The following is a 288,358-nucleotide window of genomic DNA, read 5'->3' on the forward strand; positions in this document are numbered from 1 at the left end:
CTCAACTGTGTTTGTCAGCTAGCAAGGCACTTCAGGCCAAATCCTCCAGTGCATGATATAAGGATCTTGCCATTCATTTTACTGATATACCAACATGCACATGTTTGTATTACAGACTGAAATGTAAGCTGATCTCTGATTTTAAACCTGTCGACCCACTGTTGCAATACCACAAAGTGGTCCAGGAGCAAAGAGTGCAGATTGTGACGCCAGTGCTACATCACTGTAGAACAGGCCTGGTCAATCCGTGGCTCTCGAGCCACATGCGGCTCTTTTCCCAGTTTCATGCGGCTCTTCGCCAAACTTTGTCATTCCCTAAACTAAACGTATGGCATGAGTTTCACCTGTTATTCATTGTCCTTACATATTTGTAGGATGTGGCTCTTTTCAGCAACAAAGTAAAACAATGTGGCTCTTAGCCTCTGACTGTTTGACCACCCCTGCTATAGAAGCACAAGAGTTGGATGGAGGTCAGAAGGGTGAGCACGGCAGCAAACATGCTCTGGCCACTGATGAATTCATTGGTTGTTGAAGCGCATGAATTGTACGAACTTGCAACATGAGTGTAGACACATTCTCACTCTTTGGGGGATCAGGTTTGTGCAGGTCTTGTCCAAGAATAAAACCTAAAGTAACAGAGGATTTACCAGTGGCCGACTGTCAGGGCCAGCAAGGCCTCCTCAGCTGGCCTAACATAACCAGAAACCATGAGCATATTTATGACAAAAGTGAATTTCATTTTTTATATATTTTCCCTTAATATGTTATATATAGTATATGCTAATTATAATAATGTCATAGTATATCGCAGTGTCGTTTTTCTAGGTCAGAGTTTTTATCCAATCAAAATTCAACTAGTTTGTGTTGTCATGTTGGGTGAAATCAGTCCAAGGCCATGGCCAGAATATATAACTAGAATATCTAGCAGTGAGGTCTACTGAAAGAACTACTCCACATTTGGTTTTGTTTTCTTTTGTTTGTTTCCAGAAGTCGGATTTTTTTCAGTCATACCAAAAAATAATGCTAATAAAGAAAGGGTTTCAACTATCCCTTGACAATTGGACATGCTAAAGAGAAGATAACAGTAAAACTGAACAGACAACAATAAGGTCTCAGTGAAAGGTATATTTAAATGACTTGTCACAAATGTGCACTTAAATATTCTATAAAAAAATAATCAATTTTTGGCCTAATTACTGATGATAATTTATACAGTTTGTTTCTAATTTGTACTCAAGAGGCACATTCAGGACACTAGATATTTCTGCCTCCTACAGGATGTAATATTTAATGATTCGATTTGACTGTGGCAAAAGGTCAATCTAAGTAGGTGATAGTGCAAATCACAATGCATTATGTGAATCTGTTGGGGGAAAAAACGAACAGCAGCCTGGTTCATAATCCACTAACTCATGCGTCGTGAGTCTCGGGGCATTGGACCGGCCATCCTTGGCTGGATGTGAATATTTAGGAGCACTCTCTTCGAGAACAAGTGGCTCTTTGTAGAAGACTCGACTTAGTCATCCAGGCATGTCGACTGGGAACAAAAGGACTTTCAATGTGCCAAGAGGAGCTTTCCAACACACTAGAATGCCCATTATAAGTAGACTGGGCCAGTAGGGTCATAATATGAGTACATGGAATTAACAAAACCACTGTTGTTTTATGAAACCAAACCACGAAAAAAAAAGGGCTTGTATTTCAACTTATAATCACAGACACTACTTTCTTGACTATGTCTTTTGCTAATATGACTGAATGATGGGTTTTGTGTGATGCAGCATGAACACCAGGAGACTGAATGTCATCGATACTGAACTTTAGTAGTTAGTGTGTGCACGGGTGTACATTCCCAATAACATAAAGGAGTATATATGTATATGTAAGTATATATGATTGTAGCTGCTGCAATTTGTCTTTAATGTTTTTGAATGGTGGGTGAGCATCTTTACAGATAAATACATTTTGTAACAGGCTTTTCATATAGATCTGAAAAAAGAAGAAAAATCTTAAGTCTTTACAAACAGCAGCAGCATAAATCTGAAAATCCATACGTAAACTCATCAATATCCTCTGCTTCCCATTTTCATTTTCTCTGAAATGTGTCAGGATCAACATGACATATAGCAACGCTCACCAGTGCGAAGAAGTCAATGTATTTCCCTGCTTACTTGAGACTGAATTATGAGCAGGGTCACTTATATCTGGCAGCACAGACCAGAGCTTCAGTATGGCCTGATCCTCAGGGTCCGAGAGAACATAAAACTGCTGTGATGCATGTGTATGTGCCATGAGGGTTAGGCATATGGAGCAATAGCTAGAGGTGATAAAGTCCTCAAACCTTCAAGCTTGCACGCTCTCTTATCCTGAAAAACGGTCTAATGTGACCTCATAAAGATGAATACTATAATTGACTTGTGTTTTGGAATGAGAGAGCTGAAAAAAAACACCAATGTGCATTGGAGACAGGCAGCAGGTGATGTATGGGTGACCTTTATTGAAAGTCGGGGGAATTGATGTGCTGCTAAAGCACATTTTGTTGACCTCTCAACCCTGCATGTGATGCATCTGACAAAACACAGTTATCTGTCCAGCGGTTCTGCAGGGGCAAGGAATATGGCGGTTAAAATGTGGTGGCTTTTTGAACAGGCATATTTATGGTGTTAGTGAGGTTAGTGACATATTAATGAGAGCAAGTTAAGAGGACATATTGGCCCTGTATTGCATTGTGTTGCAAAATGTCATGATCTGTCCTATCTCCCTCATCTTTGTAAAGCATTTCCCAAACGGGTTGCAGCAGCAAGTGAGCCACTGCCTCCGTCACCAAGCTTGCACATCCTCCTTAACTGTGCATATCCACTTCATACCCTCATTGGCCAAGTCAGAAACCCCTATCGGTTGTTTGACTTTTCTTCTCTTCTCCTGTTTCTCTACTCTCAACATATATCCATGTTCAGCCTGTCTAGCTTTGTCATCAAACGTCCTTTGTTATCTGTGCCAACTGCCTTGTATATCGTATATAAACTGCCTTAACACACTGCATCCTCTTCTGTGTTGCCCTCACTACCTTGTCCATGATTGATAATTGATAACACATACCATCCCTGTCCTTGACCAACCTGTTACATATCCTGTCCTGCTATTCATGGTTCTATCTTTGTTGTTGTTGTTGTTGGCCTCCTCTTTGTCCTGATTCCACATTCTGTATATTCCAGTCCACTGTCATATTCTCTTTTTTTTGTGCCAAAATTTATTTATTTCATTTCATCATTTCAAAATGTTACCAGACACAAATAAGGGAAAATAATAATAATAAAACTCAAACAAAAATACAATAACAAAGTACAAAAAAAAAAAAATATATATATATATATATATATATATATATATATATATATATATATATATATATATATATATATATATATATATATATATATATAGCAATACTAAGTAAATTACCTGTATATCACAATTAAAATTTAAGTTTAAAAAATCCATAGACACAAAATAACAAATAATAAATATTGAACACACAGCCCATTCCTTCTCATGCAAACCTCAGACAATATCTTCTACAAAAACAAATGTTCGTAGTCACCAAGAAACATCAGATAAATAGAAAAAAAAGACTTGAAACTGCATTTCAGTCGCATTCCCATGTGTCTAAATCCTTCACATAACCATAACATATCCACACTCTTAGTTTATATATAATTCTTCCCAATGGTAAACTGTAGGTTACCTACTGTAACCATGCGAAACCCTCTAGTGAGGCTTCCCTATTGGTTAATCTCCCGGAACCCTGTTCCGGCACTGAAGAAAAAAACATGAACTCGCCACTGAATCGGGGCAGACTACTCCCCCATAAAGGGGGTGGCATAATAATTCCTCACCCTCCATTCGACTTCTGCACTGAGTGCGGTAGCTGGGTGACGAGACTAGAGGGCTTCACACACTTTGGAGAACAACAGTTACAGTAGGTAACCTACAATTCTCCTTCAGTGTGCTCAGCCCTCTAGTGAGGCTTCGCTATTGGATAACCCCAATAGCGAAGTGAGGGGACAAATGTACCTCCAGCTAGCCACCACTAGTGAATAAGTACAATCGCTACAATCCCTCACAAAAAAACAACAACAAAAAAAACACCTAGTGAGGCCACCGCCCCTGCGGAGCCATGACCACAGAAACTCCAAACACTGCAACACACTGGACCTAGGAGAAGGTGGGAGACCAGAGAATTAGCCATAAACTCCTATTGTACTGTAACTGTCAAATTACTGAAATGATTTTTCGGAACCCTGAGGGTCCGGCAGGGTTTCAAGCATACAACTAAACTCCAAATGAGGACAAAAGGGGTCACTGCCGTAAAGAGATGTTGTTACAGACCACAAGAGTGTGGAAAAGGAGTACGGGAAATAAAAAGAACCTACGAGTCAAAGACCTCTGGACTGTTTATTGAATAACCTCACTTTACATGGTGTCAGAAGTGGAGCCAGGATGGCAAAGTTCCAACCACCGGAAAGTTTTTGTTTCGGAAAACCAGCGGAATGGCCTGAGTGGAGGAAAAGATTCACTCGATATCGAACAGCAACTAAACTGGACAAGGAGGAAGGGCCCGTACAAGTGAGTACGTTGGTTTACGCCCTCGGTAAAGAAGCCGAGAATATCCTAAGCTCGTTTGCATACGCTCAAGGAGAGAGTGAAGACCAGTACGATGTTGTCCTGGCTACATTCGAGCCTATTTCGTCCCACGGCGCAACATCATTCACGGACGTGCATGCTTTAATCAGCGCGTGCAGCGAGCCGGCGAGCGGGTGGAGACTTTCTTTTTTGAACACTGCGATTTCGGCACAAGCCGAGAGGAAAAAATCAGAGACAGAATCGTGGTGGGAATATTGGACAGAGAGGTGTCGCAGAGGCTTCAAATGATTCCCCACCTCACTCTTGAGATGACTGTGCAGGAGGCGCGGCAGGCAGGGGAGGCGAAGGCACAAGTTAACCAGCAGGGGGAGCGGACCGCAGCTGTGCAGGAGGTGGCTCAGTCTGGCAGCGCAGCTCAAGCAAAATGGAGACAGCGTATTCATCCCCAGCACAAAGAATATGAAGAAGGTTTTGGAGCAGCTGGAGTCAGTTGGATTAAAGTTGAACTCAGAGAAGAAGTGTTCATTGAGGAAGTCAGAGTTGCAATTCCTGGGACAGGTCATCAGCAAAGACGGAGTGCGTCCGGATCCATCCAAAGTTTCAGCCATAAACAACTTGAAACCACCTGAGAACATCCAGGAGCTAAAGAGAACACTGGGCATGATCAATTATCTGGGTAAATACGTACCTGACCTCTCAACAATCAGCCAACCTTTGCATGAGTTGCTGAAGTCGAGAACTGTGTGGGTTTGGGGCCCAGCCCAACAGGCAGCATTTGTTAAAGTCAAAGAACTTCTCTCCACCTCACCTACTCTCGTATACTATGATGCTAACAGGAGCACAACCATATCAGCCGATGCCAGCAGTTATGGGATTGGAGGAGTCCTGCTACAGCTACACGGGGATGATTGGAGACCAGTGGCGTTCTGCTCCAGACGACTCAGCGATGCAGAAAGGAGATATGCTCAGATAGAAAAGGAGTGCCTCGCTTCAGTGTGGGTGTGCGAATGGTTTGAAAAATATCTGCATGGCTTGCCAAAGTTCCTACTGGTCACAGATCACAAACCTCTGGTGCCACTGATGAACTCTCGAGACCTTGACAACTCACCTATACGCTGTCAGAGACTCCTGATGAGGCTGATGAGATTCAACATGGAGGCTGTTTATGCCCCAGGAAGGACCCTGGTAGTGGCTAACGCTCTATCAAGAAGCCCACTGCGGGACAACGGAAATGAGCACATTCACGCAGATGTAGAGTGCTATGTTGCTGCAGTGATGAGCAGCATCCCAGCGTCATCTATGAAAATGGATGCTATCCGCAGTGAGACAGCGTCAGACAGAGACCTACAGGACACAATCCGGTACATCAAGGATGGCTGGCCTGAACACTCAAAGGAAATAAACAGCGTCGCCAAAGACTATTTTCATGTGAGAAATGAACTCTCAATTCATGATGGACTGATTATTAGAGGAAGCAGGATCGTGATACCTAAAACTATGAGGTCAGAAATGTTGGAGAGAATACATGATGGACATCATGAGGAGGTCGTCAGTGACAACGGGCCACAGTTCAGCAGTGATCTTTTCAAAGATTTTGCTCATCATATGGACTTCCGACATACAACATGTAGTCCTCACCATCCGCAAGGTAATGGTCACGCTGAACGGGCAGTTCAAGTTACCAAAGCAATACTCAAACAAAAGGATCCACTTTTGGCACTTATGATCTACAGATCTTCTCCACATAGCAGCACGAGTTGCTCATGGGTAGGAAAGTTAGAACAACCCTACCTATTCTGGGAAAAAATCTACTTCCTAAGTGGCCAAATAGACGCCAAATCAGAAACAAGGATGCATTTGAGAAAGGTAAACAAGCCTTTTATTACAACAAGCAGCATGGTGTAAGAATGCTTCCGCCTCGGAGATCCGGAGAACCAGTCTTAACCAGAGCGGACAAGCAGAAGACTTGGTCTGCACCTTCCACAGTCATTTCAGACGGAACTGACAGGTCATATACGGTGAAGACAGGTCAAGGACCGATATACAGACGGAATACATCTTCAAGCTCTACCAGTACCGACGTGCCTTGGGAAAGCGACAACCCCAATTAATACAACAACAGATGTTAGGGTTGCTCCAACGGGTGTTGATCCGAGGCCACAGCAACCTGCTTGGGGACAGATTCACACCAGGAGTGGTAGATTAGTCAAACCTGTTCTGAGGCTAGATTTGTGAAAGATATAGTTGAAGAGGACTGAATAACCATTTAGTATAGGAGTGTATTATAGTTCTTGTTACTTCGTTAAGTTAAAAAAAAAAAGGGGGGGGGGATATGTCATGGTATTTGCGACATGTCAATCAGGTACTTGGGAACGGGGACACTGCCGTAAAGAGATGTTGTTACAGACCACGAGAGTGTGGAAAAGGAGCACGGGAAATAAAAGGAACCTAAGAGTCAAAGACCTCTGGACTGTTTATTGAATAACCTCACTTTACAGTTAACACTATATAAGTCTCATACATGAACCTAAAGAGGAGGCCAACCCTCTCTGGAGTCCCAGGGTGGCGCCTGTAATGGAGAGGGATAGTGAACCAAAGCTTGGACACAAATGCAGGCTCAAGATGACAATGGAACTTGATTCTACAACAGTGTCCTTGGCCTGTAAGAGACATACACCCAAAAGGAGAATTAATTAACCATGTCCTGTCCATCATGAGCCCCACAAATGAAGGCGGCGGAGGGGATGTGAGCCTGGTTCACCTGCGAGAAAGGTGAGCGAGGTGTCGCTGAGCCACTAACCTGTGACCAATACAACACTGTAAGAGAGGTTCAAGTGATCGAAGGAGGTGTCCAAAACGGGAATGCTGGTCTTATCTTCCCAGACCAGGGGTTGTAAAACATAACTGTGGAGAAAACAAAATATATGCTGGAGTAAGATTGGCTCTGTGATCACAACATCCACCTCCCTCTGGGTTAGTAATAAGGTGAAGGATTGTACCGGAAGAGCATGCGCCTGACAAGTCCTTGGGGTGCCTGGACGGAGCTCCTCTGAGGATGGAGTGGGCCATGGAATTCACTGGCGCATCCGAGATAAGCTCTGGCAAAGGTCCTCTTAACTGTTGGTGAGAGCGCACTGCCCTTGGTCTACCCCTTTTATGTTATCATCAGTGTATATTAGACAACAAGGTGCGTGATCCAAATAATAATGAGTTAGAAACAGATTGTTAAAAAAGACCATATAAGGACCATACTAGCTTACCAAACGCAAACTAAGTGTTGTTAGGGATCTTAGTCTTAATTTGTCCTGATGATTGGGAAACTTCATTGTAAGTGTTCTTCTGAGCACCACGTCTGTCCAATCCGGTGTGCCCGTTCGATGACGTGACAGACGTGGGGAGTTGTTGTTGTTGATCCATTTTTCAGATAAATACACAGGGGTCTTTCCCTTCAACATCTTCGGCTAGTTCGACCAGTCCCAGGTTATTTCACAAGCCCTCGATTCCAAGTACAGCAGTTTTCCTACCATGTTCTTCCAATTAGCCTCCAGCGTACTGACTTTGTTGCACAGCATGTTCACCTCGTCTTCAGTGATCGACACTCGGGCCTCTGTGGCATTGACACGTTCCACACATTTAACTCCTCTCTCATAGAATCAGTGGCTAACATTATGCCATCAAATCGTGAAGAAATATCACTTCTCATAGTGGTCAAAGAAGCCGTGGACTCCTTTTGCTTCCTGTGAACCACCATCACCTCAAATGGCGACCATCAGGTCCCTTATCAGGAAGGCCCAGCAGAGAATGTTCTTGCGGCATGTTACAAAAACTGCAGACGGAGTTGCTGGTGGAGTTCTACACGGCCATCATCCAGTCCATCCTCACCTCCTCTATCACCGTCTGGTACAGCATCGCCACCTCCAGGGACAAGAGCAGACTGCAGCGCACCACACGTTCTGATGAGAAGGTGATCAGTTGCAGCCTGCCACCTCTTCATGACCCAGGAAGCTGCTGTCAATCCAGAAGAGAACGTCCCGTCACAGGAACAGCTTCTTCCCCCCGGCCTTCAGATTGATGAATTTGTGAACAGCCTTTATTTTATTTTATTTTATTTTATATGACTGGACGTTATTCCTTTCACTTGCACTTTTCTAGTTGGTGGGGTCCCCACTGACCATGGCACTAAAGCTGATTCTGATTCTGATTCCGTGTTCCTACTGTCTTCTCCCAGAGGTGCCTCCCTCGGCATGTCTTTTACTGCCTCGCCGCCGCTCATCTGGTAGTCTGTTAGTTTCTGTTGCATTGAATGTTTTCTCTTTTCAATATTCTTTTTCCCTTGTTTTGACATCGCAGCAGTAAAGCCACCACTTCGAAGGAAAATCTTGTCGCAAAAGAGATTATTGTAGCAGATATTCAGTAAACAAAATCAGAGCAAAGACGAACACCTTCTCATATGCCAGGAATGCTTCAACTCCTTTTTCATGTTAAAACCCCATAGTTTCACCGCCAAGTATCCTTGTCCTGCTTTCTTTGCCCTCAATTCTCTGCCATACTTTGCCTGTACTTGCCCACTCTTCTGGGAATTCTTCCTGTCCATTTATTGCCAGAGAAAATTTCTCCCGCAACAGAATTCTCCCTGTCTCAGTTTTCATTTCATGTCGGCTGTGCCTTCACTGTCTTGCTCTTTTCCATCACTATCTGCTGTCTGAACAACTCATGGATTCATGTGAATCCACTTGTTTTCCCTCGTTCCCTATGGACGGGTGACATAAAGAATATCCCGTGCACCATGATCTGCATAGCTGGCAAAGACTTTACATGCTTACGAGGTGGACGCACCATCCAGCAGTTAGACCTGCAGATTTTCACTCCAATTGACTTGTTTGGTCATTTTTGTTTACAAGTCATTCCCAAATTATACTGTAACATAAGACTAAACATACATTGATAAAGTACACACATAAATGTACTCTAACAAGTCTTCAGCATTACCACAAGCTAGAATCCCAGAGGTCAGTACACCACAACCCTCCCACTAACACTTCCTGTCACTTCATGTCCATCCTGCTCTGCAATGACAAGTCATCAGGTTAGATGGAACATGAAGAGCAAGCACACCGACCCTCAGAGTTTACTGAGCCTTTCTCAGTAATTGTCGATTTCACCAAGCTAAGTGGTTGTCATGAATGCCAGGAAAACACGATGACAGGCAACCCAAGTGACTGTTAAAAAGTGTCTACTGTTCAAATGGCAGCTGTGACACCAAGATTGCAGAGCACAAAAGTTTAGTCCCAGTCATAACAGCAAAGTACTTGAAGAGAAATAAGTTAGAAGCATGACTTGCTGCATAGGTGTACAGTCATATATATATATATATATATATATATATAAACAACACTTTCATGACTGATTTGCAAAACTGCTCAGCTATCCTCACTCTGTGCCTCAGCTCTCATGATGATATTGCTCCAAGACAAACGGCAAAGGAACCAGTGAACTTTATTTTGGAGTTTTCTGAGAGGTGCTTTGTATCGAAGAGCCTGGGGTGATTATTCCAGTGTGTATTGTGTTGTTGGACCATTTCTTTGTTCACATCCGCAAGCTGATCTAAAACCATTTCAAGTGAAGCACAGAGAGTTGTAACAACTATCAGCATCAGTGTCGATAGCCTCAGAGGGCTCGCTTACTCTTTTTGGAAAAAAAAGAAAGTGATAATCTTGTCTGCACATCAGTCAAAGTGTTCAAAATTTGAACTTGTCTCAGAATGTTGATTATTGAGGTAGGAGCTAATTGTTTTGAAATGGATAGCAGCTGCTGAGCAGCAAAATAATTTTTTTTTTTTTTTTGGTCATCCCAGCCTTGACACCGACCACATTGTTGCCTGCGGTTTAACGTAGATCCAAACACTATCTTTCCGTGATTGAGTGGCTTCATAAACAGAAAGCGTCTTCCATGCATCCCTTTGGACCTACCGGGGAAAAAAAAGACAAAAAAAAAATTGCTATCCAGTGGCGGAAGGTGGGGGTTGTAATTGACTTTGAGGCAAATAATCACAACTTGTGATTCCTGTCTCCTGGCTCGCTTGTCGGACTCACGGTTTATGGCCTCTCAAAACTGAGCTGAAGTTTAAGGAGGAGAGCCTATCTGCCTGTGTCTTGGAGGCGATGAGGCCAAAAGAGAAGCTTTGCCTCCAGGTCGTTGAGCAATAATGAGTGTTATCAAGCAAGTGCCAGAAGACAGGTAATGCTTCTGGAATTGATGAGAGGCTTGCAGGATGACCCAAAGCACATCCATCCATTCTTCACAGGAGACTGGGCAAAGCCAAGGAAAAGACTAGTATGGACTGTGATTAAGTGGCGTCTTCGTTTTTATGGGGGTTGGCATATATATATATATATATATATATATATATATATATATATATATATATATATATATATATATATATATATATATATATATATATATATATATATATATATATATAATTCTACTTTATTGGAGTTTTGTGTGTCCTACATTATACAGATAAATGTAAATGTAAATAAATGCTAAATGTTCAGTATTGTACAACCCAAAATGTGCACCTTTTCATGTCAGCCACTGGTAGGTACTGTCAGGTCCACACTTTGTTTGTCCCGTTCATTTTCATATTTCCTCTGTGTTCTGTCTCGTGCTTTTATTTTCTTACTCTCGGTTGTTCTTGTTTCCTGTTCTCTCCAGCTTCACGGGCAACAAGGATATGAACCTGTCAACACCAGCTCCTGTTGCCAGATGGTTGCTTCACGCTCCGTCACTTGTAACACTACTGTAACAAGACTTCCATGCTCTCGATTTCCTCCCTGACCTTTTTCTAGATGTTTTCTGCACACTTGAATCCCTATTCAGCCGCTTCCTTTCGTTTCTCGTTCCTCCTCGCTCTGCTTCTGTTTCTCCTCTTCACCATTCAGCCTTTCATTTCTCTCTCCGATGTAGTTTATTCCTCTTGTGTGTGTGTGTGTTTGTGTGTGTGCGTGTGTGTGTGTGTTTCTCCACCACCGTGCCGTCTCGTGAGCTTAACTCCGAGTGCGTTTTGTGTTTTAGGCTTGAATTGTAATTCACCTCCCTGCGTGTTGTTCCCGGTCCGCATTCTGGTTCCAGCGTCTTTTGTTATCATTACTTGTGTATCTATTATTTATTCTTTGATAAAATCTCTGTTATTTTGTGCACTTCCTGCACTTGGGTCCGTCTTTCTGAAATCATGACAGGTACCACGGCACAAGTGGTGTATCGTTCATGTTTGAAAGTTGAAAGCGATTCAAAGTCTGTGCATTCATTCTGATTCTATGCAACAAAGTCAGGGGTAAGTAGGCCTAACTGTCTGGCTCAACTGTGATCTGACTGGATCAAAAATGAGTACAAAAAGTTGAACAACACTCAATCAAAATAAAGAAAAAAAAAACATCTGAATATCAAAGCCACTGGTACAGTGCATTCAATTAAGAATATGCTGTCGACACAACCTGTCTGGTTCATTTGAATCAAATTATTTTTCACATTTGGTCTTCCTTCACCTGCTCGTGGTTTGGCACTGTGGACAGAGGCCCTGTTTCAGCTGCGTGCAATCTGACTTGTGGTGTTGCTGAATAATCTTTGCCGTTGCGCTGTCTGAGCTGGAGCATCCTCAGCATCACGTGGTTCCTGGGCAGGAATTTTTTGTCACGCTTGACCTTAAAACTTCCTCAGGTTAGGCACTGCTGATTTACGTTTTATACAGTGTATGCTCAACTGCAACACACAAGAGTTAACTTTCATGTGATCTGAGTCTTCATGGAACAAGGAAGCTCCACTTGGAAGGCGTGTTGCTCACCTTTAGAGGTGCAACAATCTTAAGCACGTATCAATAAAGACAAATTAATACAAAGAGTGATGAAGACAGGTTTTAAAAGCAACTAATCAACCTTAATTTAAGGTAACAGCATCATGAAAGCACATGAGGAATTCTGTAAGATCAGGGTGAGGGTACATTTGAGAGGCGAAGAAACACAAATGTCAACATAAAAGGGAGGCAGAAGTTGAATACTTCACTTCTATAACACTATGTATTAAAGACAGAACCAGAATGAGAAATACATGAATATTCTCTACTATAGTTACTAAAAAAAAAAAAAAAAAAGGTAAGAACTATTGCATATTTTCAGTCTTCTCTCTTTTTTTTTTTTTTTTTTTTTTTTAAGCAGGCTTCAAAAAGAGTGTTATTATTCTATCTGATGTTTGAAAACCCATGTAGCTCTTCTGAGGACAAGACACTGACACATTATTCACTGCATGACAGCAAGGAGAGGCATTCTGTCATCATTGTTTAGGATAGCCATTATCTTTTTAGATACACCGTGGTGCACACAGAAAGTCATTGAGCCGGTGGAGGGCATTCCTCTAACTTTGTTGCCATTAAGCTACCCAATTTCAGCTTGTCAGGTGAATTGCTTGACAGTTTTAGCTGCAGCAATGTGTCTGTTTTCTCTGCATCAGGACAACATTTTATGAACAGCTCACCATGCAAGAGCATACAGTAAAATGATACAACAAAGGAGCTTGATGTGCGAGATTAGCAACATCAGACCTGATGTCCTGGAGCCACATCAATGACAATTGACAGCTGCTTCAGCTGAGTGATGCTTGCGATGAGATGCTTGCTTGTTGTGTCCTCCTATCCTTGTATGGGGCAGCATGATGCAGGTACCTCTCTGCAGTGATGTCATGGTTGAAGCAGAGCCCCAACACGTGAGAACACAAAGTGGGGGTGTCTGTGGATGAATGGTTCCTACTGTACATGTATGTCCCTTATGTGACACGTACTTCAACGTGAATATTAATTTATTTTGAATTATAATTTAAAAAAATGTCACACAATTCACCTGTCATTGGTTACAGGGTGATAAAAGGCATTCAATTCCCATATTATAAATATTTACACATTGTTTTATTTATTTATTACTATTCATTCAGTAGTAGGACGGCTGTGTGTCAAATCAAGTTTTAAATCTTGTTCACATTTGCTTTTTGGTTTTTGAATGATCTTCATCAGTTTACTATAAATAATTCTAGTATTGTTCATTGGAGTTAAGAATCTTTGGGAATCTTTTCTGAGATCTTTTGTATCACTTTTTTTCCACTTTATAATATTATTTCTTTTTAATTTATTGTGATATGTTTCGTACAGAGCATGTTACAAACACAATTTCCCTTGGGATTAATAAAGTTTTTCTGATTCTGATTCTGATTCTGAATGGATACTCATTAAGATTCTGCCAAATGATCTTGATGTTAAAGACTTGGCATTCTCTTAAATTCAAATAAAAAATAATAATGGAAGCCAAAAGAGTTTCCTTCGGTTTCTCTTCAGTTCTCAAATTTCTGAATGTAGTGTTCTCATTCCTTTCATCATCTTCGTTGGCAACAACCATAACAATAATTTAGATGTTTATTTTCGTGAGTTTGCTCCTTCGGAACGAAGGCTAGTAAACACCCGATTATCTTATGTAATAGTCCCATAAGAGAAACGTGTTCAATATATATGCAACTAAACATCTTCATATGGGGGTAGAGACGATTGCCCTCCACTGAAACAGAGATTCAATGAATTGATGACAATGGAAACATGAGTTTTTAATGATAAGACGTTAATCCCAGTCCAATCTGAAGATCCGAAGCCAAATAACATATAAAAAGCAGAATGGGTTAATCACACTTTGCACTGAAGCATCGCCATGACCACGGTTGGAACCAGCCCAAGAAGTGATCAAATAAAGATGGTACGGAACGTCTTAATAATATGAACTTGCTGACCAGTGCTGTCATAGCTGAAGTGGTGGGTCATGTTGCCAGACTTTTGTAACTGTGCCTCCTAGAACGGAGGTATGGGATGAGTTCGTCTCGCCTCTATGACACATTTTTATACTTGAAAAATGCATTGTTGTTGATTTGAAATGAAAATCATTGTTCATGCTGCTCTGCATGGTGTTTGACTTTGTCACCTGCCACTATTCGTCCACTGAATATTAGTTGCACCCCTCGTTACTATGATATTTTGTTCTGGCTTTTCCCTTTTAAAGCATGCAGTGGATCGACATACAATCAATGGCGGATTTTCTGTGTAAGATTTAAAAAAAAATAAAAAATCTATGTGGCAATGTACAGCCACCGGAACAATAAATGTAAGGAGCATGTCATCAGAGGGGACAGGATGTCACTATGAATTGATATCAAGATGTAACGTTGCAGGCTACATCAACAACAAGCCCTTGAGTCTAAAGTGTCCCTGTGGCGCGATGATCGAGATGATGGTTGGTTTTGTGGCCTGGCTGGAGGACAGTCAGGTCATTTTGTGCAAGGGACATAATAAGAACTGTAATAAGGATGAAACGAAGACATGACCATCTGAGAATATGAAAGAAATGGATTTCTTTACTTGGAAAAACAGTTATTTGTTTTCATTTTTCAAAGGTTCTAAAGGGGAAATACATAGAAAAATGCTCAATCTTCAATTGGTATATGCTGAATTTAGGAAATTGACGCTTGCATCACGGGCTGTCCCCTGCGTTTCTAACTTTTCTTACTTACGTATGTATTTCATATCGTGTGTCACAGTTGCTCTGTTTTTCTGCTGTGTTAATGCAACTGCTGAGTTTCAGATTCACTTCTGATGTGAGCTCATGAATGTGAGGCAGCCCTGAAGCCCCACAGTTGCCCACCCAGTTTGCTTTCCAGACACCAGAGATCTGTTGATCACGTTTCAGCTGCATTTACAGTAGAACACTCTCAGTAATGAGTTGATCATCAGTGTGAAAGTGAGATCATTGTATTTGAAGGAATTAATGAGTACTCCAGTCAAGTCCAATACCTTTTAAAAGTAAAAAAAAAAAATGAGTAGAATGGGGTTATACAGTTATATTGAACAGTCCACAACACAGCAAATATGAGGCTGCATCACATTTTGCAGATTGTCCCGATGGCACAAGTACTTACGCAAGAAAACTGTTTATATACTTCAGCTCCATAGAGAAGGATGTGCCCTCTCCTCTTTCCTCGTCTCACGACCACACAAATGACTGCATCTTATCTGTCCAAGATGCCAAGCTCTACAAGTTAGCAGAGAATCAAGACCTAGGGTGACGCCTACCCTTCCTCCCCATCATTCAGAACAATTTAATGTCTTTGGCGGAGGGATACAGTTTCCATGGCTGCACCATCTCCGAGGACCTGGAGTGGGCCCCTATAATAGATGCTACCATCTGACAACTGATAAAGTACAGCCTGCCCCAGGAGCTGCTGCTGCAGTTCAATACATCCATCATCAAGTGTTTCTTCACACCTCCATCAACATCTGGTTTGGGTCAGGCAAGCAAAGTAAGGACTGCCACGACTTCCAAGAAGCTCATTTTGCCTAACATGCTTCAGGACAATTCAGGATGGACATGGTCAGAAAAAGGGAAGCCAGTGTGTCAGCAGACCCCACAGCACCCTGTCTGTTCTCTCTGGTCAGTGCTGTCAAGCTCTTAATGAGGCCTAATCTCCCCATTTAAATGTGGATCACTCTTGTCTGCACTGAACACAGTAATAGCTCAGAGATAATACCATCTTTAAATATTCTAGGTAAGAATTGGAGTTGCTTTAAAAAGAATAAGTGCATTGGCATGAATTAGTTCTGTACGAACGACGGACTCAAGGTGGCTGATGCTGGACTTGAAACTTCCCCACAGATGAATAGTTGAATATAATTGCATTGTCATGAAAGGATTTCTTTCCTGGGGAATAGTTAAATACATCTTGAATATTTACTCTCTTGCAGATAAAATCCAGTCAGAATTTGCAGCCTAGAAAAGTATTCCATACATCATTCAGTCACCTTTTGAAAACATCCAGAATGTTTTCTGTATTTTGATTTCATTATTATGCATCCAGAAAAAAAGAACAATAAATAATTATTTTTTTATTATTCTGGGTTGTATTCCTCAGTTGCAACAATGACTAAATGAAAAATGCAGTTTGTATTCATTCATTCATGGGCCATCCAGTTGAAAGGAACAGGAGAGATTCCACTGAAGTCAAACCTCTGGGCTCCACCAAGATCACAAGCACAGTGGAGCTGATGAGCTGTGGTGTCACAGAGATTTCTGCCAGGCAACATGGTCCACCAGAGGAGTATGTGTTGCAAAGGTAGAGACCACAATGGCTGCGTTGGGGAGTGGCTTGCTCTTCCAGTCATGCCTCAAACAGATTGAGGCGCTGCAGTCAGTATTCAGTATTTGGATTGAATAATAAGCAGGTTTGCAGAAACAGCCCACTTGTACGTGTTTTTGGTGTGCGTGCAAGTATCAGCAGGTCAGTCTCTGTCTCTGCCTCTGAACAGTGTAACTAAAAGTGTATTTGGACTGTCTGTGGTGTCAAGATTTGAGCGAGACCATTGGTCATGCGGCCATGGTGTGTTTTTTTAATCCTTCTGCTATACAGGGGACCACAGCGCTTATCAAACAACTCCAAGATGGATGCTGATGGATTGACTGAAATTGTACCAGCTACATACGCCCTGGGTTCAGCAGAACCTGATGCCATGGGCAGTGGGTCACGTATGTGATGTCATGTATTCTATGATGGTGCTTTGTATAATAAATACCACATTGACCGTGCATCACTGTGGCTCAGCACCGTCATTAAGGGGAGAGCCATATAAGGTTCTGTAAATACCAAGCAACGCCTGGATAAATGTAGTGAGACACGATCCCTCTAGTTTATTTTTGATAGTTCTAGCTGCAAGGAAGTGAGCTGGCGAAATACTTACAGGAACTACTATAGCACACCCCTGTGCATGCAAGTCCTTTTATTTGGCTGAAAAGCTGTTTATTAAAGTGCTGCTTAGTGTCTCGACAATATAGCAAAATATGAACTGAAAAAGTAAATGAAATGCATTTTGGCCTCCGTTTAAGATATACCACTCGCTGAACAAACAGATCTGACACATAATAAAGCTCAATTCCATGTTTTATTGTCAGCTTAGATCACAATTTCATTTGTGAAGAGATGAGCAATTACAATTGACAATTATGGGCACAAAAACAATTGATGTAGTTATTGTAGAACTGTAGAAATTAATGGGAAAAAATAGCGATGGGTGTGTGCCGTTTAAGAACAATGGAAACCAAAGAATGTGGTGATTGAACCTATCAGCTTGAAGAAATGTGGAGTTTTTTGACAGCAACAGCTCACATCCAGCTGAAATTTGACTCTTTCGTGAACCATTTTTGACCTTCACTGACAGCTTGTGAGGCTTAAGAGCTTGCCTCCTGTCCACAGCGTTAGATATGCCTCACAAGGCGGCTGGCATCTGATGGAGACTCTGTTTTCCACAATGTGACAGAGAGGTGAATGGATCATCTGGCTACCTGCTTCACATATACAAAAGTGCTTTTGGGTATGATATGAGAATTTCAAGTGACAGGCACACCACTGCGAGTTTTGCTGATTAACTAGGAGATATGCAAAAGGAACTGAACGTGCATAAATTGTATTTTAAAAATGGAAATAATAGACAATACACTGCATCAATAAGTGACTCCTTTCATTGTGTGTCAGCATCGTCCCGATGTTATAATTTCACATTGAAATGAATAATAACATCTGTAAAAATAAGTGAATTCTTACCATTTTAAAGAACATGTTTTAAGCAGAAAATTTGAAAATTTAGACATTTAAACAAATCTCTGAAAGAGTACTTAACGTGCAACAACAATATTATGTTTGTCAGTTTCAGTAGTATTGTAGTTGTTGCTGCTCAGTGCCCACTTCTAAACAGCGGTGTGGTCTGTAGAGCATGAGAGGTCACTCCGTGTTGATAATGTGTGTTGTTACCATATACAACAGGAATCACAGGTTATAGTGATGCTCGCTACTGACCTCATCACCACCAGATTTCACACATCTAATATCTAAACGTTTAGTAAACGTTTGTGTCAAATGTTTAGGTTGCTGGATGATTGAAATGTGTTGAAAAAGTTTAGAGTTTAAATTGCACGTTTCACCATTTTGCACTTCAAACCTGTTGTTTACAGCAAACAGAAAAGTGCTGTACATGTATTTTGTAACACAGTTGAAGGCACATAATTTAAGAGCAGAGTGGAACATACTGTGATTTATCGAGTCAGAGCCTCAGGAATCCAAATCAAATCAATTTAGGAACCTGACCATGATGCCCAGCCCGAGCGGTGGCTGTTTGGTGAATGCATTGTGTTGACTACAACAGAATGTATATTTATCAGAGCCTGTAACAGGCCTTGAAATGAAATCAATGCTTCTTTTTCATTTCTTCATCCATCTTTGTATACATTCATACGACTGAAAACAATTCTGGTTGCTTCTGTCTTTGTACACTGGCAGTTTGCCTCTAACACACTCTAGGTTACAGTGCAGGATGTGCACCTTGAGCATGCTGGAAAACTGCTCGAATTTGACATGCTAAAAAGTGAGCAAACCCTGACAACTGTGTTCACCTGGTATCTGTATTTAATATTCCTAGTCTGAGAAAATCCTCTCACATCTGGCCTAACTTTATCCAATAGTCAATAACACCTGTGTACCATGCACCGTGTATAGTTGCACTATGTATTGTATTTTTATTTTCAGTGTGGGCGTATGTCCCGGAATGCCCGGCTAATTTAAGCATCTTTTTTTTTCACTCTCATCTACATTATCTTACTGTTTTGGAGCCTGCTGACAAATGTTTAATATTCAAAAATGTATCAAACTGCAACTGTGCTTTGTCGAAAGTCTTTATCAAAATCCCATTTGATTTTGTGAAAATATTTAGCTACTGACACTCAGTGCAGACAGTCTTAGGTGTCGTGGGTCCTACAACGAGCACTCTGTCATTCTGTCGTGAAGGTGAGTGTGATCAAGTTAAAGGCCCATCAGCATAGATCAATAGAGTACAGAAATAATGTGACTGAGTCCATGTAATGGACTTGGATCATTTCCCAAGGCTCACCTGGCACACCAGTTGACAAATGCTGCACTGTCTCTCGCCAGTTTATTCAACACTGAGCTCAACCCAACTGATGACCTCCGAATTTTTAAATGAAGTTTTGCATGAAACGTCATGTTCGCCATTAGCGCTGTTCGAACAAGGAAAGCTCCCATTCTGCCATGTAGGTAAAGGTGTGTGGTCACGTTACAGAAGCATTGTGTTCAAACGAAGATATCCTTAGTAGCCGACTTTGCGCCGAATGCATGTCTGTGGGAAGATGACAAGCACACATATAACACGCAAACAGTTTCGACATACTTCTGAGGACTTGAGGTAATACAGTGCCACTGTCTCATGACCAAAGGAAGCAAGCAATGCAGAGCATTGATTGAGAGTTTCACGTTCAGAAACCTTCTGGAGTCATAAAATGGTCAAGGAAGTGTAACAACAGTCAAATAAATTAATGATAAATGATTCATGGGCATGTTGAACTGTTATTGCATCCACCAATCTACATTTGGGTTTACTGACAGGTTTGGTTTTTTTCTCAAAAGATGGCGCTGGTGACATCGGCTGCCGTCGTACCTGCTCCCGATCTTTATATGCTGAACTTACTTAGCACTCCAGCAGACATGCTCTCCTCAAAATAAGAGCACAGTCCTCAAACCGGGACCACATGTGGCCGGCCGACACGGAACGAGGCCCCACGGAACGAGGCCCCGCGGGAAACGAGCCGGCATCAGGAACAGGCTCAGACGTAGAGCGCACCACTCACCTTCGCCCAGCATCCTGCTCGCCAACGTCCAGTCACTGGAAAACAAGCTAGACGAACTCCGGGCCAGGATTAAGTTCCAGAGGGACATCCGGGACTGCAACATCCTCTGTCTCACCGAGACATGGCTAATCCCCTCGATACCAGATCATGCCGTTCAGCCAGCAGAGTTCCTCTCAGTTCACCACAGGGACAGGACGCGTGAATCCGGCAAATCAAAGGGAGGCGGAGTGTGTCTCCTTGTTAACAACAACTGGTGTGACAAAAGGAGCGTGGTGACACTCAAACGCTCCTGTTCGCCCGACCTGGAGCTCCTGTCCATCCAGTGCCGCCTGTTCCATCTCCCCCGCGAGTTCACCTCCGTCATCATCAGCTCTATTTACATCCCGCCACAGGCAAACACGGACACTGCTCTCAGCGGGCTACATGAGGCCATCTCCAACTTCCAGGCTAACCAGCCTGACGCAGCCCTCATCGTGGCCGGGGACTTTCTGCCCCACCAGAGGAGAGAGGACGCTTGACCACTGTTACTCTTCTATTAAGGACGGTTACAAAGCCAAATCTTTCCCTCCGTTTGGACTTTCAGACCACAATGCCGTCTTTCTTATGCCCAGATACAAACAGCTCCTGAAACGTGAGCTTCCGGCAACAAGACAGGTGAGGAGGGGGACTGACCAATCAGAGGCTGCGCTGAGGGGAGCGCTCGACGCAACTGTCTGGGACATGTTCCAGAGCATTTGGGGAGGTGACGTCAACGAGTTGACAGACGCCGTGGTGGGATTTATCGGGAAACTAGCAGAAGACACAACACCGAAAAACACTACTAGAGTCTTTCCGAACCAGAAGCCGTGGCTAGACAAAACTGTCCACGATGCGCTGAAAGCCCGCACCGCGGCTTACAACTCTGGGCTCGCTGCCGGGCACATGCCACTTATGCTGTCCGGAAAACCGTGAAAGGCGCCGAACGCCGATATGCCACCAGACTGGAGCAGTAAATGGAAGGCAGCAACCCCAGGGCGCTGTGGCAGGGACTCTGCGTCATCACAGACTATAAAGCACCACGCCCACCCGCCGCGAGTGTCCATGCGTCTCTGGTAGATGAGCTCAATCACTTCTATGCCCGCTTTGAGAGCAAAAGCTGGCAGGAGGTGGTGCCCCCTGCTGGAGGAGAGGAGACGCTCACTGTGATGGAGCTTGATGTGAGGAGAGTTTTCCAACGAGTGAGCGAAAGGCAGCAGGACCAGACAGCGTCAGCGGCTGGGTCCTCAAAGCCTGCGCAGAACAACTGGTGCCAGTCTTCACAACAATATTCAACCTCTCTCTCTCACAGGGTGTGATTCCCAGCTATCTTAAAAAATCTGTGGTGGTCCCTGTCCCTAAGACAACTCAACCCAGCACCATGAATGACTACCGACCAATTTCTCTCACGCCCGTGGTGATGAAATGTTTTGAGAAACTGGTCAAGGAACTGGTCTTCATCACCTCCTGTCTGCCACCAGACCTGGACCCCCTGCAGTTCGCATATCGTAAGAACAGGTCCACGGACGATGCCATCAGCCTCCTGCTGCACAAGATCCTGGCCCATGTGGACCTCAGGACTGGAAACTACGCCAGAGTATTGTTAGTGTACTACAGCTCAGCGTTCAACACTATGGTTCCTTCCAGGCTAGTGATGAAGCGGCGTGACCACGGCCTGAGACCTTCCCTGATCAGGTGGATCAACAACTACCTGACCGGCAGAGAACGAGTGGTTCGTGTGGGCACCCACATCTCCCCACTCACCCTCAACACCGGATCCCCGCAAGGCTGCGCGCTGAGCCCCCTGCTGTACTCCCTGTACACGTATGACTGTGTGTCCACATCAACAAACAACCACATCATAAAGTTTACTGACAACACGGCCATCGTGGGGTTAATCTCCCACAACGAGGAGGAGGACTACAGGACAGAGGTCTCCCACCTGGAGAACTGGTGCCGGGAGAATAACCTCATGCTGAACGTCAGCAAAACCACGGAGCTGATTGTGGACTACAGGAGGAAGCAGCGGGAGGACATCCGTCCACTCCACATCGGGGTGTCTGTAGTGGAGAGAGTGGAGAGTTTTATATACCTGTGCGTGACCATATCACAAGACCTCTCATAGTCACGCCACATCAACCAGACCGTGAAGGAGGCAGTGTCTCTTCTTCCTCCGTCGCCTCAGAGACTTCAAACTCCCTGTCAAGGTGCTCAGGAACTTCTACATCTGCTCTACTGAAAGCGTCATGACTGGGAGCATCACCACCTGGATGGGTAGCTGCACTAAACAGGACTTATTGGCTCTGAAGAAAGTAGTCCGCTCGGCTGAGAGGACTATAAGAACAGCACTTCCAGACCTGCAGGACACCTACACCAAACGTTGCAGGTCGAGAGCTCAGAGAATCCTCGGTCAGCCCCACAACCCTGGACATTCTCTCTTCTCCCTTTTACCATCAGGACGCCGGTTCTGCCTCCTGAGGACCAACACTGAGAGGATGAGAAGAAGCTTTTTCCCTCACGCCATCCGGCTACTCAACGAAACCAGCTAACCTGGTGTCATACTGTCACTTTACATATTTTTTATTTATGCACTATGCACTTATGACTTTATTTTTACTGTTGCTTCATACTGCTGTTTCTATAACTCACTATTCTTCTCACTCTTCTTTTTCTTTTATTGGATGCAGGGACACAAATAATTTCACCATGCGTTGTACCACGTATAACTGTATGTGTGACAAATAAACCTCTGGAATCTTGAATCAAAATACACTGCAATAAGATTAACTTTAACTGTTCGGAACAGTGATGCAAAGAAAGGGGCAGAAATTACAAGAACTGTTCTTCTCTGCTCAGATCATGTTGGTGATGAAAGATGTCGTGCGTACGTATAATGTGGGTTTGAAATAAATATTCATTCATTCAAGTGTTGTGCGAGCAGTGTGCGTCAAGGACTGAGAGGCAGACAAGACAGCAGATGGTGCTGAGTCAGTTTTGGAAAAAAAAAAAAAGTCGTGTGATGCCTTTGATTGTCCACGTCACCATGGCGCGTCGGCTAATCTTGGCAGCCCTACCTGGTTATGACACTATTCAGGGTGCGACAGTAAAGTCTATCGCTTACAGCCGGTGCTATTATCAGACAGCAGGTCACTCAATCTTTGAGCACTGACTGGAGTGTAATCCTGGCACAAGCAGAGGGGTCCCTCTCCATCAAGCTTTACTGCTGCCCTCCACATGTCAACTTCTTTCTTTTAATAATTCCAATATAAATCACTGGACACACATTCGCCCGGAAAGGAAACACTTCAATTACCCACCAAACATGAAGGCAGTAAAAGTGTCATTTTGGAGTGGGAGAAGACAGAAGTAATCAAATCCCTGTGAGATAAGTGGCTACCACTCATGTGAAAAGCTACTTAAATGGGAGGCGACAGCATGTGGACAAACAGTTAATGTAAGAGAGAAAGAGTGAGGGATGCCACAAGGCCGAGCTGTGGGAACCAGATTATTTTATTCTGCATTTGAATGTGTTTCCTGTCAGTACAGGAGATCAATTGACAGAGGTGAGTGAATCAGAATTATCAGTGCAGAGTGTGCAAGTAGAAGCGAGGAGCAAGCGGATTCCTTAACGATGAAAGCTGACAATTTATTAATTCGCACAGTAATATTCAGAAAACTGACATTAATAAATTCCATGAACCTTGATGATGTGTAACTGGATACTAACTTGTGTATGTGTCCATTATATTGTGTTGTGTGTTACTGTCAGTCAGTAACTACTGAACTTTGAAGTCTCTTCCCCAGAATAATCTTGATGTGTCATACATGCATTTTCTTGAAAACCCTCATGAGCCTTGGGCAAGTCAAAGTAGATCATCCAACTCAGACTATGAGATGCAGCACACTGAAGTAATACAAGACCACTGCTTCTACAAGTGAAAATGGTTCTTATGTAATTTAGAACAGGGGTTCTTGTCATGATTCTGCTTTTATTTTGTCCCTTGAGTCGTGTTTGGTTTCTCCCTCCGTTCTTCCTGTTTGTGTGGCACACGGCTGGAGCCAATCAACCCGTGGTCACCTGAGTACAAGAACACCTGGACTCCAGCAATGTGTGCCAGATCATCCCCTATTGTTCCCTGTGTTTAAAGTCTGTTTGATTCTCCCGGTTCTGTGACTCTTTCCGCTGGACTCCTTTGTTCCCTGTGGTAAATTGGCTCTCTGTCATTCGGTCTCTCGTTCTGTGTGCTAGCTAGTTTATTTGGATTACTCTCTTAAACCCTGGTGCCTGAGTTAGTGTTTTGTTTCTTCCTGTTTCCTGGTTTCTTTTGTCACTATCTGTTCATTGTGCTTTTGTCTCCGTTTCCAGATTTGAGTTCCTTTGTTTCTCCCGGTTCGGTGACGCTTTCTGTTTGGACTCTTATTCTTGTATATGGACTTCTGCTAGTTTGACTCTGTTTGGACATTCAGACTTTGCTTGGGTTCTCCCAGTTCGGTGACGCTTTCTGTTGTGATTTTGTTGTTTAATTATTAAGATATTGTTTCTGACTCGGTCCTGCCTCCTGTGTCTTTCACCACTGCGCTTGGGTCCCGCTCCCACGTCCTTGACCCGTGACAGTTCTTTTTGATCTTGGGGCCCACCTTTCCCCGAACAAGTACTTGAACTGATACTTTTGATTTCATTTGTGATCAATAACCATATGTAATCTACTTGCATGTCATTGCAAAGATATTTATTTGTCATCGAAAAATCCAACCAGCAGTAAAACCGAGTGCGAGTCAAATTTGTCAAATTTACTAAAGAAAAAAATACACTTGATGCAAACTGGTGAGAAAATTAATAAAATTCAGAATAAAATAAATATAATAAAATCATGCCTAAGTATCATAAAATAATATATATTTAGTTAAACTCCAAAGAAGATACAAGTAAAGTGTAAATGAAAGTATCACGAACGTTCTAATTAATTTTCAAAACTGCTTCGGCAGGTGCTTTCAAGAGCAGTTTTTACTGTTGGGGTGCCATCACTTTCTTTATCATTTTTTTTGTTTCTTTTCAAGAACTCCATAGTTGGTAACTATCACAGATTTGCAGCTGTCAAGTCTATTCAGTGACACACTACTGCCACCATACGTGGCTTACGTATTAAAACTGAGCGTCTCACGGCCCTCTTGGAAGCGCTCGAGGCCCAACTATGGTTGAGAATCACTGACATTGAATATCGAGCATATATGAATGAACTGGTTGCAAAAGCAAAAGACAAACTCTGCAGGTCATGTTTCAAGACAGAAATTGATTGCTTACACATACTAGATAAGAAGGAGCAGAGAAGAGGAACCTTCTACCAACCGTATACGAGAACCACGCTGATATAAATGTACACTGCCATAGTGGGATGGAAAATGTGGAAAATTCTGAAATGAAAAGCACATTCCCTATGTTGACAAGTTTTAGTTAGTAATTACATTAAAGCTAAGAAAAAGTTAAGTGAGCACTAGGTCATAACTAAACTGGTCATTGGTGACTGTTCTTCACTAATATTGATGGTGGATTGGGGAAAATTTAGTTTATTCATCACCTTTTTTTTATTTAATATGAATTCCTCTCATTTTCTTTCTTTGATTGGCATACTGTCACTGGGACGAAAATAGGCAAGGAGAGTTAAAAGGCTTCGTTGAGTGCATGAATTCAGTGCTCGACACTCCTAACAAACCATTAAGGATGAGGGGGGGAGATGTGGATGGTGTCAAATCTATTTAGACTTGGCTCAATCAAAAAAAGCCTGTAAGGGGCTTTAGTCCATTTGAATAACCATCGACATCTTTACCCCTCCATGGTTTGTTGAGCGTCGACTCTAGACACTGAGTGAGTGGGCCTCTCCTTTATCTCTCCATAGCAGCTTTAGAATCCTCTGTGGCAAAAATACTGCTTCTTTCCAGAGCACTGACGTTTCAAGCTATTGCAGTGTCAGCAAAGGAAGCTGGAGTAAATATAGTGTGCTATTGATTGGTTACGCATTAGCATGCGAGTAGATTAACTGGGACGGATGGAAGTGGAATAGCTGTCAGTCATCAATGTGGTATCTCTTCAATTGATTAAAAACAGCCTTGTTATTATCTTTAAAATACACTGGCTGTAAATCCCTAGTATGCGTGTGCTAGCCTTCTGCGTGTGTTAGCTCTTGCTTCCCAAATGCACTTTGTCACACTGCATATCTTTACTGGACCAATTTTAAGAATACAGCATGCGATAATGGTCAAGGTTTGAGGACTTCAATAGTGCCTGGCTCATATATATATATATATATATATATATATATATATATATATATATATATATAGTCACTCAGTCACTCCGCGCTCACTGTGAAGACAAGGTTAAAATCATTTGGATGGTTTAATGAGGGGGGGTCAAACAAAAGCAACTATATCACTATATCATTGGCAGTTCAAATGTACTCAAATCATCAAACCAAAAATGCGTGAAATTATTATCTGCTTTGCTATTGATGATGGGCTGATGAATCAATACTTTCTCACGCCCAAGGCATCCGACAGTTGTCAAGTGACCTTTTCACATCCGATATGAACACAATAGTCGGCCTTCTCTTCTCTGCAGCAGCATCTCATGCTGTGGATGGGCACTTCACTAACCGGAGCATCAAAAAGTTCCTGGCGATTATGGGGTGACAGCGTGTTGGTCTGATCTATCAAACAATACAACTCGTCATATATGCAGATCTTGTTGTAGGAGACTGTCCACTTTTACAGCTATCTCATCAATCCTTGAGGATCCACCCACAGAAGATACCACGGACAGTAAAAGATGATCCGGTACTGGGCTGGGGGTTATGAGACAAAACAGAGATAAAATTAAATCAAATAGATATCATTGAGAAGTCACCATTTGGTGGACCCCTTTCCCCCAAAGTTACTTTTTTTGGCCATCATGAAGATAGCTTCACCAGTAATGAACTGACAGTGGTATCTACATAACAGTGTATGACCTTCATTACAGCAAGAAGAATCTTTCAGATTTATCAAATGAAATGAATCAAACAAATTAATAATTCAATCATAGATAATAATATATATAGTTTGCTCTCCACACAACAGGGAACCTTTGTAAGTGCAGGAGTTCCTGGTCCACTGATCACACTGATGCGCAAGACATGTCGCAGCTAGGATGATAACAACAACAACAAACATGGAGGAATCCCAGGACAAAAGCAAAGAAAAGCATCTGTTTGCTTTTGTTCAGGGATGTTTTTTGCTACACAATGTCCACTACTCTGAATGTACTTGGAATTCTTATAAAATTGAAATTCTTGTACAAATTTCAAGACATTAAAAGAGCTTTCGTTTAAATCATTTGATATAAAAACATGAATATACCCACCATCGTGATGTGTAGTGCTATTGTCAAAGTGATGCAAAATAAACAATATTTTGTTGTTTAAATGTATGTATGGGTCCATCATTTGATTCCGTAATATACCAAATTCGAAAAATATGGCTTCTTGTGGCAAATAGTATACAATTAAACCGTGAATTATAAAAATACATAATTACACAATAATTAAATGTTTTTTCAAGCTTTATAAATGTGGTACTTCTTTAATGGTTCAAGGGCGAGAGACATGATTTTAAAGCACACCAGAAGATCAAATAGCAAATTCTATGATTTATTCATTTACAGATTACCAGACCAAGAAATGAAGTGTGGTTGAAATAAAAAAATGTTGTGATTTAAAGTTGAAAATAAACTGATGACTAACTTGTGTAATAAAAATTTTAAATTTAAGACAATTTAAGACAAATGAGGCTGATGACGCTGATGGAGAGACCAAGGAGCCCAGTGCATCCTGGTGTTGTTTCTCTTGTCACAGATGGTGGGACAGAAATAACTATGTTTTCCTCATTGGCATCACAGATTGACACCATGCATCTGAAAATAATTGTGTTTTTCCTTATGTTAACACAGTGCTGTCGGTGGCTGCGATTGTCATTGGTTTGTGGAGCATGGTCCAGTCACACATCTGAGAGCCGACATGTGTCCTGTAACGATTTTAATCAGGAGCTCATTATGTCTTTCTCACAGCACTCAGTCAATCACATCAGTTGATTAATGAAGTGCCAAAGCGCCTGGGGACCTGGTGACAGTATGATCCCTCGAGACTGGTCCAAGACAGTCAACCAGTCGTGAGAGGCATTACTGTACTGTGAGGCAGTTTGGGAGAAACGACCTGTTAGATTACACCCTTGGTGAGATGGTGTCTTCGTGACTGGTTGCAACAAAAGCCTGCAGCCACTGTGGCTTTTTGAGGACCAGTTTGTCACCCTCGAATACTGCGCTCCTTCAATGCTGACTCACAACACAGGTGGCTCTTTTTCACCATGGCCATGAGCCTTATACTTATCATCAAAAACCATTGTCTTGATGTCTGGATGGACACCACTGTATAAGAAAATGTAACAAAGCACTGTTACTGCAAAAGATAGCAAACTGTTAGCCATGGCAAACTGTGCCTCTGTACAACCATCAAAACCTATCACTTTTCAAATAATCTTCCAATGTTCTTTTTGTCAAGTGCTCAAGTGCTCTCTTTTTAATTGTTTGCAATGAATCCATGTGGACGGCAGAAACAACTTCATTGTTATGGAGGGCTTTTTGGAAAACATAAAAGCACGTAACATGTTTGGATCGAAAAACGTGCAGATTCGTGTGGATGTAGCCTTATAACCGTCCTCCCCACACATTCTCATTGACAGGAGAGAAGTGCAGGCTGTCTGAGCATCTGTCTGTGAGTATCACCTGCCACCTATAGATAAAATGTATTCTATATATAAAAGAATTGCACCTTGCACATCAGCCAGAAACAACACTTCACATAAAACAAGATGTCAGATTGTTCCCAGTGAGGGCTGCCACCTCTCATGGTGCAGAATAAGGAGTACCAGCCCTTAAGTCTATCAGAGTTGAAAAGAAATAAATAAAATAAATGCTTATTAAAAAAAAAAAAGGGGGTTCCAGATTTTTTTAATTATTGGCCCTCTACGGAGCCCTGGAAGTGACATGCATGTGTTTATTTTTTTGTATGTGGCATGCATGACTTTATTGTTTTTCGTCCGAGATAACAGTTATCTCGAGATAATTTGTATCTCAGGATAAAAAAAAGGGACGCGTAATACGTATAGCTTACCCACATATTTTGAGTAGAAGACACTTGATCAGGGTGTTAAAAGCGCACAGACTTGCAGATAGTGACTCACAACGTTGGCGAACAGTTATGAAGCCATTGGAGACATAGTGGTTCCATGAGGACGCATACAAAACGCTTTACCAGAGAGGCAGCTATGCATGCGCTGACATTTACAATTGTATCTTCAGATAAAAATTATCTCAAGATAACTGTTATCTCGAGATACGCATTATCACGAGAAAAAAAAATCTGACACAAAAAAACACATGCATGTCATTTCCAGGGCTCAGTAGCCCTCCATAAAATCATCGTATTTGGTTAAAGGAGGAATAATTATGAATAAACTTCTCTCAGAAAATATGTCATGAAATCAATCCAAGAACACACAACTTGAAAACAAGTGAACAGCTGTGCGTCTTGTTGTGGTTGTGCAGATCTTTGAGGGTTCACCACCTAAACACACAGAACAGTCTCCTGTCCTTCCGCGATGGTTCGACCTGACAATTAAATTAGCCAGGCAGAGACAGAAATGATTCTTCACTTAATGAGAGAGACAGCTGAGTAGGAGATGCTTCATTTACACCTCAGTTACCGGACAATTGTGTATTTGAAGCGGCAGGTAGCAAAACTATTGGATTTCTGATTTAAAGAGCAGCGCCTGGATATTTTCACTCTCACTTTTTGCCCAAAAATAAGACTCTACCCACCACCACAGCCACTGCACATGACAGCAACATGCACGTATGTGATTTTCGTAACATCATCAACATACACAAGCCAGTTCAGAAAGAACTAGCAAAAACTTGTTAAACCAATGTAAATGCCCCCAATGTTGCAAAATCTTCATAGAGGTTGGACACAGAAAATTTCAGCTTGAATGCTTTTTGTTTTCAAAGCTTGAGCACACAACACCCTTGTGACCATTCAGAGCTGTGCCGCGGCTGACAGGTCAAATGCATCTCCATCCCCTGTAGTGAAAACCGTGGCGTGACCTTCTCCTTTTAAAAGAACATTTAATCAATAACCCTGCTAGTGTGATGTTCCAACACAGGGGAGAGATCTGCTGGTGGCTGGGGTGAACCTGCTCTACAATAACAAACAATATAGCTGGGGGTCAAGCGGGAACAAAAATACTCACTGCTGCTTCAAAGTTTCAGTAGCATTAATTGTGTATTGTTGAGGGCTGATTGGTACTGAAAAAATCCCAGTGTCAATAAACAATTGACACAGAATTGATCAATTGATCGATCCATCAATAGTTAGACACTAAAAGCATGATACATTTTAGCCTTTTAAGAATTACTAGATAATTAACTATATTAAATACATTCCTTAAAGGCAGAAAGTAGAGTGACATTTTTTTCTTTTCTTGGTGGAAAACTTTTATGATTGTTCACTCACCTAGAAAAATCATTCAAATCAATTCAACGACAACATAGGGTTTGTAGTGCCACAAAGTACACAGAATGAAGGCTATGGGAAGAAAACAACCCCTCAGAAACCCTCTGGCTATGGCCCTGCTTAGAGTGACTAAAGTTAGAGTACTGTTGTCCAGAAAAGTGTTTTACATTAATTCTCTTCCATAAAGCAAGACAGTATGTAATTTCAATGGATGGATAATTAATACACCACATTTTTTAGTAGTCTCGCAAATATAGTGTAGTACGGATGACCTTTGTACTTTTAATTTACTTCACTTTTGCTTTTAACATATTTTATAGGAATAGTTCAATCCTTTACAGGGTTACTCTGATGAAGCTGTATACCATGTCAGAGTTGTAGTGAAATTAATTGTTTGTCAATAGAGTCCAGTGGGCAAAGATTTATCTGATGTCTGCAGCGACAGTACAGTTGATACATAGTCTACACTTCCTTGACTAACTATATATATATATATATATATATATATATATATATATATATATATATATATATATATATATATATATATATATATATATATATATATATTTTTTTTTTTTTTTTTTTTTCCCTGCGATTCTCATTCCCTGAGAATCACAGGGAAAAAATGTTTCGGATGGATAAATCTTCAGCAAAATGTTAATGTTTCTTCACATAGTAAATACCATCATGCCAGACTTCAGCCTGTCTCTGAAAACACCTCCAGGCTCTTCACACGTACATACTGTGCTGCTTGAATTAATTAGGTGAGAAACTCTTCCATGGCCTTAATCTTCAGATGCGACGTGTGATATTCGAAAGCATGAGCCAGACTTTCCCCCTCATCCCCTTATTTCTCCACTTACAAGCAATTCGAGTTGACACCAGTGTCATTTTTCCTTTTGTCACATGTGGGAATCCTAGAGATGATCCAAAAAATATATTTCAAACATCTGTTCTTCACAAAAGAAAAATAATCAACGCTGTATTGTCAGTTTCTTACTGCATGTTGCAATGTTATTCACATAAATTCATAGCAATCTTATCAATAACTCATTGGCAACACTAGTCATTCCATCCTGGCAGAGCTCTGCAGTGTGGAGGCATTGACATTATATAGATCAGCTATGAGATAAACAATTCAACATCAAACATTCTACGCAAAATGTACATATAGATATGGAGTAAACACAACTTTTCAAATACACAATAATGTGATTCTATGGAAGAAATGTAGATAAATGTATAGACGCTGCGGAATATGGGATAAACTAGAACATTTCTGGAGAAATATTGTGCCAATGTAATAGTACTAATGTAATTGTCACGAGTCAAGGACGTGGAGCAGGACCCTTGTACTCTCTCTTGTACTCAGGTGATCCGGGGTTGATTGGCTCCAGCCGTGTGCCACAGGAACAGGAAGAAAGGAGGGAGAAAACAAAGCAGGACTCACGTGACCAAAATAAAAGCGGAATCATGACAGTAATTACAGATAATCCGCCTACGAGGGGATTCTGAGGAGGTCATGTCTCCGTGGTAAGAGAAAGTCATCACATAGAGGAAAGGACCCATTTGCATGAACACAAGTGTGAATTTGAGTTAATTCAAGAGCAGTCATAATAGAATGATGGAAATGATCAACCTTGGATACTAAAATAACAGCAAGACAACTTTATATTATTAAATAATACAGGAGTCGTTTCATCCGTTTTTAATTTGAAAATAGAGGTATGAAAGGCAAAGACCTCATAACCCACGCTCCTCTCAATGCTTATTGCCTTGTTCTTGGATGTCTGGATTTCTCTTTCTTCGTTACAAAGAAGGACAAAATACTTCGACCCTGCATAGATTATCATGGTCTCAACAAAATTTACCAGATAATTGGAAGCCCTTCTGCCCCTTGATCAGAGCAATAGGACATCAAGCACCTTTCATTGGCCTTCTTCTCAAGAAGACCCATCATCGTATCATCAGCCAAAAAGAACTATGACGTGGAAACAATGAATTTCCAGCAGTGGTGCATCAGTCAAGACATTGCTTGGAGGGATCTGGGGTATGGCACCTGAATCTGACAGATCACAAAAACTTCCTGTATCTGAAGACTGCTAAAAGACTAAACTCACTGGATTCTGTTCCTGGGGCAGTCTAAATCCTCACTCTCCTACTGCCCAGGGCACAAGAACACAAATCCTGATGCACCGTCTACAACAGAAAGAGTAGTGATATGCGGATCGAAATATCAACAACAACAATAACACTGTTGGATGCCGTGTCTACATAGATAGATAGATAGATAAATACTTTATTAATCTCCGAAGAGAAATTCACATTTCCAGCAGCATGACAGGGAGAAACAAGCAGCATGACAGGTGGAAACACATATTCAGTGTTTTCATGATAACATGTTCATGTTGAATTCCATTCATAGTTTTATCATGTTTTATTTTTTCAGAGTAATTGAATAAATAAACAAGGAAGCTATGATTAGGTGTCGTCACATACATATAGGTATTGGTATTGAATATTACTCAGCATTGGAAGGGAAAGGAAATCAGTGGAATCAAACATCACGAGAATGAACTGGAGATAATAGGTTCCTTAGACATCTCAGTGTGGTCACATGGGATGTCAAAAGGACTGGACAACCGAACCTTCGAACATTCAGGCCCCCAGTCTGTCTGGCCTCAAGTGCTCCAGTGGGATCACTCTTCAAAAGTGGCTTGCCACCAGCAATGCAGTAGAACCCCCAGCTATAGCGTTTACACAGCCAAACATGGGTAAAGATGTGATGGATTTTGATGTTTTCTGTGCTGTATCTGCTATCGTGGCAAAGCATCGCAATAAGCACCTGCAGGACTTCTGTAATCAGTCCCAGTCTCTGGGCCACCCACATTGACATCCACTTCATCACTGGTCAATCTCCTTCCAACAGGAACACTGTCACTGGTTGACATGGTTGATAAATTATGAATAAAAGTTTCATTGTTACTTTGTCGCACTAATTGGTCAGCCAAAGTGTCTCTCCTCATTAGAGACGGATGATCTGCTGTTCAGTAACGTGTATCACCTTGACAGAATACCCTTGCACATTGTTTTGCACACGCACGTCACAAGTCTGACAAGCATCCTGCAAGGCTATCTGTGCCACCAACAGTCTCACTTATGGGAACCATCCAGGGTCTAATGGATAATCTGGCCGAGCCAACCAGGACTTGAAGACCGCTCTCTGCTGCATCTCCATACGGCACTGGTGTCTCCAGCTACCATGGGTAGAATACACCCACAACTCCCTGATATCCTCTTCCACTGGGACGTCTCCATTCTAAGTCCTCACAAGAACATGTAGATGTTGTTCCACCTATCAGAGCTCACATTTGTAACGGCCATTATGTCTGACAAACATGCCAAGCAAGCTCTCTGCTGCTTTGTCTAACCTCACCGTGGCTGACATGCACCGCCTTGTCCACTCCCAACACCCATTCAGAAGCATCCGCTGCAAGCTGGCTGAATAGCTCAAGGTTCATTCATCACTCAGGTGCATTACACTATTCAAGTCTCCCTTCTAAAGTCGGTAGCCACCTCAACCCTCCGATGGATCGTCCAATGCCGTCTCTGGCCACCCAATGACCTAGTCACAAGATCATTGTTATACGTTATGTGTCGACGTATTTCTTCGACTGGGAGTCATATGGTCCCAAAGGCAGATCTTGGAACTCCCTTGCTCTCATGTCCCACTCTGCTGAGGGACTTCGATAATGAGCTCCCTGACAAGTCTAGTGAGGCACCAAAGGCGCTCCTTGAGAAGTTGCTGTGTTTGCAACTCTGGTTTCCTATGTTTCCAGGAAGGGGGGTTCTTGTTTTTGGTGTGTTTCCTTCACCCAGCTGCACTCAATCAGGCAAGCCATCTTAAGCCTTGCCAAAATGTTCTCAAAAACACCTTACATATTCTTTGTTGCTATCTATTAAATCCTCTTCATCCATAATTTCACTCATGATTTTATCAACATAGTCTAGGGAGAGCATTTCTAAGAGAAATGTTACTTCAATGTTTGTCCCATGTATTTCTGTTTCTGAGCGAGGCCTACCTCATTGCTGCGTCAAGCCTGTTCTCCTGCATTTTTCTTTGTCGCTTGTTCCAATCATTGTATGACACATTTCATTTTTGAACACTGGCATATGACAGTCAAAAATAGCGCAGCAAAAAAACGCCGGCCATGGGCAAAAATTCATCTTTGCACTCATTGACTGCTTCTTTGAAAAGAGTTGACCTGCAGGCCAGTGGCCATCTGTGGCCCGTCTCCACCCACTTGTGCTGAGTGAGAGACAAACCAGCTGCTCTGCTGGCAGTGGCAGAACTCACCAGGAGGACAGTTTAAAATTCCCTAATCTATCGTTCTGCCCAGCCAGCCCCGTCACAGCTGACTGCTTTGGAACCTACAAAGATTTGCACCGGCCATTCCACAAGAGAGACATCATTACTGCAGAGTTAATCTATCACACAGAGAGAGTGAGAGGAGGCGATGGGATCATCCGTAATCATTCAGCGATTTACTGGAATCGTATGTTAATGGCCTCAACGCGATCAAATGCCAATGACAGAGATCCCTGCCTGGCTCTGCTTCAGTGTTTTTCTGTAGTTTTTAATCCTTATTTCATGAGATCCGATTACCCCAGCCTCAATGGATCTCAGGGGTTGTGTGCTCCGAATTATCTTGCTTGATGTGTAACAATCCAGCCAATCTGCGGTTTCACACTCATGAAATAGCAATTATATCAAGTGGTTGCAGGATTTCATGCATCTGATTATGAGTGGGAGGCACCATTTATTATGTAACCGATGGCTTATTTTGATTATGATTAAAAAAAAAAAAAATCTCGAAGTGGGGATTTTAACATTGACCTTCCACAAGTATCTACTCTCAGTATGACCCCGAGTTACATTGTATAGCTGTGGACTGAACTCATTATTTATCAAAGTCACAAAAATATATTGTGTGCACTGTTTGATAATATCGCGACAGATATGACAGAGGGTAAAAATATATTAAAATAAATAAAATAAAATAAACACAAACTGTTAATCATAGACTTAAGAGACTGATCAGTATTTCTAACCAGTACACTCACAAATGAGAACATCAGGAATTAATACAAAAGTCGGAGAGTCTTCTAAAACAATAACATTGGTCAGACGTCGAAACAAATACTGTGAACAGTGCATCTGACAATGCCATGCATTAGTTCTGTGACTTGTACAACACATATTCTGCACAAAAAACAATGAGACGATGCACAATGAGAATGAATTGGAGAAATATAAGTGTCTTGTCAATGTCAAACCAATGATCATGAAATACCTATCAACCATAGACTAATGTCACTGTGGACCCAAATCTCTGGTGACCAGACGCTACAAAAATATTTGGCAAAAAAATATTTCCTTTTCAGTAAATTTAATTTTTTATATGTTTTTTGGATAATCAACTGGCAACACACAAAAAGATGCCATTGGGTCTTGATTGATTGATTTCAAAATGTCTCTAACAATGTTCAATAGACTACATTATATTAATTTCAAAGTTATGGGATGGGAGGAAAAAATGGCTGGATAAAAAGCAATTAAGAAATAATTGGAAAAAACAAGAACAAATGTCAGAGGAAAACTGCATGTACAGCACAAGATTCAATGCCAGTCCAAAAAGTCTTTCTCCATTACATGTTTTTTTTTCCCATGGTGAGGATTTAGCCAGGACCCTTGAGATTAAAGTTGATTCAAGTCAGAAAAAATGTACAAAAAAACAATTAGGTAACTTCTCTAACTCCAGTTCAACAATTCAATGTAGACCACTGGGAAGATATGGGGTATGGGTTTGATGGGAGATGAAATTCCTGGTAAATCAGCATTGAAGAACAACTCATGGTAGCTTTATATTAGGAAATTACAAACACTCAGCCAATGTATTCCTATGTTCTGACCGGATTGATTGTAAGAAATGAAGACGTAAATATGCAGAATGTGTTTAAACTACTAGATCAAAAATAAACAAAACATTATTATTAGAAAATTTTAAAATCGTGTGAAAAAGGAGGAAGATTTATGGTCGTGTAAATAACCATGTTATTTATATGAGCATCACATTTTTAAACAGGTATGCATTTCAAACAGGCTGAGTTAGTGTACCATCTGTGTATAAAAAGCCTTATAAACCTCTTTGGAATGGGAGGATTAATCCCATTAGCCTCCAGAAGAGAAGGGACGTCTCATTAAACACCTGTTCGAGCAACATTAGCTGCTTTACTGTTGAGCTGATGATAGCTTCCTCGCAGTCAGGTGGAGATAAAGAGAGCTCCGTCACTGTTTTTGCACAGCTCTCTTTGTTATTAGGACAACTCGAGTATCATTTCTTTGAGCTAATACGGCGTCTTTTTCCTTTGATTTATGTTAATAGTGAAAACTTCAAAATAGCTGGACCATTATAATTGAATTGAAGTCTGGTTTAGGTCCTGGTTAAGGTGAGCTATTTGTTTTGGATGGTTAGGTTTAGGGTGAGAGGCTGGGGAAAGTCAATGTAATGTCCTCACAAAACATGAAATCATAATTGTGTGTGTGTGTCTGTAAAACCAACAAACAGGAGGCGCCCATAGCCGGGAACGGCTGCCCACCCCAGACCCCACAAGTGGGATACGGACAGGTTTGGCAGCCCCAGATGCAAGAGCTGGCAGCGGCAACCACAGCCAGCAGGGCCCTGGCATGCCAGCAGCAGCCAGAGACGATCAACCCCGAGTCCCGACGCCTGAGCTGACTCCCCCAGGAGTCATTTCAGCCTTCACTCAATCATCATTTCAAGTTTCAAGTTGAGTCAAGTAATGGGAGTGTACATTTGTCATAAGCACGTGAAACAGAACAGAAATTCCTTGTCTTCTACACTACATTTCTTCAGTGGTTAGTGTAGGTAATTTGTGAAATTATATAGTCATTTAGTCTACACCGAGCATGTAAGTCGTTCCAGTTGTGAGAGCGAATCAGAGCTCAGGATGTTAGAGGCGGGATTTTCGTAGGTTGTCAATAAAGAGACCCGGCTCGGTAGCATGCATGTATGGGTGTTCGAAACGGAGTAAAACAAAACTGAACCATCATCCTGAACATGACGCAAACTTAACAAACGTTCTTGAACGAGTGAGAGAGGTTAAACTGAAACTAAATCCTCAGAAATGCAAATTCCGTCTCACCCAAGTGAGTTATGTTGGACATATTTTCACGAGCAATGGCTTGAAAGCTGACCCAGCGAAGACTAAAGCCATCTTCAACATGCAGGTGCCCTCAGATGTGACCTCACTCCAGCTTTTCTTGGGTATGGTTAACTACTTGGGAAAATATATTCCAAATCTCCGCGACATTGCAATGCCACTCAGAAGGCTAACTCGCAAAGAAACAGCTTGGTGTTGGCTACCTCAACATCAAGAGGCATTTGACCAGCTTAAATCATGCCTTTCAAGGCCCCCTATATTGGCGTACTACAATGTCAAAGAACCAGTCTCACTGACTTGTGATGCATCACGCTATTGATTGGGAGCAGCCTGCATGCAGAACGGCAGACCAGTGGCTTTCGCATCACATACTCTCACTGACATCACGTACTCTCACTGACACGGAAACCCACTATGCCCAAATTGAGAAAGAGCTGTTGGCTGTCCGTTTGCCTGCACAAAGTTCAGAGACTATGTCTATGGAAAACCTGTGATGGTGGAAACTGACCATCAGCCTCTGGTAACAATCTTAAAGAAGCCCATTCATCCAGTGCTGGCCCATCTACAGTGGTCTGTCCCATCCCCTCTTCAGAGACCTCAGCACAAGACGTGAAACGATCCCAGCCAGTATCACCACAGCTTCCTGTGACCACTTGCTCTGATGGAACCAGTGACAGTGGTTCGCATTATGTGACACGATCTGGACGTGTCGGCAAGCCAAATCCAAGATATGTGTAATGTTATGATGTTACAGTGCATGTTAAAAAAAAACAAAAAAAAAAAACTAAAGCTAAAGGGAAAGGATGTAGATAATTTGTGAAATTATATAGTCATTTAGTCTACACCCGAGCGTGTGAGTAGTTCCAGTTGTGAGAGCGAATCAGAGCTCGGTACCCGGCTCGGTAGCATGCATGTATGGGTGTTTGAAACGGAGTAAAACAAAAGTGAACCGTCATCTTGGTGTGGTTCTTCACTTGGCAACGACACATTCAAGAACGGACAGCTTTACAGTTAGTCTTTGTGTCTTTGAGAGACAAAGTCACCAGCAATATGATCTGCAGTGTCATGTAAATAACATTCACGATCCAAGCTCCTTTGAGATGAAAGCTTGTATATGATAAAGGGCATAGGATGCATGCTAAATTATGAGTCCTGTGTGCAGTGGAGGCCCGACACAACATGCTTAACAACAGCTGCCAGAGTTGCTATAATCGCCAACAGTCAAGTGTAACTCACCCTGTGCCTCAGCGGCAACAGTGGCGTGCCATCAGAGTCAGTGTGACTCACCCCATATGTCCTCCTTCACTGTCAGATCTTTGGTGCCAGCTTGCCTGCAGGTATGCAAAAAAAGGATGTAAACGCCTCTTCAAACACTATTTGAAGAGCACAGGAGGACAATTAGAAGAAAAATGTACCAATAATGAAAATGCACACCGTCAACTTCTAGAGTTGAATCTGAGGTATCTAGCTTCAAAAATGACTCTCTCTCATGACTGTCATCAAGATCATTGTCTCCCCACAGAATGGATTGGCATCTTGATGTTAGTTGCACGGGTCTGGCTTTAGCATTCGATTCGATGCACCACACTGAAGCCCGATCCCAGTCAAACATTTACTCACAAGCTACATGCTGATTTTAAGTTGTCATAGTTTTGTACATTTGTCTGGCGGCTGACTTGAAGTCCACAAACCATTTTGGTGATATTGACGGGTAGATGACGTTTCACAACACACTGCTGAAGGGTTGATGAGGTTTCATGAAACAGTGCACTGATTTTCCCAGATGGCACTGTCTGCTGGAAAATGTTTGGACCTGAACAACTGATTCTGTGAAACCTCACATCATTTCTAAACCAAGAGTCCCATCTAGTGGCCGCTGAAAATTAGGACACTGTTTCATCAACCTTCTCTATTTTGAAGTTTTCATCCTCAAATTCAGGCCTATCCTCGCTGGGACTGGCAAAAAGCGCCCCGCAAATAGCCCCACAAATAGCAAAAGGTTCCCAAAAGAGGTGTGTTCAGAGGGAATCGATCCCCACAAATGTAGTTCTACCATTTTGCGAATGATGGGCCAATGAAGCTTCATGACTCAGTAGGTGGCACACACACACACACACACACACACACACACACACACACACACACACACACACACACACACACACACACACACACACACGCACACACACATTGCATTGCTGTCCCTGTGGAGACCTTGTCAGTTTCTCATTGCCATAATGTGTTCCCCAGCCTCTCACCCTGAACTTAACCCTCCAAAACACATGGCTAACCGTAACCAGGACTCTGAACCAAAGTGAATTATTTGTTTAAATAATTTACTGGCAAATTCAGTTTTGAGTTGACAGTATAATAATTGTTTGTACCCCTTTTTTTTAGATAGTTGAACCTAATAACATCAAGTATTCAGTTCTGAGTAGTCCCACAATTTGTTTTTTCGTGAGATACCTGGGAATTACTGCCACTTCAGTAGCGGCAGAGAGAGTCTTTTCAAAGGCAGCAGAGGTTCTGAGCAAAAAACAGAACAGACTCAAGGGGGAGACAGTAAATATCAACAAAAACCTGTGAGTGAGGGCACAACAGTGACAATGTTGGAGGCTTTGGCTACATATTCAGTGTTTTCATGTTCACATGTTCATGTTGAATTACGTTTATAGTGGTTGTTAATAATGAAAGACTACTTTATTTTAATGTTTTTTACAGAGTAAATAAATAAATAATTCACTCATCCTTGTATTCTTAAGGAAGCTATGATTCGGTGTAGTCGGTGTCGGTATCACCAATACCAGCCTGAATACCACTCATTATAGAAAAGGAAATCAGTGGAATCGAACATCACAAACCTAAGATGGTTTGAGCTGCGTGATGCCACTCTACAGCCAATGCCAGTTGATTCTGAAGCACTGTGAACTCTCCGCATTTGCATGTTCTTTCCAGTGCCATTAGGTTAACCACACTGGCCTCTCACCTTGACACCTTGTTGCTGTAATAGAACTGAATAGAGCTCACATTTTGAGGTTTTCATCATGGATATATGTAGAAAAGTGTTCAGCTTGTTTTCAGCGATAAGTCAAACCTTAGACTTAATAGATTTCCTGTTTGTTATTTTAGTTCATCACCAGAGAGAACATATGTTCAGATCAGGCTATTAACTTTTCCATCCCGACCTTCTTGTGTGAGCAGTATGAGTGGTTCAAAACTTTGATATTATCAGTGATCTTCTTAACGTTAGCCCATAAACTGCCTCATCTCCCCCTACTGTTGCATTAGGTCACTTGAAGGCAAAACAAGTGACTCAAATATCTCTCTTCTGTGGAGGCAGGAGAACAGTACTCAGACAGAGCGAGAGCTCCAGCCTGTACACGCACAGACTGCAGTAATGTAATTACAATATCTGAATCACTTTCCTTTCAATAAATATTTTCACTCAGTTTTTCTCAGAGGTCATTTCTCATTATTGCATGCCATATAATTGCTTGAACATGGAAGAAAGAAAATAACTTTCTCTTTATTGGCTTTCTAGAATTTTTCGAATGACTCAAAGTGAACCCATGACACAAATTAAAAAGAGATGGAAAAATAAAATTGTGCCTCCTTTGCACTGCATGTGAAGCGTTACAGATTCCGTTTTTAGTACAAAACATCCACTTGTAAAGTGTGTAGAGGTACATGGTCTATGGATATGGATGCATCATACATTTTATTTAGCTATAATGTATTTGGCTCTGGCCTCTTCATTCCAACAATTGATCTGCTGAAATGTATTTTCGGGGGAGTAACTTTTACAAGGATTTTTTTTTGTTTGATAAAGATAACATCAACATTATTGCCATGATCCTCTTCTACTCAGTGTCCGAGTGCTGCCTCAATCATGGCACCTGAACAGATGAGCAAACAAAACTTCCCCTCCTCAAAAGCCCAGCTGTTCCAGTGTTGTCTCATATCGCCGTTGATGCTGTGAATTAACACTTTTTGGGTATGATCAGTTAAATTCTCCATGGTGGTTTGACTGGCCACCACAAGCTTGTTGTTTGTTCCCATTTATTCGTTCTTCCTCCATGCCTGTATCTTGACCACCATGTTCTGTTTAATTGTCCCACTTTTCTTTTCAGTTTCTTCTCTTTCAGTGATGATTTCTATGATGTTCTCTTCATCCGAATCTTTCCCTCACTTCTGCTGTTCTGTTTGGTTGAGGGCCACCGTATCCCTTCTTGTACAATCGTGAATGAAAAAAGTGTTTGTATTAACCTTGATGGCTTCGGTCTCTTGCAGCTGTTCACCACACACACTACTCTTTCCATACCCTGACAATTATGCAATCATTTCAACAATTATTCTGAGTAATAGAGAAAAATGAAAGTTTGCCCAGGAGGCTACACATTGTAATAGCAACGATTTGAGCATGCTGGACAACAAAGGAGAGGATGAAGACAATCAGAGGCTTTATAAAAGTGCAAATTTGCATTAAATGAAAGCAAAGTCACTGGAGGCAGGCTAGTTGAGACTAATGCCCCCATTCCCGGGCCTGAAACCTCACCATCTCAGGGAAGAACTGAGGTCCCTGAGGCAGGGTGCTGGCTTCCTCCTGAGCTTTTATCACAGCCCACTCATCTTTCCTGGTGGCAGCTCCAACAAATCAGGTGTCCTGAAAGGATCATCTCTTGCTCCACTTGGAGAGGCTCAGACATTTGGGGAAGTGCACCAGTCTTTGCGCTTTTCCCATCTGGATGATACAAGGGGGAGAAGTGGATGCATCAGATGAACAATCCCTAGCAAGGACTGCGGTAGTTTGGCCTTTCATCAGTTTTGTCCCTCAGAACGCCTCAGCTTTAGTTATCTATGCTCTTTAGTTGCTTCTCCCAATCAAAGTATGCCTCTAGAGAAGTTGACTTTCTCTACCTTGCTTGTTTGACGCACTGTCCTTTTCCCCTCTGAACCGACACATTCTCACTCCTGGAAGTCAGCTCCAGGTCACATTGTGACTACTCTGTGAGACTTACTCAAACCCCAACCTCTGTCTTTTTTTCATGTGTCACTCTGCCAGTGTGTCAACATGCAACACTGAAGGCTGCCTTTTTGTCAGTATAGGACCCAAAACGTCTATATATGACGCAGGGGGATTGAGGATGTGTTGCAGATACACTGTTGTGTCCACGAATCTTCAGACCACACCAGGCATTCGATCAAGGCACCAATTCACCTGGAAGAGCCTGCAGTGATAAGTGAGTGAGGCCCACCTCCACTCTATTGTACATCTCTTTGCCTGTATATATATATATATATATATATATATATATATATATATATATATATATATATAGTTTCTCAGGATCTACTTTTCATCAGAATCAGAATCAGAAAAAGCTTTATATGTCATGTCCGCATTTTATTTCTTTCCGTTCCTTTTTGTATTTTTCTCCGCGTTCTGTCGTGTGCTTTTATTTTGTTACTCTCGGGTGTTCCTGTTTCCGTTTAGTGTCTCCTCTTCAGCTTTACTGGGAAACGATCTCCTGATCAGTCCTTCCATGGATATACAGTGGTGCCTCGGGTTTTCGAACGTCTCGGAATTCAAACAAATATTTTAAATTTTTTTTGATGGTGGTAGAGTGTCGAGTGGAGCGCGCACTCCAGGGTTTGATGTCCTGTCGTCGGCTGGAGCTGGGACAGGGATGGGGCGAGTCTTGGACAGAGCGTTACTTGGTTTATGACTTTGTCACAGCCAAACTGCACAGAAGCGCACATTCAGAGCTGGACACGCACCAGGCACCTCTTCACTTCTGGAGAGACATCACTCACTCGGCAACCCCTCCCACATGTTTGCTTTTCGCTCCGTTAAGGTAAACTCTTCCAAGACTCCTGTGTTCTTGCTTTTCTCCCTGACCTTTTCTAGATTTTCCTGCGCACTTGAATCCCTATTCAGCCATATCCTGATTTTCCTTGTTCTTCCTTGCTCCATTTTAATTTCTCCTCTACCCCATTCAGTCCGCGTGTGAGCAGTTTAGAGTCTCACTTTTCATTTATTACTCCTTGTGTGTGTGTGTGTGTGTTTCTCCACCACCAAGTGCTTTCTGTTCATTGCCACCTCATGAGCTTAACGAGTGTGTCCGAGTGTGTTTTGTGTTCTCCCAGTTTTAGGCTCTACCGTGTCCGACAACATGAACAATACAACATGTTTTTATTTCTTCTTAACAAACAACAGTCGGCTAGCATCCAGGCTAATGTTAACATTGTTATACCTCAAAAGGTACGTTCACACCGAACGCGACTTCCGCGAGCGACACGATTGACCAACATGGCCGCGACATGACTGGAGTGTGCGACGCTACGCGATTTGAGCTACATACGGCGATTCCGGCTACTCAAGACGACACGACTGGGCTACTGCGACAGTCGCAGTAGTTCAATTTTTTGAACTACTGCACCAGTCGCGGTGCGTTGACCAATCAGAGACCAGAGCTTTTTTAAATTTCCACCGGAACATAAATAGGAAGAATCTTGTCCGGAGGGAAAGTTCGCCACAACGGTGGCGTTCCTGGTGAGTTGAGACCTTTATTTACCTAAGTTTACTTAAGTTATATTCGCCTAAACGCAATGTCCACCGAGTTTACAAGGCGAATGTACTGCTGCGACTGTAGAAACTAAGTATGTATGGTGACGGGATAAATAAGTACTGTTTCTGATTTAATTTAATTCAGATGAGACGTCCTGAAGGGTCTGTTGATATGAGGGGAGGATGGTGACCGAGCAGCGGAGTGGTCAGCGGCATCTAGTGCCGGTAAGTGCTGTCCTCTCTCTTCTGGAGCCCTTCATCTCCAAGAGAGACCTCGGCCAACATGAGGCAGCAGCAAGGTAGCAGGTAGGTTTGCACGTTCATTTAGTGGGGACATTCTGAATACTAGATAAATATATACATATAAAAACGTATGTAGCTTTCTGTATTGCTTTTTTTCTGTATAGCTAGTATAATAATGTAATCACACTATGCTGTCATTAAGGAGAGGAGGAGGATGGATCCACTCATGATGTTGGTGATGAGGAGGATGGACCTTCCTCTGCCTCACCTGGTGCTGCTGCATCTCCTCCACCTGCCACTGGCGCCTCCTCATCCACTGCTGGTCCTGATGGATGTAGAAATAGTATTTTCTAGCATTAATCTATTTTTTCTTTTTTTATTAAATGTGATTGTTCTACATCATTCAAGCACTGTCATAGTGACATGGCTTGCTTTAGGTTAACTATTGCTGTCCTATACAGATTTTATTTATTAGTACTCATCACTATCACTATTGAACTCAACTTTCATTATGTGCAGGACACCGATGGAAGAGACCTACAGAGGAAGGGGTCACCGGATGCTGAAGCTGAGCTCAAACATCTACGAATGAGCTCCTTCCACAAACCCAGCTCAGAAGAAGGGACAGTTTTCAAGGTCCTTGTTCCTTCCAGGTTCCACATAAATTTAAAATGTACATGTTACTTTACCACGCAAAACAACAGTTGACTGAAATTTAGATCATTTGGACCCGTAATTTATTTTCTTTGTAGCCACAGTCTCATTAAAGAACCGGACCGGGGAAGATCCTTCAAAACACACCCACGTAGTTCACTTCAAGTTTGACTGTGATTCTGTGTGTATTGAATGAGTATAAATGAATGAGTTACTTTATTTTTGCAAATAAAGTGTTTGACAATGAACATTGATTTTTGTGGAAAATGGCTTCACAGAAAAAAATAAAATCAAAAGCACTTGTGTCAACAAATTGAGTTGAACACAGCTTTGTTTTATTGCAGAGATGAATTATACATGCAAGGACCTATGCTCTATTAAAATAAGTGGCTGACTCTTGAAAGAGCAGTTGTGGTGCACTGATAACTGTTTCTTCCACAAAGGAGAAGCCTCATCTTCAACAAAAACATATGCGGTCGGTGGCCGTGGTCCTCTGGTCAGCTCCTGGAAGTGGACCTCATTTTTAAAAAAGCCTTGATCATCGGCTACTAAAGTGGTACGTGCCGTTGAGAGAGAATTTGAGGTTGTATGTAAAACCTGCAACTCCCAAGCTAGCCCCATCATATGTAGCGCCAGCATGGCCGCCATGTTTGTAGTTCTTCAAACACATTTTCTTCAACATAGACTGTTTTATTGTGCGCAGGCTGCTGTGAAACACGACACACACAACGTCCTTGAAGATGAAGAAAACCTTGTAGTCCACATCATCTCTCCTCTCTCCTCTCCACCTCTCCATACCTGACAGACAGTGGAGGTGCAGTGACGAGAAGTAATGTGGCAGTGGAAGTGGCTTGGAAGACAATGATGCTGCTGTCCTGATCCAGATCAGCTGGCAGACAAAACACACTCATACCACTTTGGAATCCCGACGGCTGTAGTGTCAAGTGTGAGGGACAGTCGGAGGCCGTGGATTGTTGTGGACCTAATATGCATGAGGACCCCAAAACAGGATTCAGTCCTATGCCAGTTGTGTGATGCAACTTGTTGATAAACATTAAGGAAAGGAAACTAAGGAAACAGACCAATGTTTTTCCACTCAGTAACACATCCAGGGAAGCTTGAAGTGTTTTATTCAGAGTGAAACAAAAGTACATGAGCACACTATTTATGTACAAGGCTGAAACACATGCGCAGTAATTACTAGTAATGGGGGCCAACATGGCCTGTTTTCATGAAATTTAATCACATTTATCTCAATCTCTTCTAATACATTGTAAATGCCTTACACGACAAATTGTAAGACCATTACATAACATGGCTTTGTTCTTGTTGCATTACGGAATTCAGCCAGTATTTCTTCTAACAAATACTGGTCCTTCTCAGAGATTGAAAAGGACCAGAGAGAAGAACATCATGCCTGCTCCTTGTTACTTTCCAGAAATTGTCAAATTCATGATTTTATCATAAAAGACAAGAAAAGAAAATCTCTTATTTACACTCTGAGATGATAAACAGCACATGTGACTTTACCTCAGAGGTTTTCTTGAAACAAAGATCAGTTGCACCAACTGCTGCATCCACCTGAGAAATAAAAAGAAAAAAATCATAATGATTGAATATTTAAAAATGATGAACAGCTATGTGTCTGTCATTTATGAAAGTAAATATGAATCTTTATCAATGTGTCCCCTGACTTTCCTGTCCACGTGACCAAACTGTCTAGTGTCCAAACTTCTCTGTGTTCTTCTCGTATACAGGTTTCTCATCTTGTCCTTCCTAGCCACTCCCAATAAAAACTTGATCATCTTTAACTCTGCCACTTCTGACTCTGCTTCCTGTCTGCATCAGAGTAACTGTCTCCAACCTGTAGGCAGGTTTCTTAATCACTGATCCCCACAGACGACCGTCCTCACCTGGTCCAACCTGCCTGCACTTCCCAATTGACGTCTTTGAATCTGTCCATCACTCTCTCTGACTGGTCTCTAAAACTTGAACTCATTTGTTTTCACTTCTTCTGCTCCCTCACTGACTCGCTCACCCTCTCTCTCTCATGTACACATATTTATTGTTGTGCGTCTACAGAGCATCATTCCTTTCCTTTCTAGCTCGTACTTCTACAGCTTCTTCCCTTACTACATCATTCCCGGTGTAATCTTAAGCCCCGCTTGAAACCTTCCCTAACTCCTCACCACTTTCTGTCCTCATAGTGGACCTCACATGCTTGTTCTGTGAACCACACTTCCTCTCTACTAACTCGAGGAATCTTCCTCTTGAACTACAAAGACCAGTGTAACTCCTGACCTTCTCTCCATCTCTCACCTTCTCATCATGCAAGAGGCCAATTTTCTGGACATGTCCCAGCAAAGTGTAGGAAGGCCTTTCCTTTATTGCACGCAGCTGTTATAGAAAGGTGCTTCAGCTAAACCAAACATTAACACTGTTTCGGACATTGTGAGTTTTCTCATTGCCATAATCTCTTCCCCAGCCTCTCACCCTTAACTTAGCCCTCCAAAACACATGGTTAACCTTAACCAGGACCGAACTGAAACCAAATTACAATCACCTTGTTATTTTAAAGTCTTCAACCTCAAATTGAGGTTTGGACCTGTGGGGACCGGCAAAAGGATCCCATGAAGACATAAGGTCCCCACGAGGATTGTGTTTTTGTCAAGAATTGGCCCCCACAAGTGGGGACAGTCAATGACATCACAATTTCGCCAGCTGTACTTAACCATGCGTAACAAAATTCTAACCATAATCTTGCGAAAATCTTATTATAATAACTTAGTTCTTTTTAAGTGATTTCCCTTCAAAATGAAAACAATGAAGAAATGAGCACCATCCAAAATGTCCTCATGTTGCAAAAAGGTCCTCAGTCTTGGGGAATAAAAAAATCATAAAGCTTTAACTGGCACTAGAAAAAATTTAAATTAGAGTTCCTCACAACGTAAAACTACACGATACAAATACATCCTGAGTTGCTCAGCCCTTCCCACTGCTCATTCTCTGTATCCAGTACAGGTGAGTGAGGCAGATCCCCCTCACCCACTTGCTTCTCAGACAATATGAAGACTCCATTAGATGAGAAACAACTACACATTTGGAAACTGACATGCACAATGAGGGTCATTGTGCAAGGGGGGAGTTTGTTAAAATGAAAAATTTAAACTTCAGACGTAATGAAAAGCCATTAACGGCCATCTTTGGGAGATCTACTTGCAGAATCTGACATTGCCGTCCGCGTAATATCTACTGCAGTCTGAGTCAAAGGCAATACAAGTGTGCAACAACATCTGAATCACTGCACCAAAGCCAATGAAACAAAGATGAGAGACAAAGATGAAAATCAGGGCAGCAACGTTTAAATGTTTAAGAATCATGATTAAACTTAGAAACATTTCATTTGTAGTAAGGAAGTAAAGAGTCTAGACTAGAACATCCCATTTAATATGACATGCAAAGACTTGGGAATGAATAGGGAAATGGGACGCATATTTTCTAAGATAACAATAATTGCAACATTTTTATTAACTGTGTTTTCTCTTTTGGCGTGTTGTATCATACCACTGATGAGAAAACCATCCCTGAGAACGGTTGGCAACAAATGAACATCATGAATGGTTCCGACGTGCAGGGTTAGGGTTAGGGGTTAGGGTTAGTGACAAGCTCAAATGGCAACAGAAGAACCATATCTCAACCCTGTTCCAGACTAATGTACGATTATCTGGGGGACTCTGAAGACAAAAAGTTTCAATATATCTGCATTTTAATTGTGTTTTCTGTTGAGCAACACGGACTTTACTTATACTTTACTTTACTTATTTACTTAATATTTTTGATTGTTGATGTTCATCTTGTTGTGTTTGGGCCCGGTGTTACTCAGTTTTGGGTTTTGCGACGGGTACAACATAATACAGTAATACACACGGTCGAGATGTTTTATGAATTAGACAACATTAAACATATTGAACACACACTTAACTTCAAACTCCAGTTATACAATCACTTAGTTAACATTTCCATATACTTGCTGCTCTGCTACATTACTAAATCATTTACAATAAAATAAAATGGAATTGCTTCCTTAGTTTTGGAGTGGTTAGCCTAACACCCACAAAGGGGGGATATGTTGGCGAATAATTTGATATGTCTCCTTTGGGGTGTGCAATGGTTAGTTAAATTACAACTCACAGCTTCCAGCACCAGTGGAATATGTGTGTATATGTGTAAACAGGGACATCTGTTTTGTCTAGAGTTGCCTGAAGTTCAAGTCATGGCGACCCAGATGAGGGTCTTGAATTCTGGAAAAAAGCACATGTAACACTTCTAATAATTGAGCAGCCTACAATACTAAATATGGACATGTATCTGTGTGTGTATCTAGTACGAGGAACACCCTTGATCCAGTCCCTATTGAATGTGTCTGCACTTTAAATAATTTGATGCCAAGTGATGCAAAGCAATGTTACGATGTTATGCTGAGGCTGAATAAATTCCACTACTTCTGTGGTTCTTTTTGGTCCCGACTCCATGCCCTGAGAAGTGTATAATCTGCTGAGCGGATTACATAATTGGTGCCTAAACATTTGCACTGAAAGCTGACTCTATCCCTGTATCAGAAGGCACCTTCAGGTACGATACCATTCTCTTTCTCAATGTGCTGCTGGGTGCAGAATTGACCTCTCGGTGAAAGAAGCAAAATTTCCCATTTGTGAGTGGGGAGAAAGAGGAGCACAGAGGCAGTGCCATTTTGATGTGGACACAAAAACAGAAACAATACGATCTTGAGAAGCGCCTGTGAACTGAGAAGCGTTTGAGAGTTGCAACAATACTGAGAAGTGACTGTGTCATGAGTAGTGATGGGCCGGTGAGGCTTCATGAAACACTGTCCTTATTTTCAGCGCCCACTAGATGGCACTCTCTGCTCAAAAATCTTTGGATATGACCAGCCATCTTGATGAAACGTCCCTCATTTTTAAACCAACAGCACCACCTACTGAGCCCTTAAAAATGAGGACACTGTTTCATGAAGCCTCATCAGCCCATCACTTTTATAAGCAAAACTGCGGTCTCTTGATGCCCGAGAGCAAGTTAAAAAATAAAAAATCTGGCTAGATGGAAGGTACGACCTGGGCCCGTGGCCTCCTGTCCAAAAACCTGGACACCCACTCGTTGCGATGACCGATGCTCTCAGGCGCTTGTCATTTAACCTTTAAGACATCCGTACCAACAAGCTAGGCGTGGCCTGTAATGTATATATGAAAATATGTAATATTTTCTAGATTCCAGCGGAATTGCAGGCGAGATGGGCAAATGCCATTATACAGTAGAAGTACTGTGGCAGTTGTGGAGGGGTGGAACACAATACCTCGGAACAGCATCTAGCGGCTAGTGAGGAGCATGAGACATCACTGTGGTAATAAATATTGAAATGATGAAAATGTTTCATTCGTGAATACTTATATCACTTATCAAGTGTTTATTGACTCTGACACAGCTGTACAGAATTTCACAGACTGGATGCTGCCTGACATCTCAAATGCAAATCTAAATGCAACACCAAGTCACGCTACTTATCATTTCAAATATATATATATATATATATATATATATATATATATATATAATTTAAAAAAATGCAGTTAAAATGCAGTCGTACTCGATGTCAGCACAGAAGTCAAAGTCATCAAATGGAAATCTCAGACACTATTAATTAGATCTTTGCTGCTGTTCTCCAGGGACCTTCCCCCCATGTAGTGGTGGGTCGTCGAGGGGGTGTACATCACAGGGACGTGTATTAAGTCTTCGTCTGATTCATCACCATTGACCTTCACATCCATTCAGATTTATGTTCCTTGGCTCTTGAAATATGAATGACCTCATGAACTATGAACGTTTGCTGTCAGCCTTAAACAGGCAGCACAAGTGAAGGAATAAATGCACAAAGCACTTAGTGTTGGCTTAAATTACACATTCAGTCAGATATTTTTATATAACTGCATATTGGATTCTGAAGAGGACATTTGTTTGTGCTGATGCTGAACAGCGTTTAAGACGTGCAGGTCGGACTATTTCTCAGCACATATCCCCATTCAGCTAATGGACTGTCATGCTCAAAGAAAAGAGCAGGTCACCGCTTTGCACTGGCAGGTTTTTGCTTTCTGCTCTGAAATGTTTTGCTTGTCAGAGCTTGTCCCTCCTCCCCCAGAACTTGTATTTGTGAAGACAGCACCCAATTAAACAAAGCACCCAATGACACACTTCACAAGAACCCGCACAGACCACTGGATGAAACTGAATAAGTTGCTTTTCAATTTTTAATTCCAGCTCCTGAAGTGGGCAGAGAGAAGAACGATCACAAAGCAAGTCTTAAAAGACACTGGAGAAATACTCCAACAGACGTCCAATGACTCTTAAAGGTACCAAACATGCGCTGTCTTAAAAACATGAATTCAATTTGAATTAAATCCGAAGCTTGAAAAACCTGAACGTCACTTGTCAAAAAAGGTGCAGGATTGCATCGCAGCGCAAGCTTCGTCTTGAAGTAATAATAAATAAATAAATAAAAGATGCAGTGCATTGCTTTTTTAATTGCTGCTAAAGTGATGTTTAATCAATGTTGTTTTAATCAAGCCCTGATTTCTAATTCAGGATATTTAATTGGATCACAAACTACTTGATGTGAGAGCCGAGGCAGAAAAAGACAGATAAAGAAGATTATGTGGGTCAAAATCCCAGGCCCTTGGCCCAAAACACCACTGGGTTTGAATCAGTTGGCTGCAAATCAAGCAAACACTTGTTAAGAAGTGTTATGTGAATCAACTACAAATCCAATGCCGTTATTTGCCCTTACAGACAACACACAACATGATAGAGCAGTCACATTTATTTATTCATTTTATTTTACTTTTTGGCTATAGAACCACTGAGAGCAGCACAGTACCCAGTAATGCTGATTTACCTTCCATTATGTCACTGTGTAATGTATCAGGTCTTAGTCGCAGGGTGAAACTTCATTGTACACCAAAGTCATAAGCTTTCCCTCACTGCTCATCACAAGACACCAATTTACACAATTTTACAGGACATGGTTTGACTCCATGCTTCTTAAATACACACCTATTGTATTCTCTGGTGTCCAGAGAAGGGTCGTAGGTGGGAAACACCCTGGACAAGTCGCCTGTGTCGTGAGTCCGCTTTTATTTTGGTAATTTGAGTCATGTTTTGCTTTCTCCCTCCTGTCTTCCTCTTCCTGCGGCGCACGACTGGAGCCAATCAACCCCTAGTCTTCCAAGCTTAAAAACACCTGGACTCCAGCAACGTGTGCCATATCGACTCCTTTGCTCCAACTGGTAATCTGCTCTGTTCGTTCTTATCTGCTGTCGTACATTTATCTGTCGTTTAAATTATCTTTTGTTCAGCTATTTGGTGTTCTGAGTTTTTGTATTTTGACTCCCTTTGTTCTCCCTGCTCTGGTTTTCTTCTCTGTAACTGTCAATTCCTACTTATGCGTTTGTTTTGACGACCTCAATAGTTTACTTTGTTTTATTGCTCATTGTGTGTTTGCCCTCCTGTTACAGACTCTTATTGCATTCTTTCTCCTGGTTTGGTGACGCTTTTCGTTTGGACTCATTCCATTGTGGACTCTTCCCAGTTCGGTAACACTCTGGATTTATTTTCTGTTTTCTTCTCCCGGTTCTGTGAAGCCTTTTGTTGTTTATTTTTGTATATTGTTAAATAATTGTATTAACTCTCTCCAGCCTCCTGTGACTCTTTCACCACTGCACTGGGGTCCCACTCCGCGTCTGGACTTATAACAGCCAGGCCATCACAGGGCAACACACACATATAGACAACCATTCGCTCACACTATCACACCTATATGCAATTTAAAGTGTTCAATTAACCTGAGCTCCAAATAAACATTTTTTCGGACTGTGGGAGGAAACCAGAGAACCCACAGAAAACCTACTCACACACAGTGAGAACATGCAAACCTCATGCATAAAAGTCATGATCCGCAGCCACGTTGCTGCAAGGGCTGAGTGCTAACCACCAGGCCTGGACTCTTCATACACCATCCAAATCATAGAGATTGTGTGTGTGTGTCTAACTTGTGTTGCATGGAATTCAAACTGTGGCAGGGTGGCGGTCAGCAACTTTTGAACTGTTTGACAGTGTCACCATGAGAATGGATATGCAGTTCCAGTGGCTCCAAGCGGCATGAAGCTTTTATTTATCTCATTAAAATATAGATTTTAAAGAATTGTATTAGGCTTACCAGGATGCTCGCTGCAGTCTAACCATCAATAGTGAAACCCGCCACTGTTGAGTGAGCTGGGAGAGGGAAGAAGTGTGGCAGAAGATGGTCCATGGTCTAATCCAACACTCCCAGTCAAAAGAGCAGGATGATGGATGAGCAAGTGTTGCTGGTCTGATCAGTGGGAGACTGTAGCACAATGCTAGCCACAGACTAGGGGTGGATATGACAATGTCCTTCGGTCCCCTTCCATAGCTTCTCTCCTGCTCTGGTGGAGATGGGCAGGACCTCCAGAGACAGACTTGCCTACCTTCCCTACATGAGGGAGCTATTCTATTGCTCTCAAAGTGTGAGTCATGTTGTGCAGGCACAGTTGCGAGCAGTAAGGCACCATATGTGAAATTACACATCATCCATGATCAGGTGGTACAAATATGATCACAAGAAACACAATTACTGACCAAAAGATGTAATACCTAGAGATGCACATGAATTATCGATCACCATGTTTGGCTCAGTTTTGTTATATACACTGACAATAAGGACATTTCATTGTATTCTATTTTATATTCACAAAGTCAACAATACAGCCAGTAAAATGAAGTAACGTGATCATGTCCCAGTTACAAGATGCTAGTGCGCCGGTCTGAGCAACCAACGACTTACAGCTGTATGCAAGGCTGCGAACAGATCTTTTTAAGCAGTGATCCCACTAAGGTGGTGACCAGATGCATGAGGATCCACAGTACTTGACTATGGACCCCTGGATTAACATGAAAATCAATGCATCCCTCCCTTGGAGGATAAAATCGATTAATATTCTTTGTTATTCCACAACAACACCAAACCTACTGTAGCACAACTTTGGTGTATTTTACATTACATCAAACGACGCTTGGCCCATATCCAGCAGAGGCTTTGCTCATATTACCAGCAATTTATTCAGTATGTGACGGGTCATTTATTCTGTTGGAATTGTTTTGCTTTATATGCTAATGAAATTAGCTTAATTACAAACACTTTGTACCGTTAATTGTAACATTTAAACAGAATTGAAACAGACAAGATTTTTCAGTCTCAACAAGAGCTTGAAGCAGAAGGCAGGAAGCACATGATCAGTGTAACCATGAATAATCAGATGTATTTTCTTTGCAGTCTATTGATGCTCACTCACAATCTGAAAGCTTCGGTACAGCAGACTTCTGAGTTAGCAGAAAAAAACTCTTTGTACTTTAAAGCAACATCTAGAACCTTTATTTTCAGGCATGAATGTTGAACTGCGAATTTACAGCCAGCAGAGAGTTATAGCTTGCTCAGCCAGTATTGTGGATTGAAATGCCTTCAAGAATGGTGTTGCCTTTACCTTATATTAACTAAGCTTTGACGCGGGATACATAGCTACTTTGCAATAGTCCACAACAAAAGATGTGAACAAAGGAACAAATGATGAAATGAACCATTAAATCTTTATACTTAATAGTCCTTTTCATAAAAAGCATCCTCTGGAATTGCTAAATGTTCATTTCGATTCTTATCGGTTCCTGACTTTGTCCGACACTCACTGCTGATGCTGCACATTCAACATCTTGGTTTGCTGCAACACAGCAAACCAAGAAGTTTAAAACCATCCTCTTTAGATCTGTGTTTGACTCTTTAAAAACTGGCAATAGTTACAGGTGGTTTCAGTGAGTACTATCACAAGTGGAATTGCTATAATCTAAAACGATACCCAAATCTATTGATAGTAATTGACTTGTTTCACTTCCCATTTTTTAGTTTGGAGTGATAATTGATAAGAGAATCACAGAGGAAACAAATTAAGGAGTATTGATAATGGAATCAGAGTCATTCAAATCTCATCATTCCCATCCCTACTGACTAGCACAATGGGAGTGACTATTTTTGTGACTTATTTCAATCTTCAATCTTGCTCCAATACCCCATACTGAAGAAAAAATAACTAAAACTAACACTACAACTCGTAAAAACTAAACTGAAACTAAGCATTTTTCAAAAACTGTAACTGTTTAAAACTACCCAACCCACTAAAAAAACTGAATCTAACTGAATTTGAAAGGCAAAATATGAAATTTCAATAAAAACAGAAACTAAGAAAAAAACAAAACTGGCGTAAACCAAACCCTGAGTTTCCTCTTTGAAGGACAGACATTATGTAGAAATCCCTATCTGGAGAGGATGATCAGCATCCAATTTGGATGTTATCTCATTCCCTTCAGAGAATCTATATCGAAAGGGAAAACATTGGTTTAAACACGTGTTACACACTGCATGCAGAGAGGGAGAAGAAGAGACCAAAAGGGAAAAGACTAAAAGTAAACTAGGAATGTTGAAAACCACAACTGGAATTGAGCATTGATATTGGCATTGGAACAACAAACAAGAAAACATGCATCAGGGAAGCAAAATATGCTAAGAATGTCAGAAACAGTCTACAAGGTAGCAATTACAAATGCAGGAAACCAGATCTTGCGAGTTTGGCTGCTACTGTGCCAAGAGCCTTTATAATCTGGCAACTTGTTTTAGGTCGAGGTGCTCCGAAGGAATAGATAAATGCTGCCACACAATTGGATTGATTTCCTTTAGCCAGAAGTTGTTGGTACAGAAGTTGTCATAACACTTTTGTTGTTGAACAAATGTTGAGGTGTTTCAAGCACCTTTACCTGTACAGATAAATGTTTGTCTGTCATCTTAAATACAGAAAATATAACACTACAAATGCTTTGCACCATGATGTAAACAGACACGATGAGTGAACAGGGCCACATTGTCTTGTAGCTTTGGCAGCTGGTCAGTGACATTTTACATTGTGTGACCTTAGCTTTGCTGGCTACATTATTTAATGGCTGACTGGGACGAACTCCAAATCCCCTCACTTGTTGTGGGTTAGTGGTTGGTGATATATATACACTGTATATCTGAATATAAAATCCCAAATTCCATTATGTGTTTATTTTTCTGGCCGTATCAAATAATACAGCTACATTAGTCAGTTCATGCTCATACTGCCTGCTGCTCGGAAATGGGCTCCTGGTTCCTTCTGCATGCCCAGTTTTTCATTTCAGGCCAGCTGGGTGACTTCTGCTCGGGATAATTAGTCCCGCCACCTTCCCCTGCTGTTCAATGCATCAAAATAAATTAGTGCAAATATACAGTACTTAACTCACCCAGCTACTTGCCTCCATAAATTCTCTGATCTGCTGAAGCGTAATTGATCATGTTTTTATTTTTGGATTGAGCGGGGCTCAGCGATAACCTCGACTTCTTCACTGGTCACTCTCTCCCATTTGCTATTACTGTTGTGCAGCACTACCTTTGTGTACATTATGCAACATGTATCGACTAACCAGTCAGTTGTCTGTGCGGGATTCTCATTCATTTCACATTGTGTTTGGTGGCAGTATGGAAGAAATGCAGCAACATTTTTACCTTACTACTAATAATTTTTTTTTTTTTTGAATGCGTGTGCTTGGCAGTGACATGACAGGTTTACATGCTGAAATGATTGTCCCACTGTGTCTTCTTCTTTAATTGCCGGTCAGAACTGGAGGAAAGGGAAGGGAGAAGGAGAGAAAATGGCAGAAAAAAACGATGCCCTAGACAGCTCAGATCCTGTTGGTACCAAAATGTTGGTCAGCGTCTGGGTGCTCACTGTCACATCTGTTATGGGACTGACGCAAGTGCTTTTTCATCGCTCATAATCGCTTTCCTTAGCTTCAGAAGAATAAATTCCAATATTAACACCTCAGAAACATAATACATCTCGAATTGATCTTGATAAACTTGCGCATAAACAAGCGCATCTCACCGGAAGTCAGCAAGAAGTTAGTGAGTTATTTATCAGTTAGGATTTTTGATTCCGCCAGAGAAAGATCTTATTGCAGAGAAAAGCAAGCAAACATGCACTCTGGGCTGTCATCATTCACTTTTACTTTGTAACTTACATTTTGAATTTCTTCCTCTTCCGCTGATTTATGGCACACGGCTGGAGTCAATCATCTCATCATCGTGCCTGAGTTGGTTAGTTTTTTTTTTTCCTTCCTCTGTTTCAGCTCATTTCCTGGCTTGTTCTGTGATTTTGGTTATTGCTGTTCATTGTGTTTTGTCTCTCTGTTTCCAGGTTTGGTGTTTGTTTGATCTGCCAGTTTTGATGACGCTGTCTGTTTGGACATTTTGTCTTCGCTCTGTTTTCTCCTGGTTCGGTGAAACTCTGTTCTGGTTTTATTGTTGTGAATCATTAAATCATTAAATAACACTTGCTCCTCCTCGATCATATCATGTGCAAAGCATTATAGTGCAACTTTCGCATTAATCTGAAAGCAATGTCATAGGCCCAAACACCTGTCACTTGACCTTCTCAGTAATTTTGGAGCACTACTTTGAAAAATATGCATCTGCTGAAAAAAATTAAATTAAATTTAAAAAAAAAAAAAAAAAAAAAAAAAAAAAAAGTGTGTGTGTGTATATATATATATATATATATATATATATATATATATATATATAATTAAAACTGTAAGTAATAATGAGCAGGACAGTCACTCCAATGTGTACAGTGCAAGAAAGCAAATAGTGAATACTTGTATTTTCCATGGAATAATTTCTCACATTATTTATTTCCAAACTCAAGCACTTTTCCAGCACGTTCAAGGTGCATTTCTTGATTGTAGGTACATCACGTATGTACCCAGACAGACGCTGCCAGAATTATTTTCGGTAGCAGCAAGCAGCTGTATATGTAGAAGCATGAGCAATGAAAAAAAGAATTATGGTAATGATTTTTGTACTGGGAGACTAGTTAACGGCTCCACTGAACATGCATTCTGTTGTCGATAAAATACATTCACCAAACACCCAACACTGGGGCTGGGTATCATGGTTAGGTTCCTCAATCCATTTGATTCTGATACATGAAACTCTGAGTTGAAAACAAAACACTCCCTTTTTGCCTGTAGTTTCAATTGTGTAATTAGAAGGTATGTCATGAAAGCTTGAGGAACACATGATCGCTCCTCCGGCCCATATCCGTCCCAAATCAACGAGGAACTGCTGACCACTTTTTCGTATTGCCCGGGACTCTCTAAACACTGTACACAGGGTCTCGGCCTGGGCAGACGGAGACGGACAGACACATGATTAATTACGAAGGGACCAACAAAACGTGGGACGAACTTCTTTCATTGCACATTGAGAGGAAGCTCCTTGGTGGACAACCACACTCTCTGTCCTGACCGGTATCCTGGAGCTGCTCAGTCGGCGCTCAGCCACCTGCTTCATGCGGGCTGCACTTTTCAGCAACATCTGGCAAGTTGCAGCCCACACTCTGCAGCATCTACTCACCACAGTGTGCGCAGATGGGACATCACCTCCTTTTCCGTGGTTGATAACCATAAATTTATTCAAAGGGTAACAAACTGGTGGCAGAAGTGGGCAAAGTGTTGTGTGCATACTCCACCCATGTTGAAGACTCGCACCAGGTTGCCGAGTTCTGTGATACTTGGCATCTAAGAGACGTTACCAGTGCTCAATTTATCCCCTCCATCTGCCCAGTGGACTGGGGATGGTAACCTGAGGTGAGGCTGACTGCGGCTGAAGCCGTGGAACATGCTGAAGAAAGGCCTTGGCAATTTCTTTGGCCAAAGGCAACTTGGGAAGGGCAACGAAGTGTACCATATTTGAAAACCGGTCCACCACGGTGAGGATAGTGGTATTTCCGTGGGAAGGTGGTAACCCTGTGACAAAATCCATTGCTATGTCCGACCAGGGACGACTAGGAATAAGGAGGGGGTGGAGGAGGCCTTAAGGAGGCTTGGTGGAAGTCTTGTTAGAGCAGAAACTGGGGAGGCCTCTACATACTCCTTAACATCTCTGATATGGGACGGCCACCAGAATCTCTGCGCACGCCAGCTGGTCACAGTGTTATGGAGAGGAAAGTGCAGGGGGGGAGTCTGTTATTGCTGGCTGCTCTTGAAAGAGGCCACGACATGCGGGTCAGGAATCGTGAGGATTGGTACCAAGGTGAAAGCCGTCTTGAGCTGCTGGACAGCCTGCTTGGCCGACGATGACTGGCAGAAGGGAGTATTTGAAGAGGTCAAAGCATGTACAGCAATGGGGATAAAATTCCCATTGCTGTACATGCTTTGACCTCTTCAAAGCGGCAATAAAAGTTGGCGAATCCCAGCAATTGCTACACCTTCTTCCTGTTGTTGGGTGTTGACTGCACCGATTTTGTGTGGATCCATCTCTGCTTTGACTTAAGCCAGCACGATAAATCGTTAAAGCATCCCGATTTGGATTTACCCTTGTGTGTGTAAATTAATTTTGATTCGCATTTACTGGATGTGCATCACAAATACTACTTTCCTTTGTTAGTTTTATGCTCCCAAGCCGTGCTGCAAGCTACTATTTTTTTGAGTTCCCACGTTGCTCATGGCTTCACCATCAGCCAATGACAAGGCACCTCGTAGTCACGTGTTTCACTCGTGATGTGAATGCTGTAGTGATTGAATAGCTCGGCAACAGAATGGAAACTACACCAATATGGATGAGAAAATGGGAACTAGTTACGAGAATCAGCCCACCAATTATTCTCAAAACAAACTCTGTATCTTCCGATTCAAACTGGATGTCAGTCTCAAGTGATTTGCAAGACATGTTTTAACACGTCGCAGCACTGCAAGATAACACCACAAATATTATGTCAACACTTCAAACGCCACCACAAAGACAAAATTTCATGTAGCCGTCCAAGGAAAGCGGTCCGGAAGTGAAGATCATGGGCACCTTGCACAACGACGCCATACCCACATAACTCCAGTCAGAGTAAATAAATAACCAGGAAATTGTTTTCCATTCTGCGAAACAAATTGTTCCAATTCTTTCCTTCTTGCCAGGAATATTTCAATGACATAGTCAGGGTTATTTTTGTTTATTACTGACTCTTCAGTAGATTGGCAGATTGACTGGCAGATGTGTTTTATTTCTGCATATTTATTTTACAACTTTTATGACCAGTTGAATGTTTTTTCTTTGAATCCACAGTTTACCGGCGTCTTTGCCCCCCAATCCCCCCCTCTCCTAATACGGACGACATGTTACGCATTTCAGAGATCCAGTTTGGTAAACACTCGAGCACCCTGAAGTTGGTCAATACCAAATGCAGGCGACAGAGTGAGAGTTCAACCAGGCAAAGATGATAACAAAAGGAGCATTATGAAAAAAAGGGCGACGTACAAACTTAGTCCAACAGAAATACACAAGAACTCCAACCAAACGCTTCTCTAAGAAGAATAATAAACTTGATCCATAATAATCCAACAAAAGGCACTAAATTCAGAATGAAACAACTTAGTGACTTGATGTGACTTCACTAGACTTTGACTCGATGTGACGCAGACCTGACAACAAGACGTACACACGGAGCTCAGAAACAGAGAGGCAGTCAAGGGGAACAAAGCAAGACACCAGGTGTAATCACGTACAGGAATTTGGGTAGGCAGAAGACATAAGACGAGTCAAAACCCTACCAAAATAAAACAGGAAGTGGACGAGAACAAGACAACAGAAAGTGCAAATTAGGATTAACCCTGCCTCGACATAAGAAAACTTAACATAAACGATGACGCCTAACAAATTTAGTGGATACGGCGGTAGCAGCTGCAGGAGTCTCCCTATGTCCAAGTTATATGACGATTGCATAACCCTTATGTGGCGTCTTGTTATTTATTACATTGCATCCTATCAATATCTCTTCTTAGATGATGGCAAGTAGAAGGAGGAAGGGAACATCTTGATGCACAAACTGTCATAATGGCGGCTGATGGACCCAAGTGCAGTTAGAGTTGGTTGACAGAGGACTCGGAGACGGGATAAAATTATACAATTTAATCGATGGAGTTTTACAAAATAATTTACACAGACAGACAAATAACTATCAAACACGGACCGGGAACGACACACAGGGAAGGGGGGAAAATCTGGAAAACAAGAGAGGCGAATTAGAATCAACAACCTACAATATAAATGGCAGAACAGAAAACACACACACGGAGTTAAGCTCAACGCGGTGGTGGCACTAAACTGAAAGCGCTTGGTGGTGGTGACTACACACACGCACACAAGGGGTAAACTTCACGGATTGATCTAACTAAAAGGTGAGACTAATAAAACTGCTCACAACGCGGATTTAATTGAAATAGGGAGGAGGTGAGAGTGAAATGAGGAAGAGCCAGGGAGAAGACTTACGGCTGAATGAGGATTCAAGGAAAATTGGAAATAGCAGGATTAGAAGCAAGATCACAGAAGTCTTGAAAAAGGTACCCGAGTGGAGACAATTCGCTACCATCTGGCACACGTAGCTGGCGTCGAGAAGAATATATCCATGGAAGGAGAAGTAGTGGAATGACCGCCAGCTGCGTATGCCTGTCAAGGTGGAGGAAAAACAGGAAACGGAAACGAGGGAAAATAACAAAGTAAAAGCACAAGTAAAGTACGTGGAGGAAATACAGTAAAAACAGATGGGATTAAAGCGCGGCTATGACACAAACAGTAACAGCACTCCTCAAAAAGCATGTCAGGCATGTGACATTGCAAAGTTGCAACGTGACCCTAACTTGTAGAAATGCTGCAATCATGTCTTGCAAAGATGACACGTGAGTTTTGTTTTTATTAACAATCAATCCTGTCTGAGCTGTTTAAATAGCATCAGGGGATGGGATCAAACCACAGGGGTGACTGAGAGATGACAAAATTCGCAAGCTCTGTGCAGAGCTCCTTAGTCACAGTGAGTGCAGACGTGCCATTAAGTGTAAGACAGGGAAAAAAGAAAAGCAAACAACCCAAAATTGAAAGCTTTACAGCCACATTGGTGATTATTGTCCTAATCTCCTCTTTAAAAAGCTCCATTCAATAATGTATTTCCCCTATGACTCCCAAATGTGCTTTTAGAAATGTCATTAGGCTTTCTCGGGATGAGAATGGCAGCCATAGCCTCAGTAATGCAAATGCATGGCTACTGTCATTCACAGCTTTGATTCGTTTGAGCTTCACCATCAGACTACTTCTGTCCATTGTGAAAACAGACCACCACTCTTTTCGTTCTACTCTCTCAGCTATCTTCAACCGAAAAATATAAGCAAGCTTGTGAATAATACAGGTTATAGTAAATGATAGAATGAACTTGAGAAGACTAGAATTTGCTTGTCAGAAGAATGAGCCATGAATATTAGGATCATACACATCAGACACACACACATTTGTATCACTATCCTTGTGGGGAAATTGTGAGGTTTCTCATGGGCATAATGTTTTCCCCAGCCTCTCACCCTTAACCTAACCATTGAAAACAAATGGCGAAACTTAATGTGAACTCTGAACTAACTCTGGCCAAAGGCACAAAGGCATTTGGTCCCCACAAGCATACTGTTTTGTCAAGAGTTCTTGACACTCTCCAGTGCTTCACATGCTTATCCAAAACCCAATGCACTTCACACTAAGTATCTCATTCACACATATACTGATAGCATTACTGATCGGCTGATATGCTACGACTCAGCACACCATCTGAACCATTAGGAGAAATGGGTTTTGCTCAGAGTCATACTAAGCAGATCGAACCGGCATTCTTTCACTCACCGGTCACTATACTATCTGACTTACGTCAACCTAAATGCAATAATTCACCACAAGTATAGTGCGGCGCAGAGAACCAAGCAAGACTGATTTAAGCTGCTCTTGAGGAGTTTGTAACTTATCCTGTGCTGGAACAAATTGGCTCAGAGGAGCATTGGACAGACTCTAAGACTCTTCAAAGTGGCTATATGTAGTTTGAGAATATTTGCTTTTGGTAGTGCCACAATTCAATGAGTGTAATTGCAAGCTGTTGTAAAGATGGGTCTCCGGTCCCTCCCCTCATCCCACGTTTATTTGTTTGTGAAGAAACACTGTGGCGAACAGCGAAAAATGTAATCACAGATGGAAATATACACAACACTTATACTTGCAAAGGCAACTCTAGAAATGTCCATCATTCAACATCAGCAGCAGCTAGTTGACACCTGATTGGCGAAGCTGTGTGTACTTGATCGGCTGGAACAAAAACCCGCATCCACTGCAGCCTTTTCTGGAACAGAACAACATTGAAAAACAATTTTTGCCATACACTAAGTATATCTAGCTCCCGTTTTAGAACCGCAGTTCATCTGTTATATATATTAATATACAAACAACAAGCATATACACATTTGTTTAATGATTTGGCAACAACAACAGAGACAGCAGTGAACACAAAATTGACTTACAAGTCGAGTAGAAACATCACCACTTCAGGATCAATTGCAAAGCCTTTCGTAGCTCTCAGTTATTGCCGGGCTGTAAATGCATCTGCTATATTGACACTTGTTGGGGACCCTGCTCTGTCATTCCGTTCTTCTGCAGTGATGTAAACAAAGCAACTCAGCTCACTGCCGAGGTCGCTCTTCCCTTCTGCCAAAAAGTGTCACGGTGGGGGTGGATTTGGGGCTGTGATGTCTCTCACAGAACACGCCTCCGGGCGGTTTGCCCAGAGAAAGTTACTTAGACCAAGGGAGCATTTAACATAGAGCTGGAGAGTCTGACTCCGGGACTTTGGACTGTCCACACTGAAACCTGTCGTCTCAGGAGAAATGAAAATAACCTATTTATGTCCAAATGTTACGCATTGTTGAGTTCCTTTTTTATACTCTAAAATGAATCGCTTATCTCATAATATTATTTTTGGTCTGGGCCAAGTTTGCCCTAGAGAGATGCTCTGTTGTTCTGAGATAGCTTCTTTGCACTTCAGAGCGTCTATTACTCAGAGCGACCAGCCAAACATAAAAAAGACGCCTGTCCTCTATCAAGCTTTGAGAAGGAAAAAGGCAAAACGGTTTCATTGCTATGATGTTTATTTATATTTTTTTCCTGCAAAATGTCCTGGCATTTAAAATAGCTACAATGTAAACAAGCTTTTCTTCTTTTTCTTCTTCATGGTACCTACAGAGTACTTTGTGAGAAGATGAACTCATTAATTTTGAAGTTTGGTAGCTTCGATTATGGCTCAGCATTGTTGCACACATCAATATAAACACAGGGACATGAAACAACAGTGTAAACGGAATCCACCATTTCACTGTCATCTGGTTTACTTGTCACTTTGGATGGCTTTCAACTTTTGAGAGCAGACTCTGAAAAGAGGAAAGGAGGAAAGCTGGAGAACAACAGATGGAATGACAATGGGCCATAATTCCGCGTCAATACCGGAAATACAATTCAGTACAGTGGTGATATTTGGCCCATGATAATGATATCTGCGATATCTAACATATTGTCAGAAAGTTCATCAATGATATATCACTATACATGTGACTGAAACAAACCCAAAAATACCCTTAAAACAAAAAACGCCTGTAATAATGTATTTATTCCATGTATTATGTACAAAGAAATGAGCATTTGCATAGTGCCTCACTGCCTCGAGTCTTGTGAATATAAGCGATGCACAACTAGACATGTTAAAGAAATGACAGAAGTCGGGAGCAATTGTTCTCCCACATCGTGTTGAGTGTATATATTGCAATCAGCTGTTGTGCGCCATGCGGTCCAAAAACATATAGAACAGCTACGATAGTCTTCACATTTCCAAGAGCCAAGATGCCAATCTGACCCAGATGGCAATAAGGCTTGAAAGGGTGACGTCACAGTGGAAAAACCGCAATGAAGGCCAATATAGGCCAACTAGAATGTTTGGATACAACAGTCGCCAGATCTCTACACTGTTTGTTGGTTTATTGTTTGTTTGTTTTTTTGCATTTACAACATGCTTTGACCAAATAATGAATCAAATCAAGTGACACTCAGTAGCAGCTCTTGGGTGAGTGTGTGTATATTAAGGCAACAAACAGTCAGATGTCGATCATCTTAATTTTGAGTTCACTGATCGAGTTCATGGCATCATTTCATCAAATTCTACATATCACTTCTTGTTCTTGATTTAACCTGGGTCTGCTCTTTTCATTATCCTACATGTTTCCTTTTCAAACTTGCCAGGTCCAGTGTAGCGACGATAGCCATTAGAAGTACTGGTATGAATCACGTGAGAGCAGAAAATGCAAAAGCGGAGGACTTTTATGTACCTCACTGGGCAATGTCTTTTAAGGTGGAGCGTGACCAATATTCAGCAAGATGGACAATTCTTTCAGGTTTCATACAGTACGATGTTGGAATGAAAATTCAAACTGAGCTTTGAATAAAAGATATCTGATCTCATCGAATATTAAAACTGTATTGTCTCACCGTCTGGTTTTGAGATCATGAGACGTTTAAGTCGATGCAGAACCTCAGCACTATCACAGTCACAGAACCAGAACTTACTTGACCTGCTGTTGACTAAACTGAAAGATAGTTTCAGGCTTACAGTTTCACAGATTACTGGAGAGAGAGTCTGTGATGGTCTCCCAAACCACAGAGCACTCAATATCAGACAATCAGCCATAGCCAACGTGAGACTGTAATTAAAGAGGCGGCAGGGTGCGCTCCTCCAGCTCGGATTAACAGTGTTTATTTGCTTTTATTTATTTATTTTTTTTTTTCTGTTCTCAAGCAGATTAGTATATTCCAAATAGATATTTAAACATTTGTTGTTTATGTGGATGCTTGAGTGTTCATCCCAGAGGCTATAAATCCTAGAAACTGCAACAAAATAGCTACTGTAACTGTGTGAGTGTGTTGCTCAGAATATTAAGTAAGAGCTGAGACTTGGATTCAGAAACTAAAAGAAAATCTTCATTTTTCTTTTCATCCCTGAAAAAATTCAATCAAGGATTCTTTGGTACGTTTTTCTGTTCACTCTGTCCTTCTTGCACATTGTTTCTAAGCTCTTTTGTATTACATTTTTGCACTTTATAATATTTCTTTTTCACTTTATTGTGATATGTTGTGTACAGAGCATGTTAGGAACATAATTTACCTTGGGATTAATAAAGTTTTCTTTCACATTCTGATTCACATTCACACTCTTGCACCTGATCACTCGTACAAAAAGATGGCCTCTGGAAAGAGGTACTGTGTCACTGAGCTTGAACAAGCCAACAACAATCCAGGAAATTACTTGGCATCCACATCCAGAGCATTGCTTCAAGGTGGTGGATCATTTCCTGATATTTTTTGTGACACTTGGGCTGTGTATAAATGAGCATAAATGTTACGTGAATTGAGGTACAGAGAATATAGGATACCTGGACAAGTCATGGTGAGATAATCATAAGCCCCAATGGTCCACTGGAAAAGGCAAGGGTAATGGCCATCAGAGATCTTTACAAATGGAGATTATGGCAATAAAATGGACTAACTATTGCTTTTTTACAAGCATTCTTCTTAGGAAAAATGTGTGATCACAGGGAGTTTAAGTTGTTGGATTGTCAAGAGTATAGATTTTGAACCGACAATACTGACCCAGAGCAGCACTTCTGTCAGTATATAAACCTCGACTGTATCATTTTGAAGGCTATCATTTTGAATTTCAAAGCCACGATGGAGACATTGAGTGTGATTCACTTTAATAGTAGAAGTCTCGACAATAAACTTTCCAACATTAAAGTGTACTATCATAGTAACACCAAGGGTTTACTGTAATAGCTCTATAAGAGATGGCTGAATGAATGAGAAGGATCAAGAGGATGGATTTGAGGGATTTTACCTGTTCTGGCAAAATAGGGAAAACAAAACAGGGAAACTGGTTGAAATTGAGTGTACGAAACTATGTTTTTGGGAGTAATCATGGATAATAAATTATGTTGGAATATAGAACATAACCAAAGAAAATATTGAAATAAATTGTAATTCTTTATAAAGCAATTTAACAAACAATGTTATAAAGTAATAGTCTCCCGCCCAGTCAAGCTGGAGGACATTGGACCATTCTAGAGATAAAAGAACACAGAGACACATTTGGAGATTTGAATACACGCATAATCACATGTTAACAATGCAATGCCGAGCTTTATTCTTGACATAAAAAGATGAAAATGAGTCCCAGTGTCCCAGCCCCTTCAGCACAAAGTGCAGATGCACTCAGCGCTTGATGTCAAGCTGCAGACTCATCAGCTGTTGGCCTCGTTACATCTCTTTTTTTATTGGCCTACTTTCTAACCAGGATAGAGTTCTGTGAAACCTGGGGATTAACACACCTACATCTGCGAACTGTTCCAGCCTTACAACTCTTGAACAAGCAGCTCTGTTTTGTTTGGTTCTATTTTTGTCGAGCTCACTCAGGATGACGGTTCCGAGCTGGCAAGGATCCACATAGACTGAAGCCACAACCAGGACCACCTGATCAGCATTTCAGTTCACAGATGCATACTTGAGTTATCATGTGTTTAAGCAACATTTAAAGGCAGCAGATCTTTCTAGTTTCCCCATTACATGCATTGGGTTACCTTACCTATGATTCCACCTTTGTTGTGTGACATGCATTCAAACTATCCTTTGTTAGGTTTGTTCAGGTAGCAAGCAGGTAATTTATACAGCATAGATAAAAACACATGCGTGAGCATTGTTATATTAAACCAAGTTGAATATACCAGTTAAAATTCTGTTAATGTATTCATTTAGATCAGCTGGTTTAAATCCATTTGTGTCAGCAGCCAAGTGGCTCAGAGGAAGAAGGAGGAAGACGTCACCGTCTAACTCACTTGATCACCTTGTCATTGAGATGAACCAACTTAGAGGTTCATGTGAAAGGAATCAGGGTATTCGGTTATTCCATGCAGCTGTGATACAAGCAGATGGGTGTATTCTGTTTTTTTTTTCTTCTTCTTCTGTAGTCAAATCTCACATGGAATTTGAGCAACTTTGCATCAAATTATAATCGTAAACAATTGGTATCTGAAATCTCAAATTATTATTATTATCTCAGTTTCAAATGATCAAAACTATCAGTCACCGAAGCACTCAAATGAGCCAGTCTGTTAATCCAAACAAAGCTCTGTTATTCATGTCCATGTTTCAAGGGCTGTCTGTGGTGTCAGCAAAATTCACTTTTATTACCAATACAAAATGCAGTGTTTCACAAATTCCTTTAGTGTATAGTTAAACATTGTAAAAGATTATGAGATCTTGCATGTAACAGCACTGACAGACTTCATGCAGTGACTTTTTCAGCACGCCTAACTATTGTCTTGAAAGATGAAGAAGTCTGAGAGAGTGGGTTGTGTACTTTGTGCTTCCTAAAATGCCAGGTTATGAAGGCTCCATGAATTGAGTCTTTATTACACGATGGCTGCTGCAGAAAACAATTCATGGAGTACTGCTTCTCAGACATGATCTAGATTACAAGTGTTGCAGAAAGGCACTGAATCTGAGAGAATCCTCCGGGATCTTAACTTTTATGTGCATCAGATTTAGTGAATCCATCTATCTGAAGTCAATATAGTGCTTAAAATAAACCAAGTCCATTATGTTGTCCACAACAACAGAGGACAATCTGTCATTTGAACTGAATGAGAGAACATTTTCACTCATAAAGCGGTGGCACTCTTCAAAACAGCGTTCAATTGGGATTGTCAAATCATATGTTTCAGTGACATTTTTTAAATTATGCCACCCAACTAATGACATTATCAACTTTGGGCAATGCACCATCTGCGCAGAAGTAGAAAGATATGTATGTGTATGGTGCTGTAGAAACTGGTTCAGAAGTACCACACAGAAAATGAAATGATGGAGTTCAACACTGGACTGTGATGCACATTTGTGGGGATGACTTCTTATCATCAGGGATGTGAGCAGATAGATTCCTAGTGGAAACCTGACCTTTCTGGAATCTTTTTTTCTTTATTCTAATATTCTTGAGAAGCATTCATCATTTTGGCTAAATTGTATTGTCTGACAGCACTTCCCGAACCACAGCATTCTGAAAAAGCCTGCACTGAGGCCCCTCCCACATCTCACCTTGCCATGCAGTGCGACAAAAGTCTCATCTCTGATCTGCTGCATCAGGCAAGTTAACACGGCAATAAGTGGAATAATAATGATCATGAGAACTGTTCTTCACTCTGCTCCTTTTCGATCTCTGTATCAGAGGTTCAGTTCTCGTGTGGAACCTTTCTGCATGGAGTTTACATGTTCTCAACGTGTGCGCATAGGTTTTCTCCGGGTTGTTCAGTTTTCCTCCCACAGCCCAGAGACATTCTCACAAGGTCAATTACACACACTATAATTGCCCTCAGGTGTGCGTGTGTGTGTGTGTGTGTGTGTGTGTGTGTGCCCTGCAATGGACTGGCAACCTGTCCAGGGTGTATTCCTGCCTCACGGCCCATGGGATAGTCTCTCGTATGCCCCACAACCCTGAACAGGTCTAAGCAGTGGTTAACAGAAGATGTATGGATGCATTTCGTCTATATATTTCAAGGTATAAATATTCAGAATGCAAGTAGCTGTCGGGCAGCAACGTCGAATGGAAACCTTCAAGATGTTTGCTACCAGTCATGTGACTGAACAATGACACCAGACTGAACTGAATGGGGAACCATACACTTGTCCAAACAAACTTACAGACCATCACCAAATCCATGTGATTGGTGGAGGCAATATAAAGAAACAGTTTCTCAACAAATTGTGACCAACAACGCACTCCTTCATGCCCTACAATGCTCTTAACATGGCACTTTCCACTTGAGAAACTTTTTTTCTTTTTGACTGGCATTAATTGATTGTTTTTGCACAAGGATTAAATCACTCCTCCGCTCTAAAACACAACATTGCCTTTAATGCTTGAAGTCTGGTGCAAAACAAATTGAAAGCCATCAACCCTGACCTGTCAAGTGATGTCGTCCGTAATCCCCGTTTTCAGTGACTTGTACCAGCACTCTTTGATACTCCTGTGTCTAATGTGGTCGAGTCAAATGAAGCAGTGCAGAATTATCGTGGTAAGTTGGATGGCTGCCATCACAAAAGCAGTGAAATGAATGCTGCTTTAGGAGAGTGGAATTTTAATTAAATTGCACACAGTTTGAAAAATATTCTATAGAATCCTCGAGAGGGCTGCTCTTTTAATTTAAATCCAAATATTAGGACGAAAGTCTGAAAATAAAGTATCTCAAAAGAGGCACTCTGAGTCATTCCCAAACATAAAAAAAAACAATTTCACAACCAGCAGTAAATTACATTCACAACAAGCACTTAATCTCCCATGTATCACAGGAAATACACTAACTTGTGAAAAGTTCTCTCCTTTACTTTGACCTCAGTTAACCACAGATAATTCATCGATCAGTCATCTGTCTATGACCGTATTTCAACTCCCGCCAACAAGCATCTCTGCTTCATGACAGACATTTGGAGGATGTCAAACACATCAGTGCGTAATAGCAGACTTCAAGTTACAAAAGATTGTACTTGTACAAAACTGTACAGAAGTGACAATCCTCCTTAATTGTTATTTTCAAATCACTTTGAAAAGCTCCTCTTTTTAGCCTTGCTTTTATCGAATGGGGCATTTATCGTTGTGTGGAGTTTTTACTTGCTTGTATTGTAATGTTGTCCATTACTCCATCTGCACCTCTGCCTCTTAACTATACAGCACCCAGGTCAACTTTATTTTAGAAAATGGGCTTTATAAATAAATAAAATGGAGGCTCAGCCAAGCATTCCTGACTTACCACGTATGGCACAGAACCTGCCATTTGCCAGAATAAGTAGGCTAAAGATTCAGGGGTCATTTTGTGGATTAAGATTGAGGGTTATGATTGAAATTGAAATTGACCCTAAATATTAAATGAAACTAAAGCCATATTGAATGATACTATATTTAAAGCAAAACTTTTAATCAGCCTAAATTAAAGGAACAGCATTTAGCACTGACCCCTTAAAATACACACACACACGCGCACACATTTATATATATGTTTTGTTTTCACCTCATTCAATAAAAGGACCTTGTTCATTTTTAAATACATGAATTGAATGTTATCATCATTGAACTGCTGAGCGCAGTCACTGTAATCTGAACGTCTTTTATCCTTGATAGCACAATAACCTCAGAGAGACATATGAAAATCGAGTTTCTTCATTTGAAAATATTGATTACTTTCCATAGTCATGGACCCACAAATCACTTCAGCATTACTCTTTCATTTCCCATTGAAATCTATGTCAATGATATGTCTTGACACTCATCGATTAAACTCCAGGCTGGACGGACGGATGTTGTGTTGTGAGGTAAATGCTTTATAAATTGAAAGGTAAATTATAATGTTGCTCACACTCACATTTACCTAACAGCTTACATATGTACCTTCCTATGTAAATTCAAATGAATCTCTGCATCCGATTGTCCCCATATTTAGCAAGGACTGCCCCTCACAATGGGAGCAAAGACAGCACTGCTTGTTGTTATTGAGTCAGGAATAATGTCATCATCCTCAGCTCATACACAGGGGAACAACATGGCTGCACTGTATCTGTGCAACATTGCAACAACAGTTAACTTCTACTCCACTAAAGTGGGTGAAGCCCATGGACAGTAGTCTGCCTGATCTCTGTTCCTCATGTCGCTCAGTCTGACAGCCAGTGGAACTTGCGTCTGGAAGGTGAGCTAAATTGGTGATGAGTGTAATATTCGTCATGAAAACGTTAAATCAATCCCCCAAGAAATCATCACATAAAGACAAGACGGGATCATAAAAGATTTGTTCTGTAGTGGTGAAACAGACGGTAATTACATTGACAAAGCACTACCTTGTTAGTTAGTGACAAACGCAGAACTCACTTTAAATTCTCAAGTCGCCGTACAATGTGATTTGAATTGCTCACAGGCTCAAAAACATCATTCATCGAACGTGTGTGTTCAGAATGATGCCCACAGTTCTGAGTTGTCTGCTAACTCAAAGCTAGCGGTTAGCATTGACACATTCTCAGTGGAAAAAAAAAAAACAAACTAAACAAAAAAACTAACTAAACAAAAAAACAAACTAAAGAAAACACCTGGCGGAATGCATGTTTGCTCTCCAGACAACAGGGAACCTTTGTAAGTGCGAGTTCCTTGTCCACTGATCCCACTGATGCACAAGACACGTGGCAGCTAGGATGATAACAACAACAACAAACATGGAGGAATCCCTGAACAAAAGCAAATAAAAGCTGAGTCTGTTTGTTTTTGTTCAGGGATGTTTTTCGCTACACAGTGGTCAGGGTTTCCACTACTCTGAATGTATTTGAAATACTTCTAAAATTGAATATATTATATATTTTTTCAAGACATTAAAAGAGCTTTAGTTTAAATAAGGTGATATAAAAACTTGAATATAGCCACCATCGTGATTTATTGTGCTAATGTCAAACTGATGCAAAATAAACAATATTTTGTTTTTTAAATGTATGTATGGGTCCATCATTTGATTCAGTAATCAATACTTTCAAACTGAAAAATGTGGCTTCTTGTAGCAAATATTCTTATTAAGAACTGCGATTGAGATTAATTAATCACATTTTTTTTTTTTTAATCGAACCCCTCCCCTCGTGAAAACGTAGTGTACCAGTCATATGAAGATTGACAAAAGAAACTTTTATGATGTTTACATTCGGCTTGGCCTCGCTGCATTCATTTTCAGGTGAACTGTCCGTTGTCTGATGGACTAGTAAAGGCCTAATCTGATCTAATCTAATTCTCTCGCATTACACATCGATGGTTTTGATTCATATTTCACAGGCATATTGATGCACCAACACGCCAACATATAGCACACCAGTTACTAGGAAAGTGGTTTGCCATAATAGGGGACCTTGAAGGAAAATGAACCATGTTTACTGCTCATTCAGTCAGTGAAGTTGCCGAGGCTGTCGTTGAACAAATCCACATAACTGATGGCCTGTGATATGCTTCTATAGGCAGAGTGACCGAGGATGTTACTAGGCCAGGGGTGGACAGTTGGTTCTACTAAGGGCCGTAGTGGTTTTTGCCAAACACCCGTTATGAAGACTGTAATCAGTTAAGTGGTAGTCTGGTGTTGCTTGTTTCACCTGAGACCTCATTGGTTAAACTGTGTGTGCTTAATCGGTTGGAACAAAAACCTGCAGCACCCCTGGCCCTCTGAGGACCAAATTGCATGGTAATTGTTCTAGACCGTAGTGTGGTGTAAAACACTGTGAAGGGTGAAATTGTTGAAGGCATCTAGTATTCTCTTTTTTTAGATTTTCTTTTATACACATGGCTCAATATCATACTTTCATGCAGCTGCCTTTCAGAACTTTGAGTATGCTGTTCATAATTGTACCTGACATGGTTAGCTCCGCCCTCCGCACACTGTCGGTATCTTGGTAAGTGGTTTGATAGCGTTACAGGGTGAAGGCAGTTCAATTAATGGCCTGCTGGTGCTGTTGAAGTCATTGAACCAGAAAGGTTTGATAGCAAACAAAGAGGCATGTGTCGAATAGGGATGCAGGTGGAAGTGAATCCGAGTGAGGAAGGCTGTGCATACGTGGTTAGCCAGTGGGTCGCTAATGACCAGTGTGCTGAGGTTCACCCACAGGGAGCGCTGGCTCCACTCACAAACAAGGCTTTTGCTCCGTAATTGGAGATGTGAGCCGATCTATGTAGCAGGAAGACTGAGGAACACATCGCCTCATCTCCATTGAGTTGACACATGTTTTGCATTTAACAAGCTTCTCCAGGAAGAATAAATTAGTTCATTAATTTATTTATTTTGGCTTTTCTTCCCGAGCCTTGTATCACCTTGTTCACAAGAAATGATACATTAAATACATTGACAATGTCATCTGAAAAGTGTGATATTTCCACTGCAGAAATACAATATAAGTCTGTCACTAGCAGTCTTGTGACAAAACCAGGCTGTAAATAGGCATGACTGAGTTCGACACAAACTGCAAATGAATTTGGACTTGTTGGATGAATCATCTGACACGACTTTAAATATAATGTTCTGTGCTCACATCACTACCACTCTGATTCCCCACCTGTCTGCTGCATACAACAGGAGGAATTGATTTAAATTTATCTACAGTGTTAGATTGCAAACCAGTTGAAGACCAATAAAACCATCTTTAAAAAAATAGTGCTTACATAGCAAGACAAACATTTACGACAAGGGGGTGGTACGAGGTGTTGGATGGTACAAATTGATGTGATCAAAGTATCGCAGGGTTGATAAAACAGTGTTCTAATTTTCAGATGACCCCAGATGGCTCTCTTTTTTTGAGACGATGTGAGGTTTCATTGAATTAGTTGTTCAACTCCAAACATTTTACAGCAGACAGTGCCATCTGGTGGCCTCTGAAAATCAGGAAAGTGTTTCGTGAAACCTCAACAACACTTCAGTCCTGTGTGATGAAACCTCATCTTCCCGTCACTGGTGCACAGTGTGACATGTGTGTGAAACCGTGTTTGACAGCAGGCAGAGATGGGGGCGCTGGAACTCACACAAGCTGTAGCAGTTGTTCAGAGTCAGAGTCAAGAAAATGAAACTTTTACTGTTGAACTGTTCAAAGAGAGAGCACTGTTTCCCTGGCACTCACACGGACACAATCCATTCTGAGGACACTATAATAATCAGAATGTTCCCACAAAGCTGATATTGCTCACTTCAACTTCAACTGCAGTGCCACGTTGAACTTCTTGTGTGATTGGAGAATCAAGCTGCTTCCCTCTGTAGCCATTAGCGGTGTCTGCCAGAGCCGGTTCCTTCTGTAGAATATGTCACCTGGCCGAAATCTTCAAATGATCAGGATATTTCAGCTCCATGGCACATGCCTTTGGTGGAAACCTCGGGTCTCATTACGCAATTCCTTTCTTTATGTTGGGCATGTACCGGAACACATTGTATTAAATCACTGTTGGTGCTTTCGGATCCTATTTATTTATTTATTTTTCAATTGAACTTGTCTGGCAAATTAATGTTTGTTTGAGGTGGGAATTAAGTGGTGTGTTCTCTCACCCAGATGGTCTATGGGTATGGGGCGTTGAGGTATATACATTCACTGTGAGGGGAGGGGAGTGAGTTGCAAACAGCAGCAGAAACACATGCTGTGATAAAAATCAGACTGTTGAAATGGACCAATTATAACTTGAAACAGTATATTAGTATAACTATATTGTTGACACATTCGCCAACATAACTCCTTCAAGTGTTCTGTGGCTTTTCAAGAATATATAACTGCTTCTTCTAATCCCATATGTCCCTTTGTGTCATGTAACTCTGATTAATCGTGTCACCACTGATCCACATAAAAACCGATCTATCAGTATCTTGGCCAAGGAGATCTAAGGGCGTCACGGAACAGGGAGAGAAACACAAACAGAACCGAGGAAAAAAAAATCCCAAAACAGGAAGGAGGTCAAAAATACATAGAATCGAAACACAAGTCACACAGCTGTCAGAACTAGCTCATGGAGAAGAAACCGAAAGTAATGCAGTGGTCACCACACACACACACAAGGGGAGGAGAAAAGAAGGGCGAAAAGAAACAGACGCAGAGATGCAGTCACCCCTTGCAAACACAATTCATGACTAAACTCAAAAGCACCAGAAAACAACAAGAGATCACATCAAGAGAACGTAGGTGAGGCAGATTTACCAGTGTAGGGCTTTTGATGTTCTGCCGCATTTTTGTGGAACTTTATGTCCTTAAATAGTGAGAGCTGATTGAAGACCAGTCTGCTGTGCCAGAAAGAGCCATCACAGAGCCCCAGCTGCCTCTTGTTGAATGTTAAAGTGCTTGCCTTTTCTATTTATTTAACAAATAACACATATTTCTATTTATTGAAGTTTTCTTCTGCACTTGTTTGAAACAAGAAACACTGTCATTGTTTTCATCACCCATTGTTGACATGGCCATTAATTATTTTTATATCAAACTGATCTGAAAGTATTTTGTATTTTTGATCGACACTTTTAACTCCATCAAATCGTGCTGAAGAGTTTATTATTAAAGGCCAACTGAACTGCCATTTGAATATTTCAATGATGTTTTCCAATGTGGTTGCTCTTAGGTAACCAGCTACTACAGCTGACTTCACTCTATCAATGGATACTGGGTCCTTGAAACATACACTGGTCTGTCATCTATCAAGGTCTGGCATTTCTGGACAGACAATTGTAGCGCTAACTCGTGATTCATCTACTGATGTGACATTGCTAAACATCTCCCGAGCATCCAGACAAAGGCTCCATTCTACTCTCTCCCACATAACTCAAGTGCTGTGTGTTTGGACTATTCGGAAAAAAAAACAGCTCTGCAGAACAATAAATGATGCTGCCCCATGTCCAACATGCGGTGGAATCATGGACTGGGCTCAGCGTATTCATCAATTCTCTGAACCCATGCTGTGCTCAAAATATGCACATAATTCATCGGTGGCTATGGATCTTTCAGTGCCGCGGGCAGACTTACAATTAGAAGACGTGTTCTGAGACAGAGGTGAATGATGTTGGTCAGAGATGGAGAATTATTATTTGAGCCTTAACACATTTTTTCTATTCTTTTATCATACAGTGACAAAAATATTCAAGTGATTAATTTTGTCATAACCGTATACATGGTGCTGGAAGTGTATTTGAAGTGGATATTTTCTGATGACAAATATCACCTCACTGTCAAATACAAAATCAGAATCAACATATGTCCAAGGCAACCAACTATCAAAATATTGCTGAAAATGATTTGGCTCATTTAATGAATGTCATTTGATGCTTTGATTTGCAGCGTCAGAAGAACGTCTTTACACCAAAATGCCAAAAATGATGGACTGATTTATGACACCCTGGAGTGATTTATGGCTTTATGACCCCTGGCCCTTTTTATTGTACGTAATAAATCCCAAGGTGTAATAACCCCCCTCTTTTTATCATAGGATGGAAGTAAACTCATGATGAATAGGAGGGTCCTCCTAGTTCAAATGACACAGCTATCCAACTCATACACCATTGTTTTTTGTTTGTTTTTTTCTCAATCCATGATTTGAACTGTAGGTTCTCCTTCAGCGTGCTCTGCCCTCTAGTGAGGCTCCGCTATTGGATATTCTCCCGGAACCCTGCTCCGGCACTGAAGAAAAATACCATGAACTCACCACCCAATGGGGGCAGACTACCCCCCTATAGAGGGGGTGGCATAATAATGCTCTGAGGACAGCAGTCATTGCGACAAAGTAAGTACTGTTGTACAAAACCATCTGACCGCTATGGAATTTGACAGGATAGACTGCGTGAACTGTGAGAGTACTATACCTGATCATCCGCCACCTGTTCTGCTTCCGCTGTTTGGGCCCGCAGCATTGCGCCTCAGATTGTGAGGTCTGTCAGGCTCTCCCTCATACGACTGGCTTACAAGCAGGCAAACCGTTCCGCATTTCCAGCTTCCAAGCCATGGGATGAGTTTGACGAGAGACAGGTGCTGCTATGAGGTGGATCCGGAGACTCTGTCCCCAGACTTGGCTGAGTTGCGGGTGGTGGAGTCAGGCGGGTTCCAGCTTGATCTTCTCCCGCACCCTGAGTTGTCTCAGTCTCTATCACAGTGTTTGAGGGCCCTACTTCCTCTGATGACAGCTCTGCCGACAAAAGCGAGTCTCTTTTTGAAGAGCCAGCGGGACTTAAGGTCCCCAGAGGAGTCAGCGCTGAGCACCGACAGCTTTCGTCCTGGACCCGCCCCGTCCCGCCCTGACGGAGGACGAATTTCACAGTCAACTTTCATCATCACAACTCAGAGAACCAGTGGTCATGTCTGATGGAGGAGGTCCAAGCTCTCCTGTCAAAGGAAGTAATTGAGTTAGTGCAAACTGGGTTTTACTCCAGGTACCTTCTGGTACCCAAGAAGACAGGAGAGTGGAGATCTATTCTGGACCTCAGTCTCCTGAAGAAATTCATGACCAGATGGCGGTTGTGGATGATGACTACCAGGAGACTCCTGGAGTGTGTCAGAGTGGGAGACTGGATGACCTCCATAGATCTTGCAGACGCCTACTTCCACATCTTGGTTCTGCCGGGTCACAGGAAGTTTCTCCAGTTCGGGCTAGACGGTCAGGTATATCAGTAAACAAGCTTACCCTTCGGCTACTCTCTAGTGTGTTGCACCTTCACCAAGTGTCTGGAGGCGGGGCACAAACCACTAAGGAGACAGGGTCTGCCGAATCTGATGTACTGGTTATTTTAGCCAGGTCCAAACGGGAGTCACGAGGGCTGACCAGCTTGATGTTGGAGCACATCACGCTGTTGAGGTTCAGAGTAAACCTCCTAAAAGCGCGGTGAGTCCCAGTCAGAGCACAACATGCGGAAGTGGAATGGAGGGTCAGGCATTATTATGCCACCCCCTTTAAAGGGGGGTAGTCTGCCCCCATTGGGTGGCGAGTTCATGGTTTTTTCTTCATTGCCGGAACCGGGTTACTGGAGAATATCCAATAGTGAAACTGTGTTGGAAAAATTGTAATCTGAGGACAAGGGATAATACAATGTGTGGGTTCATGTGAATTTCCTCCGCTAGTTCAAATCTTTCTCACGGTCATCTTGGCACCCCTTCTTACATGACCCACTTACTGGAACTCTGCACGAGTTGTGTTGGTCAACTACAGTTTTGCTGCTTACAGGTTTACATTATTAGTTAGGAATGGACTGCAACAGTCCAGTTTTTATTTTATTTTCATGTAAAGGATTTTTCTTTGTACTGTCTCATTGTCCTGCTCAAACATTTCTTCTTTCTTCTAAATCATGAAATCTATATTTCTGTCTCTTTATCTCTCTCTCTTTATCTATCTAGTGACCGAAAGGATGAGATCGCGGATACAAGCGGCTGAGATGAGTTTCCTCCGCAGGGTGGCTGGGCGCACCCTTAGAGATAGGGTGAGGAGTTCGGTCATACGGGAGGAGCTCGGGGTGGAGCCGCTGCTCCTCCACATCGAGAGGAACCAGCTGAGGTGGCTCGGGCATCTGATCCGGATGCCCCCTGGACGCCTCCCTGGGGAGGTGTTCCGGGCATGTCCTACCGGGAGGAGACCCCGGGGAAGACCCAGGACTCGCTGGAGAGATTATGTCTCCGGTCTGGCCTGGGAACGCCTCGGGATCCCCCGGGAGGAGCTGGAGGAGGTTTGTGCGGACCGGGAAGTTTGGGCTTCCTTGCTCCGAGTGCTGCCTCCGCGACCCGACCCCGGATAAGCGGCAGAAGAAGGTGAAGGTGAAGGTGAAGGAGGTTTGAAAATGGTAAGAAATGAAGGCATACTGCAAATGAATAAGTATGACAAGGTTTGGGATGGAAGTAAATTCACTCATCTCATTTGCATAGTATGACGACACAAGCCATATTGCATTACATAACATTGCTGATGTTAATATGATCTACGGGTGTTACACTTTGGTGACCATAATTATGTGATAATTATGTAAATTTTCCCTGAATAGCAAAATCTATTTACTTTCTTCTTTTGTGTCTCAGGATGTGCTGTCGTATGACATATGGGACCAGGCACATTTTTGACATCAGGGCTACTGACATGCAAAGCAGCCGGTGACATGAATCCAAGACATCAATTATCAAGTGAGACTTTGGTTTGATATCTCTGCCAGGTGTGCGCTCCCACACTCTCATAAAACTGACAGCCCGATGCAAAGAAGCAGGATATTCATCACTGAAATCCACAGACAAGCTTGGGACACTTTTCCCAAGACAGTCAATTCCTCAATGACTTCTGCAGCTCTTGCAATGTCCATTAATAACACAAAGTTTTGTATTCCAAAAAGTAGATTTGCCTGAGAAGACTGTTTTTTTTTGTTTGTTTTTTTGTGACAAAGGCTAATTGCATTCTTCCTGCCATTCACCTTAGGCACTTGCGTTCCACCCTGTTTGAAATGCATGTTTTGTGTTGGAAATCCAAGAAACTGCCTTCGAGTCAGAGGCTTATGCACTGCTGAGCCCATCGGTGAACAATCTTTTCTTCTTTCTTCAAAGAGCATTGGCAACATTGGACCAGGCTTTAAGAATCAGAATAGTGGAAGTATTCTGAAAATAAAATAAAACATGTGCCATCATGTTGACCTTTGCACCAGATTAAGCCAAACTGTTCAGCCATATTTTCCACGGTACCTGGTGTTTGTCGGGGTGTGAGTGCCAATCTTTCTCTGTTGTGGTCCAACCTTGGTGAAGGACATGTTGCGCACTAGGAAATAGCTTCTGCGGAGTGACATTAAAATGACCTCCCTCTCCACCCTGGAGAAGTCGTTGCTCAGATCCCCTCTTGTTATCCAGCGGAAGTCAAATAGTGACCGGCTGACAACGTTGGAACTCAATTGCCTGCCCTTATTATCCTTTGGCAGAGAATCAACTCACGTATTCCGCTCTACATGGGCTGACCTCAATATTCCACCACTTAGCTGCTGATGATAAGATGGAGGCGACTGCAGCTGACTTATTCATTTTCCTCCAATTGAAAATGAATACACAGCATGTCAGCGAACATGGGTCAATACGTTGACACATGTCAGCAATTCAATGACTTACAATCAATATTATTCTTTCTCTGAATGTTGAATTCATTCTACATTTCCAAACTGCTTTGTTTTCAGTGCAAAATGATCCTGGCATTGAAGTAACTCAAGTTGTTTTGTTAAGTCTTGTTCATAGCTATATTCTAGCTGCACCAATATGATGGCCATGTGTCATTAAACATTCAGTATCACCTCTGCCAGCCAGAAGGGTCCTGCTGAAGGAAAGGTCAGCAGTGTAGGATTGGAAAAGCTATTAGATATGTGCAAGCTAAAACCAATCAATGCTCATGAATGAGCCTTCAGGGTTGAGCATTCTGATGCCATGAGTGCTGGGAATAAAGGACCAGAATAGCCTCCAACGTTGGTTCTTTTGCGTGTTAAAGCACAAGTAATGATATACAATCCATTGTGCTATTTACGATTAAACAAAGTTGTGACATGAGAATACATGAAGACATATTACACTCCCAACATTGGCCCAACTGTGCACATTAACTGTATATTGATTTGGTCATGTGTCATTTTTTTCATTCACAAGTTCCTCTCCACAAGGTCCCAAAACTCAGAATCTAGCATGTGATTATTTATTGTTCAACTCTTCTCTGCTGCCGTTCCACACAGACAAGGTTCTCATAACATGAAGAAGAACATATTCACCAAGATCTATCTGTTCCACACTGTTATTTACAGTTACAGTTGATGTGAGTTACCACAGGAATATGCAGTAGTAGAGTATCAAGTTGGTGTCATTGCCAAAAGTTTGTCTGGACCCTGTTTGCAAATGATGCACAAAAACTGCATCGGACACTGGGCTGTTTTTCATGAATTATTTTTTAGATCATAACTTTGATTGAAAATGAGCTTTTGATAACTTCTGATTTGAATAAAGTGAGAGAAAAACGCTATATTTAATCAACATGTCTATTAAATGGCACACGATGGCCTTCTACTTTCGCCTTGTGGTCAGAGAGCGAGGACGTGCCGGTGGCGCTCTTGAGAGGGAGACTTGCAGACCACTCTCCAAACAAATTCAACATAAAGAAGACACAAAACACAAGGGTTATATTGTTTTATTTTATCCTTGCTGTGCTGGTGGACTGAGGATTTTTTTTGTTATCCGAGCGCTTTTGTGCCTAATTTCCTTAACAAAATGGAGGTAGAAAGAGAAGAGTATTTGGAAGAACTACTATTCATGCGCAGTCAGCAGAAGGAATAACAGACATGGACGTAACAAAGAGTGTGACAAGGGAGTGCGGGGGCGATCGCATCAATGAGACCTGTGGAAAGTAGTAAATATGAATTAACAGTGAAAACAAAAGAAGGCCTGCACAAAATTTAACACAGATTTATTTTTAAAGAAAGAGTGCTTAGTGGAAAGCTCATCATGGCGAAAGAGATGCTCATGTCGTTCTTATCGATGGCACCATACGTACTAGATAGAATTATTCTGACAAAGCTGGCGGATTGGGCAGTGGAGCCGCTCAGCCCCATTAAGAGGAAGATATTGGCCAGGATCTGAAATAGCAGATGGCACAAGATATCTTAAAGTCAACTTTAACAAACTGCCATGTTCAACAAAATATGATACTCTAACTGACCCAGAATATGCTAGCGTGATACACAATGAGCAGGTTCACGTGTGCCACTTGTGTCTGAGATCTGGACATGTTTGACACCGGTCCTGTCCACATTTGGGGCGTTTTATATGCAGGAAAATGGACACTTAAAGAGAGAATATGAAGAACTTAAAGCAACAATGCGTAACATTTAGACATAGACTGATTATTTTCATATTTCCTGAGATGACAGGTTTCATTTTGAACAATCCAAAATCCCGGAGTCAGAATCTCCAGCTCCCTCTTAAACGCTCCCTAAGACTATGTCACTTTCTCTGGGCGAGCCGCCCAGAGGAGTGTTCTGTGAGTGGCATCACTGCCCCAACTCTACCCCCACCACGATACTTTACGACAGAAAGGCAGAGCGACTTCGGCAGCGAGCTGAGTTCCTTGTTAACATCATGGCAGAAGAATGAAATGACAGAGCAAGGTCCTGGACAAGTGTCAATATAAGAGATGCATTTACAGCCTGGCAATAACTGAAAGCTACAAGAGGCTGTGCTACAATGGGATAGATATACGTTGTGTATGGTGAAAATAGTTTTTCAATGAATCGATTGCCAGCGAAAATAACTTGATCAAGTTCTAACACAATAATGGATGTCTGCTGTTCGTCGTATTGCACTGTTGAAGCATTCTGCGAACATATAGGCGGCCAAACCTATTAGCCATGATGCTAATAACCGCGCTAGTCATGTCAATATATTGTGGTGAAAAACAGTGTTTGTAGCGGACTTGTAGTGGATAAATAATACATAAATAATAAACTTCATAGCACGTGCTACAAGCTGAGGGGTGCTTGGATCATCAGCTCCAACACGATTTACATGTCTTGGTTTCACCTTGCACTTTGTCATTCCCTAAACCAAACGTATGGCATGTGTTTCACCTATAATTCATCGTCGTGAAGTTAAATTCAGTGGAGTGAAGATGAGACACTACAGTCTGCAGTGTCACACACACAGACCGGGGGTATTGTTGGTATGAGCCACGTTAAATATATACAGTATATAAGTCAAATAAATGGCGCACACATTTCTATCTATGCCGCTTTATATCTCGAGGAGGATCACGGTGTGATCACTCTGTGTTCCCTAAATCCCTTTCAAAACAGTTTTCTCTATTGACTCTTTTTCATGTGCCATCATGTGGCATCTTTAAAAATTGCAACAGGCTTTTTGTGATCTTGTTGAGCAGCTGAATGTTGTTTCAAAATCAACATTTTTACACACCTATTCAGTACAGCTTCAGCAATTCTGGGTCAGCAAACAAAAACATAGATTGAGTCATCTAACATATCACAGCATGGGGATGTGTCATGTTGACAATCTTTCTGGGTTACTAGGAAGTCGCTGAGCTTCTGCTACTGTACCACGACAAGCACATCTTGCCACAGAGATCACACATATATTATAGTTGGACGTTGCCAGAGAATGACGAGTTAACTCAGAGTCTGAGATTAAAAAAAAAAAAAAATAATAATCTATTGTTCGCACTTGATAAAATATTAACACTAATATTCTTATGAGTGACTGAGCACTGACATTAGCATGAATTGATTTAGGAGGATTCAGAAGTCTTAGTTTTGATAATGACATGACTTACACACCTGCAGCCCCAAAATCGAACCCGTTATTCGCCGTCGCATTTCTGATGTCCTGATATTGCACTGACAAACAGATAAGATGGACCAACTGTCATGTTTGCCTAAGAAGTGACCCAGGTGCAGATGACTGCAGGCTGACAGAAGGCACGGACAACGACATTAAATTCAGACATTTAATAGACAAGTTACAATAGACAAACGACGAAGACAGGAACTGAAGGCGCCAGAGTCAAAACACGAACCGGGAAATACACAGAGGGACTAGGGAAAAATCTGCAACAAAAGAGAGGTGAATTAGATTCAACCTTCAAAAACAGGCAGAACTCAAACACACTCGGATATAAATTCACGAGGTCCAATCAACTAAAAGTGCTACATGGAGGAGAAGACTCAAACTCACACGAAGGGAAAAAAACCTACACAATCGATAAATGAAAAGTGAGTTTAAGAACACTCACAAGCGGTCTGGCTAAAGAATTGAGGAGATGAAAACACAAGCGAAGCGGCTGAAGAGAAATTCAAGCGCGCGCAGAAATCTAGAAAATTCAGAAGAACAACAAGGAATATAAGTCTTGGGAGAGTTACGGAATGACACGAAGTAACCATCTAGCAGCCAGCAGTCTGGAGCTTGTGAGGTGATATCCACAGGGGTTGATGACGGGATGAGCTCCAGCTGCGCTTCCATGAAGCTAGAAGGGACAAAGGAAAAGGAAAGTACAGGAGGTTAACAAAATAAAAGCACGCCGATGAGACAAGGAATAAGAGCACAGAGTGCGGAACGTGACATCAACAACGTCAAAAACATAAAACCTGTCTTGATGAATCCTGTGTTGTTGTTGTCATTTGGAATGTGTTCTGGCAATTATAGAATGCATTAGTCTTTTTGTAATTGCTGACTATATTAAATAAAATCAGCTTCGGCTCTCTGACTGTTCATTTAATTGGAATGACTTCCTTAATCAATCAATTAATCTGTGATCTTTCTTTTAATTTAATATCGTGTGCTTGAGAAAGCAAGCAGGCGACAGTGGAATATAATGTGGTGCTTAATGTGGTGGAACATTGAAATGAAAGGAAAAAAACAAACAAACAATGCTCTACTTGTGCTGCATTAATCACACTTAGCGGTCTTTGACACATTATCCAGGGAAAGAGAGATACAGACACATAATGCATCACAGATATTGCTCTAGCAGCGTGGGAGGGAGAAGTAATGCCGCAAAACTTTCCAGGGGAAATTTAGATTGACTCAAGATGGGCTTAAATATTCCTGTGGCATGTTCACACTGGCTCTGATGCTGCTGCTTTGTTGAGTCACTTCTTATTTCGCCCAAAAACGTCACAGCTTGACGATACTAACCATGTTTGTATTCATGTCATTTTTATATCTCGTTCCAATGCCTATCAAATAGCGTGTCAACGTGTGACATGTTGACTCGTCACCGGAAAAAGGTCCATGTACATCAGACACATATTTTTCATGTGAATATTAGTTATTATTATTTATTTTTTTAAGCCTGTTGTTTGCAATTCAAGCTCGGACATCAGGAACATTATTTCACTGACCAGAATTGCAGCCTTCAGCATTGCATGTTGACGCATATGCATAGGTGTTTCAATGGACTGAACAGATGTTTTCATCCCCATGTAGTGTTCCAGGTGGATCGTGCAATGCATTTTTTATGCCATATGCAGTGACCATACTGGATGTCAGTTGCTACATGAAAGGAATGGCATCCCTGAACAAAAGCAAACAGACTGCTTTGGTTTGCTTTTGTTCAGGGATTCCTCCATGTTTGTTGTTGTTGTTATCATCCTAGCGGCAACGTGTCTTGTGTATGAGTGTGATCAGTGGACCAGGAACTCCTGCCCTTACATAGTTTCTGTGAGAGCAAACTGTTAAATAAGATAAAATAAAATTATTTTTTGGTCTAATTATTTAATCGTAATAATGTTGTAATAAATTAATCATAATTAACTCATTAAAGAAACCACTAAAATATATATGTGTGTGTAGTCTATTGATATATTTTAATTTGCTCTTCTCATATTCAAGATTATTTTGAAATCTATAATATATTGCCACGTTAAGGTGAAGTGTCGTAAGAATGCATTAGTGGAAATTGAAATAAACATTCATCGTAACATTGTCACTGTTATTGTCAGAAATTACCTCCCTTTACGTCCACATTTTTTTTTCTCCTCCATGGTCTGTCATTTCATCGTCCTGTGGTTCTCTTGCACCTCCTGCAGTCCCATGTGTAGTGTTGCCCCCTGTCACAGCGAAATAACGCAGACTGGGCATTCACGGAAAACATGCAAGTACAATGTCCATGTCCGTTTTCATGTGATCACGCATCTGTTTTTCATATGATCTAGACATATTATTGTCCAGATGGCGTGTCAAATTTCGTCAAAAATAGCAGGTTGAAATGCATTCCATCAATCCTTTCATTGCGTCGATGGAGAGAGTCATTCGTGCCTGAATCACGATGCATTGAGTAAGCAGTTATTTTCCACAGCCCTACCCATGCCACGACTTCTCCATTCTGACTATTCCTTTCTTTGAACAGGTCCAGATTTCAACCTTATCTTCTACTTCTATCCCGGTAGTCAGTGTTCCCTCATTTTCATAATCATTACTTCCTCTCGACTCTGCTGTACTTGACCAGCAGACATGTTGTCAGAAAGCTTAACTATACTGAATGGTAAATATCATTCACTTGCAATAAGCGAGGCTGATAATTTTGGAGAACCGCTACAAGCTCTGCAACAGAAAGAAACATTTATGTTAATACTAAGACCTTATTCAGATCATATTTTTTTTTATAGAAGCACAAACTAGTTTTGCAGAATACAAAACAGCATAAAACTCATTGTGCTTCAAATTAATGTTCTGAGGATCTTCAAGCGTGTAGCAGTAGACAAGCTTAGGTGTGCAAGCATTCAAGATGGAAAAACAAATATCCAATACTCCAGATGATGAAATTAACCACAGTTGTGAAAATAGAGAAGTAACAAGATCATGCCCTGTCAGACAATGTACTATTATGTATTCCAGTGATTATCAGCAGCTGCAAACGCTCAGGCTCTTCTGAGATGATACTGGTCATGCTTTCATATTAAAAGGAAGCTGAAGAGAACTGACTCATGCGACTAAAAATCTCAGTATTTCAGTCTAGTCTGCAATGAATTTGAGAACCTTCCTGGGGGGAGTAACAAAGAGCTGAGCTCAAAATCCAATCAGACAAGGGAAAGAACAGAGACAATTGATTGACTTCCACCTGTTCATTCCATGTTAAGTATTGACTCTGCACTTAGCTGCTGGGCGCAACTGTGGAAAGGAAAAGAAAATGTAATTTTGGGCCCACTGAGTCTTGGTAAACAGTCTAGACAATAATACTTTTTCCTCCTTGTGAAATCAGACATATTTATTGTTAGTCGATTGAACACAAATGCTTCTTCATCATATTAAGGATCCCCCTGGACCCTTGGATCCAGTTTTACATCTGCAGTAAGCAAACCTCAGAGACTAATAGAGCCACTTCTCAGCAAAATAAATAAGTGTTCGTAATTTCTAACTCATAACAAACATGGGGTGATGAATTGTGAACCTCTTTGTTAATGAGTGTCTTTTAAATTGATAATGGAACCATACAGAATGCTTCAGCATGGAGCATGGCACCCAGAATGCACAAAGCAGGGGATCACGGAGAGGCATGTTGACACTCTCTTCAGTGAATCACACTGGATGTTTACAACCCCTTACGTGGCTCTCCTCCTTAGTGATGGCACTAGACTAAGGACACTTTCACACTGTGGGTTATGTTTCAAGACAAAGCTCTTTCGGCTCAGAGGTCTGAGATGTGAACACAAGTGAGTCAGGTTTTGGCCGCAGACTTGATCCAGGCTGGAGAGCTGCACTTTGTCTCGGGAAACTCTTAGCGGGCAGCAAGCTTCTCGCCCCGGGTGAGTCAGGGCTAGATGCTGGAAACTATGTGTATAGTGCGACTCCACACATGATAAATGCCGGAAAGGGTCTGATCGCTGTCTGGCCGGACAACATGGTTCAAAAACAACTTCTCAAACCCCCAGAACACTGAGGTGTGCAGCTGGGAGCTGCAGGAAAATTATGCTCAGGAACAGGAGCGCAGCGGTCCAGGGCTCGTGATGTGTCCGGATGTTTTATAACTCAAATGTTTTCGCCTAGGCTGGCAATCACCTGATTTTATTGACATATTTGCTTAAATGAATAATGCTGCGCTCAACAGTAACTGTTTTCACTTCTGTGATGTGGCTGCAGCACAGCTGTCTGCATGAGGAGGACTGCGAGGAGGAAAGACGCAGCTTGTTTTTCCCCAAGTTACTGAAGATGACCAGACTATTCATTGATCATTTCTGACGTCTGGATCTGTACTTCACTGATTAAAACCTTCTCCATTGTCAGTAATCTCACTCACTTTGTTGTAGGTGCTGTGAGAGCAGCGTAGATCAATCAAGATCAGCCTGTTTTCGCTATTTCCTTGTAAAATGAACACTATACCCAATAAAACAGTCTTTCAGGTTTAGTTTTGGCTGTGAAACACCACATTCTGTTACAGCCGTGGCGGAGGTCCATCATCAGTTCATATCTGAGGTGAGGACGACTCGTAGAACTAAGAATGAACACAAATCAGTTGGTTAGGTTGTCGCGCGGCTCATGACAACTTCCTTTCGACCTGCTTTGTTGTGGGTCACAAACCAGCTATTTTCTCGCAGAGCACCGCCAGCTGAGGAAAAAAGGGACGCAGAGGTGCGAGGCTTCACAGCAGGGGTGAATTGAACTCAGGCCACTCAAGACTGAACATGCAGTGTGAAAAGCCCCTAAAATTCATGGCTGTGTGATGGGCTTTAAAAAGCAATTGACACGTTGTTAAACATAGAATGAATAAACGCCATCCCATAGCTTGCCCTAACCTCAGCCTCCATAGCTAAACACAGAATGAATGGAGCATCATCCTATGGCTTACCCAACTCCAACCTGCATCTTTTTTTCACGAGTCGCGCATCAACTTCCGATACTGAAGGCTGCTTTCAAAAGCTCCTAATTGTGCATAAGTGGTTCTCAACAACACCTGTAATTCAGCTCCTCATGTCAAATATTGCTGTCGCGTTCCCTTTTAGAGGATTTTGCTGGTGCTGCTGACTTTGCTTCAGAGTGTCTGTTTTAGACAAGGAAATGATTAATTCATCACAAGCCAGTGTAAGATGCAGTTTTTTTTCCATGGCGGAAATGTTGTTATCGATCGAATCTGTGAAGCATTGATCATATTTCTCATAAAGCAAGAGATAAAATGACACTGAAGTGGAACATTTTCCATTTTCACTCCTTTTTTAAAATTAATTTGTAAAATATATTCAAATTCATTTTTTCAAACAAAGTATGGACAACACAGCTAAAAGAAGCCGCATAAAAACTCACATTTTTGGTACCTTGCTGTACTGTACATGAGAGTTCTGTTTGATACAAGATTTACATTGAAGTGCTGCAGTTGACAGATGGGGGTTGGATTAGATTAGATGTCCTTTATTTTGTTTATTTGTTATATATCTATTTATACAACTGATTATTTATATAATTGACTTTTATCTATTTATGTCCTTGTGATATTTAGGTCTCCGTGATTGCAGTGTAAGTTAAAATCACGCGCAGTCAAAGTCCGACTTCAAAGAAGAGCATCCTTTCCAATAGCTTTCCACATTGTTTATTTTGATATTTTGATATTTGTGGTACTGCTGCCTCAGTGTTGCATGCGGTTCTTTAGTGGCCTCCCAATAAGTACACTGTGAGACTGTTCATGTCATTCCATGATGGTAGCTTCAGTCAGAAGTGGTGATGGTATTATGACCGTTCACGAAACTGTGTTCATTCCATCTTTGGTATTGCACGACAATCAGCATTTTTAAAATGCTGAGTGCCACCTGACCTCTGAAAAATAATTCCATTGTTACATGGAACCTCTGTACAAGCTGTGCAATGTGAGTAAGAAATGACTTCTCTCTTTTAGAAGTCTTGCACCAAAAGGACATTGTTGTGCCTGATTTCTGTGAAAAGTGTTTTCTGTGATTTGCGAACCCCGTCCAACTGAGCTTAGCGCCCTATCTCTCTCAGCACCCTGTAGTTAATCACAGGATTCCTTTATTAGATGGAAAAAAAAGAGAACGAAATCCAGGCATTCCTAAGCAGAGTTGGTTCTCACACTCTTCTTACTCTAAAGTTGATTTCACAGTTGCCAGCTATCCTCGCAGAACATAATGTGCTGCATTATAAACTGTGAGAAAATGAGGAGCAAATCACGAGGGACAGCGGGCGGCCAACAGCGAATCCAGGCTTCAGATGAGCACTGTCAGTCTGTCAACTCAAGCTGCATCCAAATCAGAAGTGGATATTTCATTCCTAGTTTGCATCGCTTTGGCCTTAGGCACCAACCACTGCTGCTTTATAGATGTTTGTTCGGGACAGTCCAACAGGTCAGCATATGCCTTTGTTTTCTGCTCCTTACTTTTTTCTTCTTTATAAAAAAAATGTTATTATGTGGAATTAATGCCGTCTTATTGAATACTTGCGTAGGCAGGCCTTGTACTCCCTTTCAGTGGCGAGTTAACTGAGTCCTGAAATCTTAGGGGTTGACATCTGGGGTCAGCAAGAATGGCATTGAGAGGCACAGGCCTCCAGCACATCACGTCTTTAAAACACAGCTGACATAGCTCATGAGTTAACCACCACTTAGTCCTGTTCAGGGTTGCGGGGAGTGCTGGAGCCAGTCCCAGCAGTCACCCATCGCAGGGCACACACACCCAGGGCCAATTTTAGAGTGGCCAATTAACCTAGTGAGCGTGTCTTTGGTCTGTGGGAGGAAACCAGAACACCTGGAGAAAAGATAGGCAGGCACAGAACATGCAAACTCCATGCGGAAAGGCAACCAATCCGATCCGGGAATTGAACCTACAACCTTCTTTCTTCCTTCGGTGCTTTGTACAATACTTGGATTGGTGAAAAAAAAAATGACAAAAGGTGTTGGCATATCCATTATATTAAAAAGGGGGGTGGGATGTATTCTAGGTTAGGATACCACCGAAAGTGCATTTTATCCAACAAAGAGCCGCAAGGCCATGAGTTAGTGCTGTGAGCATGTGATGCTGCTAATCCTCAGTTTGGCATCAACACAGTACTCCCACACTGCTACAGGGTTACAATTAGCCCTCTCCATTTCTAATCTTTCAATTTGGTTCTTTTTAGTTGTTAACCAGAGGACGAGACCTGCAGCAACATCAGTCAAACGATTTTTCCCTGACAGTTACTGGCCATGTGTCATCTCCATCACCCAATGCTAAAATATTCTGCACTGACCTTTGCTCATCCTAGTGCACTGACCTTGTTCCAGCATGGGTTCCTGGGTCATGCTCTTCAACACACAGAGAATGTCATGCAATGACTGAAGTGAGGCTTGAATCCTGAACTGATGTACTGATGTAAATATATTGCTCCACAGAGGGGGTAAGTGTAAACAGAAGAAGTGGTAGTTTTGCATTTGTTGTCTCTTTCACTTCCAAAGTGTTCATGGGTTTGGAACCAGTAAGTGCTTTTGTGCGTCTTTTTGTTTTCCCTTTCCTGACAAAGTGTACATGTACTCAGCACTGCAATTACAATGTGCGTGACGGACTTAAAGTAAGCACAGTGACAAATAGGCCAAATTACTTCAATCGCTTCATACAGTATTTTCCCTCTTAAGGACCCACTCCACCAGCTCAAATTCAACTCACATTCTTCACATTTGCATATATTTCCTCCTTCAGCTCATTGACAAGTTTGAGCTGTATTAGGGACTCGGATTTATTCAACACTCTGTTGTGTTGTTCATGTGTTACTCCATTTGTCACATCATTCAAAACATGCAGAACAATCATAAGTTTAATAATCTCTTTCTCAGGTTTGTTCATTGTGAAGAGGTGTACTCCAAAGAGTTCCACAGCATATCTCAATAACATACGGGGGTTGGACAAACACCGTAAAGGCGTTTCCATTATTTTCTCCAACCCCTGTACATTTTGTGTTAAGTCTTGTCTTTCATTATTGGTTGAATTTTTGGACATTCTCAAGGTCAACAGTGCTTGCTTCCTACGGTCACACGCACACACACACACACATGCACGCACACGCACACACTAAACAAGTGGCTCCCCTTAACCAGGACTCAAAGTTTGTCCCTTTTGCTGGACCCCACAGGGGTGCTTAACTGGCCTAATGATTCTGTCAGTGTTTTTGCTTTTTGCTACAGTTTCAGTTTTTGGTTTTGGCCAAGAATTTTCATTTCGGTGCATCCATAATATCTGATTCATCGTGACACAATAGTGTCCTGAGGTCCAGTTTCTGAAATGGATTACGTGCCACCATGGCCCAGTGCTTGTTGATATTCATGATGGCCTCACCATGTGGTAGCTCCCCAGCACCCGGGGAACTCATTCATCCACAAACCATGACACTCCGACCACAATGCTTGACTGAAGGCAAGAAACTCTAGTCTCTATGCTCCTCATCTGTTTGTTGCCACACACGACCAACACCATCTGTGGGGTATGATTCCAGTAAGTCCATGTCCTTTCTATACTTGTCTTCTTCAAACTCTTGTGCATCACCTGAAGACAGGGATTCCTTCAAGGATAGCAGCCATGCAAACCAATTTGATTCAGGGTGTGACTCTTTAACCTCTGCAGTAATGCCTCCAGCATTCATCTTTATTTTCAAGAGACAACCTCAGGACATGGAATGTTTTCTTGTTTTGAACATTTGCTGTGACACTTCATCCATGTGCGGTGCTTTAAGGGGATATTGGCCAGCGAAGCGGCTACTCACCACAGGCTTTGGAGACAGTGGATTGGGAAAATGCTAGACAAGACGCCAGGGACACTGAACTGAACTGTGTTCTCTACTCATCACCTAGTACATGTCTGTTAGAAAGGTCATGTTGTTTCTCCTTCCATGGAATACATTTTCATTAGCTGCAGAGAATTGTTTCACTGAAACCTGGCTCAGTGCACACATCCCCAACAGTGCTTACATCAGGTGGACTCATACAGAGAAGGTGTGTACCTGAACATCATGTCGTTTTGCCTCTTGTTTACACAAAATCATAGTTTTCCCTCTCTACATTCAATTCTTTTTTTTTATTCCTGCCAATGGAGAAAAATTGGAGATTTCTGAAAAAACATCTATGAAGGACATTGTCTATCTGCTTATATAAAAAGACTTCAAAATTGGTTATGAATGATTGAATGAATGAACACATGAAGCTAAGATTAGGGGTCTCAAATCGGTATTCAAATGGCCACGGGGGGTGAAGGTCCTCATTCCATCCAAACAAAGGCACATTGGTTTGTTTTGTAATCCTGACTTTGTTTCATTCCAGATGAGAGTCACACCTGTCATTGTAGTGAGCTTCAGACTATGAGCATGCAAAGCAAGCACGGAGCTTTCTGCCATTGAGATCGCTACATGGCAAGTCTGTTTGACTTTTAACTGGATAGACACAAATATTTCATCTCATTGCATAATGATTTTGCAAAATCACAAAAAGTCAATGTCACCATGTCACCATGTTCACCACTTCAGTGATACAACACTAAAGGTACAGTGTAGTGGAACTTAATATCTCAGTCACTGCTCCCATTTACACTTGAAATAGTCAAGTGCAAATTAGTGAAGGACAAAGACTACAAGAGCTAAATGTGCCATCTGCGGTCTTGGAAGGTGAGGATGCTGATTCATGAAACCATGCAGGTATTACTTCATCCACTGCTGTAACAATAACCAAAATCCCATTTAAAAGTCCTATTTTAAAAAAGTCAAAAATGACATTTTTATGTGGTTCAGTATGCAACACACTGAAAAAAACAAACTTGCCTTTACATCACAGTGACAGTTGTTTGGGCAGGAATCAAGAGGAGAGTGTATAATGAGTGAAACCTTCTCCATCAGGAGTTCTGTGGAGATGAAGGAACAATGTCAGATGTTGCACAGTGGATTATTCATCACATGCCACTCTTTTGAACAGATGAATGCACAACACTGGCTGTCATTGAAGCTGTGAGGCAACATTCTCAATCAAGATGCAGACAAATGCACATCTGTAGAAACCATTTCATCAACTGTGAGAGATTTTTAATTTTCATTTCGCCTTAAACTACAGTATATGTGTTGGAGAATAATTTAAATTAAAATCTGTTTTCCAGCACCAAGTGGACCGATAGCCACTCGTGCTGGTTTTGGTCAGTTTCATGATAACATTCACTTTTGTGAAAACAGAATGTTCAGCCAAGGTTCCAAATATGCCAGAGCTGGCTCCCTTCGGGTGTAAACAGGGATGTGTGTCTTGTCCAGAGTTTCCTGAAGTTCATGTCAAGCCGACCCAGCCAAGTGTCTTGAATTCTGGGAAGAAGTAGAAGTAACACTTCATGTAATCAAACAGCCGGCAATACTAAACGTGGACATGCATGTGTGTGACAAGTCTCCATTTAATGTGTCTGAATAATTTCATGCCAAGTGATGTAATGAATAATTTCATGCCAAGTGATGTAAAACAATGCTGAGATGAAGTTATGCTGATGTGGAATAAAGTGAAGCTGGCATCCCACTACTTATGTGGTTCTTTCTGCTCTCGACTCTTTGCCCTGAGAACTGTATAACAACATGTGTAGACTGTCTTTAGGATGAAACTATGACAATAATATCCTCAAAGCTGTCCGGGAAAAATGTCAGAATAAATGAGTGACATTAAATCCATTTCTGATTTACACTTTTTGAACCGCAACTTCACCATGATACTGTGTAGTGTGTGGCCTGGAGGCCATTTAAAGCTCTCCAGATGAAATTCTTCACTAAAAAGCTTTTAATATCATCAAAATGCTGCAATTCTTACCATATCTCACTCACATAATACTACCAGACTGAAAAAAAAAAAAACACAAACAGAAGCCTAGTGAGACCTTTCAGTCCTGCAGTGCATGCTAGAACACCTCAGACATTTGTAGAATGACTTTTTTAAAGGATCCTCTTCTATAGCTTTTTGAGATGGTCATCTTGACATGAAGTGAAATTGCCAACAAGGATTATTTCAATGAAAATAAATAACATCACAAGATGCAGCAAAATGACCAACAACAAGCAACAACACCACAAGCCCCTCACTCCTTTGGTCCAGCCTCAACAAGATCCCTCACCCCTTTGTTTTCCCCAAAGTTGGATCTCACTCGAATGAATATGCTTAAACACACAGACATATTCTATACTTGTGGGGGCATTGTGAGGTTTTTCATGGCCATAATGCTTACCACAGCAACTCCTCCTCAACCTAACCATCCACCAAAACAAATGGCTAACCTTAGCTATGACTCTGAACCAAACCTAAACCTACTTATAATGAACCAGCTATTTTGAAGTCTTCATCCAGAACTTGAGGCTTAACCTGGTGGGGTCCAGACAAATGTTCCCACAAATTCATATGGTACTCACAGGGGTAGTGTTTTGTCAAGAAATGGTCCCCAATAAGTAGCATAAACAAGCCCACTCACACACGCACACACGCACACACACACACACACACACACACAAAACAGATGTAATTGCAGGTTGGAGACACGTCCCTATCAGAATGTAGTTCTACCAGCTTCAAAGAGCCTGAAATGAAATACATACCAAGGTCTAACACCTCATTTAATGAGGTGTGATGAGTTCGGCCAACATCATTGTGAAAGAATATATTCACTGACATACGACATGAAAGCCTCTGCTTTGGCATCAGCATTGGACGCTAAAAATGCATGTGAAAATAGTCGCTATTCGGTCGCTACACATCCACAGCTCAGCAAGAAGGTACGGGGTTAGAATCCAGCTCTGGATCTTTGCGATGTACTGGCAACCCACCTGAACAGGTGGTTGGCTGAAGATTGATCACAAGTAGATGGATGCTTTATTGAACTTTATAGTGTCCCTGACGTGCCTCAGGAACAATGCTTAAATACGCAGTATGAAATCAGCCTATTTCATGTACAAAATATGTTCTGCAAAATAAGTGTACTATTTGGTCCAGACTCAAACTGATGAAAGGCTTAGGCTTCTTATTCAGTACCAATGATTCATTGTATTTTGTTGCAGAAAGAAATTGAGCCCAACTGTCATGTTTAAATTCTCAAATTCCCTTCGTGAACAAATGTCGAATACAAAATATGATAAAAATAAAATTTAAGAAAACAATGACAATCACATTAGTGTGAAGAAGAGCAGGGGATTTTCGAAAGATAATGGATTTAGTTTCTCCCTTTCTTCTTATTGCATGTCCAGATGTGTAAAATGCATTTATTTGCATCATATGAGATATTAGCCTAGGATGCTACTCTGGTTGGTATAATGCAACCCGTGGACTGCTGTCCCCATGCCTGAGTTATTTTTCCAGCTCCTTCTGCTCTTCATAAGATTTATTGCTTTAATTTTGGTCTTGCAGACGCCAAAGGAGTATGAGGGGCTAATACCTCAAATGGAAATGTGAATCTGAATTTGATTAAAAGCGCTCTCTAAGACATAGAGAGGGAATAAAATGTTCTGATTTTCTGGATTGAGTTCTTCTTCCTTCTATCACTTTTTGTCCTCGACCATGTCTGCATGGTCACCCATCTTTGCAGTCTAGACATTTCTATGCAAATAACCAGAGTCTCAGCCAGCCTACTGTGGCTGCTCAGTGGTGTGTCGGGCTGGGGATGCACCTACCAGCATAACACAAGCCACTACTTCTCCTTCAGAGAGGTCAAAACGCACGCAAATAGTATAAAAAAAGAGTACAAAATTGACAGTCATGAAGCTACCCGAGATAAACACAGGGACAAACAGGGTCTGAAGTATAACTGTAATGTGTGTTTGTTTGTTTTCATTGAGACCATTCCAAAGAGTCATGATTTGGTTTTTGGGGCCATCATGTCACTGTGGGCTGTGGGTCTTGGTTCGAGTAACCTTGTCTCTGTTGTTATTGCATTGTGTTCTTTGAGTGTTTGTTTGTTGACCGTAACACACATTTATTCACCATATCTTTTAATGTGAGCCCGAGTTACTTGTGTTTCAGGTTTTGTATTCGGATCATCTTCTTCTTGTCTGTGTGTAATGGATTGTATATTACAGGACTAAACTGTTATACTGTATTTCACTCACCTTGTTCCAAGACTTCTCGCTAACAACCGTCGTCTCTTCCGCAATTATGCGGTTCGAATAAAAATAAGTCCTTAGCTCAGATGAATCTGCTCTTCTGCCACAAAAAAACATTGACAAATACCACAGTATTCGCTGATAGCTGCTACATAAACCATTTGACCCTCTTATGAGAAACTTGACAGAATGTATTTTATTCTAGTGCAATATATAGAAATAAAATTCAATTGTTTTAAGTTCTGCTTCAGTATTGTGGAGGTTCTGGGACGGAACAAGTGCGACGTCATGTCTATGTAGACTAGAGAATGCTATCGTTTTGTTGTTTTCAGAATTTAAGCCATTTACCTTCCTCAGATTAGCATCTTATTAAATTTATATAATAGGAAGTCTGAGCAATCAGACAGTTCCAGGTCATTCTCAGCGAGTCATTTCTTGGAGCAAGTTTAATAATCTTTAACGGCAAAGTCAAGCTCCAGATGATGTTGATGGTCCATTCTTCATAAATCCATTATATTGTTGGAGTCTGGGGAAAATGGAGGCGCTTAAGGCTAGTGAATGTCTTATGTCATTTATGGAAATATAGAGAGTGGAGTTCATTCTAGCATTTTGTTTTCATTAGACCGCTGGCTAAACTATTCATTCAGGCACGAATAATGAATTCCAATCATCTCGGAAAATGTAAACAGAATCCCACTGATTCTGGGTCACTTTTTGTGGAAAAGCAAATCTGTGTTTGTCAAGTTTACGGTATTCAGCAGGTTCATTCGATATTCATACTCTCAATGTTTATTGTTTGCTTATATATATATATATATATATATATATATATATAAGTGTAAGTGTGTTCTGTTCTGAGCCCCCCAAGGCAAAGTACCGTTTCTTTTTGCACAATCCTCTATATTTTAAAATATTAACATAGAAAAGATGTACAAAAATGTGCTGAATGCACTGGACTCAGTATGCTAAATCATGTCTTGGTCACTGAGCTTATCCAATACAGATGGCAATTCTGAACACTATATTGCACAGTTTGATCTCACATGGAGGTGGGAGAGTTTATACCTATCACAAAGACAGTCTCATGAAGTCTGATTAAAAAATATTTTATTTATATTAAATACATTTGATGTGAACTTCAAAAATACATTGAGACTACCCCAGTGGACAAAGCTGATGCTTTTTTGGGGCATGTTAGCAAGAGCTATTTTTTTAACAATAGGTCATTGGTAGCCTTTCGAAAAATGCAGAGCATATCATCGACCTATTGGAATAACCATTCTACTGGTATTCTAAAAACACAAAGAGCAACATCAGTATTCCGAGAACACAGTGCTGGTTGTCAACAGCAAAAGATGAAACTAGTAGATTTCATTATGATGACAGGTGTCACGGTGACAATTAAAGCAACATGGTCTTGGACAAGAGGAGAGCTCTCCTCCATGAAAACAGCACAGCCACATGCATAAACTTTAGCACAGCAAATGCAATATTGGCATCCTTCCAATTGTAATAAGGCATGAACACTTTTCTATTGTTTTGCCGAGGAAGGAGTACAAGTGGAGTCTGGTGGACTAACTGTAAGCAATTCTTGTCAATATGAATGCCTTCTGCCGTAAGTGAGCTCATCCTCAAAACAGTGGCACTATCCAGGTATCTATCCAGGTATAGCATGAATGACTTTGCTTGTTTGGTAACATGCCCAATGTTGCCCTGGTATCAAATAGTGTGTGCCATCTAGTACGCTCAAATGGGCACGTCAATAAATCCAGATAGATGGTCTCATATATGTACAGTAACGTAGAAATTAAATCACACAGCAGCTTGACCATTGTGTAGTGTGTAGGTATGAAAATAAATTGATGTACATATACGTCACAACATATGTCTAATACAGCTATATAATCAGAAGAATTGAGAGGAGTTTATTGTCACCAAAGTTCTGGAATGTGTCATCACACAGGACCTGAAAGTTTAAACATCACTAAGAAGGCACTGTCCCCGTGTCCTGGCTGGGAAGCCTGCCACCGCTGCTACTACATTCGTATATGAGTATCCTCCAGACGTTTCTTTGCACTACTCTGTCTGCTCAGAGAGCTGCAACACTTCAGTGACATTGTTGTTGCCAACTCTTTTCACAAAACTCTTCACACTGGCTCTTTTTAGAGTCGAGCCCGTGTGTGGTGTCACCTGCTTTCCCAGACCAGACTGGCTAAAACAGCGAGAAGCGCCTTCAGCAGCACATGAATGTAATTGTATTAACTAATTCCAGTTAATGTAAGCCACCTTGCTTTGCCTTTAAGCTAAACATATTAGTCTGTGACACGTAAGAGCAAACAATGTGACTGGTGTTGAGACGTACAAAGTGGTTTACATTAGGATAACTGGATGAAGTAAATCAATGGTACTGATTCTACTGCGTTGTTATCTTATGTCCAAATACCACTTGTCCGAGTTGGTATGGTCTATATCTGAACAGGTGTCAACGTGACACTTTTCAGAGTAAATTTATAACCCATAAGGATGAGAACGTCATGTCAACACCTTTTACTTTGAGTGATTAGATTTAAGCGTGGTTATTTGTTTCCAGTCTCTTGCAACTGAATAAAATGTAATGAATGCATAAAAACCTGAAAATCAAAATACAGACAAAAAAGAACATTGAATTGGAGACCAGCAGAGGTGGGTTGAACTAGGGTGATGGTTGTGAATGACCAACAAGCCAAGGCAAGACCATAATCTCCCTTACTACGGTTTAAAACTAAGACAATCAGGAGACTGTAGCAGATGAAGAGGATCTGCATTACAACAGTTTAAGGACAAGTTCAGGCACACACAGGGATTAGGCTTCAGTATCCTCAGACACTTTGGTCGTGTGCACCAAGACGATGTTATTTGACTGTAGTTTACACACCATTATGAGCCTCATCGAGCTAGGTCTTGCTATGTACTATAGATTTTTCAAAAGTGGCTTTTCTGTCATATCCGTAACTACTTTGTCTGTTTTTACCTCTGTTCGCCCCGCATTGTTCCATGCTTTTATTTTGTTACTCTCGGTTGCTCGTGTGTTTCCTCTTCCTTCCTTTGTTCCAGCTTCACAAGCGGCGCAGCTGGTGTTCATTTGACAATCAAGCCTCACATGGTTTTCAACACCTCAACACCAGTTTGTGCCGCCAGATGATTGCTTCGCATTCGCATGGTAAACTCTTCCAAGACTTAATCTCTCTCGCTTTGTTCCCCTGAGTTGTCTAAATTTCTCTGCGCGCTTGATTTCCTTTTCAGCCGCCTTCTTAGATCTCGTTCTTCCTCGCTCCGTTTTCTGTTTCTCCTCCATTCATATAGTCGACCCGCGTGTGAGCACAGTCTCACCTCCTTCATTTATCGCTTATAGTAGTTGATTCCTCGTGTGAGTTTGAGTTTTTCTCCTCCACGTAGCGCTTTAAGTTATTTGGACCTCGTGAGCTTATCTCTGAGCGTGTTTGTGTTCTCCTCGTTTTTATAGGCTTGATTCTAATTCGCCTCTCTTCTGTTTTCAGATTCTTCCCCAATCCCTACGTGTAGTTCCCGGTCCGCGTTCTGGCTCCGGCGCCTTCTGTTCTCCGTACTAGTTCGTCTGTCTTAAAACTCACCATTGTTGAATAACTTCTTTAATTTACTCTCGTTTCTGAGTTTTCTGTCGACCAGCACACACTGCACCTGGGTCCAACTTAAAGCAGACATGACATTTTCTTTTCAAAGAGTCAAAGCAAGAGCTGCTGTTTCGTACATAAATCTCAATCTTTAAAAGCGACAATTTGCTTTGTATCAAATTAAACATTGAAAAAAAATGTGGCGAAAATATGCAATCTGTTTAATTATAAGTGAGATAATTTCTTTCTTTATATTTGGTCATAATGTCAACAAAATAACTCTACAGCAGACAAACATAGATAAAACATTCAGGGCTCAATTCCAGGACTGGCACTTGCACTAGTTACTTAACCATGACAGCACCAGGGAGTCAGGATAATGGCAGTTTGAAGGCCAAGACACACAAGTGGAGAGAAAATGAGCCGAGGGAGTGTGTGCCCTCCGAACTGGTATGAGACTAGATTGCTACCACCTGTTTGCTGTTTTTCCCACCATCTTTTTGTTTCAGTCAATAGTGATGGGCTGATACACCTTCATGAAACAGGGTCCTTATTTTCAGGGCCCACGGGATAGAAATCTTTGCTCTAAAACACTTGGCTATGAACTACCATTTCAGTGAAACCTCTCATCAGTTTTAAACTAGAGCGTCACCCGCAGAGCTGTGAAAATGAGGACTCGTCATATCTCACACTCAGCCTATCCCTATTAATCAGTTGTCATTAAGTTTGTAAGCTCAGCATGGTGGTATACAGCCCCTTATGATTCTTGATATGACGCACCATACCAGCTGTTGAATTTTGCCATCCTGACGTAACACACTGCTGATGGTGTTGGAATATCGTCAAGCCCAATAAAAATAGTCTACGTTTTTGTGTGATCCTGTTGCCACATCTACCTTACCTGGCAACAAAGAAAGTCAGCCACGTGTGAAAACTGAAAACTGTGTCATTTTCTTCTGTGAAGTACAATACTCTCCCAAAGCAATACGCTACTGTGCCACAGTTCTGGTAACTACTTTGGTCTGCAAGCGCAATTACAACAAGGTGATTACCGTCAAAATGAAGTAGTAAGTGAAGATAATTATGTCAATGTAGAACACAACCTTGTTACACCTTTACACCAGCGCCATTGCCATTACTACAGCCTTGTGTCTGTTTATGTTCACACTATTTTCACACTTAGTACGAAGCATCTGTCTGCTGTTTTTTTGTTTTTTGTTTGTTTTTTTTCTACTGGTGATTGTCAGAAACATGTCTGTGTCCAAAAATATGTTGCTGGATCAAACATCGCTTGCAGTGCTCAGTTGCAAAAAGAAAAAAAAAAAAACAAGGAAACACTCTGAGCTCAACCATTTATGGAAATAGCTGTATCCATGGAAACAAGAGACTAACTAGAAAAAAATGGAGTGGGATTCTTGCACAAAAGAGGTATTGTGAAACATTTTTCTATGGCTCTGAAAACAAAGGCAGTGAATCTGTGTGAACGACTTCCTGTACACAATGATCAAAAATAATCAAGAGCATTCTTTCTCTTGCAAGTGAATACCACAGAAAACAATTTTGTCGATATGGATTTATCGGCTGAATGAGGGGCAGGTCATTGTGTAGAAAAGACTTGGGTCATTTTTAAAACTATAAAAATAAATAAATGAAAACCCTGCAACTGAGCCTGTTGCTTCATCTTTACCTGACTTTTCTAATTCAAAATCCATATTGTCATGTGGTCAAACTTGGATGGATACGTGGGAATGTAGCTTTATCTCCCTTTCCGTATCTCAGCCCAAGGCTGCAGTAAAGAAATTGACAGCAACCCTTTCACAACCCTAAATGACTCAGAAGGGACTGTGGTAAAAAGGTAAAAAGGTGGTAAGAATTATGAAGGGAAAAAAATGGTGGCTATATTCAAGTTTTTATATCACCTTATTTAAACTAAAGCTCTTTTAATGTCTTGAAAATATTTGTATAAGAATGTCAATTTTATAAGAATTTCAAGTACATTCAGAGTAGTGGAATCCCTGGCCATTGTGTAGTGAAAAACATCCCTGAACAAAAGCAAACAAGATGCTTTTGTTTGCTTTTGTCCAGGGATTCCTCCATGTTTGTTGTTGTTATCATCCGAGCTGCCACGTGTCTTGTGCATCAGTGTCATCAGTGGAGCAGGAACCCCTGCACTTAAAGGTTCTGTGTTGTCTGGAGAGCAAACTGTTAAATTCAATTACATTAAAATTAAATGATTAAATGCGATTAAAATATTTTAACATGTTAATTATGATCAATTCATTAATCACGATTGACTCGTTAAAGTCCCACCAATATATATATATATATATATATATATATATATATATATATATATATATAATGACACAGACAAATTAATTACGTGTGTTGCTGAGATGGAAAGAGTACTTTGAAGAGCTGATGAATGAGGAAAATGGGAGAGAACAAAGAGTCGAAGGAGTGACCATTGTAGTTCAGAACATAGCAAAGATTAGCAAGGCTGAAGTAAGAAGGGCATTGAAGAGGATGAAGAGTGCAAAGGCAGTGGGTCCTGATGATATACCTGTGGAGGTGTGGGAGTGTTTAGGAGAGGGGGCCGTAGACTTTTTGACCAGAACATTTAACAAGGTCTTTCAGAGCGAGACGCTTCCTGAGGACTGGAGGAGAAGTGTGCTGGTGCCCATCTTCAAGAACCAGGGAGATGCCCAGTGTTGTGGCAACTACAGAGGGATAAAGTTGACGAGCCATACAATGAAGTTGTAGGAAAGAGTAGTGGAAAGTAGACTAAGGGCAGAAGTCAAAAAAGGTGCCAAAAAAGAGCACCACAGATGCAGTGTTTGCGTTGAGAATGTTCATGGAGAAGTACAGAGACTGTCAGAAGGAGCTCTATTGTGTCTTTATGGACCTGGAGAAAACATACGACAGAGTGTCAAGAGAAGAGTTGTGCTATTGTATGAGGACGTCTGGTGTGGTGCAGGACATGTATGCCAGGTGTAAGACAGTGGTGAGGTGTGCTGCAGGTGGATCAGAGGAGTTCAAGGTGGAGGTGGGACTGCACCAAGGCTCTGCTCTGAGGCCCTTCCTCTTTGCCATGGTGATGGAATGGTTGACAGATGAGGTTAGACAGGAAGCTCCTTGGACAAAATGTCATCAAACCGGGAGAAGTACACAGGCATGATCAAGAGTCCAAACAGAAAGCGTCACCGAACCGGGAGAGTCAAACAAACTTAAATCTGTAAACAGAGAGACAAAAACACAATGAACAGAAATATCAAATCACAGAACAAACCAGGAAACACTTGGAAACAGAGGAAGGAACAAAACACTAACTCAGACACCAGGGTTTCAGAGAGAGCGGTCAAAAATGAGCAAACTAGCGCACAGACAGAGAACGAACGAGGAGAGCCAATTTACCGCTGGAACAAAAGAGTCGATCTGGCACACGTTGCTGGAGTCCTGGTGTTCTTATACATAGGTGATCCGGGGTTGATTGGCTCCAGCCGTGTGCCACAGGTACAGGAAGACAGGAGGGAGAAAGCACAACGGGACTCAAGGGACAAAAATAAAAGCGGAATCATGACAGGACCAGGAACCAGTATATCAGAGGGTCAGCACATGTCAGGTGTTTGGGAGACAAAGTCAGAGAGGCTAGAATGAGATGGTTGGCACATTTGAAAACGACTCAAGTCTTCTGAGCAAGTGAATGACAATAGCCGATCTGTAGGACCAAACCCCTTCGGTAACCCACACCATCACAAAGTCTGGCAAGATCACACAGGATAAAATGAGGTGATCAAGGAAAAAAGGTCTGTAATCTGCTTTAGACAGACAGATTGTCCAAGGTGTCCGACGCATCTTGTCTGAAGTCGCTGGGCGAGGACCCGGATAATAGGAAAGCTACAGGGGTAAGTGTAAACAGATTAAAGAAAAACAAATAGGCACTGTCACATCCAGCAATGATAAATGATAAGGGAAATATATAAATAAATAAAAAGCAAACATAACATCAGATTTAGTTTTTTATTTATTTTCAAATTAATCTTTAGATCACTCAAGTCCAATCTTTTCTGTCAGTAGTAAATGCTTGTAAATTCCCCAAAGTGGTGTAAACAGTTGCTGAATCACCTTATCAGATTCTCTCTACACAAACAACAACCCTGCACTTCCCTGTTGAGGGCACCGGAGGAGTCTTTGGCGGAGATGACTGGTATTTGAAAATGCATCATATCTGTAAATGCATTCCACCAAAACGTTTTCTTTCATGATAGCTGAAACCTCCCCACTGTGCTGTGATTGGTCAGGAGGAAACCTACAACCGGCTTCGGCTGACAGCTGTGGTCAGGAACTCCGATGACATGAAAAAGGAACTTGTTGCTGTGTTGTTGAATTCTACACCAAGGTAAAATTACTCACGGCTAAACCCCCACTTCTGTCCCCGACCAAACAAGCTGCCACGCACTGTGCTGTCCACATACTTCTTAGACTGTTGTTTATTTTGGACATGAACACACTGTATGTATGGGTGTAGAGCACATGATGTCATGGGAGCGTTTCCAGAACTAGACAACTACAAGCCAGTAGATGAATGAGTTCTCTGGTGGACTTCGAATGTTGGCTATGAATGTCAGTAATGTGCAGGTGGTCATTCTACTGTCTCCACCAGGGAACACAAACTGATCCACCTGGGTATTTTTGGCAATCAAATGCCACCAGACAGACTATCATTCCAGTCTACAGTCTACAGACTTCAGACTCCTGGGCCCATTTCAAGAGGCTGTTTAACCAAAATCAAAAGAACAGTCAAAAAGTAGTCAATAAAATAAAAACACATACCTTAAAACAATATAGTGAGGCATATTTTAATGACAAGCCAGTGTGGTGTTGTTCAGTCTGTTCTCTGTAATTAATCTGTCACGAACCCCCCTCCGTCTGTTCAATTTGGTTTGGACTGCTTCCTGCTCCTGCCTTTTTCTCTGCCTCTCTTCCAGGATTGGGGGTCTTTTTCTCGCCACTGACACACACCTGAATCTGATCCTGCAATCATCCTGCTCACTATTTGAACGCCGGCCAGAAGACAACAGGCTTCAACTCGTCACACGTGTTCATCCTGGTATGATCCTCCGCGTTCGTCTCGACAGCCTGAATAATTCATCTCTGGACCTAGGACGTTTTGCCAAGCACTTTCATTTGTGAGTTTTTTTACTGACTGATCTTCCTTTGTTTTTTCCAGTGTGTCTGTGCTTGTGACCCTGGTTCCTCTTCCCCCAATCCTGTGGACTCGTTTCGCTTTCCTGGACTTGTTACGTGCTCACGGACGCTTGTTAATTCATTCAACTGTTTCTGTTTGATTGTTGGACTCCGTCACCTTCTGTTGTATTCTATTTGTCTTTTCCGGCTCCCTTAGTTATTTATAGTAGTGTTCTTGTTTTATTTCTATTTCTTAGGTCCTCCCTCAAGAGTAGAAGTATAGTTTTGTTTTCTCATTAGGTCTTTTGTTCTTCGTTACTGGTCTTGTTTGACTCCTTCTATGCTGAGAATTAGTGTAAGAAGTGAGTTCAATTAAACTGTTGAACTCAACCTCCGGTCTCTGTGTGTTGCACTTGAGTCTCCCGGCTACGTTCCTCACATAATCACCATTAATGACATTCAAGCAGCTGTGATGAATGTGACTTGAATACTGTAAACCTGTGTGTAGTGGTTTAAACTACTATGCAATATTTAACTTCATCTTCAGAAGTGTTCAGAAGTTGAAGGTCCGATGACAGCTTCACTTTTTTGTTCTATTCCTATGGGTTGGGCCTTCCTTGTCCCGCCCCCTCTGCATGCAGCATGTGAGACAGAAAATCTGTATATTTTAAACAATGTTTTCTGAAAGTCAGTGTTACACTTCACATACAGGTTGTCATTTAACACACCCTCACTCTGATGGCGTCACATATTGACGTTGGGAAAGTTGTTTTTTGTGTCCTATACTGATGACCATACGAGTGAGGATGGGTTGTCTCATTTGGGGATGACAGAACATGATGATGAACCTCCTCTCCTGAGGGAGATTTCTGCATAGCACTTTTCACTAATCCACCTTTCTGATTGGTGAAACTGTTGATTGGTTGGGAAAGAAACACGCACCTACGGTAGCCTTTTCGTGGATCAGTTTGAAACCTGTGAAGCCTCTTATCAAAGGGAGATTCGCACGGGAATGTGGCATATGCATTTTTACAGCTATCTGTATGTGTCACAAGTTAACTGAGTCTGAAAACAACTTCTGAGCCAAGTTGTTGGTCCATTGATGATTCCGGGTTGCGCACATCAAAGACACAAAAGAAAACTTATTGATCAATATGCAGCTCAAATGAATCCACAAACATAATTAACCAACATTGCTGGTCTATAGAGTTGGGACAACAAGCTCGCAATGTGTGGCCTCTTGAGGCCAACATTTATTAGTGTAATTGTCCTAATATTAATCACTGTGATGCACATTTCGTTGTTGTCCTGGAGTGATGTTGAAGTCAGTGCCCCAAGTTGCATCTTGACGTCGTGGGCAATGTGTCATGTCAAAAGGCAATGATCGTTCGGTAGCGATGGGCTTCATGAAACAGTGTCCTTATTTTCAGAGCCCACTAGATGGCACTCTCTGCTCAAATCTTTGGATTTGAACAGCTATCTCAATGAAACTTCCCTCATTTTCAAACCAATAGCGCCACCTACGCAGCCCCCAAAATAAAGGACACTGTTTCATGAATCCTCACTGGGCCATCACTAATGTTCGGCTTAGGGTTATAGCACTTGGTAAATATAGAGCCTCAAATGATCCTACCTTTCATTTATGGTGTGTCCTTGACCCAAGGTGTAAATTGTGAAATAGGTGTAAATTAAGGTGTCTTGTACACAAGTGACATTGGATAGTAATTACGCTTTCCATTTTCCGTTTTCTCCCGTCAGTGTGGAGTTTCTGATCACGGAAGAGAGGGGAATGTCACACTTGATTGACGCACATATGCTTTGCATGGAAATGGAGGGGTTTGAAACATCTGTGTTCATTTGTGATGAGTCAAACAAATGGGCGTGGATTTGTACGTGCACACAGTTTTATGCTTTCAGATGTGAGTGAACGGCAAGTTACAATATGGAATGCACGCAACTAGAGTAATTCACCGCTCTCCAGACTTAACTTGGTGAAACAGCACAGTAACACACAGGGAATTGCCTTACATTGTGGTATATATAACATGAAGACTCCAAATTTGCTGATATGGAAATTAGCTTCCTAGTTACAAGCATTTTTTTGGTTATGTCATCCAAGAATGTGAATGCAAGATTAGTAGTGTCATTTTTATGAAACCTGAATGAAATGCTAAATTGACTTTTTACACTATATCTAGAGCGCTTTCAGCCACCTTATCTCAACCTCTTGTGTTTTCTCAGTGATCAAATATTTTCTCCCAATGGGATTTATGCATTGTGTCACTCCTTTGCTTGTATATCTTGCCAAGACATGCCATTTGGCTTTGATTTCAAAAGAGAAGGAACAAAAACGAGGACTGGGCTGTCAGCAGCTGGGTAGATTCATCTGCATTATTTGGTGGCATGGTTCCTTGTGCACATCACAGCGTTGTATCCTGTCAAAAAGGGTTGTGTAGTGAGAATTGAGGCCAACATGTCGCTACATTTAATGGTTATCTGTCATGTTATCATTCACTCACCTACACAGTGCTGGACAAAAAAATGTGTGTAGGCTGCATGACAGTGGTAAAGGATTCCCCATAGCCACCCATTTGAAGCAGCATGACTACACTGTGTCAGCGACAGGAGCTGAGACAGGCTGCTTAACAACCGCATCACCATGGCTTTTAAGCAGCCTTTTAAAGCAGAATCTGACCAAGCCTAAAGTTATTACAAAAGCTGTTGGGATGCACTGCAGACGACTCTCATGTAGTGAGATTTACACAAATGAGGCATCTCTGTTGCACTCATACATTTGGAGCGAGCCCCAAAACAACTCTGTGGTAATTGATAGCTGCTTGTCCAATCAAAATGTAACTACCACCATGTTTACATGTAACTACCACCATGTTTACACATGTTTAGATGATCATGATCATCAGTTACCTCATCAGGAAGGCCCAGCAGAGAATGTTCTTCTTGCGGCAGTTACGAAAACTACGACTGTCAACTTACTTGCTGGTGGAGTTCTACACGGCCATCATCCAGTCCATCCTCACCTCCTCTATCACCGCCTGGTACAGCATTGCAATCCGCCAGGGACAAGAGTAGACTGTAGCGCATTGTGCGTGCTACTGAGAAGGTGATCGGTTGCAGCCATCTCTTCAAGACCTGTATGTCTCCAGGACCCAGAGACGCAGGTGGGATCAGAGCCGACCCTTCTCACCCTGGTCATGGACTTTTTGTCCATTTTCGGGCAGGAGGCTACGGTCGATCCAGACCAGAACCTCCCGTCACAGGACTATTGAATTTGTGATCAGCCGTTATTTTATTTTATTTTTTTTATTTTATTGACAGCACTTAATTCCAAAGCACTTTTAGAGTTGGTGGGATCCCCACTGACCATGGGAATAAAGTTGATTCTGATTCTTAAAATACCACCACATCACTAAAGAAACCCATTTTCTCTGACGCCATATTTCATTGATGATGACGATGATGAGAAGTCAACTTGGGCATCCTACACTAACGGAAAACAAAGCCTTCAGCATTGCATGTTGACACACAAGTGTTTCAAAGGAGTGAAAAACATTTTCCATAGCGTTCCAGGCTGGGAGCGTGAAAGAGACGTTCGGGAGGTCTCTTCCGTGACTCACATTTGCTGTGGCTCTTCGTCTTTCACTGATCGTATTATACTGACCTCGGAATGAGGAGGGGGTGAAGCAAAGTGAACAGCACATCAGTGGAGCTATTCTGGATGTAACGGAACTCCACGTCATTACCATGGCATGGTCCAGTTGGGGTCCAGTATGCATTAAAAACAAAGAAACAAAGAAAGAAAATGTCTCATGAAATGGTGATTGATTAAATTTGGACCAAGGGGAAGATGAGGAGAGCAATATTTACACTTGGGTTCTGTAGATACATTCTGATAGTGAGTGGCAGAATGATGGATGAATATAATGACCTGACTTATTAGCGTGGAAAAAAACCAAAAAAACAAAAAAAAACTATTTTCCAACACCATCTGCTACAGCTAATGTGTGTTGCCCTTCCAGTGAATTTTTCCCGTTTCTTCCTTGTGTCTCAGCAATTTCTGTACAAAGATTAAAAAACCAAGCGAGACTAATTCAAGGAAATTCACACACAAACATAGACAGACAGACAGACAATTGAGCTTGTAATATTATTATTAGTTCAATTACTGTTACGCGGTATGTACACTCGAAACTGAAACATGGATGATCATGATGATCATGATTATGACAGGATTTGCCATGGAGCCCCTCATTATTTTAATGAACATGTGAATACACGCAGTCAGCTTCATTTGATGAGCCACATCTGTGCGATTGCTGACGGATGAATATGCTGCGATTAAACGGCTTCCTTCTGCAACTGAAGGTAAAGTACCTTCTGTCTGCCTTTGCCTGCGTGAAACATGATACTCCAGTGTGATTTTCAAATGCCCCTGTAGTCACCAATGTTCCTGACGTATACAGCACATGATCACCTGACGAGAGTAGTATAATTTTATAAACAACGTGCACTATGATCGTGCAATGTACAGTCTTAAACAGTGAAAGAAGTGCAAATGAATTAACGGTTGAGTACTCACGCCATGTATCGAAGCTCGACCAGCGTAGGGTTGTTTGCAGCCATTCTTTCAGACATGTTTCAAGTGTTTACATGCAATGAAATGGAAAGGTGCATTTTCATCCAACCACCGACAAGTAGGTCATTGACAAAGCGTCTAATCTGCATCAGCATTTGCTGACCAGTAGTCCACGTATTTCCTGTAGATGTTAATGTCGTTGTGATTTGTGTCAATTCTCTTTGTGTTCATTCTAACACTATAATGCTGCTGTGATTTGTACTTCTCGGCCACCTATCCATACAACGCCTCATCAGCAAAAGGTAAGACACTGTATTAGTTTGTCCTGGCGAATTCCTGGTTGGATTTGGATCATCTACCGCCACAGAGGGGACCCGTCTTGCAGTGTGACAAAAAGTACTGAAATCCTTTCAAGATATGCATTTCAGCCATGCACACTTGGGAAGTGACGGTGCATTAGAGCTACGTTTCATTTAAGATATGCCATCCCTCTCTTAGCTTGGAGATATTTCAGTTCATCTTCTCACTGCATTTTTTTATGTGTCAGCAAAATTAATCCTAAACCAGTCCACAGTTTTCTGCTCTGCATGCGACAGGAAAAGCTCAGTGCACTGGGAATTGGACTCACAGGCATGATATGCTATGTAGTTGGGGACCAGCAGAGGCCAATAAACATCAGGTTCACGTGATAAGATCGGTAGTCTGGGATCAAAGGAACACCCCAGCTTAATTAGGGAATGGGTCAATGCCATGTTGTCATTCCTAGAGCGAGGCAGGTCGTCTTTGCCTCCATGGAGACACAGACAATCAGACAGATTCTGAGAAACCTGTTGGAATAACAAGAAGATGCTGAAGAGGATGTGAAGGGGCTCCAACTGCCCATGTGAGCGTCCAGTAAAATGATGAACAACTAACCAACCGTCCCGAGTGGCTGTGCTATTTGAACACTTGATGTTGCATATTTTGCCAATATTTCATTCATTCGACCTTGACTCTCTGTTCCAAACAGACAGATTACGATACGTCAAATTCACTCAAGCATCACAGGATGTTTGGCTTTATATATATATATATATATATATATATATATATATATATATATTCTTATTTATGAGTGAAAAGATATTGATTGCACAAGGTTTTAGTAAAAACATGTATCTCTCTTAAACCACAGCATGAATTCCTTCAGACTTACGGGGCATCAACAGGGAGTTCAGAAGCCTAAGCCTTTATACGTAATGAGACATAATCACCTTGAGCTGGGTCATTCCAAGCGAGGACTGTACACTGTCTGGGGACCTCATTTGCCGGAGCTCAGTCGATCAGTAACTACCAGTTGATGAATCGGGTGGTGACATGGGAGCTCACTCAGAGCACAGTGGGCAATTGCAAGTCTAGTGGGGCCACATTATATGGTGGTGCTGTTGTGTGGGGCCATCAAAAAATCGTATTCATGAACCTACTGGAAAAGTGCATTGATTTATTATTTGTTACTGTCATTTGTTTAAATTAGTGGCGATACTGCTGTAATTAAATAGCACGACATCACACTACTTTCACAATACTTTAGTAAAACACAAAAAAGGAAGTTTAAATGTGATGCTCTCTCAACCCTCAATGCAGTACACACGGCAATGTGCTGCGGCATTATGACTGTGGTTGTCTTATGTCAAATCAGAGTGCAACAATGTGGCTAATGGTACATGGTGTGACAGAGCTCATCTAACTTTCAGTCATCTATAGTGTGAACTAAAAGCACATGAGCACTAAAGAACTGAGTCACGTGAGAAGATAGCTGCGACAAGACTGTGGAGGATGACATGACAAAATGAATAAATCGTCAGTCACAGGAGATGATCACGAAGAATGTTCTTCAGAATGCTATTCAATGGAGAGCACTTGGGCTCTCAGCGTCGTTTCACCAACACGTGTTGCTGATTTAAAGATGTTTAAATCTGACGTTTAAACCTGTACAACTATAGCAGTGATGTCCGGCTGCTTGTTTACATGTGAAAAATGTTGTGATCAGCGGACTGTTGCGCTTAATTTATACATCCGTAGGGCTTACATGCATTTTGTAATATAAATATTTCAGTTGAGTTCAGTTGTGATCCATTTCCATTTCAAACATCACTTCAATCAACCGGATTGGTTGAAGATAAAGCGATGCCATTCTCCAGAATGAGGTTTGATAATCTGTCTGATGTTTAACCATCAAGACATGTCCGAACTTTGCATAAAACTGGAATTCCCAATCGTCTAAAACAAATGATGACTCCTGTGCTGATCTGCTCAGGAAATTAGGTTTGTTTGTTTGAAGCTCTCATAACATGTTTTGCCAGAGTCCATACGAATATGCTTTAAAATCCTCACTTACAGTACGCCAAATAGGAGCTGGAAAAGAATCACGCACTTGGATTTTACTTCCTTGTCTACACACCCAAGTGTCACTCTATGGAGGTCCCTTAGACTGCAGTTAATACCGGTCCTTTGGGAGAAGGCACTGTTCAAGCACCTATTACTTACCAGGTGGGGGGGCAGAGTGAAGGTTCCGAAAACTAGTGAATACCAGGTGCACGATGGAAAGGGTTAAAATATTCAATTTCACGAATGGCAAACTGTTCAACTAACTTCAGACTTTGAGATGGCAGAGAGTAATGTTTCTTTCACTATGAGAAAAAAATAAAAAAAATCTTCCAGAGGAGAGCAAATGGAGAAAGTAATGAAAAATGAAAGCTGTACTTACTGGCAGATCTCTCTGAACATCACTGACAAATAGCTGCCATCGTCAGGCTTTGCTGCTTTCATCACATCACATCGTCTATCTTGTGATGGCACCTGCCTGAGACACCTCCATCAAATTTCAGCCGCTCGCTGTCCTCCAGGCGACGAGTCAACTTTATTTGGAGACTGTTTAGTCACTTCAAGGTGAAACAACTGAGCTCTCAATTATTTCATGGTGGCATATGCAGCTCTTTCATCTGGGAGCTTTAAATGGAGCAGAAGAGAGGGTGGGGTTGACTGCTGACTATTTTTAGCCAAACAACAACTGCCCGGTCACCTTGTCCACACAATTGCAGTACACATTGTGAAGATCAGATTTCAGCCTGTAAAGACTGATTTAAACTTCTGGTGTGCTCATTTGATTCCTTCTTTCTTTCTGATTTCTGCAGATCAGAGGATTTTCTTTTTTTTTGACATTTTATGGAGTCTGAAACTCTTGGAAGTTCTGTTCATGGATTGGCGAGTGCATGGATAGCTCGACGGATGTCCAAGAGGTTGCAAACCATCTCATAGCTTAATATATCGACGTAGGAAAAGTGGACTTTTGCATCCTATACTGACTCCATATGGCGATCTTCAGCGTTGCATGTCGACATGCTACGCTTCCAATTGAAGCACGCAGGTTGGGGTTAAGTAAGGCATGGGCAGACACATTTTTCATTCATCACTAGTGATGGGCTAGTGAGGCTTCATGAAACAGTGTCCTTATTTTTAGCGCTCATCACTAGTCACATACTGGAGCATTGTGTCAATGGCTATTTAAATCCCCTCAAACAGCTCTGTCAGTATGTAGGAAACCTACAGGGTTATAAATAGCAACTGACATCCCATGTAATTGAGTGAAGAGAGCTTCAAAACATCTGGTCTTCAAGACATCCACGTCTACCTGCGTCCCCCCTGCACGATGGACCAACATCGAGAAAAAATGCATTTTTGTACTTTGAGGGTTCAGCTGCAATACTACATGTTCCCAATTCCAACTGAAATTATAACACAAGTTGATTCCAAGCCCTAGGATATTCAACATTTTTTAAGCTTAAAAGGCTTACAGACTATAATTTGGCATTGGAATCTGCAACAAACCAATGGCTCTCCCATAGAATTTTTGTGTCTGAGAGCAAGACACACTTGTGCATGCATTTATATTCATGAGGTTTCACTTCAGGGATGTTCAGTTCAGGCGAACTCCAAAAAGTCAGTAGACAGTTCCTTTATTCTTAAATTGTCTCTGTTCTTATTATATTATTATATATATCTGGTTGTTTCATGATGAGTCACGAGTTTCCTCAATACAAAAAGCAGTCTCTCCTTATTGTTATCCTGACCGAGACCTCCTTTCTAAGAGCCAGCCAAGGAAGAGAAGACATCAGTCACATAGTTTGGTGGTTTCATTTCTTTTCTTTTTTTTTTTTGCAGTGCAGCGGGGCTTCAGGAGGTGTTTATTGACTATGTAGAACTGTCTGAGCTCAGCTTCAAAGCAAATGCTAAGTCCCCTCATGGGATCCACACGAGACATAAACCCCTGAACCCACAAGCATCAAAGTCTCACCCAATGTTCAACTTAAAACATGTAAAATATGCAGATCTGCTGCATATTATGCCACCAATATAAACACACAAAGCACCCCTGGGGAAGTGTTGCTCTGCAATACCAAAGAGTACCTGTGTCTATAAAACATTTTCATAGGATAATGTGAAAAAAATTAATGGCCAATTATATTTATTTTTTGAATTGTACAGAACTGTACACTACGGCTGATTCCACATTTACTATGTGTCTAGAAGACACGTGAGGCCTGGTGTTATATTCAGCTTTCTTTCCGTACGATGTTGACTCTTGACTGTCACTATGTCTGATTTTATCTTCTTTTTTCCTTCGTGCAAGTGGGTTGACTCCCATGTTACCCCATGTCACTCTGCGTATTTTGAGTATATTTTCCATTTTTGTGGTTGTTTTGTGTGTGTTTGACCCTGTTTCTCTCTGTTTCAGATCTAATGCCTGTTTTCCGTTCTTGTGTTTCTCTCTTAGTTACTGTACTGTCCTGACATTCATTTTCAAAGCTCTTGGTTAAAAATTTGTGTGAAGCTCATAAAATTTTTGATTCTCTAGTGAGGTGTCATTGAGCAGTACATAAAGCAAAGTGCTAGTGAAAATGAAGACACTGCTTCATCGACCCATCAAAACTTTTTACCTGATTACAGTATATACATCAATTGTTGAATAGTAAGCCTGTTGTTTACATGGCAATGATGTATTCACATTAGAGCTTAAATGACTCTGTTTATGGCCCGAATAGCAGGGATAAAACATCCAGTGGTTCTGTTAGACTAGAATTTTCCCTGAATTGTCGTGGGAAATCGTATGCCATGCTATGATCATGGAATGTGTGGTTATTTCAAGTCCCTGGTTCCTTGTGGGGGACACGATTGGCAAATCCAAGACTCTTTTCCAAGATGACAGTAAGACCACTGTCAGGTTTTTGCTCGACAAGGCGACTTGTCGACGTATGGTATCAAAATCTATCAGTCTGTTTGTGACCTAGAAATGTTTAACGCTCAGATGTAATACCAGTGGTATGAAAACAAAGGATGTCTCTATTACTCATGGGCTGGATTCAAGAATAGCAACACTCCTCTTCACTTCTGCCTGTCTGTTTTTTAAAGCATGAAGATGAATGAGTTGAGCTCTGACTTAGTTTGGGGGAGAGGAAGAAAGTGTCAAAAGTCCCTATGGAGTCCTCGCCAAGGCAGCATTGATCTGGAATAAGAAGCCATGGATCTGTACTGCTGTACAGCTCAGTACTGAAACTACTAACAACAGCTCTGATGGCTTAGTCAGAGTTCCTAAAATATCTTTCATTAATTTCCACCATGTGCTAAGATTCAGTTCTGTTCACCAGACATGATGCCATGATGTTATACAGGTGCACTTGTTTGGATGCAGACACAAAAGAGAGGGTTTATCTGCCAGTACTATCTCACATTTGTTAAGACATTGCAGCTGTTGCATTGTCTGAGATTGATATGATTATTTATTTCAATTTTCCCCATTACATTATACCCCGACTAATTAACCCATATTCATGTTTTCCAGAGTTTCAGATCACTTACCATTTCAACCATTTTTCCTCTTGTTCACAGTCAGCAGAGAGCCTCCAGAAGTCTTGATGCGGCACCACATTCGTTCACCCGGGTGCAGCGTAAACCAACGGCAAAGACGTGAGAGATCGGTGGGCCACTCCACTGGTTTCTACTCCTGGTTTCCAGGACATTCTCTTTTACTTCACAGGGCATAGTCGAGTGCAACCAATCTGAATCTGACTTGAATCCATGAATGTCTGAGTTTAGACTAAAAGTAAGAAATTTGAGGTGTGTTGAGGATGGTATGTCAGACAGTACATCAAACAAAGGGGGGATTCAATGAAGTTACTGGAAATTTAAGGGTACAATTAAAAATAAACTAGCACATATAGCACACGTTTAATGGCAAACATGGTCACACGAAGATCCACCGAATGCCGTACTATGGAATAAGTCTAGGGATTGCAGATGTTAGAAGTAAATGGTGTAGCACATGTAGGATCATCCAAAAAAAATAGTCCCACAGCTAAGTCAAATGTATGATGGAGTTCGCCGACCACTTTGTCCACTCCATAATTTGCCTTGAAAGACGTTGCGTAGATATATATCTCTAATAAAATAAAAAGCAAATATCAATTTCCAAATATTAAAGCAAAAAACAAAGACAGCTATTTTAGCACTTGCGTTCTGATTCTGTCCATAAAGGGAAAAAAAAGAAAGAATCACAGTTCTAGACCAGATGCCCATTTCTACTGGGCATCATAAGTGTTCTAGAGGAATAGATTAGAAGAATGACAATTTCAATTTCTCTATACACTGAATAGCATCAAATAGACAACCTAGCCACTGTGTTTAAAAAAACTATTGGAGGCCTGGCAGACTTCTTCTTCAGTGGAACTGTCAGAGGATGAAAGAGGAAAGGGCTGATCTGTCTTGCCAACCAGTGCACTGCCTTTTAGTTGCACTTCACCCCAAACCATCTCAGTGTTTTACAACAGTAGTAGATGCATTAAAATAAGACACTATTGTGTTTAAAAAGTCCATAGATAGTTTAATACAACATACCATATTCTGAACATTTCAACACCAACAAATTTTTGTTAATTAAAAAAAAAAAGAAAATCTGCATATTACTTTTATTGCACAGAACAATTTGAATGTATTTTTTTCCATAGACTTTTTTTTTTTGTTGATATCATTTTTTTTCCTTTTGTAAAAAGTTGTTGGACTACATGACCAGTATAGTCCAGGCTCCCAAAACAAATGATAATAATAAAACGGGGAAGAAAGTAAAATAAAAAATAAATCCCCGGTTCACTCTGGACCACAAACGGCTAGATACAGTAGCCACATTTTGAACAAAGAGAGCGTTCACAATCAGCAACGTGGCGATCCACGAGCCATAGCCACTGATATTCTCTTTTCCCCCCCTTTTACGCTAAAAGGATTAGACCAAAGCCATGTCAGATTGCTCCATGGGTGAAACCATCTGTGTCACTCCAGCCATCTGCATTTCAGTCCTTACTTTCAGCCCATTACTGTGCCGTCTCCGGTAATGTCATCCATCATTCATAACTCACACGCAGGTCTGTGAAGTCCAGCTGTCCACAGTGTGCACTTCAAATGGTAAGGCTTATAACCTTGTGTTTAGGTCTGTATGACCAACTGGGAGCATACATATGTTGATTCTTCTTTTTCACCCAACTTGAAAGGTAACATAGATATAGCATGGAGACGCACCACAAAACACAGAAAATCAATCTAGAATGTGACAGAGAGAACAAATACAGGGAGCACATTATCCAATGAAGAGTGAGCACCACAATGACTCATTCTGGATGTGGATCACAAGAAAATGCTTATATATAACATTGCAAATTTGAAAACTTATCAATTGAGTCATTGGAACACTGTGATGCCATCAGCTTGTGGAAAAAAAATGGAATAAAATAATAATCTACATAAATTATTCCAAGAACATTTACTCCCCAACTACATTTTATCAATAATCAATTGTAAGATATTTCATTTGAATTTACTTTAATGATCCAATTCTTTCAGAAGATTTACTTTACAGTGTAGTAGTCAATATCAGATGTAATCGGTGGACATGGCATTTTCTCGAGAACATCAAACAGCAGCCTGGAGACGTGCCTAAAGACAGCTGTAGACCAGTGCCAATAGCAAAGCAACTATGGGTTGTCTTAACTTTCAGACTGCCCTCCTATACTGAATCTCTCATGGATGACTGTGTACACATCTGACGGCATGTGTGCCGTAAGTTGTGACCTTTAATTGAAAGAAAGTTTATTTATGGATTCCACTAAAAAAACCAACAGAATCTCTTATTACACTAAATCCTTTGGTCCTGACAAATTTCTTCCTTACACGGTGATTCAACATGGACTCCTGTCTCATAGTGTTTTTGAACAATATCGAAATTATTTCATTGAGTATTTGGACAATAACCACAGAGAAATAACTGTGTGACCAACAGACATCTCTGTACCACATAACATTCACAGCTAGTATTGGGAACGTCAATTGTAAAAGTGCTGTTGAAATGTGCTCTAACTTACAAGACTCAAAGAAAAAAAATAAAATAAAATAAAACAGAAAACAAAAACAAATTAATAAATAAGAAATTCAGTGATCCATACCTTATTCCTGTGTTCTGGGTTAATTGAAGATTAATCTTTGTCATTGTGTTTCCATAATAAATAAGCAGAAAGAGGAATGTATTTAACAAAATCGATGACACTTCCATTCCTCCATTAATTTGAAAGTCAGGAATTGCGCTCACAGCTGCAGTAGTTTGGGGAAAACAAACATTACTCTTTCTGAAGAGACCAGGATCCAGAAGTTTGTAAAAGACGAAAGAAAAACATTTTTTGTTTGTTCCTTATTTTTGTTGATGCCCATTAAATCATCTTCATGTTAAACTTGCGTGGCGCATCCACGGTGCTGCTGCTCATGCCAGCGTCCGATTTCCGTGGGACATACTCAATCTCAATGTTGTGCTTTGTGTTTCCTTTTCCTCTGCTCCAGAGAAATAGCAGTACCAAGCAAAACAAGACAACACCAAGAAATGATATGAAACCCATCGTGGTCGCAATGATCAGTGTCTTTATGTCAAATGGGAAAGGGACATTGGCCCGTGTCCCGTTCCCCCCGGTTTCTGGGGGCTGGTTGGAGATGAAGGCAAAAGTCTTGTTGGACTGGTGTGGCCAATCGGGCGAGTAACTATGAATGTGCAGATGGGCAAGAGACGTGTCGTTTCCTCCAGCATTGCTAGCTATACACACGTACGTACCATTGTCCTGAATCTGTGCGTAGCGCACCTCCAGGGTTCCATCTGGCAAGACAGAGAGCCTTCCAATTGTTTTTGTGGTGATGAACCTTCTCTGAGGGGAGGTCCACATGATCACAGGCGCTGGATCACCATCTGCTTGGCAAGTGAAATGAACAATGGCTCCCTCGTCAACAAATTTCTGCTGGGGTTTACGATCTCTAATCCTGGACTTGCGGCAAGTGAAGTAGTTGGGCTGCAGGACATCAGGGAAGTCCTTGAATTCTTTCCCTTGAACAAACTCTGGAGAAGCGCACGTGGGTTGCTGCCGGTTAAAGTTGAGTCTCCAGCGTCGCCGGAAAACCCACAATAAGCGGCAGTCACAGGCCAAAGGGTTATCGTGCAAGGCAAGCGTTTCCAAGTTACCGACTGAGTGAAACACCGACTCCTCCAGAGTGGAAAGTGAATTCCCAGAGACATTTAGAATTTTCAGGTAGTTAAGACCCCTGAAGGAGTAAGGCTCGATCATTGCCAGTCTTCCTCCGACCAGGTGAAATTCCTGCAGGCGCAGAAGGTCGTGGAGCTTATTTCCCTCAATGGTATGAATAGGGTTGTAAGAAAGGTTAAGGAATCGCAAATAGACCAAATGCCTCAGGGCTATATAAGGAATCGTGGTCAAGTTTGCATTAGCAATGGTCAGGGACGTGAGATTTAATCCGTACAAGCAATTTGGAGTCATCATGTCCAAATACGGCCAATTAGCAATTTCCAACACTTTAAGCCGGTACAGACGCTTGAAAGAATAATCCCGTATGATGTTAATATTGAGGTGGCGGAGCCTAAGCGTGATCAAACTGTGCAGGTGGGTGAAAGCCTCAGTGGGCACAGATGACAAGTTGCACTTCTCCAGACTGAGGTTCTCAAGGCTACTGAGGCCATGAAAAGCACGGTGAGAGATAAAAACCAGGTCGTTGTCTCCCACCTCTAATGACCGGAGGTTGTACAGATCCTGGAACATGTAGTCCAACAGGATGACAATTTTGTTTTCACTTATGTCCAGGTGAGTAAGATTGCTCAGACCTGTCAAAACGCCGAGCTGGATTAGCTTCAGTTTGTTGCTGCGCAACCCAAGTGTCCGCAATCCGTAAAGGTTGTTGAATGCCCCAGGCTCAATAGACGAGATCGTGTTTTCACTCAGCTCCAGATGCTCAAGATTGGAGAAGATGGTAAACTCGTCCGGATTGATGGTTCTGATGCGGTTCTTGCTGAGGTCCAGCAACCGTGTTTCTGCAGGGATGCCCTCGGGGACAGTCATAAGCTTCTTGCGGTGGCACATCACCGAACGCTCTTGAACATTACACTCACAGCGGGACGGACATCCTGTGGTGGAGCTGGACAGGACATAGCCCAACATCAGGATCAAAATGGGCTGCCAGCAAGCCACCAGGTAGCTGTGCCCAGTCGCTTCCCCAGCCGCCATCTTGTCGGTTACCTAGACAGGAATAAAGACAACAGAATTTAGAGGACATAATACAGGTCGACCACCACAGCAAAGTCAAAGATAAAAAACAAAACAAAATGTTTCTTGCTCTTGGCTTCACCATTTTCTTGTGACACTATTCCTAGCAGAATAGAGAATATAAATTCTGTTGCAATATTCATGCCACAGATGCATGATGAATAGAGGTGGGAGGTTACATAGAATAAGGTATGCGTTTGCATAATTGAGAGTGCTGACAATTCGACATTGTACACAGTTCTGCAGAAAGCTTCAGAAGACTGCAAATGTGTTCAGAATACGCTCATGCTCTTATATTCTATCAGGCCCATCTGTTGTATGAAATGGAAAAAATTGGAAAATCAAAGTCTTCCTTTGTCTCTTGTCAAACCTGCAAGAACAGCACACCTTTGAGTCAATGATGAAGGGTTTGGTTGTTTTCTATGATGTCGCAATAACCCAATGCTAATGCTAATCCCAAACTAGGATTTTAATCTACCAATCCTAAATGTTTTTTTTTTTTTCCACCACAAACAATAAGGTGTGCAAAACTGCCAGGACTTATTTTGGCAAGACATTTTTGCTGCAGTTCATTATGAAAGTTGGGGAAACTGTGAAACGATGCGACGCCACATAAACCCCTGACTTAGATGCTGAATGAGGAACGTTTAAAGTACGTGTGGAGATATTCTCTTCCTCCCTTCATATGTTGATATTATTCTAGTTGTGGATACCACAAAGTTCACAGCTTCATTCAACCATGAGGAGTGGTATTGGTGTTTTATTACATGGAAAAATCACAGTATTCACTTCAGTGCCAGCAGCCCCACTGAGGAGACTCACAGACGGTGACCAGATCCAGGACTGGTCCGCAGTGAGTTTGCAGCAAAAAAACTGCACATGCGACTGCTTGTCAATCAATGAAGCCTTCAGACAGCAGTGTATAGGAATGGCAAATAACTGTCGCCCCCTCTCACAGAGAAGAACACACTTCTTCAGCTTTCAAAACGCTAAATAGCAGTGGTTAAAAAGTTCAGTGACATCTGTAGCATAGTTACATTGAAAGGTGTATCGTCAATCCCATGCTCCTCTGCCGGTTGCACGACAGAGCTTTGTGATGTCAAGCCATTTGACATCTCAAAGTGAATGGGTCATGAAGGGGGTAACATATTGTGTAGGCTTATTTCAGCGTTGGAACTAAATTACTCTGCAGTGGATGAACAGCTTTGACACTTTACCAAATCTCAAGGTGGAATTCCATCTTGCTAGTGCAGCACGACATGGTATCCCTCACTGCAAGTTGAAGTATAAACTTTAAATTACAAGGGATTTGGACATCAAAAGATGCAAACAAAGAAGACCTTTCTGAACCATCCATTATTATCTCTGAACAGAGCTGGTTTGAAGACAATCGTGTTAAATTACAACTTTGACTAAGGGATAGATAGACTGGAAAAGTAATTGTGGGATGATAATTGTTGGAATTACATTTTTTTAAACCCTTAACAGAGTGTGAGAGAGAAGACTTGACTAGACTAAAATAGAATCTAGAATAATCGAGTTTTCATTTCAGATTATATGTCATCTTTAGACATTTCTCCAGGGACAGAGTGTTGTCACTATTTGATTGCAGCTGTCAACATATATCACATTTTGCCCATAGAATTTAATCTCTTTATGAGAGAATTAGACTGCCGGGAACAGAGCAAAAAAAAGACATGAAATATGTAAAAAGCGATGTCAATCATCAATCAGAAAGCTCACGCTTGGATTTAAGAGGAAAGTCTTTGGCTGCGTTCACACAAGATGCTGTGTTGTTTTCCATGGAACGTTAAACAGTCATAGACAGTGTCGTCCTTTCTTCAACTCTCCGCTTATTAAACACAGAGAAACAGCCCTGGTGGAGGATGTGTTAGGGCCCAACACCATTTGACAAAAATGACTTCCTTGTCAAATGAACTGTTCGTTCATAGCGATAGCAAAGGGACCCCTTCAATCTGATAGCTTTTGTAAAAGGAGTCCAGAGTCAGAACCTTTCCTCCCCGTGTAAATACTGTACTCCATGAGACTCTGCGTGCTTCGTGGACAACAGAGTTCATATCGACAGAGGGTACTCATGACTTTGCCTTATTGAAAGCAGCATCTCATGTCAATTTAAAACTATTCCTGACAATCAAGAAACCATCTCACTTTCATCTCCGCCCCTGTCACAACCACTCAGCTCACTCTGGATTTCTAGACTATGGGACTGACGGAGGGTCATTCAAAATGCATGCTCATAGCAGATGATCAAACATGCACAATATTGTATGTTAAAGATACTACTGGTGTTTAATAACTATTTTGACAGGCCTAACATGCAGACGAACTGACAGATGTCTGACAGACAGACAAAAATTCAAAAACATCACCTTTACCTCAATACCTAACGCACCAGAACCAGCCCACTGCCACCAGCTTGCATATATTCAACCAGTCCAACCATGACGTTGTCACATCCTCCCACCACTCAGTTGTCACCCACCTCAAGACCGACTCCTACACACAGATGCTGTTTGTCAACTTCAGTTTAGAGATGGTTATGTATATAAATGATATGAATATGATGAGGTGAAGCAACACTACAGTTCAGTTAAATTGAAAGAAGTTACATGTTTCAGAGGTTAACTGAAATACTATAAAGGTATAAGTTATCCTATGCTTTTTGCTGGTGATATAGATGCCATTCATATTGAGCATTTGCATCATATATTTTGAAGATGGAGAAGTGTTTCTATGAAGATAATTTATGTCCCAATAATCATGAATAAAAAGGCTTATTAGATTTAAAAACTTTTTTTTAACTGAAGTGAAACATCCCCTGAATCAAAACTAAGAAAAGAGATTGGACCTTTAGGTGAGGGAGGGATCTCATCAAACACGGTTGACAGTTCATTACTGGTGAGACGCTGCTTCTTGTGCGGTCAATAATAACTTTACTCTGTAATACCCCTTTTCAACCAGCAGACACTTGGACATGGATGCTGATGAAAAGAGAGGGTTTTATAAGATTTACTTTTCTCAATTTTGCTTGCTTGCTCTAAGGTCAAAGTTCTGTTTGAAGACTGGATGATAGCATCAGTAATCAAGACCAACCAAAAGAAAAGGCTGAAATGATTGGATGTTCAGAGATCAGAGACTCTGGATCTTTCCACAGCCTTGAGCAATATTTAATCACTTCTGTCCCTTTACTCAAAATGCCCGATGAGAGAGGGAGGTTGGGGGGGTGGGGCATTTCAGATGCAGAAGTGACAAAGTCACATGCTCCATCTACTTCGAGATTTCATACATGGCCACTGCCTTTTACTGGAATACCAGCATATTGGTATATGGTCGAGACGTGTCATGTCTTACTCTATTAGGACTGAGCCCAATAAAATGATCCGCTCAGTCCTCTAGAGCAAAGCTTCATGTCTGCTACTTCAGCAGGTAAAGGACTTACATGAGACACTTAATCCATGGATCAAAATCCATCTTTGAAGATTCATTAGGGAAAGGGCGCGAGAAGTTCATTTCACCATAGAAAACAAGTCAAGAAGAAGGATGCAATTTCCTGGTAAACATCTATCATGCTGTTTGGTTAATGATCCCTTGCTGTCATACCCTCAGAGAGTTCCTCATCACGATCAGCACAAAAGTCATCTCTCATTACGTGGGGTGAAGTGGTTGTTGGGGCTGAATGTCACCAAGTTGGAAAGCACAGCTCACTAACCAAGGATTCACCGGTCTATGTCCATCCAATCTCTTGAATGTTTCTGTTTAAGAAAGATTTAACACTGTATGGGGCACAGAGAAAACTAAATATCTGCAATCATCAAACAGGGGCAACTGACAACCATTGCCCCTGTAATAGCTAACTTGGCGTAACACACCAATCATTATGTTCAGCTGTACAGTCGGTGTCCTCTCGCCATTTAAAGAGCTCTGAAAATAAGGACACTGCACAATAAAATGGTGCATAAACAGGTATGCCATACAACACCACAACACACAGGTTCAGATGAAACAGAATCAATGTAATATGATGGTAAAACAACCATCAAAACACCCAGTGAACAGAGGGCATCCAGGTGAGCCAGTGTGGAAAGTGAGCTTTGAAGAGGGATTGGCAACATATCTGAAGTGAATGACATGTTTCTTCTGGCTACATCTATTTGTCTATTTGTCTATTTGTGGAGATGAACATTTTGAGATAATCCTGTTTCAAAAGATGAAAATGCAATGATTACGAAGTCATGAAACATTACTTAACTCAAGAGATGGACCAGTTGATAACATTAGTTGAATGAAGTTATAATTGTATCATGGTGGTTAACATGAATTTCAAGGTTATAAAAAGCTATGAAATAGCTGTTGTCAAGTTTCTACAGTGAAACAAAATGACTTTATGTCCAGGAAGGCACCTAGCAGTCTCAGCAGGCTCGTATTGCAATTATTTCTTATTCTTTTCTATTTCTTCTTTTGGCATTTCTCATTGATTGTTCGTCAGCCTCCTGCCTCCTCATGCATTCTTCCTTGTCTGGAGCTAACCACACACAGTTGAACCACTCAGGTGTCTGGTTAGTGAAGCTATGTATGCTACAGCAGATGTGTTGGAACAAAAACCTGCATGCACTGTGGCCGTTTCTCAAACACTTTGGTTACCTCTGATCAGCTCTTCGATTTTGAACTGTTGATTATGGACTGCTTTAAGAAGTCTTAGAGACCGTGTGGAGCAAGTGTGTCGCTACAATATCACTTTAATATGTTTATTTTATATATATTTTTTATCCATACATCCAGCATCGCTACATAGTGTAAGAGAAAAAGTATAAAGTAATGAAGCCCTCATTCTATTTAGAGATTGCAAATTACTAATTGTGGGCATTCTCTAAAAAAACAACAACACACATTTGGCAAATAAAATTCAAATATTTTATCAAAATCCATGCTATGCCCATCTATCTGACCAACAACAAACAGTTCCTTAAAAGCTTTCCTGAAAAGGTCAGCACCACCGACAGACACTCACATTGCTGGCGACATTTTCACAGGCATTTATTGGGTAATTCGAACAGCCTCCCTTCCATGTGAATGCAATCCCTCCCTTATTTCTAACAGCAAAGAAAACATGCCCCATTTGATATCAGAATGAAAACATTGCATTTTTTCAGTTCCTAAAAATAAGCTTTGCAAAAGTTGTGAGTGCCACGTGTCAACGACAGCCTTAGCCTTTCCCAAACCATCACAAGACATCACTCATCAGCTTTGTTAAATACCTGTAAGCCCCTGGGGAAATCCTTGAGATGATGTTCACGTTATCTGCTGCACTAAGTGTTAAAAGCCTTTAAAGCCCATTGCCATGCAACCTGCTTAGTCAGCTGTCAGGTTAATCCAGAATGGACCAGCCCAGCAGAAGGCTTATATTTACGTCTCTATTGTCTTCCTTAAAATTATTAGACATCCAAACTCTGCTCTGTCGCCATACGTCTTTGGGAGAATCACAGTTATATGTATATATATAATATAAATACAGCTTTCATTAAGGCATTAAAAATGCAGTGAAGTACAAATGCTGTATTCTCAAATGTTAGTAAGAGAAAGATACAGCTAAAGTCAATTATCATTTTAGACACGTCCGTCTCTCAGGCAGCACCTTTGACTGATAAGAAAAGACATGTTATGAGGCACATTTTGGTTAAATCCATCTTAACCAGATGTGTCTGACCTTTTGTTTCACCAGCCATGTCGCCTCGCTGAAAATGAGAAAAGGTGAGCGGTGCATCATTGAAGGGCTAAGCTGCCTGGTGGGATGGCCGGCAAGAGAAGGACTGTGAAATGGCAGGGCTTAAATGTAAGCTGGCGCCCGCCAGATGGGCTGCAAAGCCCTAATCCAGAAGCTAAGAAGCTGGTAGGAGCAACAAGGTGGAGATTCCAACGGTGCCCAGCTGCTGTGCTGTGTAAAACAACATCTTGATGACATCACAATATGACCTGACTGAAGCTGGTAAGAAAGTGTTAATATCCACATAGACATGAAGTCACAGACTGACTACTACTTAGAATAATATACTGCTGCTGCAGAGTGCAGGAAATTATGACAACAACAATAATAATAATGATTATGATAATAATATTAAGATTGATGTTAATATTTTGAGTATCAATAATAATAATAATAATAATAATGTTGCGTGCGACAAATGAGAGCGAACATGTCTTCAGAATTTAGAAATGTTCTCTTTGTGTCGAGTAAGGAATCTCAGCTGCAGACAGATATAGTTTGCTTGGCTGGGGACCTTTTGAAAAAGGAACCAGATGATAGAGATCATAAAGGGCTCAAATTCAGGACTGTAAGAGGTGTGTGTGTCGTGGAGAGTAGTAGAAGTTGTAAAGTGGTACATTGTTCATCAAGTACACCAAGAAGAAGACTTCATTATCTATTTTATCAGGCGCAGTCCACACTGCAGCATGTGAATTTTACCTTCATTTACTTCAAGGTTGTTCTGGCTTGGGGAGAACTGCGGAAGCTAATATACAGCTGTATCACGTATTGGCCCATTACAATTTGACGCGCCTTTAGCGAGGTCTGATTCTTTTCAGGCCATTGGTGACTTTATGGAAATGCAATGATTTGAGGCGATAAGTCACAAGGACAGAGACTGTAACACATGGACCCATCAGTGAACGCAGTGGGAGATGGCTCCCTTCAGAGTTTACCGCACACTGCGGAATGTTGCTGCACTTGCAGGACAAGACAGTGGCAGTGCAGCATGAGACATAATCTGTTCCTTCCCGATATGCTTTGTTCCACTCTGAACAAACTCAGGACAGAGATCAACAGCCAGTGTTTGCTAGTCTTTTACAATTTTTCAGATTATCACCAAGATATTTGACAGAAAAAAACAGTTAACCTGAAGAAAAATGTTGGGTCATTTAGGAGCGGTTTGAGCAGGTGACTCCCTCCTGGTCCTACTTTAGCCAGGTTTCTAGGACTTGTTTGAACTGTTTGTTTCACTTTTTCTGGTGCATTGAATGTTCATCCGAGTCTTTAATAAAATACTATTGAGCTAAGTTGTCACTGTTGCCTATGTTATGATATGTAATATTTAAATATATGTTGAAATACGTGTTATAGCACTGTGTGAATATTTAACCCATGCTTGAGTTGAAAATTTTTAATGAAATCTAAATTTCAAAACCTTTTTTTAAACACTGAAGTGAAAACTGAATACTGCCATACACTATATTTCCAAAAGTATTTGCTCGCCCATCCAAATGATCAGAATCAGGTGTCCACAGACCTATAAAATAAAGCTCCTAGACCTGCAGGCTGCCGCAGTTGCATCCAAGCCATACATCACCTAGTGCAATGCAAAGCGCCGGATGCAGTGGACACAGGCCTGCACAGAGTCCTGACCTGAACCCGACAGAACACCTTTGGGATGGCAGAGACTGAGAGCCAGGCCTTCTCGGCCAACATCAGTGCGTGACCTCACCAATGCGCTTTTGTATAATTATATTCCTATAAACAAACTCCTCAACCTTGTGCATCACAATCAACAAAGCTGCTGCACGGAAAAACCCATTGAAGCTCAATTTGATTTACAAGGTGCATACAATAATAAAACTGTTTCTCCATATCTTGGTGCCCCCTCCAAAGTGGTGCCCCTGGTTGCAGACAAAGTCAGTGAGCAGTGTTCTACACATTGAACAAATAATTGTCATCCAAGAAGCAGAGGTGATAAAGTTTTGTTTCCTGACTCAAATGTGTTAATATATTTACAGTCAAATCTGTTTTCCAAGCCTTTAAAAATAGTCATTCCAATTAATTTCTGTGTCCATTTATTCATTGTCCAAGACACCGTTAACTAAAGACAAAATAAAATCCTTCAAAACTGCCCATGAGTGCAAACCAAAAGCCATATTCTGTTTGTTTATTCTCTGTCACTATTAATGTAAGAGTAATAAAGAAAATGGAAATGACTATTTTGAGAAATGACGCCCAACTGAAGTTTGATATTGAAGGGATAATAAATGTATTTCAAATGTATTCAAATCAGTGTGATACAGTCTACACCCTCGTTGTTTTAGTTTTCTGTTTCTGCAGTGTGTGTCACATCAAAATGTGAAAAGCAGATTTGACAGTTTGCAAGTACATTGCATGTTGGTATACATATCTGACTCCTAGGGATGTGATATAATAACAAAGTCACACAGACAATGCGTCACAACATCGCATCTTATTTCACTTTTTCAGTTAATGAACTAAAAAAGAAAAACAAAAAAACACTTTGCTTGGTCTCAGTTCTCGATGCAATGTGATAGGCACAGTGTGGAGCCGCACAGGGCTGTATTGACTCTAATTGTAAGTGGCATCTGAAGCCCCCTCCCTTCACAGTTTGGCAAAGAACACGGCCTTTTTGCTTATCAGACCCTGTAGCTCAGAGTAAGGGCTTTCAAGGGAAATGAGCTGTAATTAGTTGATAAAGAAAAGTGGAATGGCGATAGAATGAGACTTCAGAGGATCTTCAAGTGGTCGACAGGGCCTTAGAGCGTGCAGACAAAAGCGAAGACCAAATCTGGGAAAAGGTTATTAACTTCCTTGTCAGAACCATTTTATGGATCACAATTACAAAGAAAAGGCGTGGAAGGGACTCATACTGTTGTGGGAATATGATGAAGACATGTTTTTCCTGCTTCTGCTCAATGATACGAGGAGGTGCATCACTTGTGTCACCGTCTGGTAAGTCACACTTCTGCTGGCTCCAGCCCAGGAATGTGCGGCACAGAAAACTGCTGCAACTCAGCAAGGAATGTTGACAGTATGTCAAAAATCTTCCTAAAGAACATCTCCTTTACTTCGCATTTTTCTTCACAACGATGTTAATAATGCTTTAAATGAATAATTTCTACAATTATAGAATTCCTGTATGTCTCATTTTCATTTAAATTACAATTACAGAAAGGAATAGATGATATATAATGAACATGTTGTGATCTGGGCAGGAACAAAAGTGAAGTGGCAAGCAGAATATTATTATTATTATTGTTGTTGTTGTTGTTGTTGTTATTATTATTCATTAGTCCCACAGTGGGGAAATTCCACATTGCATGAATCTCTATTGCTGTAAATATCATGAAAAATACACTGCCTGGCCAAAAAAAAAGTCGCCACCTGGATTTAACTAAGCAAATAGGTATGGGTTGCTGCAGTTGGTCAGGTCTAGGTTCAGCAACATTATGTGCTCAAAGAATGAGGTCAGCTGACTACCACAATATACTGAATGACCAGTTTATTCCCTCAATGGATTTTTTCTTCCCTGATGGCACGGGCATATTCCAAGACGACAATGCCAGGATTCATCAGGATCAAATTGTGAAAGACTGGTTCAGGGAGCATGAGACATCATTTTCACAGATGGCTTGGCCACCACAGAGTCCAGACCTTAACCCCATTGAGAATCTTTGGCATGTGCCGGAGAAGGCGTTGCACAGCGGTCAGACTCTACCATCATCAATGGAAGATCTTGGTGAAAAATGAATGCAACACTGGATGGAAATAAATCTTGTGACATTGCAGAAGCTTATCAAAACAATGCTACAGCGAATGCGTGCAGTAATCAAAGCTAAATGCGGTCCAACGAAATATTAGTGTGTGAGTGTATTTTTTTGGTGGCGACTTTTTTTTTGGCCAGGCGGTGTATGATGAAGGCAACATTCCATTTTCAAAGATTTTAATGAATTCTTGTTCTGGCATCGATATCAAAATTAGAAGCAACAAGAAGTGATCAAATTCCAAAAAAACACAAAGAATACACAGTGCAATATGTAAAATGGTGTCCGCTGTGCTTCTCAACTCACGGAAACACTTTTGTAAATGACAAGTTGAGGAATAGTGGAGACCTAGATGCAACTGTCTGAAGTCAGCTCCCAGCATCTAGCATGCCGCTGGCACACTCCCTCATGGCTGGATGCATCTGTGGCATCCTGTTGACAGGACAAACACATGTTTTTGCAACAATGTTTTATTGTCCCCCAGTCTAAACAGTGGACAAAGAGAATACAAAACGTACAAAATTACTCCATAGAAAGTGTTGACAATATTAGATTCAATTAGATTTGATGGTCTTTTTTATTCCTATAGTGGGGAAATTCAACATGTCACAGCAGCCTAAGATAACAAACACACTGACACATACCAAAGGATATCTCAGGATCATTCCCTGCACCCCAAAGGACCTCTGAAAAGAGCATCCATGTTTTAAGTCCAGTCCATTTTGTTGTTCAGGTGAACACCCAGGTACTTGTATGAACCCACCCATATCCCTCAGTACCCAGGATGTTCACCGGTGCAGGTGGAGAGTGTTGGCGCCTGCAGAGCCCCACCACCATTTCCTTGGTTTTACCTACATTGATCTGGAGGTTTTCTCAGGCACCAGGCCACAAAGTCCTGCGTCAGGACTAGGAGCACACAGTAGATGCTGCAGCATGGAGGATTGAGTGGGGTCAGAGGCAGGCAACTGATCAAAATGGTTAAAGAAGAGCTGCGGGTGCCACTCCATCTCCTCCATGTACCATTTCTTCCCATCAAGAAACTTCCTCCTCAGCCATCTCTGCACCTCCTTCAGGTCCTCCCGGTCTCCGGAAACAAACAAAAAAAAATCTTCTCCTTTAGGAGAGCTTTGATGTCTGGTGTAATCCAGTTTGTCGTTTGCAAAACACAGCATAGCATGGGTACAGTCTTCTCCACTGAAGACTTCCCACACAGTAGGGTCGAAGACCTGAAGAGCTTCTTCAGCCTCTGCAGACCATCTCTTCACTGTGCAGGTCACAGTTGGCTGCCTCTTTATCAATGGTTTATTCATTCATGGTCACTGCCTTGAGGAGGACCACATTGTGGTCAGAGGGGACGATAAATATGCCTCAGCACATCCAGGTATTTATTGTCACTGGTTTTGCAGGTGACGTACTGGGTGAATGAAGGCTGAACAAATGAGGGTACAGCATGGTTAAAGTCTCCAGATATAAGAAGGGCATCAGGGTGCTGTATCTGGAGCCTGCTCACAACTGACAGCAGACCCTCATGAGCTGCTTCAGCATTAGCAGAGGGAGGGATGTAAACAACCACTGCAACAACATGAGAAAACTCCCTCTGGATGTAATATGGCCTTACACAAACGGCTAATAGCACAATGTCCTTTGTACAAAGCTGTTCTTTGACAGTGATGTGACCAGAGTTACAATCGTTCACAAACACAGCTAAGCCCCTTCCCTTCCTCTTACCACTGTTTACTGTTCTGTACTCTCCTGCACACAGAAGTTGGAATCCATCCAACGTGACCGCCGTTTCAGCTGTTAGTGATGTTAACCACATCTCTGTGATGAGCAGCATGCAATACCGCTGCTAGCTCATCCAAAGCGACCGCACATTCCCCATGAAGACGGACAGCAGAGCTGGTCTGTGACATCTCCTCCTCAAGTGGTGCTGAGCCCCACTGAGCTGCAGCTCCAGTGGAACATCGTGCTGGTTCCCTGGCACCGAGAGTTAGCACAGAGTGCACACAATGTACGAGTGAATCGCAATTGGCAGCTCAACGAAAGCTGTTCTCGCACTATACCATCCAATGCTTGGACGCAATCTCACTGCTGACACGATACGTCTGAATACATGACACATCGGAATGAAACACAGCCAGCCAAGAAGTGATCCATCTGAGATACAAGAGAAAAAATGATAAAATGTAAGATAATAAAAACTTCAGAACTTCAGAAGTGAATCTATTTCGATGCTTCCACTCCGTTATACCACGGGCGATCACCTGAAATTTCATCTTTTTTTTAGAAGGAGATACAATTTTGAGTATGGTGGCGTTCATTGTGGTGTTTATATGTAGTGGAAACCCCTGAGTGTGGTCTGTCAATTCTCTAACAACTGGACGACTGTATGTTGTGCATTTGTATGTTGTATTAAATTGGCTCACGACACTGCTTCAACAGTGCAATAATGTCAGGAAGGGCAACTTCAAACAAGTTTGATTTTCATCCGATCAATCTGGAGGAGGTTGTGAGGTGTTATTCGCCCCCCCAAAACTGCACCGTATACCCAGCTTTACCATGGTGTAGAGGTTTTAGCATCCCCAGAGCTGTTGCCAGGGGCAGTGAGCACCAGCATACACTGTAGTTCCTGCTGTTTTAATGAGAGGCCTGACCTCACACCTCTATTCTCGAAAGTATATTGACACTGCACAGAGAGCAACACTTGAAATGTATGTATTCTCGCGAACCCCAAACAGTGAATCATCGCTTTCACTTGAGAGAAAAATGTGGATGCCGTTTGAAAATGGAGACGCCAGCAACATGGAAACTGTAAATCAATTTGTGGGATGTAGCACTGTGTCGAGCTCTTGATTTGATTGGTTTTGTGCTGATAAATGGAGCGAAGTAGACTACATCACGCTGATGACATAATAAATCACAACAGACGTGATGAATATATTTACAGCGGGCTAAAGAGGGAATATCAAACATGAAATATAGGTTTGTGAAAATACGCAGGGAAATATGGGGGTTTGTTTAACAGGTCAGAAAACAAATTCATGACTAGGAAGGATTAAAAAAAAATCAAGAAGAATCAAAGAAAAGAATGATTCAAAGAAAGAATCATTTCTTGTTTCTTTTAATCATTAGAATAGGAAACCCACACATTTGTTTTGTTTTATACATTGCAAATGCATCTCCAATGAGCTGACCACTGATCCTCAGGTCAGCAGAATAAATGGCTATGAAATGACCACTCAAGGCTGTTCATGACAAGACATCGCAAAGTAAATTGCTGAAACAAAACCACTCCGGCAGAATAATGCTTCCAATACATGACTACATTTCTGCTGATAAACAGTGTTAACACATTGGCAACATAATTAACACAAACCACCGGTGAGAGTCATTCAGAGTATCAGGGTCATAGCGGGATTTGTCGCACTCTGATGTATCAGCTCTTACAAGAACTGCTTTCCAGTTCAAATTCATCACACACACACACACGCAGGCAGGCACACTCACGCACACATAGACACACAAAAAGTCAAGGGTAAAGGATGCAATATTTCCAAAGCCCGTCAATAAATCCATGGCATTTTCTTTTCCAACTCTCATTTCACCAAAACACCCTTGTCAATGATCCTCCTCCTATAATCTAGCGAGCCCAGTCGACCCCACCGTGGCTCCGGTGGAGAGATAGAGGCGCTTAATCCATGTCCTCTGAGAGATTGCCCAGAAAGATGAAGCCTTAATTAGCTAGATAAAACCCCACATAATGACACTATTGAAACAGACTAAGAAATGAGGACTAAGTAGAACAAAAAGAGAGAAATTACTTTTTCGACGCTGAAAGAAAAGAGGAAACATAAAGGACGTTCCACAGCATTGTTTCTTGTGATCATTCCACCTGCGCTCATTTTTAAAGTCTCATTTTTAAAAAAAGATGACCTTCATTTAATGAAAGATTAAGTCGGAGGGAGAACAACATACTGTTTTTGCAGCACTTAAGCAATAGCACTCATGGGAGGCTGAAGCAATTAAATGCAAAATGACTTATCTAAGCTGTCCTAGTATTCTCCCGTTTTCTATCACTGATTCAGCACAAAGGGAGGTCATAGTGAAGGAGGAGAGTCTAATCTGTGAAGTACGATGGAAGCAGAAACCACACTTTTTGAAAGGCAATCCAGGTGTTTCACATGCTGCAACTGAATCAGTGACAAGGTGACTTGTGAGGTCTAAGTGCCAGATGGATTTAGAAAACCTATTGTAACACACAGTGGTGCCTTGGTTCTCGACCACAATCCGTTCCAGAGGAGCGATTTGTTCGAAATCTGAATCGATTTTTCCCATTACAATTAATGGAAAAAGAAATATTGCGTTCCAAGCCTTAAAATAGGCTTTTGTGGGTGTGAATGTAGAGTGTCTGCTGCAGGTGCACTGTTCGTCGATGTGTGTGGTCGCTGCATGTGGGAGGGGTTGCCGAGTGAGTGACGTCTCTCCAGAAGTGAAGAGGTGCCTGGTGCATGTCCGGCGCTGAATGTGCGGTTCTGTGCAGTTTGGCTGTGACAAAGTCATAAACCAAGTAACGCTCTGTCCGAGACTCGCCTCATCCCTGTCCGAGCTCCAGCCGACAACAGGACGTCAAACCCTGGAGTGCGCGCTCCACTCGACACTCTACCACGATCCAGTGCGGAGACAGGAAAGGTTTTACACCTCAATATGAAGAAAAAACAATCAGTAAATGTAGCTAACGGCACACGTCTGCATACAGAGGCTTAGGTTTTTTCCAGCTATTTTCGGGGTTCTGGATTTTCGTTCGAAATCAGACGCAACCAAAATTTCAAAATTTTCGTTTGGACTCCGATTTCTTTGAAGATCGGGACGTTCGAAAACCAAGGTACCACTGTGTCTAAAACAAAACAGGAGGTTTTCAAAGCAGATTAGAGGCTGCTTGAGTCATTGTGTAGAACGTCGAGAGTCTTACTAAATTCAGAGCTGATAGGAGATTTAAATACCTATCTCTTGGTGAATAGGTGCTTCCAATGCATGCATAAAAACATATATGTAACGAGAGTCTGACATCTCAGTGGGATCACAATCTGGTGTCATGTCTTTCTTTAATCACTCAAGGTAAGGCCTTTGTCCCGTGGATGGTCATCAATGATGGCGTATTTTTTATTGAGGGGTTGCACTTCAGTTCAACAGTTCACTGGTGGTTGGAAATATATTTAATGGTGGAAGTAATTAACTATTTCCAAGTGTTTTAATGGATGAAATAAAAATGCTGCTCAATCCCAAGGTACCCGATGGTTTCCAGGCACGTTGGAGTGGGGAAGGTTTTCAGACGGAAGATGGACGATGTCTCTAATGGGCTCAGGACGGCATTACTTGCGATTACAATACTAGTCATGCCATGGCAGAGCGCAACCGGCAGCTCTGAGGACAAAACTTAATGTGATGTGATGGTGGCCAGCTGTCAGCAGGGGAAAAGCTAATGTTGGTGTGACTTTGGCAATGTGACATCTGCCTGTGGAAGGAGTGTTTGAAACAGAAATCAGAAAAAAAAAAAAAAAAAGCAAATGGGTAAGAGTCAATTAATGTTTAATGCGCAACTTTCAGTACAGAAGTGGCAACAGTCAATTCCAGTGTCCTATTTGTGAGTGAATCAAAAAATGTGGTTTAAAGTATCCACCCAGTTGTTACAGGAGGTAAGGCAGCAGACAACACACAAGCAACAACCTGCCAAAGTTTGCTTCACAACACCCTTTAATCATTAATTGTCCTCATATTCAGCACAAAGCTAATGCTATCAATCATTTTGCTCGACTGAATGGTGCTGAAAAAAAAGTGGCCAGATGATGAATTGGAAAGGTGAAAATGGCTCGACAACCCACCATCATCACTTCCTGCTCAATGGTACCCAAATGACATTGCACTTCTGTAGCTGTCGCGCGTCAGTTTACACCAAGGTCATTTCATTTTCTCACCTTTGATCGGCATAGCACTTCTATCATCACTTTCACCTCACGCATACCAAGCTAAATTCTGTGACACTTGACACCCCCGCCCCTCACACTTTTGTGAGGCACTGCATAGACAGTCAATCAGCTTGCTACACTCTGATTTTATGCATCACTTTAAACATAAACAAAATATAGAAAATACATCACAATGAAAGTATTGCCAATGTTTCCAAATATGAATGAATTCCCAGCATTATTTTGTCAACACGCAATGGTCAATCTGCGGAACAATTTCACTCGGGAGACATTTAAGCGTTCATGTTAGGGTTGTACGACAAGACAGTATTAAGGCAACAACAATTACACATGTTGTCTGGATTGTCTCTCTCACATTCTGTGAATTACAGATCAATGCTGATGCACAAACTCTCTGGCAGAGGAAACTCTGTGAAAATCTGTCGTCCCACAAATGAAATGAAATGCCGAACTGTCACATGACTTAATGTAATTTTTGTCATTTTAATTCAAACACATTTGACATACCTTTTCAAGGTAGCAACATATTGAAAAACCTTGCTCAATTCAGCAATTATTCTGTCAAAATTAATCAATTAGATGTGAGACGTCGCAGGGGAATAGAGACAGTGCTATGTCCGTGAAATATTTACATACTGTAGCGGGACTCCGGGACAGAGAGCACTGCATTTATGAAAGTTTCCACTCCGGATGTTTTCAAAAGTTTCAGATTCAGGTGGCTAACACCTGCACCTGACTCCAAAACTGCGACGCATCTGGTCGTTCCGTGTAAACAACACCTCAGAAAGACTGGTCATCTAAGTCGGTGAAATTATTTATTATCATTCCGAATGTCACACTCGGACCGCCGGTTGTTGCTCAGCGTTAGCTGCACTAACAGCCTGCTGCTGAGGAACCAGCTGTCTCACTTTCATGAGCCCTGAAAACTCTCTGTGCTCCGTCAAGTACTGGTGCTTTAAATGGGTGTTTAATTTGAAGGCGCTTCCTGTGCATGTGCTGCAGGTTGCAAACTTTACATGAGTGTGTAAGTGAGTAAGAATGAGCGGACGCATCACAACCAGCGGGGCTACATCACAGCGCCGGCTGTCACACGTGATCGGTTGTTGGGATCGTCATTCACTGATCACACTGAAATCGGCCAATCATGATCGGTGACCAATCGATCAGAGCATCTTTAATAACGATGATGCCAACCTATCATCCATCTTTGATGCGTCACCTTCAAACACTTCCTCCTCTGACAAATGCTTTTTTTTTCCACTATGACGCAGTTGGAATAACACGCTGCCAAATCACTCATTATTTGCTGATATCGCACCACACTAGTGTTTCTTTCCATTAGGTTCCTCCAATTACAAGATGGCAGCAGCTTTTAGCCCTCCAACAAGAATCTTGTCAGAATCCGAATGAGATATATAGTTGTATATGCAGACATAATTTTGATCTTTGATGACTTGATGACAGGCGGAGAAGCAGCATGTCAACAAAGCCCAGTGGTTGTGAATAATGTGTGATAATGTTAAATGACGTGTATGATTCTGTTGTTATTTAATGTTGCGAAATTCATTCATGGCTCATTTAGTGTCACATCACGTGTCATATCAAGTGAGTGAAATCAGTGAATAAAATGGGCAAGAGAATTGTTCTAAATATTCTTCATGGTGCTGCGCACAGAAATATTTAGATGCATGCTTGAATGCTTCGAATCTATAAACAAAATCCATCCTCCGTTCTTCTTACAAAACAGCTTCAGTGACCACTTCATTTTCATTGCTAAGTACCTTCAAACCCTTTCCCTCTTTTTTCCGTGTCTTGAAAAGTCCACATGAAAAATGTACATCAGAGTGTGTGCTACACCAAGTTCTCATACATCAGCTGGCAATTCAAAACACGTGCAGATGGCTACAGATATGTTTTCAGGATCAAACTTGCCACTGCTTGGCTAATCTACTAATTGAAAGTCAGGCTGCCATGTCAGGAAACACGTGTTGGAACATAGATCATAACTGTTGGTTGGATAATATTTATACAAGCAGTGAAACGTTGAAGGTCTGCACCAAATGATACAGTTGAGTAGGGTCCTATTACCCTAGTTTAAAAACAAATCCATGGAGTAAGTATAAAGTCACAAGGATATGTCCATCCATCATGGGTTATGGGTTACCAAACCAAATACACAGGATATATCTTCCTTCCATGTGATGAATAATTGAGCACTGAGCATCCAAGCTGGGATATTCCGGAAATTGAAATGTGAGTCTAATCTGAAATCAGATAATTGCCCTAAAATCATGACACATAATTCAATGGAAAAGCCGTGAAGGCGGTTGGATTTTTGTTCTCCCCATCAGTGGCACGGTCGCTATTCTTTATGTCCAGCAACAAACGTCTCCTCACGCCACCTGTCTGGTCGATAACCTGAAACCTGACCTCTTGCTTCCTCCCCTGCACTTTCCCCTGTCAGTGGAGCTGTTCTTTTCTCTTACAACACTGCCTCTCTTCCTCTGCAAGTGAAAGAAAATCAAAGAGTGTCAGGGAGGAAGAGAGGCAGACAGAGGGAGCTTTTAGGAACGTTCACCGGAGATGGCGGAGGGAGAAACCAAAGAGAAAGGGTTCTTATGGGGAACCAAGAGCTTCAGCTGCTAAAGGCTAAGAGACTGATTCTGAGAGAGAGAAAAAGTAATTAAATTAATTACTTGGAAAGAGAAAATACATTCATATTTGTACATGGACATCCAGTTATTTTTATTTAAGTCATATATTCATGGCTTCTCTCAAAAGACAGGAGCACAGAATGGCTCATTTAATAATGGTGCTTGCAGAGCTGCTGTAGTTGTCATGGTAGAAGAGAGGCACTATTTGAAAGTATACATACAGATTGAGGTGCTACAGCATATATCAGATGCTCAGGCTGACACCTGAAGATGTCTCAATCTCCAACATTTGCCCCTACAGACATGACAGGGTCTTGTCATATGGCGGACTTTGCCTGAGATGGGCTGATCCCGAATCGCCCGAGCAGCCTCACACTTCTGACGTTTTTTTCTACTTGGCAGGTTTGTGACCCGTCTCGAGGATGTTGTCATTAGCCGGGTGTCGCAGTAGTGAGGCCAACACTCTAGCGGGCCAAACATCAGCTGATCACCTTATTTATCTGTCAGTACCAAATGCTAGTGGTCATCATCAGCCTGAAGTCAGCTCAGATATGATGTCATGACAGACCTCCGCCTCAGCTTTAATTGAATGTGGTGCTACAAGTTTACAAACAAAATTAAACATGAGAGTGATTTTATGTTTATTTTACAAGAAAATAGCAGAGACACAATGCATACTGTGGACATTTCTCATTTACCCAGACTACTCTCACAACAAATTGAAGGAATTGACGGGGATTACTGATGGTAGTCTGTTAATCTCCATTAACAAGAGTAGAAACAAGTAAAGTAACAAACAAGTAAAATCCTGGACTGCTCCATGTACACTGACACCCGTTCTACGTCATCAAACCACCACTACTACGGGTGAACACCTCGGTGTTCAGGGAGTTTTGGGAAGTTGTTTGAGAACAATGTTCTTCACCCAGACAGTGATCAGAAAGCTTAACTGCTATGGACGTTTGGTGTGGAGTTGCGATGTCTACAAGGTGCAGGCAGGATGAAATCTGTGGGCAAAACTCGATGTGTTCACATCTGGGACTGTTGAGCCATACTGACTTAGTGTCGAGACAGATTCCCTCGTGTTGACTCACCATTCACGCAGGAATGGCGAGTCAATGGGGAGTCATTAAACCAGTGTGCCTTGGGGAAACAAGCAAGTAGAGAATTATGTCACATGAAGGGAATAGAACCACAAACCTACCTGGTGAGCGGATGCAGCACTGGCCCATTTGGACTGTCTAAAACACATTTTACAGAGAAAACCTGCTTATTCATGACTGCCAACTCCAAAATATATGCTCTGACTGAGTTAATTGAACAACAATGAAGAAAAAAGACATTGACCGCCGTTCACAAATATCACTATGTGATTCATGCTCTAGTGCATGTTTGAAAGTTGGGGTTGTTTGATCCTCCTTTTGTGTTTCTTATCAGTGAAGAGATGCTTTCAGTGAAACTAATGAAGCACTGGAACCCAATGCTTATCACTTGCACTGCAAAAATAATCCATTATCAGTTCAGTTATGGATGCATTAGTAGATCTCACCAAAAGCTTGTTGTCTTACAGTGACAAAAGAGCAAATGACAGTTCACGTCTGCTTATGTTGACACAGAATTAAAAGCACCTTTGCACTTCTTGTCACGCAATACTTATTTCACTCATAAAAATATTCCAAATTTGAAAATGAGACCCATCGAGCATTATTAGACAAATCGCCAAAAAAAAAAAAGAATCAGTATAAAACACAAATTCCTGCCAAATATGGGCTCCACTATTGTTTGTCCCCACGCTCTGCGAAGACACTTCCTCTCCAGTGCTTTATAGAGGAGAATTCTTTCAGAATCCACTGACTTTGTGCAGCAGTTGTTTTAATGAGGCATCCCGCACCTTGCATCAAGCCATGCTCATGAGACCCTTCCCATGGATTATCATCATTCCATGTAATTGACAAAGGGAACTTTGGTTGACAATGGTGGTGATATTGACAATGAGTGAAGTTGTAGCTGTGCAATAGAACTATGATTAGCGTTACGAAATAAATTCACCAACTGTGTCAGGTCCTGATGTGACCATGTGACACTTAGAAATACAAACAACTTCATGACAGTTGGGTGACGATGTAAAGCTCCTCTGTGGGACATTCAAATATCTTACTTCGCATCAAGCGATAGTTTTGAGCAAAATGTATTTTAATGGAAAAATACATTTGAAAGGATTGTAAAAGGATTTCTTTCTAACCTCTTGGTACCACTATGGAATGACTAGGAACAATGAGTAAAATTGTGATTTGTTTTGAGTTTTGCTGTGTCTTTATATTGAGCAATATGTGGGGCAGGCTTTCAGCTAGGATTTTGACACAGGGCGTCCAAAGACACGCACCCAGCCCATCCAGCCACTCCTCTGCCAACACATCAGGTCATTGCCTGACATGACAAGTTGCTTTGTAAAAAAGAAACTGCAACCATCTATTTGTACAAAAACAACTTTTTCTAAAAACAAACATTTGAGTCAAGTAATAATTAACAGTTAACACTTTCAGATACAGGAGTCTCCTTAGCTGTTTTACTCAGCTGGCCCTGATTAATAAAAAAACAGAACAATAATAAACATATTTTTATAATGATTCTTACTCTTACTACAATCTAAATGTCTCTCTCTCTCTCTCTCTCTCTCTCTCTCTCTCTCTCTCTCTATATATATATATATATATATATATATATATATATATATATATATATATATATATATATATATATATATATATATATATATATATATATATATATATATATATATAAACCGCAAGATTATCCAGGTAAACAAATATTTTGGCCAGGCAAAGGCTGAAAAAAAATTGATCGAAAGAATGTTGGAGGCGTCCATTTATTTGTTTTACCGTTTGGACGACCCCTAAACTAAAAGCCTGATGTGGGGGAAATAAAATAATAGAATAAAATAATGGCTAGCAAATCATATGTCTTGCAAGAAACCCATTTGGTGCTGTAAATAGTCAGAGGAGCTAGTATGAAAAGCCAAAAGCTGTCACTTGGACACTTGGACACTCAAGCACTGGTAGTTAAAAAAAAAGTAAAGGCAAGGATTTGAAAAGAATGATATCTTTCAAAGAGACGACCTACACATCAATCAAAATGCATTTTTTTACACATATTTTTATCAGCAATGTATTGGTTGAATACACCAAAACAATAAACAAAATGAAAACAACAAAATAGAGGAAGAATTATTAATATAAATTGCATCCATAATACCATATTTACCACATTAAAGATCCACTAACTAAACTATATTTCACCTTTTCTTTTCCTCATTAACCTCATTATCCTTTGACTGCTGACCAGGTCCATATCAGGTCTTTTTCTTTTTTCTTCCACAAAATAGCTTTTCTCTATGAATCTTTAAAGGTGAACAGTGCCTGCAGGCTAATGTGCGGCCAACGTGAGAGGAATATGAGACGTGGTACAAGACTCGTCAGTGCAGTGACATTTCACACACATTTCACTGTTTCATATATCGAAATGATCAGTTCCAAATGATTTTCCCTTTATCACCTTTGCTGTAATGAATCACATACATCAAAGTGATTAGCCTTCAATGATTCTTTTCCACACTCCGAGGTGACACATCTGTTGAGCGTCTATCTATCTATCATTTCTATCCATTTATTTATCAGCCATACTTTATGGAGTGAAAGGCACCGAAGACATTATGGTCATAGGTAACCATGGTAACTAGATTGTTCTGGATCTTTGTACTACACAGAAAATAGTGACAACACATTGCAGTTTCATATGCAGAGAATTTGCAAATAGAAGTAAGTAGCCATGGTGCAGAACTCTGTTTCTGTATGATCAAAGATTTCAGTTTCACCTTGGGATGGAGACGATCCTGTATTGGATTTTGATGACAATAGAATTGACAAATCAGAAATTTCTGTTCCAACCAATGGAGACTTCTGAGCCAAATGCAGAGTCTGTGCATTATTGTTTTCAGCTGAAATGCCCTGGCTGTCAACAAGGCTGCTAGATGACTGCAAAATGTGGAATGGATTTCCGGTGACATGTCTCAATATACAGTATTTGGCGTGCTTGATAATACGCTAAATGTTAATCATCAAACAACGCATACGCGCAGCTACAGAGCCAAAGATAACGCTCACCAAAAGCCCCCAGGATGCTGCTTTATCTTCAACTAGCTGTGGAAATATTCACCAGCATCTCATTACACTGTATTTTTTCGCACGTGAGTATCAACGCAAAGGCGTAAACCTGAACTCAAAGCTTGATTTGGAACATGAAGAGACACCATAATCCCAGGGGATAGAAGAAAAAAAAACCAAGCAGTGCACGAGAATCAGAGCTCACAATGGGAGCTAATAAACACCTTGTCGATGCAGAAGGTGTCAGCTTTGCACGCAACACCAGCGTCTCCAGGAGACGTGATGACACGTCATAATCCAGCATTAGCCAGCTGGAGTACAAGTCCTCGGCCTGTCTGCATGTTTTGACACAATCGTTTTTAATTCGGCACACACTCAAGCTGGCTTTATTGCAGTGTGTCCTACTTGTGATCAGATTAGAAAGGAGACACAGCTATACGTCACAGAAAGCTGTTCAGAGATGTATTATTCTGCATCACCTGATACTCCCTGGCCTCAATGTAGAAGTTCATTATTAACATTGATTCAAGTACTAAAGCCTCAATGCAGCACAAGACACAATGGGTGTCTGGTATAGTCATCCGTGTTTTGTCTGGGGGCACAGGGGTGAATCCTGTTGCAAGCTTATGAAGCCCAAGGTCAGGGACTGTGCATCTGTTTAATGAAGCCATGTCTGTGCTGGACAAAGCGGATCACACATTTAAGCTGCAAGGTGGCCATGATTGAATCAGCAGAGAGAAGAACAGCAAAAACCTGTCAATAATAGGATTTTACACTTGTAAGAGGTATTAAACACACCTCGAGTTGTACAGCCACACTTAAAGAGATTGCAGGGGGGAAAAAGATGAAGATAAGGTCACGGCTAAGTCAACTTTGAATGAGCAAAACTCAACCGTTATATATCTATGCAGCCACACTCTACTACATACGCCATATCTCAGCATGTATCTGTGATCTATCACCGGGGGAATGTGAGAAGCAGATAACGCCTAAGAGAATGTGATGCTTCTTCTGCAGTGGCAGCAGTAAGGAAGCACTGTTCCTCTCCTCCCCTCCAGCTATTTATAACCAAACACTGCTATAGCACTTTATGAATGTCCGCAGGCACTGCTTTTGATACTCTGCAGATACTGTGGTGGCGTGTCATTCATGGAAGAGGTGTTCACTAATAATCACAGTCATAGCGTAGTTTTCAGTTTTGCATTGGACAGATTTGTGCAGTGATATTACGGCCCGCTCAAAATATAGCACAAAATGTATTTTCTACTTCCAATCAGTCAAGAATGATGAGAAGGCTTTGTGGTGAGCGCAACCTTCAACAGTGTGAGGATCAAATTGCTTTGAGTGTGTAGTTTGTCAAGGCATATCATTTCAGATGTATTTGTTTTTAACAGTTACTCAGCAGCTACCTTACTTCAGTCCCAGGTTTCAAAAAGCAAAGCCAGTGCTCACCAAAATGGAAATAAAAATATAAACTATATTAACTGCTGCAAAGAAGGAGGAACAGGGGATCTTATATAGAGAGAATTATTACATATTTTGCAATCCATTTTGGTTTTTCTACCTTTGGCAAAGCATGTGACCAAAATAACCAAATTAAGGAGAGAGCATCACAAAATGGATTTTGCTAATCCACAGCCTCTCAATAGAGATGCTGCTTCATTTCATGAACGCATTCAAGAAACCATTTATTTGGACATTTTCCTGATAGGATGGAAGGAGCAGACCAAGAATGAGTTTTACTGCAACAGATGCGAATGAAGATGGCAATCACTTCCAGACTCACAGACAAGTCCACATAGAAGAACAGCATTCTGTTTCTGACTTACAAGGAGCCATCTTGACAAGCCGCTGACATGGATAATTTTTTTAACACTGTGAAGATCAGAAAACTGCTGCGACTTTTCTTCAAAGCTCACTGAGGTCAACTTAATCTGACTAGACAGTCCAGAATTTGAAAGCACCACCTCCATTACCTCCAGTCAGATGAGATGCATATTTTTTATTTATAGCCAGCTTGTTTTGCGTTTATGTTTGAAGTCATCTCACCGTTATTTCAATAAGCTCAAAAGCGGAAGGCTGTGACTTGATACACCAAATACAAAACTGGAAATGCCAAGAGGATCTTCATCAGTTCTTCCAAAGATCAGTGTACAGAGAACACAATATAATACAGCCAGAGAGACAATTCTCTTTGGGAGTGAATCCTATTAGTCAAACACTATATAACTCATACTTACTACTTTGTTATTCAGTCAATTCATTAAAAGTTACTTCACCCAAGAAACCCAACTAACTAATCTAAATTGAACCCAAATGACATAGATTTCACCTTTTGTGAAAACCTTACTGAACACATCACACATCTCTCATGGCCGTCACATGACTGGCAATGCACTAAGCACTTTGAACTGACAAACATGGACATTTCAGAAGCTTCTGTTAAGAAAAAGAATGCTGAATCATCTTGTCTTTAAATTACTTTTTTTTTTTTTTTTTTTACATTTAAATACAGTAAAGATAACTACAATAAGGAGAACTACAAAACAGCATGATCTCTATCTGGGAGAGAAGATGAAAAAAAAAAAAAGAAAAAATAAAATAAAGATATATACATTCGATACTGATCTAATTTGATTTGAATAAACAAAAAAAAAAAAAAAAATACAGTTTCAAAATCTGAGCCGACCAATAGAGAGTGGCCTCATGCAATGGTATACTTGGGCAGAAATGACTGAAAAAGATGCTAGAAATGACACTCCTAATGTAGCCAGACGATGATGAACGTTTTTGATTTTGTTATTCAATGGCATTTTGGACACAGTTTAATAAACATTCGATGGTGATGGAGGCACTCGCATTGAAGAGTTATTATTATTATTTTTTTTTTTTTAAAGCAATCAAACCATGTCGTTTGCACTGGGTTATTCAGGACCTTGCTGTGTTCTAGCTCACAGATCCTGGAAGAGCCATCTATTCCACCTTTGCAGTAGAATCCACATTTATATAGAAGACGTGACCCAATCTGCAGATGGAAGAGCAGTCTGACTTCAACCAAATAAAGGCTAGATTATGATAACATCCAACAATGAAACGCCATCTTCTTCGTCTTGCAAGTCATCTCCAGATTCTCCAACACCTTATAATAGACCAAAATCCACGAAAATACACAGAGCAGCGAGAGGCGCGTTTATTCAGGACTAGGTGTTTACCTGCAGAGGACGCGCCTATACTGGTGTCCTGCCAAACCATCCCGCCATGACGATTGCAGCCAGGCGTCAGTATTAGATTAGACATTGGGGATAGGTCGGAAAATGAGTTGTCCTCTTCTTTTTTGCCGCAAATTTGCGCGCATATAGAATTCATGTGAGACCCAGAGGAGGATTGGATGAACAGAACGTCCAAGTAGCACTGAGCATCCCGCCCAACCACAGTTGTAACATCGGAAGACACAAATGACTGTCGTCAGACCAATGTTTTCTTGGGAAACTCACCTGCTGTAGCCGCTACAGCTGCCGAGCATCCTTTCGCATTTCTCCCCGACGGCAACTCCCAGTCACCAGCTCGAACACACGCGCGCACAATGAAGAGACGTACTATCTCAAGTCCATCCTTTTGACGAGACAGCACGGGAAGAAAAAGAGCAGGATCTAATGTTCCAACTCGGCTTTTCCGGCGGCTATTGTCACGCAGGGATCCTCGGTACCATCCACCCAAAAAAATGAAGAATCAAGCAGCGGGATGGTTGATACTCCCTCGGTGACGGAACTCCCTGTGCGCTAAAGACGCGTCCGGTAATGAGAGGAGAGGATCAGGGAAACGCAGGAGGAGAGCGCTCCACTCCCACGCTCAGTTCTCGCTCCACTCGCAGTTCGGTGCGACTGGCTGTCGTCAGTCAGACTATAGGCTGGCGAGAGAGGGGTGATCACCGGAGCTCACCCTGTCCGGTGTCCTGCTCGAGTGTGTGCGTCTCTCCCTCTCTCTCGCGCTCTGCGTTAGTGTGTGTGTGTGTGTGGGAGGATGCATCCCGTGTTTGCTCTTTTGATTGCTCACGTCTCTTTCATTGGTTGTTTTGTCTATTCGCTCCCATATAAGGCATCTCAGAATATCGTCGTTTCCGATTCTTTACGCGGGACTTGCGCGCAATCGAGATGTGCGCCAAACACAGGGCGCCCGTATTAACAGACTGAGAGCCGAATTTTGATGTCTGGGAAGGAAAAAAATCAAATCAGATGAAGCAGTTCCTCTTTTGGAGGCCTGATGGCACTGTGGGCTTCAAATTCATCAGGCAGCAGGCTTGCCACAGAGAAGAACCACTGCGTTGTCTCATATACTGTGATGTATTGTTCGACGCCTGAGTTGCAAAAAGGGTCTTAAAAACCATCCCGCCGCTTTAACATCGGAAAGCAGTTACTGTGTTTTACTACAATCACACTGTGTGTAACCATCTGTCCCAAACAAGACAAAAGACGAGGACATTATTTTGGTTTGGCCATATGCGTGAAGTCGTTGAGGCTAGAATTCCTGTATGTGAGCCACAATAAGAATAAAAAAAACCTATATTGTCAGAGATACAACATTCATTGTTTGAATCCTGTACTACAGTACTACAATGTGCTATGGATAAGACACGCTGAAAGATTCTCCTTTGCAGTAGAAGATATTTGCTGGGACAAGTTGGAAAAACTGTGGCAGGCGTAAGAAGACTGTGCTGTCCATTATGATTACAATTTATGAAAATCATAATTGTACATTTCATCAAAAACATTCCTTTAATATTGACCATTATGTTTGATGACATGATGAGTAATTTCGCTGTTTTGGTCATAAGCAATGACAAAAGAGAGTCAGTCTGAGGCACAGATGAGCCAAATATGTTTACATTTTAGATATTAATTTAGGATTGTGTAGAGAATCAGGTCTGGTGTTACACAAGCCTCATTCTCTACACCCCTTAGTAAGACATGTATTAACCAGTATGTTGCTCAATATCCTCAGTTTGTTGTCTAAGATTGCCCCTAGGTGTGCATATATTGTGAGTGGCGTGTGTACCCTATGATGGACTGGCGACCTGTCACGGGTGTATACCTGCCTCTTGGCCCTTGACCGCTGGGATGGGCTCCAGCACTCAGTAGCAATGAAACAGCAATGACTAAGATCCAAATGGGAAGCGAGCATACAGAAGAGCAGATCAGACTGTTGTGTGGGAAGCTAAGTTCATGTGGTGTCTTCCTGCCTTCTCTCCATCCCTTCCTGCAAAGGACTGCTAACAGCAGTGGAGGTAACAATGGAATACCTGGTGACGCCATTAGCTTTGAAAGCATTACATAAATAATTGATTGATTCTGCTGTGTTGCTCACACTGGTTTGTAGACTCGCTCTTAATCTTTATTTTTAAACACTGGCTGAATGGTGTTGGTTGCATGACAGCTAAGATTGACATAGAGAGAGTAATCTAATTAGGTACTCTGCATTTAATAATTCCCAATATTTTTTCTTTCAAGATTTTAGATCATTGGGAAAAATAAATAATAATAATATGTTGAATTAAAAAAAGTTGAAGTGCTGAAACATCATATTCTTCTCGGACTTCATTTGTTTTCCTTCTGTCCTTAATCCAATTGCATGTGTGAGCAATGATTCTTTTTTCTCCACAGTGGGTGACAAACGGTGATACTGGAGTAAAAGTGTAGATCATCTTCCACATCTAAAAGGATGCTGGAAACATCGAGAACTCTCTCTACATTTTAATGCCTGCAAAGGACACATTTGCACTCACTGCACAGTGTTTGAGGAAAAGGTGGTTCAAAGTCATAAAATGCTAAATCACTGTGGGTTGATTGTCTCTCTTTGGGCTCCAGAGTATTGTCATCCTTGATATCACTAGTTTAAAAGGCTGTAGCTTGAAAAGTGTTGAAAAATGTAGAGAAAAACAGCATCACCCAAAGTTTGGGATGGGAGTAAATTCACTCATCACATATGTGTTTGATAAGTCACCAGCCGACAGCCATAGTCAGTTGCATTACTATTACAGATGTTGACCTGATCCGCTGCTGACACCCTTCCTCATCTGTCAAGCAACAGTCATGATGGCTGGGCATTACTCTTGTCATTTACGTTGGGGCTTGAACACCACTGCTGCCTCCATCACTAGTGGCATTTTATTGTCTCATGTTGATGGACTCATTTGAACACTATTTCTAGAAGCTATTGATGAAACAGTGCAAAAGTTTTCACTGCCGTTCTTGATCAATTCATGGCTGAGAATATGTGGATGGTCCCCTAACTTCGACCCCGCGCTGCTTGTGAGAGAGCTTGTCCGAGATCAGCGACCCCTTCCCGGGGACACTGAGCAAACAACAGCATCTATGGTGGAGCGAATGTCCGTCGAATATCCAATATCTAACTAATTTGACCGCGGTGATGGGGAGGCTGACTCAAAACTCGCTTGTCAGCGAGCGTACATACAGCGACCAGTACACATGTTTACTCCGTGGACAGAACTCATTTGGTTTGGTAACACCTTGATTCACTCGGCATTCAGAAGAAGAGGCTGGTTTTGTCAGATTTGTTGCCGGCTCCAGTGCACTCCGAGGCGGTGTAAGCGTCAAATATATTTCAATAAAATATATTTTTTGCACACTTGCAAAAAATATATATTTGAGGACTTGTAGCTGTTAATTTTTAAATTGCAGGAAAAACAAAACTTCAACAATGTGAAATTAAATTCTTCATGTGCTCAACTCATAGAATACTTTTCTTTGTGACTTCAAATGAATAGGTTACGCATACTCAAATTTATTGGCACCTCCTCTGTGACTCCAAATCCATTTTGCACCCATCTTACCTTCATAAATGGACACCTTCTTTAAACTGTGCTTCGGATCAAGTGGTTAAGCACTGTCATCATCCTGGCGCAGGTTATATTGTGGCGAGCGTCAACTGATGTATAGCGTTGAGATAGAAATAAATATTCATCGGAGACGTGGTCATCATTTTTCTCATCCATATTATTTGCATATCAGGATGACATAAATTCATTACCAGATATTGTTGCTCTTGAAGGATTGAAAAATGGGCGTCGCGCAGAACAACTGAGCGACCGTAAAAACTAAACCAGGAGCACATGATAGCACAGAGCAATCACTCAAAAGTTGACATGCGTGAAACCCAAATCTACACGTCTGCATTATCATGATTCACAACAGAGCTGACATCAATAGACCACCTGGTACCATTGCAAGCGTGCTGAACGGCTACAATCAGACTTAATCGAGCTATTTACACTTATGTAGATGCCCCCTGGACGCCTCCCTTTCGAGGTGTGTCAGGCACGGCTCATGTTGGAGGAGAGAGAGGGGTTAACCCAGGACCAGGTGGGGGATTATATCACTACACTGGCCTGGGAACGTCTCAGGATCTCCCAGTTGGAGTTGGTGGATGTAGCTCGGGAGAAGGGCGTTTGGCGTGGCCTTCTGTAGCAGCTGCCCCTCGACCAACGTAATGGATAAGCGGGTGAGGATGGATGGATAACGGCTATGTACTGTAGGTTCCGTAGTCTGACTATAAGAAACAAAATATTCTCTTCCACAGTCACAAGCTATTGAAGCACATTCATACTATTCAGACTATTCCTGTAGGAGGTCCTCAGGAGAATAGGAGCCTCGTGTCTTGCTCTGGTGCTAGTTTGGTACATAGGGCTGCTCTTAGTTTTACTTTATAAAGGAAAGAGACAAAATTATAATAAAGCATTAAAACCACATCTCCAGGATGGAAGACTCATTACTAATGGATTTGCCATTGAGCAGAGTCATCCAGATTCAGTAGCAGATTCCGATCTGTGTGGCGGGAAATGCGATCATCCAGGGCTAGATTCCTACAGGTACAGCCCCATCAAATGACCCCAAAGGGCCGAGCAGCCTTTAGCATCCATGACTTGGCTTGAATAGTCAATCTGGTGCAAAGTGTTGGGTGGACTGCTTAAGCGGGGATGTGTTGCATTGAGCAAGAAATGCTCCAGATATCACCAACCCAATTAATGGGCAAAGTACAAGATGATGAATAACTGTATTTACTTTTGCTAACCTCTTACGTACCCTCATACTCATAAGTGCAGATGACATTTTTGTCTTTTGCTGCCATGGTACTTTGTTTTTTACAATGTTGATCAACAAGCCACATTTAGGGACACTGCCATGTTAGTGACTAAAAGGGAGGGAGGGAACGCAAGCACATAAATAGACACAATAAAGTCTCCTGCTTCATACAACATGGGAATCTGATTATTATTAAAGCAGGATGAATGGTAATTGTTCACAAACACAATCATTCCTTTTTGCGAAAACAACTTCCTCTACAAGACAAAGTTCAGTTATTACACCATGCAAGTAATTCCTATTAGAAATTGCAAAAGGCAAAACTCAAGGAAAGCTAATTCAATAAATTTATGCAATATATTAGGCACAAATAACAACTTGATCGATACTGTCCGGGAAACATCTTTCACTTCAAACCTCGCAACAGAGGACAAAAGCTCAAATTCCCAAATTGGCAAATTGTCCTCAGGGACCAAAACCAGAAATCAGGTTTTCAATATAATTAAATTATTTTCATGTAAAAAGACAAACAAGGCAAGTATTGCAATAAGACTCCAGGGGGAAAGAACATCAATCGATCATTCCTTATCCTCAAAATGAACCAAGGTAAGCTGTGTCTCATCTGTGCAACATTTAACTAGTGCGAGACGCAACAAAACACATTAATTTGAAGATTGAAATATTGGATCAATGAGTAAAGTCGGAGATGCTGGAGGTTTGCATTGCTCTCCAAACTGCCACCTCACTTAATTAGCAGCGCATCTCTCATCTCTATTCAATCCACAAATGTGAAGTGGATTCAATGCCCGGAACGCTGAAAAAGTGTAATGGAAGGAAACCTTTCACGCATCTGTGTGGGTGTTCTTGAAGGCAAAGTGGCTCTCCGTACTGCTTCTTTTAAAAGCCACACAAAGGAACAGGAACATTTGACAGGAGGAATGAGTATGTGGGCCTTTAAAAGATATTCAACCCAAAGGTCAGTGTAAGAACTAGCACACCATGCTGCATACTTTTTTAGGTGACGGAAGCCACATGTGCTTGAGGGAAATTGATTGGCTGGAGTGCTAGTTGAGTTTGTCGATTGTTGATGGGCGTTTTGGACATCAGTGAAAAAAAGTCAAGTGTTACTGCTCATATTTTGCTTGCTCTATGGGTTGGATGCCATGCTGTTGTTGCATAATTATTTTCTTATTATGTCTTGCTGAATTTTAAACAATGCCTGGATATGAATTTATATAAGCTTGATGTAACACCAGATGCAACACGAGGTTTGGTGTGCATCATGTTACTTGCAAAGTGGATTTGGCTAATCATATGATGGACACAGCAATGTGAATATGTCTACTATTGTTGAGACAATGTCCTTTTTTAAGTCAAACGTTGGGCAACCGTTGTGGAGTTTCTTAAGTGCAAAGAAAACAATTGCCATGCTTGGTCGTGATAAAAGCCCTTCCAAACATAGAAATTGTGTTGTGATTTTAGAAGGCCAACGTTGTAAGATATCTAGAGAAAACTTTTTCCATGAACAGCAAAAGAAAAGTCACAAAAGTAGTAGAAGTACTAGAAGTGGATCAAGACCATGAACTGCTGAACCAAGAAATGCTAACGTGTCTTGACATGTTTTACACAAGGCATGTAAGAAACGACAACGGCGGAACAACACAACTGTCAAAGCGTGGATCCCCTTCCCAACGTCCTCCTGAGTTAAAAGGCACTTGTTTAAAAAATACGTCCGTCAAATGTGAAAACAGGGGTTGCCTTCAGTCAGGATGGCTGTCCAAAATATTGCTAGAAGTCAGAAGATGAGAGGCTGGAAAGTTGCCAGATTCAACTGCATAGTAATGAAGTTGGCAATGCTGGTCAGCACTTGGTCTAATATGAACTCTTGAATATGCGTTTAAGCACATCCTGCAAGATGGTAGGATGTTGTTTTGCTCTAAACCACCGCAGATTTTAGAAAATTTTGATAGATTTTTTTTAAGCTACAATTGCCCTGAATGGATGCTGTTGGCAACACATTTTTTGTCAGTTAAATATTCAACTTTGAATATCACTGCTATTATTTGCAGTGCATTTTCTCCTGTGGCTTCAACCATGTTGGCAGCTACAAAACTAGCACCTTTTCGGCTTTTAAATCAATGCTTTGAAGATGTAACCAATGTGAATATGCAAAGAAAAATCCTAAATAGATATATTATTATATACTATATCTTTTGTGGACGAGACAGATGGATAGTTTTATATCTTGATCATCAGGTGATGATCATCAGATTTTCCAATTCCAACTTTCTCATTCAAAAGAATAAATACAAATAAAATAATAAATAAAATCAAATAACCAATGAATGAATAAATAAAATTAAATGATGATTAATTAGATTAGTGAATGCTGTTTTATTCATACAGGGGACCCTAAAGGAACTTGAAAACTAATAATAATAATAATAATAATAATAATAAATGAAGCACTGTCATCCAACAGGTGAAAAGGGGAGGTTATCCACACCAATTTGTGCAAATTGGGCCTTGCACTGAGCAGCCAGATACATATGAGCAACCCTCTATAAAGTGGTTTAGATTTCTTATACAACAAAAGGCAGGCTGCTGCCCCAATTCTCAGCCTCCGTGTGGTGCAAAGAAGAAAGAAATAAGAAGCAAAGTTGGTCCCCTGCGGCTTGCTTTAGCTGCTTTGGGTGGACTATCATTCTTATTAAACCAACAATGGTTAGCGTCTTATCTGTCAACGTCTTGGCAAAGTCACTTCAGACCTTGAACAAAACAATGTCTTTGTGCTTCTGGGATTAATGGTTCACAGAGATCCATGCGCCTCAATAATCCTCTGCAATTGTCTTTCATGTGCGCTTGTGATCATCTTCCTTATTTTAGTTTCCAGCATCAGTGGTGTTCTGATTGCCTCAGTTCAGATTGGCTTTGGGGAAATAAATCATCATCCTCCAGTAATGACTGAATGCAGCCAGGAACAACAGAGTTCCTGAGATAAGGAAAATGGTGCAATCTGAGTTAGGTCAGGAGTCAAGAGGTCCTCCAGTCGGCTTCCAAAACACTCATTTTAAAGCAAGAAACAGGCAGTCGTTTTGATGGTTCCAAAAAATGAAAACACCTCATTGATCTGGATTCTAGTGAAAAGGGATGAACTTTGTGACTTGCTGGTCAGGATCATGCCACACTGTTTTGTCAGGGTATAGTAGTGCCATCCTTGCTTCATTCCTCAAGTTGATTTCAATCGATTTCTAAAATAATGTTTTGTGGGAAGAAATATAAAAGAAAATGAAGAAACACCCAAAACGGGTCGATGCACACGCTAAAGTCCTGTCTTACTGAGAGAATGAAATTTGACACCAGCGATCAGCACTGCTGTCTCTGTGATACACATGACCACTGGGACAGATCCAATTTCTGTAATCCATCTTAAAAAATGTTAAAAAAAACAACATAATTTTTTTGAACAGGTGGTAAAAACAGGACCGGCATTAAGACTGATTCATGATCTTACACTCTGTGATGCTCTGAAAGCTTCTTGTCTCCACAGCCTGGACATCAGTCACAGCTGCAGTATAGAGCCCCTGGAACACACACGCCGGGTATACACAGGCGTACAAATGGTGTGCTGCGCTGTTTCATGTGAACAAGACACTTCTAACACAGCAGCAAAAATAAAAATGAGCAACAATATAAGCATGTACTGATGAGAAGTTCTCTGATGCAAAACCAGCATGTCACAGAAGCATGTCAGTCTTGTCAAGTAACCTTTGCCTGCGACATTGGTATCTTTGGATGCATCCACAATCTTGTGATGCTGTAGTTATTGCACTATTGAGTGGACTGAAGACGTTCGCGACCTTATCCAGTGAGTCCAGAGGATTGACCACCCAGCTCCTTCTCTACCCTGTACAGAGCTATAGTTTTTTCACCACACATAACCATGTCATGGGCTTGTTGCTTTGTGCATGCCTCACTCTGAATTGGACTTGATTCTTTGTTTTATTGCCTTGTGTTAGACTTCTGTATGAACATTATTGATGTAAATTCCTGAGTCTTATCACTAGGGTGTGGGTAAAACAAAATGAAAAAGGTTCTCAAACGTATCACAATTTTAATATTAAATATTGGTATTTCTGCCACAGGTTTACTTTTTAAATTATTCATGTCACATTTTGACAGCGGCAAGACACAACATCATAATCCTCCCCAACAGAGCTGCTCAGTATCGCTCAGGAAGGTTGCAGATACTGAACTAACACTATGTGATCGATGGTCATCCTGTGCCGTGAGGCTGCGATCAAAGTAGTTGCCCATTGGACGGTTATTTAAACCCGCTCCCACAGCGTCTCTCTCCTGCCGCATCTGAGCAGAGGTCTGTGATCATGCAGGCTTTTAATCACTGAAACAATTTAGGCCACAATGGTTTTACTGTCAGAGGGTGTTGTTGAACCTTGTTATTTCACATAATTATTGTTTACAAAGAGTGAATAATATTCTTTATCAATGTACAAATCCACTCACGGTCACCACCTTGACCAAATGTTTGAGGGATACTATGATTTTTGGGATTTTTTTAATTAATTAATAAATCAGAATCGTGATTAATAAAATTTTTAAAAAAATGCAATGATAAAATGAATTGCAAAATCTGCCACAGTTACTATATAAATTGAATGGGTGCTAGTGATGGACGCTACAAACTTTTTAGGTTCGATACGATACAGATGACTTTTTGTATTGAATTTTCTATTCTGATTACCGACACCAATTACAAGGAATTTGTTACTGTTTTATCTCTTAAAAATCACAATAGCCACATCATTAAATGTAAATATGAACAAAATAGCAATATATTTGAATGTCTTTAGAATCTATTAACTTTCAGAGCAGTATCATTTCCAAAATAAGGAAATCATTCTGACTGGAATGTAAATCTGAGTGGGGACGGAAACATCATTCGATATTAAAGGCACTGGAGAAGTGGAAGACAGCCACTGAGGTCCATGGATGTCATAATAATAATAATTTAAAAAAAGTCACTTGGGAGGATGCACAGGATTGACTGGCTGTGGAGACATCTAACATATATATATTAACAGAAATATGAATTAAAAACACCATATTTGATGAAAAATGTGAAATTTATTCATTGCATTCATAAGTATTCAGGGATGGACTACACTGTCTTTAAAACTCTCCTGCAAAGTTTTTTGTTGTGTTGGTGTAGCAGACTTCTCTGCCTCTTCCCGTTTCAATTAGTAATTGATACTTGAACATAATAGTCAATACCAAAACATGTGACGTTCTGGTATCAATATATCAATACCATGGTATTGATCCCCCCCATGACTAATGGCCACACAAGTATGGGGAAACAAATCAAATCGGGACAAAGGCATATTGGTCCCAGCCAATACTGATCACTAACATCAAAAACTGAGCCCACTTTTTTCTGACAATGACAACAACATCACACAGTGTAGCTTGTGTATGGTAATATTTCCTGAAAATACAATTTGCTGACAAATGACCTGACTAGTTGTGCCGGTAGCATTTGTTGGAAGTTAGCAACTCAGACTTTTTCATTCTTCACAAGTTGTGTTGGACTCACTGTTTATGATCTGTGTGACAGCCCATCCTCCCATTTCTATTCTCCATGTCATGGCTGCTTCTTGCTGCCTACCAAAAGTAACTGTGTTATCGTGGATAGATGACGGAATGTCACACTTTTAATTATTGCCATGTACTCTTCACTCAGTAAATTTGCGTTTTTCACATTACAGTACAGAATTTGGGTTAAAAACTGTTGGCTTGATTTTAACACAGGCATTTTTACAGTGCTTGGCAAGGTGTCCTGCTAATACTTAATAAACTCCAGGAAGGAAGTGGAGACCAAGTACAGCACCATCCTCACGACACTGGGACATAGTGAGCCAAATCAGATGTGGCACATTACATGGGATACAAACAAAACCTTTTTGATTTTCCACTACTTTAAAAATCACAACTTACCGTGAGGATTGCATGCGAAAGGAAGCACTTTACCCAGCCCAAATTTGCCGTATACATTTTCTGAAACACCCCAGATGAAATTTTCTATTTGGACTGAAGCAGCCAAATCCAAAATTGAGGCGTGTTTTTCGATCATAGTTTCAAACATGTAAAGTTAAATATAATCTGTTTTGCAACATTTTCTGCAAATGTCTGGTTCGGAGCTGATGTGAAACAGTATGTACATGGATACACAGTTATGTATGTGGATATGGAGGAAATATAAATGAAGGCCCGGGAGCAAGCTGCAGAGCATGGAGTCCAAAATGCTCTGTTTTACAATCACTACGACGCAAGACGTCCTCCGATTTCCAACCACTTTACATCTTTGACTGGGAGAGGATCCATAGTGCTACCCCAACAACCCATGTCCTTGCAAGACCAACATTTCCCATGACAGATGCACCTAGCGCCACAGCTGAGGGCTAAAGTGTCAGTGGAAGCAGCACTGCAGGATAAGAGATTAAGCATCCAATCAGCACCATGCCTCTAGAAGAGGAGAACAAACATCCTTCATATGAGAGAACAAAAACAGGCATTGCCAAACCAGCAGCCCAGGATATACCTTAAATGCCAAAAACGGCCACCGCAGTCCTGAGCACCACCTGAATAAGATCGATTCGTGTGCCCCCAATTCACCCAACAGCAAGGCTGTTGAGAATCAAAGGCTCTTTGACATCTTGCCTTGGTATGTATAATGCGCTGCTCCTTTTCAATCCTGGATCTAAGAGCAGCTGTCTGTATTGAAATAGAAATAACTTAACAGGACAAACCAAACATTTCTGGCCCTGCTATACATATACATTGGAATAATCCCACGCATCTTTGTTACTGAACGACCTCAACTAAATGCATCATAAAGCAGAAGTTTGTAACTGTGTGAACCTCTTGACCTAATGCACACACAAACACACTTCCTCTTACCATGGACCAAATCCGATGTTATTGTTCTCCTGAGCGAAGGGGAAGGATTGATGTCATACCCAGCGGAGTAATCACGATTTGCAGCTGTTTTGGGGTCACACTCCACTCCTCATCAACACCAGCACCGCACAAAAACTGTCGGGGCCATTTCAATCATGTTATAGCTGAGCTGCCATCCCAGCTTTGTCCACAGAAAAACAAAAGCTATGTTGATCCATTGAGTGATTGCATGCTGTGAAAGGTCTAATCTCATTTTCACATCAGCCTGTGCCTGTAAATGAACCAACACTAAGTTTGAGTGGGTTTGGGAGAAATGTCACATCCTACACAGATTGAAATTGGGTTGGGATTTTCATATTATACACACATAAATATTCAGAGTTTCTCAAGTGAATCGATATCAAAGCAATTTATGTGAAACAAGATTATTGACATTAAAGTCAGATCATTGTACTCGGAGTATATCGCCTATTTCTTTGCCATCACACATATAAAAACACACCCACAAACATGTTGCCAAAGGCATTAAATGCAGTACGAGGCAGTTCCTGTTAATTCTATTCACCTGTCATGAAAATCGATTTGCTTAGGTATTTTGCGAGTGACGATGAGTTTATTTGGCTTGACATGAAGTTTCTATTATCTCAAGACACTTTTACAATAGGTAGCACAGTCTGAAAGCTGAGCAATACATCATGTTAAAATTTTGACTGAGTCATCCAAATGTGAAGCTAAGTATAAAGTATTTTATTCTATTTTAATAAATTCATTTTTAATAATTAATAATGTTATAATTAGAATAAATTATGGTTCAGGTATGACCAAGAGGTAATGTAGGCTTACATCATAGTACGTGATTATTGTGATAAACTATGCATTGCAAGAGATTCATTCAACAATTGATCAAAATCATGAGTAAAATACCCATAAACAGGCAAACATATATTCTTAAAAATAAGATGGAAATGGATGTATTCCAGTGCTGAACATAAAAAGAGCCTTGCACGATAACCAGGACAGTGCTTTCCGATTCATAACAGCAAATAGCTGGGCTTTCGCAACGTTATCTTGTGCATTAAGCTAAATAATATGCACAATGTATGATGATGATGATACATGATCTATGATTTATGTACATATATATATATATATATATATATATATATATATATATATATATATAGAGAGAGAGAGAGAGAGAGAGAGAGAGGAGAGAGAGAGAGAGAGAGAGAGAGATAGATAGATACATATGTATATCTATATATCTATATATATATAGATATATATATATATAGATATATAGATGCCACATCCCACTCCATTTTGCCATCGTCCTTGCCTGGACCGCGATTATGACCTAATGTTTCTCTTCTTCTTTATGAGTGCCATCCACACCATTTGAGTCTAGACTCCCTGATTTTATTTCCAAACTGTCTAGTCATTTCCTGTGGCATCAGTACGTTTGCGATAGCAGACCCACCACTGTCCTCTAAAGATTCCCTTTCACTCTTGCTGCTCTTTGCAAATTATTTGTGTCAGTCTCCTCTGCCTATTCCACCCTGGCTGCACTTTCTTTTTCACCTCCCTTGATCTGTATCTATTACTGTCAATGACTCATCCCAGATACTTGTGTTTCACCTCCTGCTCACTGAATCTTTACTATTCCTCCTCCCTTCCTCCCATTCACACACATATTCTCCAACCACCTCCATCTCCACTTAAAGCTTGTCCTTCCTATGCTTTATGAAGTGATTTATGGGGTATTGAGCACAGCTCAATAATTTGATAGGACTGAGAGAAATATCTGAGTTTGACAGACTTCCATGGCAAATAGTATGAGGACTAAGCACTCGAGGGTTGGCCATTGATTGCGTGTCTGCCAGCGCGTTGTGGAGACAAAGATATGACATTTTCACTCAAACACACACACATATATATATATATATATATATATATACATATATATATATATATATATATATATATATATATATATATATATATATATATATATATATATATATATATATATATATATATATATTGTGTGCTTCTCTCAGTCCCATTTGCAGTACTCGTCACCCCTTTCCTTGAACCTGACAGGTTGTCATTAACTCTTTCAAATAATTGAACAAAAAAAAACAGAATTTCAATGATCATTTGTTTTCTTGTCGTGCTAAACAAGTGACAGGTGACGTTTTAACCACATTTTCATCTCACAGGGAATAGGTCTGAGCTTGCACAGGGCTAATAGCCTGCATCTAAAGCCTCATTTGAGCAAAGTGGAAACATTGTAACACCACTATTACTCCTCATCCATCATCAGGCCGTCCAGCTTTGACGGCTAGCTCCATTAACCTCGCTCCATATGTGGAATGTCTCTGTCGTACCTCTGAAAAATGTTATATTTAAGCTTGGCTTAGGGCTGTTTAAAAGACTGTCCATAGTCAGCTGTTCAATCAGACAAAGTAAATTTATACATTGAAAACATTACCACTTTTCATTTTTTCCAGTCAGACTGCACATACTTTCAATACACTCTTTTCCATTTTGGAGATTATTTTCCCCTGGAGGTATCACAATACATGTATGAACAAACCCAAGATAGGAAATGGAACACTGTCTTTCATTTAGGTTTTGCAATAGATGGGTTTACATATGTAGCAAATGTAACAAAATGTAACAATTAAAATAACGTAACATAACCATGATTTCACTGATGATGATTTTTATGTCCGATTTAACTGTGGTGACAGTTAGCAAGCTCTCAGAGACAAGACAGGTGGCCAGGTGTAGAACAGTTCCTACAGATCCTACTTCGCTCATTCTGATTCCTGTTTATCTACTAGGGAATTAAAAAAAAAGGCGATGTAAAAACCTCTGAAAACCACTCCCTCACCCAGGGTTTCCATGACATGTGATCAATTGTGCCTTACCACCAAGCCGTTAGAATAATGACCTCATCTTTTTAAACACTCTCACATCTCACAAGCATATATTAATAATAATAATAATATACAACAATTAATTCATATATCCAAAATGTATTACATAAGAAATAATAATTACTTACTAAATTTATTAAACATACATTAAACAGAAGTGGAAACATGAAAATAAGCGGAAAACACATGATGAAAGTGCACATGATTATGGTGTTTTTTTCTGTCTTTTGAACTAAAAAAAAGTTTCAAAAGCATCATAAAAAAGCCATGATAGGAATGCTACTGTTGATCGTGAAACTGAGGTTGTGCATCTGGCCAGACAAATGAAGAGACGGACCAGGTGAGGATGGCAACCTGGGGACTCTGGAGGAAACCCCACAACCGTCTCATTTCTCAAGGAAAAACAGGAAGCATGACCAAATGTGATGATATCTGCATAAAGTTTGAGAAAATAAATGTTTATTCTCATCATGAAACATTCAACAGTAAGAGGTGTAGCAAGTGCATCGAAGTATTACACACTGGAATAAACAGGGAACAAAGTGGAAAACCACCTTTAATCATTCAGTGATTAGACAATAGTTCAGCTGCTTCTACTGACTTCACTTCTGGAGACCTTTCCAATATTCACCCACTGGCCTCACAAGCGAGTGAAAAACAAGTGAGACCAATACTTCATTTAAAGACAAAATCATTTATAGTATATGGAGCATATTCACACAGAAGAGTTGTGCTTTGGATTGCAATAACACTTCTGTGCACTTTCCACACCTGTTACTGTTGTGTGTGAGTCCCGAATTGAACACCAGTAATACTGTTATAGGTCGTGTGATGACATTTCCTTAGCATTCAGTCATTCCCTTTGTTTTCATATTCGTACTGGTGAGCTAAATCTGGACCTCAGGGAGCAGAGATCTGCATGGTTGTGCCTCCCAACACGGCTGATATCAGGTTTGTGTACACACTCACATTGACATCGGACTTGAGGTCCAATGTGCGAATTTTGTGGCCCAGCAGGAGCTTCCACAGGAGCTGACCACCTGGTCCAATCATAGTCGACTTAAACTCATACATGTTGGCTGATTTATGATATTAACTGCACTCTCCAGGTAGCCAAGTCTGACTGACAGTGAAATTCAATTTTTTCTCTGCTGTTTGCATGTAAAACCTTCCAGGCTAAAAGAGACCATGTGGTTGCGTGTTGTGTTTCTGTGGCTTGTGACGTCACCACCTATTACGTGTGCCCATGTGAGATTTTTGGCCTGGGGAACAAGATTCTCGTTTCTCTGGGAGTCTTTATCGATCAACACTGGGGTACTTTACCTTCAAGTGTGAGTTCTCTGATGGATACAAAAAAGCCAAAGACTTAGTAGCCCTTATATGTGTGCACCCCTTTACACAATAATTTGGTTTTGTGGGCCGTGATGTACCTGCCTCACAGACTCTGACTCGGTCTCCTTAATGATCATTTAAACCTTGCAAATCAGATCCTCATGGTAAACGGAGAGACAAGGTAGCGAGCCAACAACAAAATAAACAATGTCAACAATCATCAGTGTCAAACAGCATTAATGTTGGTTCTGACAGAAAAGTGTGGCAGGGTTGTATATGATTATTTCTCCGCCTCACAATAAAATCTGAATGCCCCATGAATCTGCAATCGTCTGTTTAAGAACACAGAAGTTATTATAGAGTTCAATGCATAACCAAGCTCCAAACAACTGTATCTGATCTTTAATTCTTTCATCAATTCCACATAAAAAGACAAGTAGTTCTACGACAAGTTAAGATCCTCATCATATGATTCTTGTTGCACAAGAGCTTTTGCTCCTCCATTTGAAATACATTGAAATGCAAAAGGATGAGGAAGAGCAGAGGATGGCTTTTCACTACACAACCAGATATTATTGTAGGATCTTAGATCAATTGAGATGAGGAGGATTATATCAAATAATTTCCACCTTCTGATCTGACTAGTATTTGTACACATTTTCCGGGAAACTGAGGATTTATGAAACTTAAGTTCCCTATATCTGTTCTTTTATCTTCTGTCTTCAATTTCCTGCATAACCTCAGTGTGCTGCTGCATCTGCTCTGCCTCTAGTCAGCGCAGCCCGTGCCCTCAATCTTTGGTTGGAAAGACGGTCAAGTATAAGCACTAGTATGAAAACAATGTGACATGCTTGTCACAACAGCAAGCGGTCTCTCCTTGTCAATAAAGTTGTGTGTAGTAATGCAGCACAATAATCAGAACAATGGCAGCTACTAAATGAATGGATACTGAAACAGAACGCCCAGCACTCAAGCTGCTATCCGTCCAAAGTGAACAAGAGGGACACAGAGTGCAGGATGCTGTTGTCACGGTGCCATTTGAGGAGCTGTCTCAACTCAACTCAGTCACATCACAGCTTGTGTCTCAAAGACGTTGTTTAAAGTTGTTAAATGTTTAAACACATTAATATATATGTGCCATTTTGCTGAGAGACAGGTGTCAACAAGCGGAAACGACGCATCGATCAAGGATGAACAACCAAAAGTTTGAAAGCTGACACATCTTTATCTACGCAGCTCATGATCAGCATGAGCTCGCACAAGCAGGTGGCAGTTACATGGGGAAGAGTCGAGCTAGTGTCAGTGAAGGCAGATGCTCTGGGAGTTTTCCTGCTTCTCACGTGGAAGAATGTTACATTTTCCCGAGTGACGACTTCCACTCTCATCCGTTGGCAACTTTGCAAATGAGCACACATGGGTGACGAAGTGAAGCAAAAGATTCTAATGTTGAAATTGTGGACCGGCAAACAAAGTCAACAGTCAAGTCTAATGATCATTATTACTAATGATAATTGTAATGTACGTGGTATGTCACCTGAGCAACTTGACTGTACTTAAACTGCCGATAAATTACAGCATGGTGCCATTTGAACTGAGCATCATTCCTGAAACAAACAGCCGATAAATCAGGTCTCTCTCTGAGAATGTTATGAGGGATTGAGAGTTGTCGAAGGTTGAACTCTGAGTTTACCACAGTGTGTCCTACTTAACATAGAGTGATAAGCTTAGTTATTCAGCTTTGAGTAATAACGTCACTGACAATATTCAGTTATTCCAGCTGAAAGTAAAATTCCAAGTCTCTTATAATCTCTAAAGTCTTATACTGGTATGGCCACATGATGTTGCTCTCAGTGGTCCAAGGAATCCTGAGAGAGTATGTGTCTGTCGAGACACCTAACAAATTAGATGGAACATTGAGTCATTTCTGCACTTGGGTTCACCGATATTCAGATTGTTAATATCTAACAGTTCCTACATTAAAGGACACACAGAAAAGTGACCAAAACAATCACGGTCACTGGAAAAATCGTCTTTTGACTTCTCAGTTGTGGCAGTCAATTAGGATCAGATTTCTTCCACACTTTGTTCGGTGGTGGAGGGAAACTGGAAGAGGTGTGTTACAAGCAGACTTAAACTGTGTCGTTTTGTAAACACTGAAGCTCTATAAAAACCATTACCTCTCAATGAGAGAAGATCTGTGTTGCCATGGATATGTTGAAAAAGGAATCTGACCACTGTCTACCTTAAAAGTAACTTAGTTACTTATCTGATTGCTAGATTCTAAAAATAAGTTCGATTGAGTAATACAACAAACCTGAAGGCTCGGAGATAAAATTCGGATAAAATAAAAAAATTAAAAAAGATGTCTACCTTATTTATTCTTTCACTGTATTCGCAGTTGTGTGAAGGTGTGGTGAGCATACTACAGCAGCACGTTGGACCTAGAATAGCACATCAAATCTGGTTGCAAATCTGATGGAAAAAAAGGGATTGTCTCTGCATTGTCAACGCACCAAATGCTTGGTGATGTTTTTTTCACCTGCGATTTGTTCTTTATCTTTTTGGCTTGGTGATATTTTTTTTTCACCTGTGATTTTTTTTTGCCTACAGGGAGAGAATGGCCTTCAAGTGGTGATTAGTTTGCAAAACATATAATCAGATGCCGCAATGAGGATGCTATTTGTGCATCTGGAGGAATGTGCCTCTCTACCACAAGACATTTTCAGGGTGTGTCACATCTCCTGTTGGCCGCTTGAATGCACTACTTGCACTCAAGTGATTGCTGGAAGGACATGATTGAGTTCATTTGGCCTATCAAGAATATTCACAATCTGATACCCCACTTTGCCATACATTACCATCGCCAAAAAAACCCCCAAAATAAAACAAGGACATCTTGGGGGCCGCCTTTTATATACCTTTAACCTGCATGTCGCTGGACCCTTTGAATACTTGTTACTGAAAAAGTGGATGGAAGACTGACTGGAAGAAATAGACAACTGACAAGAGTTGTAGAAACAAGAATAGCTTGATGACTATGTGAGATCTGATTACTTAAAAAAATACTTAAATAAATAAAAATAAATAAAACAGCACAACTGCCAAACATGGCAGGAAACTGCTCCCCAGCTTCCTTTAGTTGGCCTCCACCCACATTAGCATTTATAAAGTACAAATATGCAGGTAGATGGCATTTATCTACAGAGTAGCAAATATGATTGACAGTTTGGCAGATGTTGAAGCAGGTGCTAATAACACTGTTTTATTTTAGACATTGTCAGTCAAGTGATTCAGTGGATATTAAAAGAAATTGGGCTGTTTGAGTCATACCAAAAGGGGTTTTATGGTAAATGAGGGAGGAGGTTTGTGGATCGGAGTGGTCATTCATTTCACTGATAACCTTGCTGTTTTGAGTGTGTTTGTTCTCCAACATACAAGAGTCACTTAGGCACCATCATCACATTTTTGTGAGCCACAATTTTCAATGATCATTGGTTCAAAAGTAGTTACCCTGATAGCGCAATTATTGGAGATTGCATTTACTCATCCACCTCAAGCTCCTAACAGCAGCACTTTAGTGACAGTGGGAGGAGATCAACGCTGCTTCCTGAGTCTGAAATATCTAACACTTTGATTCTTTCCTGTAATTTGTGGCTTTAAAACCCATGTTTCCAGATCATCTGATAACCTTTGTTTTGACCCATCCACACCTCCTACTCTCTTAACTCTCCAGTATTGAAAAACTATGACTCACCACTAGTAGAAGACACAGAAGTCACCCTGAATGTTGAAGCATTCAGCATACAGTATCAATTGAGTCAAACGTTTCCTTTCCTGTGGCAAACCTTCCCCTACAAAAAGGATGACGATGACAATCTTAAACTCTCATTGCTCTGGTACTGAACATGGGCTTGAGCCATGAGAAGAGAGTCACCCCATATCCTTGAACATCCGATGGCACTCGGAACCATTGCCAAAAATTACAAAAATGGAAAACATCACAACTGCTTTGTTAAAAAATATGTATGGAGGAGTTTGCTTAAGGGAATTAATCCATCCATTCATTTTCTATAAAGAGCTTGAATCCCTCAGTAACACCCACATATATTGAATCATTCATGTGCACGATGGAAAACACAAACTCATGAAATCCAAGCGCTTGGTAAGGTAAACTACCATTTTGGTGAGCCATGGCAGGGTCACACGAGAGACAAGAAAGAAGCTATTAGTTTTCACGTGTGCGTTGGTGGTCGGCTGCCAGTGTGAAGACTGGGAATCCATTAATCACGTTTACAGAAATAGAATATTTCGCTCCTCTCGGGCTGCAAATAATGCCGTGGGTGTGGGTGAGGAGGACAGTAGTGGAAATTAGGGGAAACGGCTTCCTCTTTGTAGAGGGAAAAACAAGAGGTGCGGCATCTATTATTCAGTCCATGTCATGGTCTTCTGAGCTTAAAATAAAGTTTTTACTTTCCAGGATTGTGAGGAACAGTGTTCCTGTGCATGGTGAATGGAGAAAGAAGTAATTTTGTTACCATAACTAACTACTTTTTTATGCTAAGATGACCAACACTGGGCGGTCCTATGTATGGATGAACCAGACAAACACCCATGTCGGCATGCTAAACTGCAACAAATGGCCGTCTTTGTGCAGCCTAAATAAATGATGATCCAGTTCAGTTGACTTGATGGACAGGTACTGTATGTTCATGTGCTAATTTGTCTGGATGCATAAGTCAAGGACATTTTTGTCCCGGGTTACCTTGCTCGTGAACAGATCAAAGTAGACGAGAACAGGTAAATGACAAATAGATGCACTGTACTGCACGATCATACTTTTTGATTGTGTCGGATTCATGGCTAGTCTCAGTGTTTTGACAGACATCTGTCTCAATGAATCTGTCACATCCAATGGGGGTGGGACTAAAGTACAGTCAACACCTCCCTGGAAATCTGATTCATTTTGTCTAAAACTCTATATTGTTGTCATGAATCTGTCAAATATGTCCTGTCAAAACAATACATTGCAGTTTGGAGTGTTGCATGCTCAGACTCTGCAGCAAACTTCTGGTTTTATACAATTTATTTATTCATTTAGAAATTGGCAAATGAAAAAGCAAAGTGCACAGACAGATGCCAACCGGAAAATGTCGACTCAAAGTATGAAGGGATGAAGGGCTGAGAGGGAGCTCCTTTATATATGTTGCTTTCAGTTACAACAAGCTCTCAATCCACATGTTGATTGATTGTAATGATTTCACCACAATCGCGAACAAATAATAGATGTAATACATCACACAAGTTGTGTCTCGGTACCCTCCACTCCCACCCCGGTCAAGTTCTGGGCAAGAACTCCAGATTAATAGAGAAGCCCTGTTTGTGCGCTGACCGTTTAGGATCACTGCACAATGAGTAAGTAACGTCTGGTGACCATCACTAGTTCTCATGTACAGTATAAATGAATGAATGTGGCGAGTGAGTGGCCGAGGTTTGTTGAAATGGTGATTCACGGAAGCACTGATCAGGACGTTCAATTGTCTTTTTTCTGCTGCTTTTCAATGACAAATAAATATCTTTGCAATGATCACATGGTTTAAAGTCATTTCGCAAGGTTTTGCTTTGTTTACGTTTATGTAGATTAAATATGGCTATTGAACACAAATTAAATCAAGAGTAATGAATCAGTTCTATAACTTGAATGCGCCTTGGGCCCATTTCTATTGGAAAATGTGGGATCAAAAAAGGTTAAGAACACCTGCTATAGCCCTTTTTTTTTTGGAAACAAGGTAGTTGTCGAATGACGCTAATCCATCTCATGCAGCGATACAGAGAAGCCCAGGCTGCTAACTCCTCCAGTCTGGCTCTGCCTGCCTGTTCAAGATCCTGTGATGACCTGCTCCCGTCATAGTCTTGTTTGCTGACTGCTCAACCTTTTCAATGGCGTGACCCTCTTTCTGCTTGATTCCCACTCAATACCTCTGCCCTGTTGTTGTGATCTCCTGACCCCTGCCTGCTCCTCTATGACCTCCAGACCAATAAATATCCTCATCAGTCTTGTGTCAGTCAACATGGACAAATTACATTCAGTGCAAGGACAAAAAATTCTTCGCTTCAATACGTGTATTGCTCTGAAATGTTTTGACTTTTATCTCACTAACACATTAACTAACACCAGCATTAGGTCTTTTGACACTATGGTCTGAGATTACAGTGTTAGTTGGGTGAGATTGATGAGAAACTGAAGCTGAGATGATGGGGTAAATTTTGGTTCAACCAATCGACCTCGTATAAAGGGCAAACTCAATGACCGTTCGGAGCTATAGGAGAAATAATCCAGGCAATCTATCATCCCGTCTCGCTTTAAAGCAAATCATTCAACGTCAGGTTCCGCTTTATAAATAATCCGGACTGTCACAAGGCAGGTTTGTAAAACTGCATACATGATGTTTCTTCAGCGCTCTATCAGCGGAAGTAGGAAGATAAGAGGAGCGAAGGCCCTTGATAACAGACAATGCACGCAACACACGACTCTGAAGTGGTGTGGGCTGAATGCCGGAGAAGGAATAAACATCTGCAGCATATTTAGCGCCTGAGGCAAGGTCATGAATGAAAGATGGATGTTTCGCACCAAGGCTGTCTGAGCTCAGTGGCATGTGTTAAGGGGCGTAAATGTATGAGACTGTTGTTACATGTGTCGCCTGGCTTGGTGACAGATCAAAATTGAAGTTTTGTTTGAACAGATGCAGAATGGCATTATTTATTTGAACTGTGTTCACTAAGACTAACCATATGTGTGAGATTCAATAATAATAATAATAAAAATAATAATAATAATAACATTGACAATCCATATTCTAGTATTTGTGAGATTGAATTGTGCAACATATTCCCATTGGACGACATGAGACAAGGGTCAGCTCTTCGAAGATGATGGGAGCTGTCTGCAGTCTAAGGCCTGGTGTAGATGGCGCATGATCAGTCAGAATGGGCATCAAGACTGGTCCTGGGCAATGAGAGGCCCAGGGCCCACATGCGGCCTGTCTATAATAAAAAAATAAAAAAATAAAAAATATTCAGTTAAGTATTTCAGGTGCATTATTTTAAAGGCTGAGTACATCCTTTAAAATAAACCGGTATTGAAAAGAGAGTTTGGGATGCATTAGACTGTATGTAAATCTTTAATATAATGGAATGTTTTAAAGGATATTAAGCACAACCAACCAACATAAGTTGCCTATGTTGTTGATCATGAAATTTCCAAATCACTCTGAATATCGCCACTTTTTTTTTTTTATTTGGCTTCCCCATCAGGTCAACATTTCATTTTTATTTATTAATTTATTTTTTTCTCATAAACTCATTTTTTGTGCTTGACAGTCCCTCAAAACAGACACAGTATATAATGTGGCCCAGGGCAAATTTAATTGCCAACCCAGGTCTAGACTAAACAAAATGGGGGAATGTATGACTGATGCACGCGGGTGTTGCTTGTGCTCAGGAGAGATAAAGCAGAGTGACCAACCATTGTGCTGCAGGTTTTGAGACAAGTAAGGTGATGATCGGGGTATACGATCGCGGCGCCACAGCAAAATAAAAGCCGCCATGGCTTCAGAATCAAGAATCTCCACCACTGGATCCTGGTCCTGGTGGAAACCCTGCAGTACCATGTATAAAAGAAACATATTCCTCCATGCATGTTCACTTTATGCTCGATCAGCAGATGCAGATGGCACAGGTAGCTCAATCCTAGGTGTGTGTTGCTCTCCCAGTGTCCTGACTACGGTGGCTTCGGGTGGACATGAACCACGTCTCTCGACAGACGGATTAATGTACTTTATCAATCCATTTGGCTTCTAGTTCTTCAAATGTGTAATTTGACTTTGATATCAAGAAGGAAATTGATCATTTCTCTTCATATATGGTATGATTAACCAAAACTTCTATAAATATATTTAAAATATAACACAAAACTATGCACTTATACATCTCTTCAAATAAACTGGAAAGGCTTTTATCTCTCTCTCTCTCTCTCTCTTTAATCACTGTTTATAATATTATAGAAACTGTGACAGCCAGAAGCTTGCATTGATATGGGGATGGAGTTTCTTCCTCATCAGAATCAACTAAAACTTCTTTGGTCAAAGAAGTTATGAGTCCAAAAAGACAACCATTTTCAATGTGGCATAATTCAAGCAGTTGACATCAGTTGACAGACGAGTGGCGCCGTCTGGCCATAGCAACGCCTTCAGGTTGGTAGCAGGCAGTCAGATGTTGCCCGTGAACTTGGTTTGTTTCAAAGGGTCAGTTGTAGTCAGTAGTGTGAGCATAGCAGGACACAGAACAATGGGCAGTGTTCGTGACAGACCCAGGAGTGGAGCCCCCCGAGCGATGCACCGCAATGATAAGTAGCACCGAAGGATCTAGGCACTCAGACGCCGTTATGCGAGTCCAACACAGCTCCAGGCCCAGAAGTGAGCGGAACTATGGTTTCGATTCGCTACTGACTTAACCACTTTAGACGACTGTCTAGCGCTCCACTGCCACCAAGACACTGCCATGACCTTTAAGCAGGGGTTACAAGACCATGTGACCTGGACAATGCAGCAGTGCTTTACCATCCCGTTCAATGATGATGATAAAAGGCACATTCTAACCTTCAAGACATTACAGACAGAACACATCAGCACACCCCCAATTCCGTGGCACACACCCAAATCTCCGGTCATTAATGACGACGCATCCCCACATCATCCCAGAATAGTCACAGCTCCACTTCAGGAAGTCTGCGTGCCTCACATGGTGTATGGTCTGAGTATCACCCAGACTTTTATGAAATCAACAGCAAATGACAGACATATGCAAAATGTTTTTCAATGTTTTAAATAAACTTTTGGATGCAGAAAAACAAAGAAACAAGTGGGTTTTATTATTTAAGTAAACTAAAGGCAAGAATAACTTTCAGTGCCAGTGTCGGGCCATTGAAATTTCTGTCTCCTGTTTGGAATCAAAAATGAGGTGAACTTGGGATCCTTAGATTTTGAATGTCAGATTTCATCTTAATAAAGCTCAGGCATATTTACCACACATTCATCTAAAAACACAATGAAAGTACAAGACGGCCAGTTGCCACCCCTTTTGCAAAATGTGAAGGAAACCATTTATTCTGCAAAAGTGAAATTGAAAAGTGCAGGTTTCAGCCGGAGGAAAATTGTCAGTAATTTGAACAAAGATGGATGCAACACCCTTAGAACTTAATTATATGGCAGGTAGTGAAAATAAACAGGCAGCTCGTCTTCAGTGTTCTTTGAAGCTGAAATCCATGAATTCCTGATCAAGCAGATTCACTCGCTGTGTCTAATGATGCGTACAGACGAAGCATGCAGTGGGAATTGACAGGGCAGCCTGTTTTAAATGAGACGTGATGAAAAAGAAAAAAAGCTTGGGGCAATTTTATCAGCACGTACTGAATGCTTTAATATTCAAATTAGCCACTCTTGAGAGTCAAAAAACTAATAGGGTGACAGTGGAGTCATGAGACTCGATGTGCACTTGGGGTGTGTAACGACAATGTGAGGAAGGTCAACTGGTGCAAAATGACAGCTGTAGAATGGGATACTGTGAAATGTAAAATGAGTTTGGCTGTGAAATAAGACTTATATGACTATCGTGGAGGAGAGTATCCAGGTAATGTGTGAAAAGAAGATTCATGTGTGAAGGAGTGTGCGGTTGCCATGGTGATGTCAGCGCAGAGAGTGAGCGCATGGTATAACAGTTGTCATGGACACTGCTCTAGACGTGGACTGGAAAAGGTGTTTTCCAAACCACTGTCGTCTCGCTTCCTACTTTATAGTGTGTCATTGGTTGGGCCAGGATCTAGAAAGTACCGGCACATGCCATTGAGCCATTGAACCCAGTCAACATGCAGTCATTCTGGCTGAGGAGAAACGAGAGATGTAGAACACATCTACAATATCCGGTTAAAAAAAAAAAATGCTGTGGCAGGAAAAAAAAAAAGTTTTTAAACAATTGTGTGCCTGATATATATATATATATATATATATATATATACAAAAATTTTGTTATTATTCAGTTTAACAAATATGTAATCATCCAAACATTTCAAAGACAATTGAAAGGCTTTTATTTCTTTTTTTTATTTTAAATTTCACACATTTTAAATTCCTCGATGTGAATTGTTAAATTCCCATCACTGTTTTAAAAGCATATTAATTATTACAGCAGTCACCACAGCCAACGTTGACCGACAGCTCGCAGTGGCCCAAAGGACTGCTCAGGGAGCTTGTGTGTTTACTCAGAAAAATTAGAGGGAACAGTGGTTGTAACAGCCAATCGAGTTGGAGACAGAAAGGCCTCATGTCGAATGTGACTAGTACGTGTCCTGTGACTGGATACTCAAACCATAATTTCCAGACAGCTACATTTGTCTCAGTCTCTGAACCCTGCGGCTTAAGCTTGTATGGATTTTTATGGGCAAACAAACTTTGACATTCCGGCGCTTATTCCGCTGTTCTCCACCGCTGCACTTCCCTGACATCTCCAGCCACCAGCCACACCGGCCACACAACCCAGGCAGAGAAAGGGTTTGTGTTGAGTGGGGGAGGAATCTGTTGGTAACAGACCTATTCGGTTCAAGCCTTAACAAGCCACCATTGTGCCTAGCAAGTCAGACTCAGTCAGTGACCTTGGTGAGACAAACATGTCCACCGCAGCAGCTGCAGCAAACACAGAGGAAGGGAAAACAGATTGGTGCAGATATTGAAAGCAATTATTTGTTCATATATGGAATTTGCAGAAACTCTGCTGAAAAGTGTTCAACCAAATCATAGCACTGTGAAACAGAAAATCGGCTGACACTGAACTATATCCGCTGGCACACACTGTCATGCCCCTTGTGAACACTGCATTTGCAGCTGCAGGCAGCAGCAAATCTTGTGCCAAACAGCCAAGCACTTTTATTTTTGGGAACAAAATCAAAACAACCCAACTCAAAATGATGAGAGCCCAGAACTGACGTGGGTGAGGGCTCCCATTTGTCGCTGGTAAGCTGACCGACTTCACACACTTGGAATGTAACTGAGGATTTAGGAAACTTGGATAAACTAATACTGTATATATGAATTTTTTAACAAGAATATGCAACACATTGTGTAGGCACACAGATGGACACAGGAAAATGTTCATGAAAAAATAGAAAGCAAGATGAACAAAAGGAAATGGATACACAAACAGATCCGCCTCCTGGCCTGTTTGAGAACATACAGGCAAAAAGGGTTGATTTTGTTTGGGATTGTTTTCATCGGGTGCCACAGTCAATCCTGTTTCTTCCCTCTGGATGAAGGGGTCAGGGCCTTGTCCACCTGCCAAGCAGAACCGCCACTTTCAGACTTCAGTTGGTGCGGAAATATTTGACCCTCAGGCTGGATATGGAGGGATGTGTTCTGAAGCGTGTGAATAACCTGGGGCTCGACACAGCTCTGATTTTAACTCATTTTAGTCTTCTAAAGTTAAACGATTTACCTTTTTTTTTGAATGAAATTCTCTGCACTGGTTTTTAGAAGAACCTATAGTTGTTGGTGCACAGTTAGGCGGCAGCACTTTACCCAGGCACTGGCTAAAATGGAAAAACTACAGCTACGACACAAGTTCGATGCAGCAGGGCCAGAGCTCTCCAGCCCTCAGGCCACCAGCACTTTATTGGATATACACTCCACCTTCGTTAGAGAGCCCTAAACAGCTGGGAGAAAAAAAATGACAGCTAAAGAGAGAATGTTCCTCCAGGAGTAAGCCGCTGGACCCAGGCACCCCAATAATCAGAACATCCAGATTGAGGCTGGAGTTCTGTTTCCACAGGGTCACCTGGACTACTGAGACGTTTTTTTTTTTAAGGGCGGTTTCAAACTGTGGGTTCTGTCTCGAGTAGCCTGAGTTTGATTCGCCCCCTGCTGTGCAGCCTCACACCTCTGCGCCTCAGGCAATGTCCCTTTTTTACTCTCTGTGCAAAAAAGCTGGTTTGTGACCCACAAGGAAACACGTCTCAAGGAAGTCTTCATCAGCTGCATGACAACCTATTTACCACCATTGGCTTGACCTCCTTATTTCTCAGTCACTTCTTAGCGCTACGGATCATAGTCACCTCAGATATTAACTGATGACGAACCTCCGCCATGGCTGTCGCTGAGTGTGGCATCACAGCCAAAATGAAACAAGTGTTACATAGTGTCTTGACTGATCCACGCTGCTCTCACAACACATTGAACCAAGCGAGAGCGATTACTTACAAGCGAGACGATTTTAATCATTTAAGTACAGATCCAGACGTCAGAAATGATCAATGAATAGTCTGGTCATTTTCAGTAACTTGGGAGAAATCCTCCTCTTCACTGTCCTCATGCAGACTGCTGCAGGATCCCGGCAGGAAAAACAGTTACTGTTCCCCAGCTCCATTTTCCTGCAGCTCCCAGCTGCACACCTCAGTGTTCTGGGAGTTTGAAGAAAGAAACCATTAAACCATTAAACATTATATTTGCACAATGACTTAATAAAATGACTTTACCGGGAAAAGTTTGAAACTCATTTGTAAATAAGGTATTTATTAAAATTATTATTATTAATTTCTAGTATATATAAGATTTCATTTTGAAGAAATTAGAGGGTAATCTGATTTGATAGTATGAAATTGCTGCTGACTTTTGCTTGACTACGGATTTAATCTGTAATTTGATCTCATACGTTTATATGGTTTCGGCTATATTAATGGAACTCCTGGTCATTTTGGGTATAATATTCAATTATATTGAATCCCGGTGACTCATGTAATTCATTGGTATACAATGCAAAACAGCTTCCCTTCTTCTTATGCCAATGAGGGTGAGCACAACAAACACGGATGCAACCAAATTACATGCTACCAGACGTTTCTATGAATCATCCATGAATCCATTTCACGTACACTGCAACATATCGTGGGGATGTCCTGATAGCACTTTTTTGCTGACCCAGTACTGAATGATATGCTGGTATTTGATTAGTTGCCAATACCGAGCACCAATATGAGGAACTAATAACTTCCCTTATAAATAATTTATTTATATTTTGAGTCGTCAGCTGGAGTGGATCATAAATCATCTGATCAAAGACTGCGCACCACTAATCTCATTGGGGTGGATCTAATCAAATCAACAGTTGCTTAAAAAAAAAAAAAAAAAAAAAAAAAAAAACTCCAGTCATGAACTAAAGTCTTCCACAATGGCATGCTCAGCTTTGGGGTCGGGTTTCACACATCACTGAGTTTTATTTTAGATTAGATTAGATGGTCTTTATTATTCCCACAGTGGGGAAATTCGATCTGTCACTGAGGCTACTGACAACAAAGACACCGACACATACCAAAGACATTAAAGATTCACAAACACCCACAAAGCATCAGCATTAAAAAAATGTGAACTCACAAGATATCAAACAACACAACAAATAAATACCCATAATTTATGAACATATATCATGACGAATGGTCTGATTTCCTGTCTGAACCGTCCAAGGAGCTGCACATAAAAAATATAACCACTGGCGATATGAAGAGGACTGGATGTTTTAGTGGAGTCGTAGTTGTTTGGTTTTGCATGCTTGTTTGACTGTTTGTGACCTCGAGCACTGAAAAAAAAGGTGAATAAATTTTTAAAATTACAAAGGGAAAGTCAAGGCACTTATCAGTACTGCAGCAGCACAGGAGAGTCCGTTTTGAAAGTTCACTTCCAGCATTCCCCTTTTGTTGGCATCGCTGTTCTGGTAGGGCTGCATCCAGAATGTCCTCCTTTCTTATGGCAGCAGGTGCAATAGCAACGCATTTTGCACATTAAGCAGAGTTTGGTGATGAAGCGCTGTCTTACTGAAAAACTTGCAGGCATATGAAATACGTTACATTTTGTATTGTTTAGTTTGAATTGTTTTGTGTCTGATCTTACTGAAACTACCTTTTCCAGAAGATTGTTTTTTGATCATTCTTGTGTGCTTTTTGATCATTCTTGTGCCAGTAGTTTGAAAGGTTGGCAGCAGAATCAAATATCTGCACAGTATAAAGAACGGTGTTTAAAGAACTCAACTCCGCTTCATTTAACCTGGACTCTTTGGAGCTTTTGAGTGACTTTATATTCAGCACTTACTCTGCAGCTCTACTGTTGGGGTTTGAACTACTTTACTTCTTTTCAGACAGACAGGTGTTACCAAAGAGTAATACCCCTAAATCCAGTGCTACTATCTATTCAGCATCAGGTGACAAATAGACCTTGACAGACTAGCAGGTGGACTGCGAAGCTATGATAAAGTCTGTATGGAGCCAAAAATCCAAAGGACCAGATTTAAAGAAAAGATGAGCTTAGCGAAGATAATCATTGCGGTCATTGCTGGGCAGATATAGAGTTTATGATTGTGAGATGCAGACCCTTCTATCTGCCCTGGGAATTCACAAGCGTCACTATTCTTGCTGTTTACATTACACCCAGTGCAAACAAGCCCTGAGTGTTCTCTCATCAGTGACAAGCAATCCATGCACCCAGAGGACATTTTTATTCTTGCTGGAGACTTTAAGCAGGCCAACATGAAGACTGTGCTTCCGAACTGTTAGCCCAATGTGGATTTTGCTGCTATAGGAGAGAATACGCTGGATTTGGTCTACACAAACATCAAGAAGACAGTCAGAGCAGCCACACTGCCCCCCCACCTTGGCTTGTCAGACCACCTTTCTGTTATGCTAAATCACACCAGGCCTTGTTCACCAGAGAAAAACCTGCTGTGAAGGAGGTGCGAGTGTGGCCTGAGGGAGCCATGACTACACTGCAAGACTGTTTTGAGCGTACCGAATGGAGCATGTTCAGAGAGGCTGCAACAGACAATCGCCTCACCAATGTGGGTGAGTACGCTCAATCTATGCCAGGATACATACAGTGCATGGAGGAGGTTACAGTCACCAAGATCATCATCACTTGGACCAACCAGAAACCTTTGATGACTAAAGAGGCGTGTGAAAGATGGAGGGAGTGCAATGCTGCATTTAAATCTGGTGATGCGACGGCACTCTGATAGCGAGGGCAGATCTGAACCGTGCCTTCCTAGTAGAAAAGCGCGCCCACAGTCAGAAGGTCCAAGGCTTCTTCGAGGACCCCAGCAACACCAAACAACAGCCACAGGCCCTGACAACATTCCAAGGCGACTGATCAAGATATGTGCTCAGAGACATCTTCAACACCTCACTGAACCAGGGTGTCTTCCCCCGTCTTTCCAGCCACAATAATTCCAGGGCCCCAAAAACTGGCCATCACCTGCCTTAACAACTTTCACCCCGTTGCACTCACATCCACCATCATGAAATGTTTTGAGAGAGTGGTTAAGAACCACATCATCTCCATGAACAATACATGTATGTACAACAGCTACAGTCGGCTAGCATCCAGGCTAACGTTAACATCGTCATACCTCTCACAGATCTATCGATGCAACATAGCGGCGAAGCCGGCTTTGGCGCCGTTGGTTCATCAAAGATCAAACATCAGATCAAACATCAAGAGAGATTATCAGTGCTGATGAAAGAGGTTGCAAAAATGTTGGAGCTAGCATTTCCAAAACGTCTCCAACACGCAATATGCAAACACAGCACGGTAGCCAATGACTTGTCTTTATCCGTGCTGTCATGAAGTGTGCGAATACTTAGGGACGCCAGTCACTTCACTTTATAGCGGAGGGCACTCAAAACCAAGACTAGTGTTAAGTGCTAGTGTTAGGGTGAGAAATGGGACACAGCCCAAGTCTATCACATCATGACTCAGCGTGTTTCAATAAGGAGCCTACAGCGATCAGAGCATGAGCATCAAAATATCCGTTCACACTTTTATTTTGAGTTGACTGTGAAAACAGACGCCAGAGTTAGAAACCATTCTTCAATAAGTTCCAGATCAATTTTCAGGGATGATGAAATTTGGCACTGGTCTCCTCCCTCACCAGCTCCGAGCAGGTCTGAAGGACAGAGGACTCAGCTGCAGCATCAACAGTTAGAACATGAGATATGGCATGTTACACTTGTCCAAACCAGATGGACCATTGACACTGCTAATGACAGTGAATCGACTGTTTGTTGGTCTGATAAAAGCACACACTCACAAAAAGTTCTGGGAGAAATAAATGCCACACAGTTAGTAGGCAGTTTATGTGCACACATTTCTACTGATTGTAAATACCCTGCCCTAATCCTAACTTCATCAATGGACTTAGGTAAATTATGATGGTAATTTTGTGACCCAATTTTGCATTGAAAACCTTAAATTGCAAATACAACTTCCTTTTTGTCCCTTTCAGCAGTTCCTTATGCACAAAACACACCAAGAAAGTGAAATAACAGCAAATAGCCATAAAGCTGTCCCCCAATTGTCTTCACTAAGGAGTGAGATGACACACCCAAAATGTCCATTCACAGAAAATACAGTAAGCCAGCCCATAACCCCACCGGCAGATCATGCTTGTGCTAAAAATACAATAAAAAGCCCACAAGCTTCTCTGCGCTGCTCGTACATCTCCAGTCATGCGGACGGCCATCTGTCACTTTTACTGCACAGCGGCTCCTCTCAATGCTGCATTGATGACTGATGGCCCTGAGAGCAACTAGATAACTAGAGCAAGGGATGATAAAATTGTGAAAACACATTCTAGACAGGAAATGGGCCATTTTGGAGCAATAGACACAGAGGAGCTGTGGTGGAAGCCCTTCCTGTAATATGCTTCATCTGAAAAGCAAAGACATCGATTGGAAAACTGTCACAGCCCAGTAGAGACGTTGCTCAACAGTACCACACAAACCTGTCAGATCTTTTGCTTTTATGTTACATATTAATTCTGTTATTTATATATTATGTTAATCTCAATTAATCACAGTTTAATGGTATAAGAATATTTGCCACAAGAAGCCACATTTTTCAGTTTGAATGAATTTGGTACATTACTGAATCAAACGATGGACCCATACATACATTTAAACAACAAAATATTGTTTATTTTGCATTAGTTTGACAATAGCTATATATATATATATATATGCTATATATATAAATATATATATATGCAACATTTACATAACATCTGCGACATTTTGATGCTCATGCTCTGTAATGTCTGTATTTCGTCCTTAATAAATATGTGACAGACCGTAAAGAAATCATTATATAATATTCAGAGAGACTCAGAGTCCCTGAACAATAAAGTTGGTAATAAAAGAAATGAACACATATTTTTGGACTTATTGTGTTTCATATGCTCCAGTTCATGTGAGTTTTCTCATTGATGAAATAGGCCAGGGGTCACCCAACTGTTCCCAAAAGGGCCGCAGTGGGTGCGGGTTTTGTTCCAACCAATGAACTAGGGTGTGTCCTTTTAAACATACAGATGAGCAATGTGGGAGTGTCTGCGTGGGAACTGCCTCCGAACCATCTTTCTGACTATTTTAAATGAAACAATTATGAGGGCACATAGAACAAATGATCCAATTCACCAAAGGTTTGAAAAAACTATTTCAACTTTCCATTTAGTTTTCGTATTGCAGATGTTTCATTACGTTACACAGAGAGGTCAACAGAAAAGTGCCTCATTGCACACCAAGGTCAAGTTGGATAAAGCGTCTCACTCTTAAAGCAGCGTGCTGGTTTGCAAGAACATCTCATAAATCAGGTGAGGCAATCATACTCACAAGATGTAATTGCTGATTCCTGCTGATGCAGAGGGGGTTTGCCGGAGCTGCTTACTGTGCAGAAGGTGGGATGCTGGAAGGCTGAAGTGGGCAAGAACTCCCCTTAAACCACATCCCCCTGCAGTGTTTCCCTTTTCAACTGATCAGCCACCTGCAAAAGCAAAGGAGCAAAACTTGCATTAGCGCTCATTCATCAAATGTACACTTGATTTAAAGAGCGATTCATCTCCATGTGCTGCTTATTTTAGCATCATGGCCATTAACATGCAAGGAAGCCCGCAGCTGCCACAGGGGAGGCGCGTGCCTTGATTTTATTACGTTTAGCTGACACTTAAGCCTCAAAAGGAATAATGAATTTACCATCCAGTGGATGCCGGTTTGTTCTTTGGTGAAATATATTGTTTTGTGACAGCTGATAACGTAGCTGGGGTTGTTATGGTTCCCGCTCCAGTCTGGCAGCAAGAGAATTGCTGGTTTAAATTGAGGCAGAGGCTAATTTAAATACTTTTGGTGAAGAGTTTGTATGTTCTTCTCGTATTTGCATGGGTTTCTATGAGTGAAGGTAGATGAGGTTTCATGACGCAGAATTGATGGGTTGATGAGGTTTCATGAAGCATACATACAGTACACTATATTACCAAAAGTGTTTGTTCCCCTGCCATGGCACTTCACATGTGAACTGAAGTGCCATGCCTTTCCCAACCCACAGGGTTCAATATGATGCCGGTCCACCTTTTTTGTACTCTCCTTCGGCAGGCCAGAGAGGAGGCCTTTAGATCCTTTTGTGGGAACCGTGAAGCAATGTGTCTGTGTTTTTTGGCAGCATAATAATTTATAAATAAACAAATAAAAATAAGTTAAACAAGGTTGATGACACAGTGTCCTAATTTTCAGAGGTCACTAGGTGGCACTCTTGGTTTGAAATTATTTGACTAGTGCTGGGTCCCACAACACCGATGCGTCGAAGCATGACCTGACCTCACAGAGCCATCCCTGCATCAGTGTGCGTACTGTTTTAATCACGTGATGAATGAACTGCGTTGACCCTGCAAAACAGGATCTAATCTCACGGTTCCTTGTGAATGATTATGGGGCAACTCCAAAGGAAAGTTGTCTGCCGTGTGGGACAATTTTGATCTCCTATCAGAGAATAATGTATAATAATTTTATAATCATTTCTTTCAATCTCCTTGTTTAACCCAGTTTGTCTCCGTTGTTTCGACTTGTCTTGTTCCATTCTAATTCAAATTCATTTTAAGGTAACACTTAGTTCACTATTAGTTCACAGCCTCTGATAAAAGCCCAGTGGCTGCTTGACCAAAATCCGGAACACTGCGCTTGATCAGAAGCGCCAGAGGGTATTTTAAGAATGCCTGATTCGAGAATTGGCCTATTGTGCGGCTCCCTCCTCCATCCCCACTTGAAAGCCGTCATGGCGGACATGCTTAAATTATTCCTGCCACTCTGTCATGCTGACAGAACCTCTGAGGAGATCACTCTTCCTCGCTGCGACCACACCACAGCGTCTCAGGCTGCAAGCAGACTGCATGTGCAAATCCAGAGACAGCAAGGAAGGACTGACACATATAGGAGACAGAGGCAGAACGCAAGTATAGTATTTGGGAAAGCCTTGCAACTGAACTGCAGGGACGGATATGGACCAGATCAGGAAAGGGGTGGAAATGTTTTAGCGAGTGAAGAGCATGTGAGGGAATTGAAGTAGTGTGAGGAACTAATAAATGAAGAGATGTAATGGAGAGGTTTATTAGGTCATCCATGATATGACCTCGGTGGAAGTGAAGGAAGCTCTGAAGATGATTTGTTGGCCTTAGCTGGTCCTGATAAGGGGAGAACACTAACTATACAGTCAGAGGAATAAAAGTAGAAGCAAGACAGCAACCATATGCAGATGGTCTAAGTATTTCATATGTGCGTTTTGATAAAAGTTATTGTTTGTCATATGTTACAACTTGGTGAATGTGGGAGAGTGATTGCAAGACACTGAACAAGATTCACATCCACAATTTAACTGTACTGCACTGTCTGTTGACAGGCCATGTCATTTATAGAGAAAGGAAAAGACAGCGCTACGACCATAGGACAATCTGTTCAGGGGTAACCGGACATGCCGTGTGTAGGACTGACAGGGCAGCCATGCTACACCTCCTGATGTTCAACTCTGTTGGGCCACAAATTCTCAACATCTCAACAAATATCTTCACTTCCGATGCAGCATGGGAAGGACCTGTTTTCGGTGTCTTATCCAGCCTCTGCAGGGATCTGTGTGCGTGGATGGTGATCATATACCTTCCAGCTCTGAGCTGGGAAGATTCCTCACGTATCGAATTGTTCTTTGATCAAATGCTTCATAGATTAGATAGATTAGAAGACGTCAAGATTCACCTTGGAGCCATTTACAAATTCCAGACAGATTTAGGTCAGGCGTCTAATGGGAATGTATAGAAATGTACTTGACAAACGATGACATGCTCAACCATTTTGCATCAAAAGACTTTTTGATCAGTATGACAAAAGCAACTGATAAGAAAACAGCAGAGAATTGTACAGAGCCATGTGTGCACTAAAACATTTGGAACTTTCCCAAAGACATAAGAAACCACTTTTCTGATGTGCACAAGCCAAACAGTGAAGTGCAGGTTGAAGAAGCAGTTTTGAGAGTTGTACCAAAGCATCTGTGAAAAACAGTAAGCGAGTTGAAAAGATTGGTCTCGCTATTGTTTAGGTACTAAAAATCAGATTTGAGCTTTTCAACACACCTGGTACACCGATCACTTCACTGGTCTGAGATTTGTTTGCATGGCCACCCATTACTCCTCAACGCAGTCATCCACTTTACCATGTTATAAGAGCACATTCATGATAATCAATCTTGATAATGATTTTGACAATTGCAATTAAATTGTCATATTGATGTGAACATATAATACAAACAGATCACAGCCAGACACTGAATAATGCACATCGTATTTTCAAAGAAGATGACATGAGCTCGGTGTTTCACATTAAGAATAGTTGTTTTTGGAGGACACAGAAATGGACTGAGATAGAAGGTTTAGAGAAATGAAGACCCTCTCTGCATCCTGCCAGTACGCTGCCAGATGTGCACCACCACAATAGACAGGCAGAAGGACTATTCCGTACTAAACCTGCTGTGGGAAGGGCACTATTAATAATTCAAAGATTGTCCCATTCGCCACTTTACTTAGGGAACAGCAGAACATCTTTCTGCTTGGATTCCGTGTTTCATGAAAAACACAAATCATGCCGTCACACCAATTTTTCCTGTTTCCTGTCTGCCCTTGGCTCGCTTGCTCACTGCACACTCTGCTAAGTCGACAATCGATTCTTAAAGAAGGACATTGAACAAAGTTAACACTTGTGTCAAAAATGAGAATAATAAGCACATGAACAGCGAGTGATAAATGTCGCATAAATGTAGGCCATTTCTTTATATATATATATATATATATATATATATATATATATATATATATATATATATATATATATATATATATATATATATATATATATTACCCTTGACAATTAAAAAAAAAAAAAAGAGATTTGATCGGAGGTGAAATTGGGTTTCAGTACAAACAAACATCAGAAAGAAAACATCCAGACCGCTGTGTATAATGAACAAATGCAAATTCTACTTGTATGAAAGACTTTCGCCGAAACTATACTGCACTCTGACACTCCCACAGTTACTCTACGCAGGTGTGGGGGAAAAACCACTGCTTCTGCTGTAGAAGAAGGCTCTTAGAATAGATTAGAATTCATTCATTCAACTTTTGACACAATAGCTTTTAATAAATTACTTAATCAGGTAACCGTATACACCTATTTCTGTTAATATTATAGTGTTATAATATTAAGTAATGTTAATATAGAAAGTGTTCGCAGTGTCTACATTGGTCCACTCTAAACTGAGTTGATAATTTACAAAGAAGTATGAATCATGACAGTGTTGAAACATAACTCATATGAGTGTTTACTTTGCCTTCACTCTTTAAACACTTGCTAAATACTGATACCCTTTTGCATGCTTTTTAGTGAAAGTTAAATATTGCATTTTAATACAACCAACTACACTGTATGAACTACACTACAGACACGTTTATAGTGTTCAAATCGTGTGATGGAGGCACTCGAACACTTAAATGAGATTTCTTTTTTTTTTTATTGACACTACCGGAGATTTGACCATCAGTCTTTCTTTAATACTCACTTTATACATCAACATAAATGATTCCATCTCGGAGAGGAGAATTTGAGGAGCGACGTTTAGTTTCATGTGTTGCCATGGTGAAACATGTAAGCTGTGTTCCATTGATGAAGGCTTTAGACGTCCACAAATACAGGCTGTTTATGACTCAACTCAGACTCTAGGGTGATTAAACAAAGCTTTAACCCCCTTTCAGAAGCTGAAAAATCCAAGCTGTGCAGTTGAGAGTTGAACAACACGCACTTCCATTTTTTTTTCAACAGCTTTGGTTTACTGGTTTGTTGAAATGGACCCCTGACCTATGCATAGGACATTGGAAGGCTAGGTGACCTGTAGGTGAAGGTTTATTGACATGTGAGTGTGCAGTGGCAGTTAAATTACAAATAATCTCACACGTCTCTTGGCTGATGGACCTTTCTATATTTATTTTAATTATCTTCAGTGTGTCTCTAACATGTTTTATTATCATTTGTTGGCTGACTGACCCCGGGGAGGCATGGCGATGCGGCAATCTGATCCCTGAGGATGAAAACATTTCTCTTTTCAACAGGATTAGCTCTCACCACAGGCCACCTGGCAGCGAACACCACAACACACACATACGCAACCACACACACGATCACAAACTCACTGACATCCTCAAGGCATCATACAGACTTTTTCTCAGCCTCCGTGAGGACCAGGGATCCTTGTCATTTGTGCGTACAGCTGCATGTAGTCCAGGTCTTGGCTCTACAAAATCAGCCTCGAACAAAAAGATCAACATATAGTTTCAAGCAAGAATTGATATTGCAAGGTTGCACGAAAAAGTAGTTCAGTTAGTAAACAGCAGGTTGTCCTCGTCCAATCATCAACGTTTTCCAGAAAATTTGATCCTTTCATAGCTTAAGTTGTTATTTTGTTAACAAACGCCAGCAGACCAAATGATCCACAAAGGATCATGCTGAGATTCAAAGATATTAAGGAACAAATGAGAAAGAAAGGAGTTGAGATCGATCAGTTTGAAAATGGATGTGAAGCCATTTCCAACGCTTTGGGACTCCGATCCACAGTGACTGCAATGATCCACACATGGTGATATCATGGAATCGTTTTGAACCTGAACCAAATAACGCAAGAGCAAGAGGTCACAAAAAAGAATCCAAAACTACAGGCCTCATTTGCCTCAGTAAAGGTATGTGTTCATGACTGTCTCATGACAACAACTCATTCTTACTTGGAAGCATCGAACAGCAACTGTTGAGACTTTTGCGTTCCCAAATGACGCCGAAGTATCCATGTTAAACTAGACATTGGAAAGGCATTCAATTGAATTAGGTTTCACCTTCCAGGTCACATAAAACAAAAACGTAGATTGGAGTTCGGGTCAAGTCATGAGTTTGCTGTGTAGAGGCAGCTTTGTGATTTAGAGTAAATTGCTTGAACCATATGTTTATATGTTAGGTTATATGTGAGGTGCCTTCATTTTTGGGGCTCAGTAGGTGGCGCTGTTGCTCTCAAAATGACATTAGGTTCTGTTGAAATGGTTACAATACAATTTATTAATTAATGTTGAGCAGAAAGTGCCATCTTGTGTGCTGGAAACAAGGACACTGTTGATGTGTTGAGCATAGGTTGATGCCGTGATGAATCATGATGGGGTGATGGGGCTTCATGAAACAGTGTAATCATTTGCAGAGCTCAGTAGGCGGAACTCACGTTTTAAATGGGATGAGAGGTGTCATTGAAACAAAAACAACAAAATAGAGCAGGGTTGCCATCGAATCGGCTGTGAAAATATCAACACTGTTTCATGAAACCTCAGCCCATCACTAGGTATGAGAGCTCCAGATCAACCCAACTCCTTTTGTTGGAACATTATATGGGAAGGGAAACATTTCACTCCATTGAAGCAACTATGTCTCGATATACAACACAGAAGCTGGACTTCTGCATCAACCTATCCTGACTCCCGTGAAGTAATCTATTATTGTTGGGACAGTGGACTATACTGACACTAAAGGCAGCCTTTGCATGTTGACACATAGGTGTTTCAGTGGATTAAAATTCAAAAGCAACTTGCTGTATATAACCCCTAAGGCTCTCTCCTCCTTACTGACGGTGTTGTCAGGAAGTCACAGTGACTGAAACGTTTAACATTTCCCCAATCTCAATAAATTACGCCATAGCAGTGAGGATGTGTTGTCTGAGTCGACTTGAATGCAAAACTTGCAAATAATCAGTATTTGATGCCTTGGGAGTGAGAATGTTTTTGAGATGAATTTATGGTAAGCAATAAAATGAAAAGGGGCTGGTGCACGTGCACGACTATGGGTCTATCGTGCCCGTCATGTTTGCCTGCAGAGTTTTGGAATTAAATTAGCCTCATACAATAAGTCTTTGTGTCGCCAGAGCTTCTGTCTCACTAATGTCCGATAAAGTTTCACACTTGGTCATATTCCTATCTCAAATCATTTCTTGTCTCCACTGGTTCCACACTGTTTTCACTCTTCCTCATTACCCGTCTTCCTCAGACTAGCGTCTGCTGCCTTTCATTACAGCTCTCATCCACCTAACGCTCACTGCAAATCAGTATATATAAACATCGCCATCCATAAATATTGTTTAAGCAAGGACGAAAGGTAAAAAAAAACTAGGTGCTGGTGTCAACAATCATCAGCCCTAGCTCCAGTCCAGCCTGAGGTTTGAGACATTTAATCCTAACCTGTCCCCTGAGACTGAGAGGTGACCCTCCTGATATTCCAACCACCTTCTCGCAGAAGGAGAAAATGTAGCGCAGTGCAAGGAAACACTGTCATGCGGACCCATAGCCTGGTATCATTGGTATCTAACACTGACATCCGGACAAATTTTGTGTTGATTTTGTCATTTGTCTCAAAGATCAAATGTAGTACAAATTGAAGTCACATGATCACATGAACATTTGTGGAATCATGCTGTTTAGCACGAGACATTCACTGTTGTTTCTCTCATCAAGATGTGGTGGGACCTGGTGTCCCTCATCCCACAGAGACTGAAGCAGGAGTGAGAACTGGCTTTTGAGTTTGTTAATATTTTATAAAGTGGTTATTTTCAAGCCTGAAAAAAGCTGCACTTCCCACATGGCAGAACTGGGTAGCCAACAACATTTCTTGAGCAGGACCCTTCCCTGTGAATTATATATATGGCGGTCGTTGTTTACCCGGTATGAGATCCGTTTGTCTGATCTGCATCTTTTAGTTTGGTGAGTTTTTACGTTAGATGCCCTTCCTGACACAACCCTCTGCATTTATACGGGTTTGGGACCAGCGTAAGAAGAAACTGGCCCTGGATGCATGAATTAGTTATTCAAGTTCAACCAGACAAAATCCGGCCACTGTTTCATGAAACCTCATCAATCTTACAATAGAGTGTCATGAAACCTGACTAACATCTAGCCTAAACTCAACTTTGCTGATTTACTAATAAAGAAAGGACATCATATTTACCAAATAAATGAGAGAAAGAGAGGCAGCTAACATTGCTGTGCTTCGCTCATGGGAGAAAACAAATTGTTGTGTGTTGTTTTTACAAGAACATCTGGGTGTCATTAGGTGCAATTACATCCATGCAATTTAATTTGCAAACACTTGCCGCAACAAGACAGCAACAATTCAGCTAAAATAAATACATGAATAAAGACTGAGTTGTCAAGGCAGGCAACCTTTAATTCAAAAGCGACATTTTCTTCGAGTGCTCTTGAATAAGTCATAGAGTGCTTAACGTTTGAATGAGGTATTAGACAACAAAGAAGACATCAAATTCATCTTGCAAATCAAAGAAACCTGATTCGCTGTCTTTGGGTCCTGCTGTTGCAGGACAAACAGCTTTATTTTATTTTCAAATCGGCATATGTGTTGCATGGTTTCCTAAGAGAGCCATGCCAGTAAACCCTCAGAGGCACAGTGACAATCCTTAGAGATGAAAGAATCAAGTGAGGTCATGAGTTCATCTATATTCAATATATGACACGGACAAATGAAAGTATAGTGTAAATGTCATTAACAACATGGTACAATTTTATCCAAGGATGGAAAAACAGAAACAAATCGATTTTTCCTCCTCTTATAGAAAGCATTTAGTAGTTTGGCATGACAAATAACTGTGTTTTCCAGTCTAGATCTTTAGAAGTACATGTTGTTAAACCTTTCCTGCCTCCTCACCGGACCGTGGTCGGGCGTCACAGGGGAGGTGTTCCGTCACCTCCAAGGCTGGAGCGCGCACTCCAGGGTTTAATGTCCTTTTCGTCGGCTGGAGCTGGGACATGGATGAGTCGAGTCTTTGGTAGAGCGTTCTTATGGTTTATTTCGTCGCAGTTCGAACTTCACACGCACCGGGCACTTCTATACGTTTTCTTCCCCAGAGAGACATCAATCTCCCGGCAGCCCCTCCCACACGCAGCGGCCACACCACACATACACGAACAGCGGCAGACACTCCACACTCACTCCTACAACACTACCCCCACTCTGGATAGCATTCTAAACAATGCACTCCAGCAACTCCATACAAAATAAAACAGGTGGGCAACCCTTATTACTTGCAATATACAAAAATAAAGTATTTTAGCCTCACCTTTAAAATTAGCACCTGTGGAGAAATAGTGTATAAAAAATAGAATGGCACCATTCTGTCCATAACAGTCAGCAGGTGACTTTTAACTCAATTGTGCGTGAATACCAGGCCAACCGCTTTACACACTTTCACTATTGTCACTAGACATATGTACGAGCCCTCAACATGCAGACTAGACCAATACTCTCTTTTTTTTTTTTTCAGAACATATTTGAACATGAGAACATTATAAATTCTAAACTTAACTATTCATCTCAAACAGTTAACCTCGCTTAATGGACCCATTCCCCATACATGATTGGTGGTCGTCGCTGGCGACGAGGTCTTTCAGCGCTCGGGTCCGGATGATGTTGAACTGCAGCACCACTGCTGTCTGGAAGACCGGACTGAGGAGAGTCAAACACAACAGTATCAATGTCAGGATCTGAGGAAGTGGAACTGAAAGCTGTCCCAGCTGCACTGTTGGAAAACAGCTGAGACAAGCCCAGGTCCAGGTCCGCTTGATCACTCTGCACAGGTGGTGGCGACACCTCCATTGGTGTCCATGAAGACGCCAGCTCCAGGGCCCAGGTGTTGTCCAGAGCGTCCCGGCAACGGTACGGCTTCAGCTGATCATGATGGACCACCTTGACTTTGGTCCTGGGGTTCTTCTGGATCCTGTACACCAGGTCGTCCAGCTGTCCCAGGATGAAATAAGGCCCTTCATACGACGGCAGGAACTTCCGAACTCTGTTCTTGACATTTCGGGTGCCTTTGATGACATACCAAACAGCATCACCAATCTGATAGTGGGTCTGACAGCAAGACTTGTCATATTGTCTTTTTGCTCGTTGCACTGCTTCACCCAGGGCGACTCTGACGATCTGGTGTGCCAGCTCCAACCGTTCTCGGAGACTCTGGACGTACTCAGGGGGTGAAGGTGTGGCGTCAGTGTCTGGGGGTAATCCAGCAACCAGATCAACTGGTTCAGTCAATTCCCTGCCGAACATCATCATGTTTGGAGTTAAACCAGTTGCACTGTGCTTGGTTGCTCGGTAGGCCATGACAGCAAAGGGGATCATCACGTCCCAGTCCCAGTGACAGCGCTCAGCTGTAGTGGCCAGGATCTTCTGTAGAGTGGCGTTGAATCTTTCCACTTGCCCATCAGACTGTGGACGGAAGGGCGTGGTGTGAGTTTTCTCGATGCCGAACGTTGAGCACATCTTCTAAAACACCTCAGATTCAAAATTGCGGCCCTGGTCACTGTGCAGGGTATGTGGAGCACCGTAACGAGACACCCACTGAGAGGCCAAAACTTCTGCCACAGTCACAGCTTTGTCATCATGGAGGGGGAATGCTTCAACCCACTTAGTAATATAGTCTTGTATGACAAGTATATACCGATTTCCCCGCTCAGTCTCATTTAGTGGTCCCATAATGTCTAGAGCGACGCGCTCCATGGGGGCACCAACCCTTACCGTTCCCATGGGGGCTTGTGGTGTCTTGCGGGGTCTCGCTTTGGATGCGCAGCTGGTGCAGGTACTACACCACAAAGAGACATCTTCTCTCATTTTGTACCAGTAGTACCGAGTCTGTATTCGGGTGACAGTTCGTTCAACGCCAAAATGTCCTCCAATGAGTCCTTCATGCATCTGTTTTAGGATATCTGCTCGGAAGGATTTGGGCAGCAACACTTGGGGGTAAAACTGCGTGTCGTCCAGGCAGTAGTATTTCCTCATCAAGACTCCATCCCGGATGAAAAGTCTTGCCCATTGACTCCAGTAGGCCTTAGTCGCGGGGCTGTAGGGTGACACGGTGACCCAAGGGGGGCGCTCACTGCCGGACTCAAGCCATGTCTTGACGGGTGAGATATCAATGTCTGCCTCCTGGGCTCGTTGGAGGTCCGTCATGGACCAGCCTTGAAACGAATGGACCGAGTCGTCAGCGTTGATCACCCCCACTATATTCACCTGGAGCGATTCCGGTCCACTGACGGGCATGTCTGACCCCATCTCACACTGGATAGCCTGATGGGTGACACATTTTGATGGAACTGAAGGAGGCGGCAACTTACACGGACAAGACTGGCGACAAGGTCTCCGGGACAGGCTGTCCGCGTTGGTGTGGAGCAATCCCGGGCGATGGATGATGTTGAAGTTGTACTCGCCGAGTCTCTCCAGCCACCTGGCTAGCTGTCCTTCGGGCTCTTTCATCTTGGTCAACCACCGGAGACTGCTGTGGTCTGTTCTCACGGTGAACTGGCGGCCTAATAAATACTGTCGAAAATGAGATGTAAATTCGACCACAGCCAACAACTCTCGACGGGTCGTACAGTAGTTTTGTTCCGTCTTGGACAGCTTGCGGCTTCCGTAGGCTAACACACGTTCACTTCCCTCCTGAACCTGGGACAATACTGCACCAATGCCGGTGTCACTGGCATCTGTGTCCAAGATCATCTCACCTTGGTCGAGGGGGTACCCCAAGATGGGTGCGGTTGACAGCAGTTGCTTCAGTTCATTGAAAGCCACCTGACACTTGTCCGTCCACTCAAACCGGGCATTTTTCTTGGTTAGATTATGGAGGGGCTCAGCTATTGATGCAAAGTCTTTGACAAAGCGGCGGTAATAGGACGCCAGGCCGACAAACTGACGAACCTCTTGCAGTGAAGTTGGTGGTGGCCAGTCTTGAACCCTCTGGACTTTTTGAGGGTCGGTGGACACGCCCTTCTCTGACACTATGTGACCAAGGTAGTTCACTTGCCGGCGGAAGAGGCAACATTTAGCCGGCTTCAGCTTTAGTTGAGCTCGGTGTAGTCGGTTGAACACTTGGCTTAGCCGTTGTAACATCTCAGGCACATCCTTCCCCAGCACTATTATATCATCCAGATAGACCAAGCAGGTCTCCCACTGCAGACCAGCCAGAACACGGTCCATTAATCGCTGGAAGGTTGCCGGAGCGTTACACAGTCCAAATGGCATGACATTCCATTCAAATAGGCCGTTTCTGGTACAGAAGGCTGAAGCTTTACGAGCTCGAGGTGTAAGTTCCACCTGCCAGTAGCCGGAAGCCAAGTCTAGTGTGCTGAACCACTTTGCCGTGGAAAGAGTGTCCAGTGTGTCTTGTATTCGGGGCAGGGGATATGCATCTTTGATGGTGCAGTCATTCAGAGATCTGTAGTCAATGCAGAGCCGATAAGTTCCATCTTTTTTTCGCACCATCACAATAGGCGATGCCCAGCTGCTGTGGCTACGCTTAGCGAGTCCGAGCTCCAGGTTCTGCTGTATCTGCTCATCAGCATCACGCTGTTTCTCCCATGCCATTCTTCGTGGTGGTTGCTTGACTGGGGCACCTGGACGAGTGATGATGTCGTGTTGGACCAGATTTGTGTGACCAATATCATCCGGGCCAGTGGAAAATACACTGCTCTAGGTGCATAACAGTTGCGCCAGTTGAACTCGCTCTCGGTTACTTAACTCTGCTGAGCTTTTTGTATAGAGTTCTCGCAGATGTGGTGGCAGTGTAGACGACTGGTCAGTTGCACTGGAGACCATTATGTTGCTTGTGGACTGCAGCGGTGTAGCAGGCTGGAGGAATCCAGCAATGGCCCCCTTCTTGATAGTCACAGCCCTGTTGCCCGGATTGAAAATGCGTAGTGGCACAGGTTGAAGCTTGGCTGGTTCCACCAACACTCTGGCAACAAGCAATCTGTGTTTCTCCACAAATCCTTTGGTGGGACTCAGAACCACTTGGCCTTCAATACAGCTTCCCGCATGGGTCATTCCCCTCACCAAATACTCATGACCGGGCAGCAAGACAACAGTTCGGCACACTTTCACAGCACTAGTCTTTTTCTTTGTGTCGGGACGGTAAAACGGCACTTCTTCTCCAAACAAGATAATGTGCTGTTTCCCATAATCCAAATGTGCTTGTGCTTGAATCAGGAATGGCTGGCCAAGAAGGGCATCATCACCCACGATGTCTGCGATCAGAAAGGGCACACTGACTTGTCTGTTGTGGAACTGCACTGTGAGGTCGGCTTCTCCGTGCACAGGAACAGTACCAGGTCCCACACCTACTAGGGTTGTGACCGTCGGTGGCTGCAGTGGTGGGCGAACATCTGGCTGGAGAGCGTTGTACAGTCGAAGAGGGAAAACACTTCTAGCCGCCCCAGTGTCCAAGACAGCGTACACCTCCAGGTCACCGACCAACATGCTGACACTCATTTCTTGACTCGGGTTGTGATGGAGGGTGGCAGGTTTAGGCTGCGTTGGACTCTGTTTGTATGCCGGAGCTCTGGTTGGCTGTCTTGGTGATGGACACTCACGCCTCATATGTCCCAACCCTGAGCAGTTGTGGCAGCGAATGTCCTCCCACTTCATGTCGTGGCGGGCAGACATCTTACGTGGGGGGCAACGTGGAATGGCTGGAGGGCTAGGGGGCACAGATGCTCTGCTGGGCAGGGTCGGCGTTGAAACATGTTCTGTACCTTCGACTTCTACTCCTTCCTTGACAACAGCTGCTCTTTGCCGTCGTTCACTGAAACTACGGGACCCAGAATGAGCAAAACTGGCCACATACAATGCAGCGCGCTTGGTGGTCTCATGGCGCCTTGCAATATCATATGCTTGAGCCAGAGTACGTGGGCGCTGTTCTAATAATTTCTGGACAATCTCTGCATCTCCCACAGCAGATGTAAAGACCTCCACACCGATAGTGTCCTGCTCTACTTCACTTCTGTCACTGTAGGCCACCGAGACTTTCCCATATATGTCGTCCCTCAACAAGTGAAGCGACTCACCAGTCTTCCGCACCCTCTGACGGAGTTCGATTGCCACCGCCGCAGCATGCTCTGATGACGGTCCGTAGGCAGTTTCCATCTCCTCCACCAGGCGGCCATAATCCCACCTAGCAGAGCGTGGATTACGATGGACGATGGCACCAGCAGGCCCAACTAAACAAAACTTTAACTGCACGGTCATTGTCTTCTCAGACCAGTTGTTGGCGTGGGCGCAGCTCTCAAACTTGTATAAGAATTCTCTCCATGGTGTAGTGCCATCATACTGCCCGGGCCGAAGCGTGGGGACTCTCTCTTCTGTGCCGGTATCGTCTTCACTATCAGAAGGCGACTCCTGGCGCAGGTGACGCTGACCTGACACACCACGTCCACTTTGCATGACAGCGGTTCGGCCTCCAACTCTCAAGTGATTCATTGGATCAGTCAACTGATCACACACTTCTGTACTCTGTGGGTGACCAGAAGGATTTTGGTGGGTGTATGGAAGACCAAATTCCATGGGAGTACTCTGAACATAATTTCCGGTGCGACCACCAGAGAATGGGTTCACATGTGGCGTGGAAAACTGTGAATAGTCCGGGTCATAACTGTCCACGTCATCAATAAACGGATTCGTGTTTTTCCACTTGGGCCGGCGAGCCTCACTCAAAGGATGAAACACGTAACCCCCTTTCCTCTGTTCATTCTTGGCAAATTGTTTGAACGGGTTGTCACTTTCATTCCACAAACAGTATTTTTCGTTGTCCACTAAGCGTCCGTCACGTCCTTCACTCATGGCGAACTTGTTGCTGCTAACTCCTCCGAACATCCAAACTCGTGGTGTAGCTTAGCAATTAGCACCTCCGTTCCTCACCGACACGGTTCGACTTTTTAAAACTTTCTTTCAGCGTATGTCACTTCAAACGTGCTCACCACAGTGTCCCGAGCCTCCAGTCCCTTCGTGGTCGCCAGTGTTAAACCTTTCCTGCCTCCTCACCGGACCGTGGTCGGGCGTCACAGGGGAGGTGTTCCGTCACCTCCAAGGCTGGAGCGCGCACTCCAGGGTTTAATGTCCTTTTCGTCGGCTGGAGCTGGGACATGGATGAGTCGAGTCTTTGGTAGAGCGTTCTTATGGTTTATTTCGTCGCAGTTCGAACTTCACACGCACCGGGCACTTCTATACGTTTTCTTCCCCAGAGAGACATCAATCTCCCGGCAGCCCCTCCCACACGCAGCGGCCACACCACACATACATGAACAGCGGCAGACACTCCACACTCACTCCTACAACAATGTTTTAATCTCCTCTTTTTTATCATTACATGCAACATATTTAGCAACGTATTAATTCGGAACAAAAATGTCATGAAATTGTGACGCATACATGTGCGCACCACTTAAAAGAATTACAACATTTCACTGATCTTAAAAGAAAGGTTCTGTAGTTTTATTTATTTATTTTTACATTTCCACATAGGAAAACAAAACAGCTCTAATCTGCTACTGGAAGAGCTTTTGATGGAGTGGATTAGACTTGTTTGTTAATGGGAAGATTTGGATTTGGTTTTCAATTTCAAGTAATTGGTTCCAGGTACGTGGTAGATTGATTGTTAGTAGTGGGTGTCTAAGTCTTTAAATGTCGTAGAAGAATATACATGTTGGCATGTATATTCCACCTAAACTTTACACATCTCGCAGCAAATTATGACCAGCTTTCATGTGAAAAAAAAAAAAATAATAATAATAATAATAATAATAATAACAACAACAATAATCATCATCATAATCATAATAATAATACGCTGGAACCGATCAGCAGCTCTGAATGAGTCTAACATTTATTTTACATTCAGAATATCTGCTTGCGAGATTTAAGTGCACTTGAGTCCAATGTTAATTTCCCTTTGAAAGGGGAGGTTTAAAATCACCAAACTTGAAGTGTTATTATTCAGCTATTACACAGCTAAGTTTTAGTTCACGTCCAAGTATAAAAATAAAATATGTCAAGCAGTCTTTGAAATGCCTGTAATTTACCTGCAATGTATCAGACAATTGAAATGAACATTCATTCATTCAAATATATTCCTCATTAATTGAAATGGAATCACTTACTTAGCATTATAAATACATCAGGAAGAGTCTGTGTCATAGTGTTTATTAGATGTCATCAGATTCTGATGTTTTGATGCCGTATAACGAAGTGAGATGACAGAATACATTTGTATAAATCCTCAGTGCTAAGAAGCGAACCGCAGTACAACAAGATAATCTTCTCACCTAACCACCCGAGATATGAGCCGGAAAAAATGATAGTGATAGGCGTAAAATCTGAGCTTCGGCTACAAAATTCACATGGTAGATTGACAGCCTGGAAAGAGAATCTGCCACATGATTTATCAGGGGATGAGGGGAAGACTGTTTGAACTATTGCCCACATGAGACCACTAATGCCAGGCTCAGACTCATTCATTATAAATCGTATGATTCAAAACATTATGGCATGTATTAGCAATGACATGGAAGAGCACGAGTAGACACATTTTTTTCAGAATGAACACATTGTTTTTAACTGTTTTTTTATAATGTGTTTAAAAACTCGATGTGCACAAGCAAAAGATGGATATTGGATTAAAAAGTCAGATAGAAATTTGAACAGAAATGTTTTTGTGGTAGGAAAAGAAAATGTAAAGTATGTGTCCTTGGCATTCTGGGACAGCTTCACTGTGTCAGACACGAACAAGGTGTCTGGTGAGTCTACTTTAATTAACAGACAAGCAGTTAAGTATTCATTTCTGAGTAGCAGTCAGTCACATACTCATGAAACTGATGCTCTTAATTTCATTTTAGCTATTTATTAGCTATTCTGCATTGCTTTTACAATACGATTGTATAAATCGTATCGTAAAAGCAATGCATGTCAGAAGTCAGCAACAGGAGTCACCCAGTTCTAGACTTTTCAGGGCACATGCACCCTCATGATTCACCATTTACAACGGACAGTAGCTACTGAATTCATCATGTGGTGCTCTACACCCAAACAAATGAATGATTCCACTATCATTCAGAAGCAATGTATGCATGACAATGATGCCTAAATGTTTTCCATGAATCATCCAGCTCATAGGTGTACGGTGGAAGTCTGGGCAAGAAGGCAGTCAGCACGCTTGTCGTGGACACAATGGTTAAATGTGGAACTCACCAATAGGTGATGATGGGCTGATGATGCAATTCTGAGGCAATTTCAAGGCTCTCGCTGCTCTAAATCCGTGACCTTTGCAAAATTAAAATCAACACTCCAAGTCATTTTTGAACTCACTGCCACCTACTCAGTTGAAAGAAATAGATATGATGCTTCACGAAAACTTGGTTGAGTTCAACACAACAAGAGAACACGATGGGTTAATAAAAACATGTCTCAAACAGACCAAAATGCTATTCTTACCAGCAATGACTTTTCTTTCTTCTTATTATGAATTTGATGGCTGTTTGACATTGTTTGACCCTCGATTCACATTCACTTAAACTGACTCATTAGCTTGTGTTTGTTCAACTATTTTATTTTGTTCTATTTCTGCAACTAAAAATCAGAGAATACAAAAAAATGAATAAAAAAATATTCATCAATACTTTTCAAGCTCACAATGAACAACAAGATCAATATCCAAAGAGCAGAAAACCATACCAGTAATGTGGACCAGGCAGAGCTGTGGCCTTGAGGAATGTGTGGTGAGAGTGGGAGATGGCGCTTGACGTGGCTTCAAATCAATATGATGCAAGTGTGCAGAAAATATTTAAACTGCCTTGTGACAATGTCACTGTTGTGTGCTCCCTCGCTTTATTCTTTACCGTTTTTTTTATTTTTTTCTCTCTCCCTATCTGCAGGTGGAACAAACTGATTCAGCGGCCTTCAAATGAAGCAGCAGAAGGTGACTGCCAGTCTCTCAGGGCTGCCTGCTGTTCGGCAGTGTTTATTTATCTATTCTTTTATTGATTTATTTTTGTCAATTTTTGCATAATATGTAATGGATGTGTGTAATCTGTGACGTTAACACTGTACGAAACAAAAATAGAGTAATAATGATACTTTTTTTCTGCCAGTTCATTCACACTCTTGGGGGCATCATCATAGTAACAACACAATTCATGCTGCCCTGTTCAACACTAGGCATAAACATCTATCACGAAAATTATATGTCAAGTAAATGCATGGTACTTCCTCGACTATGAAAATGGTGATTAGTTTTATTGATCCAAAACTATCTGTTTGGGTGCTTAAAGCAGTTTTTACCTCATTTAAATTTACCATCACATTTACTAGATCAACACCCACCGTCCTCCTCAGCAATGATTTTACAATGACGGCAACTCCCAGGATGATCCAACATCACCAGCATTAGCACCAGCATTGCTTCAACAAAACCAAAGAAAGTTTTGTTGCAGCTGTTTTGTAATGAAATATTCATCACATGGAGACACAAAGCATTGCATTGCCATTTTTTTACTCAGAGCCATTTAACTGACAAATGGAGAGACCAAGGGGCCAAATGAATCGGCAGGGAAAAAAGCCTGTGCAAGTGGAAAAGATGGTGTGAAGTGACTTGAGAATTTAGTGTGAAACAATCAGATATTTCGCTCCTGACAAACAAAAAAGTGTGCAAGACATGTATCTTCAGAATAAACAGTCTGTGGCACAGTGTGATCGTGGGGTCTCCAGACTGCAATTTGTCACTCTTTGTGACTGCAGACAGAGTGTTGCTGATGGAATCATTTCAAACAACCGAGCCGTCGCTTGGTGAAGAAAATCAATAAAACTAGGTTTTCAGACTCAATTACCATTATAGATGTGCCACACTGTAGGAACCTTTTTACTTCTGGGATCTACTCGCAGGAAGCCTCTTATTCAAGTTGGTGAGGTCCAATTTTTGGGAAAACAACTCGATGTGGGGCCCTTATGTCTTTGCAGGTCCTTTTGCTGGACCCCACAATGTCATCCCTCAATTTGAGGATGAAGACTTCAAAACAACAAACTCATTACAATTTGGCTGACTGCAACTGAAAACTCTGGCCTCAAATAGATCCAACGTTATTCCAAGTCTCTGTTTATACTAATGTAATTACTGAGAGTTTCGTGTATTAAAAATGTGTTTAAAAATTGTGGCCTTGAACTGACGTCCTCCAAATTCACTTCACAGTGCTTCTGAACTTTTGTCAGTTTTCACACATTGCAGAGGTGGAGTGGCAAGGTTGATGTCTGAGGAGGAAGAAGGAGCCTGACAGGTGAGGTGGAGGTCTGAGAAAGAAAGGACCTGAGAAAGAAGGTGGATGTTTGAGGTGGAAGAAGGGGCCTGAGAGACGAGGTGGAGGACTACAGAGGAAGGTGCCTGAGAGGCTAGGTGGAGATCTACAGGATTTGAGAGGCGATGTAGCGGTCTCCAGGATTGGGAGGTAATAGGCAAGGTCTAGGGGCCTCAGAGACGAAGTCTGCAAGACTGTTTTGTGCTATGAGGAAGGTTCCATAGGAACTAATAGAAAGACCCTGCACCGGAAGTGAGGCCTAAAAGTTTAGAAATGAAGCTTTTACTCCACAGATTCTGTCTCAAGACAAAGTCTGTTGAGCTCAAAATCCAAAATGTGAATGCAAAGGCTGTGTCCCATTTCTCACTCTAACACTTGTTTTTGACCCTAACACTCGGTTTTGCACGTCCACATGTAAGTTTAGTGCGTCCCAATACTCTGAAGACTGAGGGCACTCTGATCTCTGATCACCACTTGAAACAGTCCCTTCAAACCAAGGGAGCAGACTTGAAGCAAAGTTATGTTGATTTCCAGGATACCATAGTACTTTATTTAAAAATAATGTTGGATAGGACAACAGAGACATTTTAGTAACAAGGAATACTCTTCCATTTGTTAACGTTCTCTCGTCTGACACGTTAGCGACCCAAGTGATCTACCTTGTCCAACGACATGAACAATACAACATGTATGTACAACAGTATGTTTTTATTTCTTCTTAACAAACAACGGTCGGCTAGCTAACGTTAACATCGTCACACCTCTAACAGATCTATCACTGCAACGTCGCAGCAAAGCCGGCTTCGGCTGCCCATTTCTTCTCCGTTTGTTCACCAAACCAAGTGAGATTATCAGCGCCGATGCGAGAGGTTGCAAAAACGTTGGCGGTGGCATTTCCAAACCGTCTCCAACACTCGATATGCAGAAAACAAAACACAGCACGTCAGCCAGATCCTGCCTGGGAGCAGTCTGAGACTCACTAGGTGCTTGACAATTCATGTTCTTTTCTTTATTAGGTTGATAAAACGTGTGATTTTTTTGAAATTTACCATAATTGATAATGTAATAGTTTTTATTGCAAGTGCTAACCGATATGTTCTTGCAGCTGCACAGCTGTCACGAGGAGAAGTGCAAGAAGGAAAGGCACTGATTTTAGCATTCACGGATCATTTAAACGCCTGGCTCTGTATATGACTGATAAAAATCTGCTTCAGTGATCACAATGATTGTTATACTAGTGTGCGCTCAACCATCAGTAATCTCTGTTTCTTCCTTGTACATCTTGTGAGAGCAGCGTGGGCTAATGAAGAAAACAAACAAGCTGACTATGACTCCTCATTGGTGGAACTGACCAAGATATAAGGGGATCAAGCTTGTGTTCGTGAATGTGTTTGGGCTCGTGACTGTAATGTCACACGGCTGATGACAACTTCCTGGAGACACGCTTCTTCATAAGTCACAAACCAGCTATTTCGCGCATAGCCCCTCCAGCCAAGTACAAAAAAAGGATGTAGTCTGAAACGCAGAAGTGCAGGGCTGTAACGCAGGGGCTACATCGAGTCAGGTCAGGACAAAGCATGCAGTGTCCCCAACCTGTGCACTGGATGGAGCAGTGCATTCTCACTCCCAAGGTGTCAAGTAGCGTCAATGAAGTGACTATGTTGATGCAGAAGTCAGCATACATGCATGTTAACATGTTGGCTATTTCCTGAAGCACACGTTCCATAACATTTCATCATGCTGTTGGTAGCATGCCGTGTTACAGAGAGACAAAGATTGGGAGCACAAGGAGTGCCATGCCATAGTCTGTACATTATAATCACTGGTATATAAACCACCTCAAATGACTGTGACTTTCTTCTGACTTCAATTGCACCATCAGTAAGAAGGAGATACACACACCATGTTTTACACAGTCTACCAAGTGTCATCTGAAACAATATGGTGAAGAGAGCTTCTGTCAGTGGCGGGCCGTCAGGCCCTGCAAAGCCTGTCTGCAGGCCTAACGTAACCAGAAATCATGAGCATATTAATGACAAAAGTGAATTTCATTTTTTATGTATTTTCCCAAAATATATTATATATAGTATACATAATAATCATAGTCATGATACAGTATATCCCAGTGTTGTTTTTCCAGGTTAGAGTTTTCATCCAATCAGAATTCAGCTAGTTCGTTTTGTCATATCGAGGGCTTTCACCGGCAAGACTGCAGGCGCTGGTCGATATGGTATATAGTTATATATAGTTGATGGATAGTTGCGATAGCCAGTCAGATCACGAGTTGGGGACAGCGAGGCCTTCTAGCTGGCCTCACGTTGAACGTGACTTGTACGCTTCCTGTGATTGGATACTCATTGCGTTGTTTCAGGACTAACCACTACTCTCTTCTTGCTCTCGGAAGCCACTGGCTTAAACATATGAGGATATTTATGGGCAAACTAGCTTCTGAGTAAAGAGCAAGAGAACGTTTTAGATTGTTTCCGTATTTTCCAAAGTTCGCAACTTTTTCCTCACGGTCTGAACCCTGCGGCTTATACCATATAATGTATGGGTTTTTACCAGGGATGCTCCAATCGATCGACCGGCGATTATGAAAGGCTGAGCTACCTGATCTGCCTGTCATTGCTGATCACAAAATCTGATCACGTGACTGTTTGTGTTTGTGATGCGTCCGCTCCTCCCTCCCTCCCTGCCAACTCGCCGCTCGCTTGGCCGGGGAATGGAACTTGTATGGATCATGCATCTATTCAAAACTCTTCTATATACAGTAGTCTCCCCATGGTTTGGGTAAAAGTTACGGACCGGAGAGTGGATTGGGACTCGGGTGTGGGTGTTAGCAGAAGTCAGTGGCGGGCCGTGCATTTTAGGCCTATATATATATATATATATACAAAATACCTATGAATCAGACAATGCCACCTCAATGCAATCCAAGGTCAAAATACTGGAGTGACACTGGCTGCGAAGTTACCTTGTGTCACACATCAAGTAAAAGGCGTGCAATGTAATTCTGTCCAAATCTAAATTTGCGATGCTGCATTGACAGTGTCTTATGGGAAAGACAAATTCAGTTAGACTTGTAGTGTCCAATTCAAATGAGTCCAGTAAAAATGTAAGAAATGACAGCTATATCAAATGACATCTACAAATCAGTCAACACATAGAGGTCCTTTGAGAATTAACCTCCCTCCCCCACACTGGCCTTATCTGTGAAGTGCAACTGATGAACTGGTAAAAGAGTCAGGGTTTGGCCAAATAGATCAGAGAGGAGCGAGAGGACTGAGTCCATTTCTCTCTCTGTGGGAGATAAGAGCTGTCCATCAGAGTGATGGACATATTAAAGAAGGGCAGCCTGCTCTATTCTAATGGGACCTGACTTCTTGTTTTTTTTTTTCGCCTTCTACCCTCTGAATGGCTCTTCACAGTAGGTGTCTGCTTTAGGAGAAATAATGAAATAGTGTACAAAAGCAGGATCACTTTCTTTGATTCAGTGAATTGAGGGAGAAATAATGAGCCACAATTCCAGTGTTATGTCTGCTGTCTGTCGAATAAAAAGAAAGATGCCAAGCATGTTTAAAACAGACCTGTGTGTCCAGATGGTTTGGATTGTGACTCCTGTCCCATTTAATTCAAATCTCCCATAGACCCATTGATATGATCCATTCCGTTCTTGTCCAGTCTTTCGCCGTGTCTGTTTCCTGACAGGACAGGACAAACACAATCTTAGCTGAGGGCAGTCTACTCATCACCAGATGCAGATGTTGTAGTGAGCGCTCTGTTGACATCAGCATGCAAGAACAGTTTACAACACCTTGACTTTGGCTTATGAAGTGTAATAAGGATTTCAGGCATGTCCCTGTCATCCAACTTATCTATTAATTCATTTTTGCAGCAGTTATTCTGGGTAGCAGTGACCCACTTCCTCTTTGGCAACTTGACTCATAGGGAATCACTTAGATGTGTGGGCATGGGGACTCCGAGCGCCCACATCACTTATTCTCACATCACCCATGTTTGAGGATTCCTTTGAGTCTTCTACACTACACGCCAGCATTTGTCAGAGAGCAATTATTGCTCAAGCCATCTTCTGCACCAGTGGGCCCTCTTGTCACTACATATATAAAACTTACATATGTAGTGACAAGACTCGTCCTGCTGCTGTAGAAGTCATGAAGAATAAAGACAATTAACACATGGGTTAATGTTACGATGTACCAGTAGATTACCAACACAAATAAGCATACAGTGTCGAGCCCACACTCAGTTTGACAAGTTATGATGTCATATGTTTACAAAACAAACAGACAATTATGAAACACAGACCGCAGATGTGATTCACTTTCTTGCAAAAGGTTTGATGTGGAGCACGAGACGCAGGTGGAAAGTAGTTTGACATGAAACTATAGACGTCTGGAAGTCATCCATCAGGCAGTAATTGGGCATCTCGCTTTTGCGCTGAAAAGATGAATAGTTTGCAATTTCATGTTGCAGCTGGGTTAGCAAATCGTTTTCATGGTCAGTTATTTGGACTGAGCAGATGCTGCAATTGCATGCTTTCATTTGTTAAGTGAAGCGTGAGAGAAAACATTTTTCTCCGTATTTGCAGCAAAAACATCACATTACTTGCAGCTTGTGTACAATGCCATGTCCAAGCTGTCCTCAAATCACTTGCAGGCGAGAGTCAGTTCAGATATTCAGGGGGTCATTGCTTGACGCATACTGTTCCTTTTTAAATCAAGATTTCCTTCAAATCAAGATTTGTGTCATACATGTGGTATATAAAATCCTGCATGAGGTTATGGTCGAGTGTGGCAAATGTAAACGTGTGTGCATCTGTAGTACTTTTTCTTCGGTACCACAACTGCATCTGTCTGATAATATTATATACTGTAGATTGACTTCATTCTTCTTGAGGGAGACTTCATCAGTCCTCTGAGTCCGCTGGACAGATCTAAATCTTTGGGTTTGAACAACCATTTCTGGGATACCTCACATTATTCTTTGAATTGAATTACTACTGAGCTCTGACAATTTTGAGACACTGTTTCATGAAGCCTCATCGGCTCATCACAGCTCTTTCGTAACAAGTCAACAATGGGATACTTCGCAGTCGTTCATGTTAATCCAAAAGTTGGGTTTGCTTGCAGGTGCTAAGCGAGATCCTCAGAACATACCTCTTCTGGCTCATTCCAGAATCTTAAGTAAAGATTTTTCTGAAACAAAAATGTGATTTGAAAATGAAACCCAACAAAACACATACATGTCTGACCAGACATATGTAAATGCAATACAGTATCAGGTACCTCTGGTTCTTTAAAAAATATATAAAATAAAAAATCAGTGTTTTGTATCTAAAATATTTCTCCTTAAAATGCTACATTCTAAGACAAGATTCAGCAGTCAGTGATGAACAGTTCCCTAAAACACAGACTTCTACGAAACATCTGATGCATGAACCTTGGATCAATTTTCATTCAATCAAAAAGGTCCAATGATAGTCTGAACACCTGGAACAAATTCAATTACAAGACACAGACTGATATTTAGTGTGCATTTCAAAACACTAGTTAAATCAAGACATTTCATGTTTTGTTTTGGGTTTTTTTTCTTGGTACTTAATGACCTCCGCAACACAGTCACAGTCACCGAAGTGACTGTGTGTTTACCAGCATTAGCAGGAATCATTTTGAAGCTTGGGAGCACATGGACACGAAGCAGGAACATCTACTCGGTTTCGGGCCATGCCGCTTTGGAGCTCAGATCTGTGCGTTCATTGCTCTCACTTCTCTCATGTGAAAGAATGATGAATTATAAATAACCAACAAGGGAAGTCCAAGAAAAAAGAGTTAATGGAATGGAGAGACAGGAGTAAATGAGGGTGATGAACAAATGGATGTTGGAATATAAATAAACCAGGCACGCATTGCTCTGGTTGTCCAACTTGCCGGAGCCCTGATTCAACCCTCTAAAAATGGAAATGCCAAATATTTGACAGTGGAGATCTTTATATTACTCCAGTACATAGGAAATGGTTTGATGAATGTTGACATAATTGTTTCTAGTTCCAGTGATCTTCATCCTGAGCCAGATCTCCGGAGGTTTGTGGGAGTTCGTAATTTTGATACCCAGTGTACCTCTGGGTGTCGTGTGGTTGGTGTTCCAGTCATCCCATTGTCACTCTCACTGTGAAGTACAGTATTTTATATTGACGTTTGTGGTGAAGTTTCACAACGGAGTGAAAAAGTTTTTCTTTGTATAACACTGAGAATTGAGGATCTTCACTAAATAACTGTGGATGTCACATATATATGGCCCCTATGTGGCTGTACTCCTTTACTAACTGCGCGCTGACTGGAACACACGGCCATTTGAAGGGCTTTATATACCAACTGAGCCATTATTACATGAACAGAGAAAGTAGCAACATCCCATGACATCACTGACACACCGTCCATGGCTTCAGGATGTGCCGCACGAGGCAGAACACACCCAATTGACAGCCTAATGCATCAGCATGCAGCGTGGAAGGCTGACTTTGGCATCAGCATAGGACCGCAAAGTCAATGTATGACACCATGCGAGTGAGAAAAATCTTCCATTAGCATTGGTCACTAAACTTGTTTACACAGACCATACAATCACGGCTTGTGATAAGTTGATAAGTGATCAAGGCTGTGCCCTGTCACAGTGTATAGTCAGTCATTTTGATGGACATTTGTTGTTATGCAGAATTCTATTAAAGCGGAATACTTCTGATTTCAGAGTTTAAAACTGAGATTAGATTAGAGTCAACTTGTCACAGCAGCAAAAAGACACTGACATATCAAAGATGTTAGAGGTGCACAACAAACATCAAAGACATCCACAAAGCATCAAAAAAAAAAAAAAAAAAAGTGAAGTCACAAGCTATCAAACAACACAAGACAATAAATAAATAAATAAATACCCATAATATATATCAACAAATATGATAAATAAATAAAATATAAGTAAAGATTATTAAATAGATGACACATAGACAACGATAAATTATATACATATTAAATTGTATAAATAGATAGATATGTTGCACTCCCTGTTGAACGCAGTAGAATGTGTTTTAAGTGTTTTAAGCATTAGAAACTATGTTGGTTCTGTAATATTGATCATTATTTGATGGCTTAAGTTGTTTATCTTTTCTGATTCCATCTACCATTTTAATAGGTGAATTATGTGCCATTCCAAAAACCCGTCGCACATTGCTCAGGTGGTGTAGGGAGTTGTCAGGTACAGCGAAGAAGAATAAAGCTTCCCGTCTTGCCAATAACACAACACATGTGCGTCTTTTTACCCACCACAGGTTAGTCATTTATATAAGATCCAAATGCGGTTAAGCTCGCGAGAGCGTGCGCTGTCCATTAGATTGTTGATAAGAGTGGTATGGATGGGTTCTTCATTATTAATGACATGTTATCGTTGTGATGCTAACCACTAATGATAGCGGACCTATTGGTGGGTGTGACTTATAATCACGTTTCAAGGAACAAGTCCAGCACTGAATATTCATTATTTGGGTGAAATAGCACACAATAATAACGTGACAGATTCAATGAAAAACAAACAAACAAACATATTATTGGCTGTAATATCCAAATCCATATTATTGGGTGTTAGAAAATATTTTTTGGTAAAAGAGGTATCACCCTCTTTTTACCAAAAATGTTATTATAATATTTGAGCGTCTGTTGTAAATATTTTGAGTATGATTTTTTTTAGATAAATACCGATTTCATTTTAGTTTTGTACTTTGATTATTTGGTATTCTGATTTTTTTTGGTAATTCAACGAAAAAGAGAAGAATAAAGCTTCCTGTCTGGCTGACACAATGTGTGCACAAGACACTAGGCAGCCCACTGGCCTGACCACACCAGAGGGGCAACATCTCTTTGCTTCCCTTACAAATGACTTCCAAGTGAAATGTTAAACTCCAAACAACTGCACACTTGTGAGCTAAAATCACACTAAGCACAGGTGAGCTGACATGTTCTCATGTACTGTTTTAATTTATTTTTATTTTTATAAGGTATTGCACTGCTATGGAAGGCAGAATGTGCTTCATTTGAAACCCAATGCATCAACATGCAACACTGAAGGCTGTCTTTGTCATCAGTGAAGGACTTTCCCAACATAGATATACTATATTCCATTTTTGTGGCTGCTCCACCAGCTGGGAAAAGAACACAAGACAGACTCAGACAAGGAATCTAATCTCATTGCCTGTGACCGTCTTTGTAGACAGTTAATGAGGGAAAAGAAAATCCAGCTGAGTGATCACAGGTGAGCAAGAGTAAGGTGGTAATGACTTAAATTCCGATTGCTTTACAGAGAAGAAGAAAAAAGTGTGGCAGACAAAATCGAAGAAAAGCAGCTTATTTGAAGCAATAACTTCAGATGCTGTGAAAAGTGGTGCAATTGGATTATTCAGGCTTTAACCGTGTAATATCTGCGATGGTTAAGAAAGACAGCGGCGGGAATTCTGTGCAACAACTGGTGGGCAGCAGATATTGGAAGGCAAAGACGGACTTTACCCAGATGGTAAATTGATGTAATGGCGAAATGCACCCAGTCCATGTCACTGAACAATGTAACAGAGTCTTTTAATGTGTCATAAATGTAGTTTGAGAACATTGGAGTCTAATCAGTTACTGAATAGAGAGTTAAACAGTGAAAATTATGAGAGTTAACAGCAATGGCATCACTATAGAGGAACAATTTTGCCATAGCTTTCAAAGGAGCCAGCACAATATCAAAGGAGGTTAGCTGGCTTTTCTTCTCAGACTCCTGGGGAATTGTTTGTTGTGCACTTGTGATCTCTTTGCTGTTCTTTACATTGGCCAATGAAACTATCTTTGGTATGTGCATTGGGCTTTATAGAACCAACAGTGCACAATACTACAAAGCAGACAACTGAATGACATTCCTGCCTGTTTGGAGGTCACAATGCGAGCAGCCATTATAGCATTACCTTGACAGAAAACTTTCTCCATCACTGTCGTTGTTTCACTGAAAATGGAAAATGTTTCAAGTTACATTCGAACAGAAAATATGTCTTTCACAACATGACCATTGATATTGCAATGGAATGCTAGTAACGTTCCATCGGTGCAGGCTGTAGTTGAAGAACCTCAAAAAAAAAAAAAAAAAAAAAAAAAAAAAAAATATATATATATATATATATAATTTTATTTATATATTAATTTACAAAACTAAAACAATTTATGTCATAAATACAATGTTGCATGTTTAATGCTAAAATAATTTAATTTCACTTTTTTAGAGATTTTCCTTTGCTTTTGCTTTTTACAAGTTACCTTATTTATGGAGTATTTTAATGTATTTTTCACACCAGACACGATTTACTGTGACGTGTTCACTTGCATTGGAAACTAATTTGCGCCCCCTCAAACTAGCGGAAAACATTTAAACTGAATTGATTCACTGAATACTACATGCTCACTCTTATAGAAACTAATAAGCAGAGCGTCACAAATAAACAAGAGGAATATCACAATTAAACAAAATTTTCCTCAGTGACAATACTCCAAGTGATATCAGTACACTGAACTTCTGTTCTAAAGTAAATGAGAATTCTACCCAGCCTAAGGTGAGTACACGTAAACAAAGGGGTGGAGAAAAGGCGGAGGCACACTCATGCGGTTTGATAGAACGAACCATGCACATGAGATTCCCCACTCTTTCATGACCAGAAAGTGAAAATTGATGGAAGTAATATAGGACTATGGCAATAAATTGTATTCTGATTCTGATTCAGATTCTGTGAAATTATTCAAACGTGACAATGTCACTTGGTAGACTTGGCGCCTCATTTGGGTCTGTGCTGGACTTTGACTGTAACACAAGACCATTGAAAGCCCTATACCAAGTGAGTACCAGAGTGTCACGCTGTGGTTTGGCGTCAAGGTGCAATGTGGAAGGTTAACTATGGTGTTACTTTCTGGTGCAAAACACACCCTGCTTGTAATCAGTACCAACAACACCGGTGCTTAGAACATATGGATTGTGTGTCAAAGCGCCTCGCAATGTTGGTTAATAGTGTTGCATCACATTTGATGAGCATATTTGTCAGATGAAAATGTTTCCATTATGTCATCTTCGTGTGTTACCCTACTCATGTTGCCTGTTGTGGTTTCGAATGTTCCGCTGTGCAGTCTCAGTCCCAGAGATGTGCACGCGCAGTGTAGTTAAAACATGTCTGGAGAGTGGTTGTTCTGAATGAGTGGCATGTGTTGCTTCATTTTCATGAAGTACAAAACCATCTCAGTGGTATACAAATGTATGCATTGCAGTATCGGCATAAACAATTTCAGAAGTTGGTGTGAAGCACTTCACCATGGATTAGTGTGTAGGCCACATTTCTGTGCATTCACACCCTTAGTACACGAGGCCCCTGGACCTAGCAGGTGTGTTTGAGCTTATCAGATGATATATATATATATATATATATATATATATATATATATATATATATACAAACCTTTAACTGTAAAGCAAATGTGTCATCTACCAGACCTCATGACTTATTTATAAAAAATATATAAAAAACAATCAGAATCCCATGAAAGTAAATCCCATTTAGCCAAACTGCCACGTTAGGAATTAACTTTATACCCGCCTATTGAAATTTGTCAAAAATGGGGGGATTAAATTGCTTCAATACATGAACATCATGCTAATGTGCAAAGACCAAATCTCATAACTCCTTCAAAACTGTGTGCATCTTTGTCTTCTCAAATATTTTGGTGGTTTTCAAACATGTTATTTTTAACACCCTCTGAATACATAACATCTAAATGATAATGAATCACAATATTAATATCAATAGACACAAAAATACTGTCTTAAAAACCTTGATGAAATCAAATTTAGATCAATCGGTGAAATGCCAGCTTTATTTTATTGTAACACTGACACGTCTACATTTCTGACAGCATGTGAAGACATTCTCTTGCGAGGATAATAGTTTTTGTCACTCAAAAGCTGCTCTCACTTTGCTGGAATATGACAGATGTATACACTTGTGCTGTTAATGACTTCCCAATTCAGCATGAAATTGCAACTGATCCGCATGCATTTGGTAGGTTTGGGTTGCCAGGTGTCACAAAACAACCATTTTAGTCAGAGTCATTTAGTCAATTACAAAAGTAAAATAAATAAGTAAATAAAATCATGGGTTGCCAAGTACTGATCACCTGGTAACGCTGATCCACTGCTGTCTTGTTTAAAGTAAAATAAAATATATTTTGCATATTCTTTTTCTTTCAGCTTCTCCCTTCAGGGGTCGCCACAGTGGATCATCCTCCTCCATCTCACCCTGTCCTCTGCTTCCTCTTATCTCAAACCTATAAACCTCATGTCCTCTTTGGCCTTCCTCTCAACCTTCTGCCTGGCAGTTCCAACCTCAACATCTTCCTACCAATGTACTGGCTCTCTCTCCTCTGTACATGACCAAACTGATGTCTAGCCTCTCTGACTTTGTCTCCTAAACACCTGACATGGGCTGTCTCTCAGTGCCACTGTTTCCAAACCATACATGCCTGACCACTGTTTTGCACACCTTCCCTTTCATCCTTGCTGACACCCTTTTGTCACACATCGCTCCTGACACTTTTCTCAAATTATTCCATCCTACCTGCAACCGCTTCTTCACCTCTTTGTCACACTCTCCATTGACCTGGACAGTTGAGCCTAAGTACTTAAAATCCTCCACCGTCTTTTTCTCTGCATCCTGTAAGTTCACCTGTCCACTTGGGTCCCTCTCATCCACACACATGTATTCCGTCTTACTGCGGCTAACCTTCATTCCTCTCCTTTCTAAGACATACCTCCACCTCTCTAGCTTATCTTCCACTTGCTCCCTGCTCTCACCACAGATCACAATGTCATCTGCAAACATCATCGTCCAAGGGGCTTCTTGTCTAACCTCATCTTTCAACCTGTCTATCATCATGGCAAATAAGAAGGGGCTCAGAGCTGAGTCTTGGTGCAGTCCCACCTCCACCTTGAACTCCTCTGTTACACCTGCAGCACACCTCAACACCGTCTTACACCTGGCATACATGTCCTGCACCACTCCAACATACAACACACATCTCTGCCACTCCAGACTTCTTCATACAATACCACAACTCTCTTCTCTTGGCACTCACCTTTGGCAACAATAAATACCATCTAAAACTGCGAGCACACAACACTGAAAAAGACATGTCTCCTTTGGTGGTTAAATGACCGGTTTCTCATTGTGGATTGCACTTCCAGAGCAGTCCTTTGTCGGGTGTGAATCAATATGGATAACACTATTCTGTTCAGGCAGGCGGGAGATAATATTGGGTTTGTGCTTGTGCTGGTGATGAGGTTCTGCAAAGCCAAGACCCCAAATTGTCACTGGATTAGTTTGCTGTGGTAGATATTAAGGATTGGATGTCCTCCACTTCAGAGAGACCATGCTGTTCAGTCATAGGGCTGGAATTTCATGTCCAGTTTGGTCATGAGATCTCCTACCAGATGGAAGAGTTCAAGAATATTGGGGCTGAAACAACATTGTTTTAATCTTGTATTTCATTGACGCTGTAATGATTCGAGCAGAGCAGGACCCAAGTGCCTTAAAGAAATGACTCACGGGGAAACCAGAGTCGCAAACAATAGTATTTAATCAAACAACAAATTCTCAATACGAAACGGGGGACAGGAAGCAGACGAAAACAGAAGCAATACAAAATAAAAGTGAATCATGACCGACGCTCCTTTTTTCACAATGGTGATGATCTATCACAGTGATAAAAGCATGAGGAGAGTTTTCACCGACATGGCAAAAATCCATCTACAATAGGTGATAAATGAGACACCCAAATGCTGGGTGCTTCTCTCTGAGTAAAAGCCGCTGGATCTGATCCTCGGCCCTTGGTCGCCACCTGACAGTCTCTCACGCCACACCACATTGATCTTGCTTTGCAATTACAGCAAGTCCTGTTAAACCATTCATGTACATAAAATGTAACGGGAAAGTCTTGGCTCTCTCTATTAGTCGCTGCTACACAACAATACTGGTTTTGTGAACATTGGGCAACAACTGTTAGAAACATAATATGATATGTTCCACTACTCTGTCATCATAAGCACTGAAAGACATGTCAGTGTCTCTGAGACTCTTGCTGATGACATTATCTTATGGCGTACGCTCTTCTTAATGCGACATCATGACGTTTTGAGATACAGTACGCATATTGTTTCATGTTTTTTTTATTTTTATTATTGTTTTTTTTTTTTTTTTTTCTGATGACAGCAGGTTTCATGCTGTACCTGTTCCACTGCTCCTTTACAGTAGCAGTGAGGTTGCCATCACGTCACCATGAGACACAGCGCTTATTCATGATGACAGTGAACGTTTGTGCAAAAGAGCCCAAGAAGAGGAAACAGGAACCAGCCACAAGAGCCTGGGCCAGTGTGAACATATAGTAAGTGGCGAGACCCGAGGACTATGAAATGGCTCAGATGCTGAAATGGGGATCTATCTACTGGACTTGTCAATCAATCATTGAGTGCACCACGGGTCTGCTATTGTTATTACACGGTATTTTTCAAACACAAACGTGTCAATATGCACTGGCAATATTATTGCATTTGCAAAAGTATAGTGTAGATATACCTGTAGTTAAGCAAAAAGGTCAGCAATGACAGTGGATATTAGCTGCTTACGACTGGCATATTTCAAAGAGAAAATGATGCTACCGCCAGTGCACTTCTTTAGCATGTGGTTTACACAAATATAATGTCTTCTATCTCAACTATCTCTCTGCAGCTCTGCAGCTACCGCAGACACACCAAGATCCTGCACAGAGACACGACCAGCTTCAACCAATCAAACCTCCCTGGTCGTCATTCAAGAACTTCCTAGTTTGTGGCAATGAAGTCTGTCACCATTGTCAACCGGAAATAAAATAGTACTGTAAACACATGTGTTAGTGACCAACCTTTGATAGTAGTTTGTATGCTCCTCATTGGAAAATGGTGGGTGCATCATGAAATGAGAATTTGACAAGTATATCCTACGTAGATTGCATGTATAGTGCCTCACCAACACACACTTCCTTCTGAGGATGGCCACGGATCTATTCGGCACCATTCAGTGCACAATGCATCGTAAAAAGGTTGTTGTCCAGATTCACACAGTTCAGCTCCCATGTCAACACAGATGCTTTATCCAAATCCCAAGAGAGCTGTGTGAGCAAGGTAGTGAGCCGCCTGCAGTTGTTCACTTGACTCACAGCACACTGATATTACTGTACAATGTATGCGATTGGCCTTTGTCCCTGGTAGCTGCCATGTGTATTTGAATTCACCAAGGCCTCATATTAAACAATGATGTTCACTTCACCTGAACTTTACCAAGAAACATCCCATTCATTGCTTTTTGTGTCACCCTGCAGAGTTACCGTTGGCTGGAAAAGACTTCTGGCTTCTGCTCACACTCACCTGTCACTGATACTTTCAAATGATTAGACAATGGCCAAGTTTTTCTTGTCTCCAAATGTGCTGGTTGTGGACAAAAAACAATATTTGATGAAAGAAGACTGACAGACTTCATAGAATATGCTCGTGGAAGAAAGCTAAGAAGTATTCTTTTAAAAACCAAGGAGCTGCTGGTTGTGAGCCCCATGATGGAGGTAAAATGTATATGGATGGACCAAGATCTGAGACTCGAAACAGTTCTCATTGTTGCTGCTACCATTTCAGTTTCTCTCATTACTGCACTGCAGACGACCGGATGCGTTGTGGTTGTTTTTCTTTGCTGTTGCTGGGATTTTTCCATAAGACAACGTTAATAGAGTGTAGATAGCTTCCCTGCATCGCATGGTTACAAACAACAAACATGTGCCAATCATTTGAGAAGGAATGCTGCAGCATGGAGGGCTGAAAATAGAGTCGTTGATGCCTGGCACTTGTGAAGAGCTAGACTTAATGATCGAGGTGGAGTAAGAGTCAGGTGAAAACTACACGCTGACAGAATTGAAAAGAGTTCAAACTGGGACCCATCTTCACTTGCACAATCCTGTTATACGCCATTTTATCACATTTTTGATATCTAATGAATAGTGATTGTTTTATTGTGCACCCATTTATATAGACCAGTAGACTCCCACTGTCATGATGATGCAATGAGTTCAATTGTCACCAAACTGTGTATGACAAACTTCATCTACTGACAGCACTAGTGATTCACAATCATGTTTTCTTTTACATCCTCCTTAGTATCGCCATTATTAATTTAATTTTAAATCAATGTTAGCACTTTATTTATTGCTAAGTGGCAGAAAATATCCATTTGAAAGTGTAAACAGAATAACGAATTAATTCACTTATTTTAATATATATTTCACGGTGGATCTCAAGTGGGCTAATTGTAAAGGGCTTTTTTTCTTTTGTTTTTGTTTTTTTTCTATCCATATATTTTGTGAGTGTACTATTGATTAACTTGCTCCTCAGTTGTACTATGTGTCACGTGACCATCACCTGTAAAAACCTGCCAAAGGCAGCAACGTAAAGTTGCCATGGTGAAAGCTGGAAGCTGGCTCATGACAGCAGAACAGTTTCCAAACAGTGCTGCAAACTGGTGACTTCACCATTGATGGAGTTAATGCACCATACATGTCATCTTTGAGGCACAAAAATGAGCCGACGGTGATGGAGGGTAAACATTTCATTTGATTTAAAGGCCATTGTGTCAATGTGCGATGTGAAAGGACCACTTTTGTGTCAACCTCCTGTGTCAGCCACATGATGACTAAAAAAGTTGTGTGCAAATAAACAGTCTGGTGAGGGTTTGCGAACACAACTAGCCTTCTAGTTGTGTTCCTCCAGGGGGATTGGTTTTCAGGTAGCATCTGTTCCACACTGAGAAACCTGTGTACACCGAGTGAGGTGAATGGCAGGACCATGCTGTCTTCCCTGAGATACTTGTTTGTGGCTGGAAATATGTCTGAATTGCTGAATGTATGCCTTGTGTTGCATGCACTAATGTGATGTCTGTGTGTTAATTTTCAGTGTTGATTGTGGATGGTGCTTTTGTTGTCCTGAGGCTTATTTATTTATTAAATGTCTGGATTGGAAGGTAAATATATGAAAAAAAAACTGTACATGACTGCGTAGACTGTGTACAAAAGATCCACCTCTACAGGTTGAATGAATAAACATTAATTTCCACCCCCTCTGATAGACGGAGAATGTGTTCATGACACATTATATGTGAAAGTAAAAGCCTCAATAAGTGTGTACATATTCATTCTAATGACAAACCTCATCACCTAAATCACCATATGTTCAATTAGAATACCCACAATTACTTCATTGTAACAGCGTATGCTTCATATCACCAAGATGACATTACTCAGTCATGTATTTCATCCCTGAGTGGATAAATGTCACACAAGGCCATACAAGGGATCATCCTGGGGCTGCGTGTCACAGGTGCAGAACGCCATGGAGCTCTGAACTTGCTGCACCTGTTTCACTCTGAACACATGGCAACTGCTGCAAACAATTTAATTGTTGTTGAGATGCACATGTGCACCTGCACCAAACAATGCTCCCAAAGGTGAGCCATTTTGTTACTATCAAAAGCTAATGGATATAACTAGAAGAAAAAAACATATGTAAAAATATTCATGGATGAAGTCATAAGAGTTTTTTTGTTTTGTTTTGGGTTTTTTTGTCATTGGAACTGTTGGGGCCTGCAAGAACAAAACCGTTTCAGTGACAAATTAAAAAGACTGCTGCTTCAAACAATATTATAACAAGAAATTCACCTCACAAAAGACAACGATATATAGATGAGGTGGCAAGGCAGGTTTAAGACTGTCATGAATATTATTATTATTATTATTATTATTATTATTATTATTATTATTATTATTATCTTCCACAATACAACACTAAGCCTAGCGACAACAGTAACAGATGTTCACGATCTAGTACATAACTATACAGCCCATAATAGGAATAATAATGATTTTAGAGACCTGTTTTTAATTTTCCCTGCAAGAACCCTAAAGTCCATAAACCAACCAAGAACTCTGCTCATCATCCCTGACACATTGCGTAGTATTATATTGTCCAGGTTACACCACCATTTCACACTGAAACCAGTAGAGTATAGCACACAAATAAAGCAACAGTCTATTCATGTACTGGCAGGATGAGACGGCGCTGGGTGACTGGATCAACCCTGTTATGCTTATATCATCAACCACCTCCAGCAAAGTGATGTTACCTGTTGTCCTAAGGTAAAACTAGTAATTGGACTAGTGCTTTAGAGAGCAATACAGAAGTACTCTTTTAACCAGAAACTACTATTTCATTCTAGAGACCAACTATGGTTTTCAAGAGAGAAAAAAATGACATTTTGATAACAAACATAACACGTACAGCCAAAAAAAAAAAAAAAGACTTAATAAGTACTACTGCAAAAGACTAGAGAAGAGTGAAAGTAACATCAAAGAAACCCTGATGGCACCAAACAGAATGTTAAAAACCAGAACAGACAGCTCAGTAATCGACTAAGGAGGAAGATACACAATGAAAAGGAACTCCTGTAGGAGTTGAACTATTTTGTCCAAGTTCCACAAGGAAGTACTGTAGAGGCCTTCACAAGAGGCAAAGTGAGCTTAAATATAAACTACGATCAACAAGGAATCATCTGATGGGGGGGACAAGGTGAGAGACAGAAATAACAATTGTTTCTGATCTCTCTTTGAAATAAGATGCTAGGATGCACATAACTGTGCGGCTGACAGAAGTGTCAATGTGCAATTAACGTGAGGATTTATCATAACGTCTATGGCCTGACTAGCAATATGTACTGTATATATGATTTTTATTGTCCAGTTAAAGTCATTTGTATTGACTTTCGATTACATTAACATGTATATTCCGGTACAGTGTTTACCTACTGAGTTCTTAATGTATATTCTCTTCTCTGCTCCTTTTCAAGCTCTTCATTAAAAGCATTCAGAATGAAAATAATGAATGCATAAACACACAACAGTAAAACGTGACCTACATCATAGTGAGAACCTCTCGATTGATTACATGGCACGTCTGTGCATGATTACATCCACGGGTGCTGTGTCGACATTTTTGCACATGACCGCCCCGGTGCAACTTGACATTGCCCTGGGGTCAAGTTTGTAACATTAACTGCAGTTTAAAGCTGTCGAGAGCAAAGATTAATGGCAGTCACCGTCATTGGAAGCGAGATCATTGCATTGACTCCAGGTATTAACATTTTTCATATTGATTTCACATTTCCTGACAATCTAACTGCTTGACTTATATGAGCGCGTAGAGTTTGACATGGTTTAAAAGATACCTTGCCCACTGAAATGGTGCTCGTATTAACTTTTACATGCTCAATAATAGTACTGCAGACACAGAGCCCCTACAAAATTGTGGTTACAGTCATATAGATCATCAGATTATTGTTTAGACATTTAGTCTAAGTCAATTTGACATTGCATTATTGAGTTTGTATTTTGTTTGGAGGAAGGAATTTCTCTGGAACAATATACTTTAAGCACTCATCTATGATGCATTTTTAGTACCTTCATTACACATCAGAATGCGTTTATGGGGCCTGATAGGACAAGATATGAATGCCCATAATTACAGATGATAACTTGTGACAAGGTTTCGACTTGAAACATAACTTGAAGTAAACCCCCAAGTTGTCATACGTGATTATGAACATCTTCTATGAATCCTCAGTAATGCATGATGATGTCTTGTGAATAGACTAAAAATGTGTTACAGGTTACCGCTTAAAATACATAGGACATCCCATATACATATGTCTGACTGAGCAAAGACTCATCATTCTCACTCTCTACCTGGCGATCATGGCAGGAGCTGAACCAGCTCGCTACATTCCCACCATGGACAGCCTCTCCACCGAAACGTGAAATCTTGTTTTTATGGATTGGTTTGTTTCTTTCAGAGATGAAACTCTCCATAACTTCATTTAAAGCTTCATGACCTTGCAGTGTGTCTAGCTTAAAGGTGAACTAAAATGACTCACTTAAGATATGGTGGCACGTGCACACGCAGCAGCCTCTCCCCATCCTGTCATGTGGTGTTTTTGCGTTCTTGTCATTTATCGTCGACTTCGTCAGATTACTTTTGTTCGTCCTCATCGAGTCTACATGTCCCAAGGCGAACATGCAGTGGCAGGTCTCTGCTGAAGTGTCGGAATTCTACTTTTGCGATGCTAGAGCTCGCCCTCACCGAAGAGCTACTGAATTACGGCGTGTCCTGGAGACCCACCACAACTTCTATCCCCACTGCTGCATCATGACCGGAGTGGAAACATTGCACACAGCCTTGGAGGAACCAGAAGATGGGCAAGCGCAGAGGCATCCGAGCGAGGGTCTTGGCTAACCAACACAAGCCAGCCATTTCCACCGTTATCTTGGCTAACATAAGCTCTTTGGACAACAAAGTAGACTACATCCGACCGCTCCGTACCACCCGGAAGACTGTGAGAGAGTGCTGCGTTTTTGTGTTTCATTGTGATGGGTTGATGAGGCTTCATGAAACAGTGTCCCTATTTTCAGAGCCAACTAGATGGCACTCTCTGCTCAAACATCTTTGGATTGGAACAGCCATCTCAGTGAAACATCCCTCATATTTAAACGAACAACACCACCTACTGAGCCCTTAAAATAAGGATTCTCTTTCATGAAGCCTCAATGGCCCATCACTAGTGTTTGTGTTAACGTGGCTTAACATCAGCACCATTCAGCTCGACCGGCGAGCCTGCTACCAAGCAGATAGAGCTCTTGTCGAAGGAGGTAAGACCTGCTGGTGACTGTTGACGTCCCATCTAACCACAACAACGACAGAAGTGAGACACTGAACGAACATCACTGAACTCACACAGTCCATCCAGACACCATCTTCATCCTCAGTACGGTCATCTTCAACACCTCACTGAGACAGGCGATTGTCTCCACATCCTTCAAACGCACCAACATCATCCCAGTCCCAAGGAAGTCAGAAAAAGTGAAAGCTCAAATAGGTTGATGTTCTGATTGCATGAATGGTATTTGTATAGTGAAGTATACCCCCGACACACATCAAAAGTGTTTGTCTTGTTTTTGCACTGTGCTGCGCTGCTTTGAAGTACAATGATTGCAAAATAAACAGAAGACCGTCTCACGCCGTGCCAACAGTGTTGCCAAACCCTCGCTGAGTAAAGTTAGTTTTGACGGATGTTAAATGACGTCTTCACCTAATTTACATGCGTGTACACCATTTACCACTTGGAGGTGGTATTCACTCGTCTCTGACTGCAGACTGGTGTGGTTACACTTCATTGATTTTGACTGACACCTGTTTGTGATGGGGATGGAGTTCATCGAAGGATTCAAATACATGTTTTTCAGTGGGAACAGGGACCAAGAAAATTTGGAAATTTGTTCCTCGTCTGTTTCCGAAAAGAAACTTGCCGAGAAGGTTTGGGAAGTTTCTAAATTCAAATTTGTCAAGTTGGCGACACTGCACTTCTCAGTTAGGCTCTGGCGAGCCGTTAAGTTTTAGTTAAATTGTTGTTAATATGATTGTAGCGTCCAACTTTACACGTTATGAAAGCCTGCAAAGGAGACACCTTGATGTTTTCATAAGAGCATTATTATTACAGATGTAAGACATGTTTGTGAAGATCATATCGGTAAACAAAATAAGGACCAGCAAAGCTACAGTGCCTTTGAACTTCAAAATTCCATGTGATAGAGAAAGGCATACCTTGTTAAGACAGCAGTAAACATGTATCAATCGTTCTCTTACAATCTGTTATAATAGCTGTCGGTACCTCAGGAAGATTTCCATTTGTATGGTTAGAAACTTAACTGCCAATAGACAGTCGTTCCTTCCAGGTTGCCATGGAAACAAAGGCAGCAGCAGAGCGCATGGGGAAATGATGTATATTTTCTGAGAGCACAAGAACTAGTGAAGACTAGAGGTTGAATGATTGTGTTGTATTTGCTTCTCTATGAACAAATTAAAAAGAATGCCCATAAGACAGACCTTAAAAAGCCACATGACCAGAGCAATGTTTTAAGCATTGGGTATGATTTCTTTTTTCCTTTTCAACCTAACAAAATAGTGTCAGCGATATCTGCCTTTCACATTGTAGACAACTGAGGCACCGAAACGGTGATTTCTCAAGCACTACCTCAGAACCAGACTAGCTTGGGCAACAAACACTTTGTTCCAAGGCTAAGGTTAGTACTTGCATTGAATTCATGAGGTTTTGTTCCATCCTCGCTCCCATGGCATAATATATTGACGTTGCGAAAGCAGACTTTTGCGTACTATACTGATGAAAAAGGCAACCTTCAGCATAGAACGCCAAGGTGTGTCAATGGACTGAAAATAGATTTACCTGCCATAGCTCCAAGCTTGGGTGTGGATCGCACAGCCGCGAAGCACCAGATGCTGCGAGGCTGAGGTTCGGGGGGGACAGGTAGACATGCTGAGGTTCTCTGCACTGAATAAGACTGGATGTCAGTTGTTATGTGTCACCCCTTACGTGGCTCTCCTTCTTAGTGACGGAAAGGACAGTAACCTAACTAAACCCCTAAAATGCAAGACCATTTCAAAGGCCTCAAATAGCAATTCGACATGTTATTAAATGTAGAATGAATGGAGCGCCATCCCATGGCTTACATTAACCCCAACCTATATTTTGCCAATGCGTCAATATGAGACGCTGAAGGCTCGATAAGGTCAATAAATGGCATCATAGGAATGATGATGTGTTGCAAAACTGAGACCACCTAAATAGCACTGAAAATGATTCCACTGTTTTGTCAAACATCGTCAGAGCATAATTATTTAGTCCTAAACAGCAGCCCTCTGATATTATCTTCAATCATAATTCTATTATAACAAATATATATCAGAAATCCATGACATATGAAGTTGGAAACTTTATTTATTACATTTATTACATTACATATTGTGTTTACTCTAGAATTATTCACAAAATATGAACAGAATGTTCCATCGAGTTCTGTTTTCATTTGCAAGTCTCGTGTCTTTGAACTGTGGGTTGAGATTCATGGCTCTGTATTTATACCACGATGGGGAGATGTTTGCAGCTCATGAATTTTCTAGGGTTTTAATAAAGTAATAGAAAATTTACTGAATCAATTCTGCAGTATCGTGATAAATAATTCTATGCGAATTAAGCGAAGCCTGCCTGCCTTGACCCCAGGACCAGCAACAAAGTTTCAAACAATTAAAAAAATAACTTTTGTGGTCCCTAGGAGCTGACCTTGTCCCTGACCCTGAATCTACTATATATGAGTCTGTCTATTCCACTTGCCTGCGCGCGTCATCACCCATGCCCTCTTGTGCACTCTGTATGTTCAGTAAGAGCAGAAACTTCGATCAAGCGTGAACATTAGCAACAAAATAATATTTTGTTAATTTAATAAAATAGGTACATTCATGAAAGGCATGGATTAAAATGCTCTCACCAATAAAAATGTCACATTTGGAACACCGCTCACAGCAATTCTGTCATGGCGTCGCATGGAAGGACTGTGCAATGTCTCAAGTGGATAAATAATTGAAAACCATCTCTTGTTTCACACAGTTTCTCTCTTCTCTCTCTCATTTAGTATTTGATGGAAAAGCTCTTAACCAGCTCAAACGTCTGTGTGAGAATGAAAGGCAGCAGGATGCAATTGAATATGCAACCAACATAAGTTGTTAAAAGACACATATGGATAATGGTTGGTGGTCTGCTTGGCAGGACAGTGGAACATAATTTCCCTTTGAAACTTTTATAGTAACCTGATCTTCCTGTTTCGGTTTAAAGACGAAAGCTTCATGTTGTCGAAGAGGTAATTGGCTCATTCAGAGTTTTCCAGAAAAGTCGAAAAGCTCCTGTCAAACTAGAAAAGCACTCAGAGAGTGGAAAACCCAGCAGAAAAGAAAAGAAAAATTTATACCATATATATATATATATATATATATATATATATATATATATATATATATATATATATATATATATATGTTTGTATGTATGTTTTTTTTTAGTAAATGTAAATGATAAATGTAAATGAGTTTACACCCAGAATTCAGATGCCCGAACCAGCTTAACTGACTCCTGTCAACGTGGAGAAGTAGCGGCACTACTCCTAGTCTCTCCTGAGTGACAGAACTTCTCACTCTATCTCTAAGGGAGATGCCCGCCGCCCTTCGGAAAAAAGTAATTCCAGCCGCTTGTATTCGGGATCTCATTCTTTCCGTCGTGACCCAAAGCTCATGACCACAGGTGAGGGTCGGGACGAAGATTGATCGGTAAATAGAGAGCTTTGTCTTTGACTCAGCTCCCTGTTACCCACAACAGTGTAGCGACTGCAATACCGCCCCTGCTGCATGGATTCGCAGACTGATCTCCTACTGCCTTACCCCCCCACTCGAGAGCAAGATAATTGCATTTCTCCTCTTGAGACAGGGACACATTCCTCACCCAGAGAGAGCAATCCATCCATGAGAACCATAGCCTTGGACTTAGGGGTGCTAATCCTCATCCCAGTCACGTCACACTCAGATGCAAACCAATCCACTGAGACTTGAAACCATGAGAACTAAATCATCTGCAAATAGCAGTCACTGGATCTTCAGGCCACCTGCAAACTGCAAACCCTCCCCATCAGAGCTGCGCTTTAAAATCCTGTCCATGTAAACCAAAAACAGGATTGGAGACAAAGCACAACCCTGGCGGACCAACCCCCACTGGAAACACATCGGACTTGCAGCCAAGGATCTGGTCACGCCCAGAGAATACAGAGATTGAACGGCTTTCAATAGAGAGTCTCACACCCCATACTCTAAAAGTACCTCCCTCAACTGGTCCCTGGGTTCCCAATCATACGCCTTCTCCAAGTCCACAAAGCACACGCGGACTGGCATATCATACATCGATGCACCCTTGAGAACTGCTGAGAGAGTAAAGAGTTGGTCCATATTTCCAGGGAACCCCCATTGTTCCTCTTGAATCCAAGGTTCAACAATCGATCGAATAGCAACAGCCAAAGCAGCAGTCCTTCGGGCCAACCGGTACCTTGCAACCGCTTTAGGAGTCCCACCAGACAAAAGGTCTCGATAAAACTCTTTCTTCAGTCAGACGACTTCCCTGACTTCTGAAATTTGGACCTTGGACTAGGCTCCTCGAATAATTTTACACAACCATCAGTGCATAATTTCAAGTCAAAAAAAGTTTTTGGACATTCCTTTTGGGGTTGGCGATCCTTTGAGGTTGCCCTGTATCCTTTGAGGGTGCTACTACTGAGTGCAGTGAACCTCTAATTATAGGCCCATCAGTATCTGTATGGCTATAGGTGATGTTTTTTTCTTTCTTCTTTCAAACAAAAGTGGCTGTGGCATCAATGTAAAATAACTGATTTCAAAATAGACTCCCAGAACCTGGGAGGATCAGAAAACAGAGGCTACTACTGTTTAATACCGGTCTGCTTGTGTGCTTTGAATTTTAATCTGGTTAAATTGAACAAATTCGGATGAAGACAGCACCTCCTATGAGGGTCATTTTTCATTGTAAACGTAGGGATTTGATTATCGACCGCAAAGGTTCTGTTTGTGTGCTCAAGCATTCCGCTGAAAATGCAGTAGTGTATAGGATGTAAACACTACAGCACACTGTGTATAAGATCTGTGTCATTTCACCCTTTCTGTGTTAAATTCCTGAAAACTTAAGTAATGTGTTATGACATGAACATACCTGTCAAAGCCTGCATGTTTAATTGTACACTTGTGTAATACTCTTATTCTTTATTTTATACTGCTGAGACAATATGAATGGACTGACCGAAACTATGTAAAAGTGAATCAGAGGCTGAAGCTTCTGCGAACTTTGTATTTCACTAACTTTAATTACTCATTTTTTCTTTTTTTTTTTGCAGGTGAAATTAGCTGAATTAATCATCACTTCTAATATGAGAACAATTTGAAATCCCATGCTCACGTTAATCACATGCAATTCATTGGTCATACTCCAGTAACCTTGATGGAATTCCACCTCCACTCATCATGATTGTGTGGCCACGTCAGTGAGTACAAACCTATTCTCAGGAGAAACAGTCATTGGTTCTCATAAGTGGGTTCAAGTTTATTTCAAGTTCATTCTGTCTGTCACTACTTTTTGTTCAGTTAGTTATGCATTATATATCATTGTCGATTTGTCCAATCTTCCGTCTCTGACGCCATAGTGTAATGTAACTTTGATTGCCAAGCAAATGACAGCGTCTTGAAATGTTGAAATGTAAGAAATTCCACCTTTTTTTCAATTATTCCACCATCAAGTCAAAGTCAAAAGTCAAAGTCAACTTTATTGTCATGAATACAAAATGCAAGACATCCTGTATAAATGAAATTGCAGTCCTCCGAGCACACAAATAAGAGTATAAAAATAAAATAAAACAAGATTTGCATTCAAATAATATGAAGTGAATAAATAACTAAACAACTAATATAACACCAGACGCAATTCAAATGTTCTTAATGTAATGACATAATATAATGTTCTTAAATGTGTCATACATGAAATTTCAAACAGTTTTGAGAAACAATAATGCTCTAAAAATGACACCACACACTTATCAGTCTCCTGGTTGTTTAAAACAGCATATTACTACTACTACTAGTACTACTACTACTACTAATAATAATAATAATAATAATAATAATAATAATAATTATTATTATTATTATTATTATTATTATAATAATTATAATTATAATAATAATAATGTGATAGAGTGAAAAAAAAAATCTCCATTGGTTTGTCTTCATGAGCTGTGACCTCTCAGCCACCTGGTAAGTTCTCTGTTCCCGCTGCAGTGCAACTGCCTCTACCTGCAGGTTATTTCTACAATAACCTTGAGAGAGCCAGTTGAATGAGGTGTGACTAATTGGCCTTCCATTTGGCCAGCGTCCCACTTCTGAATATGTTTTTGTTCTAACACACACAATCAGGCATGTGAGGTGCTCTAGAACAGTAATAAAGGTGAAGCTGTGTGAATATTGCATATGATATTATTTTCCATGTTTATACTGTTTTAATTCATGTTGCAGTGGTTTGGAGATGATGCACTTTTTATCTGGAGTCTGTTCTTCTCCCTGTGGATACATGGGCATCATCAGGGTTTGAGGATTCCCTTTCACCGTCTGAAAAACATCCATAGATCAAATGATGAATTACATATTGGGTGATATATGAGTGACTATTGAGATACGTATGAGTGAAAGTGGTTGTTTGGTTTTACGCGTGATGGAATGTGATGGAATGTGCTGGTGTGCGGTGAAGGACTGTGGTCAGGGTGTTCACAGTCCAGAGGCATAGGATGTGAATAAGCAGGAAAAAATAACATTCAGTGGTTGAAAACAAGAAACTACTTACTGGCTTTAGCAGCCCACTAGGTAAAAGACAGTGGGTGATTGATTACATATTTGTTATAATATAAATACTTTACCGATCACATGGATTCACGATGAATTTGTAATCAAAATGATGAGACGTTCTGTGTACGTGATGTGAAAAAAATGATCCATCAAATCAAACATAGTTTTATATACACTGTATGACCAAGAGTATTTGCTCACCCATCCAAATGATCAGAATCAGGTGCCCTACTCAGTACCTAGTCCTGCAGACTGTTTTGACAAACATTTGTGAAAGAATGGGCCGCTCTCAGGAGCTCAGTGAATTCCAGCCCAGAGCTGTCAGAGGATGCAGCCTGTGCAACAAATCCAGTCGTGAAATTTCCTCACCCCTAAATATTCTACAGTCAACTGTCAGCTTTATCATCAGAAAATGGAAGCGTTTGGGAACAACAGTAGCTCAGCCACAAAGTGGTAGGCCATGTAAACTGACCAAGAGGGGTCAGTGGATGCTGAGGCGCATACTGCAAAGAGGTTGCCGACTTCCCGCACAGTCATTTGCTACAGAGCTCCAAACTCCATGAGGCCTTCAGATTAGTCCAAGTACAGTACACAGAGAGCTTCATGGAATGGCTTTCCATGGCTTAGCAACTGTGCTGTGGTTTGGTGTAACGCACGCCACCCATGGACTATGGAGCAGTGCAGACGCTTTCTTGGGAGTGATGAATCACGCTTTTCCATCTCGCAATCTGATGGATGAGTCTGGGTGTGGACGTTGCCAGGGTAACAGTACATTCGGGACTGCATTGTGCCAAGTGTGAAATTTGGTGGAGAAGGAATTATGGAGGTGCGAGACGCAATGCAGGCACGGGAACGCTCACAAGCCCCCAGCTGAGCGCCTGTGTGTTGGAGTTCTTTCCGGTGGACCAGAGGGTCGCCTCTCAGCAGCTTAGGCTAAAGGGAGGCAAAACTCTGACTTTTGTTTGTGCGTATGCACCAAACAGTAGCTCGGCGTATTCATCCTTCTTGGAGGCCCTTGGTGGGGTCTTGTGTGTGGCCTCGCCAGGGGATTCGATTGTCCTCCTGGTAGACGTCAACGTACATGACGCCAATGACGGAGAAACTGCTGATTCGGCATGATTCGGAAGAATGGTCTTTCTGATCTGAACTTGCATTGCAGTTTGTTGTTGGACTTCTGTGCTAGTCAATGTTTGTCCATTACGGACACCATGTACGAACATCGGGAAGCTCATAAGTGTACTTGGTACCAGAGCTTCCTATGTCCATTTTGTAATCTTATCATCTGACTTGCAGCAGTATTTTCTAGACACTGAGTGGCAAGACTCCAGGAGTTGATGAGATTCGTCCAGAAATGCTGAAGGTGCTGGGTGTTGAGAGGCTGTCTTGGCTGACACGCCTCTTCAACATTATGTGGATGTCTGGGTCAGTACCGGATGAGTGGCAGACTGGGGTGGTGGTTCCCCGATTTAAAAAGGGGGACCAGAGGGTGTCTTCCGACTACAGACGAATCTCACTCCTCAGCCTCCGTCGTAAGGTCTACTCTAAGGTGCTGGAGAGGAGGGTCCAACCTTGGAATGGATTAATTTCAATCCTATGATACCTTACAAAGACTATGAATGTGTTACTTTTCATGTCACTTGACTGGTTTTATAACTATTATACATGTGAGTAGGAAAAGGTGACGTATCACAACCTTCGAGTGTTGGCTGTCACAAGTGGACATTTTACGTGACCTAGAAGTTAGCCGTCTGCATAGTATGTTGAAGCACAACCCCTCTCTTCCATTTCATTCCATTGCAACACCAATACAACAACAGACCTTTGTTTCAACACTGGATAAAAATTGGCTGCAGTCTTAAGCATTTGTTCTCCTTAATTCACAGTCATAGGGGATCATATTTTTATACATTTTTTCTCAAAATAAGCGTGGCGTTCATGGCCACAGACTTGTGTACTGTTATTTATACATATACATGCAGTGTAACTGCATTTGAGCCATATAGCTTTTAACTTCAGCAGCAGGGGCGCAACAAGCAAAACATGGTAAATATCAGAGCGCAACCAGAAGGATGCCACCTTTCCACTAAAATACATCTTCAGTTAGTTAGAGCCAGAGGAGGTTGTCCCCTCAAATGTGGATTTAGAGAAAAGCACCTTTGTACCATGGTCATGCACAAGAATGCTCTAAGCAGGAAATAAACTTGCATCCACCAGTCAGATGCTATAAACGAAAAAAATATATTCAAAAAAGTTTAGGAAAAAATAATGACACTTACTCTGTAAGTCTGAGAGTGCACGACAGAGGATTTTTGTTCAAATCTTGTTAAATATTCAGTCATAAGAGAGAGCAAAACAAAAGACAAGGGCCTCTCACTATGTCTGCTGCAACTGATGAGCAACCATTAGTTCAGCACCGTTTTGTTCTTCCCAGTCACGATGTGTGCAATGGCTCGCCATCCACAAAGCAGCTCTTGCTCTCCGGCTGGACCTCACTATCCACACCTACAGCAGCAGACACACATCTTAATGATGTGTGGCCAAACGAGAGTTCAGCATGAAACTTTTACCCATGACGTGTGCTGGACATGACTGTCAATAACTCAAACCCAAATCAGGCAATTCATTCAAAGAATGTAAGCCTTCAGAGGTGGTTGCTGAACCTTCCTTTTCTGAGGGAGAGCAAAGTAGAAATGCATAAATAAATGATGAGCAGGCTTTTGAAACCCACTGTTGGCGCGGCCTGATGTTGGTTATAGCAGTGGTTCCAGACAGAGAAACCCAGTTTGTATTAAGTAATATCTATCGCTCTCAGGTGCTTGAAATTAGGATTTACATTACAAGTTCCGTATATACAAGTACTTCACCACCAAATAACACGATAGAGAAGCTTTTTTATCCTTGAAGAACAAAGACAATACCACTTTCTTCTTTCTTTAAACTCCCTAATGACATTCATTTTTCTTTGTTTTGAATTTTTTTTTTCAAAGAAATATATATTTCTTTATATATATATATATATATATATATATATATATATATATAAATAGAAAGAAAAATGAATGTTATATATACGAGATTCACGTGGCTTAGAACAAGTCTATGCTGGCATTTAATGCAGATACACAGTGAACATGTATGTGGTGCATATACATGTGTATGTGTTGTCCATCAAATCTACCTTTTTTCAATGGATTCTTTATGAGAAGAGTTTCAAGTATTTAGATGTTCAACTTAAAGGACATATGCTGCACGATCAGATTGTTCAAAATGTGTCAAAATTATATTTTTTTTCTGTCAAAAATGTATTTAACAATTATACACAAAGAAAATCCAAGACTCATTGTGAAAATAGATCGTAATGGCCGCAGCTGATTCCAACCAGTTGTTTGGGGATTTATAGAGTGAATTTTAGCCGGACAAGTCACATGAACATCACATCACATTTGATGTCTCCTCCTTGCTAATAATTTTGGTATTCGTCTTGTGGTTGCAGGTCTATTACCTATATATATTGTTTTCCACATTCCTACAGTGTACATTTTTGTGGATTAATTTGTTCGATTTTTTTTTTCAGTCATTATTTAGCAACTATTTGTGAACTTTCACTCTGCTGAGTCATCTGTTTCCAGACTCCAGTGCAATCATGTCACACATCAGTGTGTATTGCCTCTCCAGAGAGTCAGCATTAAAAAAAAGAAAAAAAAATCCTTTGCTTCTTGTTGCACCTGTGGCACTTTCAACATGAGAGTGAGAGCAGCTGGTAACAGTCAGTGACATCATGCAGTCCTTTTTTGTGTTTGTTAATTTTGTTCTTCCACTCTATGACCTCAAATGACTTTTAAACTTGAATGCTTTGAATCAGAGATCATGAGCATCATCTGGCATCCTCTGACAGGATGCGATGACTGATGGTGTGATAGCTTGATCCACTTTTGTTATTTTTCCCATGAAAGGTTGCAACATTATTGCATCAATTTTGCCACTGACATATCATACTCATCATACTTTTAACCTAAAGTACGCAGCACTTGACCTCCACCGTCATGAAGTGCTTCCAGAGACTGGTCATGCAATGCAGAGTATCAAGTCCATCCTCTGCCCCTCCCATAACCCATTTGAGTTTGCATCCAAGTGGCAAGAGGCAATCTCTCACCTCATTGAGCTGGACTTCAAGGGATGGTGTTTCAGGACCTCAGTTTAGCTTTTTTCACCATCGTATCTCGACAGCTCATCCAAGACGCTATGATCTAGGTCTCAGAACCAACCGGGTGCTTGAACTTATGGCATGAAGGCCACAGACCATGTGGTCTGTCACAGTGAAAAAAAATGGATATCACCACTGAAGTGAACCTCAGCACAAGCAACCAGGAAGCCAGCAAGAGGACAGAGGTGAGTCGACTGGTCCAGTGTGTATGGACAGCAATCCCATTCTCAACATGGGATGGAGATAATGGTGGATCTCTGGAGAGGACAGACACAGCATCACTCAATGATCATCAATGGTGTTACTGTGGAAGGGGTGACCACCACCTGCAAACTGAACTAGGCACAAGTCCCATTCCCTCAATGTGATCCTTTTCCAGGGGCACCATCTACAGCATCTTCACTGCATCTTGTGGTTTTGAACTACCACTGCCTCCCACATGAAGACTGTCCAGGACATTGTGAAGAAAGCCAGAAGCATCACACCCACCTCACCAAAGTGCTCGGGCATAAGTGGATCTGTACATTGATCGAAACAATTGTGTTGACCAGTTTCACAGAGGACTGGAGGCTAGCAACATGAGTCATTGAAGCAGTGTTCTCATTTTCATGCCACTGTCTCTGTTATGTTACGGTTAGTAGAGGTGGGCTGATAATGAAGCAGTGCAATCATTTTCAGAGCACTGGAGGTGGCGCTCTGGTTGAAAATGATGTGAGATTTTATTGAAATAGTTCATCAAAGCCATCGACTGCTGTGCAAAGAGTGCCTTCTAGTGGCCTCTGAAAATGTTTTTTTCTCTTTTGTTTCTTCTTTTATTTCTGTTTTCATTAAACCCCATCATTGTTTGTCTTTTTTTTTTTTGCTTTATCTGCAACATATTTCGACGATATGGGCTCAACGGAGCAGCCATGACATCATGTACAGAGTAAACAATGAAATTAATTGACCTCTACTGACTAAAACCGTCATGAATTCTGGAGGATTAAAGAATCATCCTCTTGCTTTAACTGTGACAAAGCTTCCCACACCACTGATGTTTAAAGCGAAAAAAGCAATAAAGGCGGTGGCTGGATTAGCGCTGTAAAATGACAGAGTTCAGTTCATTTTGGCTGCAAATGAAATGTCGACTTTGTTTTGAAGGACTAGGGAGCTTTACTGAAGCTTCACCGAATATCAATAAGCAGCCATAGTCTCAGGTGTAAAAACCCTTCAACTAAATCTTCAAAACTTGAATTCATGGTATGTATTGTGTGTAGAAAGGAACATATAATGTGATTCTCATTAACATAGATGTATTCAAAACTGCCAATAGTGAATCACAGTTCATTCATGCCGAAAGTAAGAGATGAGCTTATTACTACTTACAAAATATAACAATAAATAAAAAATAAATAAATGAAACATCTGAAGAATGGAACACTTTCAATCATGAATAGAATAGAATGTGTGTGTATTGAACTCAGCAGGGCCGAAAACCACTTTTTTCTCTTTCTCTTGGGAGACAGGATAACTTGACCAGTTAATGTTGTGCTGTTGGTATCAACCTCTTCTGCTCAGACCAGGAAGGTCAAAACAGGTTCTGCTCTTAATGACTGCGAGTGATGGTCCACATGAAGCAAAAACTGGAGACAATGCACAGCACACCTAGTCCGGAGATGTGATAGAGTCATGGTCAAGGTTATTCAATTGTGTTTAAATAAAGATGGTCCCGTTATTATCATGCCACGGAGAATAGAAATGAACCCATGAAAATCTCACCTAGTCAGATGAGCGCATGAAGTTCATGGGGACGTTTTGTGAGTTGTCAACCTCAGATGACTGTGTAACTCAACAAACATTGATCTGTGCACGAAGTGACAAATGAAACGTGTGTTGTAACGTATTGCTGCTGGGTGAACAGGAAATTTCAAGGATCTGAGATGAAGTGGTGACATGACAAGGTGAAGAAGTGAGGAGCTCTTGCTCTTGGGTGAAGAAGATGTCTTGTCTTCTCCCAGCGCCATCCTCCTGGGAGTGGGTCTTCTGGGTGTGCGTTGCTGGTTTTGCGTTGTAGGTGGGAAGTGATCATTTTGAACAAGTTCCCATCACAAACCAAAGTCATACAGTGACTACACTCAGTTCAAGGAATCACCAGGCTGGAACTGGACCAAAGTGCGGTAGCCGTCTCACCAACACCTTTGCTGTGCAGGTTGCAGTTTTGAAGTTGCGGAATGACACTTTCACCACCCTGATTGCTGTAGTTAAAGGACTCGTACCTTGACCAGGAACTCTACAGGTGGAGAACTGTCCCAACAAGCTTGAAGCTCTCAGGATCCGGATGGACTTACATGGACAACTGGAACACTTGCAGAAGGGGCCCGGTAGACAACACAACTACACTGTCATTGACTTGTGTTTCACAGAATCACAGGAATCACACCTGAGAAATGCCACAAAAACACAGCATGAAGGTCTCTGAGTCTGCTGATCAAAAAGTGCCCTGGTATATATCACCCTGTATCTAGAGTCGCATTATTTTATTATTCTTATTAGTTTCTCATTTTTCCGAGATCCATGGAAAAGGTACTCGGCACTTGCATGGGTGTTGTGTTTTTTTTTTCCGTTCTGCAAGTGAAAATAGAAGTGTGAGTGTGTCACCCATGATAATTGGTAATATTGGCATCTGCATTACTCTCTCTGGATCATATTGGAGACTTGGGCATCATCAGACCTGGGAATGGATCCAGAAGCGATGCTGATGGAAGCCTCCCCTCCCGCAGCTGTGCTGATGCAACTCTGTTCCGAGGCTGCAATTAGTGCAGCAGAAATACATTTTGTGCCTTGATTATATGTATGTCTCTGTTTGCTTGTTTCCAAACACGCAGGAAGTGCAAGTGAAGCATCAGTCTCATATGAAAGCATGGATTATTCAGTGCAACACTCTCCCAACCTGCATGCTTCCTTTGTTTTTGTGAGTTTTTATGTACAACTGAGGATTGTGTTTCAATCCCTACAATGACAGATAAATGTTTCGCTCATTTCAAGTTTTTTTTTTGCAGTTAGAGAGGAAGTCGCTTCCAGTCACAGAGAGGAAGTGTCTTCCTCAGTGGTGATGGGTTGATGAAACTTCATATCATTTTTAAACCGAGAGTGCCACCTACTTTGTCAAGATGAAATCACATCAGTACTCATCATTATATTGCACTTACTTATAAAATGCTGATAAAATGCAAAGTGACATCAATCTAGTCAACATGTTGAAAACAATTGAATATTTCATGCTTGTGCTTGAATAAGATTCTGTGAGATATTATGTTACTTTTTATTTTGTCAAATATATGTCACTTTTCACGGTGGAATGATGCTGACTGTGAAACCTTGACTCTTCCTTTTCGTCCGTACATTGGCCGAGCTATCATTGTGACATTTCATTGAAGTCCTTCCTATTATTTACACAACAGACTTCACCTAGTACTGATTGCAAGTGTCAGTCGGGGCAGCAACCAAAATTATGCAATAAAAACACTCATCAGTTGGTTTATTATTGACCCTGCTTCCTCATTGGACCCATCGCAGAACCTTTCTCCACCATCACACTCTTTAACTTCTAAACTTCTGATTGTTGTGATCGACTAGTTAGTAGGTATGTTTTACTTTCTTAGCTGTTCGATTGTTTAACCGCTGTCGTTGTAGCTTAGCTGCCATGCTAAGCTAGCTATGCTCTGCCATTGTAGATCTGACTGGCACTGGCCATCACCAACCGCTCCCAGCTTTAATAGCCTCACCAAAATCCAAACAAGTCATCCTTATACCTTCTACTTCTCTCATATTCAGACTCCTCAACACTCGACTGTTAAATAACAAATCCATCTTATGTCATAATCGTATAACCCCAGAAAAGTTAGACTTCCTTATTATCACTGAACCTGGCTAACTGTAGAAGACTGGTCCCCACTCATCGAAGTGACTTCCCCTAACTTTACCCTCTCAGAGAAGTGATCAACACTGGTGACCATGAAATTTAACTAGACCGCTTTGGGGGAGAATTAAAGATACTGCTCCTTGCAGGTTACAGTCAAACCTCCCTCACACAGTAGCGTCAATCACCAGGGAACTGTGAACCTTCATCCACAGCTACATTTCCCTGTGGTGTATCACAAGGTTCCATTTTAGGTCCCATTCTATTTTCAATCTACCTGTTACCCCTTGGACATCATCCAGCGTCGTCATGTGGTTTTCCGCTGCTATACTGACGCCACACACATTTACTTATCCATAAAGAACTCTTAAGGCGTTGTTGCTGTGCCTGCCCTGATGATGGCGCTAAGTGAATGGTACAAAATTTCCCTCTGTATCACAAGCTCTGACCAAACTTCCCCACAGCCATGTGTCTAAAAGCATAACTCCCATTGCTCTAGTAAGATAGAATGTTATTTGATATTGCAGGATTTCAGACGACTTTGCGACCACCAAGATTCCACTGTTAGATATGACTCTGGTACTCACTCTGTGTGTGAGCGTTTGTTTTCAATCTGAAGTTGTTTCATGGAGACCACTCCGAGGAAAAAAATGTTCAACGCTCTTTGAAGGAAACAATTTTTATGCATTTACCAGCCATGAAGTTTGTATGCCCATCAATATTAACTACAAGAGAATTCAGAGTCTGGCAGTAGCAGCCTCGTGAGACGTTTCCTCAGCTTCATGGTATATTAACCATCCTAGTGGCTTCACTGCATAAATGATGTGCTGGTTGCAGTGCATCAGAATAATATGCTTTTTTGACACTTTGACATGGTGTTTTGACTCAGATCATCTGTCTTTTGAAGAGCAATCATCTGACACCAAAGGGATGGTTACTTCAGTGTGGTTTCCCTGGAGCCAGGTGACAACAGCTCTTAAAACGTCAATCAGATACTACACATGCTGTCACTGTTAAAAGGCTTAAGTTAAATCAAACACCATAATTAAAAAGTGTGTGCTTTTATATGCCAAATGTTCTTTTCATGAATGAGCAATGATGTGTTTTGAAAAATAATTTCAGTGTATGTCTGTGCACAATATTGTGGATTTAAAAATCGAGCATATTTCATTTAGATTTTTTAAAAACAATGTAACTTCTGACAGATATTGTGGAAATGGATGCCGTCTCGATTTGAAAGCTGAATATTGGACTGTCGGTGTTGATGTTGGTAGCCTTCTTGTTATCTTGCTGATTTTTTTTCCCTGTTCCCCTCCTCCATCTCAACCTATCTTGCACATCCCCTGCAGTCCCCCAATCCTCTTAATGTCATCCCTCACCACATCCATCAAAGGTTTGTCTTCCTCTTCCTCTGTACAGATTCTCCAATTTATGACATTATTCGTCCAACATGTTTCCTGTTTCCCGAGTATCTTCAAGTATGTTTCCCGAACCTGAGTATCTCCAAACCAAACACCATAGCAGGACTCACAACTGAATCAGAATCAGAATCAGAATCAAATTTAAAATAAAATAAAATCACAACAAGGCTCTTCACGAATTCAACAGTCTGACGGCCGAGGGGAAGAAGCTGTTCCTGTGACGGGAGGTTCTGGTCTGGATGGACCGTAGCCTCCTGCCAGAGGGAAGAGGAACAAACAGTCCATGACCAGGATGAGAAGGGTCGGCTCTGATCCGACCTGCACGTCTCTGGGTCCTGGAGGCATACAGGTCCTGAAGAGGTGGCAGGTTGCAACCCATCACCTTCTCAGCAGAACGTACGATGCGCTGCAGTCTGCTCTTGTCCCTGGAGGTGGCGCTGTTGTACCAGACAGTGATAGAGGAGGTGAGGATGGACTGGATGGTGGCCGTGTAGAACTCCACCAGCAACTTCGTCGTCAGTAACTGTCCAACAGTGTTTCCATTTCAACCACGCTGCTCCTCATCCGTCACCGAACCCACCACCAACTAGCTCTAATTCCAGCATCTTCACCTTCTCTGGTCGTCCTGCTGATTTCTGATTTACTCACATGAATACTGCCTTCTTTCTTACTGAACTTCCTCATCATCAGAGCCCACAGAGAGTCCTCCCTAACCACATCTGTCTGTCTGTTACCACAGAAAACAGGAACACATTTATGGTGTTTGTGAATAATCCGAACTTGATCCCTCTATTGTTGTATGTTACAGTTCTGACATTCTCCTGCGTTCTTAAAATGCTGCACCCAAACACTTTTCCTTCACCCATCATCCTCTCAGTCAGGCCCAGAGTTTCACTGCTGACTCTTGCAAACACCTCCAAACCTCATCTGGAATATGGTCGGGGTTGTTAATCCACCCTTCATCTAATTAAGAGCAGCTCTCAGTTCCACCCTGCTGGTTTCCATAACCACCTGATCTACCAGGCGCCTTCATCGCTGCTCATCTCCCTTGCTTTCGCTTCGCTCATTAGCTTCCTGAAGTTTTTCTTCCATCTTTCACACACGCTCACCTGCTGGCACATTTCCATCCCTCCCTGCTCCCTCTCTCTCGCTGCCTCACTATGGTGGATGCATCCCCCTCTCTGTGCATGCCATCCAGTCACTTATACAACTCACTAGAAGCCATTGCTGCGGCAACCTCTCTCTTTACTCCACACCTACACTCTGCCTACATCTGTCGGCTGTCCTCATATATCTCTGCTCAAATCACTTAAGTGTCTTTGCTTGCCTCCCTTTCTTGATTCTCTCCTGAATTCCATCGCTCCACAACCAAGTCTCACTGCCTTTCAACATCTAATTGTCCAGTGCAGATATGTGAATGAGCGGACGCCATTAACCGTCAATTGCTGTGACAAATGTGCCAACTTCATTTCATGCATCATGCTCAATCAGGAAAGCACATCACTAATGCTTTTGTCATTATTCTCAGTAATGGTTTTTAGAAGAATTGCTGTGAAAGTTGAATTAGTTTTAAGGTCTCACTTGGCTGTCTCACTGCTTGGCAGGCCAGTCATGGACATGGCGAGTCACTCCAAGAAGTGACTTGCCCTCTCTAATGAGCTCTGACTGCTGCCCAGTGCACTCACGATGACTGGTGTGATCCCTCAGCCGAGCTCGTGCCTGAGGTAAGCGACACTTCAAATGACTAATTCATGCATCTCTGTGCAAGTCATTGAGCAAATTCAACAATAACAATCTTGTCGTGAGTATTCAAATGTCCAGCTGTGCGTAAAGAGTACCATCATGTTCATTTCTGAAGAATTCACTCGCTACTATTCCAATTCATGCACTGCGGCAGTTTGCGCACGCTAAAACTCAAGCTTAGAAACAGACAGAGTGAGTCATACAAACCCAACACAATGGCTTGCATCTTTCAAATTGGCCAAGCACCAGCTGCAACTGAATAGGGTGCACCTTGTAGTTTTGGTGGTTTACATACAGTCAGGGACAAACATTAAAAGAACCTTTCTCCTATGTGCTCCTTTTCGATACCTTAGCCTAATTTGAGATGACACTTGTCTGTTTGATGTGGGACTAAAGTAAGTTACTATCATAAATGCTTGCGATGCAATGTTTGATTTACTTGATCAAATGTATTATATGATCCACCAAATGTTTCCAGCCAGAAATTGTATCAAATGGAACATGCATTCTTTCCACATGCCACTGTTTACACCTGGCTGCAGTGAAAATGAGATATCCTGGATTTATCCTGCATTTTTCCATCAATAGACTACTTCATTCTTGAAGTTGATAAATGTTACATGATGTATAGTGAAGATAATCAGCAGTCAAATTATATTATGAATAAAACATTTCTCTCATAAATATTGTATGGACTATCAATTTCACAAATATCTTTCTACATTATAAAAAAAAACCCATTTATTTTTAATAATTTCTAAAGCTATATAATCAGATGTGTAAATATGAGACACATTTCTCATATCATACAAAAGATATAAAATTTCCCTACAATGTTTTTCCTTCAATAATGTAGAGCCAATCGCCAAATGCTTGTTGAGTCTCACGATGGTAAAAGCAACAACAGCCATGTGTCTTACTTGCTAACAAGCTTGCTTTCTCAGTACTTCCAGAAATGCTTGTAGTTTTATAGGGAAAAAATATATATTTTATTGCAGTATATATTAGCACGTAGACAATTGCAATATGAGGCGTGGCCTTACTGCACCCTGCAGACAGCAAATGGATGTTCAAAAACATCTACCTTTTAACACAGTACTGTTGTTTAAGAATAAGAATTAGAGCTGACGGCCAACAGCATTTAGCATTTGGTTCACACACAATGTATGTATCAATAAAAGTATGTAATGTCTTAATTCCATGATGTGAGACCTGTGATGTGGCCTAAAATACAATGGAATATGTCAGTGTCAAGTCTTTGAAGAATATTTGCACATTGAATAGCACTGATATATAAACATATCCATGACATCCCAAGCCATATTTCTTTTTTCTCTAAAAAGTTTTCCTACATGTCTATTGGAGACAGAGAGATAATAAACTGACAGTAAAGCATTACTGTCCCAGACTAAGAAGATCTGGCGAAAACTAATTAAAAATACCCAGAAAAAAATAAAATAAATAATAAAAATGAAATAAAAATGGTTTCGCCTCCTGCTGGCCGCTTAATATACAATTCTACTGTGTGTAAATCACTTCCTTCAGATGCAGTGTTTTTCCTAAAGTGCAAAACAACAATATTGAAATTGCAATAAAACTCATTCGCCTGGCAAGCAGAAAATGTTGACTCGCCCAAACTGTCAAGGAAGCGCAATAAGTCAAATGTATTTTAAAATGTATTCTATTTGAGTCTTCTAGATCACCATAATGCGATAAATACAAAATGGTGCGATAGAGCCCTGCAGATGAGGAGCCACAGAGGCTGCACCTGTATTTCATTATGCAACTACATCAAGTCGACCCCATCTTAACTTGTGGAATGAGAAAATAATCTGATGCAGGGAGTGAGGTGATCTGATTTGCCCTTTTCCCTCCTCCGGTTTTATTGTTTTTTTCCTTTATCCTGAAATGGGGAATGTGATAAATATTGATGGCCCCGTCAAAAAGCATCTGAGCTCTGGTTTAACTATCATGTTTTCCACTGGAGAGCTTGGATGTGGTCTGGCTGACCATAACTGGCTGCCTAAAAGCTCTTACTGAAGCTTGTTAGCGAGACTTCTCTCACTCCTTGCGGTCCTCTTTGTCCAATTTCCTTTGACTCCCTGTCATCCTTCCTTCATATTTCTGCTACTATGTCAACTTCTCTTTGAATTAGTTCACCTCTCTTTTCATCCCTTTCAATCACAAAATGCCTCTATGATAGCTCAGTGTTGTGCAGGCCCTGGCGAGAGCTGGTAGATTAGCAGAGAATTGATGACAAGATAGCGGCCGAGATAAAGGGAGAGACAATCAGCTTGTCGAAATAACCAAAATAGAAACTGGGTTCTCCTTCAGTGTGCAAAGCCTTCTCGGGTGGAATCACAATTGGATAACTGCCCGCCTTGCACTGAAGCAAAACAGGGGAGCATACCATCTAAAAATTGAAGTACACACCTCCATTTTCCTTCTCACACTGCTAGAGACAGAACCTACATCTGAGTCCAGTAAGTACCTTCGGGATTTATGAGCTTGTTTTGCTCCCCATCCTCCTGTCATAAGTTTTCCATGTCTGGACTCGGTCACTACATGGCATATACCGTTGTTTTCTGTACTTCGCATTCCTTCAGTACTCGTTGCGAGGCTTACTGGGATCATATCAAGGGCGCTGGCGGGTACTTCCATTTAAGGTAGAAGGTAATCTGCCCCCTGCTGGGTGGTGAGTTTTTCATGACTTTTACTTGAAGCAAGTAGGGAGTTATCCAATTGCAAAACCAACGCTAGAGGGCTTTGCACCCTTCGGACAACAAGGGTTACAATAGATACCATTCAGTTTCCAATTCATACTTTCAGCTCAATATTCCGCAGACTATGATCATATTTTATTTCTCTGTTGTACTCAAAATCAGCCTCACAGGTGTGAAGGATATTAGGCTGAGCCAAACAGGAGAGATCTTGATGGATCAAAGAGTGAGCTCTGGAATTTAGTGATAGGTTTGATAAAGTCCAGTGGTCTTAACATACCAGGTGTACGGAATACTACAGAGTCAGTTGATATGATTACTTAACCAGATTTGTTCTATTTATATCCAGTGTTTGTCAAAATATTAAATCACTTGTGAATGTGTGGTTAGTGTCAGGGTTACTAGGGTTAGTAGTTACTTTTTGACTTCATGGACACCCTGTACAAGAGCCCTCTGGTTTTGGAAATGTTTCACTTGATGGTTAAGCCAAATAATATTTGGCTTGACTTTAGCTAAGTGAATTATTATTAGTTAAACAAATCACTGCATTGCCTTATATGTAGATGGTATCATAGTTTCCCTCAATAATCTGGGGCTATCCAGTAGCGTTGATGAAAATTAAAAGCAAATCTTGTAGATCCTCAGGCTGTAGTCTTTAAATCATCTCTGATGTTATTCAGTTTTATTCAAAGGTCTAACCTCATTCAACACAACTGGTCCAAATGGATCACACATTTATAAATACAAATTATTTAAATGTTTGATGGATGTGGTCGACTGTTTCAGTAATTCAGCATTATAGGGTCTTACAAGTATGACCGCTAGGTGCACATCCCTAACAAACTCTTTAGTTGGCACCAAAAAAATCCCTCATTTTCTTTTATTTTTTGTAAGAAAGGGGACTCGGTGCTTTGATTTCGTTGGAATAGGGAATAATCCTGAATCTGATTCAAATCTGATTACAAGAAGCACAATTTGACAATCTGTCATCTGTTAAAAAAATTAAAACAAAATAAATAAACTAAGTGAAGATGTAAGGTGTTTTGGGTGATGTGGCCTGTAGGCTGCTGGTTGGTCGCCTGTGCTGTATGTGCGCAGACAGACATGAGGTTGATAATACGTGTCGCCCACCAATACATTGGTTTCTGTCAGATCATGCAGCCAATGAAGAAAGTAACAGTGAGCATAAAGGTTTGATGAAGCAATGTAGCTATTATGTCTGTTGATGGTTTCTTTTCGGCCCCCCATTTGTGGTCCAGTATTGCAAGTGATGCTATCTAAAATTTCCATGGAGTTATTCTTCCGTAAAACCTCCTGCTCCGCTGTATATTTATTCTCAAGACAACCACAAAAATATGTCTCATGACATGCAAACTTTAATCATACAGATGATTATTCACTCTTATGAATAATTTTACTATCCCTATTTATATCTCTCTAACAAAATGACAAATAAGAATGTAACATATAACAGTCCTGTGTTTCACTTGGGAGCATTTGCAACAACTTATGGACAGTTTGCTGTGCTGTCTCCTCAAATGAGTCATCACCAGAAAAGGACCAGCAACGTTCAACCTTGCCCATCAGGGCAGCGATGCAAAGTTTCTCTGAACTGAAAATAGCAGGAGATCAATAGCAGAACAGAGCAGAGCATCTCTCCCTCCAGCCTACGACAGTATGAGCAACACAGCGGGTGTCAGCACACATTTCAGCCACGACTCTCCCACTTACTCTCCAGCCAAAGCATCCTCACAGCCCCCGTCTCCATGTCCTAAATAGCTTGCTCCACTTCATTTCACTGCTCCGCTCTGCCATAATGCATACATACATGCTCCTGCCTATACGTTATAGGTGGGTAATCGAGTAGCAAGGGCAAGAACAGCAGGAAGAGCGAGGACTGACATGAGACAGATTTCCTTACCGGTGCTTTAATAAGGAGAATCCAGCGATCGCTTGCGTTATTCTCCCGTGGCTGCTCTTTAAATCCAAGATCCTGGCAAAAGGCTTGACGATTCCATTGAGATGTCTGTTTGAGTAGCAGGATGGGAGTGTTTAATGGAGGAAATGGGGCATGGGGGTTAAAAAAGCATGGCAAATATGCATAGGGAGAATGATTTGATATCCCAGTCCAGAAGACTAGCACCAGAGCCACATGTGCGTGCTCTCTGACACATGCCGTTCACACACGTCAACACACTCCCAGGAAGGAGGCATCCTCTGCTAGGGTGTAATATTAGGCAGGATGGAGAGAAAAGGAGAGACACAGTAAAGGGAGGGGAGTCTGGAGAAGGTGGAGGGAGGAGCTGCGGCATGTGATAAGAAATTGGGAGAGGGGAGGAGGCACATCTCTCCATCGCTCTTTATTTGTCCTTCTGTCTGAACTGCAGTCTGCTCTAAACAAATATAATGGCGGTGTTCATTAAATGCAATTACCCTTGCTCACTTTTAAAGACTGCAGGAAATGTGGAGCCACAGTTAGGAGAGATAAAAAAAAAGGAAAGGGAAAAATATCCCCAGCAGCCATTGCCCTCATCTATTTGTGGATCTGAACCGTATTTGTGCACAAAGCCAGCAGAGATAAACAAGTAAAAGGAGGTCGGCTGAGGCATGTGAAACGGAGAAGTTTGATGCACAACACTGATAGCGCAGATCTATACCAACCTCCGGTGGGATCGCATATCGCGTGGGTGCATAACAACTTTGCCGACAGATATCATACCACCTCCAACAGTGACAGCCACTTGCTTTCATCAGCATGTCACTTTTATCACACTGGCACAAACTCATGAGCTCGATCCAAAAGAGCTGATAAACTGCAGTGATGGTGGAAGTATGAGCCACATGAAAACAACAGTGATCTTTCTTCTTGTTGCTGAAGCATTTTCATTGAAACTGTGTTTCAATGTTTGTGGTGATCGGTTGATAAGACTTCATGTAGTATTTTAATAAAACCTTTCTTCATTTTTCAAACTGAGAGCAACGCCTTGACACTGTTTTGTGTTGTGTTGAAAGCTCATTAGTCCATCACTTGTGATCTGCTCTATCACAGTGACATGTGTGGGCAAAATCAGTGGACCCATGGATGTGTTGGCTGAAAGTGATGTCATGTGTTCAATATTTTGGTTGCATAACAAAACAAAAACAAAACAAAATGTAAAACAGTGGACAGTATTTAAGAATTAAGTAGACAGTATTTTGGTAGTCGACTGACATATGTATGTATGTATGCAATGAAAAGAAATGAAATGTATGCAAAATACTGCAAATGTCCTTCATTTCTTTTTATTTGTAATGTTATTTTATTGCATGAGACAGATAAAAAATTAAAATGGGAACATTATTATTTGCTGGCAAAACAGCATTAGTTGAAGTTGCTATACAGTACATTAACTTCTCACGGTTTACTGCACTGCAGATTACTTTTATCTCTCTTGCACTGGCAGAAATTTATGTCAGTTTCCTGACTGGCAAGTGACATTCCAGCATCAAACAAGCATCTTCCCATCAAACAAGCATCTTCCCAGCAAGAGGACACTCAATGAACATTGCATGATAACAGCCATATTGAGGCTCAAACATTTAAACTTTTAAATGCTCAGTCCCTTTCCATTCCTCATCCATTCTTGTGCTGCAAGGCTGGCACATGAAAACTCAACAAACTCAACAACTAGGCTGCTATAGGACACAATCTAGTTTGTAAACTGTGAAGTGAAAATGTAGATAACCATTTTTGAGGTGTCAGCTGAAACAAGCAACATCAGACTGACATTAAACTGTTCTCAGTCTTCAGATGTCTGGTGAAAGGGTGTCCTCTTGATTGGTAGGAACAAAAGACTCCACCCACTGCAGTCCTTTGTGGAACTCATTGCCCATCCTGACTTGGAAAGTGTTACAGTGGCAGGAGCGTGAGCCCCTCTCCAAGGTACTGAATTCACTGCCTTTCGATCATCAACACAGGCAAGTCATATTAGCATTGAATTGCTTTGTTTTCGCACAGTGACATAATGTACATGAGAGTTGATGGGATTCGCTAGCTTATAGCCCAAGTTGAACTATTGGTTCCGCCGCACAATGTGCCGCCATGTACCTGAAAATTGTTTTGATTAGCTCACTGCCCAGGTGGGCTCCAGCCGCCACGGTACTCATCCCTATTGTACACTCATCTGCCCCTATCATCTGCTTGTATCCTGTTTGTTTTTCATAAATCTTTGGAATCTGTGCAAGCAAGACTGCCCTCAAGAGAAATGATGACCACATGGCCTGTTGCTGTGCCAGAATGCATTGTACATTACTGAGTGAAACATGCCTGTCCGATGCCTGTGCTGGGTGGGGACACCACAGCCTGATGTAGCAACCAATGTCGATCCCCAGCCAAGGTTGCATTGCTCCTTTGCTGCTAAAGTTTTTTTTCCTTTTCACTTCACTTTTCCATTTCGTTTTGAAGACATTCTACATGCATTCTACAAGCATGGATGAGCTATTGTTAGAGAGTCACCACAGAAATGTTGCTGCTTTAATACAAGCTGTAAAAACATAGAAATCTGGTCACTAATCTGGTATGACACCCGTCGTACCTTATTCCCCGGATCTTCAGCAGCGAGTTAAATATTAAGTTGGAAAAAGAAGCTATGTATACTCCAGTCATTATCCTAACCCAGTGAAGATGGGATTTGTGGGTGGCCATCTGTGTCCATGTGAATCTCTGGCAGAGATAAAGGCCCTAGGAAACACAATGTACCCAACATGGGCCGACTCTTCTGGAAAGCCAGAAACAATAGACCGTTGCAGGTGAAGGTGCTTGAGGGGAGTAGAATTTACTTGCTTCTTCTCATAGCTGTAGAGAAATAGAGATATATTTAGTTGCCTCAAGAGTAAAGCAAGAGAAACATAAAGGTATACCACTGAAAATGAGCACATATAAACATGGCACACTGTAATAAAATGTGTCTTCTATGTTATACTAATTTCCAATGCAACACGATAAGTGAAAAGACAATATAAGAAATACATAGAACAACACCATACACCGTAGACAACTCAATGTCCAACAGAGACACATAACAATAACAAAACATTTCGTTAACAGACTGACTTGGAGATGTCAAATTACTGGCAAGGGAACAATCAAAGTTTGATACTTGGTGCTACTGATGTGAGATAAACACAGACCATTCAGTCATGACTAAAAGTGGCGTGCAGAATTTTAAACTTGATACAATCTCTGTTGTAAGTTTGCAAGATGCCATTGATAAGGAGGACTCAATACAATACAAACTTTACGTATTGTCACAAAAGTCAGGAAGGTTGAAAACTTCTTAATCTTTTTTTATTTTTTCTAATCATGTAATTATGTTTTATGAATTGGGTATTGTTCACAATATGCAAATTTGAAAAATGAAAAAGTAATTCACAGAGCACATGATATGATGAGTAACTTTTCTTCCCCAAAGGAAAGTCAGCTGTTGAGGTTGAGTGTGTACACTTCTGCAGCTTTGGACACTTGGCCAACACTTGGGTGATGCCGCAAAGCGCACTTAAGATACACATGAACATTTAACACTGATGAACAATATTCAACAGTCTGTTTACCGTCTGTGACAACTACTGCACATGTTGCTATCAAAGCTCCATTAGTTACTGGTCCTTCCACAATGGGCTCACATTTGCATTTTTTTTCTCCATTAATTATTATAATATTTAATTTTGAATAAAGTGAGGCAACTCAAATATAAAGATTGTTGTTTTGGACAGCACTGCAAACTGGACATGCACATCTCTGCAAGTGTAACAGTGTAGAACAGCCAAAACCACGACCATCTTGCATTACTGTCGGTGTGAAAGACAAATGTGGACCATCTCAATATGTAAACGTCAAAAGAAAACAGCGTGGTTGGGGAATTTTACAAGTTGGCCATACACATGATGGGTAAGTTCTTTTCACTTTATACGCATTCCCGTCTTTGCTGCATAATTTCCAGTCCTTAGTTAAAGTTGTTTCCTGAATTGCCCTGAGGACTTTTTTTGCTGGTCAAACTTTTTGACAAGCCATTAATTGTCTGTATACATGTTAATAACCCTGTTGGTGTAGCATTTTCATCAGGCACAGCTTTCCCCCGTCAGACTTCAGCTCACTTTGCAACAATAGTGAGAGATACATTTGAAGAGTATTTTAAATCAATGCTTCAAAACTGTAATCAGTTCAGCGACTAAGGCCTCCAACTCACATCCTTGTCTGTTCTTTGTTGTCGTCGTGCTCATCCTATCTGGTGTTTCTGATGTGATGGAGAGCTGAATCTCTGGCGCATGGCTAATTTAAATGTGATTTCCATATTGAAATGCAGACCTGGGATGGGAGGGCTCTGGTATTCCGACATCTGTGCTCAGATGCTCCAGTTGGTGCAGATGTTTTCATGAGGGAATATTTCCTTCACGGAGTGGGAAAAACAGATTCATGGGCTTGACAAACTACCCACTTATGACCAGTCAGCATGTGTTTACTTGAACAGAGGAGAAGAGCATATTTAGCACAGTTTTATTTCCATCGCATATGACCAATAAATGAAGTGTATATTATCATGTTAATATGTTTCCAGCTGTCATTATTTTCCTACATTCTTTGAGTTGACTGCTCCAACGAAATAACTATAGCAATATCAGTGAAAATATTCTTGGTAAATTAGAGGAAAAAAGGTGTTTTATTTTTTACATTCAGCACCCCATACTAGCAGCAAAAGATGCGTCTGCACCCATATCCCTTGAAAAGCACAGCGGGCATCCCTTGCCAGACGTGATTCATTTTGTATAATCCCACACAGATGATTCATGTCCCAAATCAGCGTACACTTGGAGGCAGGGGTTAAGAGTATGGGTGGCATGAATGACCAAGACGTCCTACTGTGCTCGGCTTTCAGACAGGATTAAGAGTCAGCGCTGGATGGATGGAAAGCCGGTGGGCAGAGCTCAGGAGGTATATGCTCTGCAAGGAGTACCAGTCCTGAGGCCCCTGGAAAACTGCCATCCCATCCTTTTTACAGTAAATGTTGGGAATGTAGCAATCTTTGAGGCAAATAAGGGATCAATACGTGTGGATGTCTTTTATCGTTCCAACGCCCCATACCCCACAAGGCAAACCACAGCGACAATTATTAACATCAATCGACTCAACACAGCAACACACAAAAGCTCAACAAAACTATGAACACACACCCTGCTAAAACCACACCTAACCTAACCTACCCGCTATTACAACGATATTACACCAAGAACAAAGTTTCTCCTGAAAGCTCTGTCAACATTTCCCATCCCACAGGCACGCACACACAGTTTGATACTCAAGTATGATACTGTATGTCTATTCTGACAAATATACATTGACCATGTGCAATGTTTAGAGCTCATTTGCATGTGACCTGTCAGTGGGCTAGTGGTGATCTTGTATCAGGGTGAAGCAATAGGTTGCTGGTTTGTGTATGTCAGACTTTTAACTATTGCTTGTGATAATTTTCGTTCCATTTTGTTTTATTTTTTTGCTTTGCTGCTTACATTTTTTAGATTACAATATTCAGCCACTTTGGATGAAAACAATACGTGACCTGATCTGAGAGTTGCATGATTGTCATTGAAAACATTGTCATTGCTGACATGTCTGACAAATAGTTTTCACTGAAATGGGAGTAAAGTAAGGGGCAAGGTAGATGATAAAGAGGTTGCTTTGCCTCTAATGGAATATACTTGGTGGCCGGTTCAGTTTGAGGCAGCGCCATTTTTCTTATTTTTTCAGTGTGTGTATATATCTATGTGTATCATTTTTCTCTCTTCTGTATTGTTTGTTTCAGTAAAATCCCACATTGTGGCATCTTTCACTTTTCAGAGAACACATGCACCCACAGGATTATGAAAAAGGTTTAGTGCTTCCAGCCAATCACACGCACATCCATGAATTATTAAATAGTGCCTTCAGGAAGGCTTGGACCTTCTTTAACTACACACACCAAGCAGCCTCAGCGTTCATTGCAGTCCGGGCATTTTCTCTTGTCCTTGTTTAGCATTTGCGGCATGGCCCTGAGGGAAATGCAGGAACAGATTCCTACTTCCTCACATGCCAGCAACCGTCCCGACTATTGCCCTACATAGACTTCAGCCACTGTATTTCCGAGGGGATCGTCTTGGTGCAGTATGAAAGTGTAGCAAAATGTTTATTATGTTTTTTGAACAACCTTGGTTGTTCGTCTGGTTTATATTTAACAACAAAATTGATTCTTAACCTTGTTAGTATAAAGTGCAAAACTGAGTGGTATTTATTAAGGGTTCTTGAAGCTGCAAAGTGCATACAAGAGTAGTGGCGAAATAAAGCTCAATATACCTTTTTCATCCAGAATGCTTTGCTGTGCTAACAGACCTGAGATAGGTGTGTGATCATGACAATTGTAGCTCATGATAATTGACAATTTGCCAAAGTTACGAGATCGTAAAGATCATTTCGGTCACATTCTATGTATTGCAGATCTCTGCTGATGCATAAACTGTCACCCTTTGACTTGTATTTGAACCTGACAGAATGGATCGCTGAATGATGGAGAGCTTCTTGTCTGACCAGCAATGCCAAAGACTGTGTGCGCCGCAGAGCATTTAGTGCATCAAGGTTTGCCTTGTTGTTTGATAGTTGGCTTAAAAGGAAATGAAGAAGCAAACGAGAATAGCACTCATAGAGCACAAACATCCGCCAGTAAAGAATACCTGAAACAATCACTGGAACCAGATGGTGAACCAGGTCCCAAAATTTCAGAAAATCAAATCATTCGTTCTTTGTCTCATTTTTCATATTTCCTGAAAATATTATCCAAATCCGACCATAACTATTCAAGTCACTAGCAATGTTCCCTCTAATTTTTCATGTATCTGAGCAAACACATTGGACCACTCTGAGCTATCGGTCGTCATTGACGGTGGTGATGTAATAGTTTATAAGCATTATATTTTAACAGTTTATAAGTGATAGGAATTTTAACAATTTGCATAATTCACAATGGAACATGTGTGAAATTTAAAAATAAAAAAGGTAGAAATAAAAGCGTTTCGATTGTCTTTGAAATGTAAAGCTTATCACATATTTGCTAAACTGAATAATAATGCAGTCACATCATTCATCCTTTCCCAAATGGACTGACTTCATTTTGTCCACTTGAAGCCAAAGTATTCTGTGACTGCTGCTCATGATACAGCGAGCCTGTGTAAATTGGGCTAGGATGACTCAACTTTAACATCACGAATGAAAGGCTATAGTCTGAAAATGACAGATGAGGGGATACAGTTCACAAATATATTCAGTTTGACCCAAAGTTTGGGATCAGAGTAAACTCACTCATCTGTGTATTTGATATTGTGACATCAGCAGGCGCTGGCCGTCGTGAATTACTCAACTTTGTAAGTGACAGTTTATCACACCCACAGTAATACTCAAATCTCATCCCAACACACAGCAAATGTAAACATAATTAACCAACATTTTGTGCGGTGGCGAATTCATTCCAAGTGAAGCTGGGACTGACTGCAGGCTGACAATATTTCGGCCTGTATTATGAAATTATTTTTCTCCCCACTATTTGTAGTTTCTGCCCATGAAAGAGTGGGTAACCTCAGTGCGTGGTTAGTTTACATATGACTTGCATATTTAAATCCAGGGATGGAAAGGCAGGGTTAGGGACTCCAACATTTGCACTTAATTCTGCGTTGATTGGGGTGTAGATGTGCATAGATTTATGCTTCTGGATCATCTATGCATCTTCTTTATTTGAGTGGACAATGATATCTACGCGTCTCTGGAGTTTCAAACAATGTAGGAAATTCAATGCCACTTTGTTCCTCCATGAAGCAGCAACAAACAGTGTTATTTAATCAAACAAACACCATCAACACTACCTTTCCCGGAACAAATGGGCCCGGGTCCCATTCAAGTAATAGAACTGATTCATTACTCTTGATTTCATTTGTGTTCAATAACCATATTTATTCTACTACCAAACCAAAACCTTGTGAAAAAAAATACATTTGGATCACATATATTGATCCAAACTGGAAAAACTGTATATAATGACTAAATTCAGAATAAAATAAACAATAAAACTATGTCTAAATATCATCAAATAAAAATAATATACAGTGGTAACTCAGTTTTCGAACATTCTGGACTTCGAACAAAAAATTCGAGATTTTTTTGCTTCTGATTTTGAATGAAAATCCATAACTGGAACGCCCCCGAAAAAAGCCGGAAAAAACATAACGTGCGCAGACCGATCAGCTGACCCACGACACGCTTTGTTATTGTGTATAACGCAGCCTCTGCAGATGCAGACGTGTCCCGTTAGCTACATTTACTGACAGTTTTTTCTTCATATTGAGGTGTAAAACCTTTCCTGTCTCCACACAGGACCGTTGTAGAGTGTCACGGGGAGGTGCTCTCTCTCCACACCTCTCAGGCTGGAGCGCACTCCAGAGTTTGATGCCCTGTTGTCGGCTGGAGCTCAGACAGGGATGAGGCGAGTTTCGGACAGAGCGTTACTTGGTTTATTACTTTGTCACAAACTGCCAAACTGCACAGAAGCGCACATTCAGAGCTGGACACGCACCGGGCACCTCTTCACTTCTGGAGAGACCTCACTCACTCAGCAACCCCTCCCACATGCAGAGGCCACACACATAGACCAACAGCGCACCTGCAGCAGACACTCTACATTCACTCCCACAAAAGCCTATTTTAAGCCTTGGAACGCAATATTTCTTTTTCCATTAATTGTAATGGGAAAAATCGATTCAGATTTCGAACAAATTTCGAACACGCTTCTCAAACGGCCTTCTGGAATGGATTGTGGTCGGGAACCAAGGTACCGCTGTACTTTATGTTTTCAAAATAAACTCTAAAGATGATATCGGTAAAATGATGATGTAAATGAAAGTATTGCAATAAAATTTCTAATTAATCTTAAAAACTGCTTCAACAGGTGCTTTTTTTTACTTTTACTGGGGAGGTGGGATAATTTTCTTTACCGTTTCTTTTTCTTTATAAAAAAAGTTGCAACTATCACAAATTTGCCGCTGTCAATTCAAGCCAATTCAGTGACACGCTACTTCCACCATGTGTGGCAAATGTGTTAAAACAATAAAAAAAAACAACCCCAGCAGCCCATGAGGAGCCATGGCCCCTATCATGCCAAACATTTTGGCAGTGATTTTTAACCATTTGTTACGATACATACCTGATGTTAATCAGTTAAATATAAACAAATGGATGACGCTGACACTATGGTAGACACTAGTAGTTGTTCAGTCACTGGTAATGGGTTGTATAGATCTAAAGTAAGATCAAAATTAACATAAAATGATGAGGCAGAGCACAATGTAATCATTTTAGACAAAATGAATTAGAAAGGTACTCAGATGTCTGTGTTTTTTTCCTCTTTTTTCTTTTTTTTTACTGATAACAAAGAACGTAGAAAAACAGCACGACCTTGAATAGATGGTCATTAATTTGTGATGAATGAACAGCTTATGAACTCACACATGAAAGGAACTCAATCAATAACAAAGTTGACAATAATCCACTGAAATATGAATAAATATGCAATAATACCACACGACAGTTTTCACTCTCCCCAATAACACCACCTTAATAGCACTACCAGACTTTTTAAGCAGACTTTGACGTTGAACTTCTCAGGCTGGAGAGCAGTTCCTCCAAACTCCTCTGACACGAATTGAGAGTCGAAGTCACCTTCTTTGCTAACGGCAGATAAAAACTGAATAACAATACCTGAAGCAATATGTGGAATAAAAACTCACTTGCTTTGATAATCAATATATGTGTTTGCACTCATACGATGCTTTATCAAAGGGCCATAGCACATCAATAGCTACTTTCTCCCATGCTCCTTCTGGATATGGCACAGACTGGAGTGGAGTAGTGTGACTGTAGACTTGTCATGTGACTTAAATGGTTGTAGTGTTGACTACAACAGTACATTGTTGTAGCAGCTTCTCATGCACATGCAGCTTTACCACTTTGACACTGTCAGATCTTTTCAGTTCTAGGAATGATTCTGTGGATTAAGCGGTTCCGGTATGCATTCACAACATGAACCAGATATCAAATGAAGCTTCATGAAACAGTGTGTATATTTTCAGATTCCACTAGAAGGCACCCTCTGCTCCATACTCTTTCAAAGTAAACTACCATTCCAGTGACACCTCATATTATTTTTAAACCAACAGCACCATCTAGTGAGCTCTGAAAATGAGGACACTGTTTTATGAAGTCTCTTCAGCCCATCACTGTATAAGGCAATTTGCCTTATACATTATTTTTAGAGCCCTATCTGTTGTAGAAGTAGTGGCCTTGAGTCATGATTCATGAAAGGTGGAACCTTGGAAGTGTGACAATTACAAGCAGCATGCATAATGGAAAACATTATTAATTTAATTTTAAAAAAAATGTTACAAGCAGTCCACAGTTCACAAAATGAGTTAATACACAGATCAAGGAGTCCAATATCCACAAAATATTCAAACAGGAACAAACACAAACGTGAACGGGGTAGGAAAGCAGAAACTGAAAGAAAAGACAATATGCACAACAAAGCTGTGAAAAAACAGTTACAAAAAAGGTGATTGTTGCATTTCTTTAAAAGTTGTCTTGAAATTTTCTTTATGCTGTTTCATATGGATGTTTCCACGAGCTGCTCGACCTAACAGAAATTTCACCTCTGATGCTCGAGGCAATAGGTGAATAACCAGCCTTTCCTAACACTAACCAGGTGTGGGAACAGATTAACATACCTACTTTGAATGGCATCAATGAAATACTAGTTCAATAAATGGGTGTGAAGCCCTCTAACAGGCTTCACGATTGGTTATCCACGATGAGTGGGGATGGGAATTGTTACATTTTTACGACTCCAATTCCATTATCGATAATGCTTTACAATTCTATTCTTTTGCGATTTCTCGGTTCTCAGTGGAATAAAGAGAAACAGATCAACAGTACTGTAATATCAGTTGTGATTAGTATCAATAGATTTGGGTGTTGTTTTAGATTTCAGCAATGATGAGGAAACCTGCAAAACTGTCAATGAAAGTTTAGCATCAGTGAAACAGGAATGTCTGGTGCTTGGTTCATGTGCATGCATCAGAAGTCAAAATCTCAAGATATTAAGCCTGTGAAGCCTGAACTACTAAACATTTGACAGAGAGCCCTGGTTGTTTAAAACTGAGGTCTCTATTGGTCCTTTTGAACAATTTCAAAATAGTATGTTCATATGTGTATCTCATTTAAAATATCTGCTCTTAATGCAACAGGTCTTATTTGAACAAATGTATTTGGTGGTAACACATCTGTGTTGCTGCAGATTTGAACAGTTCACGATCCATCACTGCTCGAACACCTCTGTGAATGAGGTGACTGTGACATGCGGCTGCGGTCAGCTGTAGGAGGAAGTGAAAATTAACATTTGTGAACAATTTCAGATTATCTAACAATTTTGATTGGATCTGCATCGGAACCAGTTCTCAATGCCCATCCCTAACTCTGAGGACCCGCCTTGTGACTGGCCACTGATACTAACTGGCTCTCCACCCCGTCACCTGCCACCCGTCCTCTTTTTAAGCTCAGCATCAGAAGCAAGGGCCTGCAAGGTGCATCGTAACAGGGCTTCAAACACATTCATTGAACTTGTCCAGGTAACTTGTATTTCCATGTCATACATGCTCCACCCTCAAACAGGCTTAGCGACTGGCTACTCATTGTTGATGAGTGCCCTCCTGGCATGACCCACCCGACCAATGCTATGGCTGCAGAACCTTCCCACCGTCCACTGTAGGACAGTTTCAAGATTGATGATTTATCTAATAAAATCAACACGGACTCAACATTAAATTACATTATTTTTCAGCCTTTCTTATATGTAAAATATGCTGAAAACTGCATGCTATTAAAGTGGGGTAATTTACAATTGCTGCACTTTATAGAGGAGCACTGATATGATGACACAATACGTACTGATTCAGCATAACAAAGTGATAAAGTCTAACTTAACAAAACAAAGGCAACCTTTGTCTCTTTTTTGACCTGCCTCTTCAGCTACGGCCAAATCCGGTATCATGATGAAATCATAAAATTTGCCCACCAAATTCATTTGATGCTCTGCCTCCACCCAGACCATTATGTGAAGCAGCTGCGTATCCAATGGAATATCCAGCAAAACTCTCATTGTTCATCTGGGCACTATTAAGCCTGCATAATGATGCAGAGAAAGCACCAAGGAAACTGACCAAAAGAGCATTATCATTCTCCGCAGCTTTCCCCAGGAAGCCAAACAGTCCTTGAAAACCTGCATGACTTCCCTTGGTCTCTGTGAAGGTAATGAGCCTGGCGGTGGAATTAAAGGCCAAGTTATCTCTGGGACAGGTTGTTTTTAATCAAGACTCAGATAGGCAGCAGACTGTTCATCTCCTTATCCTAAAACTTGGTCCACACATCAAGCCAATATTCAGTATGTTTCTCATCCTGCTTGATGTGACTCGGCCCATCACAGGAAATTTGATACATGTTATTTATTTGAAAGGTAAACGTGTCAAGATGGAATGCGTACTTCTGTGTCACCGTAGGACCCATGAGTACATGTAGTTTGAAACTCATTTAGACCTTTCGTTCAACATTCTTCTACATTCTGAAGACTATTATATCGTTTTTGGCTGACAGATTTCAATCAGATGATCAGAACTGAATGGGTCCACCTACCAGAGGGCAGACATCCAGGACAGCCGTAGTTACCTTGGGGTCCCACAGGATAATGACAACCATGAGGAGGCAGTAAGGAAGTCAATAGCTGCCAAATACTTCCGGAGAGTAAGACAAGACCTGAGCACTCAGCTGAATGTATGTACACATAAACACACGGCCAGTCATCAGACAGAAGAGATAGAGATAGAAGGCACAGATATCAAGACAAGGAAGCGCCTCAGCATTGATCGGGGCTTTCGCCCCTAGTCCAGTACCCTGAAGCTATAGAGTAAGCAGAAAGAGGGAGGCTGACTACTAGAGAGCATCAGCGCCACGGTCCAGGATGAAAACATCAAAAATCCAAGAGTACATGAGGAAGATGTCCCCAGAGAGACTGCCTCAGTCAGTAGAAACCCGATGAGAATGAGTAGAACTACGTACCAATGGCTGGACAATGCTCGACTGAAAGACAACACAGAGGGATCTGCTTAGATGAAGAGGCACAACCAAGGGGCTCGGATAGTGAACAAGAACACCGGAGACACACAAAAAGACATACCACCAAGAGTGACTGAGAACAACAAGGGTCAGACACAATGGGACTTCAGCTTCCAGACTGACGGATAGCAGAAGAGGGCAGTGGTGATAGATCTGGTGATACCAGCCAACGGAAACATCAGGAAGAAGGAACGTGAAAAGAAGTGTTAGGCGATGAAAGCAGATGGAGCAGAATTGGAAAGAGTGGGAGTGGTAGGACACAGGAATGCGAACAGCTAAGCCTCTGTGCAAGACCTCAAACTCCCAGGCCTCTGGTAGAGGACCTGCGCCTGAGGATGACACAGTTACCACTGTATTACAGTGAGAGGGACATAGTTTTATCTATGTCAAAGTAAATGCATGCATTTACATTTGAGCACTCAGTATCAGTTGTGTTGGGGTGTTGTAATAAACAAATCGTTGCACAAGGATAGAGGTATTGACATTCCTGCGTTGTTAATATATGCTGCTAAGTGACATTTCGAAATGTCAGATTTTGTCAAGAACATTCTTTTGAATGACGTCAGAGGCAGTAAAAGGCTCAGAACCATGCTACAACAACATCACAGTTTATACTTGGAAAGGATGCTCATTGTTTTGACAAGGAAGTAAAGCTGCTAGTGATGATAATGATGATTATTATGATTATTCTGTTTCTTGTGTTGCAAGATGCAGTCATTACAGAATGTGGCAGATCGATCGGCGCGCTACTGTTCCGTCATCAGCACTAAACCGTATTTTTGTTCAGTGATGATAAGTAATTAATTTGATGATGAAACTACTCTCTTTCATCAAGACTATGCTGTGAATATTATTATTGGGCTTGCTTTGAAAAATGTATAACAAAACAGAAGCTTTCATGCTGATACACCTCCCTTAACAACGCACATTAAAGGAAATAAATCTAGACACATGTGCTTTCAATTGGTGAATAAATCACCTTTGACATTTGATTCCCCTTCTTATTTTTGAGCAACTGGAAAATAACTCTGAAAGAATGAACTATTCCACCATTTGCATAACAATCCATGGCCTTTCCCTGACATTTAATATAGCCCATGAATTATAATCAGCTCCAATAATGAAAAGAGAAATACCAAATATGTCACTAAAAGGTTTGGCTCACTTGAGTCGCAGGAGTCCTGCGGACAACTGCACTCCATGTTTCCTGCCGCGGGACGAAGTGCCAACGCCAGCTCCAAATACAAATGTGCACTTGAAGGCACAGTTCATATTTAGGAAACAGATGTAATTTCTGCTCGACATGATCCACAGAGCGGTGGAGTCTTAAGGGAGAGCTGCAAGTTGTAAACATTAGTTATGAACAAGAAGGTGTTTTATAGCTTACGGGATGGGGCGGTGTGGGTGAGTGACTTTTGAAGATGACCTGAAATGTACAGTAATTGTCTCATTGTTATTATTGTCACTGTGCTCAATAATTCCTGTTTACTGAGCGCGACAGAAAGAAAGTTTCCTCCATGAGGAGGCTTTTGTAGACCGGGATAATGAAAGGCAACGGCAGGATAAGTAAAATTGATGAGACAATCAGCTGAACAGTGAGCTAGGCAATTTAGAAGAGAAAGGCAGTTAAAATGCTGCATGCCGAGGTACGAAAAAACATGGAATAGTTTGTTGTCCGTGCACTGTTCCATAAAAAAGATGATGAGACGTAAACATTTTTGTGTGATCCTATCCGGTTCAATATTTTGCGTCTACACTCTGGTTGCTGCTGTGCCTCTGCTGTGCTTGACTGGCTGTGCTGCAGTCCCAGCTGTTCCCAACCAGCGATACAGGCTTCAGGGGATCAATTCACCAGTCGATGAATAAATCCCCTCGGATTTATTCGGTAGGACAAGTGACCAAAATCTTGTCCGTCTTCATAGTTCTTGTATTCTCTCGTGTTCTACTCACTTCTCCATCTGTTTGCTATTGCCTTGTTTTCCATCACTCTGCTACAGGCAGTGGAATGTTGCTATTAAACTCTTGGCTTGCCCTGCATTTAGCTATTGACTTATATTCATCACAGAAGTGGCACAGTTGTCTGTTCAGTTTGCACCTGCAGCTGACGCATCGTCATCTATTTCAGTGGCACCACAAGATGCTCCTGCTTCCACCCAGGAACCAACTATTTCACCTGCTTGCAATTCCTCCTGCGGTGTAATCTTGTGTTCAATCTACAGCCTGTCAAATACTAATCTTGACAACATCCTTATTTTTTTTCTATATCAGGTGAAGAGCGCAGTCATCAGGTTCGTCACGTCCTTCAGCATGTTCTGGACAATGAGTTGTTCATTAACGCTGAAATGTAGTGACAGTTGACGGGGCTTCATGAAACTGTGTCCTTATTTTCAGAGCCCACTAGACAGTACTCCAAAATCTCTTATTAGTTTGCTGGTAAGTTTTGAAAACAGGGTCCAGCATTGAGACAGGTGATGAAAACACATTCAGAAGGCACATCATGCCACCAATATAATTAGACTCATCACATCAGACCGATATTATAGGATATATTATATTATGGGATATATTATAGAAAGGCTACGTGGACGCTGGACTGTAGGTTGGCATGATACCCAAGGTAGAAAACAGTGCATTTGAGGGCGTTAATAAGAATAATTTTAATGGTCGGATGTGACATGGCTTGATCTTGGCGACATGAAGCTCTTTTGTCCTGTGACTGGGAGGTTAAAGTGCCTCCGTCCTTCCACATGGGTCACATTGGCCACATCTTTTCCTGTGAATTTTGCATGTTTATTTATTTATTTATTTATTTTCGCACCTACTGTTTTTTAATACAAGCTTGCGCATCAGCAACGTCTTCTCGCTGAGTGAAATTGTAACGTTTATTTTTTCGATTTTCCGAAATTTTGCTTGCAACAAGAGCACATCAAACCAATGGAAGCACTCGATGTTGACATGTTACATACCAAGTGCTTCTGTGTTCATATCACTGCACCTGTTTTTTCTGCACAAAAACAAAAATTAAAAAGGCACAATAATTGCAGAGGAGATTGGATATGATAATGGTGTGTGTATGATCAGGCACAAAATTGCCAGTGTTGCACAGAGGACTGGGTCACCACTTAAAGGCGGATTAATACAAGCTTTCACCCACTCCACGTAAACAGAGGGAGCATCCCTCTCGCTGACAGGCAGAGCTCCATGCAGCAGTCAGGGCAGTCAGTCAGTCTCATTAAGGCAAATCCAGCGAAATTCCATGTTAATTCTGTGATTCCGTCCGTCATTCCATGGTCCTGGCAAATCATAGGGTTGTTTTATCGCTGTGACTTCCATGCCGCCAATGTTATGAATTTAATCGTGTTGTCCCCGATGTCAATATTCACATTCGGTTTTTTTTTGCAATTTTGTGCCGTTTCTTCGTGTCACCGTCAGTGTGTAAGGACCTAAGATGATACCAGCTGCTCTCCTGCTCACGGTGGCTTTGGATGGTTCCATGGTTACCAGTCTACACCAAAGTGAGTGATTACAGTGTCTCGGCTTAAAAATCTGTGACTGGTAACTTTCCATGGGTCCTGAAATTGGCCGATCATGACACATGCTTCCATACAAACATCTGCCCGCAATGACACTTAAGTTATTTTTATTTATTTATTGTTTGCTCTGCTTTGCATGGAAACAGTAAAAAGAACTTCAAAAATGGCTGTTGTACTTGTGCCTTTGTTCCAGTTAGAGCTGAGAGCAGTTTCAGCGAACCTTGGTGACAAAAACAAAACCATCTCTTGTGTCACCTCAGGAACACGCTTTTTGCTACAACTCACTACAATTCAAGACACGAAGTCGAAACAACGTGACGTCACATTAACTCCAGACTGTGTCACTGGTTTGAGGAGTGCTGTCACTGTAGAGTATGTATTGAGATGTAAAACACCAATAAATACCTCTTCCTGCCTCATAACAGAGGCAGGAAGAGGTATTTATTGGTGTTTTAAAATGTGATGTCATCAATTCAGTGACACCTGCTCACGGGGTTATAGACTCACAGATTCTGACATGCATATTGTTGATGCTCAGATCCAGGATGAATAAATGGAAATCTATTCTGAACCTTGTCATCAGTTTGGTATATGTACAAATACTCTCAAGAAGTTGCCTGTGAAGTCCGTCGGTGCAGGGCCTCGTCTTATGCATGATCCTTTGTAGGTTACATACCTGGTAATGTCTATCTAATGATATTTGTTGGCGAACAGATCAAAGAGCATGAACTGCATTGTGTATGCTCAATTTAAGATCAAATTACTCTGAAATAGGTCAGTATTTTTTTCACAGTTTTTTTCAAAAACTGTGGTAAGAGAGACATTTTGAAACTGAAAAGAAAAGTAACTAAACAAAATATAGTGAGTCATAGTATGAGCTGAAAGAGTCAGAAAAGAATTGAAGGAAGGAAAATGACTAAACAAGGGTAAATAAATAAAGATAAAGTAAAAGAACTGGAACGAGAGAAGAAAACAATTGATATAGTTGATAGCGATACGTCCACAAATTAAAAAAGTAAAATGTGTATAAATTTGAAAAATGAAGAACTCATTAGCCGAGGCTGAGGAGAGAGTCGCCCACTTGGAAGCCAAACAAAGAGTGAAGAAAATGATTATATTCAACATGACTTGAACAAGACCAAGGGGTAATGACTGACAGAAACCTTCTGAACTATTCAATAAAAGGACAAAGAAATGTAATGACATGGTCAAAAAGATTTATCACTTATATTCTTAAAGTAATCAGAATTTGTCATTAAATCATGAAACCTTTATCTGTCTGGAAAATAAAATACAAAATATATACATTAAAAACGGCAGACATCTGAAGAATTATTGTTTTCCCCGCTCCTCTCTCATCCCTCATATCAGGTTGAGATGAAAGAGTTGAGGTGGGGTTGAAATAAACGTCTACCACGACTACAGAAAACAAGCATCACATAGGATATTGAGCAGTCGACACCAATTGTACATGATCCTTTGGCTTTATCCTTTGTCAATTGATGTAAAAAAAAAATCTCAATGCGAAACCATGAGCACCTGTCAGCCAGTTGGACAGAGACATGGTTGCATTAACCTGCACTCCAACGTGACATAGACATGCAGAGCAGCATTTGAATGTTAACTGACTGGTCTGTCACAATCTTCAGCAACTCTATTGTCAACACAGTGATGAACGAAGATGCCTGTCTTGTTATTGTGTTCCTGTTTCCTTGATAACCCCAATAGGAGGTGAAGCTTGTCCATGTGTTGCTGCGGATGCAGCATGTCTGCCGCTGCTGCATGCAATATTTCAACATGACAACCATCAACATTCATTCTTAGGTTTGACTTTCTTTTCCTTTTATTTTGCTGAGGATGAAACAAAGCATTTTTTCCCCCAGCAGGTCCTTTACATTTCTGAACTCGAACTGTGTTGTATTAGCGATGAAATGAAATGAAAATTGTTGGTCGTGACCGAAAACCGATAAAGAGGTAAGCGAGGCCAAAAAAATTACAAAGGATACATCATGTAACAATTATTAGCACTGACGCATTTGTGGCTATGAGTGTGTACTTAACTCACAAAAATCCAACTATTAGATCCAATAGTCCCTGTTCTGTCATATCACAATGTAATGCAATGGAGGTTGTGAGACACAGCCTACTAGAGATGTGGCACTGTCATGACCTGGCACCCATAAAGACCTGCACGTACACTCAAACATAACTAAGTGTGGAGAGGTTGTGCTGATAATGAGTACTTTACTCAAGCAAAACTAGTTTACTGTTCCCCTCATGCCAATGCTGAGTACAATCATCATGTGCTCTTGACTTCTGGTGGAAACCAGAGGAAACAGGGTGCGAGCTGGCGTGGTGTCGCTTGGCGCAGTGCGAGCTGGTTTGTGATGAACAAAGAAAAGTCAAATACAGTGCGAGCATCGGCTTGACCGTGATGTGCGGTAAGTGGAGGCTTGGCCTCCCCGGCCGTCATGGAAAGGAAGTATTTGAATGGTTAGATTCATACAGTAACTTTATAAAGTAATGTTTCATTTAACTTCACCACTTTTAGATTATATTTAAATTCGAAAATTGTTGAATTTTTACATTTACTGTTCAAATACTAGGAAAAGACAGATGGAGAGTGACGCGCAATGACTTGGCTAACAGTGCTGCCGCCTGCCGCGGATCGCTCTCTCTCTCTGTATGTCGCTAATAAACGTTCAAACACGATGCTATATGAACAACATTTCCATAGTTTAGCTGATCTATATAATGCAGTGTTTTATGTCAGTAACCATATGTGAGTAATGTGTTTCTTGTGCTGGCACAATCAAATGCGAAAAAGCACGCACTTCTCCTGCCTCTTAGTAGGGGGCACTAGTGATCCCAGGATTTTTCTTGTGACTTGTTGGCTATAAGTGACCGCACATGGCAATTTACAGTTAGCAAGTCAAGTGCTGTCATCCATTTTTTCTTGTTTTTCTTCTTGCCTCGCCGTTTGTAATGGAGAATTGCATTGATAAACTGAGGCAAACTGAAGCTACTACAACATGAGTGGAGAGGTCATTCTCAGCACTGAAAAGACTCAAAGCATATCGTCTGAACATGACTGACCAAAAACAACTTTTTCCCTGGCACTGATCTCCATCGAGACAGCTTTCTATAAACAAGTCATTGATGCTTTTTGTTCATTTATAAGTAAAAGTTAGACCATAATGACGTTGTTTTTTCAATGAAATAAGTTTTTTTGTGTGCTACATTGTATAAAGAACGTAGATATGCGATTTTAAATATAACCAGTTAACTGCTGCCGATCAAATGGTGAATAACTTGCTCTGCAGGGTTCATATGTTTGTAAATCAGACTGATGACGTCAGTGGCTCCCCCGCCAAGAACCTCACTGCACGTCCCCGCTGCTTGATCCCATTATTTCTCTGTCAGGACCAAACACAAGGAGTCATTGTCAGCCTGAAGCCAGCTCAGACATGAATCGATGACAGACCTCTGCCAGAGCTTTTACAGAATGTGGTGCAACAGTCATTTCAATGAACACCAACTTTTCAGACTGGGTGTCAGGTGTGATCGTGCCTGGCTCGGTCAAGCGGGAGCAGAAAGAGAGAGACCAGGAGGAGGAATTAAAGCAGAGGGTGGGGAGCCATGACAAACTTCTGTCCATCAAAAATAAAAATAAAAAATAATAATAAAAGTTTAGTTATCAGTTATCAAGCACCTGAACACCTGAAGTGGGTCCCGGACTGGTCCACTGTTCCATGGCCTCAAACTCCCACAGTTGTTCAGGGAGTTTTGCGAAGTTGTTTAGGAACAACATTGTCAGCCCAGATAGCGATCAGAAGTCTTAACTGCTCCACAGACATAATGGTTGTGTGGATGCTGCTTACGTTTCTTCCAGAATCTTGTACCCAGAGTCGCCTGAGGCGGAAATCTCACCTCTTGCTGAGTACGCCCATCCTGGAATGAAGAGCAGCTGGACGTGATCCAGACGGATCATCTCCATGACCAAAACCCAGGTTATTTGTGTTCAAATCTCTTTGAAAGACTTTTGAGCTGAATGGACAGAATCTGTGGTGTAAAAGCTCCACCATGGTGTGATTATCCACTTGACCCCGCAATAGTTAGAGTAGTCTGGAGCATATCCCTCATATATCAAAATAATAATAATAATCAATAGTCTCTGCCCCAACTGTCAAAAAGTCAAATCTCCAAAAATCTTCAATCGGGATCCCTTGAACTGCTGGATTACTGCTCTCTGTCTGTTCTCTTCTTCCTTAATGTCTTTGTTTGCTCCGTCAGTCTTTCTCAGTCTTTTCACTATAATAAGCATTCTCTCAGTCTGATCACCCTAATATAGTGTACAACAATGGCTGCTGTCCATTGATGGGCAAATGAGGCATCATGACTGGATTGCCACAGCATGTTAGTTTCCTCCCCCCAAGCCTGTCTTGAGCTTCCTTTCTCGTCACACCTGGATGTCATGTCCTCCAATTGGAGGATGTGAAGAGGACAGGTTTATGGATAATCCTCATTTAATCCATAAACCACTTCCTGAGCTCTGAAACTGAAACCTTAGCCTCGCCTTTCACAACTGACTACATCTCTCTTCTCCTCTTTTCCAGCCAGTTTCTCACACTACTAATTGTTAGCTTCTATAACCATTGTTTCGTCTCTCTTGCCTTACGTCTACACTCCAAGTACAGCTGTCTGATCTCCTCATCTCTCCATGCTTAACCATATTATGTTAACACCAAGTCTTCCTGCTCTTCTTCCCCTCAACAGTATTATGAATGTCAGAGCAACGTGACATTTAAAGTTGCCAGCAACACACACACACACACATTTGTGGGCTCCGCTCATTGCAATAATGCTTTCTCCTGCCTTACAGCCTTAACTTAAGCATCCAAAACAAATGACTAACCTCAACCAGTACTCTTCACCTCATTTGAAGTCTTCATGGAGTAGCGGTAAAAAAGGTCTGTCATTTCCGATTCTAAAGTATTTAACTTGTCCGTGATGTAGCAGACATATGAGCGACCCTCACTAATATTATCAGTGCTGAAAGACAAAGGTATTTGCGCGGGTGTCAGCGCGCCGACGCACCATTCCAGTTGTCCTCCCACACACACAGTGTTGAGTGGTCAGGGCAACTTGGAATGAAGCTGATGTTCCTCTAACTTCACCACAAACCCTCTCCCGCATGGCCCCGGTTTCACTCAATACACTCTTTGTAAAGTGGCCGGTGGAATTGTTTCAGGCGATGGAATTAGTTTGTCATGCCGCTTTGCTTCACTGCCATTTTCGTGAACACCTCATTCTGCTCTGCGTCCACATTTTTTCATTTAAAAAAATCTCCATAATATGGAGTAAGACCTTTTGGGCCACTGTTCATGTGTTATACATTTTTTATATCACCATCGTGACATTGATCATCTCCATTCCATGCCATTGGATATTCTTGCCAGATCTCACTATTATACTTTTCTTCAATAAATGTACAAAATGATGTCAGTGGTATTGCCATATTTTGGAATGTGGTATAATTAATTTAAGAGCCTCTGATCAGTGAAGAACATCAAATCATTACCACGGTTGATTAATTCATAATATAGTTGCCTTTGAACTAAACATCAAAGGAGTTAACCTCTTTTCTAGGTTTATTACACTGTAATATAGTTTAAAATATATAGTATAAATCATTCTTAATTATGGAGGCCATAATTAACAGATAATCATGAGAGAAATGAGGCGAAATGGCTTGTTGGCAAATGAGCCTGTTCAAGTGATGAGGCTTGGCAACCGTTCTTCACATGAGGAGGAGACTGATGGCTGCATGGTAGATATTTAGAGAGGTCCTTTTACACTGTGGATGATATGTACAGTGTGTGTGTGTATATATATATATATATATATATATATATATATATATATATATATATGGATCCGCACACACACACACACACACACAAACACTGGCCAGGGTTTCCACTACTCTGAATGTACTGTGAATGTAATGTTAGTGTTACTAATATACCAAATTCATTCAAGTTGAAAAATGTGGCTTCTTGTGGCAAATATTTTGATACAATTAAATTGCGATTAATTGAGATTAATTAAACGCAAATATATATGAAAATAATAATATATATAACAACTAATATGTGTGTATATATATATATATATATATATATATATATATATATATATATATATATATATATATATATATATATACACACATATTAGTGTGTGTATATATATATATATATATATATAACCTCAATCGTATCTTGATAAAGGTTTCAAATTTCGGCATGGCAGCTCCAACTGCAAGGGATACTAAAAGAGATAGTTTGGTGGTGCTTGGTGGAAAGAGGGAGTGTTGATCAGACCATTTGTTAGGAGAGTGGAGCAGTGGTGGGTCGAGTTGCATTTTATCTGCAACACTGCCAGCAAGATGAGTTGCTCCTCTGTCAGATGGTAACAAGAGCAAACACCCATGAAAGTGAAGACATCTGCCCAGAAAGTTACTGACATGTTGTACCAGAGGAAACGGACAACCAAGAGTTGTGAGTCCATGTTGGTGTAGTTGTCATGTTTTGCTAAGCGAAGGTGGACCCAAGAGCAGATGACTTTGAACTCACAAAGGACTCGGACAACACGAACAATAAGGAGAACAGAAGTTGACTCCAGAAGCAGAGCGCGAAAAGCAAACACGAAAAGAGGGGATAAACCTGAAACAGAAAGCAGGCGTAAGAAATACAAGCCTGAAAATGGGGACAACTAAGAAACACTCGGATATGACTCTCGAGGCTAATACAAAACTAAAGACGCTCAGTATAGGTGAAAACCAACACTGTAACCGAGGAAATAACTAGCACACAGGCTGAACTAAAGTAGTGAGTAACACAAACACTCGAGGAAGCTAACACGGAGCTAATGACAGGGAGCACGTGATAGGAGAGCTAGATAGAGCGAGAAGAGAGACAAAGGTGACAGAACGAGGAGATGAACACAGAACAAAACAGAGAGATAAACAGGGTCACAAATGAACGGCGCAATCGAGAGAGAACGTACCATAAGAACAAAAGACCATCATCTGGCAGCACATGCTGGTTCTCCAGGGTAGAAATCTCTGCAGAGGCAATCAGTGGTATCAGGACCAGCTGCGCTGCCATGAAGCTGGAGGGAGTGAGAAAGCAAGTGACAAAGTAAAAGCATGAACCATGACAGTAGTGGTTAGTGCCTCACCGCAAGATACTTCTACGTTCCAATTCAACTCCCCTTGACGACCCAGCAGGGATGCACTGAATGTATTCGATGGCTGAATGTATTTGTTAGCAGAAACTATAGTGTATAGTAGTGTGTAGAACAGTCACCAAAGCTGAATAGTGATGTGTGACGCGATCACTTAATGAAACAACATGCAGAGCAGCCTGAATGATGATTTTCGTTTCAAACTGCATGCCGATTTTTTTTTGTTTGTTTTTGCAATACTGCCCCCCACAGTCTGAGGACATATCTGCAGTTAAGGGGTGTCCCTTTTCAAAGTCATACATAGCCCTTGGATTTGAGGTTGAAGGATAAGGTTGAGCTTGAAGGTTAAGGTTTGAGCATTCGGAGAGGAATTGAAATTCACCTCAATGTCATATAAATTGCGGCCACATTCAACGTTTAACGTCTTTTGCATTTGGAGACATGACCGATGAACACTGCTATGGGGGTCTCTGAACTATTGTCACGATAAATGAATAAAAGTATCATCTGCAGTGCATTATTGTGTGAGAAGTCAAATCGGATTTTTGTGCAACATGTCAGCCAATCACGATGAATTTGAAGTCAGACTAGTGGCAGACAAGCTGCTTGGTTTAAATGCTGTTGTGCAAGAGAAACTTTTGCGGTGTAGTGGTATGAGATAGGTGAGTTTGCTGTGAGGGAGAGGAACAGCTCGGTGGACACTGAAGCTGCAGCTAGTTTTATTTTTTTTGTTTGTTTGTTTGTGCCATGAACTAAAGCACCAACACCTTTTCAATGAACAAAAGACAGCTTTGCCCACTTACACAGTTGCCCACCACAAGACAAAAGACAAAAGCTGAGCGAGGGAGGTAACAACTCAATACAAAAACCGTAACAACGCTCCTCAAATGAGCGTCACAATCGGGAGTGTGCTTTGGTGATTCATATTCGTGATTAGCTGAAACAGGATTTGAACTGTGGGAGTACGTCCTCTGTTTTTGGAATTCTCATTCACACACTGTTGACATACCAATAACATGCCAGACATTTGGGGTAATTGATAGCAGCCGATCTTACTGATAATAATATAATATATAATTATTATATATAATTATGATGTGTAATAAAATATGTGTAATAATAATTCAATATTTGTTTATATAATACCAAATATTCCCTGAGTAATGTGCTCTTCTACTTACATTTAACACAATATTTACATCTGTCAGTGGAGAAAAGTAACTTCTTTAATTGAGTGAATTATGACAGTTTGAGTGGTACACAATACAATAATGGTCCATTGATGGAACTACTTACATACTTACTTAGTCTGGCATTACTGTCCATTTGCTTTCTTTCCTTGATAACTGCAGCTATATATATATATATATATTTTTTTTTTTTGTTTGTGATGTGTTGGTCGATGACTCTGTGGTGACCCCAGCTTGGCAATCATGCCACCAAGTAAGCCAGGACACTCAGATCAGATGACTTGTGTTTGATACCCCCTGTCAGTCATCCAATGTCAACCGAGTGATTTGAGAAAGGCGGCCATTTTGCAAACTTACTTACTTAGATACGGTTGTATTTTGACGCACGCAAGCAAAGCCACTATATTACTATACCATCCTACCATACTACTATTATACCATAGTAATATTACTACAACCACATTGTTTGACATTTTCTTGTTGGCTTTTTAAGTCATTTAGTCATTTTTGGTGATGTATTTTACATTCACGTTTTCTGAATTTTCTGTGGATGCCATCATTTTGTATTGTTGGAGTTTGCTCAAAAACTCACGGACAGACCGAACATATGACAATAGTTTTTATAATTTTCCTATGGATCTTCGGTGGTTTAGTTTGTTCACCCTGGTATGACACATCGTATTTGCTTACCAGACTTGCACTGGTTTATTGTTTATCTCTCCTTTGTCTCTTGCCAAGCGCGTTGAGTTTGTCACTAGGATGTTGTGTTGTTTGGAATATGCTTCAGTGCATTTACAGTTCTGTGGATGTACATATGTGGAACTGTTGAAACACTCACGATGGAGAGTGTTGTTCTTGATGAGTGGCATCCGTTGCTACATTTTGATATCATAAAAAGCCATCTCAATATAGAATATGTGTAAAATTACAGTAAGCATACTGAAAAACGTGTGGCTCTTGAATGATAGCTCATCAGTATTCATGTGTCTCACACCTCTGGATGGCCTCAAAGTGTTGCCAAGGGACCATCATCACTAGAAACCTGGAGACACCAGCTCTGTTGTTAACTTTGCGTGGAGCACAACACACGTTCCCACGCACTTTTCACTCTTCTGTTTATTTGGACTTTTCTGCAGAGGACACTGAGATTTGTTTACAGACATCCTTCAGCCACTCAAAAAATCATGGAAAATGAGATGTTACGTCACACTGCTTTGTATTGTGGGGCGTCGGTGCCATGACTGGAGGAACACAGTCACAAGTATTGTCCCCTTTCATTTTGTATGCCAATTTTAGTGTGCTTCTACATACACTTTGATGTTTGAAAGGGGATGTTTCGTCCTGCATGGACTTCTTCACTTAGCGTGACCTTCACCAAGCAATCTGTATGTATTCAAGGATCATTATGAAGTTCTCCTCGCACGGGATTAAGCATTAAAGGCCCATAAAGAGCTGTCAGAGTCCCACGTGGCATTTCACGAAGATAAGTGGGAAACATGATAGAACCGGCTAACTTGAATAGTTTACCTTGCAGGCAGATCGTCATGTTTCCATAAATACCTGTGCAGAATCTGAAGTAGACAGATGCAACGTTGTGTGCTACATATTGTTAAAGTTCCTAAAGCAATGCATTTCAAGACAGAACGACAAAAATAAATACACAAATAAATAATACAAAAAAAGAGAGGCCTCTTCTCTGCACCTCTCTTTTTGGAGTTTTTTTCCAAAATCCCACAAGTCTGATAAGGATTAGCTTGATGGATGGAAGAATGGGGTTTTAATGACAAGATGAAGTGCCTGGATGCTAATTGCGGAGCAAACATCATCTCTTGAGCCAGGCTACTTAATATCCGGAACAGTGTTTGTCTTGCACATGCAAATAACATCATTACATGCAAGTCAGTTGAAAACTTTTGCAGGTCTAAATGCTATGTGGCAAACATCTATAGGTGGTTGGTGAACCTGTTCAGAAGGTGCTCCAGGAGCATATACGGAGGCAAGTGTGTTTGTTTGAATAGCTTGATATCTCATTTATGCGTTTCCTTTCAGGGAAATCAAAAAAGTGGCGGTGCAATTTTGCAATGATGACTGCAAAGACGTCTGAAATCTGAAAGTAGTGGAACTAAGATTTGTGCAGTGGTCGGGTTGCAACAAGACTCAAGAAAACGCACAATGACGAATTTGACACTCATAATATACATGCAGAAAAACTGGAAGAGGCGTTACCAAACTGGGAAAGAAACACACAAATGTAACTGAGGGACAAAACCTGAAACCAAACACTTACTTCACCAGTGAAGAAATGCTGACCCAAGAACACTGAACCAACAAGAATTATCAGGTTACCTGTTGGCGTGGGAGCATAGATGTTATAGCACACAGTACTGGAGCTAGAGAAATTTTGAGCAGGTGGAGCAAATGCTTGTTGCAGTGTGGTTCCAGGTATGGTAGGTATAAAAGGTATTAAAAAACAAACAAAGAAAAAAACATATGTGGAGTCGTCATGAGATCACATTTTTTTTTACAATAAAAAAATTAGTTTTTAACCACCATCTCAAGTTCTTTACACAAAATGTCAAAAGTTCATTGTTGAATCATTTTTACGTTTCTCTGTCTTACCTTAATCTGATAAAACAGACTGACCAGATACAATGTGCCGAGCATGGGGCCATGAGGGTGTGATTTGGCATTATGAATGCAGCAGAATGTGGTGTGTAGGAAAGTGCCAGGACACCCGTGCAGTTTCTGGCACCACTACAATCAAGCACTTAGACCAGAGATTTGAAACTGATCCACGAGAGAACTGCGGTGGGTGCGGGTTTTCGTTCCATCCCTGCAAGCGCTCATAGGTTTACCCAGTGTTTCTCAACCATTTTCAAGCTGCGGCACACTTTGTTCATTCAAAAAATGTTGAGCATCTCCACCAACAGACTGCGTGTATGCGAAACCTGTGTAGAAAATCCCTTTGTCAAAAATTGTACCAACTGACACTCATTTTGGCATCTTTTTGCAGAAAGAAATTGTATATCATGTATTTGTTTCCAGAAAGCTGTGAGAAATATGGCAAAAAATACACCATGATCGCGGAAAAAATAATTGCGCCGTATATGTAATAACAACACCAACAAGGGGTTAAGATGTGCTGTCTGGAGCCCCCTGCTGACAATGATTTTGCATGTATTGATTTATTTTATTTAGACAATTGTATTTCATAACTGTCTAGGAAAGCAAGAGCAAAATGTACAAATAACATTTTTTGACCCTAGACTGTTCAATTTAATGTGAAGTAAAGCCTTCATTTGAAGCCTGGCCTACTACAGCTGAAGCATCCAATTGTTCCCAGCTTCCCATGGTTCCTCTGTGAAAGACCCATGAAAGGTCCGTGACTGGTTCGTGACCGCTCCTTTCACAGACCCCTGCTGCTCCGCAACGGTAATTTAATCCCCCACGATGACGTAAGTCAGTCTGCAATGCCCCTGAGCAACAGGAGCAGCAATCGCATGGATACATTTCGCCTTCAACGATTTCAATAGTGGGACTGTACCTTTCCGCTTGATGTGTCAGAGATTGCTGACCAAACACAATAACACCAGACTGAACCTATGGACTTCACAGCCATCCTCAATGCACGGAGCGTGTGCGCTCAGCACAGAAGCCGCTCAGACAAAACAGTATGAACTCCGGAGGGATGGTCAAAGAACGATTGTGATATCAGCTAGACAATTGTTGTAAGCTGTCTTGATACCTCACTTCCACCATTGAACATCCTGGCACTGACATCAGTGTGGTGTATGTCGTGTTCTGATTTTTGCTTCCGTCACCATTTAAACAAACCAGCGTGGAGAGGCGACCACTCGCAACATTCATTCATTCCTATCTGATGGACATCAGACGTTACTCAAAGTGCAGAGATCCCAAATGATCCGAGCACAAAGCTTTTCTGTCCAGAACTTCATCACGCTGAGGCGGGAGGGAGTGGCGTGTACCCAGACCCGGTCACGCCGTGGACACAATCTACGCCAGGGGTGGCCAACCAGTCAGAGGATAAGAGCCACATTGCTTTACTGTGTTGCTGAAAAGAGCCACATCCAAAAAATATGTCAGGCTGTAAGGCTCACCTGAACAGTTGGTCACGTGAGTTAGTGGCAGTATAGCGTCAAGCACATCCCTGTGTGTCACAAGGTTGCTGGTTCGCGTCCAGCGTATGTCTCTTGTGCATGCATTTTTAAAATTCATACATTTTTCCGTGATCCTCCTCAAAATATCAAGTGGCGTAGATAATAATGTGTGCGCCATTTATTTTACTTGGGAGTTGTAGTTTTTACATATGACCTCAAATTCTCTTTATGGGTAATTGTAAACAAAAATAAACAATGTGCAACTGAGTGTCACTCTGGAGCTTTGAGGACACAAGGGAAAGATTCATGAAAGAACATTTAAAGTACTGTATCATTTGATCAGAGATTATTACATAAAAGAATGAAAGAGCACCTGTGTTGAAAGTGAAGCCCACAGGACAGTGGACTCTCAGAGCATCCTAGAACACTTCGTCTCATGTCCAAACACCCAATTGTTGACCAATTACGGACTCCTTCTGTCTGGGGATTCACATTTGACCTTCATACTTACAGGTTGTCATTGAGCAGGACAAGACATTTAAAACAATGCATTTATATTACACTTACACTTGGAGGTGTGGTGGCTCCATCATCAAGATCCTTCATGAGTTGGGCCTGGGTGGTGAACACAACCTTCAACTTACTTTGTGTTTTAAATTCGAAACACTGTGTTACCTGAAAAAAATGGACTTCAATAGGACTCCGAAATCACATTTCCTCTTCCACAAATGAAAGGCTGTCCCTAATACAAGTAAATTGCAAGAAGTACTGCGGTATTTGTTTGTTGCTGCACTGTGACTAAGTACATGTATTTGGGGCCAATGACCAACATGTCATCAAGCCAGCAAACCATCATCAAAAACTGAACAAGCTCTTCTTCCGCTTCTTCTACCAACATTGCAATCACCATGTTGGCTAAGATGCTAAAAGAAAAAAGAATGAAATAAAAAAGGATCTTTAGACCGGGCCAGACTCTCTCTCAGTCCCTTTTGTAAATGGACTGACATCAATTCACTCAAAACCCGAGTGCAAAATATATATAATATTGCTGACCATGAACATTGACTTGCTACTTTTGAATCTGGGATGGGACTGGACAAATCATGGAGTGCATGTCAAACCATCTTGTCATTGTGGGAGTGCCTGAAGGAGTAGAGGGGCCCCGGTCATCTGTCTTCTTCTCTCGACTTCCGGCTTACTAATACAGTTGGTAGTCCTAAATGATTTATTACACACCATGTAGCCTTTGTGGTAGAGTTTTGAGTAGTCAAAGACAGAGAAATTTGCAAATTACTTTTCATATATTTCCTTCAAGAAACTCAGCCCAGCCTATTTGGCTGTGTTGTGCACCAAATGGCATAGATAACCACCAATGTGGCATTCTTTTAAGATTCTGGAGGCAACAGAGTTTTGTCCTCCCACGTTGACAGTTGTCAATGGACAGAACAGTACAATCGTGAGGTGGAATGCTCCTATCTTGGCATTTATCTTCTCCAAAATGATTGTTATTATTATTTTATTTTATTTATTTATAAATAAAATGTCCTTCACAATGGTGAAGGGCAGAGAATCCTCTATGACTGCGGTTACATGCAGACAGTAGCCCGACTGAGGCAATAGCTTGATCAAGCTGTCGAGTCAGTTTGCGTCATGTTCTTCCAGTTTACCTGCAGTCGAGAGACAATCAAGCTACGAGTAGTTCACCTCCGGGAGGAGGGGTGGCACTCCCCAGTCATTTCGGTTGCTATGACGTCCTATGACAATCAAAGTTGACCGGTAGCAAGAAGCCGTTTATACTGAACTCTGTGGACACGATTGTGCTTGAATGATGAACTAGTTTAATCTCAGAGGTCCAGAATGAATGTGTCACAGCGGCGGTTCAACGCTCACCATCATGGAGCTGGTCTTCTTGTGGGAACTACTGATCAAAATAACCGAAGTGAATGCTGCTGAAGACAAATCTACATATCTGCCGATCGTTGTCGTAAGTTGGAAAAAACACATCTGATATGAGTTTTTTGTTTTTTGGTTTTTTTCTGTGTTCAACAGATCAGCTAAGAACGAGGAACACACATACTGCACATTGGGTTACACACACACACACGACTTCTCGATTGTATAGAAGGTTATTAAACATCATTACACTGTCAGTAGTCTGGGAGTTTGTTTACTTCCACTGCGTACCTGAAGCTTGCGCAGCCACACATCACCCAGCCTGGTGATAAACAAGCTACTCGGCCACATGCTGGCTTAGTCGAGCCATTAATCACATTATCCAGGTCGTGTCAGACGAAGAGAAATTCCAATTGGTCTCCCACAGTTGGAGTAAGCTGTTTACATGCGTTTTAAAAGTAGAAACTTATCCAGGCAAACACAATAGTTTGTTTTTCAGGGCCGTCATGTAACCACAGAGTATCATATATCAACCAAAGCATCATCCACTCCACTCTCCTCCTGACACAATCATTAACTGACTAGAAAACAATTCCTGTTGAACAAATTTAAGAACACCCATAACTAGAGCATGATATTGGCTGCACCGTGTCACTAATGTACTCACGATTCTTTCCATGGCTTCAGGAACGATATAACTCCGTCGCTTAGGATTCTTACCGCTGTGTAGCCCTGCAGGAATCTTGAATCTATGCATCTCTATTTGCTTCACCAAATAATAATACTTAGTATTATTTGTGGACAATGTGAAAGTTTTGGTGTCAACTGAACGGCGGAGGTGGAGAGCTGCGAGTAGAGTCAATTCTCTTCCTTCATTTGAAGAATTCCACAGCTTTTCTCACCTCTCTTTACTGCAGTTTGGGCTCTCTGTTGTATTGCTTTTGTCAACAAAAGACTCTGATGAAAAAGTGTTTTATTGAACCTCGGTCAGTGAATATATTAGAGAGTCTCAGTCAGTTTCTCCCGGAAAATGATTACTGTCAAGAAATGCGGTCTCAGGTGGTCAAGACCTTCATTTCATCAACCCCATTGGCTAAACTTAGGTTCCTGAAATTGTCATTCAAGGTTACATTGTTCAGTTGTCTAACGGACTACCCCAGCATTTACTCATATTTTGTTCCTGTTGCCCTTTTTGGTTTAATAAAAGGATAATCGTGGACATCGATCGAAATATTTCAATCATTCTTTTATTGCGCCCGAGCTCTTGCTGCCTGTGCTCAGCACACACACGTACATCGTGGAACCCGGTTTGGCCAGACATGGTTGTCAAATTCATATGCTTTCAGTCATTTGTTTGGTAAGCAACTCTGATGCATTAAGCAGGAAGGTACAGTTCCACTATTGAAATCGCTGAGTGCCAATGTATCTTTGTTCCTCCTCGTGGATAAATAAGGCATTGCAGCTCAGACTGTTTATGGGTGTTCCCCATTGTATACGTCAGCACAGTGGATAGAACTACAGCTGGGGGGGCTGTAGGAGTCCATGAACGGAGCAGTCATGGACCTGTCACAGAGCCGCCATGGACAGCAGCGAACATTAAAACGCCTCCGACTGTATCCTGTTCCTCCCTCGTACTTTCACTCATGGGCCTCTAGTTTCCAAGATGGCGATCAAGATACAGCCTTTACCTTTCACTCAAATTGCAAGATTGCCATCTTTATTTGAATTATTTCATGTAAATTAAGCATGAAATCATTTAAAAACAAGTAATATAATTTGAATATTTCATCACTGAGATAGCATCAACAGCAATGCATGCCAGATGTCATCAGATTAGCCACTGGCAAAATGGAATTAAAATGATGGTTTATGCTGACTCTCTTCAGGCATTTGCAATATAAGAACTATTTTTTGGTTGGTGTGGCAAGTGAGGTTTGGCGAGACGAGAAAAGTGCTGTAAATCAATTACTCCACTTCCTCCAGCTGGACTGACCAGATCCTGCTGTGGGGCTTGAGACTTACTAATCACAACCACATATGTTGCCTGTGAGAGCCAAGATGACCCAAAGGAAAGTGGATGATGCACAGCCTGGGTGGAGGAGGGATCCTGGATAACAGCTGATTCCAATGTCCCTTGTTCGAGAAAGAGAAAGAGGGATTTTTTTTTTCAAACTGACTTTATTTTTTATTTTTTATAGTTTTCAAAAGGTGCGCATCAATATTTTAAATTAAAACACATAAGTGCATAAGGTCCAAGTTACCATCTTCAATATTGCACAGAACACAAATGAAAAAAAAAAAAAAAAAAAAAAACATTCAAATCAGACGTGTTAATAAAATTAGTAGTCCAGCCAAAGCCTTGCCCTGATATGAATGAGCCAAATCATTCTGGCCTCCTGACCTTCTCGATCTTGTTTTTTCTGGTTTAATGGATTTTACCTCACCTGAAATGAAATTTAATTGGATTTTTCTTTCTTATGATAGGACTCTCCCATGATTAAAATTCCCTCAGAAAATGGCATTAAAGAGACTATATATATGCTTTAAACCAGGGGTTCTTAACCTTCGCCACCCACCTTTCCCAAAATAAATAGGCCCGGAGCCCATTCAAGTAATAGAACTGATTCGTAACTCATGACATATAATATATTATATAATTAACATAACATATTATGTTTTTACATGATATATCGAGAAACACTTGTCGCGTCCTTCGAGTAAATCAAAAACCTGTTTACTCGAAGGACGCTACCCGCTACCAACCGCAAGTGTTCACAGAGTGTTTCTGGCTCGATATATAATGTAAAAACTTAATCCTGAACTATCATGTTTTTACATGAAACTGATGCATCTCGTTTTCACATGATGCTGTGCTTTCACGTTATTACATAATACGGAACTATCACATTATTACATGATATCAGAGTTTCGTGAAATAACGTGATAACTGAATTATTATTTTTTTAATGGCATCTCTACGCTGCCGTAAAACTCTCAATAAAAAAAATATAACAAAACCATGTCTAAATATCAATATCAATCAAATAAAAAGAATATATTTTATTTAAACTTCAAAGAAGATATTAGTAAGTGTAAATGAAAGTATCGCCATAAAATGTCCCATTTAATTTTTCCGAAACTGCTTCAACAGGTCCTTCCATGAACAGCTTTTACGGTTGGGGGATCACCATCACTTTCTTTATCATGTTTTCTTTACAAGAAAAAAGGCGTAGGTTGGGCTTAGAGTAAAGGAAAGCTCCATTCATTCTATGTTTAGCAACTGAGGTTGGAGTTAGGGCAAGTTATGTGATGGCGCTCCGTTCATCCGCCTGCCCGTAGATATATTGTCAAGCAGGTTGTGCTTCAAGTAGTGGTCTGTTGTACTTCCTGATCTGACAACGATAAACACATGGCGAATGCTTGACGTGTATAGCTTTATGACAGGCTTTTATTTGCCATTGCACAAAAATTCTGAATCCCATTTAGTAGACAAAAAAGTACCACAAGACAATTCATTCAAAAAAAAAAAAGTGCTTTGCAGGCTCATTGGAGCATCAGTATGTGTGAAATATGAATTAAAACCATCACCATCATTCATATTTCTTCAACATTGTGACACAATGTCACTCATTTGCATCGGCCCCTCGCCCCGTCCCAATCATGTTTTACAGGTATGTAGCCTCCATTTTTTTGAAATCAACAATAGTGATGGGCCAGTGAGGCTTCATGAAACAGTGTCCTTATTTTTAGGTTTCAGTAGATGGTGCTGCAGGTTTAAATATGAGGTTTCACTGCGATGGCTGTTCAAATCCAAATATTTTTGGAGCAGAGAGTGCCATCTAGTGGGCTCTGAAAATCAGAACAGTTTCATGAAGCCTCATCAGCCCATCACTAATCAACAATGAAGTGTTGCTGCAAGTGTTCAGTTGTCGGCAGCAGAGATGAGCTTAAATCACTCCCAACAGTAAAAGACAAAGAGTCATGGTGCCTGGATTTACTTTAAATAAAAATAAGTTTTAAAAATCTCTGTTCGAAAACTGCTTTGTGGCTGACAGTTTTACCATTAATCACCATTAAAGCAAGCTGCTAGGTTCGAGTTGGAAGGTTTATCTGGCAAGCATTAGATTCAAATTAGGTGCACATTTATCAAATGACTAAAAACACGCTTATCCTGGTGGGCAGTCATGGCAGTTCAATCACCCAACAACACGAAACATTGTCTTTCAGACTGAGGAGCTAATAAACGGCACAGTGTCCTTCAGTAGACTCAACATGATGAAATACCTGGTCCAGGAGAACAGTCTTGTAAAGCTGTTTAAGGTGTGCGCTGTAGACACATGCACATGCTGCTGAAACCAAAAGCATGTGACTACTCCAGAAGTTGAATAACCAGCCACTAACAGTTTGTCTGCTGTAAACCTGAACATCAAAGTCCATAGACCATGTGAAGAATAAGTAACCAACATTGCATTGTCACGCCAGAATAAAAAGATTATCTGATGTGCTCTGACTAATATGCACTTAATGTTTTGTGTTCATAGTGATGAATTTTATGGTTTTTAAACCAATCCAAGAAAATTAAATATATCATAGAACAAAGAAATGGACTGTGTGTCACTGTGTGTGCGTGCATGTATAGCAACCAATTCTTGGAAACTCAACCTTTTGCAATTAGGGGATATTTGTGGTGACCTTTTGCTGGTCCCCACAAGGTTAAGCCTACATTTGAGCATGAAAGCTTCAAAATAACTGGGACATTGTAAGTGAATTTAAGTTTAGTTTAGACCCTGGTTAAGGATAGCCATTTGTTTTGGATGGTTAGGTTTCGGGTGAGAGGCTACAAGTCATGAAACCATAATACCTGTGAAGATTTAATCTAACTACTGGCAAAATATGTTGTCTGGCTCTGTGACTCCAATTCTGAGAATTTCCTGAGACCTTATGTGTTGATGACGTGCAAAAAATGAACTGTTAAATCATTTTAATTCAGACATATTTTTATATACCTCTTCATGGAGGTAAAACATGCTGAATGCAGCAACTATTCTGTCAGAAGGACAACTGCAAGAACTTAATTCAATGAGAGACTATGCGGTATGTGAAGATCGAGCAGACTTTGCTATGTCTGAGACATACAGTGGTTACTCGGTTCTCGACCACAATCCATTCCAGACGGCCGTTCGAGAAGCAAATTGTTCGAAATGTGTATCGACTTTTCCCATTACAATTAATGGAAAAAGAAATAATGTGTTCCAAGCCTTAAAATAGGCTTTTGTAGGAGTGAATGTAGAGTGTCTGCTGCAGGTGCGCTGTTGTCTATGTGTGTGACCGCTGCATGTAGGAGGGGTGCCGAGTGAATGCCGTCGGCACTCTCTAGAGGGCCGGCACTCTCTTCAGGTGCCCAGTGCGTGTCCAGCTTTGAATCTACGGTTCTTCAACTAACGGTCTGTCCGAGACTCGTCGCATCTCTGTCCGAGCTCCAGCCGATAACAGGACATCAAACCCTGGAGTGGGCGCTCCAGCCTCGGAGGTGTCAAGAGCAAGCACCTCCCCTGTGACATTCGACCACGGTCCAGTGCGGAGACAGGAAAGGTTTTACACCTCAATATGAAGAAAAAACAGTCAGTAAATGTAGCTAATGGGACACGTCTGCATACAGAGGCTCGTGGGTCAGCTGATCGGTCCGCGCACGTTATGTTTTTTCCGGCTTTTTGTGGGGGCGTTCCAGTTCTGGATTTTCATTCGAAAAAATCTTTAAATTTTTGTTCAAAGTCCGATTTGTTCGAATTCCGAGACGTTCGAAAACCGAGGTACCACTGTACTTACAAGCTGGCCGCTTGTAGCGGGGGTCTGAGAGAGAAAGCAGTCATCTTCCATCACTCTGCTTACGAAAGTCCCCACTCCAGATGTCTCCAGATGATGACTAAGGAATGCTGCATCTGACCCAAAATAGCAGCGAATTTAGTCAACTCTGCTACACGACACATGAGAAATGCTGATCATCTCGCCCAGTGAAATTAATTGTGTCCCAAACCTCTCATTGTATGGCTATTTGTGTGTCACAGGGAACTGGGAATTTTGTTTGTCAAAGGCTTTACATGGAGTTCAGGTCGCACAGCAAGCCTGCAGAGGAGGGTTGCCATAGGATGACGAAGGCAGCTCATCCAGTGGTAAAGGACCCATCAATATGAAATTACTTTCATTGTCTAAGGGTTTGTGTGAAGGGGTTGTTGAAGAGGAGTAACCACAGACTTCCTGTATCAATGTCTTCACGTGTTTGTCAGATGTCTGAGCCATATTTTCTTGCCGGTATTTAAGAATGTGAGATGTTCAACAAACCATGTAGCTTAATTCGGGGAATCAAGAACATCACAGAGGTTAATTTAGCTCAGTTCTGGCAGTAAACAAAGAATGCCCCCGGCTGTTTACCTAGCCGGGCAATTACTCAGATGTTATCGTTCCATGCAGTACATTTAATTAGCCTGTTTTTAGACTGCTTTAAAATATTGATGCTTGTCATGGTTTAAATGTCTCAGCATCATTTGTTTTTAAACTAAATGAGGCATAAGGAGTCAGTACAAGCCTCATTTTAAAGGTTTGCTTTAACCTTGCTCAAGGTCACATTTGGAACTACTCCTGTTCCCCTTGTGTCAAGATTCCAACCATAGCGTTGCGACCCCGGTGCTGCCAATAGATTACACCTAATATTCTATCATGAAAGGAAACCGCTCTTGTAGAAAACGGACTTATTCACAGCACTGCAGGGAGTTCTGGGCCCATTAGTGGGCAAAGGCAGTGACCTTCGGTCACTCCATCATTCGTCTTTTAAGGTTTATGGGCTCCTACTTTTTAAATTGTGTCCAAATGGATGACCACTCACATTCTGGCAGGTTACAAAAACATATGTTTCATGCTTCAGTAGAGGCTGTATCACGTGTAATACAAAGACAGTGAACAAAGATACAAATTTATGTTTAACCTTGCAATTGCAAAACAAAAATGTTTTTATCTGGATAAAGTTAAGACTCATCATGTCTTACAAAACAAAAAAACAAAAATAAAAGCCAATGTGAGTAACGCTGATATACTTTGTGTATGGTGAACATATTTTTCCAATGAAAAATTTGTTCATGTTCGTACTGCACCGTCGAACCGTACATTGAACATATAGCCATATAGTCAGGATGCTAATAATGCTAGCCAATATTTTGTAGTGAAAAACTGTTTGTGCCAAACTTGTAAGGCATTCTTTGCGGGTCTTGGGTTGTGTTATGTGTGTGGGGGACTTATTTTTGAGATGATAACAAATGTGTAAGAACCCATTACTCATTGTATGGTGTGTTTCACAGTATAGTGTAGATGTAGTAAAAACGGATTACCTCTGACATTAGCCGCTAGTGGCTAACGTCCGCGGCTAACATCTGCACGCATTTATCAGACAGAAAAATAGTCGATTCACTGTCATTTGCCGTGTTTATGGTCCATCTGGTTCAAACAAGTGCAACATCTCATGTTCTATCTGTGGCTGTTGCCATTGAGTCCTCTGATCTGCAGACCTGCTCGGAGCTGCTGAGAGATGCGACCAGCGCCAGAGTTCATCATCCCTGACGGTTGGTCTGGAACTGATTGAAGAATAATAGTTTGTAACTCTGACGTTTGTGTCCACAGTCAACTCGAAATAAACATGTGAACGGATGTTTTGATGCTCACACTCTAATCGCTGTTTGTCTGCTGCTTATCGAAACACATGACAGTCATGATGTAACAAGAGCGAGTAGCGAGACGCTGCCCCTTCGTCTTTATTATTCGACAGCACTGTCACGGCGTCAATGAGAGCCGATGAGATGAACATGACAGTTTTCAGCATGTTTTCCATGGAAGAATCCCACAAGAAACATCACAATGACTGATGTCCGTTGCTTGCAGAACTCAAGTGTGCATTCCATAGTGCATTCCAGCCGGACATGTGAAGGTGACGGACCCTGATGACAGCTACATTTTACAAATTTCTTTCTCCTAACTATAATATAGCGGTTTGTAGTCACCTTATCAGTAAATGTTCAAACCTTTCCCTTTGCTTCATTCTGAAACGTGCAGTCGAAAAAAAAAAGTTGCAGCTGCTTCAGCCTCTTGCTGGATCCTGCCTCTCCTCACTGGCTGCATGACGGAATGTCGAATGATAGATGCTTCTAGAGCTGCCTTTGCAAGTACAAGCTGGACAGTGTTGTGTATATTGCCACCTGTGATTACATTTTTTTGCTGTTCCTCCATGGTCTTTACTCATAAATGTGGGAAGGGGGGTGGGACCAGAGACCCAGCTTCACGACAGCTTGCAATTACACTCATATACCTGTGGCGCTGCCAAAAGCAAATATCCTGAAACTACACATAGCCGCTTTAAGATTGATGGTGGTTAATACATTTTTATTTTATTAATTTTGCAGCCCTAGTCAAAAGAAAAGAAATCATTTATACATTCATTAATAATGTGACCAGCACTTGGTCATTATACGAGCTGGATGTAAACAAACATGGCTGACCGCGAGATCTATCTCTTTAAACACTATTTCTGACACTCTACATCCCCGTGGAACATATCTCTAGTTGCTGTTTTAATTCAGTGTATTGAATGAACAACTCCGGCCACACACACACACAATCCTCCCCTTTACCTCTCAGTCTGTGCCCCTCCAATCATCCGTCAGTCTTTGCCCTCGAGAGGAGCTCTGTAAACAAAAAAACAAGTGCTCACTGGTATGTTACACAATTTTGAGTGAGACTGGGCTCAACGGATCATTAAACCATATAAGTTGAAGTGTACCCTGCATGAAGAGAGGCACACTCACCAACTGTTGCATGTTGCATCCTGCCACGTACGCTTGTTCTTTGACTGTCAGTATGAGACACAGCAACTGGTGTGGAGACAGAAAGCAACATTGGCTTGATCAGGTTAGCTGCAAACGCCTCGAATATTTATGTGTGACTTCACGTCTTGCTGATCACCTTTGATCTCGGATGCTCATCCCGACCCCTTCCTCCTCAATTATTGAACTTCCTGCAAGTAAATTGAGTCAGACTCTCTGAATAAAATTGTTTCTCACTGCAGTTCTAACATGTCTAATTACAAATGGACAAATGGAAAGGCTGACTGCTTGAGCTGCCTCCAGGTGAAAGTGAGGATTCATTACAGGAATTGTTGTGGGGTCAGTCAGAGGTAAAAAGAAGGAGAATCACAGGAAAAGTGCTTTTGAGGTCCAGGGCATACATTTAGTGAAGAACATTTCTGGCAAAATAAACTTATTTTCTGCGACTTCTTTCAAGCCCCATTCACATTTGGGAATTACTGTAATGCAGTTACAACAATTTAATACATGTAACTTTCATGGTCACTTATGTACCACGTCTGTGCTGGGGTCTGAGCTGCGGTGGGGGTACACAGCTTGTCATGTCGAGTTTGTTTTTTATTAACCCATAACATTGGGTACAAAGCAGTGCACACTTTCTTTTGTGTGTATGCAGCGTTCGTAAATGAGAACCCTGGTCGTACTCTCCTTTTTATTATCACACTTGGGCAACAAACTGGAGATTATTATGGCATGGTGATTTCTCCATTCCTGCCCCAGCAAAGTGCCAAATAACAGTCGATTCAACCTATGGATTACCAGTGTCACCAAGCTAGTCTAAACATATCTCCCTCTTAATGATGAATTTTATGTCCAACTGGATGTGGGCAGTATTAGTAAACAAACATAATCACATAAACACATTCTGTTTTTGTCTTCATTGTTAGTGATCATCACTTGAGAAAATTCAAACTTTCAAAAGGCATGATTTTCTAAAGGTTTCTGAAGCTGCTATGTTGTTCTTCTTAACTGCTAATCCAGTCTTACTCTTTTCCTTTAGATCATGAAATACCAGAAAGCTTGGTTTTGCTAACCTCAAATATATAAAAAATTCAAGCGCAATGAATATTTAGTATTTCCTCAGGCAAAGAGTCGCTACTGAAGCATGTGTCATCCTCATGTTAAAACATGAAGTCAAAGAGATCCCTAACCGACCAATTAGTATCCATCTCCGTACTCATAAAGGCCAATTAATTATGGAGGCTGGGATGAAAACAAAATGCACGCTGCCCTGCCAAAGTAGCTCTGCTATCACCACACATTTAGGCAAGAATGTTAAGAGATGGGCTGAGGACAGGGTCATACGAGTTGAACATCCCCCCTCATCAGTGTCTTCTCATCCTTTCCTGGCGTGATCGCTGCTTCCAAACCATTAAATAGCAACTCTACATTGAGCGGAAGCTGGAATCATTCACAGTCCATCCTCAATAAGCCCCCTGTCCAGCAATGACTCCGCCATTGAAAAATTGTGCATTACCTAGATTTGCAGAAGCGTTGTCTGCTGTCTGTCAACAAAAAAACCAATAACAGAGAAACAAATTTCTACTTGCAGGACATACTGAGAGTTGATTGATTATTGGTGGTTAAAAGAGTCATGAAAATGGCTATGGAACTATGCATGAATGTGCAGTATGAAATGATCATATACCATCCACGAAAATGGTTCTGTTGAATAAGAACACTAAGTTAGCGTAAAACTGAATTTAAGTTGCACTAAGCGAGAAGCGGGAACATGCCTTGGTGATATTGTTCAGATAAAATCCTGTTAACGCAGGCACTTCGTGCAAGTTAACAAGCTCTTCAGCTTCATTGGCAGAGGAGAGATGACCATTGCCTCAGTGCTGGATGTTCCCATCATGCCTGTAAGCATTTAAGCCAGTTGTCCTCTCCAAAGATAAAGAGTGTAATGAGAAATGGGTGAAGCAACTTAATAATTGAGGGACAAGTGGCACCCATCGGCATCATTGTCATTTCGCAGCTGTGGAGGAACCTTTTGGCCTGAACGTTTGCCTCAAATAGGTTCTGAAAATGACTTCAATACACACTGTTTTCATCATTAAAGAAGTAGGAATGGATCATCAAAGCAATATAGAAAAACAGTGGTGATGATACACACATGGAAAAGTGTCACCCTGTACTGTTGACCCATCTCTAAACATTAGAACATTAGAACATTAAACAACGCCCACTTCGTCCTCATCTTTATTTTTATATGACCATACACTGCAATGGAGCTGACAGTATCCAACTCTAATCCCGGGAACAAGCATGAGCCATCACTTTGTGAACATTGTGGTTTGAATACAAATAAGTCTGCTGACATGAAACTGTGCATCTTCTTCAAAAACTGCTGACTGCGACTTCGTCTGTCGCTGTGCTTGTTTACAAAGTCAGTACCTACAGTTGCGTCACAAGATAGTGTTGGTGTCTTATTTGGTGTAAGGTTATAGCAAAATTCACGTACTGTTATGGCAAAATTCATGTGTTTTTTTTTTTTCGTGGCTACTATACGGGTTACACATTGTTTAGCTAGATTGATGTATATATTTCCTGTCAAAAGCCACAATATGTGAAATTTGCCATAAACTTACAATGGAAACAAAATTCCATTTATTTATGTGTTGATGTCGGTGACCCTTTAAGTCTCTTTGCTCAGTGGTCACAATGCACATTCGGCCTTTCTCTGTCCTCGGACTCTGGCAATGTTCCAAAAACAGAACAATCCATGTGTGAACTTTTTTTTTTTAAATCTTCTGAATGTGAATGCTTCACATCATCACATTTGAATGCACATCAACAACAAAATATTATGGTGCCTCACTATCTTTTTTTAGCCTCTAACTGAGATAAAATTGTCCGCCTCCTGTGTCAGCATAAATTAAAATTATGCTGCCTCCAGATATTGCAGCCAGTCAGTCTCATACCAGGCAACATCTGTTAACCACTGCCACAAAAAAATGCCTTCCCTCACATTTGTTTTTGTAAGCAGCCATATGAAGGACAAATTATGGACACATAAATAGCTGGGAGTTACAGGGAGAACAGGGCAGGAGAAATGTCCGATCATCAAAAGACAAGGCATTGCTACAATAACAACACAACCTCCCAGATAAAAATGACAAGCACATGAGCGTCTGCATTTTTATGGAATAAATCATGCTCATTAATCTGTGAAAAAGTATTATTTTTTTAATACAAAACCAGCAGCAAGTGGAAATAACATACTGTAGGCATAGCTGTGACTTTACATCAGTTACATTTGTGCATTTTTTTGGTGTATATATATATATATGAATGAATTACTAGAAATGGTGGCGAAGGGGAACAGCTCTCACACTCAGAGGCCATTCACAATGACATCTGGATTCTGGTACCGGTGACTTTGAGGATTCACAGAAACTCTGGGGTTTCTATCGAACCAGCCTGTGTTCAAATCAGTTAGAGTGAAACTAGAACGAAAGAGCGCTAAAAAGTGCATGCAAGGTGCATGTACACCATTTTGCCAATCCGTAGGAAAGGAAATTACTTTCTCTCACCAGACAGCAGTTGATGGTGACTTCTGGGTCGACAGAGTGACAACACTGAGGGCTAGGAGGGTCCTGTATTTGAACACTAGATTGATGACAATATTACATTTTCAGGGTATTGATCTTTGGTACATTGACAGCACAGAGTTCACATGACAGATATCGGGACTCAGAAACCTCTGTTGTTGATAAATGTGGCAGTTGCGTCACAAAATTGCTTCCCTGCTTAGCTGCAGAACCAACGGGATTAATGGTTGCTCTGAATTAAGCTAATTTATGAGGGCCACATGCGTGGGAGTACTGATACTTCCATGAGCACTTGATCTGAAACTGGGGCATCTGCTTTTCTAACCTCAAAAAACTAAACAGGCAGCGGAAATATTTATGAAGCAAATGATTGTCTGGCAAGGGGTCCAGAATGTGACAAAGTCATAGATCTGCTGAATGTTACTGTGAAGTCTGGCAGAAGAATCTGTGAGCCTCAACTTGCTTGGTGGACAATTATTGCCCTTTTGTCAATCAGAAACAAGGGCATTACTTTGTGGAAATAACAACAACAACCTTCTTTTTCTTTCAGCTTCTCCCTTCAGGGGTCACCACAGCGGATCATCTTCCTCCATCTCACCCTGTCCTCTGCTTCCTCTTCTCTCAAACCTATAAACCTCATGTCCTCCTTCACCACCTCCATAAGTCTCCTCTTTGACCTTCCTCTCGACCTCCTGCCTGGCATTTCCAACCTCAACTTCTTCCTACCAATGTACTAGCTATCTCTCCTCTGTACATGTCCAAACCATGTCTCAGTCTGGCCTCTCTGACTTTGTCTCCTAAACACCTGACATGTGCTGTCCCTCTGATATACTGGTTCCTGACCCTAACCCTCTTGGTCACTCCCAGAGAGAACCTCAGCATCTTCATCTCTGCTACCTCCAGCTCTGCCCCCTGTCTTTTCCTCAGTGCCACTGTTTCCAAACCATACAACATTGCTGACCTGACCACCGTTTTGTACACCTTCCCTTTCATCCTTTGGTCACAAATCACACCTGACACTTTTCTCCAATTATTCCATCCTGCCTGCACCCGCTTCTTCACCTCTTTCTCACACTCTCCATCGCCTTGGACAGTTAAGCCTGAGTTAAAATCCTCCACCTTTTTAATCTCTGCATCCTGTAACTTCACCTGTCCACTTGGGTTCCTCTCATTCACACACATGTATTCCGTCTTACTGCGGCTAACCTTCATTCCTCTCCGTTCTAAGGCATACCTCCACCTATCTAGCTTTCTCTAGATCACAATGTCATCTACAAACATCATCGTCCAAGGGGCTTCTTGTCTAACCTCATCTTTCAACCTGTCCATCACCATGGCAAAGAGGAAGGGCCTCAGAGCTGAGCCTTGGTGCAGTCCCACCTCCACCTTGAACTCCTCTGATCCACCTGCAGCACACCTCACCACTGTCTTACACCTGGCATACATGTCCTGCACCACTCCAGACTTCCTCATACAATACCACAACTCTTGGCACTCTGTCATACACTTTCTCCAGGTCCACAAAGACACAATGGAGCTCCTTCTGACCTTCTCTGTACTTCTCGATGAACATCCTCAAAGCAAACACTGCATCTGCGCTGCTCTTTTTTGGCATGAAACCAAACTGTTGCTCACATATGCTAACTTCTGCCCTTAGTCTTCTTTCCACTACTCTTTCCCAAAACTTCATTGTATGGCTCATCAAC

At 41.3% G+C, this 288,358-nt stretch overlaps 1 protein-coding gene across 2 annotated transcripts; it reads right to left on the reverse strand.

Annotated features, from left to right (window-relative positions):
- Nucleotides 1-118,049: 118,049 nt before the first annotated feature.
- lingo1a (leucine rich repeat and Ig domain containing 1a) lies at nucleotides 118,050-243,160 on the reverse strand. Of its 2 annotated transcripts, XM_053884531.1 has the most exons (3): nucleotides 242,864-243,160; nucleotides 181,520-181,670; nucleotides 118,050-122,021 (listed from the first exon to the last, which is right to left on the reverse strand). In XM_053884531.1, the coding sequence occupies exon 3, from the start codon at nucleotides 122,007-122,009 to the stop codon at nucleotides 120,162-120,164; it is 1,848 nt and encodes a 615-aa protein (XP_053740506.1). In that variant the 5' UTR covers nucleotides 122,010-122,021; nucleotides 181,520-181,670; nucleotides 242,864-243,160; the 3' UTR covers nucleotides 118,050-120,161. The 2 variants fall into 2 exon arrangements, with proteins under 2 accessions (XP_053740506.1, XP_053740505.1); XM_053884530.1 differs by lacking the exons at nucleotides 181,520-181,670; nucleotides 242,864-243,160 and adding an exon at nucleotides 147,917-148,421 and having other exon boundaries at nucleotides 118,051-122,021.
- Nucleotides 243,161-288,358: the final 45,198 nt, after the last annotated feature.

This window comes from Synchiropus splendidus, chromosome 14 (genome assembly GCF_027744825.2).
Source record: "Synchiropus splendidus isolate RoL2022-P1 chromosome 14, RoL_Sspl_1.0, whole genome shotgun sequence".
NCBI classification, from domain to species: Eukaryota; Metazoa; Chordata; class Actinopteri; order Syngnathiformes; family Callionymidae; genus Synchiropus; species Synchiropus splendidus.

Bases quoted from the DNA above. Each gene is read 5' to 3' on its own strand.
- lingo1a (XM_053884531.1), bottom strand. From the start codon at position 122,009: ATGGCGGCTGGGGAAGCGACTGGGCACAGCTACCTGGTGGCTTGCTGG.